The sequence below is a fragment of the Xenopus tropicalis genome, chromosome 1 (assembly GCF_000004195.4).
Source record: "Xenopus tropicalis strain Nigerian chromosome 1, UCB_Xtro_10.0, whole genome shotgun sequence".
Taxonomy (NCBI): Eukaryota; Metazoa; Chordata; class Amphibia; order Anura; family Pipidae; genus Xenopus; species Xenopus tropicalis.
Window position 1 is genome coordinate 84268349 of NC_030677.2, and position 243793 is coordinate 84512141.

At 37.3% G+C, this 243793-nt stretch overlaps 2 protein-coding genes across 5 annotated transcripts; one reads left to right on the forward strand and one right to left on the reverse strand.

Moving 5' to 3' along the window:
• The first annotated feature begins 8853 nt into the window (after positions 1-8853).
• On the forward strand, positions 8854-78126 carry LOC100487782 (neuronal acetylcholine receptor subunit alpha-7). 2 transcript variants are annotated; one of them, XM_031903408.1, is made up of 10 exons: positions 8854-9340; positions 23099-23238; positions 35465-35509; positions 36078-36187; positions 49422-49501; positions 51518-51685; positions 52281-52475; positions 53391-53477; positions 72230-72339; positions 77257-78126. In XM_031903408.1, exons 1-10 carry the CDS (start codon positions 9262-9264, stop codon positions 77779-77781), a joined length of 1539 nt encoding a protein of 512 aa, XP_031759268.1. In that variant the 5' UTR covers positions 8854-9261; the 3' UTR covers positions 77782-78126. The 2 variants fall into 2 exon arrangements, with proteins under 2 accessions (XP_031759268.1, XP_017952874.2); XM_018097385.2 differs by lacking the exons at positions 8854-9340; positions 23099-23238 and adding an exon at positions 25301-25321.
• Positions 78127-81854: 3728 nt separating this feature from the next.
• On the reverse strand, positions 81855-240146 carry dnah6 (dynein, axonemal, heavy chain 6). Of its 3 annotated transcripts, none has more exons than XM_031903411.1 (77): positions 240069-240146; positions 227284-227532; positions 226767-226958; positions 223195-223454; positions 219014-219281; positions 216849-216983; positions 214704-214827; positions 214216-214357; positions 213598-213766; positions 212304-212435; positions 210262-210462; positions 206628-206748; positions 203902-204053; positions 199046-199198; positions 197087-197338; positions 196237-196365; positions 195377-195490; positions 195140-195283; positions 187588-187800; positions 187000-187092; positions 185340-185459; positions 184452-184632; positions 184196-184292; positions 182867-183062; positions 182499-182663; positions 181451-181564; positions 180288-180413; positions 179224-179379; positions 178179-178340; positions 176403-176540; positions 174726-174893; positions 174089-174237; positions 172935-173042; positions 171586-172141; positions 171378-171500; positions 169497-169679; positions 168991-169134; positions 163137-163358; positions 162780-162927; positions 158301-158458; positions 152640-152771; positions 150671-150842; positions 147800-147946; positions 146769-146842; positions 145250-145404; positions 144287-144518; positions 142578-142730; positions 141538-141678; positions 139764-140006; positions 135061-135228; positions 134042-134277; positions 132896-133157; positions 132688-132811; positions 130928-131124; positions 126398-126601; positions 125249-125374; positions 124281-124445; positions 117705-117772; positions 115851-116031; positions 111155-111334; positions 109728-109961; positions 108398-108533; positions 107331-107446; positions 106170-106360; positions 105250-105410; positions 103900-103988; positions 103039-103185; positions 102107-102245; positions 99154-99273; positions 97145-97266; positions 94973-95102; positions 92592-92719; positions 90560-90745; positions 89811-89883; positions 88879-89030; positions 84760-84982; positions 81855-82081 (listed from the first exon to the last, which is right to left on the reverse strand). In XM_031903411.1, the coding sequence occupies exons 2-77, from the start codon at positions 227530-227532 to the stop codon at positions 81978-81980; spliced, it is 12468 nt and encodes a 4155-aa protein (XP_031759271.1). In that variant the 5' UTR covers positions 240069-240146; the 3' UTR covers positions 81855-81977. The 3 variants fall into 3 exon arrangements, with proteins under 3 accessions (XP_031759271.1, XP_031759270.1, XP_031759273.1); XM_031903410.1 differs by lacking the exon at positions 240069-240146 and adding an exon at positions 239482-239533; XM_031903413.1 differs by lacking the exons at positions 213598-213766; positions 214216-214357; positions 214704-214827; ... (4 more) ...; positions 227284-227532; positions 240069-240146 and having other exon boundaries at positions 212285-212397.
• Between the last annotated feature and the right edge of the window lie 3647 nt (positions 240147-243793).

Genomic DNA, 243793 nt, shown 5'->3' on the forward strand with positions numbered 1-243793 from the left:
ATTGTCTCAAAATATCAATGTCTACATTATACTATAAGGTACTTTAAAGGCATGGACAAAGGGGCATCCATCACTGCTCTGGCCCTTGTAATAAGTGGCCCTTGTATAATCTTAGCTACTTATCCTGCCTGTTTAAGATAAAATGGAAATAGTGTCATAATTTAAATAAATTCTAATACCTGTATTAATAAAACTTCAGGCTCCCACCAATTACTCCTGGAGCTGGAGGAAGCCAAGGGGGAGCTGGGGAGGACATTGCAGGGAGAGCTGAAGGATGTTGGGGAGGACGCTGGGAGGGAGCTGGAGGATACTAGGGGGGAGCTGAAGGATGTTGGGGAGGATGCTGGGAGGGAGCTGGAGGAAGCTAAGGGGAAGCTAGGGAGGATGTTGTGGGGGAGCTGAAGGATGTTGGGGAGGATGCAGGGAGGGAGCTGTAAGGATACTAGGGGGGAGCTGAAGGATATTGGGGAGGATGCTGGGAGGGAGCTGGAGGAAGCTAAGGGGGAGCTGGGGAGGACGTTGCGGGGGAGCTGAAGGATGTTGGGGAGGATGCTGGGAGGGAGCTGGAGGATACTAGGGGGGAGCTGGGGGATGTTGGGGAGGACGCTGGGAGGGAGCTGGAGGATGCTGGGGAGGATGGTGGGATGGAGCTGGAGGACGCTGGGAGGGAGCTGGAGGATGTTGGGTGAATGCTGGGGGGAGCTGGAGGATGTTGGGTGAATGCTGGGGGGAGCTGGAGGATGTTGGGTGAATGCTGGGAGGAGCTGGAGGATGTTGGGTGGATGCTGGGGGGAGCTGGAGGATGTTGGGTGGATGCTTGAGGGAGCTGGAGGATGCTGCAATGGGGAGCGGCCCATAGTATGGGGACACTGGGGGAGGACCAGCAATGTTTTAGGGGGCCCTGGGCTGGCTTGGCTACCAATGTTTTAGGGGGTCCTGGCTACCAATGTCTGTCATGATATACAGGTGCCACAGTGTGTAATGAAATCCTTAGGGCCACAATATGTCATAAAATGATTGGGGCCACCATGTCTGTCTTCTGGTGCACTTTGTGCGTGTTATGCTTTTCAGGTGTGGTTTTGTAAAAGGTTCCTGTTCACTATTCCCCTCATCTCACTCTTAATGGTCTGTGTCGGAGTCAGTTGTTTTGAAATACATTTAGCTCTGATACATTGTCTAGGCCAAGGGAGTGCATGACAATGCATGTGACCTAAGTGTCAATTGAAAATATGATTTCTGCATGTAGAAATACAACATGTGAAGTCATTGAATGAAATCTGATTGGGTGTTGGTGGCTCTGCCCACTTCTACTAACCTGCATTCCAGCAGTGACTAAATCTGCAACATTTAACAAGTATTAAACAATATGAATGCATGGTTGGAGATGGAAAAATATTAGCTTAAAAAGAAAGAACAGGGATATATGTTTGATAGTAATGAGTGATGGTGACGATCCTAAACTGATTGCTGCAACCCTTTTCAGGAATCACATTTCTGCTCCCTGCTCCTGTGCCAGTAACTTGCATGTAGTGCCTTGGCACACACAGATGTGAGGCTGGCCATTGGTTCCAATCTAACTATTCATGGAATACACAGTTCTGCACTGTTAGTTTTCCATAACATAATAACTAGTTAAATTCCCTTGCAATGAATGCAATTATCTGTTATGTTTTGTATTCCTTTATTAGTAAAGGTCTTTTGCAAAATACATTTTGCAGATTTCTCAAACAATTTATGTCCCTTTATATCTCTGATGTATGAAGGACAAATATTTATAATGAATGTATCCTGTTCTTTCTCTCCTGCCCTACAATCTTATATATAAATATATGTATTTGGTGAAATAAAGCTGCCTGATTCAAGACAAAAGCAGACTTTCCAGAGAGACCCTGCTATAGCCTTACTCTGACTCTGTTTAACAATTATGTTTAGTACTCCAAAGTAATCCACTAAAAATGGCTTAAATTGCATATGTTTGCACAGACACAGGGTGATGCAGCATAAATACTGTTCAAACAAATAAAAATATCACCATCTTGAGGTCAACTGCTATGACTACATGTCTTGTATGGCAATCTTTTGAAAGATTTGCTAAATTTTTGGCGAAGCGAAACGGTACAGATTCGCTCATCACTATTAATTTCTGAAAGGGTAAACTGGTTTTTATTGCTTTTAATTAGAGGGATTCATATGTTTATTCTCTTTATAAAACAGAGATTTTCCTTCTAATGAAAGGAGGGATGTAATCAGTAACTGAGAGCGCACTATTGCTTTTGGATGGCAAAAGTTTAGGAGACAGTGGGGCAGATGCACAATTTTAAAGGATTAGTAAAGCTTCTAAAGCAGTTTCTTCCCAACAGAATAGCCACAATAGGGCAAGCTAGACCGTTCTATTTATTTTGTAGATTGCTTTACCATACCTGAGTAAATAGCCCTAGAAGCTCTCTGTGTTTTTTTTTTCGGCAGAGAAGGGAGGGGGAGAAAGTAGCAAGCTGAGCAGGCTCAAGCCTCAGCCCTGGAGGTTTAAGCTGCGAGAAGGAAGTCTGATACAGAAGAACATGTGTACAGAATAGAAGAAAAATAAATGTGGTGTTTCTTTTTACAGAGGACAGCAGCATTACTGTGAGTGTTAATTGGTGTATTTACATAGACCTTTCTGAGAAACCTTACTTAGTTTTAACTTGACCACCTCTTTTAATATATATATGTGCAAACACCTATATGCATGAAGGTTTTCTGGGGTCACAAAAACCTCTGGTTAAGTTGCATACATTAAACATATGTCAAATTAACCCAAAGTTTTCAGAAGAAGTTAAGTGAGCAGTTTTAAGCAGGACAGAATCCTCAATTAAATTGGTCCTGCAGGAAATTTTCTGCTGGTAATAAGATTATGTGTTTTGGTTATTCCATCTTCTTGGTATTTTTTCCTATTGACCACAATTAATTTACTGAGAAACAGGACCCTACTTTCCCCCCCACCCATCTGTGGGTTAAGGGGCTAAAATGATGGTTGCTCTTACCCATGATACCCAGTACCTTAGGTTTGAGGTGGAAGAGTCCAAGCTGTGATCTCATATCAGGTTCCATTTTAGAATGTATCTCCATTTTGTAACTGCAAACAGCAATGCTTGAACATCCCATAACAGTTATATTTCCCAAATAGAAACCTTGCACGGCTAACACCTTACGAAATGTACGGTTTGAAAAACAACTTAATCTTATCTGTGTACTGATGCATACTTTTGTCCTCCCTAATTTTCTGCCCTGCACCTGCCATCCCTGAAGGCCATCCTTGAAGCTAATGAGATCCTATTCTATTTTTTTATAATAAACTCCTTTGTATCTGCACGTACACCAAAGGTATAAAAGCTATGAGCACGTAAGAATAAACTGAACAAGTTTGAACTTCCATTGTGGTCGTGTCCTTCTTGTTCCCGTATATACACCTTTGTCCTGGCAGGAGAGCTCCCTCAGGTCACTACATTTATGGTCTGCGGTCAGGAACCCTAACAACCAACAATTCAAATATTTGTGTGATAAATGAGTTGATATATTTTAATATTTTAACTTTAGATTTTAAAGAAATATATTGTTTCCTTTGTTGATTTACAGGGAGAATATGAACAAACCTTGAGCACCACCATAAGCCTCAGATTGCGGTAATGATTCTGGATCATCATACACAACCATAAAAAATTAGGAGCAATTGGGTTTCTGTTATTACCTAGAGCAGTTTTATGCCCCTTTTATTTTGTGTGATTGATGGGCCTGAACACCATCATGGTGGATGGTACACTTTCTAAATGACCCCCTGTAAGCTTGCGGGATCCACAACAGACACTTCCTTCCCTTTAAGGCAAAATAAGTCCTGCCCAGTGGGTGCTACCTTCACACATTTTAGTCCATCACTACACTGGGCCCCTTGTGGAATACCAATAACAAAACACATACATTATGTTTGAGATCACCCCTGTACTCACAATACTTTTTTGGCTTTCTTGCTGTACTTGGCACCCCAGCCTCTCTGGGAGTTCCAGACACAGACAGGTAGCCTTCCTGCTTTGTGCCCTGCTCTGAGAGACCTTCCTACTCTAACCCTTTCTTGGCACACTCACTTATTTGGGCTGTATACAGGAGAATTTGTTCTCTTTGAATTATAAAGATAGTGGGAACTGGGATTTTAGCGTAGTGCCTCCACCTAGTGGACACTGAGGAACACACCTCATGGGAATTCCACTAGGAAAAGAAATCACACACAGTTTGCAGCAATATAAACTTTATATAACTGTTGAAATAGAATGTAAAACAACTTTAGGGATAACTGATTTTCCTGCCCTGAGGAACCTGTGCGGTCTATCCACTCCTGGCACAGTCTCTGTAGGTGCCCAGTCCCAACTTGGATCCGGATAGACCACAACCCTTTTATTCAGTTCAGTCCCCAAGAGCTCTTAAGTCCCCCCAGGTAGCACTACCTGCCCCAGAGTACCTTCCCCTTTGGAAAGGTGGCTGCTCCAATGTAGCAGGCAAACAAGCAATACCTGTTCTCAACAGGGGAAACACACGGAGATTCCACAGAGGACTTTGTAGTCCTGGCAACCCAGCAGACTCTTCTCTTGTCAGTCTGAACTCACAACAAGTGGTACTGGCTGCTCACTCTGTATCTCTCTTCCAAAAGCCGGCAAAACAACAGGGGCTCCCTTTATCGACTGCTGGGCCCGCCCCTTGATTTTTGGCTCCAAACTTAAGCACACCTCCTCCCAGAAGTGCACTGGGGCATCCAGCCAATCGGGTCCCAGACTGAGAAATAGGGGACAGAGTTCTCTGTTCCCCTACACCACCGACAATTGAAATGGATTGTCCTGCTTGTCTATTCCTTCCAGAACACTACAGCATCCTGGGCCAGACAGCTAAATCCTTTAAAAAGAGAAAGCATTCTCTGTTTACTCACATCTCCCTTGAAGCTTTAATCTCCCAGTATGGGGAACTTAAAGGGAAAACTCACCTTTTGACCTATTTCTTTGGTCACTCTACCACCCTCCTGTGGAGCTCACAAAGCATTGGAAGTAGTAACACAGTACTACTTGGTATACTGCAAGAGAAAATCCACTCGCCTCTTGTTGAACTGATATACAGATGAAGTGCTGGGCATCCCATAAATTGTCTGGTTACAACCAGTTGTGATATCACAAGATAATTAATTTAGTTAACCCAAACTGCAATGAAAAGGTCACCACTAGATGCTCCTAGTGAGCTTAATCACTCAGTACACATTGTAAAACCCAAGATTGGAATGCTTTTGATCTTTGTTAGTGTCACATTTGGCTTCTATGCTAATGAAGTGTTAGCTTTGGAGACTAGAACAATGTACAGACAGTTACAGATTATTTAAATGGCTGACACACAGAGAATATTTAATCCATCAAGTTCAACCTTAATGCCTATATATAACCTGCCTAACTTCTAGTCGATCCAGAGGAAGGCATTGGGCATATATGCACCACATATCTAATATGCTTGTTTTCCCTTGCTTGAACCCTAACCCAACACTTCTCCACCCGCACGCGACCTGGCCCTTGGCTTCGCGTCTATTTATAGACCCAAACCCGACATCACTGAGGGGGGCAGGCAGGCACGCGCCTATAAATAGACGCTGCCAGACCCAGAAGTGGGGCTCAGTTAGGTTTCTGGGGCGGGAGTCAGAAGGGCTCGACCTGCACCCGCCCCTGACCCGCTTTTGATGTTGTGTTGCCGTGCCGGACACCCCCCTATCCCTGGGTCCCGGGGGTTGTGGGCAGGCCTGCACTTCACTAATAGCAGCAGCAGTAGCTGTACAAATAAAGTAAAAATGTGAAAGGCAGAATGGGCTCCTAGGTTATAGACTAGGGGTGCCTAGTGATAATCTGCCCCTGGTGTTAATAATACAAATAATAATGTTTACAAACATAAAGATATGAAAACCATAGCTGAAATGCCTTATTGTGACCAGCAGATGTCAGCCTGGCGCAATTTTAGCAACAATATTAGTGTTGTTACTTATACATTGTTTTGGCAAATGAAGTACAGGTATGGGCTATATCATTCCTATTTCCAACAATTTTGAGCTTTGTTATTTTGTTTGCTTAAAAAAGGTAAATAAAACCAAACAGGTGTGTTTTGTAATAGAATTATACAGTTTAGTTTTTATCATGTAAAAAATAGTAATCAGTTACTCCTATGTCCTACAAAAATGTAATGCAACAGATGTGTTAGATCTATACATAACATTCTTACTGCATTTACCCTGCATTATATTTTGAGGTATAACATGGGGAAATGGCCCTGGGATATTTTAAAGGAATGGAACATGGAAGGATAAAGACAATGACAACTTTATATGTAATACCCCACAACTTGTGACAGATACAGTACTGATTTCATTTATACATTCTTGAATACATGGTAGGATAAGTATATAGTTGGCTGCATGGATAATTCTCCCAGAACACATGGAAGATAAATACAATGTCTTAATAATAATAACCATGCATAATAGTAAACCCAGAACACATTGTGATAAATGGACTGGTCATTTAATGAACATGCACTGTGACTTCTAACAACACCTAAACTCAGTCTTAGCAACACAACATATACCAACACTGCAACCTTTAAAGATGTATTTTTATTTGAAATGAATTTAACCTTAAAGGAAAACAGAAATGAGAATAATTTTTTACCAGTGAGTTTGTCAAGCCAGAATGCACATGATTTTTTAATGTAGCCAACTAACCTATATTTTTCTAAAATGGAGTTTTTCATGTACTAGTTAAATATTTATAATGTTATTTTCTTAGGTAACAAGAAAAAAGCAGAGTGTGAAAAAGCATTTCAGCTTTAGGCTGCCATGGTCATTTACATTTTTTTTACACGTGTAAAAATGTCCCTATTCAGTATTCAGTCTTTTATCTGGTTTATCAGAGTGCCATATTTACATTAACTTGCCATTAGTGTCTGCAAGTCAGAGTGCACAGGAAACACATTGCTCTTTTTAAATGGTTTATTGCAGTTATTTTTGGCTTTTTAGTGTGGATTAAACCACCCATGAAGGCATATTTAATGGCAGATTGACAGATGTTACCAGAACTGTGGAATTACAATTCATGTAATACTGTATAAAGCGAAAAATAAATTCAGGTTCATTACACAACGAATACAATCATTTAAAAATTGGGGTATTTAAATATATAAATATTTATAAATATATAGTATCTAATACAGGTCCAATACCTGTGTATTAAATGAACAACCTATACTCTAAATGATAATGATAAACATATTTAATATTTACTAAAGCAGATATTTACTTTTGGCAGTGTTACATATGTATGAATGATAATGGGGGGGGAGTCTTTATTATTCAAATGTTTAGTGTGTTGAAATGGTATATAAGTTCACTGTGTACTAATACTGAAATAATGGGGCAGATTTATAAAACAAAAACTTCAAGCAGGGGTGCTCCAGCCATAAGGCAGAGAGTTAAGAAACCTCAGGCAGAAACACCCCTCAGTGCAAGAACACTAAAGGGTACCCCTTATTGCTCATTCTAAGAGCACTTGTGCCCAGGGGTGTGCTGCTGCCTGCACTAAGGAACGTCAGGAAGCCTCATCATGCCTTAGAGCAGTGATCCCCAACCAGTGGCTCACAAACAACATGTTGTTCACCAGTCCACATAGAGCCTACCAGTAGCCAATCAGAGCCCAAATTTGGCACCCCCAGGAACTTTTTGCATGCTTGTGTTGCTTTACAAGTTTTTTATTATTTGATTGTGGCTCAGGGGCAGAAAAGGTTGGGAGTCCCTGCCTTGGAGACACCTACAAGACTCTCCCCTCCACCCCTTTTGAAGTTTCAGGTCTCTAAATATGGATTGCAGCTATTCACAAAATGTCCCACACAGTTGGTAAAATGCAAAAAAAAATGGTGATTGCAGCAACAAGACAGTTTTGTCATTTTTGCCATTGGCAGTGTAATGCCAGCAAACAAAAGAACTAATCTGACATTAGCTTTAGAAACAACAACACTTTTTTTAAAGGCTCAAAACTTTTTTTTGTTGCAAATTTTTCTGTGGCAAATTTTGGCGCCCCTTCGGCAAAACAATCCACCAATGGCAAAACACGTAAATCTGCCGCGAATCCGTGGTTTTGAAAAAGAAGGGCAGAATGCTTGCTCGCAAGTACCCAGGGGTATCAGTTAAGTGATTACAATCACTGGGGGAGCCTAACATTTGGCACCTTCCTAGTAAATGAACCTTTCTACTCCTCTAGGTACAAGTGACAAAATGTCCTGTCTGACATTAGCCTTAAAGTAGAGAGGGCAGAGATTTACAGATTACCACATGTGGTGATTCAAAACAAATAGCACATATGGTGAAAGACACTTTGTGGACAGAAATTACAAGAGCTCAATTATGATGTGGAAGGCAAGGTGCAAAGTGCCAAGAACAAGCGCAACCCACCATTTCTTTAAAAAAAAATTGCACCTTGACTTCCAGCGTACATTAATTCCTGCAGTTTTCTGCCATCTGTTTCTAAAAACAGAGTCCCTGTGCCAACCCCCATGCTTGCAGTGCTAATTGAGGAGTGGGGAAAACATGTTCAAAATTAAAAGGCAGTTCTACACAGTAACAAAGGTTGCATGCATTCGCAAACAGTACACTATAAACATGCATGGACACTTTTGTTAAATAAAGGGTTAGGAATTGTGAGGGTTAGCTTGTGTATTCCTTGAACTGTGATGCCAGCAGTAAAACAGAGTGGCCCCACCTGAAGAGAGACAGCACAACAAATAAAAGTAGAATTCATTTGTGAGAGGTGTACAGGCAGTCTTCTGCATTCCTAGCTTCTCACATATTGCCATCCTCTCCCTTCCCCTCTGTCAGTCCTACACATGCATGCACACACAGAACACTGGATTCAACATCTCTCAGCACTGGCATCTTCTCTCCCTGTATGAGTTCTGCTTATTTCTTATCTGCTTAAGTCTAAGTGCACACAAGAGGACATGGACAGAATCTGGGACTGAATTCTTTCCAAATTTCCCACAACAAGAACTTCATGTCACCTGTAGGACATAATGCTTTGCTGCTTTTACTTCTATTTGAATGAAGATGTTATATTTGGACAACAGTTTAGAGTATCAGTTCTTTGGAGCTTCTGCCGTTTTCTTTGTGCTTTAAACTGACAAGTATTTGAGTCTGAACGTGGAAAAGAAAGGATTGTTTGTACAATGCTTTTAGAGAAGTGTCTTGGGTTTTTAACCTATGCCTTTTGCCCATGGATATTTGTGATACTGACCTTACCTGGAGGTAAGTTCTGAATATATATATATATATGTGTTTGTGTTATATATTGTATGTGTGTGTCTGTATGTGTGTATTGGAGGGTTATAGCTGGGATATCCATTCTGTGTTCCCCCAGCATCCCTCATACATATAAATCCCCAAATAACTCTAAATATTACACATCACTGCTGCTTTACTGGTGAGGCACACATTACTGAATATCTATCCAGGAACCATAAAATGTAGTTCCAACCCAGAGAGATCCCAGATACATTACCATATTTTACATTTTCTGTAAAAAAGCATGTTTTATTCCTACTGAACTGCTAGGATTGATTCCCTCTGGAATTAAAGAACTATATTCTGAACTGGAATTAATAGAAGGATTGATGGCTGGTTTTTAAAAACCTAGTAACTTCTAGATCCCATACTGTTATGCTGATCTGAACTCAAACTAGGCTGAATGTTTACGATTGCGGTTACATTGCTAATACCTAATTACTGGGTAGTTTGCGGATATACAAGAAAGTATAGAAGAGTGGCAGTTAGTACCGTGTTTTATTTTACTGTGGCTGAAGGGGGTCTCCACCAATTATTGGATTACATTGTGGGGACTGAACCTAAAAAGTGTGAAAATCTCTGATGTTAAAAAGATTTTTATATTAAGTGAGTGCCAGAGGTGTGACTACATTGTGCCAAATGAAAGGTAGGAGCCCATTGTGCAGATCTGTACACAGAAACTGACTGGTGTTTTTCAGCCAACTTAGCCCTGGCATAAACATTTGCTTGTATGTCTCCCTGTTGTACCTGCAACATGTTATGTACATAATGGTTTAATAAGTTAATAACAAACACCATATCTGTTTCCCATGCATGAAGGTATATAAACCACTGATGCAGACAGAGCACCTATCGGTCATGATAACTGCTGCAGATTTAATACCCATACACAGGAACATGTAGTCCTGCTTTGCTCTGCTGTCATTTATCTGAAAGAATCATCTTTATTTGATACACTTTTCTTGCAACAGCCTGCAACTTATTCAGTTTACAGAGTGGAAATGATAAGCTAACAAAACCACTGTGCTTTTAAGATATATACAGTAAATATATGAAATCTGAATATTTAGCAGGAAATTTAAATCTGTGTTTAAAATACATTGTACAAAACACTTATAGTAGTACAATAATTATGCATTGTGATCTTTTCCCTTACAGATTTGTCAAGAGATCATGTTTGTACCTATAGCATATGTGCATTTTAGGTATTTTGCTGTTTATCCATGCACAAAATGGGAAAAAATCTGAATTCCCAAAGCATCTTACAAAAAATGGCAGTTCTGTGCTATGGAAACAATTTGGGACTTTTTAATGCTTCATTTTTCTGCTTTGTTCTATGGCATAATGATGCTTAGCATAGCTATATGGAAATTCAAGGAGCAAGTTTGTTCACAACTACCTTTTAAATGGTGTACCTTTCATTCATTCAGTGCAAATGAACTGAACTCATTTATATATAGAAGGAATGTGCTTTAAAAAGTAGTGTTTTGGGGTGATAAATTTCTCCAAGATACCTACTAGTCCCACTCATCTGTTCCGCTTTTCCTCCCTCTTTTCTCAGGCTGTGCAGCGGGGCTGGTGGCGCTTTGCACACTGCACTGTAGGATAGGAACCAATCAGCAGCTACGCTAACTTGATAGGGAACTGAAGCCTGTGTTTGATTGTGTGACTGCAGGGCTGTAATTGACTATTCCCCTCCTACTGCACTTCTGGCAGGGACCATTAGGACATGCCCACCCCTCATTTAAAACACAGACAAGGACCTGAGAGGATCTATAGGGAGCTCCAATAAAGGGGCCATTTTTACAGATAGTATAAATTTTTACACCAAGGTGAAACCAGCACCATATATTATTCATAATTGCTACAGGATTAGAGGGTTTTTTTGTTTATTGTGTTGGGTTGAAAAACGCAACATACCAGCTTATTCTTCCGCTACTTCTTTTTCTTCTTATTCTTAGCGCCCCCCATTTTCTAAACGCTACTCCTCCTACAGTTTTAGGAAACTCTCCACACTTCTTCGCCCAATAGCGGAGCAGGTTGCTTGTGCTTTTCTAAGCAATCCCGCCCCCCGTCTTTTTATGGCGCCGCTCTGAACACCCCAATTTTCCCATTGACTTTGACAGGGAAGATTTTCACACTGCTGCCACTCTTACAGGTTTGAAGCTACACCCCCCAAACTTGAATAACACAATCATGGGGTCACCCCAAATTAAACAGCAACATGAGCTAAAGTAGGAGGGGCCAACAACAACCAATCAAATTCCACCCATTGACTTTAATGGGAAAATTGAAACTGCTGCCAATCTTACAGCTTTGAGGCTTCACTCCCCAAACTTGAATAACATAGTCATGGGCTCAGCCTGAATGAAAATATGATGATTGTTGGATGCCCAAAAATGGGCGGAGCTGTGAGCAGCCAATCAGATTTTACCTATTGACTTGGTGGAAATTTAACCTGCTGCCATTCTCACAGTAATAACACCGGGGTCCCCAAACTTTGCAGAGTTAGACACCAGGTAACTGCAGCTCAAGATTGATTTGATGCCAGGGTTCCCAAACTTTGCACAGTCAGTCACTGGGTGACTACGTATTCAAGTTTTGGTTTTTTAAGTGGGTGGAGCCACCAACAGCCAATCAGATTTGACCTATTGACTTTCAATGGGGAAATTCAACTTCTCACAGTATTAACACCAGGGTCCCCAAACTTTTCACAGTTGGTCACTAGGGGATTGCAGTTTTAGTTTTGAAAAGTGGGCAGAGCCCAATCAGATTTTACCCATTGAATTTTATTGGTTTGATGCCAGGCTTCTCAAACTTTGCACAGTCAGTCACTGGATGACTACGTATTCAAGGTTTTTTTAAGTGGGCGGAGCCACCAACAGCCAATCACATTTCTTTTATTGTTTTCACTGTGGCTGCATAAGTTTTTACACTTGTGGCTGCATTTGTAAATTACCCTTAATAAATTTCCTTGGAGTGCTGTCTTGAAGTTCAATAACTTTGTACAGAAAAGTAATATTGTGGCCCTCCTTTGCTAATAGTATTAACAGGAACATATTGATTTTCATAGAAATATGCCAGTATCACCTTAACACTTCCCTGACTGTCAGGAAAACTTTGTCATATAAGTTGCTTAAAATTAAATTAATAACAGTCCCCCTGCTTTTTAATGTATAAATGTTTTGCCTAAGATTATGAGGTCCAGGGCATTTTGAATAATAAATACCATCAATGTAATCATTCCTTTGGTAATTAATAAGTAAATTAATAAGTAAAAAAACAAATTAAATAACATCACTATGGTAGGACTGAATTAAATGAGGGGTCTGTAATTTCTTGAGGATTCTTCATTTAAATGTTATTGCACATGAAATGACTGATGCTGGGCCATCTGTCCTGGGCAAATGCCCTGTTGCCTATTTATTAAAGCAGCCCTGGCCTGGCTGGCTGGTAATGGCTATATATTGAGTGTTCAATAAATGAAATATACCAGCATTTGAAAGATAATTTGACTAGCTACTTTGATTTATTGGTCAAACAACTACCACTACATATTGGGGGAATGTTCTGTTTGAACTTGCCTTTGCAGGCCAGTATTCTTTATTTACTGACAATTGATAGGGAGAACTGCACTCAGATTTTGGCACTGGCCACTAATCACTGGTGAGGCCTGAGAATGCATGTTGGAAAATTTTGTTTACGATATATTTTGAGTGTTGCACTGCATGACATGCAGGTGTTACTGATGCTAATTTACCAGCATAGGTTATAAACTGCACCTGGAGTGAGGCAGGGATAAAAAGACAGTAGAGATTTGGGATCCTTGGGTGTCTTACTGGTCAGATTGAGGAAAGCTGGTTGAGAAGTGAGCAATGATTGGATTAAACTGAGTTTGTAACTAAACGGGTCACAGGCATAATAATGGGTTTGCCTAATTTTACCATCAGTTATATTTGTTAATACATAATGACCCCAGCTATAGTAGGTGTTTTAACAGCTAGACTATGATCTCTGACCAGGGTCTTGTAAATTAGGACAATGTCAGTTTTTAAGAATGCTTCTTAAATATCAAACTTGATATTAAAGACATACTTCCTTGCCAAGACTGGGCACTACCCCACTTCCAGTTGGGCTTGGCATGGTCTAGTTTCCCTTTACTGTCTCAGACACCATGGATAAATAGGAATGTTACTTTTAGGTTATGCACCTTTGTATCTGTCTTTTAGGCTAGAAGAAAATATGCAGTTGAAAGGGAAGATACTGCTGATGTTATTAGCAATTTAAAATCAGCAGGAAGATATGTGTTCTAAAGTGGAAAATTGCTTTGTTGATTTTACACCAACTTTAGTGATGTGCCCCTTGATAAATGACCTCCAGTGCTTCATTGTTGGTTACTGAAGCTGTAAATTTAGAGACTGATTGATGCTCTTTCAGGATTTGCTGAAGACACATGAAAATTGATATTTAACTAAAAGAAGCCACAAAAAATCGCATTACTGTTTTTGTTTGTACTGCTCAGTTACTACATTGTGAACATGTACATTGTGAAATGAAGGGAAACAAACCTAGGTCGCTGCTGCTGTGTTTATGAGGTGTAACTAATCACAGAGCTACGGCAAGAGACATAAACTTAGAACACTGACTGCTGGGCACTTTTGTCATGGGCAAGAGGGCAGAAACTGCAGGTTTGTGGGATTCTGATATGATGCTATTTATTAATGTCTTTCACTGCAAAACAAAACACAAATAGTTGGTTATTTTTTGAGAACAAAAACACCTAAAGGTATTAGTCAAAAATGTAATTGAAAAAATAGCATGGAAGCTCTTTTAAATCTGTAATTAAGTTCAAGGCATACAATACATGTAATTTACCTTGCTTCTATATTATAGAAAACAGCCACATGGCCAGTCCTAAAGTGTTTCAACAGCCCTGAATCAACATATCTTATTTCCATGCTGGCATCTTTTCTGAAAACCACTGAGAATATAATATAGCTTGATTCAACAAATATTATCTCCATTATAATACAATCACTATAAGAAACTCACAAACCTAAATCTAACATTAGTCATATATATATATATATATATATATATATATTAAATCATTACTGTTCTCAATTTATTCCATTAATAAGAAAAAGAAGAAGTGTTAAGAATCACCCTATGTGGCTTAACTCTGAGGTAAAGAAGTTAATAGGGAAAAAAGGAAAGCTTTTAAGAAATATAAGTCAGAGGGGACAGTAGCTGCGTTTAATGAATATAAACACTATAACAAGTGTTGTAAAACAGCAATCCGGAAGGCAAAGATAGAAAATGAGGAGCGCATCGCGGCCGAGGCCAAGACTAACCCCAAAAAGTTTTTTAAGTATATTAATAGTAAAAAGATGCAGGTTGAGGGTGTGGCCCCATTGAGTTATAGTAACAATATGGTTACAGCGGATACAGAAAAGGCAGATGTGCTTAACCAGTTCTTTTCTTCTGTGTATACAGTAGAGGAGCCAGAGTGCCAAGTCCCACCCAGTCCCATTGTTGCCTCCATTCCAACTATGCAGTGGTTGACACAGGATATGGTGCTTAAAGGGTTACACAAGATAAATGTAAACAAGGCACCTGGGCCAGATGGAATACACCCCCGGGTACTGAGAGAGCTAGGGGCAGAATTACAGTGGCCCTTGTTTCTGATATTCTCATACTCGCTTTCATCAGGTATGGTACCTAGGGATTGGAAGAAGGCGAATGTCATTCCTATATTTAAAAAGGGAGTAAGATCTCAGCCTGGCAATTATAGGCCTGTAAGTTTGACATCCGTGGTGGGCAAGTTATTTGAAGGCTTGTTAAGGGATCACATACAAAATTATGTAATGGAGAATGGCATTATGAGCAGTAATCAGCATGGCTTTATGAAGGACAGGTCATTTCAGACCAATTTAATTGCTTTTTATGATGAGGTAAGTAAGAAGCTGGACAGTGGGGATGCAGTAGATATAATCTATTTGGATTTTGCCAAAGCATCTGATACCGTTCCCCACAAACGACTGCTTTCTAAACTGAGGTCTATTGGTCTTAGTGAAGTCGTTTGCGCATGGATAGAAAACTGGCTACAGGATCGGGTACAGAGGGTGGTTGTTAATGGTACATTCTCTACTTGGAATAAGGTTCTCAGTGGGGTCCCTCAGGGTTCTGTACTGGGTCCACTTTTGTTTAACTTGTTCATAAATGAGCATTTATGGGTATTATGAGCAATGTATCAGTGTTTGCAGATGACACAAAACTCTGCAGACCAGTCAATTCTATCCAGGATGTGACATCCTTGCAGCAGGATCTTGACCAACTGGCAATATGGGGGGCTAAGTGGCAGATGAGATTTAATGTGGATAAATGTAAGGTCATGCACCTGGGATGTAAAAATTTGCAAGCCACTTATACCCTTAATGGGACTGCAATAGGCAAATCAATAATGGAGAAGGACCTTGGAGTCCTTGTAGATAATAAACTTGGCTGTAGCAAGCAATGCCAGGCAGCAGCTGCAAGGGCAAACAAGGTTTTGAGCTGTATTAAAAGGGGTATAGATTCACGGGAGGAGGGGGTTATTTTTCCCCTTTACAGAGCGCTGGTAAGGCCCCATCTAGAATATGCTGTTCAGTTCTGGTCTCCAGTGCTCAAACAGGACATTATTGAGTTAGAGAGGGTCCAGAGAATGGCAACTAAGCTGGTAAAGGGTATGGAAAGTTATGAAGAAAGACTGGAGAAGAGGCCATGATAACTATGTATAAATATATAAGGGGATCATATAATAACTATGTCTATGAAGATTCTCATTCATCCAGGTCATGATATACAGTATCTAGTAGAATTAAGTCTAAAACAACTGGACTTTTCTGAGTTTTTCTTGAAAACGTTTCACCACTCATCCGAGTGGCTTCTTCAGTTCAAATGACTGGTAGGGAATTCCCCGGTATTTAAACTCTTGATGGTAGTAGAGTCACAGACATCCAATCACAATGGTTCCATTGAACTTGTTCAGTTAGGTGTTAGCTGAAACTGACAGGTGTAAGAAGGTATGATCCAATCACAATGGTACCAAGATTCTCATTGATGAAGGTGTTAATCCTTCAAAGTACATGACTGGAAGTGTGAACTGTTGTGAAACTGCCGGGGTAAGGATGTCAACGCGCCATTGTATGTTGGTGACAAGCGGTGTCTCAGGCCCCCTCCTCTGTTCAGGGATGGTTTTTCCAGGTTGGCATAAATGGCCTCTTTCACACCTCTTTCAAACCATCTGTCCTCTCGGTCCAAAATATGCACGTTACTGTCCTCAAAAGAGTGACCTTTTTCTTTGAGGTGTAGATAGACCGCTGAGTCTTGTCCTGAGGAGTTTGCCCGCCTATGTTGGGCCATTCTCTTACAGAGAGGTTGTTTTGTCTCCCCAATGTATAAGTCTGAGCACTCTTCACTACACTGGACAGCATAGACCACATTACTTTTCATGTGCTTGGGTGTTGGGTCTTTCGGGTGCACCAGCTTCTGTCTCAGGGTGTTGCTGGGTTTGAAAAACACAGGAATGCGATGTTTGTTGAAAATTCTCCTAAGTTTTTCTGATGTTCCAGCAACATATGGAATGACTATGTTGTTTCGCCTGCTGTGTTCCTCCCTTCTGTTTGTAGGTCTGGTCTTTCTGTTGGTCTTTGATTTGGTTTTGATGAAGGCCCAGTCTGGGTACCCACAAGTTTTCAGAGCTCCTTTTAGATGTTTATATTCTTTCTCCTTGGCCTCTGCATTGGATGCCACAGTTTCAGCCCGATGATGTAGAGTCCTAATTACACCCAGTTTATGTTCCAAGAAAAACTCAGAAAAGTCCAGTTGTTTTAGACTTAATTCTACTAGATATCATATAATAACCTTTCTAATGTTTTATTTACCAGTAGGCCCTTCCAACGGACACGAGGACACCCACTCCGTTTAGAAGAAGGGAGGTTCCATTTAAATATTCGGAAAGGATTTTTTACTGTGAGAGCTGTGAAGTTGTGGAATTCCCTCCCCGAATCAGTCGTACTGGCTGATACAGTATATAGCTTTAAGAAGGGGCTGGATGGATTCTTAGCAAGTGAGGGAATACAGGGTTATGGGAGATAGCTTTTAGTACAAGTTGATCCAGGGACTGGTCCGATTGCCATCTTGGAGTCAGGAAGGAATTTTTTCCCCTCTGCGGCAAATTAGAGAGGCTTAAGATGGGGTTGTTTTGCCTTCCTCTGGATCAACTAGTAGTTAGGTAGGTTATATATAGGCATTATGGTTGAACGTGATGGACGTATGTCTTTTTTCAACCCAACTTACTATGTTACTATGTTACTATTATATTTATTAGACCATGATCTAATGCAAGTAAAGTCACTTCCATATACACTGTAATTTATAATTTCCATAGCATATATAGCATATATAGAGCATTATTTATCAGGGTGCCACCCTATGCAAAAGGTTTGTACTGGCATGGCATCTTTAATTCGAAAATCTGTTATCTGGAAAACTCAAAATTATTGGAAGTACTTCTCTGATAGACTCCATTTTAAGAAAATAATTTACATTATTTTTGCAATAATTATCTTTTTCTCTGCAAAAGTAAGACAGAGAATTATAAGTAGGTATAATTAATCCTTTTTGGAGGCAAAACAATTATATTGGATTTTATATATAATGATTTTGAGCAAACAATGCATGGTTATACAAATTATGGAAATACCCCTTGTGCAGAAAACTCCAGGTTCCGAGTAATCTGGATAACAAGTCCCATACCTGCACTTGGAAAGGTCTCCTTAATACGTAGGTAGCCCCTGGGCTCAAAAGCTCAACCACACACCTGATTTGTTTACTGCAAGGAATATAGAATTTAGATTTGGTATAAAAAAATTTAAAAAAAAACATGGAATTGAGTATATTGGTTGTTTGGTTAACTAAAATGTGAATATTTAGCTATCAGAATCATCTTGGACTGCTCCACACATACATGACCATTCATGTTGAACATGTACAAATCCACAGGGGTTTGGTTGCCAGTTATAGCAGATTACATGATAAAACTGCTCTGTGTAAACACAAGAAACTGTATATTCATGTTTGCCCCATCAAACCCAATAAATCAAAGCACATAAAAATGCATTATGGATTACTTATGTTTGGGCATGAACGCTGATGCTTCATACATTTTTCAAAATTCTACTTATGTAAAATAGTGAGCAAATCTGAAACACTTAGGGCCCTATTTACTATATCTAAAATGAATGATAATGATTCTTCCTGTCCTTTTTTCTTTTTCAATTAATGAAATATGGAGTTCAGTGGGAAACAGTTTTAGATTTTTTTTTCTTACTTGACTAGTTTTTTTTCCAAAAGTTAAAGCATTTAAATTTCTCTCAAGGTCCCTTACCTAAAATGGATTTCCCACTGTGGGGAAATTAGCAAGCAATATAATTTTAGCACTGTATAAAAATATTAATTTCTCCCTTAAAAGGTTTTCAATACAGTTTCGTATTTTGCCCCTCTATGAAAAATTCTAGCTTGGGGCAGAATCCTTTTGCAAAGGAAAACATTTTTGGAAATAATATGTGTTGATAATACACCACTACTGATTATTTTTATTGTCTAGATGTATGTGTTTGTTTCTATATTTTCATAATGCAAACTGCAATGCATAACTGCAAACAATATTCTGCACATTTAATGCACTGCAGTAATTACTGAGGTATATACTATATGTCACATCATTAAATAAATCCATATACAACATAGGGAAGTGTGTATATTTTTTTTTACATATTGTACACATTTTTTTTATAAAAACATAGGTAACGTTTTTGTAGGCTAACAAAATGTCATTTAAATTGACCCTTTTGCATTTTTTTCTGTTCCAGTTAAACGTTTGGAAAATAAGTTGGATCATCACGTAAAGGCTTGTCAGGTTCAGAGCCTAAATTAGGGATAGGCAGAAGTGGCATGTGACTGGAGCGCAATGGTGGGGGGGGGAGCTAGGCATGTACACCTTCCTCTTGCCTACCCTGTGTTCTGGTCCTTCTATAGCTCCTCACCAGCCCAGGAATTCAATCCTTTGTCCAGCTTCTTCCCAAACCTACTCATTACCACTCCCACCCACTCCTCCTCTACCCCACAATGCCACTCATTGTGCAAAGCTGTTAGCTGGGTAGTGGGGAATTTTATTTCAGGGGGAGAGGAGCGGGAGGGAGGGATGATGAGAGGGGCGTCCTCCCTTGAGCACAGTAAGTGCTTGGCCCGGCACTGCATTGGTTATTCATTGTGCTATTATGCAGCATATTTCCTTTGGGAGTTGTATCACACACATACTATACATGTTGACTAGGAGTGTACATGCAGGGGATGTAGAATATATATTTGATACTTGTTTGTTGACTGTGAAGATTTATGATCATATGATACTAAAACCCTATGTATGAGCATTGTTTACTGGTGAACTATGGAACCAGTCAACATTCCCTGATTTTTCTTCTGCATGTACTTGCAACAAATTTGGTACCATTATTAGTTTCATGGCGCTGATAAATGGCAAAATTTCACTGAAATGTTGTTAAATGCAATGGCGTCTGTGGGTGTTTTTTGCTTTAAATATATTGGCTTTAACTGACATTTTTTCCCACGTTGTTACAGGCAAAAATAAAAATGCCTGTAAAAATTTTTATAATGCCTGGCATGAAACAAAATGCATGGCAAAATTCTAATGCTGCCATTGCTGATTTTTGTTTCTATTTTTTTCTGGTGAAACAAAACACATGACAAAATTCTAGAGCATCACTAGCCATCAGTCATATTTACAGTGCAATTAGTCTAAAAGAAGGTAGAGCATAATGATTGTAGCAACCTCTAACCAACCTCTTTAATGGTCAAGAGGTTTAGTATAAATAAATCTAAAGCAACTAGTTCAACTGAAGAAGCTGCTCGGATGAGTAGTGAAATGTCTTAAATGATTACTTATCAAGTCCAGTTGCTTTAGATTTATTTATACTAGATACACCTTACTGGCAGTTAGCATTTCAGTTTATCCCACATAAGTTCAGACCAATGAAGTTCTTCCACTTCCATATCAGCAAAGCCATTCTTACAAACCTCGCTTTGTGCATGGAGCTATTATTGTGCTAAAGAGTAAGCTGTATTATTTGTGCACTGTGGCATTAAGGTGTGCTTTCAATGGATATGCCCTAGCCCAAACCATGGAAAACAGACCACTATTCATTCTCTTCCAAACTCAGCATTATGGATCGAGGCAGACAGTGTTCTTTTGGCACATGCCAAATCCACTCACACAGACCAACAGGTGGTGGGGAAATGCCATTTCCACTGCTTCAGAATCCAATGGCCTATGAACATTACACCACTTCAAATGACGCTTGGCATTGTATATTATGATGTAAGGTTTGTTCATCCAAAAAACCCTATGCTCACTATGAAAAATGATTTCTGTCATTGCTTTTGGATGCCGGTCCAGCACAGAATATGTCTTATTAGATGGACTGCCTTGATACTTTAGGATAAATATATGTCCGGATACTTTTGGTCATATTGTATACTACCTTGTCACTGGGAAAGAGAGGCTTAAAAATTGTAATGTCTACATTGGGACTGAAGCAATGATGTGCATTTCATTTTTAACAAAAGGCTTCAGTTTAGATGACATCTTGAATTTATATTCTCTTGTTGTCGCTAAGTTAAAAAAATAGCAGTTGTACCATAGATCTATTTTTTTCCCTTCAGGATATTTCATGATGCCGTCAAGATATCTTGTCGTAGGAGACAACAAAGCAGGGGATTAGTTGTATCCCCTTATGTGCTGAGTCAGTAAGCCTGTCCTATTGCTAGCTTTCTTACTGCATACTGAGATGCATTCAAGTGACCTTAAACACTATTCACAAGGACAAAATTCAAGAAAAATAAAGACCATGTCAAGTGCTTTTTTTTTTTTAAATGCTTTGAATCCTCATTAACTATAATCAGCCATTTCTCGCCATTTAATTCTATTCAGCATGCTGCACAAGCATGTAATGAAGTGTTATTAGCTTTCTCATATTTCCTTCTCCTTTACAAAGTTGAAAATTATAGATTTCATTAGTATTTCTAGCTTTCAGGGTGTAATGAGGCAAAAACTATGGAGAAGGGCTACTTTGTCTTAAATACAGGATGGTTTGACCTTGCTCTTGGTAAACAATAACCTTTCCGTTATAATTGCCCCTCTAATAATTGCTGCTGATTGTAGTGTGTTTATTCGGTAATTTCTTATCTATTCCTCTTTTTGAGATTGTTCCCATTATTGTTAAAGAACTAGCACAAATTAGCATCTAAGGTGAATTTTTTTCTGTGTGGTTTACATGAAATTTTAACACAGGTTTGGGTATACCTAAGTGCATGATCTGTTTTATTCTATCTAGTTCTACCCACAAGTTTTTGGTGAAAAAAAATACATTCAACTTTATCTGATCTGACATTACATTACTGCTTATGGATCCTACAAAATCTTATGCTGTAAAAATCAAGAAGAAAATCTGACCCACAAAATCTGATCAAAAGCACTTATAGTCTGGATTGTGGTCTACTTAAATGCTTATTGCTCATATGTAACTTTGTTATTTATAACAAGTACTGGTGGTTACAGCTAACACTACTGCACTATTCTCACTCAGTGCTCAGTGCTTTCAATATAGACCGCGATTGTGGTATGTAAGGGACATGTGATGAATTATAGCAACTTAGGTTGAAAAAACACACTTCCATCGAGATAAACCATTTATGTCTATATGAAACTTGCCTAACTGCTAGCTGATCCAGGGGAAGGCAAAAAAAAACAAACCCTATCTGAAGCTTTCAACTTGCCTTTATTGGGGGGAAAAATCCTTTCTGGCTCCTTGATTTTTCAATATAATAATTTCAATAATGGCATATACCAATAGTGACATCTTGTTCTTTTCCTCGTATGGAATCAGTTATCTGCAAACCCATTATCCATAAAAATGTTAAATATGGAAAGGCCATCTACACAGAGTAAATTTTAAGCACATTTATATAGTTACATAGTTACATAGGGTTGAAAAAAGACCATTGTCCATCAAGTTCAACCCATCCGAGTAAACCCAGCACACAACCTATACTAACCAATCTATACACTCACATACATAAACTATATATACAACCAGTAATACTAACTGTAGATATTAGTATCACAATAGCCTTGGATATTCTGCTTCTTAAAGGCATTAACAGAGTCTGCCATTACCACATCACTAGGAAGGGCATTCCACAGCCTCACTGCCCTCACCGTGAAAAACCACCTACGCTGCTTCAAATGGAAGCTCCATTCCTCTAATCTAAAGGGGTGACCTCTGGTGCGCTGATTGTTTTTATGGGAAAAAAGAACATCCCCCAACTGCCTATAATCCCCTCTAATGTACTTGTACAGAGTAATCATGTCCCCTCGCAAGCGCCTCTTTTCCAGAGAAAACAACCCCAACCTCGACAGTCTAACCTCATAGCTTAAATCTTCCATCCCCTTTACCAGTTTAGTTGCACGTCTCTGCACTCTCTCCAGCTATCAACTTTTAGGGCCTTGCTGTTCTTAATGTCTGGTAAACAAATACATTCATTGAGATTCTTTGATTTTTGTGTACTTAATGACAAATACACATCTGTTTTTTTCTAAAGGCTCCCATCAAGGGCAGTACCAAAGAAAACTTTACAGAGAACTCTTACGGAATTACAATCGTCTTGAACGACCTGTAGTGAACGATTCTCAGCCTTTGCTTGTAGAGCTGCAACTTACTCTGCTTCAGATAATTGATGTGGTAAGTTGAAAGGTATTTCATACTATGTTCTTTTTTTTGTTTGTTTTATTGGTAGTTTTTAGTGTTTCTTGGATTTCATTAGAGAAAAGGGAACACAAAGCATACAAGATCATCTGAATGGCAACATTTCAGTAAATTGAAGTAAAGAAATATTGCTAGTTAACTCATCTTTTTAAGTTTGACTTTCACTCCAGTAAAATATAATTAATAACTTAATAAAACATACACCAACTTTATATTGGTATAAGCTATCCTTTAGATTTGTCTGGGGAAATGTAGCACAGGTATAGGATCTGTTCTGCTCTTGTGGATGTAAATGAGCCCTATGTTTTTCTCATCAAATGTAATCTGGCCCAATATTTCTTACTTTTATTTCAGTTTACTTCAGTTTTGTGAATTTCCCCCAAGTTCTGGCATTTTGTGCATATAACAGCTGGTAAATATGAACACACATTTACCAACATTGGACATTTATGCACCTAACCCATAGTAACCCTTTAGAGATTAGCTTTTTTAACAGGTAGAACCGTGGAAGCAAAACTCTGATTGGTTGCCATACATACTGCCCAGGTGCAAGCTTGTCCAATGTTGATAAATGAGCATTTATTGTTCTGTGTACAAAATTGTTCACTAGTGTTGTTTCTAGCTGCCATGGATTAGAGGGTGCTATATAAAAAAAGATGATAATAAGTGAAGCCTACAGACCTGTAGAAAAGCCAGTAAACCCCTATATTTTTAATTAGATTATGCAATTTTGGGGACTTTTAATCATATGTGAATATATAAAAATTAAAGTTCACACTATGTATCAAATGTTTCTGTGGAAAATGTGGTATTTGTCTGCATCCAGAATTATGGATTTGCTGTATCCAAGTTTGATTTCAAGCCAGGGGCTACACCTTGGATGTTTGCTTTTCAGCTCAGGCAACATATTTACTAAGAAAGTGCAAGAGTGCAATTCTCTGATTTACATGAGTTTACTGATACTGCAGTTTGGGCTAATACCACATTTACATTCATTAGCTTCTTAACTAACAAAAACCTGAATCAATATCTTTAAGAAACCAGGGACATTTTTCACTTAGCTTATTTCCCTTTTGCGTTCTGTAAGACCTTATTGAAGAGGAGGTTATTGACTGGTTGCTTTGTGCTCTCTACATACAGAATGCATTAAAAAAAACATTTATTAAACTGTATAACTACTGTAACTTAAAGGAGAGTTTGAATATTGGAGGTAAATTGCAGTTAAAGAATGTCAGATTCACAAAAGTTTTAATAAGTTTTGTGAATCCAACAGTTTCTAAACTTTGGAATAAAATGTCATTCCAGAATATCACTTGAATGAATGAATTTGAGTGAATTTGGAGTAACACATTTCTCCATACTAGTATAGTGTACGTTTAAGAGCGAAGTTTCAGTGGGAGGTCTAAGGGGAAAAGGGTTAAAGAACCAGCAATAACAAACTGTAATAATAGGTTAAGCTAAAACTCCTCCTTGGATTTTTGAAAAGCTTCAAATAGAATTATACTTACAAAATGCTCTGTAGCAGAAGGGTGATAGGGCAACAGGCAGTTTGTATTCCTGTGCATGCTGTACCAGAACTTAGCTTCCCTCTGGAGGATCTACAGCACTAGAATCTTTTTTATCAACATCTGCAGTTTAAATTAATGTCTCTTTCACAACATTACTCCAAAGCTGTCCAAATGAACAAAAACATAAATTTTAGTTTAATAAGTTGAACTTATTATAGCAGATTTGGGGTGAATTAAGTATTAATATGTTTTGGTGTTACTGGTCCTTTAACTTTCTCTCTCAGTCAGGTAATTAAGTGTCACCTGAGGTTAGAGTTGCTATTGCCTGTGTAAAGGGTGTGTTCCCACACCTATAGACTGTCTTGAGTGACTGGAGAAGAGAAACTGGTCTGGCTGATACCACTGTGTGAGAGGCCACTGGAACCCAAGTGGGGTGAAAGAGGCAACCTTTGGGGAAGCAGGTGATGTGATAGTCTGTCTACTGACTGTTGAGAAATAAGGTGACTGTCTAGAGCAAATAGAAGCAAAATGGAAAAAGCAAATGGAAGCAGGTAAGGTATTGGGACCCTGAGAATTGAGGGAAAAGTCACTGTATGAAAGTTGAACTGCTGATGTAAAAGTGCAGTAAGAAACTACAATTTGGTGTCCCACTCTCCCATCTGTCCTAAGTCTGCCTCTACAAACTTGGGCAATACATTTTTTTGTGGCTTCCCTCCTTGGAATGGTGGTTACTTTTGTACTACAAATGCATGGCTCTTCCTCTTTGGTCTCCACTTAGTACTAAGGGTGGACGTGCTGGTGATTTGATGTGTAAGGCCCCAGTATCAAAGATATTATGGACCTAAGAGAAATCAAGAACAGTCACTGCGTGAACGAGGCAATAGATAACAATTTCTATCATAGCACACAGGTCAGCTTAGCAAGAGCTGCACGGGCTCCACGAAGGAGTAGTAGTGAGGAGTCAGACCTCCAAGGTTACACCCTCCTAAGTGTAAGGACCCCAGATTGGAAAGGGACCTAAAAGGGTTTCACTTATATCAAGGTGTTTCAAGTGGTGAGACTAATGCTTTACATTTACTATTGTATTGGTGTCTGAGCCATTTTATACTTTCTAAATTTTTGTGATACCACTAATTCTCATATTGCTTCAAAATTTGCTGTACTTGGGAAGTACCTTTTCTATGAAACATTTATTTGGTTATGAATCATTGGTACCCAGTCAATTTACTAAATTATTAAGATTTACAGTTCAGCTTCCTAAGTTGTTTCCTTCACTAACTTGTAAGGGTCCAGCTGAGAAAGATGGTTAGAATGTAATGGTGTTCTGCCAGGACAACAGTTGGACTAAGGTATGTCTGCCGGAAAGGGTAACATTTGTAATAGGCTCATATTTAAAAAAAAAAAACAGCATAGGACAGGAGTGTTGCTCGGGAAACATGTTGAAAGGTTAGAGAACAAGACAGAGCTTGAGTATTATTATCTAAATATTAGAAACCGGCTTTGATGTAACTAGTGGCTCATTGGGCAACAGCACACAAATTGGCCTGGGCATGCCTTCTAATTATCACCAAAACATCACCAACATCTATACAGAAATGGGCAAAGTGCAATAAAAATATCTGCAAAGTGCCATAGGCCATCTGGTGCACGTCCCATTCAACTCAGAAGGAAAAATGTAGGGCAAGCAGCTGCATTTAAATTGCTTCCTTGAACTGTGGTGCTTGAGCTGTTGCATCTGTCATAACCCTAAGGCAAGATTAAAACTGTAAGCTGAGCCAGTAATATGGTAATAGAGTCCTGGGAGGGAATGCACAAGGAAAATATATATGCATTCAGTTTACCCATATTATTCCATAAAGGATTTAAAGTTTATGTTATTTTTGGCACCTACAGCCCTTTGATATTCACTTACACAAACAAAAAATCTTAGCTTTCCAATAATAATTTGTAGTAGTTGTAATTACTCTTTCATATTTGTGTTTTTAGCAAAATTCTCAAGGAATTTTTACCACTATGCCACCACACAGGTAAAACATACCCCTTACATACACAAAAATACAAACTTGTAAGTTTTTTTTAAATAATGCATTCAGAAGTTAATAGTATGTATAGCAAAAAGAAACACTGTGTTTATTTCTAGGATCTAATTTTTGGTTGTTTGTTGTTTTTTTAAGCCACATGATTACTGGTCTAATCTAATCTAACATTGTAGGAAATCAATACGTATTTTAAATTAGTTTGATTGTATTACACAGTACAATGTTTTTAATGACCATTTATCCCATTAATTGCACAATAAGAAAATTATGGGCTAATGAAGTAACATTACAGTTAATCAGTAGTGATGAGCGAAATTTTTTGTCAGGCATGGATTCGCAGCAAATTTCCAAGATTGTTTTGCGAAACGGTTGCAAAAATTTGGCGTAGAAAAATTGGCTGTGCAACAAGATAGTTGCGTGCATCCAAAAAAATTTCTGTGCGTGTCAAAAACATGATGCATGCCTAAAGGTGACTATACACAGGGTCGGACTGGGGGTGCAGGGCCCACTGGGGCTACCACCCTGGGGCCCCGCACCCCCGAAGGTGCCCCCTCTGCACTCCGTCCCCCGACACGCCCCGCTAACCCCTGCAGGGGCCCCCTCCCAACATCCTCCCCTAAGCACGCATGACTGAAACACATCAGGGGGGGACACCGGCAGCCGGGGGATTGACAACAGGCATAGGGTCTGGGCCGCCAGGGCCAACCGGGTTTTTTTCCAGTGTCCTGGCACCCTAGTCCGACCCTGGCCATACATGTTATAATTACGATCTTTCCTGCAACCATTCATTGCAGGAAAGTTCGTTAGTCCACTAACGTTAAGAGCTGAATCGTCAGATATGCAGGTAGAAATTATAGAATTGGTATAAATGGTTGACCTGGTATAAATTTGAATTAAACTCGATCATTGTTGTATTTATAAAATGTCACGATAATGCTGTTATCAGTCGTATGAAAATTCTATGTACAAAAGTACTGTTAGAACTGGACATTCGTTACCATGAATCCTCTTTATTTTTCCCAAACAGGAATTGCTCCAGCAGCCATTAACCTATCGTACATCTTATCAAGAAAATATCTAGAATAAAAATAAAATCGATTTTCTTAAAATTTTTTAGTAAATGTGCCCTTTAGTCCTGCCCAAATAAGTTTCATGGAAAGGACAGACCTACTAGACTTCTAGTAATGGAAATAGTAAGCTTTACAGTAACTTACTGTTTGGCTACTCCCCAGGTCCTGTTAATCTTCAACTCCAAGCACCCCACAGATTATTCGGGTGTGTGGAAGTTGTAGTTCAATCTCAAGTGGAGGAGTGCAGGTTGTAGTAAGTTGAAAGATGACAGTTTTTTTTTAGTTCTTTCAGTGTCATAAAAAGGAAATATTTTTTTCCTGTCAAAATAAACTTGCTAATAATCCTTTGAAAGTGCATTAGTGCCTGAGAGAAAAACAGCCTGCCGCATCACGAGAAATGTGTTATTAATGTGCGCACAGCCATACAAATACCATCTGTTATTTAAGAGACTTTTATATAAAATTATCAACGCTTTGTTTGATTTAGTCCTTAGCTAGCAGCAATGTGAAATGTTTAGTGCAAATGAATCACAAGCAAGCAAGACCGCTCACCTCCTGCCAAGGACATTACTTCCCTCATTTCCCTATTTTTAATGTTTGCAGACAGTTGCAGCTTAACATTAAAATGATTTGTTTAGCTTTGCAGATAGAATTCTGTGGCTCATTTATGGCCCAATGACCCATGCATAATGCATTCAACAGCAATGTATAAAGGTGAGGAAATCTAAACCAGCACTTTGTCCTGACCACCCTGCCAAGGTGTGCTGTCATTGTATCTTGGCACAAATATACTGTGTCTGACCCATATAATGTGTAGTGACCCATCTGGTCTTCCCATACTGCCTGGAATCAGATAACAAATAATAACATAGTAAAGTTTAATCTTTCTACATGATGTGGGAGCCTGAGATTTTCTCTAAGGATGCTCTACAAAAAAAAAAAAAAACATAGTCCTTTTAATGTCCTTTATTGCTTTCATAGAAACAGAAATTCAAACTCTAATAAGAAGTAACAAATATGGCTATACTTATTAAAAGATGAACATGAAGTTCCACAGCACTCCATTTGCTTGTATAGGATTTTTCTGAAATTGAGGTGAAAATAAGATTTACATTTTATAAGGGAAAAGAGAGCTGTGGTGTTCATGTCTGGCAAACTGCAGTGAACACTTTGCCATTTGATAAAATATGCCTCTAAAATCCTGTACAAGTTAATTGAGAGCTATGGGGTTTGCCTTTAGTCAGCTGCAGTGTTTTGACAAATATGCCACTTACAAGACAAGGGCTCACACAGCATATTAACAGCACATTAGTTTCTGACAGTAAATTTGAGGGGGTAAGATGGGCACTGTGTAGTTAGGGGCACTGCTGCCATGAGTTGTGGAAATAATTGGTTAATATAGGGGATGCACTATGTTCTAAAAAAATATCCCTGATTTGCAAAATTTTCCTCTACTCACAAAATGTTAATTTTGCTGCATTTGCAATGCACAGTATTTGATCAGTGTAAGCTAAGAATTTTTGGCAATTCAATAAGTAATAATAAGTGAACTTTATATACGTGTGTATATATATATACTGTATATGTATATATATATATTTATGCACACACAATTAAAAATTACAAGGATAAATGACTAAAATGTTTCCATGTTCCCCTTTGATTGTCTCTGTTGGTCTACTAACTACTGTACCTCATTGGAATGGCTGGGGGATTTGATACCCAGGCCACTAAATTCCATGATCCCAAAGAAATGAATCTGGCGCCAGAGTTCATGCTTGTCACAGAAACATGCTGGGTTGAATTTGGATTTTACCCTTTGAGAGCGGGCCCCCATGCAGGCAAAGGCACATTGCTGTACAATGTACAGTACAATCAACTGCTGTTTTAAGCCTTTTCTTATTAACAAAAGAGTGAAATTAGCTGTACTCTTTGACAATGTATTGCTTATTTTTATTTAAGTATTTAGATAATAATAGGCTTATAGTGCTAGATATAATTTTAAAGTGAAAAGGATTTAATGTGAGTAGTCACTGACTGTAAGTAGTTTGATTCCATATTATCTTAAAATTACATGTGCTTTTACTAACCCAAAACGCAACCCTTGTATGTAATAAGAAGCACAAAATTTGCCTCAGTGCAGTGACCCCTAGCAACCTATAAGTTTGCTTGTAAACAGGTAACTGGGAAATGCTACCTGCTGATTGTTTGCTATAGAAAAACTGTATCAAATTTGCACCTGTGCTAATTATTGCCCAATGAAAGTTATAAGCCAAAGTGCTACATTTGTTCCTAGAAATTCTTTTACACATGTTTGCAAGGTAATAGTTTACCTCTGTAAAAGGTATTTTACCATTTTATTGTTTTTTGTTTAGCCTCTTTATACCATTCTACCCTAGTAGAATGGTCTAAAAACTCATTAACGGTGGTCCTTGCTATGTGTGTGCTATGCAAAACAATTTGTTATCCTTAGTGGGATGTTGACATTTTATTGACTACCTAACAAAGTGAGGGTGTGCTAGGTAATTAACTATAATTAGTTATATGGGGCTGCCAATTTGAAAGCTAAAAGCCTTTTAAATGTGATGTTTTCTTGTCATTAATAGCGGCAAGAGATGTATTTACATGTTCTAACCTTCTAACAATTACATGGCATAAAATATAACTGGGACACATTTCTGATTTTGAACACAGTGCCAAATAAACCAACATTTATTGTGTCATACCTAGTCACTCACTGAATCCATAACTGCAGATTTCTCTATGATGCCATGCAAACACCAAACTTATACATTTGCTGGAAATGCATGTTTCTGCCGAAAATAACCTTAACAGCACAGCAGCTTCAGTTTGCGTAAATATGCAAAAATACCCCTATCTGGTTAACACATTCTAAAACTGTATTTTACTGTTTTGATTTTGTTTTGATTACAGTAAGAATGTAAGTGTCCTATGTAAGAATGCAAGTGCATCAGGTCCATCATCATTACCATGACCTCTACATTCAGATACTCTTATTTTAGCTGCAGACATGTGATCAGAAGAGGTTTCTGGGCAGGGCAGATAATGCCTTTGTCTTTGGACTCCAGTATCACAGCGGCACTTAAGGGGGTTACAAAGGGCATATTTTATTGATAGATATTTCAGTTTACACATAAAGGCTGTTAAACCTGTAGGTCTCTTGTTGCTGAACTGCAACTACCATAATCCCACTAATAAAGCAGGATCTGTAATATAACAGCAGCAAGAAGGTCACATGTTGGGCATACATGATTTTCCTCCTTACATGGGGGAAACAGGCTATCTGCATTTTCTGGCACCACCTATTACCTAAATCTGTGCCTGCATGCAGTTACATGTCCATTCTGAAAAATTCCAGTGCAATAAGTATTCTGGCTCAACAATATTAGGGGCAGTAGGTGCAAAAAGATGATGTGGGTGAGACAATACAATACAAAACACGCCATGCTTGTGATCATTATTTACCAACACAATTGACCTTTCAACTGTTTCATTTCCAGAAGAAACAAGAAAGTTTCCAGCTGCTTTTCATCAGAGTTGTATAGCTAAGGTTGCCAGATCATTTGAAAAATCAGAGAACATGCCTACTGGTAGGGTCTCTGATTTTTGACATGCTCTAGTAAGCTTAGTGTACCCATAGTGAGAAACTGAACATGGTTCCACCAGCCTTAAGTCACAGCACAATGTTGCAGGTGATTTTTGTAGTAAAGTTGAGGGGCATAGATATCTGATAAATTATCAAATCAAATCAAATAATCTGGTATTTTTAGTGTTCATCTAATACACGGTAACATAGTAAGTTATTTTGAAAAAAGACACATGTCCATCAAGTTCAACCTTTTACATCTAAAGACTGCTAGTTGAACCAGAGGAAGGCAAAAAAAAAAACAACTGAAGCTTTTCTAATCTGCCAAAGAGTGGGAAAAAATTCCTTTCTGACCCAAAGCTGGCAATTGGACCAGTCCTTGGATCAACTTGTACTAAGAGCTATTTTCAATAACCCTGTATTCCCTCATTTGCTAAAAAGCCATCCAACCCCTTCTTAATAAGGTTGTCCAATGATTTAGGAGCACAGACTGTAACTAACCTACCAATGCAATAACCTATTGGCATACCTCCCAACATTTGAAAAAATGTTTGACCACACCCATTTTTTTGTGACCAGACCTTCTAAATTCCACTCCCATTTTACAAAATTTGACATGTTTTTTAAAGTTTTAACACATTTCTGGGGGTTTTGGGGTCTTGTTTTGTGTATTATTACAGTTTTGTTAAAAAAAGGGGAAATTGCCTGTTAAGCTGCAAGTCTCAGTTCCCCCAAGAGACGTGTTTAGACCTGATTAGTTACAGTTGTTGCAGGAGTTGCCTGTATTCTGGGCTCTCTGCCAAAAGCTACTTTTTAAATTAAGTTTGAGAAACATTGTATATTTTTTACCATTCAGTGCAGATTCAGGGCAGGAGATCAGACTTACAGACTTTTCAGAAAGAATCCGGGACTGTGGGCCGAGCTGTCAAAATCAGGACTGTCCCATGAAAATCTTTCTTCATGACCGAGATTTTCCATACCCTTTACCAGCTATTTTGCCCTTCTTTGGACCCTCTCTAATTCAATAATATCCCATTTGAACACTTTAGAACAATACTGCATGGCATATTCTAAATGGGGCCTTACCAGCCCTCTGTAAAGTGGAAGAATAACCCCCTCCTCCCGTGAATCTATTCCCCTTTTAATACCACTCAAAACCTTGTTGGCCCTTGCAGCTGACATTTGCATTGCTTGCTACAGCCAAGTTTATTATCTACAAGGACTCCAAGGTCCTTCTCCATTATGGATTTGCCTAGTGCAGTCCCATTAAGGGTATAAGAGGCTTGCATATTTTTACATCCCAGGTGCATGACCTTACATTATTATATCCACATTAAATCTCATCTGCCACTTAGCCGCCCAGATCCTGCTGCAAGGATGCCACATCCAGGATGGATTTATAGTTTTGTATCATCTTCAAACACTGATCCATTACTTCCAATACCTTCCAATACCTCAATAATGAACAAGTTAAATAAAAGCAGACAAAATGCAGAACCCTGCAGGACCCCACTGAGAACCTTATTCCAAGTAAGGAATGTACCATTAACAAGCACCCTCTGTACCCGATCCTGTAGCCAGTTTTCTATTCAAGTACATCCTTATTAAGACCAATAGACCTTAGCTTAGAAAGCTGTCATTTGTGGGGCACTGTATCAAGTTTGGCAAATCCAAATAGATCAAATCTACTGCAACCCCACTGCACCCCACTCAACTTCTTACTAACCTCATTATTAAAAGCAATCAAATTTGTCTCATAATGCTCCAGAATATAATTTTGAATGTGACCCCTTAACCAGCCTTTAAATAGCTTGATGTCAAACTTACAGGCCTATAATTGCCAGGCTGAGATCATAATCCCTTTTTAAATATAGGAATTACATCAGTTTTCCTCCAATCTATAAGTACCATACCAGATAAAAGTGAGCTTGAGAAAATCAGAAATAGAGGCCTGGCTAAAACTGAATGTAGCTCTCTCAGTACCCGTGTGTGTATTCCATCTGGCCCTGGTGCCTTGTTCACTTTTATATTGAGTTAACCTTTATGTACCAAGCCCTGCATTAACCACTAACTAGACTGAGCTGAGCCATCAGTGTTACTATCTGGAAACTCCTCTATTGTATATATAGGGGCTGATTTACTAACCCACGAATCCGACCCGAATTGGAAAAGTTCCGACTTGAAAACGAACATTTTGCGACTTTTTCGTATGTTTTGCGATTTTTTCGGATTCTGTACGAATTTTTCGTTACCAATACGATTTTTGCGTAAAAACGCGAGTTTTTCGTATCCATTCCGAAAGTTGCGTAAAAAGTTGCGCATTTTGCGTAGCGTTAAAACTTACGCGAAAAGTTGCGCATTTTTCGTAGCGTTAAAACTTAACGCTACGAAAAATGCGCAACTTTTCGCGTAAGTTTTAACGCTACGCAAAATGCGCAACTTTTTACGCAACTTTCGTAATGGATAGGAAAACTCGCGTTTTTACGCAAAAATCGTATTGGATCCGAAAAATTCGTAAAGAATCCGAAAAAATCGCAAAACATACGAAAAAATCGCAAAGTACCGATCATTACGAAAAAAACGCAATCGGACTCCATTCGACCCGTTCGTGGGTAAGTAAATCAGCCCCTTACTGTCCTGGCAGTACTATTGATCCAGTCAATATCAAGGTAATTAAAATCCCCCATTATTATCACTTGCCCCAAACTAGCAGCCTTTTATTTTTGCAACAGGAACTCTTCCTCTTCACTTACATTAGGGGGTCTGTAGTATACACCTAAAAATAATTTGCTGGACTCTTTACTATCTGTAAAAAGCTCCTCTCTTAAAGGAGAAGGAAAGGCTAATGAGTTAATCTCAAGATGCAGGCATACCTTCAGTTGTCTCAATAGTTAGTTACTGTAGTTACTCTGCTCTTGCATTTATGTTACAGTGTAGGGTATTGTTTGGGCTGTTTGACAGTTGCAGCCCTTCCAGTAGTAGAGTATTACAAATTATTTATTCATATGCCTTTGCCACTTGTATGCCCAGCTATGGAATGCTTTACCTTGATACATCCTACATGGCCCAAGAGCAAACTGGACCATGGGGTGAACCCACAAATCTGCAACCATTTTTGTATGAAGGCTTTTTTTTGGGCACACAAATTCAATGATATAGAAAACTGGTGCAATTTAGCACATATTTTAGTAAGTCTTCTCTATATTATTACATTATAAAGTACCACTCAGTAGCATCTGAGGGGAGAGAGTGAAGGTCAAAAGAGTGGAGGCAGGGGAGAGGCATGTTAAAAATGGGTCCTTGAATCTCACAAATGTCACTGCTTCTGTAAACCTGTTTTGCATTTACAGGATTTGCTGGCAGTGATGTTTTTGAAAACACTTATAAATGAGTTTCATTGATTTTTATTTGTGGCCAGTAACACAGTTAAATGAAAATATTGTATTTGCATGTAAAGAATATTCCAGTTTTTCTAGTGCCAGCAAATAAAATATTGTTTTGCACCAACAGAATTTTTTAAAATGGAGAGAAGTTTTCATTCTATAGATGATTAGAGATAAATGAATTAAATATGACTCTTGTTTGTTTACACACAAGTATTAAAGGCAACAACTATAATAAGCAAATCTGTTAAATGTCTTCTACATCCCTAGCTTATTAATGTAAAACTGAATTACACTTTCTAAAGCAAACACACATTTAATACCATTGTAGGGTAACATTACATTATATTTAAGTACATACAAAGCTATGATGTTTTGGTTTGACTGACCATGTAAGAGACTAAACGTTTTACAGACATATTTTAACTTTTAAAAAAAAAAGTCTAAAAAGCTAAACATATGGCATTTTAAAACTGTGTAAAATATCAGTCAATAAAGAATAGGAAGGTTATTGACAAATCTTTGACATTTAAATTGCTGTATCAACAGTTTCTTTAGTTTCCAGGTAATTTCTTTTCTATTTCTTCCTTAATAGGATGAGAAGAATCAAGTTTTGATTACAAATGCGTGGCTACAGATTGTAAGTATATTTATTATTGATTAACTATACAGTATAAGGAATAGTTTTTTTTTAACATTCTTGCCCTGCTTGGAATTCCAGACTGCACTATTGCTTTGGCTTGTGTATGCAAGCATCTACCAAACCTAGGGTTTCCCAAATTGCAGGAATGATCTAGTACCTCATAGCAACCACTTAGCATATTTTATTACATTTTGCTTTCTTTACTGAAAGTACTTTGACAAAGTTTTCATATACTTGGGATATACTCCCAGAATCCACCCACAGACCCTCACGAAAGTTAGCACATCATCCTGGGTATAATGAAAGGAATTATCTTTTTCCATGGTCTAATATGCACTTAACTAACACTTCTGCTCTTCTTTTTTGGTCATTGTGATGTACACTTGCTTAAAAATCATGCAGTTCTTATTACTTACCAAAATATAAATATCTTGAATTTGCTATGAATATGATATGAAGATTATCAGAATATTTGATCTGCACATTTTATTTAATTTAAGGAAATACCTAACAAAAATGCATCACCTAAAAATGCCAATATATACCTTTTTTTTTTTTTTTTAAGACCTGGAATGATTTTTACTTAACTTGGGATCAGGCAGAATATCCTGGAGTTCAAACTCTTCGCTTCCCAGCAGATCATATATGGGTCCCAGACATACTGCTGTATAACAGGTAACGGTCTGTGCCAATAACATGTAAGACTGCAAAATGGTTGTATGCACCATATTACTCTCTAATCATATCACATATTATCATATCTCTTATCATTCAGCTATCAGTGAAATACCAATCAATTATAGCATTTTCTTGACTGTATTTTCATATCATTTGAAAAACATAAAATACATGAAATCATATTTAAAAATACTATGTACAAGTATACTGTGCAATTAAACTGAGGAATAATGGCCTGTATCATAAAATTTCAATATGGATAAATTGAACATATTCTAATTGGGCCGGTGTTAGCGTAGTACTGCACAGGTCTGTCTTGTTCTTTAAATTGTATATTAATGACACCGAGGTGGGCATTTAAAGTACCATGTCAATTTTTATTGATGATAATACATTGTGCAAGTTCCATGTTTGATGTTGTCACTTTGCAAAGAGATTTGACTGGAGAACTGGGAAGCAAAGCAAATGAGTTTCAATGTGATAAATAAATATTTGCACTTCTGTGTGCACTGTGTGTTTGGGGCCTCCTTAATTGAGATGGCTTTTGGGATTTTTGTGGATAACAAAACATATAACTCTTGGCAGTGTAACTCGGAGACTATAAAGTGCATTAAAAAGGGCATTAACTCAAGGGATGAAGGCATCATTTTGAGTTTTGATAAACTCTTTACTAGTACATTTGTACAAATGTACTCTTTACTAGTACATTTGAGGACACTGTAGACAGATAGTGGGGGGGGGTCAGAGGCCACCCCTTTTAACTTGAGGTACTGAACTTTAAAAAAAATAGTTATTCTGCAGTGAGGTTATAGAATACCTTTCCAGTGATGTTTTAAGACCTAGCTGTCAATGTGTTTAAAGAAAAAGTATACCCCTAAACAATGTAGGTCTCTATAAAAAATACTGTATATTGCATAAACCAGCTCATATGTAAACCCTGTTTCAGTCATTATTTACTGATATATTTATCTGATATATATACCTGTTTAGCAAGATTATGTTATGGTAAGTGGTCTATTAAAAAAACTATCTGTTGGTTAAGTATTAATTTTGGGGGTATAGTTTTCCTTTAAATATGGCTTGGATGAATTAAAAAAGGTCTTAAAAAGCTTAAAGAAAATATATGAAGTATGGAATTTTTATATACTGTATGTGAGTGTATCGATAGGTCGCAAATGTATCTGTATATACTGTATATACACTGGAGGTAATTTAGGGAATTTGACTGACTTTGGTCTTTTTCAACCCAAATTAACTATGTAACTGTATATCTATGAGATCTGTAATGAATGACCTCATTTTTTACATATATATATACATATATAATTTTTTATTTGTAGTCTAAGCAAGGCCCTATCCAGAAAACTGTGCTTAGTGGAACTTTTGATAAAACATATTTGTGAATGGGCCACAAAAGCCTTAACTAAAAAAAACTGCAGGTACTTTCAAACAAAAATATGCTTTTCAAAAATGAGGCACACTATTAAGAATTGCAGATAATGTGAACATGATGGTTAAATGCATTTAGAGCTTTTTCATTTTCTTGTATTACTAGTCCTTCAAACAGGTTTGCTTTATCATTTGATACTTGGGTGAATAATATGACCTAAAGTATAAAACCATAGAAATGCACTGCAGCACAAACTTAACTGGTTTTTCAGACCATTTTCTGCTTGTTTTCATTAATTCTTTGGGAAACATTAGGTCTATCAAAAGCTTAATTAGTTTAATTTATTTGATGTTTCTACCACCATTAACAGCCATCCAAATCCCCGGTCCTTTTAGTAAAATAACTTTTAGAGCATGTTTTTGTCAACAATATATTTAATGAATGCTATTGTGGAAACTCATTTGGTACTTTATTTGTTTTGTAAATAGTCTTTAAATATATGATTTTGTAATTTTCTCTGATTTTATTGGCTATTGAAATATCTAATGCTTAGAAATTTGATAATGTTGTGATAATTGTTTTGTGTACGGCAGTTTACCAAAACTTTCGAAAGTTAAACATTATGTAGTTTTATGGAAAATATTCCACCATCGGTTGTTGCTCAGCTCCAAGCTTATGGATGCATAGTTTCTTTTGACCATCTGAAGCTAATAAAATATAGATTATTTTTAAAAAATGAATAATCTGCTAATGGATTGCCCTTGTCTTGTAAGAAATCCTAAATTTTAATCACAACAGACAAATGAATGTCATCCAGTCTCTGTCCCTTGAGTCTATGGGGCTGATTTACTAACCCACGAATCCGACCCGAATTGGAAAAGTTCCGACTTGAAAACGAACATTTTGCGACTTTTTCGTATGTTTTGCGATTTTTTCGGATTCTTTACGAATTTTTCGTTACCAATACGATTTTTGCGTAAAAACGCGAGTTTTTCGTATCCATTACGAAAGTTGCGTAAAAAGTTGCGCATTTTTCGTAGCGTTAAAACTTACGCGAAAAGTTGCGCATTTTTCGTAGCGTTAAAACTTAAAAGGTGCAAAGTTTCGCGTAAGTTTTAACGCTACGAAAAAAGCGCAACTTTTTGCGCAAGTTTTAACGCTACGAAAAATCGCCAGATTTTACGCAACTTTCGTAATGGCTACGAAAAACTCGCGTTTTTACGCAAAAATCGTATTGGTAACGAAAAATTCGTAAAGAATCCGAAAAAATCGCAAAACATACGAAAAAATCGCAAAAAACCGATCATTACGAAAAAAACGCAATCGGACTCATTTCGACCCGTTCGTGGGTAAGTAAATCAGCCCCTATGTGTATTCTAAGGGAAATGTAGAAAATTTTGAGAACAAATACAAATTGCTATTTTTTGCAAAAGCTGTTGGTTTGTTTTTCATCATATTTTAAGTTTCTTAATAAGTGGAATCTTTTTACTGAAGTCATAGATTTTAAATCCCTTTTTTTTAAAAGACAAACAAAGGATTATGCTAGATATCATGTATTTCATGCACTGGGCTTACTGTGACACTCCACTGGGTAGACAAATGCAATCCGATTAACCCTTAGCCCTATGTTTGTATTCTAGCCAAGAAATGCCTAGTCACTCTGCATGTTGTTTTTCATTTACATGTGTGAAAGCACAGTTGTACCAGAAGGCACAGACGGGTGTGGAACATTCCTGTTTTACTGGCCTTATGGCAGTCTGGCCAGTGACATTTTAGTTGCCTTATCAGTGGTTGGACAGTAAGGACAAATTTCGCCAAACTTCCCAACCCTAAAAGTGAATGTATAATCATATATTAGACAGCATTTGCCAAGATTGTGATCATTAGCCTTTGGTCAGTTTTGAAGATGAAACTATTAATGATAATATTAACTTGCATTGTTATGCTAAGGAAAACTCTGATTAACTTAAAGGCAAAGCCAAAGTAGTTATGTTACCTGATCAGTTTGTAAATTTTTCAGAAAGCAGATGTCTCATCTGGATAAGGATAATTATCTAATATGCATACTAAAGACATGTAAATCGAAAATTAATTTCTTACAATATATTTTCTATAAATCATGTTAGCAATTTAAACAGATTTATAAGCTAGTGAAGGCATATGGGCCCTGAGATCAACTAAAATCCTTACTGTAGCATCCCCCAGAACCCCTGCTGTGGGTAAGATTCAGTTGTTATTCACAGCAGCTGGAGCTACGCTTATCCTTACGTTTATCATCCCTGCTCTAGGGGACCATGACCACACTGCTGGTATCTTCTGACATTGAAATCCTCCAAAATGGCCCCCACAACACTCATCAGTTCTTTTCCAGAAGAAGGAATCCCAGCACATGTAGCAACACATACAGAAATGTATAAACAGGCACAAGAGAGGTGAAGCTGTACACTCTGGCAACTCTAAATTGTGAGGATCAAAAAGGTTAGATACTGTTTAGTAGATTTCGTAGATTATATAACATGTTTTGAATAAACAAATAAATTCAGATGTAATTACACTGTATAAGGCAGTGTAATAAGGAAGTGTAAATTTGAACAAAAACTAAACAATATATATACTGTAAGCACTTAAAGGAGAAGGAAAGCCTAAGTTACTTGAGGGTGGCAAAATGTTAGGCATCCCCAAGTGACTTTAATCCCCTACCTTGTACCCCGGGCTGGTGCCCCTGTTAAGAGAGAACCGCACCAGCCAGGGGTAGCAGCGAGCGCATCCTTCTTCCACGTTGGCGCGCTGCGCATGCGAATTAGAGTGAAAAGCCGAACTTTAACAACAAAGTCGGCTTTTCACTCTAATGCGCATGCGCCGGCCCAGGGATTTCGCCGCAGAAGAAAGTGGAAGGAGGAAGCGCTGCAGGTACCCCGGGCTGGTGCGGTTTTTGCCTAACAGGGGCACCAGCCCGGGGTACAAGGTAAGCGATTTAAGTCACTTGGGGGTGCCTAACATTTTAACATTTTGCCTAACTCCTCATTTAATGCTTTTATCATTAGACACAAGGGGCAATGTGAGTAACTGCATAATTCAGAGGAGCAGCTAAGGTTTTTAAAATACTGTAGATGCAAGGGGAATTGTGAGGGGATAATCATTTCTAGTAGCTGCACATACTGTCAGACTACAGTTACATTTTTAAAGACAGAGTTCCGGCTCTCCTGCTTGTCTCTGTTAGTGTTGCTGATGCCCCTCAGGAGAGTATGTATAGCTCCTTATGTCACTGCTGTTACTGGATCCATTGAAGATTCCTACCTGTCTTGGTTTCTGTCAAAAACAAATTAGACATAGAGGGTCAGATTCAATTTAGTGATAAAAAGGTTTACCATGGGAAAACTGATGGTAAGGATTCAGTTTGAGATGCAATTCAATTCAGAATTCCATAAGTTTTCACTTGATAAACCATGAGAACATTTTCTCACTTTAGGGTGCTGCACATAGACACCTGTGTTTTGAAGGCAATTGTATTTGTTTGGGTTTTTTTGTATTCGAATATTCATGGAAATATATTAACTTTTTGCGGCTTTATATCTAACCTATATATATCTGATACAAAAAGAGTGTATTGATGTATTGAGTAACAGAGATGCAGACATGGTTTTCCTTGTCTTCTACAGCAAATTTGTTCTAGTGCCATCTATTTAAAACTGGTGTGGTAGACCCAGAAAACCAAAATTACCCTTAACATAGCCTCTGCTGTTAAATATAAAATACAATGATGCATTTCAGTCCAGTCTGCATGCTTAGGATCAAAAGCAAACTAACTGAATAGTTATGTCCCATGTGACCCCTCTTTAAGTCACTGACTGCAAACAGGCTAGAGAGATGCAAAGGAGGAAGTTAAGTTGTGTTCTGGCAATTATGTTAAACATCCATTCACTCCAGCCTTTATAGATTGCATTTTTGGCTAACTAACTATACTGAAAACATTTTTTGCTTTGCACAGCCTATTTGTTCTCCTAGTTTTATGTTTATGCCGAACAGCTCCTTTTAAAGGAGAACACAAGGAATTCTGGGAATTAGTCCCAAAGAGCTCCAAGAAAATGTCATTTACATGGGTTTATCCTATAGGCTAAAGCTCACCTACTGGGTTTTTAAAAGTAGAAGCCAGGATAATAGCTGATCAGATTCCCAACTACATACCAGTTTCACCCTTCTTGGGGCTCATCGGTGTAGAGCAGGGTTTTCTAATTCGCTTAGGCAGAACCAGGCATGTGGATCCACAGATGAATCAAACAGTTTGAGAAGACCGCCTAAGGAGAACTAAAGCCTAACTAAAAAAGTAGGGCAGAAATGTTGTACATTATGATTTGGGTTTCTCTACCAGACCAAGGCACCCACAGCCCTTTAGCATGGAAGATCTGTGCCTCCAAAGATGCCCCAGTAACTCCCCATATTCTTTTCTGCTGCTCCCCTACACATGCTCTGTGCTGCTGTCAGTTACTGAGCATAGGGACTGACTCACAATATACTGTATATATAGAATATAAATGTCATAATATTAGGCTGATTAGTAATTAATACATGTATTTACTAGATGGCAGCTCAGGAGCCAGTGCAATTAGCATCAGAATTTAATAATCAGCCCTTTTGCAGCAGCTTATATGACAGGCCAGCCTAATTTTCTGCTTGATAATTTGCTACAACAAGTTTAGCTTTTCAGCAGCTGCCCAGACCACACTGAGCATGTTAGTGTTGCAGACACTTCCCAAGATGGGGAGCTCATGTGACAAGTTGAAAGTGCTGGATCATTACTGTTAATGAGATGCTGAAACTTTAGGGTTTTGCAGTAAATTCAGTATATAAAATATGGCATTTTTAGCCATTTTAATTTTTAGGATTTAGTTCTCCTTTAAGGAAAGGTTGGCCACTAACTGGGGGCAGTACAATGCAGACTTATATGTGACCATATCTGTGTTATTGTTTTTTATACTGTGCCCCATAAGAAAAAAGAAAAACGAGCCCTTGTGTTTTTCTCTATTCTATTCTCTCCTGCTTTTTCTGTTGTGCCCAATTATATGGTGGTGACCTTCATTTTAAAGCAAAAAATTGTAACAAATTTAATAAAGAATAATACTGATAAATCTCATCTGCATCCAAATTGCAGTTGCTAAAACCTTTTGATGTGAGTAATGTGCTGGGCAAATTATCTAATGTAATGTGAAAGGAATTTCTGTCATACTGCAAACAATCAGAAATCGCTTAGACTTTCTTAATGCCTTATATTGTATAGCGGAGAACAATTAAAAAATGACAAAATATTTTTAAGTACATTTTCAGACTGGAAAGCATCATTGTATTATATATTTTAACTAGATGGCACTAAAGCAGATTTGCTGCAGAAAACAAGGAAAACCATGTCTGCATCTCTGTTACTCAAAACATTGATACACTCCTTTTTTTATGCGACAAATATAAAATTATGGCAACCCCTCATGTATAAATAAATGGGAAGGAATATTCCCTCGCACATTTGTAGGACGCTAATATGTGTTCCTTTAAAATGCAGATGTGTGAAAATACTCTATTTCCAGTTGACAATTGCTCATTTCTTGACAAGATATATGACTGATGCTGTTATGCAAAACAACAACCTTATCAAGCAGAACCATAAGCATTCTATTGTCTCATAAAAATTAGTTTATGGTAATGTATTAACTTTATTGGAATTTCGGCAAAGGTGGCTTTTCTCTGTATTTTGGGGGACCCATAAACCATTGTTATCTCTTCTAAGCAGGATATGCACAAAGCAGTTAGAGAGTACAGAACATTCCCTGACATCAGCCTTCCATTGTTAAACTTGAAATCCAATCCAAACCTCAATGATGGATGAGCAAAACCTTAACAGAAATAGAGACTGTGTCTCCTTTGATGCCGCATTCCATAAATCTATTCATTTCAACCATACGACTTAAGTAATTCTAACTTCAGTGCATGCCTATTTACAAAATATGCCTAGTATACTGTATATAGTAGTAAAAATAGGGCTTAAAACCAGTCACCAGAAAGAAATTTCACAGCTCTCCATTTACTTGCATAAGATTTTTAGGGACATATTTATCAATGGATGAGAAAAATTACTCTATCCATTCTCTACAAGTAAACAGAGAGCTGGAGTGTTCCCCTCTGGTTAACTGTGATATAGTTGTTTTGAACATTTGATTAATATGAACCCTAGAATGGGCAGTCAGTGAATGGCTTTCCATGGGGGGTTAGGTAGTGCTATGGTTTCATCAGAAAAACCTAATTCCTCAGGGATTCCCAACCTAATTCCTCAGATTAAAAAAACCTCCATATATAGCTAATTTTTAGTATAACAATCAGTTTATCTTTTTGATTTTTTGCACATATATTGGCTGAAGCTTTGGCAAACTCATTTGTCCATTTGAGGTGTTACTGTGAAGAGAAGTGATGAACAAAATTTTTGGTGCATATTTCCGCATCAGCGAATATTTTTGCAAAAAATGCCACAACAAAACACCTATAGACATATAGGGGATAATAAAGAAGTTTCAGTTTGCTACTGGTTTGAAAACCTATAGCAGCCAACAAGCTGGTAACATTTATTGGTAAGCTGCTTCAGGGATTTAACTAGGGTTAGGCAGAAGAGACACGTGCCTAGGGCGCAAATGTGAGGGGTCACCTAAACACGTACCACTCCTGCCTAGTTTGTGGCTCCTCGAGAGGACTTTCGCATTGCTACCTCGCTTGCCCTTACGGCACTCCTCCCCTGCCCCTTTGTGTCACTGTGGGAGCAAGCACATACTAACACTGCACAAGAATGATTTGCCTTTGGTGCACCAATGACCTGCTTAAAAATCAAATGTATCTCATTGCTATAGGTTACTAGACCTTTTAATACAATATCCTGTAAAAGGTCTTGTCCCCAGAACAGTTTATAATTGCTTTTCCAAAATGTGCTTTTTAATGCACTCCACATGACAGCAACATGTTTTTCTACTTCTGCAGTGTGGGCTTATACTAAGCATGATCCTGAATTGCACATAGCTTATTGTTCTTCTTTGTCCTTCATTGCAGTTGTTGTTTTTAATTGTACACAGTGTTATGAAGGGCTGTCCTTATGTACCCCCACAACTGGTGGCAAACAACAAAGCAAAGTATACACGCTTTACCACATTTCCCTTTGGTTGATGTTTTCTGTCATAATGTTCTTTTCTTTGTCTTGCTCTCACCATGTTCTTAATTTTTTCCTCAATTCTTGTACTCTTTTGTTTATTCTGTATCATGCCGCCTCTACTCTGTGTTCTCTATTTTTCAAGTAGTTTCCACCTCTTTCGTCTCCTATTTTGTCACCGCTCCTCTCAGTTATACTATGCTATGCCTGTGTTTAGTATTTAGATTCTGTTTCTTAATGGTATATGTTTTGCCTTTATCCAAATGTTGAATTTTAAAGCTCGGAAAAAAAACCTTTATTCAGTTTTTACCAGGAGAAAATCTGATGGCTGATTGTTTAGTACATATACCACCACTATGTTAGTTTGCTATTTCTATAAATTCCTATAATTTAATAATAATCTAAGATTCTTAATTAATTCTAAATCTATCCACTTATTAGGACAGCAGTTAGCACATTATCGCACTACCCTAGAGCCAAATAATATTGCTGTACTGCATTTTTTCACATAAAATAGCTGCCAGTATTGATGAGTGAATCTGTCCCATTTCACTTTGCTGAAGAATTTGCAAAACTTTTAAAAGATTGGCAAAATGACAAAAAAAATCTGTGAAACGCAAAAAAATTACGCGTGTCAAAAAAATTTGTTGCACACATCAAAAAACATTGTTGGGCGAAGCTAAGAAAATTATGCATGTCAAAAAAAAATTGTTGTGCAATTGTTGCCACAAATCCATTCCTGACTAAAAATTTCACCAATAACTAGCTGCCAGTAGGACCTGGCTACTAAATTTGGGTAAGAAATTATTGCAAATGATAAAGTCAACCCTTACCTTAAAAAGCACTTGTGCCAGTTGGGATTACTTATGCCAGCTATAAGTGCACACCACAAAGGGATAATTCATGTGGCAAAATTAAGATGACCATCAAATGAATTGACAGTTCTTGATTAATTCCATCACTGACCAAGCAAAGGATAGATGGTGGACTATTCAGCAGGCACCAAGTTCCATCTTTGTAACTAGTCCCAGCGGTGAAAATGTACTGAAGTTTTTCAAAGGGATATATAACAACCAGGAAATATCTCATATGCCTTGTACTTTCTAGAAAAATATCAATGAACTTAAACATACCAGGAACTGAGGTTGTTTTCACAAAACATATATGAGTAGATACAAATAAACCTGTGGCCAGTTACTGAATGTACTCATTACAGGTCTATGCTTATCAAATTCCATGTCAGATTATTTTTGTCAGCTTTAACTAAAAATTCATTACAGGCATGTAAAAGAGACAGCAAATCGACATACTTACTGTACCTCAAGTCATGTAATCATTAACTGACTGTAAAAAATGAAGACCTAATAAAGTAGTGTTACAAGGTATTAAATCCCTAAAGCAAGCTTTAGAGACACCTGCATTGATTGGTTTTGTTACACACCAGACTTAAGGAAATACATTAATGAATTGAGTACATCAGTATGGTTATAATTACCAATGACATGTACAAGTTCATGTCCTGATCCAGCATTGTTCTGCTAACTGCTCTGAGGTTGCTGCAGTTGACTCTGTACCTGTAAGAAAAATAGGCACTGCAGGGTTGGAGGGAATACCACTATTTGAAAGGAGCCCACACTGCAAGCGGCGGAAAGAAAACTACTACAGGTATGGAACCAGGGTTTTTCAAGATAAGGGATCTTTCTGTAAGTTGGATCTCCAGAACTAAAAATCATTTAAATATCGAATAAACCCAATAGGATTGTTTTGACTCCAATAAGGATTAATTATATCTTAGTTGGGATCAAGCAAACGGTACTGTTTTATTACCACAGAGAAAAAGTAAATTATTTTTTAGAATTATTTGCTTATAATGGAGTCTATGGGAGATGGCCTTTCTGTAACTCTGAACTTTCTAGATAACGGGTTTCCGGATAAGGGATTCCATACCGGTACAGCTCTGAAGTGCTTGGGGTGCCATACTGCTACTTGCAGTAATGGGTTCAGGGTCCCATGTAGACTTTGTAAGTCTCTTAACCAGCTGTAGCATCTTGCATGTTGTCAATGGTAGCATCTTTGTCTTGGTTTCATCCACTCCAAGAATGGTGCATTGTGTCCTGTCTTTTCTGCAGAAGTGAGGTAGCTCCTTCCAAAGATCAACTAGACAAACTTCTGTGTGACAATGGGCTGGTTACAAGCAAGCATTCTGTCAGTAAGGAGCGGATCTCCTCCTCATCCACACAGGTCACAGAGTGTCTCTGTAACTGGCAACAAGAGAATCACTACTATACCCTTAACTTTCCCACTCTTCTTTGTCAATTTAAACATTTTGCCATTTAATATATTGTAAATCTGCTTCTGAGTATGTCATAAAACAAAATTTATTTTCACTTTTGTGTAGTGCCTGCAAGGCATAGGGAGATTGGTTTCATAATATTTTATCTGTCACAGGTAGTGCTTTTAGACTGCAACAGCTATTGAGGCATAGATCTGATTTTATTTGTTTTTGTCCTATAAAACAAGAAAAAAGATTAAGATCATAAAATAGTGATCTTGTTGGGCTCAGAAATATAATTTTCCATATGCATATATTCCAAGCAAATGCATACAAACCTCATAATATCATCAAATTCCTATTTCTACAAATGTATCCCACAAGGTGCTAACATAACTTGCTGCACAATTATTCAGTAGAGGGTCATTACCTCAAATAATGTAATAAAAATTATTCCCTTTTGGAATACGTGACGAAAATGTAAGTAATTTGCATTATACATTATACAATTCAGTTGTGTGGATATGAGCATCCCCTGGGTCCCTTTTCATTGCTTTCTGTGAGTTTGGACTTGGGTACTTGTTGCACTACTCAAAATAGTAACATTTAAAGGCCAATGGTACAATATTCTAAACGTGGTATATTAATTAAAATGAATGACTAGAAATCTGCTGACCTGGTCCTGCCAAATGCCAATCATAGTTCAGGAACCATTCTGTAGTGCCACAGTTAACTGTTTAATCAAGCCAGTGACACAAAATATATGTCTGGTATTGCTACAAGTCTTCTGAGACTGGCATGTGGCATCCATTGATAAAGGCAGTCTAAATGCATATTAACACATGTTTATTGTCCTTATCAACAGGAAAAGCACTTATCAATGTAAATCAGTTTTCCAACAGTAGTGTAATGATATTGCAGGTTTTAAAGCTCATATGGAAATTCTTTATTTAATCACCCTACAGCATTTTAAACTCTATACTGTCTAGTATTGTGTGACACAACAGAGCAGATACATATATCACCCATAGTATCCACTGAATTACAAAAGGCCCATTCACACATTCTCTGTTTCAATCTTAATCTGGTTTAACTTTGTGAGTGCCTTTCCCATTAGCTTTGCATATTAATAGTCCACTATTTTTTGTCTTTCTCCACCATTCAGACATGTGTTTGTTCTGGGTTCCTACTTTCAGATTCAGTTCAGTGCTTGAATCGCTAAGGATTTGCTTATGAGGATTCAGGACCTCTGGCATTTATTGGAGAGGCAACCTGTGTTTAGTAAATTCCCCTGCAAAGTTATTGTATTTTATTGGAGTACAAATAAGACAGTTAAAAATATTTTTAGTATTTGTTTTGGCTTTGTTTCCCTTGCTGCTGAATCTTATTTTATGCCAAATGCAGGCATCATTATATTCATCGAACGAAAGTAGCTCTCTTTACTTGTGCAGAGATCTGCAATAACCGTTTGTACTGCAAGGCGCAGAGTGCAAAAACCAGGTCGCCACAGTTTCTACACTTTTTTTTACCTCCACTTTGTAAATGACCCCCACAGTGTTTTGTGTTGTATAGTTGTGGAATTCTCTGAATTAGTCATACTGGCTGATACATTAAATAGCTTCAAGAAGGGTTTGGATGGTAGTATTATGTGTATTATTTGTTATTAATAATTATACCTATGTAGTGTAATGAGTAATACGAGTATATATGAGGATTGGGCCAATTATAGTATATCAAGCCCATGTCTAAATGCAATTTGTCTTTAAAGTGTAAAGACGTATCACATTCTTACAATAACCCGTGTCCTCATTTATGGACTGGCCCTGCTAGTTTTTCTCTTACCAGCTGATTCTGGAGAAAAGATTTCTTTAGGTAGGTATGAACTGGGTCTATTCAAATGATAAAAAAACACATGATGCCCAGATATTGTAGTGTAATGTATAGTACTATAATGTAAATTACGAAGACAAACTAACAATAACAGACAATGAAGTTCTTGACGTTCTGTATATAAATTATACTAATTCATCTGTGGAAAACGAGCCTGTCACACAACTTTTTTGATGCAACTGCAATCTTTTTGACACAATGATGACGTATTAACAAGACTGCGACTTTTTGGACACAACCGCAACTTTTTCCTCACTCTGTGAATTTTTTGTGCACATTTAATGAAAACATCCGTCAATGGCAAAATGTGGAATTTCATAGCGAAACCATGATGGTGAAAAATTTCACTTATTACTATTTGTAACCAAATAGCAGGAATGTCAGATTCTGATCTAAATGTGATCTAACCTGCCTGAAAGTGTATTTGAATGAGGACAGTTTGAATAAATGCATCCCTCCCTCCTAATGTCTTCTAACGTAACTGTTTGTATTTGTGTTTTAGTGCAGATGAAAGATTTGATGCAACCTTTCACACCAATGTTTTGGTGAACTCCACTGGTGCCTGTCAGTATATCCCACCAGGTAAAAGAATTTACTTTAAGTAATATACATAATATTTTTAAAATAAACTAACACAACAATACAGGCTAAAACAGTAGTTCTTTTAACAAAAGCTCAGAATGTACATATTGAACTTTTTAAAGCCTGCAAGCTGGCTTATACACTATTCTCATGATTGCTTTACATCTCCCCAGCTAGCCGCCTTCTTGCTACAACTGCATTTAATGATGCATATTGATTCCACATAAAGCAGTGGTTTAGATTGTGGCAATGGCACCACTTGAGGTGCTTGGAGCAGAAGCAGGGGGCTTTAGCCTGAAGACAATTAGGATGAAATGTGGAGTGATATTTTTTTAACAATGCTTGAATGATTGATACATCAATGTATTCCTACATCCGTGCCTTTGCTATGAATTGAGGAGGGCCCTGACAAAAGGATGGGCCTTAAAGCAGGGCTTGTAGCAAAAAAGACTAATAATCACTGCCAGGGAATGAGGCACATTGATTACTGATGAATTATATTAAAATAAATCAACTGACATTAGCTGTTACATGAGCTGTATAACCCGGGTGCACTACACAACAATATTTTAAAAGCATATGCCTTCCTAGACAGTGCTAGACTAGGATTGTGAGGCCCCCCAAGTCACCTTTTACATAAGGCCTGCTTCTACTACACTTTAAAGGCCAGATTTATCAAAGTATAAAATTAGGGCTTGCCGCAGAAAAGTTAAATTGCTATTTATTCATTCTTATGGGATTTTAAGAGGCAGTTATCAAATGGTCAACTCATTGGAACACATAGGAAGGAAAAGAGAAAGGGGGGATTTTACACTGATGAGCTCTAACTTCACACTTTGATAAATCTGTCCCATTATTCACCTCTTTTCCTCACTTAGGATAGTTTTCTCATACCCTTATTATCACATTCTGCTTTGGAGAATTTAGCAAATTACAGTATCAAAAAAAAGAATAATATAATGAAAGAATTCCAGACAAGAAAACTATATAAAAGACTGCAATTTACTTTTATGTTTATACAAGGTAATTAACGTTTTAAAGTTCTCAAATGGTTAATGTGAATTAATAATTACAATTTATTTGAAATAGATATACAGAGAAGTCCATTACAAGGAAATGAAAAGAGTAGAAATCACACTGTTAATGGCAACAAAATACTCTACTAAATAAGTTTCTTTAGTATCTACTCTATAATAGTCACAAATGCACAAAGTGATTGTTAGTTTGAATGTTTTCCACTAGAAACTGCAATAGCACAGTTGGTAGTATTACAATCATTGTAACATATCAGTAATACATTTAACAGTCTATTTCACAGCAAGAAGCAATTATACGTTCCAACTGGCCAGCATTGTTTACGCTGCAAAGTAATGATTTCTGCTGCAGTATGTCTGCAAAACAACTTAGCTTATATTTTATGTTTGAATAAATATAAATGCATTCGCTATACAATACTGTATATCATGAGCACACCACCATTCTGTGGTCATACAAAAGGCAATGAAAGAAAGTTTGAAAGTCTTTTTGTTTCCCAAACAACTGTTTTAAAATAGGTTGCCTAATTCTGGGTTGCCGTTTTAGGAAGATCTAAACATTTTATGTCCAAAAACAGCCTTTTTGGCATAACAAAACTTAATTGTTTTTCTCTGACCCAGCTGACAGCAAGTTTACTCAGTAAATTATACTTGTCCAGCATTCTGTGGCCTGCAGGATCACAAAGAATGGACCTTATTGAGTTGACTATACTATATATATCACTAAAACTGTGCATCTAAACCTGAAGCTGAAGGGATTGAGATATGGTGAAATTAGAGAGGTGGTCTTTAGGTCATCTCATTATAACTTAATCATTACTCCCTCCAAATGAAAATGTAATTAAAGTAAGATACTTTTTATACAGTTTATTTTATTTTAGTTTGTCCCCAGTGCTGATGAGATGCATGTTTGCATGTTTTACTATGTATTTTTTGTTTTACAAGTCAAAGGTCAAACTTTTTAAGTTACATTTTTTTCAAGGAATTCTGAAGAGTACTTGTTACATTGATGTGAGATGGTTTCCTTTTGATGTACAAAAATGCAAATTAAAATTTGGATCTTGGACCCACAACGGTTGGCTACTTGATCTACAAATGATGGAAGCTGACATTTCCAGCTACATTCCCAATGGAGAATGGGATCTAGTTGGTAAGATCTTTTTGGATTGAAACATTGTTATGTAATTTGCAATGTTCTAAATGGATTTGCAGCATGATGCACTCTGATTTAAACGAACTATTTACACAATTCAAAGACTGATCTTTTTCAGTTTAATATGATTTATAGTATTTGTTAATTTTATACAGCAGTGAATAGTGTAGGTTAAGTTAATTGCCCAAGTAAGCAGTGAATATTGCATTATATATGGTGATTATTTCCCCTTAATGAATGTTAGTATTTGGGAAAGGACAAAAATAAAACTTATTTGGACTGAAATGTGCACAGTGCATATATCTATCAGGGTAGTTAACTCTTTTAACCTTAGTTAATTTGTAAACTAAAACTTAAGTCATTTTATATAAACCCACATAGACTGGGGATTTCTCATCTTTCCCCAGTGTGACTGAGTTTTACCTTAAATAATCATAGGCAGAGATCTGCCCAGCAAGAGGATCATAGGGTAAAGACTTAGAAGCGAACAGAGGATATACATTATTTATTTGGTGCAAATCCCTGTTATCCGATTGGACCTAAACTTATGTATTTAGAAGTTTGTATATTTTAAAGGTATTTTGTTATGCAGGTGTGCCAGGCAAAAGGAATGAACTGTATTATGAATGCTGCAAGGAGCCATATCCTGATGTGACCTACACTGTCACAATGCGCAGGCGCACTCTCTACTATGGCTTGAATTTACTGATACCTTGTGTCCTCATTTCTGGACTGGCCCTGCTAGTTTTTCTCTTACCAGCTGATTCTGGAGAAAAGATTTCTTTAGGTAGGTATGAACTGGGTCTATTCAAATGATAAAAAAACAAGCTAGGGTAGGAAAGCACATGATGCCCAGATACTGTAGTGTAATGTATAGTACTATAGTACTATAATGTAAATTAGGAAGACAAACTAACAATAACAGACAATGAAGTTCTTGGAGTTCTGTGTTTAAATTATACTAATTCACTAAAGAGGGAGTTTGTGTCCAAATTCCTTTTAGTTTGATGTAGATATTGGTATTTCAAGACATTTTGTAACTGTATTTTTTTTTCATCTTCCCTCTCTCTGTTAGTGATGCCTGGGCATCAAAAAGCTGAATTTTCTATTGCTATTATAATTTTAATTTCCTGTTCGGTCTTTCTGCTGTTCATCTTCCAGTCTGTGTTTCATATCACTGCTTAGTTGCTATGATAAAGGGGGCCTAAGCAAAAAACAACCACACATAAAATAAAGATGAACTGCAAATTGTCTTGAAATATTACTGTCTACTGCAGTGCATTTCAACTTCTAACATGTAGGAGGCTAATTTTTTCTCATGGTTTTGGTCAGGATTATATTAAAAAGGTGACATTATACTGAGAGTTATATGAAACCCTTAGGCAAACTCAAGGCAAAAAAAAAATACTTTAGAGGATTACATCTGGTCAGCTTGACACCCCTGATCTGACGCAGTTTAAAGCAAAGTAAACAACAAACTATATAGACAGCAGTCATATTACCTGGGCCATCGGTGGAAGACACAAGATTAGAAACAATTGAAAGTCTTGTATGTAGACCCCAAGCCATCCATCAATGTCTCATCAATCTTAAACAAATGTGCAGGGAATTTGGAGAGCAACTTAATGTAAGGACCCATGTAAAAATATATACAGTATTATATTGTTATTTTAAGAAATATCTTCTTTTCTTTAAAATACAGGAATTACAGTGCTGTTGTCCCTGACAGTGTTCATGCTGCTAGTTGCTGAGATAATGCCTGCAACATCTGATTCTGTTCCTCTTATAGGTAAGTTTAATTCTTTGTTTCCTACCATAAATACACCTTTCTTTAAAAGTGTTGGTAGGGTTGCTACCTGGACAGTATTTAACCAGCCTAGCTCCCACCTCCCCCCTGCAGGCTAGTAAGAAACTATAGGAAAGGTGGCAACCCTAATTTAAGGTGAAACATTAACTGTGCTAAAAGAGAGGTCACCGAAACCAAATTATTGTTTAAAGAGACTATAAAAAAAAATGTCACATGACCCAGCATTATAATACAGTATATGTCAACTTATATGGACCCCTAGCCCAGTGGTTTTGAGATAAGCATCTTATCCTCTTTTATTCATATGCGCCAAGCTGTTAAGAAAGTAATAAAAAAATGTTGTTTTTGGTGTGGTGTCACTTTTCTAATTAAATACGTTAAAGCTAAACAGGAGACTTTAAGGCCACATTTGGGTACCACTTAAATGCCATTGTTCTATGCTGCATCTTCCTGTGTAATAGGACACATGTCATTTATACTAAGAGCTTCTGTACCAGGACTACTACCTATTCATGGAAGCACCATAGAGTGGTACCTTTCATACTCATACTTAGGCATTGTATTTAAATTCTAAATATAGAAGCTAGAATGGTAAACTAAAATCAAATTATTAACCATAGTGTTTTTTGAGGCGCTGATACTTACAAAATAAGAATAAGAACCGTTACTTTTTGCACCTTAAGTACTTCAGTCTCTAAATAATTAAAGCATATAAAATAGCATATTAGAAATACAGCTTTTTGGAAGTTGGCATTTAGGTCAGGACATACTTTGTTCATCTGTTATATATATATCTATTATACAGTATATTTTTTATTTTTTACCTTAGAGGATAAAGCTTTTCATGCCCTAGAATTTTAAAGCCCTTGAGGCTGAATGGAACTATCTGTAAATTGAATGCCTAAAACAATCCTAGTGATCTGTCACCTGATGCTTGGCTAAAAATATGCAAGGCCAGTAAGACATTTATAAACCTTAGCCTGGAGGAAACATCTAGTATGTGTCCAGATGTGAAATTAGGTGCATAAATGCCCAAGTGGCTAGAAACATCATTTCACTTCTAAACCTTTCAGCCTGATTCTACGATGGCCGCTTGTCTTGCCAGTGCAGGTACTAACTCAGTATGTATGTATGTATATCTGTATTTATAAAGCGCTACTTATGTACGCAGTGCTGTACAGTAGAATACATTAATACAAACAGGGGGTTAAAGATAATGGATAAATACAAAGTACAACAATAAATACAAATAAATACAAGGTACAGTTGCAATAAGAGTCATAAACACAAGATGAAGGAGGTCCCTGCCCCGTAGAGCTTACAATCTATATGGGAGGGGTAACTAACAGACACAAATGGGCAAATGTAAGTGCTGTAGGTCACAGTGGGTGACATTACAGTATAAGTGCCAGTTTTCAGATCAGGTGCTGGGTGAGTGCTCCAAAAGGTAGTCTTTAAGTTTAGTTTTAAAAAGACTGAGGGAGGATTCTCTCCGGAGGAAATCAGGGAGGGCATTCCAAATGTAAGGGGCAGCAAGGCAGAAAGGTTTAAGGTGGGAAACAGCAGTAGTAGTGGGGGGCGCAACCAAACGATTGCTCTGTGAGGAACGAAGGAGTCAAAGGAGTCGAAGGAGTCGAAGGAGAATGAAGGAGTCGGCCAACTCAGTAACTTTGCACTGAGAATTCTTTGACTTTATATGTATGTATGTATGTATATCTTTATTTATAAAGTGCTACTTATGTACGCAGTGCTGTACAGTAGAATAGATTAATACAAACAGGGGGTTATTAAAATAATAGATAAATACAAAGTATAACAATAAATACAAATAAATACAATTTACAGTTGCAATAAGTTAAGAATCAAAGAGACAAGAGGATAGAGGTCCCTACCTCGGAGAGCTTACAATCTATATATCTGCTAAATGAAGGTACAATATGCAAATTTGGCAAGACACATACATATTAAAAATTATGTATGTATTTTTTTTTTTCAAACAAAATTGACCATACATTGGATCTTGGTATACTCAGAACAATAAACATTCAAAAACATCCTTTTCCCTGATGGTTTCCCTGTCTGCATTTGGAGTTATGAATGTATGGCTTTATCGCCTGTTAAGTGGTTCTGAATACAATGTCTGTCATAGGGTTATTTTAAGGGCAATATGCAAATGCTTGCTACAAATTCATGTGTGAAGGTTAATCTCTAATTTTTGGTTTTGAGGCAATGCAGTGTGTATAACACAAGGCATTCTGTGAAAAAGGTTTTTAATGCAAATGGAAATGCATGCTTAATGCATGTATTTATGATGCATGTACAGAAGACAGTGTTTTTGCTCTTCATATTCACCCCTCCCCGCCACCTCACTGGATTCTTAGATTCTATGTGAGATGAATGGACAGTCTAAATGCAGAAATATCAAAGCATGAAAAATATGGTTTTTGTGTATATAAATATTTTTATTGTGTTTGCATCTCTTTGAAGGCAAAGGAGACATAGTAAGGTTTTGTAAAGGGCATCAGGATAAGAAAAGGGTGACTTTTTAATGTAATATTCAAAAAGATGTGTGATTGGGAAAGCTAGGTCTCTGCTAGGGCAACAGACACAGAAGCTTCATCCTTAAAAGAGAACAATGTTTACAAGGACATAGGAATGACAAGGATAAATAAGATTAGAACACCTAGGAAAGCAAGGAAGCAAAATGAAACAATGCCTCAGGGTAAGAAAAATATATACATCAGTAAACATCCGCCCTGCCAACTAGTTACATGTCTATTCTATTATAAAAGACCTATTTAAAACCACAAGACCTATTTAAAACCACAAGGCTCATTTATGCCTGCAACCACATTTGTGGCCATGCAAAAATGGATGTAGTTGTTGTCCAAGCCAATGCCATTCATGAAGGGTATTCGTGTCCAAAGCCATTTCTTTCACTTCTGCATAGTTGCAATCTGCACTAAAGGCGGGAGGCCTAACACTGGGGAGTCCTGAAGCTGCTGCCAGGTCATGGTTTATCTAAATCCTAGAATCCTAGTCAAGTCACATAAATATACTTTTATATATGCATTCAATATTTGACTTGTTATCCTCTTGAAGAAAGAATAAAATTCTGTGCATGCAAATCCCCTCTAGAGCCCTCCTAATTTGGATGGATTCTGTTCTCAAGGTAGCCATTGGGATGAAAAGGTGGCCATACACAGGCAGTTTTCAGCTGCCAATTCGGGTCCTTAACACCGAATCAGCTGCTTGTCTGCCTATGTATGGGGGCCTCCGACAGGCATCCCTGACCAATATCTGACCAGAATTTTGCGAAATGTCGATCAGAGCAATTCTCTTCCACCGCTAACTCCCTTTTATTCCCATACTCCTTGATAACATTCCCATGTAAAAGGCTATAAACTCTGTGATTTTTTTGTTCAGGGTTCTGAACAGAGCTTTGTCTTTTACCTAAAGTGGTCTCCAGTAACTGAATTTCACCAACATTCTGTTAAGTGTTCTGACATTTTTACCCAGGATGGCATATAGCAGTGCCTGAAACCACACCTGCCACGCTTTGGGGAGGACATAATACCTCTATTGTCATCTGTATTGTAATTTATACTGTTCCTCTTGTCTTTGTTTGTTTAAAGGCTATGCTTGTTTCTTTTAATATCTCCAGAATAAACAGCTATTTTTGCCTCCACTATAACAAAATAGTACATTTGAATTTTTTTTTTAACTACCTATTAACTTGTTTTCACTACTGAAACTAGGTACAGACCCCACAAGCCCAATAAATAGTGTCTGTCTATGGCATCTCTAGCCCCTCTAGCTTTTTTCTCAGAATATACAGGAAGCCAGTAAAACTAATCACCAAGTTTCAGTCCACTGAAAATGTTCCTGTAACCTTTTATTGACAATAAGCCACCCCTATTTAACTGAGCCTTCAATGAAGATTTTCTCTTCAGACAAGTGACCAAAAAAAGAAAGTTAGAAATGTAATTTTTTAAAATCAGACTTTTTTTTAAAGACCTTTACAAGTGCTCCTCCCCCATCACCAAGTGTTCAGATTACCCCCATCCATTGGCAATGCCTGCAGAGCCTGCTTAAAGGAAAACTATACCCCCCAAATGAATTCTTAACCAACAGATAGTTTATATTATGTTAAGTGACCTATTAAAGAATCTTGCCAAGCTGGAATATATATATATATCAGTAATATTGCTTGCATGCTTTCCCTTGAGCCACCATTTTGTGATGGGCTGTGTGCTCCCTCAGAGATCACCTGACAGGAAATAATGCTTGTTTGTGTAAACCGTGAATCCTATGATCCCAGGAGGCAGCCCTTAGTACTTAAAATTAGTGATGAACAATTTTTTTTTCCCCAGGCATGGATTTGCAAAGAATTTCCACATTTCACCATTGGCAAATTGTTTAGTGAAACTTCAGCGAAAATCCGCCACAGACAAATCTTTTGCGTGTAAAAAAAGGTCGCTGTTGCGTCAGAATGGAAGAGGTTGTGTCAAAAATAGGTGCGGTCCTGGCAAAAAAAAAAGACACATGCGGCAAAAAAAGACGCATGCGACAAAAAATTTCCTAGCGTTTTGCCAGCATTTCACAAATTTTCCTAGTGTTTTGCAAAATTTTCTGCGTAGTGAAACAGGACAGATTGGCTCACACTTCTTAAAATTTTCAATATGGGAGTACCCAATAGCACATACTACTAAAAAAAGTATATTTCTATGGAAATGGTTTATTTAGATAAAGCAGGATTTAACATATGAGCTTGTTTATACAATATATTTTTTATAGAGACCTACATTGTTTGGGGGTATAGTTTTCATTTAAGACATCAGCTGCATCATGTCTCTCCCCTAATGTTTTAATTTGTATTCCATGGATCTGAGTAGCCAATTGGCTCAGTTACATTTAAATGTGCAGGAGGATCAAACACAACATGTAATGAATGTGCAAGTCTGAAAACAGTGCAGTGGTGTTTATAAATATCACATAAATAGTATAACTTTTATGGAATTTGACATTATTGTTTAAACTTTTAGTCCAATTGCAATACACTGTAGAGATATTTCCAATTCCTGTATGTGAACATCACTTAAGTGCCCAATATACAAACACTGAAATTATGGCATACTTTCCAAAATTGCTTCTTGAAACAAGGCACATTAATTTAAAAAAACATGGTAGCAATGTATTGCTTTCTACATTGTGCTTTTGTGCATTGTCTACAGTCCCACAGCGGCATTACTTCCACTGTAGAGGTTAAAATATTGAAAATTACTAATGTGGGGCAGCAGAGGTTAGAGCGCACCAACGCACCATGCAAAGCTATTTTGAGTGTACATTTTTTCATTTATCTGTTAATTAAATATTGTGTTTTCTTAGAAAGTGTCCTTGCTTAGGGCATTTCCCGATTTTGTATGAAATAATGAAATTGATGCTGGCATAATTTCACTGAATTATTATTTTGTAGAGTACTTCACATCAACTGGGACAGTTTCTGCAACCTTATGGAATCCTATAATCCCAAAAATGTAGTTTAGCAATTACTGAACTGAAAGAATTTACTTTATAATCATAAAGTATATTCTTTCAGTTCAGCAATTCCTAAACTACATTTTTGCATAAATAAGTTTCGGAAACTTACATATTAGTATTCTGAAACCAAGAGATACTGGTTTCTGTAGTAAGTAGTGCTGAACGAATGTGTCCCGTCGAAAAATCCGCCAAACTTCCGTAAAATTAGCGAAATGGCAAAATATTCGCAAAACGCAACTTTTTTTGTCAAATGTAACTATTTTGACAAGACACATCTATTTAGACGCAACTGTGACTAGTAGTCAACTTGTAACTGGGTTTAGAACTGACCGTGCCTATTTTTACATGGCAGCGCCCAATTTGACACGACCGCAACCATTTTGATGTGACCGTGCCCAATTTGATGCAACTTTTTTTGCCACGTGCATCTTTATTTTGCCGTCTGGCTGATTTTTTCTGCATCATTTTTTTGCACCCATTTTGCGGAAAAAAAACAATAAAGGGGAAGCGTGGAAATTTGCTGCGAATCCATGCCTGCTGGAAAATTTCACTCATCTCTAGTAGTAAGTAATATTGAGAACAAACTTTTAAGCAAAGCTGCCTTACATGTCAATGGCACTAAGGTTGTTTGAAAAACAAAAAAGAAGTTGAGTACTTTGTTACAGCAGGGAGCTTTATTTTTATTTTAATATTTTTAATATATTATATTTTTAATATAAATGTAAATGTTGCTCTTCTAATGTAGAGAGTGGATTTATGTGCTCTTACTTGTTTGTATTCCCTGTAAAATGTCAGCCAGGTGGCAACCCTACCCGTAACATGACCAATAAAAAGTTGCACTTTGTTCATCTAATTTTGCAACAAAGCTACATTTAGATGAAGGGTGTATTGTGACTGCTTTGTAGTTGTAAAGAACAACATAAAGCAAACTACTACTGAACATAGGTTGGGTGGCACCTTGGTTTGAAATTAATACCTGGGAAACCCCTGCTTTTCCTCTTTTTCATTCACATGAATTCCAAGTTGTTCTTTTTTCTGTTTACATGTCTATACAGCAATTTATAAATAATGTATCTCCTCTGGTTCCTTCTCAGTGAGGCACTGTCCACTGCAAAAACAGAGAAAGTGTTCCCTCAAACTGTGTAGTGCTTAACATACCTGTACTTTGGCTTTTTTGTTGTGTCCCTCCTTTGGTTTTAATGGAAACACCTTTACAGTGGTTGCATGTGCCCATCTTTTCTGACATTACTAGCCCTTCTAATTGTCCAGTCATGGATAATGGGGTCATTGGGATACCTTTACCTTAATGTGGGATGGAAGCAACTTCCATTTCACCTAAAATGTTAAGTGGAAACCCCAATCTATGTATAGGGTGTCTTTGGTTGTTGTATAGTATAAAGAGAATGCACATTTGCTCATTTTCGGTCTGCACAACCAACTTCACCTGTGACTGCCTGTGGGCACAAATACTGTTGAAATAAATATCCATGACAGTTTAAAGTATATTACAGCCAATAAAGAAGTCGGTATCAGCTAGGAATGCATGAAGGGACTTGTAATCCTACTTTCAATGAAATTCTAAAATGAATACTTACACATCTACAGTAATAATACTGCAAGCAAAACCAGCAATGTGTAAAAGGAATAATGTTACTTCAGAGTACCTTGGAAAAAATAATGTTAAATGAGCAGAAAAATGTGATTGTTTAATGGATTTTCTATTTAAAGCTAATTACAACTGTGCCTGGGAAACTAAACTTTAAAAGTTGTTCTCATTTGAAGAATTTAGAGAAAATCTAAACATATGCATTAGGTGGTAGTATAATTGGTAGTATAACTGCATAGTAGGGCAGTTTAAGGACCAGTATCTGTGCAGAAAATCATTATTAACAACATAAATGATGAAACGGTGGAATGGTCTGGCCTACTGAAATTATTATGTTTACTGGAGGCTTGGTAGAAAGGCAAATACAGCACTGAATGTATAAACAGACGTGGAAATTAACAAACATAAAACTGCAGGATGGCTCATTAAGCCAGCAATTTACAAGATGTATTTGTTTCATTAGTAAAGTTTTAACCTTATTGTTTCTTTACAATAGTGTGATCAGATACTTCTTTAAAGGGATCTAAAAAGCGAGAAGTAACATTTTGATAAATATATGCTTCCTTTTATGTGACGACATATGTAAAGTTGCTACACTTAAGTTTGTTTAATTAAACTTTCAGTGCTATTCTATTTTGTATGTAGATCAGTTATAAGTCTATGCAAGGCCATAGTTATAAAACAGCTAACATGGTAATATATAGTACAAGTATGGGATCCATTATCTGGAAACCTGTTATCCAGAAATCTCCAAATTATGGGAAGGCCATTTCCCATAGACTCCAAGGACATTTAAAGCATCATCATATTTATTATTTCAGAAGATACTGAACATGATACAGCATTGCATGCTGCTTAAAGGAACAGTAACACCAAAAAATGTATATATTTCAAAGAAATTAAACAATAATGTACTGCTTCCCTGCACTGGTAAAAGTTTTGTGTTTGCTTCAGAAACATTATTAAGAGTTTATATAAACCCTGGTGTGTAGCCATGGGGGCAGCCATTCTAAAGAAGAAAAGGCACAGGTTATATAGCAGCTAACAGATAAACCCTGTAGAATACAATTGTGTCTTATCTGTTATCTGCTATGTAACCTGTGCCTTTTCTCCTTTTTTCCAGCTTGAATGGCTGCCCCCATGGCTACACAGCAGCTTATTTATATAAACTATAGTTGTGTTCCTGAAACAAACACCCCAGTTTTGCCAGTGCAGGGCCACAGTACATTATATTTCAATTACTTTTTAAACACTTTCATTTTTTTGGTGTTACTGTTCCTTTAATTTAGCTTCTGTGTTACAAGAATGTGGTCACATAAAAGGAAGCTGAACAATAAGCATTGGTTGCTCAGGGAATTATTTAATATGGCATAGAGCTGCAAGCTTAATTGTGCTTTAGGTGGCCTTTTAACTTTAACTCTACCACTGGTGTAAAATAGCTAGATACAAGGGTCTCAAGAGTGGTAGCAGTTCTTTGATCTGTGGAGTCTGCCGTGGGCAGAATACTGAAAGTAAATTTCTGTTTGGTTGCTGTAGGTTACTGCACTGAGGCAATTTCACACACGATGACTAGAGCATGATAACATTACTGTGAGAGATTAGAGATTCCATTCCAACAGTTTAGCAAGTGGTCAAGCTGCCATTAAATATTGCCTATGTTTCAACATCCCTCGAAGCATATGGTGACCTATCACTTCTTACAACTACTATGATAGAAGAGACATTTGGAAGCAGATATATTTATTCTGGCCTGTCACATCTGCCTCTGGAATACTCGAATGCTATCTTGCCACATTATTATACAAAATATTAGGATGCTTTAGAAATAGAAAAGAGCTTATAATGCAGATATCAGAGAAAAATCATTCAAGCATCAAGATAGTGTACATGATATAAACAAATAAATTGGGAACTTGGTATAGATGAGGGAATTTGTCCCGTTTTGCTTTGCCAGAAATTTTTGAAGCTGCTGAAAAATTTGTGAAATGCAGCTGCTACACAAATTTTTTGACATGCATGACTTTTTTCTGACGCAGTGCATTTTTGTTGCTGTTAATTTTTGCAGTTTCACAAAGAAATTGGCCAATGGCGGCATTTTGCAATAAATCCATGCGTGGCAAAAAATTTTGCTCCATCACTATAGATGAAATTGGTTGTATTGCCTAATTTAAAAAAAAATAGGATTTCATTTATAAAAATGTATATGTTGTTCAATAAATGATGGTGCCTGCCATTTATCGGAGTAAGCGTCATTAAAGAGAAAATATACTAGACATGAGAAGGCACATTTATCAAATTCGGATTTTAGTGGTTTTAGAGGTTTTTAAACCTCAAATAAACTAATTTCCATGAATGCCAGTCATTTATCAAAAGATCAGAATAAAAAAAGCACAAATTAAAATGACATGGGAAAAACACATGCGACGATACAAAAACTGCAACTCAAATGACAGCATCAAAAAAACCTCTAAAATCATGAAGCAAAACATATCTTCCAGTTGTAAAAGGGACATCTGCTATTGACTTCTACATGATCTCGACAGGTCTTAGATGGCGTATTTTTGCGTTTGGATTTGTTACATAGTAAATTTGAAAAAAATTGCATTTATTTCTGCAACAAAATCATATTTTGGCACTAAAAAATACAAAAAGTAAAAACTTAATCGAGCGTTAGTAAATGCCCCCCTTAGTAATAGGGGCTTGGCCAAAATAGTGTTAACCTCTCAGGGCTTAAAAATTCAGTCTATAGTTATTCATTAGCAGTAGCTTAGATTTTTCCCATAAGTACCTCTTTAAGGAAAACTCACCTGCAAGGTTCCATCAGTACATTAACTCTCCTCATCAGCATGCAGTGCATACAGTATGTAGTACGGGCACCCAAGGCAATACTAATTGGTCCCCCACCAACTGGTTGGTCAGCAGAGAAACCTTTTGGCTTGCACATCCTCCAGCCCCCATTGCCACTCTCTGTTATTTGAGTATTCACTAAAAACTCTATAAAGCCATGATGTAAAGTATATTTAGAATCAGCATGGCAGATATGATGTATGGAAAAAGGGCTCATTTACAATGCCCCAAGCAGTGCATTAAGTGCAAAAAAGGACACAATTAGCAATTTATTTGCACTTTGCCCACACGGGCACCACTTAGTGCTCTTCCATCCCTTGCTACTCTTGCACTTGTGTCCAGGGGTTAAGTAAATAATGCTAAATAGTGATGGGTGAAATATTTCACCACGAATGGATTTGCTGCGAATTTCCACGTTTTGCCATTGGCGGATAGTTTCGCAAAAAGGATGAAAAATTTGCTGTGCGTCCAAAAATATACAGAATATATAAGAATATAAAGAATAGTCGCGGGTGTCAAAAGAATAGTCGTTTGTCAAAAAATATAGTTTTGGGCGACAAAAGAATAGTCGAGCTTCAAAAGAATAGTCGTGGGCATCAAAAGAATAGTCGTGGGCATCAAAAGAATAGTCACGTGCATCAAAAAAAATAGTCGCGGGCAACAATTTTTTTTGACGCGCAACATTTTGCTGTTTAGCAAATTTTTTCGCCGTATACAGATTCGCTGATCACTAATGCTAAAGTGTCTGCCTTATCTTTACAATAATAGTTTGCCAGTATAGAACAGTTAATATTACTTTTGGCAACGTAATATTACCCTTTTGCAGTTTTTGGATTAAGTACTTCCTTATATCAATCAATGCCCGCAATAAGAAAAGAACAAATCCTTTGGAAGGCAAAGCTCAGACATGACTGCTTCAGATCATTTAATCCTCGTAATTAACTGGCATTAACTTCTGTTTCACCTCTTTGATTTTGTCAGATATTTTCTTTTTCAGCCCTAATTTCTGATAATTGAAAGCAATATAGATAGATTAACTGTGCAATTTTTTTTTTACGTCTTTCATGAAATGAAAGAAAGCTAAAAAAGAAAGAAAAAAAACAATCTTGTAATTGAAAATCAAATATTCTGGTGCTTTCTAGTTTTGCAGGCAGTTATGGCTATAGATGGACCCCATAGAAGCAAGATCTTCAGTTTGCTTGGTTGTGCCAACATGAGACATAGTTCTAATGAGACCCTGTAAATGTACTTTTGGCCTGCATTTAACATAGCATATGAGAAACAATATGGCTCAGTTGGGAGGAAATCAAGCCAAGGGTGTGTGACTGAGGTCTGGTTTTAAATTATATATTACATTTATATTACAAATTTTTTAGAAGAATATAAATTAATGCCTATATATTCACAGAACTCAAAGAAAAACTATACCCCCAGAGTGAATACTTGACCAACAAATAGATCATATTAAGTGGTCTACCTTTTTAAAGAATCTTATCAAACTAGAATATATATATAATATTGCCCTTTTACATCTTTTTCTTTGAGCCATTTTGTTTTGGACTGTGTGCTCCTGCAGTGATCACCTGACAAGGAAATAATGCAGGAAGAGAAGGTACTATTTAAAATGGCAATATTCTATTTAGGATTATCCAATGGCACATACTAACACATATATTTTTATAATAATGGTTTATTTAGATCAGTGATCCCCAACCAGTGGCTCGTGAGCAACATGTTGCTCCCCAACCCCTTGGATGTTGCTCCCAGTGGCCCCAAAGTAGGTGCCCATTTTTGAATTCCTGGCTTGGAGGCAAGTTTTGGTTGCATAGAAACCAAGTATAATGCCAAACAGAGCCTTCTGTAGGCTGCCAGTCCACATAGGGGCTATTAAGTAGCCAATTATAGCTCTTATTTGCACCTCCAGGAACCTTTTTCATGCTTGTGTTGCTCCCCAACACTTTTTCCATTTGAATGTTGCTCACGGGTATAAAAGGTTGGGGATCCCTGATTTAGATGAAGCAGTGTTTTTCATATGAGTTGTTTTATGCAATATAATTTTTATAGAGACCTAAATTGGTCAATGGTATAGTTTGTCTTTAATATTTCAAATATGAGCAAGGCTAGCAGGAGCTTTGTAGTAAACATTCCCTTCTAAATGTAAAGTCATTTTCATCAGTTGCAGTTTTGCCATTAAAATATTACATGTTTCATTTTGCTATTGTTGTTATGTAATGTGGACTGATCCCCTCTGTTAATATGCAATCAGTCTTGTTTTGATGTGAAAAGGGCTTTATAAAAAATCTGATGTTATATAATATAATCCAATAGTACAGTCTTTTCTCTTGGCTCTATATTAATACATATATATGTGCAATGCTTAAATAGTAAAGCCCATAGTCTTTTCTCTTATTTTTTTTTTCATTTGAGTCTCTGCCTCATGCAGTGTTATTGATTTGACATTGATTCTAAAGATTAAATGGGATCACACAAGTGATTTTCTCAGATGTTAGAGGCATGGGCTGAAAAACTGTAATGGATTGTTATTTATATTTCACTTGAGATATTCACTTCATTTGGCCGGATGATTATGAACGGGTCACTTATATTGGGTGTCAGCTGTTGCCTATTATACTGTGACTCTAGGCTTCCATGGTTCCAAAATATTCCTTTGTACATTTATGCATTACTTTCTAATTAAATTGTTGTGGTTTGTTCTTATTCACTAATTTGATATCATTTTTGTGTTATCAAACTGAGTTGGACAATTCTTGAAGAGACACATATTACAGTATATGTGAAGCAATGTTGAAAGACTACAGTGTCTACAGTCTCTAATTCTCTTGGGATAAATAATCACTGGCTATTGCCTGATTTATTTTCTATTAACATGAAATTTGACCTAGAACAAACTTGAATAGCCTTGTTTTCAAATGCTGATATTTAGCTCCAAGTATGTTGGTGCTAACAGATATATTGAGTGCTAAAATTGGAACCCAGGGGCTGTATCACAGTTTACCACTCACAGTTATTCTACCCTGGAAGAGAAAGAAACTAACACTAGGCTATACTATAGCCCAAGTGAATAAGGATAGAGGTTCTGAAATTAACATGGCAATATAGAGCAAAGGGTGCTATTAAAATTTGATTGAAGAACTCATAAACATTAAAGAATTGAAGCATTATCCCTAGTAATGAGCATAATGAGAAAAACAGGTCCAAAAAAAAAATCACAAAATTTTTTTGAAAAAACACTAAACTGCATTTGAGTTATTAGGAATTTGAAAAAGACATTTTTGCTCTGCAATAGCATATACACTTAACTTTTTAAAGAATTGTGAATTGTGCAAATTTTTTGCAAGGCATGGATTCACCACGAAAATTCGCAGTTGGGTCAAAAAAAGACACGGTCATGTCATAATAGCTGTGGTTGAGTAAAAATATGTGTGGTTGCACCAAAAAAATATGTGTGGTTGCACCCAAATTTTTCGCTGAAGTTTAATGGGACAGATTCGCTCATCACTATTAAAGAAACTCCATTCCACTATGCTACCCTTAATGGGACTGCACTAGGCAAATTAATAGTGGAAAAGGGCCATGGAGTCCTTGTAGATAAGCTGCTGTAGCAAGCAAGGCAGGCAGCAGCTGCAAGGGCAAACAAGGTTTTGAGCTGTATTAAACGGGGTATAGATCCAAGGGATCCAGTGTTTAATTGGGATATTATTGAATTAGACAGGGTCCAGACTAAGTTGGTAAAGGGTATGGAAAGTCATAAGTAAAAACTGACAAAGTTGGGTTGTTTATGCTGGAGAAGAAGTGCTTAAGGGGGATATGATAACTATGTATAAATATATAAGGGGATCATATAATAATCTCTCGAATGCTTTATTTACCAGTAGGTCCTTCCAGCAGACATGAGGGCATCCATTCCAATTAAAAAAAAGGAGGTTCTGTTTAATTATTCAAAAGGGTTGTTTTACAGTGAGAGCTGTGAAGTTGTGTAAAATGTATCCCTTTGTACTGGCTGATACATTATATAGCTTTAATAAGGGGTTGGATGACTTTTTAGGAAGTAAGAAAATACAGGGTTATTGAAAATAGCACTTAGTACAAGTTGATCCAGAGACTGGTCGGTCCCATTGCCATCTTGATATCAGGAAGGTGTTTTTTCCCCTCTGCGGCAAATAGGAGAGGCTTCAGATGGGTTTTTTGCCTTCCTCTGGATCAACTAGCATTTTGGCAGTTTATATAGAAAAAGGCTCTCATGCTAATTTCCTTGAAACGTTGTGTTGGGGCAGTTCCTTAGTTACATGGGGGAGGGTTGGGGAGGACTCAATCCCATCAATTGATGTAGTAGGCAAGTGGAGAATAATAATGGCATTTTTTCAGCATTATTTTCCAGTGCAAGATACAGCAGGTGTTTTTTCAGTAAAACAGAACACATGGAGAATTGCAAAAGTTTCTGCTGCTAAAATGTAATGAGCAAAAAACATCACTCATCCCTAATACCCTAAAAAATAAATAATACTGCCACTAAATGGCAATAAAACACAAATAAATAGCTTTTAGGTGTTTCTCATATGTAAGTGTATTTTTATTTTATCATTTCTGTATACCACATGATATTTTTAAATAGAATAGGGTTGTTTAAGAGGTTGGTTAAGAAACCATAGTCAGATGGAATACAATGTGATTGCATATGTTTAGGCCTTAGGCAATGTACAGTTAACAAGCAATATGTGAAATGGTTAGTCTACCTCACCCCAAGGTTTCTGTGCACATGCATGCCTGATTTTTATTTTTAATTTAAATCTCCCTAAAAATCCTCCTTGCTAATCTATTTTTTTCAGTATGTAGCACATCTATAATGATTGCTCTATCATATTAATTTATATTTTGCTTCAAAGGAGAACTAAACCCTACAGTCTACAGTAATAATGATATAGGTCTTTACAGTTGTTAAAGGAGCTTCCTATCTTGGATTCTGTTAGAATTGTCCGGTACAGTGCACATGTTCAGTCAGTACAACATTTCTAGCATTTTTCTTTAGTTCCGCTTTAGCCTCCTTTAAGAGGTTTTCTTGAAAACATCCAATTATATATTAGTTAATTCAGTCAGTATCCCAAAGCACCACAGCCATATAAACCTTCTATAAAACTCTGCTTTACCATAGCACAAGAGAATGCCATCTGTTGCCACTGCTCTGCACTTAAGTACCCCAAATTTGCCCCCTGAGTACCTCTGGCACTGTGCTCCAGTAGGTAATTGCTGACCACCCATCGCTGCTCTACAAGGCGCTCCAGCATATGCAGAGTCTAATTCCAATGCATCTGCAGGTCGCAGGTCAGCCAGTAGGGTGGCAGATTATGCTGGAGCTGCATCCATGCCAAAGACGCACTGGCGGTGGGGGACCTGTGTAAGTGACTGCATACCCTATGTGCCTTTTCCAGCACGACACCCAACCCTGGGTAGCTCTTCAGGAAGCGCTCCTTCACAAGGTTGAGGACATGTGCGAAGCAAGAAACATGGGTCAGTCAGCCTAGGTGGAGGGTGGCCAGCAGGTTGTGAACATTATCGCATATCACATGACATGCTTGGAGCTGGTGGGTAGTGAACCACCACTGCACCTGAGTCTGAAAGGTGGCATGGACATGGAGCTCAGGTGCAGTATAACTCAAGGCAGAGGAGTTTCAGCACAGCCTGACAGTGTTTGTGCTGCACTGAAGTGTAACTGCGATGACGATTCAGGGGTGGCTCATCTATAGTGGAGGGGGTGGAGGAAGTAGCCATGTGGGGTTTGCCCTTTAGCCCACAGGGACACACCTCTAGCCTGAGTGGAGCGCCCCTGTTTGCACCCTCCCCAGCACTCATCAGGGTGACCCAGTGCGTAGTATAGAATATATACTGCCCCTGCCCATGCCTGCTGGTCCATGTGTCTGTGGTGCAGTTCACCCCGCCGCTGACCGCATGATCCAAGAACAGAGACACATTCTTTACCACTGCCAGTTAGGTGCCCTGCCACTTTGGTGCTGCTCCCATGTCATCCTGTAATGACGTTTCATATGGAAACTTAAAGCTGATCCTGACCCTGGCACGTGAAAAATGCCCACACTGCTAAAATGCGGGCAACACCTTGTCTGCTGTGGAGGGCTGGAGATCCAAAGGCTGATGGTCTCTGCTCATATACCCAGAGCTTTTTGACCCAGGAGCAGTGGCATCCACACCCATATCCATATTGCTGGTGTCGGACTCATCACCAGCAGCTTGCTGCCCTGTCATTAGGGAACCCTGTCTAACATCCCCTACTGCTGATGTGGTGGGCTGTGCCACATACTCCTTCTCCTCATAAGACAGGAATGCCACCCCCCCCCCCCATACCTGTCTGCTAATCAAAAAACTCTTGGGTGTCTGGGCCCATCTTCTAAAATTCCTATTTTCGAAAAAAAATTGTGATTTATTAAGCGACAAAACCAACCTAGGGACTGTCCTTGGCAAATGGTAACAATCTTTATTTAATTTGTGTTCGTTCTGAAAATTCCTACAAAAATGAAAAATTAGAGGCTTTTGTTTTCTTTTTGTTTTCGTTCCACATTTAAATTTGTTTGTGCTTTTTATATTCAGATCTTTTAATAAATGACTAGATATGAATTAGTTTATTCATGGTTTCAAAAAACTCTAAAATCCACTAGCTCTAAAATCAGAATGTTGATAAATCTGGCCCATAATCTGTCATCTGAAGTAAACCAGTTAGTTATATAATAGAAATGGTTATTTATGCTCATGTGTTGTGACTGCTCATTGGTTATATACATATATGACTTTGTGTTCTTCTGTGTCACTTTATATAAACCAGGTTACACTGATTTTCTCTTGTCAGGGATTAGGTTTGGCATTTTAAAAGCAATAATCATTTTGAAATACTATCACATACTATGTTTCCATGTTCTGCAAATCAATATAGATCTTATTCAAAGCCAGAATGCATTTTCATTTTAATCATTTTCTCTGGCTGTTCCCTTGATTGCATGCTCTAAACATGATTAAAGTGCAGTTAGGTCATACTGAATCGTTTTGTGTATTCCTAATTCCAGCATTCCAAAAAAAAAAAAAAAAAAAAAAAATATATATATATATATATATACATACATTCTGTCTTCCAGTAAACATAGACTGGAGTATTTATATTTGATTAGCAACAATTCGATTACCCGTAGTCATTAATTTGGGCTTTGATAAAACTGTTGTGACACATGCCTATGATAAGGGTGCTGGTCAGGTGCATTTTTGAAATTGTCAATTTCCTAATTTCTCTTGCTCTACAAGAATTGCACCTCGCTTACCTTTAAAAGGCATGTCAACCCCCAAAATAAAATTTTGATATATAGAGAACATATTTCTAAGCATTTTTGCACTATACATTCATTACATTTACATTTGCAATGGGTTTTAAGTTATTTGTATATATTTATTTAATGTCTGTCCTTTTCTATTCTCTGTCTTAGACAAGAAAATATTATGATTTTTTGGTCTGACATGTCCTTTAAAAGTTATTGGGTTTCACAATAACCCACTACTAACAGTTCTGGCAAAATAAGCTTAATGGTGTCATTTTACTTGATTTGCAGAATTCTCTGCAGTAGCCAAGTGTTCCTGTAGTGCGGGAGTTAAAATCCCCCATATTCCTATGGGTGCATCATAGCCTCAGGCACCATAACCTTTGCATGCTACCGTTTACACAGTACAAAACATTTAGCAACAGTATTGCAAATTAAAATGCCTCTGAGACAATAATGTGAGAATAATGTGCTTTCCTCCTACACATAATCCCTTCTACGAAAACAACGGTATTTTTTTAATTTTAGTATTTTAGTGGAATTTCATTTTAATCAGTTTGTTAAAGTGAAACAAAAAATGTAATTGGTTGCTTTGGGTAACTTTAGTGCTTCAGTTTAGCACAAATGTAAACTAATTACACAAATAGGTATATGTAATAAAATACACCAGGGGTCATTTACATTACCCAAGGGTGCAAGTGCTAGAGCATTCCTGGACTGGCTTGGACCTGGGGTACTTGAACATAGAAAGAATATTGTGTGAGTCCCAGAATCCCACTACAGAAGTCAAATATTTCTCAACAAAATCAAACAAGGCATCTTCCATTATTTCTCTTGCAGCTCTTGTTTGATAGGGGTGCTGGGACCTGGCAAAACTCTATGTTTTTCTTTTTTTAAAAATGTAATAATAAATGATCCAAAATGGACAAACAGTTTGATAGATACTGTATGATAAGGTCTCCTACATGCTTTGTGCACACCTAAAAGCATCCACTAATTGAATTCTTTATATTCTGCCTGAGCGTTCAGAGTACATTTCATTGCATTTAGTTTAGATTTTTTTTTTTTTTTAAATAAAAAGTTTGTATTTGGAACTCATACCCAGCAATGTATGTGTAAGAGGACCTATCAGGCTGCAACATGCTGTGCTGGTATTTAAAAAAAAAAAAAGGTGGGAGAGGGGTGGGAAGGAGCTGTATAGCTAGTTTCACCATTGCTATCAACATACAGTCTGCTGGGAAGGATTGGTTATATTGAATTCCTTTATCTGTTTAGTTAAATGTCGCTTAAGGAAGGTTTATAAATGGTAAGTTAATTTAGACTCTCAATAAGAGATATACTAAGCACATGTTACAATAAATGTCATAACCAGCGACTATTATACCTCTCCTTTCTCTTTTTGTTTGCAGCTCAGTATTTTGCAAGCATTATGGTAATTGTTGGCCTTTCTGTGGTGGTTACAGTACTAGTTCTGCAGTTTCATCACCATGATCCTCAAGCAGGAAAAATGCCCAAGATGGTAAGTATAAAAATAAGTATTAGTATAGTGATAATATTGATCTCACGCTCTTATGTTGGATAACAACCAGTGCTCAAGTGGATAAGCCGCAATTCAAATCATTCTTGTATTGTTTTAAAGTATAACACAAATGAAACAATATCTTTAAAACACAGTAAACATAGCAAACCCAAAAATCCATTGTTTAAAAAAGTTTGTAAGTACTTTTCCTGCTATTGGAGCCTACAGTTGCATTATGGTACTGTATTATATTTGCAATGCTTTGTCAAGCAGGAAAGTGAAATACATAAGGTCTGGTAAAGGATGAATGGGACTTTCTCTGATGGAACATAAGGTAGGTAGGGAGCTTATGCCAGTTTCAAGCAGCCACGTCACATCTCATAAACTCCTTCATGAGCCTTTACAGAAAAATGCAAATATCGGCAGACAGTTAATGATCTCAGCATGATAAAAGAGAACATTTTGTGTGAAAAGCAAAATATATTGACTCGCTCTTCTATATTTTCATTATATCAATCACTTTAGAAATGACAACAAGCAGAAGAATGCTATGATTATTGGCTGATGTTTCAAACTGCACAACCACCCTTCTGTTTTGAGAAATAATTCCCAAAAATATTATTAATTTATTATTAACTTGTTCCTCAGATGTAAGTAAATCACCCTAAGGGGAGCAAACTTACCTGACACTCCCCACCCCTCAGGTCCTGACACATGGAAGCTGGGACCAATGTGTAGACAGGTAGAAAGGCATGCTGGTGCCCAGAGCTTCCATGTGTCAGGAGGCACACATGGTTTGATGGTATGATGGTGGGTACATAGGGTTGAAAAAAGACCATCAAGTTCAACCCTTCCAAGTTAACCCAGCAAACACAAACCTATACTGACCAATCTCACACACGTAAAACCTATATACCAACAAAAATACTAACTGTAGATTTTAGTATCACTATTGTGATATTATGGATATTATGCTTCTTCAAAAAAATCATCCAAACCACCGTTAACAGACATTAACAGATTCTGGCATTAACAGAATCTGCCATCACAACATCACTAGGAAGAGCATTCCCCAACCTCACTGCCCTCACTGAAGTTTTGTTCTTCTAACCTAAAGGGGTGGCCTCTATTGCGTTGATCGTTTTTATGGGAAAAAAGAGCATGCCCTATATTCTCTGAACCTTGTAATGATATTATGTACTGTGATAAAATCCCTAAATTAATTAAATTAAGAACGTTATTCTTAAATTATTACAATAGTTGCTTACACCGTGTTCCACAAAGTGAGGTAACCCCCCTTTATTATTTCGGAGAGGCCCAGCCTCTCTGGGATGTTCTATCTGCATCCAATCAGGTAACTGACCCTTTCCTATTGGTGAGATGTCCCACCGGCTTTTTCTTTGACTTCTCCAGTCTGTTGTTACCCCTGTCTTAACTTTTTTGAAACCTGTTGTTGGCATAAAATTCAAAACACAACAGAGACACTTTCTGCACACCCTGGCTCTCCAAAATAATAAACGCCCGGTGCACACTGCTGGAGGGATCGGCACCCTCCCAAAACCAACTTAACACCATCGTGTTAAATTGGAACAATCAAACAAATTCCAATACAATACATAAAATAAAGTGCATAATATGTCAGTTAACATCTCAAGTAAAGTGCATTAGATAAATAGTAACAGCCAAAAATACATTAAAACTTCATTGTGGAAGAGTGAACATTTCTACTCTCTGTTCCAAACCCATTCTCCTGACAAAATGGAAACAATTTATCCAAACATAGTCTCATAGCAGAGTGAAAACAATGTGTCATAGGAGAGAGTCCACTGGATACTAAAACATAAAAAATAAGTGATACATGTGAAGTTAAAATGTTGCAAACTGAACCCTAGTTAAAAACAATGCTTGCAAGCATCACAATCCAAAGTAATAAAATATCTTACCCTAACCTGAAGGGAAAAGGTATCTATCCCTGCTGCATATTCAGAAAATAACTTATCTGTAATAAAAACATAAATACAAACATATATTAACAAGAATATATCCACAAATACCTATAAAAAGCATGACATGTTAATTAATTAATTAATTTATTTCCCAAATAAAATTCAAAACAAACATTCCTTTTTCAGAAAACATTTCCCAGTTTCAACATTTGACGCTGTCCCTGTACTGTCTGCAATATTTAAAAATAAAAACCTTTCCTCAGTCCTTTTTCATTGCCCAGGCTGGCTGTTAGATATATTCATACTAAAGCTCTTGTTCTGGTCTTCATCTCCTGATTATTGACTCTGTGCCTGTTTTCTGACTGATTAATTGCTGCCTGCCCTGACTCCTTGCCTGCCTTGACTATGTTTCTGTTTAACCCTTGTCTGTACCATACATTGGACCAAACTCTTCTGTGTTCATGTTCTCTCTGTCGGTGCACAGCAGAAAGTGTGATGGTGGTCAGTCCTGGCAGAGTTGAATCATAAGAGTGCAGTCTTTCAAGAACTTCCTGCTAAAAATAAAATATATATATTCAAAAGTTGCATATAATTACACTTTCACTCCTTAGGCAAGATGATATTTTTTATTATTAGGGTGGAGTTCTCTTTTAATCAGTGAGCCCTTTATTCGGCAAATCACATTGTGAAAAAAGAGCCCCTGCTATCTGTCTATAATGTCCTCTAATGTACTTGTAAATACTTACTATATTCCCTCACAAGCGTTTTTTTTCCTAAAAGAACAACCCTGAATTTGACAATCTAACCTCATAGTTTAAATCCTCCATGCCCATTACCAGTGTACCACGTCTCTGCCCTCTCTCCAGCTCCAGCTCTCTCATTAGCTGATTTTAAAATGGGCACATTATTTACAAAATGAAGTGCAAACATACAAAATATTGTTTTTTAGTATGTCAGTACAGGACTCTGCACATACGCTCGGGTGCAGGCACATGTAGCCGGTATACGCATAAAAACGCGAGACTTTGCATTCTCTCGCGTTTTCGTGCGTATATCGGCCACATGTGCCTGCACCTGAGCGTATTCCATTCATTCGGGTGCAGGCACAAGTAGCAGGTGTAGGACTGAATTTTCGCCAAGTGTTTTTCCGCTTGCCGAAAATATCAGCCCTACGCCATGTGTGGCATCAGCCTTAGATGATCAGAAGCCTCTGTGTAAAGAAATGCCTCGCTCCTGCACTAAGACCCCTGTACATGCCCAGTTTGTAAGACAGGAAGCTTCCTGCTAATTGGCTCAGATCACACATTCCGAAGGGAGGGGGAGTGAGTTCTTAGCATTCTTGTGGGAGGGGGGAGCAGGAGAGGAGAGAGCTGGGCAAACTCTGGCACAGGAATTAAGGAGACAAGAAAGGAGACAAGAAATCCTGTGTTTCTTTTGATAGAGGACTCAGTGCAGCGTTTCTGTGAGTGCTTATGGCTGTATTTACATAGACCTTTCTGAGAAAGCTTACTTAGTTTTTACCTTTCCTCCTCCTTTAACATAATTTCCAAAATGACACATTTTAATTACCACAGATAGAGGTAAACCCACCTGTACTCTTCTTCCTGAGTAATCATATGTACTGTATCTGAGTTATAATACCTGCAAAGGCATTTGTGCATTGAAGTTGCTCTTTGTACAAACAAATTTGTCTGTTTGCAAACCCAGAAACCACTTCTGCCACTGCAAATTTTATAGTTTGCATCATTGAAAGCAAATAGCAGCAATAAAACTACAGACTGAAAAAGTTATTTTGCTCCAAGAGTACACTACCTTCAAGCATGTCTCAATAGTGCGCTACACACAATTAAAATTAATAATAAAAAATACTAAATGGCATGCCCTTGCATTTGCATAATGTAAGTGGTCCCAGGGTGGGAGTAGTTATATCTATGAGTCTCCAAAACTCAGTTTTTCTATTACATTGTCATTAACGCTTGATCCTTTAAGGAGAAGGAAAGGTGTTTTGGCATTTTACTGCCAATAGATTAGCCACATTAGTGCAAGCTAGAACGCTATATTTATTCTGCAGAAAGCTTTTCCATACCTGAGTAAAGAGCCCTAGAAGGAGGATCTGCCATTTTAGCTTAGCCTCAGTACCTTCTGTGCTGCAGCTCTAGCTGCTGGTAGCTGAGATTTCACAGCACAGGTGGGAGGGGGAGCAGATTCTGGGGGTAGGGGGAGCAGGAGAAGGGAGCAAACTGATCAGACTACTGCCAGTGCCCTGAAGGATTTTTCTGAGAGCAGGACGTCTGATACTGAAGAACATGTTTACACAACATGCAGCTTTTCTGTGAGTGCTTATGGCTGTATTTACATAGACCTTTCTGATAAAGCTTACTTAGTTTTTAGCTTTCTTTCTACTTTAAAGGATAAACATGAAATTCTAAGTATAATGCACTGAACCTACCATACCAGCCCTGAAACAATAATAAACCATGCCTTTAGAGGTGTACACAATAGCACTCCATCATGTGATCTTGTTAGGCCATCTTTTGAGGGTCACATTTTCAGTGTGTTTTGGGCTGTTGAGAAACTAAGCTGAGGGGTGGTAGGAAATAATCAATGTGAATTTGAATTTATGACCTTTGTGTTGTGAATAAAATACTGCATATACTGTGTATTGTGATTTGGTGCCAAAAATCAAGCAACTGTATTGATGCATTTCTAGTCTAGTTCTTTGTGTATGATTACTTTTACCTTAACTAGCACATAGATATATACAAGTACCCAACCTTAGTAATATATGCCCTTTCTATTAAATTGCAGTATTAGTATCAGGAGGAATCAGGTATCTGAATGAATCAATACAGAAAAAACCTTCCTAATACAGCAAGGAAACCAATGAGCAATATATGAGTGTTATTTTGGATTATACTGTACTTTGTATGAATATGAATATGTATTCATATTTTATTTCCTGCTGTTCCAGGTAAGGGTTATCCTACTAAACTGGTGTGCATGGTTTCTACGCATGAGAAAACCTGGTGAGAACAAAAGGCCCATACCTTGTAAATATATCTATCCAAATCACCATTCAAGTATCAGTAGCATTGAGATGAACATAGCACCGGGACACCAATCCACTAATGGAAACATAGTATATTGTGGATACCACACTCTGGAGAGTCCATGCTGTCCACCCAACAGCGATTCGGGGGTTATGTGTGCAAGAGTTAATTGCCCCTCCCTAGAGGACAGTGACCTGATCCAGAAGAAATCCTTAAAGGAGAGCATGCCAGAAATTGTGAAGATCTTGGAGGAGGTCCAGTACATTGCAAGGCGCTTCAGAGAACAGGACGCAGGAGAAGAAATCTGCAGTGAATGGAAGTTTGCAGCTGCTGTCATAGACCGTCTGTGTCTTGTGGCATTTTCACTGTTTGCCATTATTGCCACCTTTACAATTTTAATGTCAGCTCCGAACTTTACAGAGGCAGTTACTAAGGACTTTACATAAGCGCAATATGCTGACTAGAATGAACCAATCATTTTGAATATTGTTGCTCATTATGTCTACGGACCATTAAAATGTGATAACATATAAACTATATGTCTTTGTGCTGGAAATAAATCATATCTGTATAATATTGTATTAAACAGACCACATCCAAAGTTGCCTAAATATCATTTGATTATAGTATAAAGTTTGTTTTTCCAATATTATTTGCCCAGATGAACTGTATTTTTTTACATTTCCATATATGCTTTGGATACTTCATATATACTGTCATAGGCCTGTGTTGTAAGGAAACATTTATTCTGGCAAAACTGTAATAAACTGGCATCCCTGCTATTTCTCAGATTTTCTTGTATGTCCTCTGCACTCTTTAAAAGAGCAGTGTTCTTCTATGAGAAGTATGGGGTAACATGAATTATAGAATAATCATATACACTGATGAATGCTTCATGTTTGTCTTATTTCTTGCAATATGTCTATGAAGATTCTCATTCATCCAGGTCATGATATACAGTATCTAGTAGAATTAAGTCTAAAACAACTGGACTTTTCTGAGTTTTTCTTGAAAACTTTTCACCACTCATCCGAGTGGCTTCTTCAGTTCAAATGACTGGTAGGGAATTCCCCGGTATTTAAACTCTTGATGGTAGTAGAGTCACAGACATCCAATCAATTAGGTGTTAGCTGAAACTGACAGGTGTAAGAAGGTATGATCCAATCACAATGGTACCATGATTCTCATTGATGAAGATGTTAATCCTTCAAAGAACATGACTGGAAGTGTGAACTTTTGTGAAACTGCCGGGGTAAGGATGTCAACGCGCCATTGTATGTTGGTGACAAGCGGTGTCTCAGGCCCCCTCCTCTGTTCAGGGATGGTTTTTCCAGGCTGGCATAAATGGCCTCTTTTACACCTCTTTCAAACCATCTGTCCAAAATATGCACGTGACATCCTTACCCCGGCAGTTTCACAACAGTTCACACTTCCAGTCATGTACTTTGAAGGATTAACACCTTCATCAATGAGAATCATGGTACCATTGTGATTGGATCATACCTTCTTACACCTGTCAGTTTCAGCTAACACCTAACTGAACAAGTTCAATGGAACCATTGTGATTGGATGTCTGTGACTCTACTACCATCAAGAGTTTAAATAGCGGGGAATTCCCTACCAGTCATTTGAACTGAAGAAGCCACTCGGATGAGTGGTGAAACGTTTTCAAGAAAAACTCAGAAAAGTCCAGTTGTTTTAGACTTAATTCTACTAGATACTATTTCTTGCAATACTTACTAACTACTTATCTAACTTTAACTTCCATAATAAAATATTTGTGAGGAAATGGCTCAACACCAGAATTTTATAAAAGACCACACTATGCCTGGCAGGGTAACAAAGTGTGATCTGAAATCCAGCTGTTTTTTAGTGTCTTTGATACCAATCAATACATTTGCAATCTGTGCCCAGAAGCCCTACTGCAATATTAGATATAATTGCACAAATGTTTAAAGTTTTTAGGAAGGTCAGATTTACTACATGTGTAATGGTCCTGTGCTGTAATGTGTAGAGTTGTTTGGGTGAGGTCAGATATGCAACTTTGCCATGTTTAGACGACAAAAGTCAGGAGTGATTGTGCCAATTTTAACACCATAGAACATATGGGGTTATGTAATAAAAGGTATAGATCTAATCACCTATAGCAACCAGAAGGTAGCACTTACTGGGCAAATGTTTAAAAGCAAACATTTTACTGGCTGTTATAAGTTACTGCATCAGGGCAAAATTGCCCATTGTTAAATATGAAGGATATAATCTATGTTACCGACATAAAAAGAATATATTGCCATAACACAGATTTTATGTTTTTAGTTGGCACTTTATTTTGTGTTTGTTTTATATGGCAGAGGGACTTATTTACTAACAGTGGGTATAACTGTACTGATGCAGTAACCCATGCCAACAAATATTACAAATTTCTTCCTGCAGTTGGCTATGGAAAGCTAATCGGTGATTGGTTAATATGCATTATTAGCCAAGTATAAACTTGTCCAGAATTAAAAAAATGCACTATAGTACTTTCTATGTGTGAAATGTAGTGTGCCTTCTATTAGGCCATTCCTAAGGAGAGGGGCCCAAGCTTTGCTTTCTCTGCTGGCATAGACAGTCTACTGTCTTCTGCTACCGTGTCTGCATATGCACACAGGCACAGCATTGTCCTGTGCACCTACACATGGGAGTGCTTTGGCCAGAAAATCCATACTGCACATTTTAGCACCTAAAATCTAAAACCAAATTACATACAGATGGCTGACGGCAGTAAATCGTGTTTTCTCTTCTTCCTGTACCCAGGCCTTAGGAAGGGCCTTTGCCAGTCTACCTTTCATCTATTGGCTTTTGAGATGTCAGTTCTGTCCAGTCTGTACATATGATTCTTTGATTAACTGTTTTCTCTGCATCAGGTTACAGTTACTGTACAACTATGGGGGGTTAAAGCATTAATAATTATGATATAGCGATTAATACATGAAACTGAAATTGTTAGTTTATTTTACTGCCATTTCTGTGCCAGTGTGCTTTCATGCAATTTTTTTCTGTGAAGCACATTCTTACTATAAATTTCAAATATCAGTTAATATATAAAGCATTAAAAGCATCTTCATTGCATTGTCAATAACTGTATTTTGTGAAATTCAAACGTTTAATTCTGTGAATAGGAAAAGCACAGAAGAGATTAATTATTAACATGTCAAAGTGGTAAAGTATGAAGAACGAAACAGAATATAAAAATGCAATGTGTTTCATTCCAGCTAATTCAAGGGTATGAAAGAAAGTGTTCTTCATGTAGTTCTGTTTATAAAAACCTTTATGCAGAACCCAAGAAGAGCCAACTGGTGGATATTCAGTTCACTGTTGCAGTTTATTTATAACAACGTCCATCAAGTTCAACCAAAATGCCTATATATAACCTGCCTAACTTCTAGTTGATCCAGAGGAAGGCAAAAAACCCCATCTGAAGCCTCTCTAATTTGCCACGGGGGGATTCCTTCCTGACTCCAAGATGGCAATCGGACCAGTCCCTGGATCAACTTGTACTAAGAGCTATCTCCCATAACCCTGTATTCCCTCACTTGCTAAAAAGCCATCCAGCCCCTTCTTAAAGCTATATAATGTATTAGCCAGTACAATTGGTTCAGGGAGGGAATTCCACAATTTCACAGCTCTCACAGTAAAAAATCCTTTCCAAATATTTATATATATATATATATATATATATATATATAAAGTCCGGTTTAGCGGCACTCACCATACGCAGAGAACAGGAGCCGGGTGCATATCAAATCTTACATTCACTCCAACGCGTAGATATGGAATACCAATAAAAGTTTTTTATTGATCTACAATCCGTGAGTGCTATTTATGGAGTGTATATATATATATGTTTAGAACCTCCCTTCGTCAGCAATTAAAAAAATCAGCATCCCGAAAAAGTTGTCACCGTGAATAAAGTGTTTGTCAGCACTTTATTCATGACAGTGTCAGCACTTTATCCATGAGGGTGGGCAGGGGGAGGCATATAGGAGTCATTTAGGCATGCGAGCTAGGGAGCAGCAGAACATGATGAACATGTTTCATTTTAAACACATGTCGTGAACTGTGGCAGATTCCTGCTTTGAAGAGGTAACAAAAACAAAAGTAACAATGACAATAAAATTGAAGCCTCACAGAGCAATAGTCTTTTGGCTGCTGGGGTTAGTGACCCCCATTTGAAAGCTGGAAAGAGTCACAAAGAGAAGGCTAATAATTCAAAAACTATCAAAAATAAAAAATGAAGGCCAAGTAAAAAGTTGGTAAGAATATGCCATTCTATAACATACTAAAAGGTAACCTGAAGGTTAACTTTTAGTATGTTAACAGCAAGTATGTTAACAGCAAGATTCCCTGTATTTTTATAAATAGTGCCATGCTAAAGGAGAGACAGAACATATACAACAAATGTGCTGGGCTATGTCATCACCACGTCTCTACACATGATGCTCAGGTTTAGGTAAAAGAAATTCTGGTACCATTGCAATAAAGTTTATAATATAATTTAAAATTACATAAAACATCAGAAAAACACTTTCAACATTTTCAAAATATAAATTTGGCAAGGTTTAAAGAACTAAAAATTGTTTCAAGCTGTTCTTCACTGTACTCAGTCATTTAATTGGCAAAGCAAGGCTGAACCTTTGGATATCCAGTAATCATTTTGTCGGTTTGATGGTAAAAGCACAGTAACAACAAAGTTAGTTGAATGACCTGGGGAAAAAAACAAAGATGATTATGATCGGCAGTTTCCACATAACATTGTAGCATCTTATGTTGAGGCTTAAAGAGTCACCGTAAACCTGAAATGTCCATGTAGAATTGTGCAAATTATGGGGTTATGCCAGTTTGGCATTATATTAGTATTTTAAATACTAAGAAGACATTTAGGTTGCTGTTCTGGCTGCACCAAATTCCACTGTGCTGGTCTTGTCCCTAGTGATGGACTATAAAATAGCGCAAACAATGAAACATTTCTGTAATAACAAATGTGTTATTTAGGGCAGTGCTGTCCAACTGGCGGCCCCCCTCTGTGTGGCCCCCCACCTGTCTGGCTGCTTTGATGGCTTACCGTTGTGTAATAGGTGTGGTTTGAAGTGGGTATGGTTTCAAAAAGGGGAGTGGTCAAAACTGGCTTCAATTAGCGGCCCTCCACCATGTATGCTAGAGTATGCTAGAGAAATTCTGGCCCTCGGCACAGCAGAAGTTGGACAGAGCTGATTTAGGGCAATTAACACTTAAAACTATCTAGAATGCTGTAGGGCAGTGCTGTCCAACTTCTGCGGTGCCGAGGGCCGGAATTTCTCTAGCATACATGTTGGAGTGCCGCTAATGGAAGCCAGTTTAGACCACTCCCCTTTTTGAAACCACACCCACTTCAAACCACACCTATTTTATCACAATGGTGGTAGCACAGCAAAATCCCAATTGCTTGGTCCTTACTGTGGGGATATCAACCGCCATTCATATGTGAAAGAATTATATTATGTCATATTAAGATATACCCTTACATTCCATATGCCTCCTCCTCCCCTGTGGATAGCGCAGCAACCCTCAGTACATAATCACACACCTTAGGGACCATTTAATGGCTATTTCCAACTGCTAACAAACTCCCACAACAAACCCCAGCCAGGTTCACCTCCCACAAGCAGCATAGGGCAAGCAGAGTATGGCACACACAGGCAGCTCTCTGCCTGTCCTGTGCTGTCTGTGTGTGCCATACTCTACCTGCCCTACCCTGCCTGTGTGTGCCATACTCTGCCTGTCCTATGCTGCCTGAGTGTGCCATACTCTGCCTGTCCTATACTGCCTATGTGCCATACTCTGCCTGCCCTATGCTGCCTATGTGTGCCATACTCTGCCTGCCCTACCCTGCCTGTGTGTGCCATACTCTGCCTGCCCTACCCTGCCTGTGTGTGCCATACTCTGCCTGCCCTACCCTGCCTGTGTGTGTCATACTCTACCTGCCCCATGCTGCCTGTGTGTGCCATACTCTGCCTGCCCTTAGTTGCCTGTGTGTGACATGCTCTGCCTGCCCTACCCTTCCTGTGTGTGCCATACCCTCCCTGCCCTATGCTGGCTGTGTGTGCCATACTCTGCCTGCCCTTAGCTGCCTGTGTGTGCCATACTCTGCCTGCCCTATGCTGCCTGGGTGTGCCATGCTCTGCCTGCCCTACCCTTCCTGTGTGTGCCATGCTCTGCCTGCCCTACCCTTCCTGTGTGTGCCATACCCTCCCTGCCCTATGCTGCCTGTGTGTGCCATACTCTACCTGCCCTATGCTGCCTGTGTGTGCCATACTCTACCTGCCCTATGCTGCCTGTGTGTGCCATACTCTACCTGCCCTATGCTGCCTGTGTGTGCCATACTCTACCTGCCCTATGCTGGCTTTGTGTGCCATACCCTCCCTGCCCTATGCTGCCTATGTGTGCTATACTCTGCCTACCCTATGCTCCCTGTGTGTGCCACACACACAGGCAGCATAGTCCAGGCAGTCTGAGGTGTGAACAGGTGAACAATGGGGATGATTACAGCCTGAGGTGTGAACATTGCAGGGGTTGAACAATGCAGGTATTAAAAGGTGTAAACAACACAGGGGATTACATTTTTAAACAATACAGGGGGATTACAGCCTGAATCTGAGGTGAGAACCATGCAGGGGGCCAGTTAATCTTAGTATTGATACCATTTAAAGCTTACACAAAGGTAAGCCATCAAAGCAGTCAGACAGGTGGGGGGGCCACACAGAGGGGGGTCAGTTGGACAGCACTGCTGTAGGGTATGAGACAGAAATGTATTGAAAAAAGCTGGTGTCTATAAGGAAAATATTGCTGAAGGCCAGCACTAAAGAAAGGACTCCCCAGTCACTACAAAATGGTACTTATAGTACTGTATTTTAAAATCTATGAATTATATCATAGAAAAATATATAATTATATTTAATGTGATATGAAAATAAAATGTTGTATATCTATGTATTATATACATTTTATTCATTTCATTCTGGTATATAAATATAATTATATAACATTTTACATTTAATTGGCCCTTAATTAAGATATAATTGATCGTTTTAGAGGCAAAATATTCTTATTGGGTTTAATGAATGGTTATATTTTTTTTAGAAGATTTAAGGTACTGTACTGTATTATTATGTAGAATTGTTATTTTTGTTTTAAATCATGTGCCTTCATTATAAGCTATAGACAACCACTACTGCAAATTTTATAAATATAATTTGTCCCATATACATATATGTATAACATACAATAATTAAATTTTCATCCCAGAAATAAATCCATGCATTGAAGCCATTGTTTAGGGGTTATTAAAAATCCAGGCATAACAAAATATTGACATTGTCTCACAAGTCTCTTGTCTGATACTATACCTGTGGTTGACAGGGTCCCTGCCCTAGCGCTGGTTTTGTAGAGTGGAGCTTGGTATAAGTCTCCACTTGGGTTGTAGTTTTGGTGAGGCTCAAAGTGGATTACTGGTAACATAGGATTCATTTGCCTTGGCAAAGCATCCTCTATAACCATGGCTTCATCATCCCAGCGGCAAGCATCCATGTACATCCCATGCACCAGAACACCATCTTCAGGAGCTGGTAACTATACATTGAAATAATAATTATTGATTAGGTTAATGACACACATATAATATACAAACTAAGCCCGGTCACTACATATTACTGTTTTGAAAAGGTTGAATTTAGTCAAATAGAAGCTTGCCAAGGAAGGAAGTAAATCATGTATATAATAAGGTAAGACAATATTGAGCCTGTTAACTATTATAGGTGAAAACCTGGGCTCTGTAGCCTTACAACACATGTACTTTACCATTTAAAATGTTATTCTTGAAACATTATTCTGCTTTAAAAACTCAGTGGGTAAGCTTTACCATATAGGATAATGTATATATGTATATATGAAAAAAAATTGTATTCCTAGATGTTGAAGTCACCAAATGTGACAATAAGTTTCAGACACGTATATATACAAAACCTACTGATCGTAACCAGCTACTTAGGTTTGACAGTTTTCACCCAAGTCCGACGTGGATTTCTTACTATTGAAGGCTATTCTGATATCTACTGGGAGCTGCTGTCTTACTAAATTCCCATTGTTCTACTGATTGGCTGGTGGGAGCACAGGTTGCATGGCTGTAGCATGCTGCAAAATGAAGAATACGGCTAGCCCCATGTGAAATTTCAAAATTAAATATAAAAAAATCTGTTTTTTTGAAAAATGGATTTCAATTCAGGATTTTGCTGGAGAAGCTCTATTAACTTATGTGTTTTGAAAAAACATGTTTTCCCATAACAGTATTCCTTTAAGACAATAATTAAAGCATCACCCTTACACTGCCACAGATGAGCTGCAGTACGTCACAATATATAGCATTCTGCAAATGTGACTGTGTGCATAGGACATGGCATTGTTAGAAGCATTTCTGAATCAAGTCAGCTTGACCTGATTCTGGCCCTATCAACTTGGAATTATGTCAGTATTCATTTTAGAATATACTGTAGTTTGGTGAAACGCTTGGTGGAATGTTAAAGGGAATCTCCACCCAAAACTGCTTGTTTTTTGCATAATGAAAGAAAAAAATAATTCTAAGCAACCTCCTTATCTGCATTCATTAACATGTATAGGTATGGGACCTGTTATCCAGAAAGCTCAGGACCTGGTGTCTGCCAGATAAGTCTTCTTTCAGTAATTTACCTCCATAATTTAAGGGGCTCATCATTTTTTTATTTTAAACTCGATTCAGATTTTTTTTGAAAATGTTGCAGAGATGTTGTCTAAACGGCTAAAAATCTGAATTTGACAATTTGGCAGATTAAACTTTCTGAGTTCATGTAGAAGTGCTTTCTTTTGTCTTGAAACTTTAGAGATTTCACTGGGATTTGTCCGAAAATCTTGACTTTTTTGAATTGTCGAATCAACTATTCTTAAGAGTCGGGATTTTCGCAGCAACAATTCAAAAAAGTTGAGTTTTTTTGAATACTTTTCTCACAGTGACTCTTCCTTGCAACTTTTTTAGCAAATATCACACATTTGGGAAAACAAATTTAGTCAAATTTAGTAAATCTGCGCCATATCTACTAAAAAATCATTTAAACATAGATTAAAATGGAGTCTACGAAAGATAGCCATACCTGTATAGATATATTCCACAATGCTTTACAGAGTTTATTCATTATTCAATAACAAACAACTCTAAACTGCTGTAAATGTATAATTAATATATAATGGAACGTTGCTTAGAATTACATTTTCTTTCATTCTGCTAAACATTTTGGGTTTTATTGATGTCCCAAGGGAATTTGATTATATTTCTTGAAAATTTATCATGAAGAATTTTTCATATAATTTTCCTCCGTATTATAATTATTATTATTATTTTAGGCATGCCAATAATACAATGATATTAAAACTGAGGCAGTATGGAAAATAAGTAAAAGAGAACAGAGCAATGGTTAATAGAGTTAGTAAGGCATACAGTGGTGTGAAAAACTATTTGCCCCCTTCCTGATTTCTTATTCTTTTGCATGTTTGTCACACAAAATGTTTCTGATCATCAAACACATTTAACTATTAGTCAAAGATAACACAAGTAAACACAAAATGCAGTTTTTAAATTAGGGTTTTTATTATTTAGGGAGAAAAAAAATCAAAACCTACATGGCCCTGTGTGAAAAAGTAATTTCCCCCTGAACCTAATAACTGGTTGGGCCACCCTTAGCAGCAATAACTGCAATCAAGCGTTTGCGATAACTTGCAACGAGTCTTTTACAGCGCTCTGGAGGAATTTTGGCCCACTCATCTTTGCAGAATTGTTGTAATTCAGCTTTATTTGAGGGTTTTCTAGCATGAACCGCCTTTTTAAGGTCATGCCACAACATCTCAATAGGATTCAGGTCAGGACTTTGACTAGGCCACTCCAAAGTCTTCATTTTGTTTTTCTTCAGCCATTCAGAGGTGGATTTGCTGGTGTGTTTTGGGTCATTGTCCTGCTGCAGCACCCAAGATCGCTTCAGCTTGAGTTGACGAACAGATGGCCGGACATTCTCCTTCAGAATTTTTTGGTAGACAGTAGAATTCATGGTTCCATCTATCACAGCAAGCCTTCCAGGTCCTGAAGCAGCAAAACAACCCCAGACCATCACACTACCACCACCATATTTTACTGTTAGTATGATGTTCTTTTTCTGAAATGCTGTGTTACTTTTACGCCAGATGTAACGGGACACGCACCTTCCAAAAAGTTCAACTTTTGTCTCGTCGGTCTACAAGGTATTTTCCCAAAAGTCTTGGCAATCATTGAGATGTTTTTTAGCAAAATTGAGACGAGCCATAATGTTCTTTTTGCTTAAAAGTGGTTTGCGCCTTGGAAATCTGCCATGCAGGCCGTTTTTGCCCAGTCTCTTTCTTATGGTGGAGTCGTGAACACTGACCTTAATTGAGGCAAGTGAGGCCTGCAGTTCTTCAGATGTTGTCCTGGGGTCTTTTGTGGCCTCTCGGATGAGTTTCACTGCGCTCTTGGGGTAATTTTGGTCAGCCGGCCACTCCTGGGAAGGTTCACCACTGTTCCATGTTTTTGCCATTTGTGGATAATGGCTCTCACTGTGGTTCGCTGGAGTCCCAAAGCTTTAGAAATGGCTTTATAACCTTTACCAGACTGATAGATCTCAATTACTTTTGTTCTCATTTGTTCCTGAATTTCTTTGGATCTTGGCATGATGTCTAGCTTTTGAGGGGCTTTTGGTCTACTTCTCTGTGTCAGGTAGCTCCTATTTAAGTGATTTCTTGATTGAAACAGGCGTGGCAGTAATCAGGCCTGGGGGTGACTACAGAAATTGATCTCAGGTGTGATAAACCACAGTTAAGTTATTTTTTAACAAGGGGGGCAATCACTTTTTCACACAGGGCCATGTAGATTTGGAGTTTTTTTTCTCCCTTAATAACGTAAACCTTCATTTAAAAACTGAATTTTGTGTTCAATTATGTTATCTTTGACTAATAGTTAACGATTTTTGATGAGCAGAAACATTTAAATGTGACAAACATGCAAAAGAATAAGAAATCAGGAAGGGGGCAAATAGTTTTTCACACCACTGTATATCCTTGCATCCACTTAGATGGAGGCAGAAAGGGGGAAAGTAAAGAAATGAAGGCAAGGGAGCTTTATATAAAGATTATATTAAAAAAAAAAGTAATTAAGATAATTCTTTAAAGAATGTAAAGAAGCCATAGACAAGCCATTTTGTGTACAAAAATATATACAAGGACTGAGAGAACTAGATAGTGGAGCTTGTGCTATTAGCAGGGCTGGGGGATTCCCTCTCAGCTTTAGGATGCTACTTTCTGACACAAAGACCAGAAAAAAACTACAGTTTGAGGTAAATGAATAAAAGTTGAAAAGCAGTGACAGGGCCTGTTGTGTACAATACCCTACTGTGAATATTTGTGGTTTGATATAGTTGTAATAAAAAATATAGTACCACTGCATCCATGGGTAATTCTTCCCCAAACTTCAAGGTTTTCATGGCTTCTATTACTGTTGCTTGATCACGGTATTGCGGGAGAACGTTGTAATGAAAGTTAAGCTCATCAATTGCCAAGTTATACTTTCGAGCATGGTTCTGAAGGGTGCCTATTAAAACAAATGCTTGTTAGAGATTGATGTTAGTTTCATTTAGGCAATAACATTGGATTTAATAATATACTGCATAATATATTTTTAATTTTCCAGGCATCTGTATTAAATGTTCAGTCTATCAACTATGTTCTTGAGCTAGTATACTGACAGTGGTGTAATTAAGTCCCCCACAGACCCCCAAAGGGCTCCACTGCCGAGGTCTGCAGGAACCTTGTTACAGCTCCAGATCAACTGTAATAAAGTGGAACACAAAGCCATTTTTGTTTTTACTGTTTAAAGGACAAGGCAAGTCAAAATATAATTTTTTGCCTAATAAAAGAAACCAAAATTCTAAGCAGCTTTGCAATATACATTTATTACAAGTTTGTAATGGTTTTTGAATTATTTGTATTTATAATTGCTATTAGAAGCAGTGCTTGTCTGTCCTTTTCTGTTCTCTGCCCTGGTGGCTCAGACTGTTGAAACACTGTAACACAAGGCAGCAGACTGACAGACCTGCCTTGCTGGAGAAGCAAGACCTTTGCAACATTGTTTAAAATGTAACAACCAGGAGTTCAGCAAATGCTGCTTAATAGCAATTACATTTACAAATAACGTTTAAAGCACTACAAATTTTTAATTATTTCATATTGAAAAGTTGCTTAGAATTATGTTATGATATAACTATGTCAGACAAAGTGTACTTTATTAGTCCTCTGAGGGGGTGGCCCCCCAAATTTGTTTGCAAGGGGGGCGTCTGACCTCTAATTATGCTACTGGCCTGTAATCTGTTACCTGTTAAAAATCCTTGGGGGAAAAATAAACCTGATATCCAAAAAGATTTTGGCTGACCAATTCGAATCCAGGCCTGAAAAAAAAAGTAAAGTTAATATACAAAATAACTATACTGTATACTTCAAACGGTGTTGCAGTGATTATTTAACAGGACTTTACATAATTATCTGAGTTTGGTCACATAACTGCTCCTTCCTGTGTTTGTTTCAATAGTATGCTTATTTAATTTCAAATGTGCAGTTTTATCATGATATAAGTGGATCATCTGATTGGTTCAATAAAAGTCACCAGGATTAACCCACAGGCAGCACTTACTAGACACTTACATCTGATGGTTGCTGTGAATTGCAAGAACGCAAACATTTACAGTGCCCCCTTTACTGAATAAGTCTTACATTATTTACTAAACTTTTCATAAATGAACCAAGGGTTTGCTTTTTTCAATGGTTTATAAATTATAATCATGGGATATTCATGATTTGGCTATGAAATGATTTATATGCTATTTTACATAACATACAGTGCCACCATTTTTTCAAAGGATTGGTTATTGTTATCTACAAGACATCTGCCTTTTTGTGCAGAATGAAAAAGCACTCATGTAGTGAAAGTAAGTAACAAAAAATGACGATGAATTCCACCTTTTTGAATATTAGCTTTATTGAAATGGAAATATTATTGCCATACCTATAAGACAGAAAAGAAACCTAATGTGCAAGAGAAAACAAAAACCATACTGAAGTACTTACATCAATAAAAGATATTCTCATTACTAGATCTTTTACCCAGGATCCCAAGGGCTTCAGAGAGGGATATGCAGCATCAGACCACAAAGTTGGAACTTGACTGTTGAGGAAACTTTTGTATATTTTCTCCATTTCCTCAGACATCACCACAAGACCTGCAATGGCTTTGTTCAGTGTCTCTAAAGAATTCTACAATAATGAAAAACAAAATGCAATGCAGGAGAAATATTAATTTGCAAAATAGCTTTTGCATTTCTAAATAATTTAAAAGGAACAAAAAAAAGTCTTTACCTAGCATTCTGACTTTTGTTTGCTGTACAGCTTCACAGTCTACTGTTAAATACTGAATACTGAAAACTTTATTTCATACAGAATTAGATTTCATACAGTCTCTAATGGGCATGTACACTATAAATCCTGTGTTTATAACTTGATTTCATAGTGATTGCAATGCCATGCCTTACAGGATGTAAGGGAAAATATTAGTTTGTGAATTGGTTAGTAACATTCCTGCAGCCCTGTGCCATTCTACGTGCTGAATTAACATTTTTTGTTACATTTACAAAAGCACGAACGCTCGAGCGTTCATGCGAACGCTCCGAGTGTATTTTCGCCGATTCTTTCGGGCGTCTGTACGACTTTTTCGTACGGCACACGACTTTTTCGTACGCCGCACGACTTTTTCGGACGTTTGCACGAAAAAATTGAACAATTTACAATTGTTCGGTACAAAAATTTTGTGACTTTCGGATCACCAATATGATATTATCATGACTAATACGATTTTTTTGTAAGCATTTTCGTGATATTTGCGATCTTACGAAATTTTCATTTCTAATACGATTTTTTCCCATTCGTGATTCGGATTCGTGGATTAGTAAATGTGCCCCCAAGTGTTGCTGTGAATATTTCCTGTTGACACCTTATGCATGGCTGCACACCTCCTGCACAGGGCTGTGTTTAAAATTAAGGCAAAATATAGCATCCAGTTTCTGAGTATGGTATGATAGTGGACAACATATGGGGGCCAATTTATCAAAGTACGATTGCCTCCGAATACAAAAAAAATCATATTTTTTCTTAGTTTCCATACCTTGCGTATTTTCAACGATTTTTTCACTAATTTGCGTGAGTTTTTCGTACTGTGAGTCAAAAAGTACGCAACAAAATCGTATTGTTGCGTTGAGTACAAAAGTTTTAGATTTATTCAAGCATCGTATTGTGACTTTCCTTGGGCCAGGTTGGAGCTGCAGAGTGCCATTGAGTCCTATGGGAGGCTTCCAAAATCATGCACAGAAGGATCAAAGTCAGAAAGGTTTTCCCGCCGTTTATGATCATTTGGATACGAAAATGTTGTGACTTTCGGATCGCCAATACGATATTTCCTCCATAATTGTTAAATGGTTAGCAATATGTGTTTATTTTATTTAAATATTTAATTATTAAATGCTTTTTATGTCTGGAGGCCACAGAAGAGCTCCAGACCATATGGCTCAGCTCTGAAATCAGCTTCCCTTCAGCTTACAAAAATGGATTTACTCTGTAAATGCCAGACAGCCTGTAGGTAGACTGATATGGCTTACTGGTACTCAGTACTTACATAACTATTGAATAATAGGCTGATACCAGTGAGACTGACACTATCTGCCTGACTTTGCAGTTGCCCATTGATATGGTATCACAGAGACACGATATTTAATAAACATTCATTAGATAAACATTACATGGTAAGAAAAATACAGTACAGTTACTGAGACCACTTAAAATTTTTATTTTTGGCTAAATTGACCCTTAAAAGTATGCTGATATGAGTTATGATACTGCATGTCATTTAATTTTGAAATAGAACACTACATGGCAAGTGTTATTTGATGTATTGTGGCTTATTTCCAAAAATATCAATTAAAAATTCATTAAAGAAGATGAAGCTGTAATGGTCTGCAGCCATTCACCTTGATACATAGTTTATATAATATGAAAGCGTTTTTATATTACAAGCACACAATTAATCATTTTAATCAGCTTTGACACTTACTTTAAGCACTTTAAGAAGTTTATTAAACCGATCAACTTCCTGCCCAAGTACAGTGGTGAGTGAGTTAACTCGTCCTTTTGCATCTTTTACAAACAGCATCTCTGATGCAACTTCCATATCCAGTTTATCTAAAAATATAGTCAATGTTTAAATATACAGTTTATCCATACATATTTATTAACAGAAGATTTATATTTGAGATCTCACTGTTAGGTAATGTTTCCACAGGGAATAAAACTGCTTTAGGGTAGATGGGCAGGCACAGATGGTAACTAGTATCAATTCAATCTTACCAATTGCTAATGTGAATGGCTGCATATATTACCCTACTATTTATGACTTAAGGTTACCATCCTACTTAGACTTTGAACTCTGCAGGGCTGGGAGCTCCATCCTCTGGTGTCCCTATCTGTAATATTAATAAACTGTAATATCTATATCCCTATGCATGCAAGTTAAGCTACAGTGGAGGAAATAATTATTTGACCCCTCACTGATTTTGTAAGTTTGTCCAATGACAAAGAAATGAAAAGTCTCAGAACAGTATCATTTCAATGGTAGGTTTATTTTAACAGTGGCAGATAGCACATCAAAAGGAAAATCGAAAAAATAACTTTAAATAAAAGATAGCAACTGATTTGCATTTCATTGAGTGAAATAAGTTTTTGAACCCTCTAACAAAAAAAGACTTAATACTTAGTGGAAAAACCCTTGTTTGCAAGCACAGAGGTCAAACGTTTCTTGTAATTGATGACCAAGTTTGCGCACATTTTAGGAGGAGGAATGTTGGTCCACTCCTCTTTGCAGATCATCTCTAAATCCCTAAGGTTTCGAGGCTGTCTCTGTGCGACTCTGAGCTTGAGCTCCCTCCATAGGTTTTCTATTGGATTAAGGTCCGGAGACTGACTAGGCCACTCCATGACCTTAATGTGCTTCTTCTTGAGCCACTCCTTTGTTGCCTTTGCTGTATGTTTTGGGTCATTGTCGTGCTGGAACACCCATCCACGATCCATTTTCAGTTTCCTGGCAGAGGGAAGGAGGTTGTCATTCAGGATTTCACAATACATGGCTCCGTCCATTTTCCCGTTAATGCGAATAAGTTGTCCTGTGCCCTTAGCAGAAAAACACCCCCAAAGCAAAATGTTTCCACCCCCATGCTTGACGGTGGGGACGGTGTTTTGGGGGTTATAGGCAGCATTTTTCTTCCTCCAAACACAGCGAGTTGAGTGAATGCCAAAGAGCTCTATTTTGGTCTCATCAGACCACAGCACCTTCTCCCAGTCACTCACAGAATCATTCAGGTGTTCATTGGCAAACTTCAGACGGGCCTGCACATGTGCCTTCTTGAGCAGGGGGACCTTGCGAGCCCTGCAGGATTTTAATCCATTGCGGTGTAATGCGTTTCCAATGGTTTTTTTGGTGACTGTGGTCCCTGCTAATTTGAGGTCATTAACTAACTCCTCCCGTGTAGTTCTAGGATGCTTTTTCACCTTTCTCAGAATCATTGACACCCCACGAGGTGAGATCTTGCGTGGAGCCCCAGAGCGAGGTCGATTGATGGTCATTTTGTGCTCCTTCCATTTTCGAACAATCGCACCAACAGTTGTCACCTTCTCTCCCAGCTTCTTGCTAATGGTTTTGTAGCCCATTCCAGCCTTGTGCAGGTCTACAATTTTGTCTCTGACATCCTTGGACAGCTCTTTGGTCTTTCCCATGTTGGAGAGTTTGGAGTCTGCTTGATTGATTGATTCTGTGGACAGGTGTCTTTTATACAGGTGACTAGTTAAGACAGGTGTCCTTAATGAGGTTGACTAATTGAGTAGAAGTGTCTAACCACTCTGTGGGAGCCAGAACTCTTAATGGTTGGTAGGGGTTCAAAAACTTATTTCACTCAATGAAATGCAAATCAGTTGCTATCTTTTATTTAAAGTTATTTTTTCGATTTTCCTTTTGATGTGCTATCTGCCACTGTTAAAATAAACCTACCATTGAAATGATACTGTTCTGAGACTTTTCATTTCTTTGTCATTGGACAAATTTACAAAATCAGTGAGGGGTCAAATAATTATTTCCTCCACTGTATATGAAATTATATTTAAATACATATAGTAATGCACAGTAGCATTTGCAGTCTTTTATAGGCAAAAGTTCAGAGCATGCCCTCCGGTGTACACTTCTATTCCACTTTATTTTAGGAGAGCCCTAAATGTTCAAGTTCTGGAGTAAGAGGAAAGGCTTGTGGAACGCAGTGCACCTTTCAGCAATCAAGATAGATATTTTATGTGCACCAAATATGCTGGAACATCATGAGAATAAGTGGCAGGGTCAACAAGCAATTGACATTGGCATTTTAACATAAATGCTAAGAAAACAGACATTACCTGGTAGCTTTGAAAGGATTGACGTTGCCAACTCTCTCACAATTTCATCATTGCTCTTTCCCCCTCCTTGAGTTGTGGATCTAGGTTGGACATCTAATATGGTATTAATCAAAGTATTTGTTTCCTTACGCTGCAAACAAGAAAGAAAATCTAACTATTAATCTCTTAGATGATATCAGTTGTGGTCCTATCGTTAAAACATACAGGTCAAATATTTGGTTACTGCTATGCATAGTGCATTGCACATACAGGGGACATACTACATAAATACAATATTAGTAAATAAAGCACTATATATATATATATATATATATATACAGTATATATACAGTTTTCAGAAAACCATAACTTATGGCCTATTTATCACGCTTTGAGATTATAATTATCCAATTAACCACACATTGGGGCTGATTTACTAATCCACGAATGGTCCGAAGGCGTCCGAATGCGTTTTTCTTCGTAATGATCGGTATTTTGTGATTTTTTCGTAAACTGTCGCGACTTTTTCGTAGCCATTACGACTGGTTCGCAAAATGTCGCGACTTTTTCGTTGCATTACGACTTGCACGAATTGTCGCGACTTTTTCGTAGCCTTTGCGCCGAGTACGAAAGTTTCGGATTCATTCAAGCTTCAGTATTGTGACTTTTCTTGGGCCAGGTTGGAGCTGCAGAGTGCCATTGAGTCCTATGGGAGGCTTCCAAAATCATGCTAAGTCTGAAAGTTTTGCCCGCAGTTTACGAGCGCTCAATACGAAAAAGTCGTGACAAGATACGAGCAAATCGTAACGGCTACGAAAAAGTTGCGACAATTCGCGCAAGTCGTAATGGTTACGAAAAAGTGGCGACAATTTACGAAAAGTCGTAACGGCGACAGAAAAAACGCAAAAAATATGAAAAAGTCGCAAAATGTTCATTTCCGGAATTTTTCCCATTCGGATTCGTGGGTTAGTAAATCAGCCCCATTGTGTCTAGAGGCAGGCAAAATTCATTGTGCCCATACGTCATGTAAAACTTAGCCCTGGGAAAAATTCCAGCATCAAAAAGCAAGAAGCCACTTGAAAGGTGCAGTGTAAACACCAGGAATAGCCACCAAAATGTTTTCAATAGCCTCTTCAGCTATTGAATACCTAATAAGAATACAATCTAGGAATATAATATAAGAATACATAAATATAATATAATACATAAAATCAAGGAGGAATAAAATAATGGCACTAAGCCCAGCAAGTTCACTGAAGCCTACAATAATTTTGAACCCTTTATTCACACACTGTAATGGCTGTATAAATCAATAAACAAATTATATATTTTTCTTCTCTCTGAAGACCCTTTTTCACACCAGTGCACCCACTCCTTTGTGTTTATATGTGTGGGCTTGGATCTGGCATATATGATCCACATGTGCAACGACGAGTCCCTATTAAAGGAACAGTAACACCAAAAAATGAAAGTGTATAAAAATAATTAATATATAATGTACTATTGCCCTGCACTGGTAAAAGTTGTGTGTTTGCTTCATAAACCCTACTACAGTTTATATAAATACCCTGCTGTGTAGCCATGGGGGCAGCCATTTAAAATGAAAAAAGGAGAAAAGGCACAGGTTACTAAGCAGATAACAGATAAGTAGCATAGATTCCCATTGTATTCTACACAGTTATCTGTTATCTTCTTATGTAACCTGTGCCTTTTCTCCTTTTTTTCAATTTAAATGGCTGCCCCCATGGCAACACAACAGCTATTTCTGTTAACTACAGTAGACTTTCTGAAGCAAACACACAACTTTTACCAGTGCAGGGCAACAGTACATTATATTTTAATTATTTTAAAACATTTTTATTTTTTAGTGTTACTGTTCCTTTAAGCAATAATAATACTAAATTATCTTTTTTACACACAGTAATCTGTCTCTAAAACGGAAATGATAAGATTTACAAACATAAAAAATAATAATAAAACATGTTATATATATAATAAAAAGCAGCATTAGGGACTGCATATTGTCATTTTAGGGTAACAGAAATAATCATCACTAAACAGACCTACAAAAGCAGCTTCTGCTCATTATCTTTGTTTAACAGACTATTATGATTAAATCACGGTTTTTGCTTTGAGCAATGGTTGAATCGTTGATAATTTAATTAAAGCAAGTATATACACAAACCCACAAACCTGGAACGCTAAATTGGCATTCTCATGCATTCCAAAAATTTCAGGGTCATCAGTCAAGGGTAGATTTTCAATATAGTCTTTGAAAGATTGCAAACTGTCAGCATCTGGACTGAAATATATCCCTAAAACAAAGAAAACCAGTTGATTGCCTGCTATAGTTTGGTAAATATGTAAAAATAATCAAAATGATAAAGACCGGTTAAATCAAGTAGATATGCAACTTCAAATGCAATTAAGTATTTTTCTAAATGTTCAAATATAGCTGGACCTTAAGACTGAAAAGTTATTCACTTAATCTGAATAAGATAATGCATTTTAGCAACATCCATTGGGATGGAACTATCAAAGTAATTCTGAGACTATTTTACCCAACAGGCATCGTAGCATAATTAATTGTGCTATTTATTGCTACATATTTCCACTTGTGAGATGTATCTTAAGTATTTATTTAAATTAAAGCAGATGTCTATTTTCCAAAGTGACACTTCTCAGCATTTATGAAAACAACATACTGATGAAGCAATGCTTATTTATCCTGTGTTGTCAGCATAGCTCACAGTGATTTACAAGAAACTTACCAAAAATAAATCTATGTTGGGCATATGAAATCCATTCAAACGTAAGCTGTAAACTGTTTGATATATTTTTACCCATGAGTGCACAAAGTATTTGATGCATTTTTACCCATCACTGCACAGACAAAACATTTACAATACATACATTTTAGTATCAAACTATAACGTTAAGGCACATTGGCAGATCAAAGGTTTTATTTAATCAATGTGATTTACCTTTCTTCACTATTTGTCCATAATAAATAATTATTTAGTGCAAAAATCTGCTTTATTTCATAATATTGTATAATATACAAACAGACATGGACCCTCAACATTTTAGCTATGCCTGAGAAAATGAATGAGTAAAGCTGGAATTGGGACATTCCTTGACAGCAACAATACATATTCTATTTTTAACGTTTTTATTTAGAAAATTTAACTTTATCTCATTAGCTATAGGGTAAGGATATCACCACTGACCATTACCTGTTCTGTAAAAGTAAGGGTTGGGCTCAGGGGCACAATTGTTTTTTTTCACAGATCCACACAAATGGCATAGTAGTAGTTAATACTCCTCTGAATTCCTACTTTCAATATTTTGCAAAACGTTTGTAAATCTCTTCAAAGCCATGGTGACCAGTATACAAGTTGACATTTTGCATTTACGTTTGATTATTTAAGGTTCTCCATAACATCAATGTGCTTTGGGTTAAATTTTAGCATTTCATAATATATATTGCCCTGAAGGCAATGGGCAAGGGTATAAGAGCATGGTTCACATTCTTCTATTGTGAGCTAAAACAATGCTGTTTTTTTTTAATTACTGATAATTTAGAAAAACAAACACAGTAACATATCTATCAAGTTTAACCTTTTATCTCTATATGAAACCTGTGTAACTGCTAGTTGATCCAAAGGAAGGCAAGAAACCCCTTCTGAAACCTCTATAATTTGCTGTAAAATGACTCTAATATGGCAATTGGACCAGTCCCTGGCTCTACTTGTACTAAGAGCTAATTCCAATAACCCTGTATTTCCTCACTTGTGAAAAAGCCATCCAGCCCTTTCTTGAAGCTATCTAATGTATCTGCCACATCAGGGCTTATTACTACAATTACTACAACCATTTTCCCAAGCTTGTATTTAATCAAATATTGCCACAACAGAAGAACTTCTATGTTTATAATCCACAAGAGCAAAGAAGAAAATATCCTCATAAGAGCATTCTTGCATTTCATGGTCTCTACAAAACTCTTCTAATGACGTTGTGCTTTTATATGGTCAGAGAAATGTAAGGTGACTTCTAATATTGTTAAATTTGACCAGAGAACTCCTGCCTTCTAGTGCTCATGGAACTCATTATGTGTAAGCTCATAAATGTCTTCCTTGATCTTTTATGCTATAATGAATTAACCTGTCAGGCTAATTAGAAAGACAAATCGTTTTGTTTACCTGAAGTGGAATAGCAATAGTTATCTTCAAGTGTTTCTGGAGAAAAGAACCTTCTTAAGATTGTGCGTAGGCATCTCTGATCCCATGCGTCCGTTACTCTACCTCCATACGTAATTTCTCCTGAAACAAATATTAAAATGAAATTTAAAAGATTTATTTATATTCTTTTTCACCTTAGTCGAAGAGACACTTGTGCTAATGGGCATAGGTAAACTATGGTATGGAGCAACAACAGCACGAAATGTGTTGCATCCAAATATCAATGTGCCCCTGATTTTACCACTAAAACTAATAAATATCCGAATATAAATGAAAATATAATTTTTGTACATACATTGTAGATGAATATATATATACAAAAGAAAAGCAGTGTAATGTATTGACAGTATAACAGTGTCTGAAAAAAACAGGAACAAGAATAAAAACCACACTGTATCAAGAAATAGTGAAATCATACACAGGTATGGGATTGGTTATTCAAAAAACCCATCATCCAGAAAGTTCTGAATCATGGTAAGACCATCTTCCATAGACTCAATTATGAACAAATTATTCTAATTTTTAAAAATGATTTATTTTTTTCTTTGTAGTTCTACAACAATACTTCCTAACAAAGATATCATTATTCCTTATTGGAGGCAAAACAATTCTATTGGTTTTTATTATTATTTAAATGATTTTTCAGTAGAATTAATATATGGATATCCCAATTATCGGGAAAACTGAGCATTCTGGATAACAAGTCCTATACCTGTACATGTTTCAGCCTTAAAAGGTGGCTTATAGACAAATATTGGCCCCTGAATTAGCATTGACTAAACTGGTTCTCTATTCCCCCTTGGCATAAAACTGAAAAAAGCTTTTTTTAGCCAATGAGTCTTGTTCAGATATGAATCAACCTAGTTGAAACCTCTACTTAGGAAATGAACCATATTAACTGCTATATGTGTTTCATACCTGACCACACTGAACTTATTGATGTGTGATACTAAGTGATCATTTGTCCAATCACATGACACATGGCTTAGACAATAAAAACACTCCTAAGTTAAGGTATGTTTGCAACCTTGAAACACTCAGTGAAAGAAAAACAGACACTAGAATGGAAAAGAGTATGTTTATATGTAAATCATACTTTCAGTCCAACACATCAAGCTCAAAGTGACCAAGCTCCAAGTGACCTTATTAAAGGGCATTTATAGCCAAGAGACTTTTGGTATAACTACTGCTCCCCCTGGAAACCCAAGCAAACTGCAAAGTCCAAGAGTATTGTACAAAATCATATGTCTTAAATTGTGCTGCTGTAATCAGCTAACATTTTCCTCTTTTATTGAGTAAAACTGACCACAGGTTGCAATCCTAATTTAGTTTTCCTACCATAGGAGTATTGCTAGTGACTTTAAAGGAGCAGGACTGCTCTTTAAACTGCTATTAGAATCAGAAATAGCACTAAAGGCTGTTAGTCAAATACATACTTTCTGGACTAGAGAGCTGATATAGGAATTGGTCAGTTTGTCAATTGGATTTGAAAATGTAGTTGGCCTAAAAAAGTCTGACAATGCACGTTAACCAGTATATGGTGCATACGCAGATAAGGAAGTAAAGTCACGGCACCCATTTTACTTCTTCTGCACTCATGCTTATACCAAAATAAACAGAAAAATACAAAGATGGGCATATCATGGCCCCTTGCTTGTTCTCCATTTGTTTAGCTGTTGTAGGTGCTTCAGACCTTCAGGCCTTCACCAATCTACCTAGATGGCTCTGAAGTAAAACTCTTTCACACTTCAATATATTTGATCTATTCAATGTGTTGTAAGGCCATAGCAACTAATTATTACTGAAGATCCCGCCATGGAATATCAGCCACTTGGACTACATATTCTGACTCTTCAGCGTGATGTGTTAATGGTGAACTAGGAAATGTTTAAAAACACAGTATAAATGGAGACCATAACAAATCATTACATAAAAGTAACACAAAATAAGCATAGCAATATGATTCATCGAAATTAAACACATGCTCTGTCATTATACAATGTTACTGCAATGCAGATTTATATATTCAGTCATAAACAAAGAAGCAGTAGTTTTATTTTGAGTGAAGTTAAAGGAATAGTTCAGTGTAAAAATGAAACTGGGTAAAATAGATAGACTGCACAAAATATAAAAAATAGTTAGTCAGGCAAAAATGTAATCTACAACGGCTGGAGTGGGCAGATTTCTAACATATTGGCCAGAACTCTACTCTACCTTCTTTACAACTCTCTAAGCTGTTTGCAGTCAGTAACCAATCAGTGACTTGAGGGGGGGCCATAACCGTTCAGTTAGTTTGCATTTAAATCTGACCTGCCTGTGCCCCCCCCCTAAAGTCACTGACTAAAGGTGGCCATACACGCACCGATATTATCGTACGAAACCTCGTTTCGTACGATAATCGGTGCGTATATGGCATGTCGGCGAGTCGACCGATATCGCAGGAAGCTGCTGATATCGGACGACTCGCCGATCGGACCAGTTTGAAAATTTTGATCGGGCGCCATAGAAGGCGCCTGACTAAAATTCTCCCTTCAGAGCTGAATCGGCAGAAGGAGGTAGAAATCCTATTGTTTCTACCTCCTTACCTGCCGATTCAGCCCTGAATGGTGTGTGGCGGATCTTACGATGTTTCGTGCGACCGATGGTCGTACAAAACATCGTCAGATCGCCACGTGTATGGCCACCTTAACTAAGAGGTTAGAGAGCTGAAAGCAGGAAGTAAAGTTCTGGCCATTATGTTATCTGTCCACTCCAGCCTTTATAGATTACATTTTTGCCTAACTATATTGCAGATATTTTTTATTTTGTGCAGTCTATCCATTTTACCCAGTCTCATTTTTACACTGAACTGTTCCTTTAAAGGCAATAATATTGCATGTAATCTAGAGATGATGTAGATTAGTAGCATACACACCTGTAATATAAAGAAGTGCATCCCAAGGTATCTTTCCTTCTTGGCAGTACAAGTTCAGATTGAGCAGTGCACATTCTCTGTCACTATCATTAAACTCATAGCAGATATTCCATCCTAATGGTCCAAATTTCTTTCTTTCCTAGAAAATGTATTAAGCAAATAATTTTCATATTTGTGTGAGTGCAGACAATCCTTTAACGTTCTGTGCAATAAACTAATTTTATGTGATTTATGTGTACAGTAAACTATAATACTAAAATTATAGTCTAAAGCCCAAGTTTTTACAAACATTTTCTTAGGTTCAACTAAAACTGTCAATTAAACTGAATGGGTAGGTATCTGCTTACATAACAGGATGTAAATGTCTGTTACTAGGAAGCAGGAAATAGGATATGCAGCCACACTCACACTGCAATAAAAATATGGATCCAAACTTTTTCTTATAGGAACTGTAATGTAATCAAAATATGTTACATAGTTACAGTATACTCAAACATCATATGCATCTGCTTACAGTGATTCTGATTTTCACCCTAAAGCTTGTGGGCATGATCATAATAAAAATACAATCAAAATGTCATATATGATATCTGGGCTGCAGGGACACATAGGGAGCACAACACTTTGGAGGCCCTCCACAGATCTCAATCTGCACATCCATGGACCATACTATATAAACAACCTGTCTGAGATTTTAGGACTCGCCTTTTTATTTCAGTGATATTATTATTATTTGGGGTGTTTTATTCCATTTATTTATTCCATTAGGAAAGAATGTCAAAGTAGTGATGTTTGAAGCAACTAGCTCTCCTAACATAACTGACACCTATACCATTATATTCTAACTCTCCCTATTTAATATATTGGCATTCATAGGTCTGGCAGAGGTTTGCCATGCCAGACATCTGAAACAAATACATTAGATTATTTACCTGAACTATGGCATGGAAAAAGCAAATCCCAAAAATTACTTTTCTCCATTTTCTTCCAAGAAGATGTTCCTCGAAAAATGTTGTAGTTATTTCAGTAAATGCCCTCCTAACATTAGCACGGAGACCTTTTGGTGGTTCATTAGTAACCTGCAACATTAGGTATCAAACATTAGGTGTGTAAAATATGTTATTTCTAACAGAAGTTGTTTTTTTTTTCTCTCAGTGGCTCACAACACAATCAGCACAAAAAGCACCTAAATTAGGGAACTTCATTCCAGTTGGAATATAGGTGAAAAACTTTAGTAATAATTTTCATTCATACAGTTTTAGATATATAAGTGGTTCAAGGAACTAGAGAAACAAATGAAGAAATGACTCAGAAAATTAAGTGAATAGTTTAATGAAATGGATAATGGCAATAGAACTCTGGACATAGTAGAAGTAGTTTTCTGCAATTAGGCCTCTTAGCTCTGCCAGAAAAATGGAGAAATGCTATATAGAGAATGGGAGGAGACTTAAGGGCAAGGTATAAAAGCTGGTTAAGTAAAACAAAAGAAAGAGAATTCGCATACACAGTGAAAGTTTCACTGTATATCAATCATGCTTTGATTGTAATCAAAAGCACACAAAATAAAATTAATGTATAAACATCATCAGTCAACTAATGATTTTATTAAAAAAGTTCCCTAATACAAAGACTTCTACTGAATCCTCTTCTGGGTTAAAAACGTGACTAAAATATAAAAAAACACATTGCAGTCCTGCATTTGTGCCTTATATATGTACAGTACAGCTTTCCCAACACTTTGCTCCTTAAATATCATTTTGTCTTTCATTTACTATGCCTGCAGCATTTCTCACCTTCACAGAGTTCTGGAGAACGGTGACAGGAAAGGTCCTGCTTGGCATAGAACTTAAAAACAGCCTGAAGTTCTCATTGATGGAGACATCTGTGGCATAAAATAATAGCAATGTTGGATAATGTTGTTTGAAACAGTTTGAGAACAGTCACCTTGTTCCATATTAACTAACTAAAATGTAAATAAATTGATTTCACGCTGTGCTTTCTCTTCCCAAGCAGCTGAAATAAAATGATAATGACAACGGTTGTCTCTTTAGCTTGGGGGACCCTGATCAATTCCATTTTTTTTTCTGACAACAAGGATAAGAACAAGGCCAATGTTGCTTGGCCTTGTATAAAACAATGAGATTGATTTCTACAAGCAAAGCAAGAGGTGTTAGCTCAGAATTTATGTATGGTCACCTTTTTTTATCTTGCAAATAGGAAGTAACGTCAAGTTAACAATCTTGCTTAGTGCACAGTGTTAACTCTACAGCTGAAGTGACTACATCAGTAAACAATAATTAGAGGAAGTCAAATATGTCTTGCTTTCTAACAAGCTGTTACAACAGTAAAGCTAAGATACATAAATACACATTAAAATTCTGTGTATTATATTATTACAATGTTTAGGTTAACAAAATATAATGAAAACTAGTAGTGACATATATGACATATTATCCACAATAAAAGTCGGCACTCAAATAACAAGGGAACGCTGTGCCTGGGTGCAGTTCAGCAGCACAGTTCAGCACCAACAATAAAGGTTATAGGCCAAAGTATTTTTATACAAATATTAATTTTGAACCCCCAAAAATATACACTTTAGTATGCTACATTAGCTTGTGATAAATCCAGATAGGTATAAAATACGGCAGATATTTTGTGCAGTTATTGTATGTGTATAACTGTCACTTTGGCATCAGAAAGTGATAAAAGAATTTGTGTATAAAATAAACAGCTTTCCATTTTAAAGATATTAAATTATATGTATATGGTACATTGCTAAAATATTTGTTTTAGTTTTGTTTTGATTACTTAAATTTTTCAATTACTGATTTTTTTGTTTGGCATCTCTCCAGTTTAGAGCTTACAAAATTAACTAGTTCACGGATCTTAGCAACCAAGCATTTGTGCTTGTGTCAGAATGAAAAGGACAAGAGGCTGAACTTAAATATGCAATAAAAGAGTTTAAAAAAATAGATCACTTTGAAGAAAGCCAGAACAGATAAGCCAACTAATTACAAAAAGACATGTCAATGTTAACAGGACAATTGCAAGAGTACTTGAAGAAAGGAAAAAACTGGTTGCACATTTGCCCAATCACAATTTAGGGTATGCCTCTGCACCACTGCCAGCTGCCAACATACTTGGTTCTGTAAAACTCTTTATCAGTTCTTCCATTGGCAGCATCCAAGATACAGCTAAATGACAATTCTGTAGAAATATCCAATGTCCTGTCTTCATAGCATCCTTTATCATTTTCTCTGCAATAGGCCCCTGGCCTTGTCCAAGAGAAATGGATTGCACCCTGGAAGTAATTTAAAACATAATATAATAAAAGGAACACTGTGTGAAAAAGAATAAATGTCCAGAATTTTACATACATGTTATACTACTGTAATCTATTAAAGCAAATTGGGTTTATAGATTCATTGCTTACAAAAGAAAGTACATTTCTAGATCAGTAGGATAATATTTATGCTCACTGAAGAATATTTGGGAATATTTATTAAAGTACTACTGGTTATGGAAAGGCAATCTCTGTGGGCTATAATGACACACTTTTTTTCAAAAAATTTTGAATAGGTTTGTGACATTTGCCTCACAACATAGAAGCAATTTTTAGAACCCGTTTGAGGGGTTGAGGATTCAAAACATTCTGTATATTTTCATTTCTTCAGCCTAGTGGTTTGGTATTATCAACCAGGATGACAGGATCTATAGTGCTGGCTGTAAAGTTTCTGACTTCAACCACCCTACTATGGTGGAATTAAGATGTCTATATATCTAGATAGCTCTTTGATCTATGATTCTATGCCATGCTATGTGTTGCCTAGCAAAACAACTATATTAGCTCCAAAGTAAAATAGATCAAAATACCTTTGGAACTATCTATCCTATACAGATTTTACAGATTTTTATGGATGATATCATAATGTACATATTTTTCTATAGATTTTTGGTTAAAATTTTGTAGTTATCAGCTAAAGCAAATTTGTTGCAGATATACAATGTAATAAATACAAACATAACTATATTAAACACATAAAAACAAGACAGCTTTTACCGTTCAGAATATCCTCGCTCCTTTGCAAATCTCTGGAATGCTCCCATAGGGTCTGAGCCAGTACTTAATATGAAAATTAAAGGTGTTGATGGTGACATATCTTGATAAAGGGTTGCTAAATCAATAGGGGGGTTTTCAATAAATTTCTTCCCTAGGGTATTAATCACAAATTCTGTAACTGCAAAAACAACCTGCAATTGAAATATAATAATGGAAATGTAATAATTCATGTAATAATTGAAAAAGAGTCCAAACAAGAGCGGGAATACCACCCTGCAGCTTAAACAGTTATGTTATGTACTAATAAATTCTCAGGCTAATTTCTAAGTAATGATACACCATTTGTACAAGAATTACATGGCTGAGGGATCTGCCAAAGGGATGATCAAATGGATAAGTAAAATGATCATGACAATATAGCCATAAAAATGTGTGGTAACATTACACAGATATCCGGTGAGTTGTCCTACTGGATAATCAGTTGGGTATTCTTAATTAAGGCCTATGCATTTGTTCTTGTGGAAGAAGGTTTAAGGTAAAATTACGCATCTAAAACACCTGCATCTTAAATGCAGTGTCCATAGTTCTTTTAATCTAAACACTGGCTGGTAAAAGATTGAAAAGGTGGCTGGAATGTAGTAAATAGCACTGAAACTGCACAAATGCGGTAAAGACAAATATTACTACTTGCACCATAATTGAGTAAATGAAATTATAATAACACACAATTATTATATATATATAAATATTTCAGAAAACAAATCCCTACAAAAATCTACACTTGTTTTAACGTGTGCATTTTTGCTTATTGCACTAATAATGGTGTACCATGAATGTTGCTGTTTTGAGATAATATTTGTATTTTGGTTAGAGTTCTCCCTGTGTTGTTAGGCAACTTCATTCCTATAGCAGCTTCACATCATTGTGATGTTATTAGTATGCTGACTGATAATTATTTTGCACTTTCTTAAAGATTTATTTAAACCAGCAATATATGTAATAAATAATATAATGAGTTCACACATATATCATAGTTCACTCGTAGAACCACCCTAACTATATCTATTACAACTCCACATCAAAATTTTACTCTTTCTTTACTAGCTGTTCAGCAATGTTGCATTTGGCTTATTTCTTAATATATCTAGGATGTACACATACCTTCTCTTCCACTGTAGTTTTAATAAGAATTAACTTTTGAAATAAGTTGAGTTTTTCATTCCATAGACTGCCAGGACCTTCAACAAAATCTGTATTAATGTGAACTTCAAGACTCCCTAAAAAGCAAAAACATGATTTAAGGGCCACATTCATTAAATTAATACAGGTCTGATTACTAAAACTTCGTACTTTTTCTAAAGTTTAGAACTTTTGTGTACTTTCTATGATATTTTAATTAATTTGCACAACTTTGTGTCAATTTGTGCAACAAAATCGTATTTGTCGCAACGAGTAAGAAAGTTTCGGATTAATTCAAGCTTCGGTATCATGACTTTCTTTTGACCAGGTTGGAGTTGCAGAGTGCCATTGAGTCCTATGGGAGGCTTCCAAAAACATGCACTGAAGGTTCAAAGTCACAAAAGTGTTTCACGCCATTTACAATCGTTTGGATATGAAAATTTTGCAACTTTCGGATCGTACCACGATATTTTCGGATCATAACATTTGGAACATTTCCGCACATCAGAAATTATCGTTAACTATAAGAATTTTCATAAATCGTATTTTCAAACAATCTAAATTCGTACATTGACATAAATGAGCCTAGATAATAGACATGAAGAACTCTAAACAGTGCAACTTCACTGTGTAAGCATATTATACACATATTCTAGGCAAACAATATCAATATTCTGGTTTTATCCTGTATATTGTTTTCTAAATGTCTTGTTATTATGTTTTCCTTTTGATTTTCCAGTATTTTTGGTGGGTACTGAATATGGATTATAGATTTTTGTAATTCTAATCAGAATCCCTTCCTTATAACATTTTTCTAAGCATAAAAAACATTTTACTGGGTTCTGAAAGCTCCCATTTAACTCAATTCCACCTTTTTTACTTCTTGTTTCACTTTAACCACAGCATTATTCAGACACATTTTTAAGATATTTTTACTTTACATAAATATTATCAGACTTTGACTTACCTGTTCTAAAGCATTGCATTAATACTATGTCCTAATAACATGATTCTTGCATAGAATATGGAAAGGTAATACTTTTACTTACCTAAATGGATGACAACAGGAGTCGACAATATTTCATTTTTTATTCCCTTGAAGCATGGCAGAATTTCTTCTAAGTCACAACAACTATACCAAAGCACGTCTGAAAGGCCGGGCACATCTGGTTTAGTTGGACGCTCCTAATAAAAGAAAAGAAGGAAAATGTATTTGGACAGAATGACATGTCATGCTTAGAGTGATGTGGAAAGTTTCTCTGGCATAATAATTAAACTGTAAGCACAAGCAAAGTTACAAGGATACTTTAAAGGCAAACAGTGCATCTTGTTTGTATGACTTAAATGACCCAGCTGCATGCAGAAAGAACAACCTTAGGCTTAGCTGCCCAAAGTCCCTTCTATGTATAATACCAGGATGAAATTGAAAATGTAGTGTTATATGCACCTCAAGGTGAGAACAATAAATCATTCAAATTAAAAACTGCTGAGGCATTTATCTGTTTAGTGCTGAACAATCTCCCAACAATGGCCAGAGACCTTACTATAACCTCTTCTGATAATACCTTTAATAAACATCCACAGTGCACTGTATTGACAATCTTACAAGATCTGAATCAGAATGAAGAATTTAAAGTAGAATCTAGAAAGGTCACTTGCAATTCGATATACATAAAGGTATATTTAGGAAACAGAAAACAAGAAGGGCATGTGGTAAAGGCAAGAGATTCAGATGTGTTGCTAAGAAATAGCAACAATTGAAAATACAATCCAAAGACGTACTGGATGAAGGGACCTATAACAGGGTCTTGAATTTGTCCAGATTCCCTTTGATCATATTTACCTACTTAGTGAGATTCAAAGATTCTCTCCTACTTTTATGGGCGTATTTATTAAGTTTCGAGTTTGTGAAATCAAGTTTGTTTTTCCTAACCGATTAAATGTGCATATTATAATGTGGTAAACTTGTGTAATTAAAAAGACTTAAATACTCGAGTTTGCAAATATAGCTTGCAAATCTCCCCCCCCCCCTAGTGTTAAAAAGTTTACTCTTATTAAAAATTTACACCTGGTAGCAGAATGATCTTTGTGGGGTGGGCTTTTACCAGCATAACCAAAAGTGCATGGAATATGTTGTACATTAGAGATAATAGAGGATCTCTTAAATTATAAATCAAGATTTTATGGTGGAGATACATTATAATTTGGAACATTTAATAAACATGAGTAAATGGCGTAATTCTCTGGTATTTGTATTACAAATACAAGTATCTCTGGGTTCTGGGTTAGTAAAATGTAGACATTTACCATTCCTATATGGATGGTTTGCTAACTTAAAAGAATCAAGATTTATGTGCTATAAAATCATCAAAATCCCACCTTATCTAAGCCAGCAGCACCTCGGAGGAAAAAATTCCATTCTGTCTCACTGATCTCGCCTTTATGTCGCATGATCTCCACGCAGAGCATAAAACTGTAAATAAGCTTGTGTTGTTCAAAAAGGCCCCGTGAAACATTGGTATAAGCTGAAAACAGAGTCTGGCTAAGCAGCGTTGCCAGGCGTATATCAAGATCATTACTCTTTTCCGCAGCCTCAATTGTCATATTAAATAACTGTAGGAGAAGAAAAAATATATTGAAATGTCATGTAAAGAACCATAAAGCCATTATGTAAAGTTAATGTTGCAATCACTGCATATCATAGGCCTCATGAGTCAACAGCATTTAAATAATGAACATCCCTTTTCAGTATGTAATACAATTATGTCAATGTAATGAACCTTGTATACAGATTGGATATCATCATTTCTATAAATCTTCTTTCGAGATAACATTCAGTAGGGAAATAAAAGAAAATACAAGCTTTACCAATGTGGTACAATATAATTTAACAATGGCAAACCTGCTTGTATTATTTTCATATATTAACAAATGTTAGTGTAACTGTTTCTTAAATTTATATAAGCATACTTCCTTAATAATGTACTTACTCTGCAAGTTGCTTATGAGTCATTTGAACCTTAAGAATTTGGCCAGTATTGATAGGATATAGTGATGCCTGTGCATTAAGTGAAGTGACCTATAGCAACTTTAGTGGAAAGTCATCACCAACATTTAATGGCTTTTCTCAAAAAGAGCTGTGGTGGCAAAATGCACACTGTTGCAAGAAAAAAGCATATGGCACTCAGGACTACAAACAAGGGTAATACCCTTTTAAAAGTTTATTGCGGAGGTGCAATAAACTTTTAAAAGGGTATTACCCTTGTTTGTAGTCCTGAGTGCCATATGCTTTTTTCTTGCTATAGTGTATTTGGAGAGTGCCGATCCCTCTAGCAGTGTGCACCGGACAAAATAACTTTGGAGAGAGAGGGTGTGCGGATAAGGTCTCTGTGGTCTAAAATGCACACTGTTGCCATAGCCCGAGGCGTTATATAGGCCTTGAAATAAATAGGAGCATTGTGAGTTTAGCATTTGTAGACTGACGTAATGTCAAGGCATCTATAGTATTCAGTTGACCCACAATAACTGTACCTGGTCTCATGCATTATTCAAACTTTAATGTGCACAACAGGTTTATTACATACAGTGTATTTACAGCTAGCAGTTTCTTGTAGTTTGATCCAGTACAATGTCACACTGCAATATTTATAAACTTGTATGGTAATTTATCATATTAGAGTTCTGAAACATCAAATGCACTAATCCTAGCGAGTCAAATTGAATAAATAAAGCTGAGGAAGGCTTTCAGCAATGCATAATTTAAAAAAATGAAAAAAAATGAGAAAGTATTAAAAATAACAACTTACTTGCTTAAAATATTTCAGTGAATACTGATACATTGGATCTATTTCAGATAAACTTGCAATAACAAAGTAAATTACAGATCCCTGGGTAGCTACTGGTCTGTACTTTTCCCGGGCAGTATTGATATTTTCTTCTGTAGCTTCAGCTTCTAGCAATCTTGTTTTGATGGCACCTGATGTAATCTGGAGGTATAATTTTAACAAAAAAGCAGTGATATCACAACACACACTTCTGGTATAAACATAAGCAAAGCACATACAAAACATAGAATTCCTTATTGTAGCAACATTTCCACTGGTCTTCATTTATGTTTTATAGTAATACTGTTATTATATAAATAACAGGAAATATTTACCTTCCTCTTCTTCTTAACTTGTAATTTAAAATGCTTTCTCGTTGTTAGGGATCACTGACCCCATAATCCACAAAACTATTGCTCTATGTGCCTACAACTGGGATGCTATTGTTATTTTATACTAGTTATATTTAGTTAACTTAACTTTAGCATTAAGATAGATGCTGAAATTCCATATTATAGAGCTGTAAAAACAAAGAGCAGAATAAATACAAATTCACAAATAATAAAAAATTAAGACCAACCCAAACTACCTCAAAAGTCGCTGCCTACATCTTACTAAAAGTCACTTTAAAGGTGAATTTAATGAGATAATTTCATTCTAAAGTAGTGCACCAATAACAAAACAAATAAAATTATGTGGAATGAAATAAACCTTTTTAGAGGGCAATGTATTTACCCACAGCTACAGCTACAGTGTATGGCAGCTGCTTTCTTGATATTCAGCGATTCAAGACTGTACATTTTATGTCATTTAAGTATTCAACAGTATTGGATTTGAGAAAGGTGCAAAAAGGTATCTAAAGTATAATATGGATCTACTTTTCTCCAAAAAACAGGCAGCTTGTGACAGGAATAATCATATAGACACAAACTGAAAACATTTTCCCACTACATATACATAATAATGGAGGAGCTATTAGATAGATTAATTTGGTCGCTTAAAGTAATAGAGTTTGTACCCCAGTAGGCTATTTAAAGTAAAAAAAATAAATCTCTCTATATATATATACAGTATACACCTACATATAAATCTATCACATTATGTCATTTTAATATCTGCTCTTTTAGTTGAGAAACTAAGAAACTAATAAACAATTATAAACTGAGGACAGAGTGAATTTAATCTGACAACACCAGATATTCCGAAGGGGCAGATTTTTTGAATTCGTATTTGTGTGATTTTTGCATTAATTTCTACTATCACTAATATCACTTTGTAAAAAAGTGTGGATGCCTCTGCATTTATTAAAACATATGATTATAAAAAGAACAAATGAAAAAAATTGTTAAACCAATACGAAAACAAAATGAATAAATACCCCTTCCAGTGTGCCAAGGCGTCAATGTTGCATTATTCACTAAACCACTTGACTCCTTAGGGCAGTAATCCCCAACCAGTAGCTTGGGAGCAACATGTTTCTTGCTAGGAGGCAAGTTTTGGTTGCATTCTGTAGGCTGCCAGTCCACATAAGGGCTATCAAATGGCCAATTCTAGCTCTCCTTGGCACTCCCAGGATACTTTTTCATGCTTGTGTTGCTCCCCAACACTTTTTCCATTTAAATGTGGCTATTGGTTATAAAAGGTTGAGGATCCCTGCCTTAGGGGATATTGTAAATCACAGCACTCTATTAAAAGTGACATAACTAAGGTCTCAAGGGTGTGAATAAGTTGCTAATACAATATAAAACACATCAAAAGTATATGGGGCTTTGTTTTTAATGGGAGATATTCATTTTATCTATAAATGAATAAACATTACGTTTTATAGTCCAGTCCAAAGTTGAGGTGTCCTGACACAAGTATTTTCCATTGGTCTATAGTTGATGCTTAAATTGAATTAACACAACAAGCACATTTATAGTGTACAAAGTGCCTGGGCTTTCATTTTTTTTGATAAATACATATAGTGACTTAAACCCAAGAACCTGACAATGTAAATTAAAATGTCATTTTAAAGAAGTCTTCAAACTGGCAGTAATTCCAGGGATTCCTCTGGAATTATTAACACTGAGTGTTCGAAATGGTGCAATCTCCACTCCGGACACAATTGCGTTTGATTACTCAAACTGTGCACGTGCAACTGTGTTTATTTTGATGCAATGGCAGTGCAATGCAATGCTGCGCATGGATGCAAAGATTCTGCAAATGTGGAAAAATCACTTTATTATGGGCACCAACATGGTGAATAGTGTCAGGAATTAGTGATGAGAGAATCTGTCCCATTTCACTTCTCTGAAAGATTTGCGAAACTGCTGAAAAATTTGTGAAACAGCAAAAAATTTGCAAAACGTGGCTACCGCATGACTTTTTCTGATGCAACCGCCACTTTTTTGACGCAACTGCGACTTATTTGATGCACCACAATTTCTTTTGACAAAACCACAACTTTTTTCTACTCTACCAATTTTTGTCACACCAAATTTTTGCAGCCGTTTTGTGAAAAAATTTGCAGAATGCAGAATTTCACAGCGAATCCATGCCTGGTGAAAAAATTCTCTCATCACTATCAGAAATTGCTCTTTGCACACTGCACTAAAAGTAAAAAATATCCATTATAATATTTGTTATAGGGCACCAATGTACCCAAGACTCCAGCTTTTTTAGAATCACATATTTTGGTAACATATTGCTTGAAATTTTTTTTCAGCAAAATGCAAAAGGTAATTTTTATAGTTGTTTGAAAATGTATAAAATGCATTGTAATTACATTCAAAAGCAGTATTTTCTGTCCCTTTATGCACTATTGATTCTCTTTCTAAACACTGTAGCAGAAGTCAGCCTTGCATGCTCCGTCACACCCCTGTTAATAGGCTGGCTTCTGCTAAATTGTTTTAAAAGGCTAAACACCAGGGTAGAAAACAGAAAGTGACAGAAAGATATTAGAATTACAAACTCTTTTCCTTATATTTATATATATAAAACACCAATCTATATAAACACACAATCTATCTCATCTATCCTCAAGTATAGGTAGATCCTAATTGGATTCAAATTACATAAAAATCCCGTATTTAGAAGATCCCTGGTCCCAAGGCATAGATACTGTACTGTATAAATTCACACATACACTATATAGATATATGCATACATTCATACATACATGCATACATACATACATACATTATCCAAAACTGTGTAGATCTTGAGATCACTATAGCCCTAAATATGTTGCCTCTCCAAGAAGTTATTCAAGTTCCTTTTAATGGCAATAACCCAACAGAACATTACAGTATCTCACTGCTCTCACCGTGAAAAGCCATTTACACTGCTTCAAGTGAAATCTCAGTTGCTCAAGTCTAAAAGGGCGGCCTCTCCTGTATGAAAAAATTTCCCTACTATATTTAGTAACAGCAGATCATTCCTTTGTGACTTTGTTCCTCTTTGTTTTGACTAAATATTTTACAAACTGTGCAAACTTTAGTTCAAAACTCAAAACTAAGTCTTAGTCACCAGACCATATTATAAAATTAATATATGCTTCAGATATTCTTTTCATTTATCATAAATAGTGGTTGTTCTGCCAGAACTCTATGGAGGGAATGTAATAAGTCGTAATTATTACGTAAAAGTCCTAAACAAAAAAAACTGTGCACAAATAAGAATAGTTTCGCATGTGAATTTTAATTGAAAATGTTCAAGACTTGCTTGAAGATAGCAAAATTGTTAGAGAAAAAATAACTTTTTCATTAAGATATATTAGGGCCGAGTCACTAAAGGGCGATAACGATTATCGCATGCTTTTTTGCGAAAATTAACACCTATTTGGGGTAGGCGGTACTTAAAGAAAATTTTGGTCCGTGAGCTTTTGGCAACACAACATGGACTTTGCAGTGGGATTTTTTCAAGTATGTGTTGGCCCTAGAATGATGCATCCTCCAGTTTTCAGAAAAGTAGTTTTCTGAAATTAATGTTTACGTGCATAAAATCGTGCGCTATTATAGCACGCGGCGAAATATATTGCGCGCAGTGGGAAATAACACACACGGTGGAAATTAATGCAAGAAAAACGCTCAACGCGAGTTAAATAATGCAAAGAACATCGCGTCTTAATTATGACGCCTGTCTTTTTAGTGAATCGTGAGTTAAGTCGAAAAAATAAGAAGCGATAAAATTTTTAACGCATGCTATAAATAGAGCTTGTTTTAACGAACTTTAGTGAATTATTATTATTACATATGGGGGTTAAGTATTAAAAGGCCCTAAGTAACCCATAGCAATCAATCAGCAGGTAGAATTTACTGGTCACCTGTTTAAAAGAAAACATCTTATTGGTTGCTATGGGTTACTGCTACTTGACAAATTTAGGCCTTTTATTACACATGGGGGATACTATGCACTGGAACAAGCTAAACAACCTGCAGTCTCTATCCTACTGCCACATGAGTAGCAAAGGGTTCATAAAATGTATACTGCATTCGCGCAAAAGCAACATTGTTCACAATGTGAACAGTTGCTAATAATTATTAGTGACCTATATTACATTCCCCCATATGAGCTGCACTTCTCATCCAAGATATTTTACCCTTTAAAAAGATCTAGAAATAATCTCCAGGCTATGGCAGCAGCATTATAGTCCCTTCACTGGCCTTGATAAATAAAGGGTAGATCAGCAGCATACCTTTGATTCCTGCAATGTGTTGATAAGGTCTTCATTGTCCAGAATATTTCCTTCTGATGTAAACAGTAACTTTAGAATTCTGTCCTCTATAGCTTTCAGCTGATTCTTATCAGAGTTTATTCTTATAATAAGCTGGTTTCTTTGCTCCTCTAAATCTGGTCTTTCAATTCTTACAACATCACTTGAAAGTAAAAAGTATATTTGTTGGATTGTTAGTATTTTTACAAATAATAATACAAAAGAAATAATGATTTTAAAACGTCACTATTACTGCCTTTTTTAAAAAAGGACAGATAAACGGTAAAACAATTATTATTTGCGGCATGCTCTTTTCCTGCACTGATAACACAAATAAACTTTAATAAAGCCTTCTGATTGCCTGTTGTCAGACTGCAGTAATTACATTTACACAAAGTGACCCTTTTGTCCTATAAACCCAGCTAGGCTTTTCTTGCTTCATAAGGAGAAGCATACCAATCTGATCCAAATATAAAGATGTTGCAGAACATAATACAGTTAATACAGCATGTCACATATTTTTTCATAACACTAAATCAAGATAATGAATCAGATGCTGGCAATTATAGAAATATCTGTAAATCTGAAAACTGCTTATACATGCTACAGACATCATATGAAATGCTACACTACAAAATCGTGTGATAATTCCAAATAGCTTACTAAAGCTAAGGCCTGACCTCTTTATCTCAACCAATAATTCTGACAGACAGAAACCATTGGCCTTCTTTTGAATCATCTACTAAAAAATAATGATATTTGTGGTATGAGCTTGGGGACATGTATTTTTCCCAGCCTCAGTAGACTACAGGAGCCAGAACCAGAACCCAATATTGTATAAATAAAAAGAGGTGTATCTAAATTATAGCAATGTATACAATTGAATGTGGCTCACAAGTATAAAAGGCTGGGGATCCCTGACCTAGACCACAGTAAACTTTAATTTCCCTTAAGGCTAATGCCACACCATGCGTTGGCGTATATTTTCGGTAAGCCGAAAAACGTTCGCCGAAAATACATGCCATGCGCTCCTACCTGTGCTTGCACCCGAATGAATGGAATATGCTCGGGTGCAGGCACATGTAGCCGATATACGCCTAAAAACGCAAGAAAATGCAAAGTCTTGTGTCTTGTGCCTGCACCCGAATGTATTCCATTTATTCGGAAGGCCATCTCTCATAGAATCCATTTTAATGAAATAATTAACATCTTTAAAAATGATTTCCTTGTTTCTTTGTAATAATAAAACAGTACCTTGTACTTGATCCCAGCTAAGATATAATTAAGCCAATCAATCCTACTGGGTTTAATTCATGTTTAAACTATTTTTTTAGTAGACTTAAGGTACAATGATCCAAACTGCAGAAAGATTGGAAACCCCCAGGTCCCAGACATTCTGTATAACAGGTCCCATACCTGTACTTGTTTAGGCAAAGAACTTTTTCATACTCCACATGCTTCTTTGAGAATAGAATATCTTAGGGGTTAAATATGTGAGCATGTGTGTATCATATGTTACTCTTTATAACATAACAATAATATGACTGGGAAGAGGGAAAATTGAATAATTGAAAAATATGTTGTTTTTTTTCTTTATTTTTTTATTGTTTTGTATATTTGCACAGTGGACATTTTCACTGCACAAGTACAGTCCCAGCCAATTGTGTTTGATTGCAAATCTGTCAGTAGCTGCAGCTGCACAGAATGAAAAAAACAATAAAGGTGGATTACTTTACTAATGCTATTTGTGTGTATTTGATACTGTGGAAGCACAAGGATAAAAAGGAAAACACGTTTTTGACCTTTTATCTTTTAGAAGACAAAATATTATTTCACCTGAGTAGCTGATCCTCCAGGCCTGATCTGGTCACAGTAAAATTAATGATGGTAACTTTAATGCACACCTAGATGATAAAGGAAGAAAGGTTAAGAAAAGGTAAGTAACATTAAAATTGTAGTGTGAATTGTGATCTCTATATGAAAACAAAGCAGAAATACATCACATATTTTCAAACCTTAAAATACAGATGTTAAACTTTCAGTCCTTTGGAATAATAAGTTGAGACAGCAATGCCTTGTTAAATATTAAAATTACATTCCAAAATTACATTCCAATCGAATGGTACCATACCTAATGACAGGGAATTATATTATTATGTCACTTTAAGGGGCACGTTTACTAAGCAATTTTGAGATAAAGTCAGATTTTTTCTTACTTTTAGATAATTTCGAGATTTATGAATGGGTTTTTCACCAGAACTCAATTTTTTCGTTATTGTTCCCCGAAAACTTTGAGTTTTTTTTTAAATAACTCCCATAATTCGTGATTTATTAATGTTTAGTTTTCTTTTTTTTGTAAAGAAAAAACAGGTTTGATCTGTCAAGTACCATTGAGTCCTATGGAGGCTTAAAATAGAAGAGGAATAGTATAGTCAGTGACAGACAATGTTTTCAGTTTCACCCAGCTTCAAGGGGAACTAAATGCCCTCATTATTTTCATGTTCACCCAGTTTCAAGTGAAACTTAAACACATTATTGTTTTCCAAGAATGAGCACCAATGCTCCTAAAATGGCTGCTGGAGCAATTCCTGTTTATGAAAAATAAAGACGATCCATGAAAACGAAGGTTTATTTAAACTCAGATTTTTTCGAGTTCTAACAATACTTTTCAAATGTAAACTCAATGTTTTTGTACAAACAATTCGAGCATTATTGTGACATTTTATAAATACAGCAATGATCGAGTTTAATGCAAATTTATACCATGTTGAGTTTATACAACTTTCAAGGCCCGAAAAAAAATGAATTTTTAGTAAATGTGCCCCTAAGTATGCCATACTCTAAATGCCCCTGATTTCAGTTACCTCTTACAAGATTCACATCTTTTCATTTGCCATTAGGGAGAACATTATAAAAAGGCCACTTTAAGAATATAACCCTACTATTTTGCCAGTTCAGTGGGTCTCCTTAAACAATGCCAATCGGACCAGTCCCTGGATCAACTTGTACTAAGAGCTAACTCCCATAACCCTGTATTCCCTCACTTGCTAAGAATCCATCCAGCCCCTTCTTAAAGCTATATAATTTATCAGCCAGTACGACTGTTTCAGGGATGGAATTCTACAACTTCACAGTAAAAAAACCTTTCCGGATAATTAAATGGAACCTCCCTTCTTCTAAACGGAGTGGGTGCCCTCGTGTCCATTGGAAGGACCTACTGGTAAATAAAGCATTAGAGAGGTTATTATATGATCCCTCTTATATATTTATACATTGTTATCATGTCACCTCTTAAGCGCCTCTTCTCCAGTGTAAACAGACCCAACTTGGCGAGTCTTTCTTCATAACTGAGACTTTCCATACCCTTTACCAGCTTAGTTGCCCTTCTTTGGACCCTCTCTAACTGAATAATGTCCCGTTTGAGCACTGAAGACAAAAATTGAACAGCATATTCTAGATGGGGCCTTACCAGCGCTCTGTAAAGGGGAAGAATACCACCCTCCTCCCGTGAATCTATACCCCTTTTAATACAGCTCAAAACCTTGTTTGCCCTTGCAGCTGCTGCCTGGCATTGCTTGCTACAGCCAAGTTTATTATCTACAATGACTCCAAGGTCCTTCTCCTAGTGCAGTCCCATTAAGGGTATAAGTGGCTTGCATATTTTTACATCCCAGGTGCATGACCTTACATTTATCCACATTAAATCTCATCTGCCACTTAGCCATCCAGATTGCCAGTTGGTCAAGATCCTGCTGCAAGGATGCCACATCCTGGATATAATTGACTGGTCTGCAGAGTTTTGTGCCATCTGCAAACACTGATACATTGCTTATAATACCCACCCCTAAGTCATTTATGAGCTTTTAAATCCATTTTCTTTATTCTTAACAAAATTTTGATTTGCATGGTATCATATATTTATTAAGGCAAAGGCCAGTTTAATTTATTGTCCAGTCATGTAAAATAAGTTCAAGCATTTACTGATAAATCAACTGTGCAAAATTGGTTGCACAGTAGTTCAATGGTTATCACTGCTGCTGTCTTACTACATTGGGGTGCAGAGTATCCTGGACCCTTCGTGCAAGGAGTTTTTTTTTCCTCTGCAGGTTTCCTCTAGGTATTTCAGTTTACTCATTCACATCAAAAGCATATAGGCAGGTTAAATGGCTTCTCAAGAAACTGACCCTTATGTGTTTTGTAAATGTGAAAGGCCATTAGATTATCAATAAGCTATCACTAAGAAGGGCTGCTTTAACCCTTTAACCTCCAAGCATGTACGCCGTATGTGCTGGCAGAAAAAGGCTCCATCTGCCAAGCATGTAAACCATACATTCTTGGGCAGATAGAGGTTTATTTTACAATTACACACACAACTTTTAGATGTGTACACACATATATACACAAACAATCACAAACACTTTTTTTTTTTTTTTTTACTTTACTTATTCTTTTTACCCTTTTGTCTTTTGTTTTTCTCCTCAAGCGGCATGCCTAGTGGATGTGACCATTAATTATGCTGTCGTTTGACTTATTTTTGTGGTTTTATCCCTGCATTATTTTTCCTAATCTGGTTTTTAGCATAGCTTTGCTGTTTGGTACTTTGGTGTAGAAAGACATCTTTACCTATTTTGAATTCATCCAAATATGTACTTTTCAAAAATATATAGTTTCTGGAGGTCTGTGTAAAGTTAGGGGGTCTTATGGCACATAGTATGCTATCAGGGGGCTCTGTTTGCAAAAGCTGAATTGGCAGGCAAGAAAATCCATATGCACTATTTTCATTTTATTTGGCGGACATACTGCATACTTTGGTATATCTATGCATATTAGGCATAAAACTGTTCAGGAGACCTTTGGCATTCATATTTGGGGTGATTTGCCTTTGTATGTAATAAATTGTGTAAGATAAATGCATCAGCTTGCAACATTTTTAGGTGATTTTCAGAAATGTCATAAAAACCGATAACTTTAGGAAAGCTTTGCAGATTGGTACTTTGGTGTAAAAAGGAGTCTTTATTCATGTTGGATTCATCAGAATGTGTACTTTCCAAAAATATGTTTTTATGGGGTCGCTATACAGTGAGGGGGTCTTACAACACATACAATGCAACGGGGGTCGTATTTGCAGACTTAGCAAACGAGAAAATTCATATGCAATAATTATCCATACATTTCACATACGTTGGTATTTCATCTACTTAGACTTTGCTAAAGCATTTGATACAGTACCTCACAGAAGATTAATGATAAAATTGAGGAATATTGGCCTAGAACATAATATTTGTAATTGGATAGAGAACTGGCTGTAGGTTAGATTACAAAGAGTGGTGGTAAATGGAACATTTTCTAAATGGACCAGTGTTGTTAGTGGAGTACTGCAGGGGTCAGTCCTTGGTCCTTTGCTTTTTAACTTGTTTATTAATGACCTGGAGGAGGGCATAGAAAGTATGTTTTCTATTTTTGCTGACGACACTAAATTGTGCAAAACTATAAGTTCCATGTAGGATGCTGTCACTTTGCAGAGCAATTTGACAAAATTGGAAAACTGGGCAGCAAACTGGAAAATGAGGTTCAATGGGGACAAGTGCACAGTTATGCACTTTGGTAGAAATAATATAGATGTGAGCTATCTACTAAATGGTAGTTTGTTGGGGGTATCCTTAATGGAGAAGGATCTGGATTTTTTTGTAGATAACAAGTTGTCTAATTCCTGGCAATGTCATTCGGTGGCTACTAAAGCAAATAAAATGCTGTCTTGTATAAAAAAGGGCATTGACTCAAGGGATGAAAACATTATTTTGCCTCTTCCCCTCTGTCCCTGGCAAGGCCTGACCTTGAGTATGCAGTGCAGTTTTGTGATCCAGTCCTTAGGAAGGATATTAATGAGCTGGAGAAAGTGCAGAGACGTGCAACTAAACTGTTAAAGGGGATGGAAGCCATGAGGTTAGACTGTCGAGATTGGGGTTGTTTTCTCTGGAAAAGAGGTGCTTGCGGGGGGACATGATTACTCTGTAGAGTAGGCGGTGTTTTTTTTCCATAAAAATGATCAACGCACCAGAGGCCACCCCTTTAGATTAGGGAAACGGAGCTTCCATTTAAAGCAGCGTAGGTGGTTTTTCACGGTGAGGGCAGTGAGGTTGTGGAATGCCCTTCCTAGTGATGTGGTAATGGCAGATTCTGTTAATTCTTTTAAGAGGGGTCTGGCTGAGTTCTTGGATAAGCAATGTATCCACGGCTTTTGTGATACTAATATCTACAGTTAGTATTAATGTTTGTTTATATAGTTTATGTTTGTGAATATATAGATTGGTAAGTATAGGTTGTGTGTGCTGGGTTTACTTGGAAGGGTTTCAACCCTATGTAACTATGTAACTATGTTTGGTAAATCTATGTATTTGGGCACTGTTCAGTAGACCTCTGGTATTCATATTTAGGGTGCTGTGCATTTTATGTAAGAAATTCTTGAATATTCTGTGTCAAATTGTAACAATTTTAGGCTATTTTCAGAAAAGTCACAAAAACCACTAACTTTAGGAAATCTAAATTGTTACTCTTGTATAGAAAGGTGTCTTTACCCATGTTGGATTTGTTAGAATATTTACTTTCCAAAATTATATGGTTTCCTGGGGGTTTCGGTAAAGTTACCGAGGGGGTCTTACGACACATAATACACAGTCATGGGGCTCTTTTTGCAGAAACTGTTTTGGCAGGCAAGAAAAATCCATATGCACTATTTTCATTTGGGGTCCGTACATATCACATACTTTAATATATCTATGCATAAACTGTTCAGTAGACCTTTAGTGTTCCTATATGGGGAGATGTGCCTCTGTATGTAAAGAATTGCGCAAGATAAATAAATAAGACAAATTGCAAGCTGCACCAGTTACAGCACAAATACTGTCTATAAACAGCTTGACAGTCTGCACAGAACTTTTGCCAAGTCTATTGCTACAGCTATCCAAAGCTATCCAAAGCAAAGCTATCTACCTAGAGATGTGGTTGTAAGCTTTCATTATTTTGAAGCCAAGGAAGTTGTCTTGGCAAAAAGCTGCCAACTGTAATAGACATTCTATATCATAATGTAAAAGTGTCTGTGTTCATAGATCTTTCTCATACAACATTAATCAAAATGAAGAGAAGACCAGTCAATTCTAGGGGAAAATAATATTCCTGGAAGGTGGGGATTCCCTTTCAGTCTCATATTTAATAAAGCTGGCAAGCAATAAACTCTGTAGGATCTGGGAGAAAGCAAGAACTTTCTTCTAAATCTGGGATTGCATAAATGATCTAAAATGCAGATGAAAAAAGCCTTTCCACATAATCTGTTTAAGCAAAACTTTCATCAAATTGTATTCATCAAATCAAATTATCTCTACATAAGTGGTCAAATTTCTCCCTCTCATGGTTTGGGTGTATAATAATACTTAAAATGAATATTCTACAGAAACTACCTATTTGAAACCCTCCCCATTTTGGTTCCCTCTAAAACATTATTCGATATACAGAAGGCCTTTCATAAATGTATTTGGAGCAATAATACTAACAACTGATACACATTTGGGAACCCATGTCCCTATATTGTGCTCCCAAAAACAATACTTGAATCAACTAAATCTATTTCATCAGTTTGCGATGAATGAAAGAGAAGCTAAATTTGAGTCTACCGTATTCAAAATTGATCTCAATACTCAAAAACGCCTTATTCCAGCTGGGGTTACAAAACACCTTTCATAAGTCTTGGGGGCTAAAAGCCTCTTTAAGGAGGTTTATGATATTTCATGATTCCCTTTAACACATGGTGAACTACAAGCAAGAGACCTGGAGTTGCCACAAAGTGGAGGACTGCTACAATACCAGCCATAGCAGAGGTCCCCTGATTAATAATGGTGCTTTGTTTGTTTTGGCAAGTTTAACATTTTATGTACACGAAAAGCATCCCAATTTATGGACATACCCTGGGAAACTGCCTTCACCCTCAGGATAAAGCCTTTAAATATATTGCTTTTTACTTATACGTTATATAGAAATTGTGCCCTTCTTTTTTACTTTTGTAATACTATTTTGCATTATTGTACACTACATACTTTGTATGCAAGTGGTTATGGACAAATGTAATGCCCTTGTATACCTTTGCCCTAAGACAAAGGTGGCAAGAGCTACAGATTGATTTGTTGCCTTCAACCTAAAAATTCCCCAAAAAAATTGTATTCTTTCCAAACAAAATTTCTTTAGATGTTTTTCTTCTATTATGTACATTCAAATCTCAATACAAATGATGTTTTGAAGAGTTGCAAACTTCAGTTATGTATAAATCTTATTATCATACAAACTCCAAAAAAAAACATTAGAGAAGAACCAAAATACCATTGCTCTTTAATACGTCATATTAATGAACGTATTTTGGCTTACCTCAGGAAGATAATGTGGATTTGGCATTTTGGTTGTCATGTAGAACCTAAAATTCTTATCATAGTCAATGTCAGAGTCTCCAAGGCGAATCAGTGTCCTCCCACCTGATGTAAAAGTCTGCTTCGAAAGGATTGGCTCCAGAGCAGGATCTAATGTCTCCTTCAGCTATAATTAAAAAGTTTGGTTCATACATGGTCAGAGTGATTGACTGTAATGTGGTTATTGTCCATATACTGCAATTATTTTAATGTATGCTCACAAGAAGGCACAACCCCAGCATTTTCATGGGAAAATTCTGAACACAAATGAGTCCAAGATGTTGGTATGTAACCCATGTAAAGGCTGGGAGTTGTAGTCTAGCAATATATGGAGGCCCAGAATAATGGAAAACTACTATGATATGAGGCCACTAGGGTACAATCATTCATAACAGTTGTATAAGCATTAATTAACTGAACTTGTTGATAACCATCCTACCTAAGTTAGGATGAGTTTAATGTCATATTTTACATTCTAATACCACTTATGTCATAGAACATCTCTAACAAGTATGTCACCATAAAATTAATGCAATAAGTAGCATGCTCTCACCAGAGAAAGAGATACCACTTTAAATAAAATGAAATTGAAATTTTAAAAAAGGTAAATGTGAGGCACTGGACACCCAACTGTATATTAGAAACAAAAGTACATAACTTCAATTGACCCAGTATGCTACCTTGTAATGTATATGTTATGGGATTTACATCTCTTTTTTAAGCTTTATTTAACAGAAGTCTTCACAGTCTGATATTTTTATGCTGTAATACAGTACCAATTAAGTATTTTACAGAGCTTTAAATGTTTAATTTGAATTATATATTTATGCTATAATGTAAAGTGATAGTGCCATAATGACTATTTCATTTAAAGAAAGAAATACATTTCATATAATGCAAGACTGGAATAAGAAACTTAAATTTACAAACCTCTTCAAGCAAGACAGGCAAACCAAGCCTTATTGCATTTTCAAGAGTTCTAAGAAAACCAGCATCAGTAAGCTTGATGACTTTCAACCCGTTCTTATTTTCTTTATTTCTTATCCATCGATTTGCCTGGGGTATAAATATTGCAGGAATTAACTGCCATCTAAATCTTAGTCTTAAATAAATGCAAAATATTTTCTTTAATTAGTAAACTGTGGGTTTTTAGGGATTAAGTGCACAATTAGTACTTATAATACTTATATTTACTGACATCATATACAAAAACAATCCAAACAGTTTCACTAGAGAGAGATAAAGATTAAACTTGAGCATCAGGAACAACTTTTGGGTCTGCATAACTCTTTAGAAATTTAGTTACAGGGGAACTACAACTACTATATACAAAAAATTCTACTAAAAGTTTTACAAATAGTTATTTTTGTTGTACATTTTTGCAGCAATCATGCTAGGAGTCACTGACAGATTTTGCCTGCCTATTTGTAACACCCCTTCCTACAATTGCATAGCCAGGATAACCTGATAGGAGTGACATAATGACGTGTGGTAACTGTTCTTATAGTTTCTACTGGGTCCACAACTTAATGGTTCCCCTTTAGGGTTTTAATTGTTTTTAAGGTTATTGTCCTTGCAGCATGTGAATTTGCAGTGTTGGTGTACTGTTATAAGATTATAGGTGTTTGCATAGGTGTTAATAAAAGTGAAGTTTTAATTGCAAGCACCACGCTTTATAATCGATATTAGTACCAGAACCTAAACTTGTCCATTTTGAAGAGATAGGGCATCTAATATGGCATGTCCCTTAATCCTGTATTATATAATCAATTCTAAGTTATTTAATTTGGACATGTTGGTTGTGGGGGCCTCTTTAAACATATCTGTATCCAGTTTCTTGAGGATCAAAAAGCAGAATAATAAACCAACACCAACACTGGCTCCTTTTTGGGGTGTTTTTTATTCAACAGTAATAGAAATGGTGACAGAGGGGCTTTTGGTCCAGACATGTTGTCTACCGGAGGGCAGTAAAATACAAAAACACCTTAGATGTTAGATATTGCAAGAAAACTAATTGCATATCCCACCTGCCTGAATAAAATAATTATTTATCTGGAGACAATTTATTTTGTATTTTACCTGATCTTGTGGGTCAATCATTAAGGGCCAGCGTCTTCCTCGTGTAACTAGAATGCCATTCTCTGTTGAAATGTGATCTCGAGGCAAACCATCTGTATTCCACTGTCGAATTTCATAGGCATCGCCCAAAATATTTATGAGGCTGAAATTTGGGCTAATCGGAATCTCCAATTCTTGACACTTGTTTATCCAACAATCTACAAGCTTCATTAATTGAATAGCAATATATTTTGATCAATAAATCAGGAATTTACTAAAGCACAAACTAAAAAATTGCAATAATAACATATAAGAGGAAATGTTAATGTTATAAATGTGATCCTGACTGTAAACTTCTTTCAATTCAGTTTTTAAAATGTACACAAAATGGGCCCAAAGTGCCAACATACTTTACACATTTTTAAATTCCCAAAGATAATATTTAAATTCCCAAAGAGAATATTCATGTCAAATAACATCATAATCAAAATTTGGACTGGTGTAAAAATGGATATCTTTATAAATATAGCTGTAGGACAAAAGGTAACTGGACAGAAGGGACATGATAAATAACCCTTTGTGTTATATTTATTATGGCATTATAGAGACCACTGCAGAAGACTGGTGTCGTAAATGGTGTTCTACACACCTGGATGACTTGTCTCCATCAATGAGCAGATCCAAGATCCATAGTATCTAAGTCCGAGTCTGCAATGATTATGCCACATCTAAAAGACGTGCATGTGTAGGTTTTCTTATTCTATCAACCATTTATTGCTTTCCATATATTGGTTTGTATATATTTAAAAAGTATTTACACCTCTAGGCAGGCCTGGACTAGCAATCTGTCGATTCTGAAAAATGCCAGTGGGGCTATTGTAAGATGCCATAGAGAGTGGGCTGGTATATACATAGTGGACTGGTGGGCTGCAGTTTGGACCTCTGTCTCCTAGAAATGCCAGGGCATTTTTTGAATCCCAGTCCAAGCCTGCCTCTAGTTATGATGTTCAGAATGTTCTGCAAAGTTGAAAGAGGCTATATTTGAGTTAATTGACAATTAACTGAAGTCTTAGAACCAAGCCATTGACACATAAAGCGTTAAGGCAACAGTTGCATGCAGAAGTGTATTCCCACTGCTGGTATAATCAGGGATGCCTTCCTAATTCTATAATTAAAGAAGCAGTATTTGCTTAGAGGGTCTGTGACTTACATCTACTCAGTATTCTGTATGTGAATATTATTAATATTTCCTTGGCGATTTCACATAAATTAGCTTATGAGCATCAATACCCCAAATTAGAAAGATTCAGAGGCAGCCTAGCATAGAGGCAATTTCTTTTCATAATTACACTAAAGGGATGTTTGTTGCTTCATGGCTGGGGTACCACGAGCTGTAGCCACTGTTCTGAACAACCAATGTATCCTACTGAAACTCTGTCTAATTTATTTCGCTGGCTGCATGTCGAAATAAAGGTACTGTGAATATGTATATATTTAGACTGTCTTTTAATCGTAACAGTTGAGTGTAAGTTGGATCTATTCCAGCCCCAAAATATAAATATACTACAAGTGACATGGAATATATTATTAATAAAGAACATTATTGTACTTAAAGGGATTCTGGCATGATTTTTATGGTATAGTTTTTATTACTATATTATGCTATTCACATAGCAAATAATTCATTCTACCATTCAGTACTACCGCTCCCTATACGCAGAGTACGCACTCTGCATAGGGCACCAACTCCTAGGGGGGCACCCAGTACCGCCGCTCCCTAGGCAGAGTATTCAGTCTGCGCACCAACATACCAAGTCATCGTCAGCAGCTCCTTCTCTCTTATGCCGCGGCAACAGGCTCTTTATAAGGTTGCGCCCGTGCGTATGACGTCACACGTCAGCGACGAGGCGCAACCTTATAGAAGTGCCTGTTGCCGCGGCATAAGAGAGAAGGAGCCACCAACGATGACTTGGTCTGTTGGGGGTACTTTCTATGGGGGCAATTGGGGGCACTGTGTGTGGGGGCTACTGTCTATGGGGGTACGGTGTATGAGGCAATTGGGGGCACTGTTTATGGGGGCAATTGGGGCACTGTGTATGGGGGCACTTTCTATTGGGGGCACTTCTGTAATATTTGGGGGAGGGGGCACAAAAGTAAATTTCTGCTTAGGGCACCCATTTGGCCAGCAGCGGCCCTGCTACCATTGTAACTAAAAGTGTCATGTATTGGGCGAGCTAGACTTGGATAGATATCTAGCACTAACTGGGAAAATTTTTAGCAATGCAGGTGTCAGGGAACTGTTTTCTGTTTACCTACATCTTGCAGTTAAGCAGTAAAGTATGACTGAAGTTTATCAGAGCACAAGTCACATGACTGAGGGCACCTGGGAAACGAACATATCTAACCCCATATAAAATTTCAAAATTAAATATAAAAAAATCTGTTTACTCTTCTAAAAAATGGATTGCAATGCAAGCTTACATTGGAGCAGTACTATTAACTGATGTGTTTTGGGGAAAAAAAACAAAAAAAACATGTTTTCTGGTTACAAAATCCCTTTAATAAGGAGCTTGTACATTTTTGCAATGTTTTAAAAGCATTATACACTAAAGGAATAATTTATTGCTTGATATTTTAGACTATCAGGCATATTCCATAATCCTTTTTAATCCCTGTTCTAACATTTGACAAATATGCTATAGGGGGCCAAGAGGTTAATTCCCTTGTGGCTCATTACATGCAGCATGCCCTGTAGGACTGAGAAGGTTTCCCAAACTGGCACAGGAATCTTGTGAAAAAATCATGCCTAAAGTTTATATAATGGGAGTGATCACATGCCTCTTTTTCTTTACCAGGGGTGGATGTGCTGAGGAGCCTGGAGCACAAGGCCCCAGGATTAAGTCAGCAACCAAAAAAAAAACCACAGAGATCCTGCAAAAAAGGTAAAGATAGTGGATAGCATTTCCTGCCATAAAACATGTATAGGAAGTGTTAGGCAAGATAGCTTAGAAATAGCATTATTGGGCTCAACCAGGAGACTATTAAGTAGTTAGTTCTCCAAGATGACATCCACCTAAGTGTTAGGGCCACAGTTTGGAAAATGACTTGTTGCTTGTGCAATATTTTTGTTAATTTAGATTTTAACCCAGCCAGTAAATTATAATGACAAATGGACAAACAATGTTTAATTTGCTATATGTGGATTTATTGCCAAATCTGCTAAGTATGGCCAGCTTAAGGTCACAGTATGGCCTGAAGTTACTAGAATTTTAAAAATAAGTTTTGCATTTTGTGGCTGAAATATCACTCAGGATTAAATAATGTGAAATGTCTGGAAACCACCCAATTGGTGCCCATAATGACATGAATGTAAACTATACACCATTGATGCGAGTTTTGTGCTTGCGTGGATCTTGCACTTGTGCAAGTGACTACAGCAATACTACACAGGCATTCTGTGAAACAAAATTCTGTCAACATTTTTACCATCTTCCATATTAAACATAATATTGGAATGGAACTCATCTAAGAAAAAACGGCAGAATATGTAATAAATTACAGCAGTCAGAGAACTCCAGCTTTATGAACTGCTAAAGTGCACACCATTAAATTCATATTTAGTATGTTACAGAATGTCATATTTTAGACCTTTTTCAATTGGTCTTTACTTTTCATGGTTTTTGCATTGTTTGTTTTCCTCTTTCGCCTCTTTACAGCTTGGAAATACAAACTGCTATCTGGTTGTTGGGGTTCACTGATCCAAAAACTATTGCTCCGTGAGGCTACAGTTTTAGTATTAATGTTATTGTTACTTTTGTTTACTTATTTTCCTCTTTTCCACTGCCTGGTTGCTAGGATTAGCGTACCCTGTTACTTAGTACTAAACTATCTTTATTTTTACTACATCTATCTACGTAGGATTACATAAGTGCCTACATGGCTACTTTGTTATTAGAGCCCAGCAATCCCCAATGGATGGGGATGGGTTAGGATAATTACAAGTACAGGGATAATACAGTTAGTATAATTTACAAGTACAGGGAACTTTTCTGATATGTCAGCTCATGAAAGCATGCATGAATATGTTACTTATCTTGCAGACAACTATTGGCCCTCCAATGTAGTGCTGCTAACGTGCTGGTGAGTGTTTGAACTACTGGCTGTTTAACAATGGTTGCAGGCAAAATGGGGCATATTTATCAAAGTATAAAAATAAGAGCTCACCACAGTACAATGCTATTGCACTTATTTCTATTAGAAATCCATTTAATAAATATTACTCTTAAAATCTCAAAAAATTGAATGGAGAGTAGTAGAATTTTACTGTGGTGAGCTCTAATTTCACACTTTAATAAATCTGTCCCTAAACAGTACTTAAGCCTAAGGATGAATATAACACATACACCTCTATAAACAACAAAGCAGTCCAATAATGCTTTAACACTCTCATAAGACCATGTGTGCACTCAAATGATATCACATCAGTAACATCAAAACAGAAGTACATGAGACATCAGAAACATTTAAAAAAGGCATAAAGTGTGAACTTACCAACTGTCTATACACTGCAGTAAAAGCACCAAAGTAGGCAACACAAGCAGCGGCAATGAAAACGTTTCCTATTACATTGGAAATTTCTTCTTCAAAATTAGCAATGCTCTCCTTCCATCGGACCTGCTCATCCCCTAAGGCTGAGGTTAGTTTTCCAGCACGGTTAAGACGTGCCTGTGTAAGAGCCATTGTTTTTGCTACAGAAATATCAGGAAAACATTATTTCTGTGTACTTTAAAACACCTTTTACTTGTCAACATTATTTATTTCAAATTCCATTTCAATGTATTTTCAAATTCCATTTCATAAGTGATTTCTTAGTGAATCATCAATATAACACAATTTTGTTCACTTGCTGCTTCTCAGCTGAGTTTTAATAGATAATGTATTGATCTTGGTGTCCATGTGTAGAGGGGAGGGACTGTGTTGTGGTCCACACCAGGCTCTTAAGGCTCCTTAGGCTTTTAGCAGTTGCATTTACAAACAGAAGAAGGTTCTGTTCACATGAAGAAAAAGTTGTAGGTAGAATTTGGAGTTAACGCTTGTTGCTACGACACTTTAGTTACATGAATATTGTAAATGTTGAAGGTAATAGAGAAATCATCTTCAGAGCAAAAGGTAGCAGACCATTTACTTCTACTTCAACCTTTTTATCACCATAATTTGTATCAAAAGCAAAGATGATATTCTAAAGTATGGGGGTTTTGTACTAAATAAAATAGACTATACAAATTAACTGTATGTATGGTTAAGATGTTTAACTATTAAAAAAATGTTTTTTCTGAACAGTTTGTTTAACCTTTAGACTTAAAGGGGACCTGTCACCTTAAGAAATCATTTCAAATTGTTTTCTATTGTGTTTGTCAAGCAAAATAAACTTTACTTACACTATATAAATTATTTTGATTTTATTTTCTTCAGCCTTGGAATTGACAAATGCAGCAAGCAGGCCGGCACCATTTTGTGGACACTGTTATCAAAGCAGGCACTGCATCCTGTGTATAATCTTGTTTCTGTGCCAGTATGGGGGGACATGATGCCCATGTCCATACACTGGTTACAAAATTACATGGTGCAGAGGGAGGAGAAATGTGAGGAGTGCAGCAAAATCTAAAAAGTTCTGAATTGAAAGTGAAAGTAACTCTCTGCCCCTCTGCGAGGCAGGCAATATATGATTGACAGCTGGGATTTTTAAATGCTTTTATAATGGGTATGGATGTGGTAATAACAAAATGATATTGGGTTTCTTGTTTAATTTGAAAAGGGCTTTTATTATACAGCTTTTTATGTCTGGGTGACAGGTCCACTTTAAAGCAAAAAGAATGGAAAAGGAATAAATGTCTGTAATTGGGTCTCCCCTATTAGCTGTAGCTGGTGGGTACTACATGAGGCTGCCTATTGCCAAGGTGTGCTTTTGGAAGTAGACCAGCAATAAGGTATGGTAAAATATGAAAAGCATTTCGCCTATTGCTGAGGTGTGCTTTTGGAAGTAGACCAGCAATAAGGTATGGTAGAATATGCATAAGCTTAAAATAGGATCAGTCATTGTGAAAAGTAATTCTGTTGAAAAGTATTAGCAACAGAGCTGAAATGCTACATAGCTAGTGTCTCTGCCTGCCTCTAACTGCATGTTTCAATTGATAACGGCTGTCTCATCATACTGATGTTAGTCTTTTCCATAACACTATGGACTGTATTGAGCACTTACATTAGATCTGTGTAAACTTGTCAAAAAGCAAGAAGAGAGTGTCCATAAATACCTAAGCTTTCTTTTTCACTAAGGCTTTTGTCATATTGATCTTGCAGGGCTTTAATTTGCTCTTCCACTGATTTGAGCTTTTGTTGCTTATCTCTAAGGGTAGACATTGTAGCATCTAGCTCAGCCTGTAGAAAAGAAGATTAAATTAATATTAAATATTCCTCACCTGAAGGAAGCACTGTTTATATTGAGAAATTAAAGCAAATTACCTGTGCAGCTGCCAGTTTCTGTTTTTTTGGCTCCACATCTTTAAGTACTCGGGAATACAAATCCATGGCTCTTACCCACATACACATTGAGCGGCATGCCTTGGACACTTTTTCAACCTTTTCAGGTACAAAGTCCGGGTTATTAACGTACTTCTGCAGCTTTAGCAAAATCTGAGGCTTTATATTTTCTTTGTCATATTCTAAAAGCCTTTTAAGAAAATTTGAATCTCCGAGCAGTTGCTTTGCTGCTGACCAGTCTGGCCTGATAACATTAAAAAAAAATGAAAAAAAAACATTAAAATATTACAGATGAAACTGAGCATTTTTTTTCCAAAATTTAAGGGCTAATTCTTGATCCACATGCAGATGATTATGTAAAGGTTTAACTTGATAAAAAGAAACTTTGAAAATAAAACTAGTTTAACTTCATGTTAACATTTTAAACCTTTTTCAAGAATAATATACTTTTCTAATAGTATGTGCCATTGAGTAATTCAAAATTGAAAAACTGCCATTTTAAGCTCTATGCTCTACCATCTGGCTTGTATAAAGCCCTGTAAAGGTATGGGACCTGTTACCCAGAATGCTCAGGACCTGGGGTTTTCCGCATAAGGGATCTTTCCGTAATTTGGATCTCCATACCTTAAGTCTGCTAAAAAATCATATAAATAATAAATAAACCCAATAGGCTTGTTTTGCCTCCAATAAGAATTGATTCTATCTTAGTTGGGATCAAGTACAGGTTACTGTTTTATTATTACAGAGAAAAAGGAAATGACTTTTAAAATTTAGAATTATTTGCTTATAATGGAGTCTATGGGAGATGGCCATTCTGTAATTCGGAACTTTCTGGATAACGGGTTTCCGTATAACGGATCCCATACCTGTACTAACACCAAGGGTATGGATACCTGACATTCTGTTACAGTTAAAGCTGTGTTATTTCCAGTCAAGTGATCTCGTAGAAAGCAAACATAACATCACAAAATTGTGGTGGACAATATTTACTGATATGTAGTTTTTTTAAGATTCTTCAATAGGGAACTTATTTTAATATAAATAATCTGTAGGATATTAAACTAGAATTAATTTCAGCAAAATTATTTAATTCTGCCAAAATATGAAAAATCATCATGAATTTCTCACTTTGCATTAAGTAGAATGCATATGGCTTCCATCACAGTCATGACAAGGTCTGGTGGCTTAGTGAACACTCTGATTTCTGATATGTCTGCCTTATCTAAAGAGTCCAAAGCTTTATTTGCTGCTTCTAGAGCTGGCATAGCTTCATCTAGGTCCCTTTGGGCATCATCTGCGATTGCTTGTGTCTCTTCTGCCTTCACTTTTGCAACTGCTTCATCTTCTTTTACAATACGTCTTACCTGCAAAAAAGAATAAAGTAATGTGGTTCTTCTGTGGTAATAAAACATGTATTGAGCTACTTGACAAGCCTACCAATGTTTGATCACCTAACTCGAATAAAATCTTGTCTTTGTTATTAATAAGGATAATAGAGTAATGTGGGCAAAGTTTGCCATGGTGTAGTAAGCCATATCAACAGATCACCAATTTACTTCTGGTTTATAAGACCTTTTAGGGTGAGCCAAGTTTTGCCTGTGTTATTAATAACCATCTTTTTTTATTTTATTGAAGGCTTTAGCAAAAAAATGTATTTTTACATTACTGGAAATACCAGTTTACAGCATGCATCATAACTATAAAAATGGCAAAATTCTATTTTGAAGACAACAAATGTATGTCCTACCCTACATGAAGAAGTCCAAATTATTTGAGGCATTTCAAACTACTTCCGCTAATTTGTAGCATATATGATTTATTCCAAAAGGCAGAATCAACTAAATATACAATAAATGTAAAATAGAAAGTTAGCTTTTTTGAGGCATTTGCAATTTTTGATATTATTTGTCACAAAAACAAAGAAAACATTTTTCCACAAAACCACAACAACAAACTTATCTTAGGCATCAATTGCATGCACTGGATCCACTGATTTTTTCAAACTTTGTTTACAGGATATAATAGTTTTTACAATCTCAGACTTGGCAGTTTAGTTGTAAAACCAGTGGAGTAATTCAAAAATGCTTTAGTAAATAGAAGTGTTTTCTTGCTAATCATAGGCCTTTTCAAGGAGAGCCACTACTAACCTGATCTGCATTTTCTTGATCCACTGATAATTTCTCCATTAAGGCATCAACATCAACTGATTTCTGCTTCAGTACTGGTTCCAAAGCTGACAGCTCAACCTTCATTTTATCAACAAGTACATTTGTCTCCAGAAGTTTGCTTAGTCCATTCTTTACACGATCTCGGGCCTTGAAAAAGATAATATTTTAGTGTAAAGCACATCTTGAGAAAAAAATAATCTTAGTAAATGCAATTTCAACTACAGGTCCTTCTCAAAAAATTAGCATATTGTGATAAAGTTCATTATTTTCTGTAATGTAATGATAAACATTAGACTTTCATATATTTTAGATTCATTACACACAACTGAAGTAGTTCAAGCCTTTTATTGTTTTAATATTGATGATTGTGGCATACAGCTCATGAAAACCCAAAATTCCTATCTCAAAAAATTAGCATATCATGAAAAGGTTCTCTAAATGAGCTATTAACTTAATCATCTGAATCAACGAATTAACTCTAAACACCTGCAAAAGATTCCTGAGGCTTTTAAAAACTCCCAGCCTGGTTCATTACTCAAAACCGCAATCATGGGTAAGACTGCCGATCTGACTGCTGTCCAGAAGGCCATCATTGACACCCTCAAGCAAGAGGGTAAGACACAGAAAGAAATTTCTGAACGAATAGGCTGTTCCCAGAGTGCTGTATCAAGGCACCTCAGTGGGAAGTCTGTGGGAAGGAAAAAGTGTGGCAGAAAACGCCGCACAACGAGACAAGGTGACCGGGCCCTGAGGAAGATTGTCAAGAAGGACCGATTCCAGACCTTGGGGGACCTGCGGAAGCAGTGGACTGAGTCTGGAGTAGAAACATCCAGAGCCACCGTGTACAGGCGTGTGCAGGAAATGGGCTACAGGTGCCGCATTCCCCAGGTCAAGCCAGTTTTGAACCAGAAACAGTGGCAGAAGCGCCTGACCTGGGCTACAGAGAAGCAGCACTGGACTGTTGCTCAGTGGTCCAAATTACTTTTTTCGGATGAAAGCAAATTTTGCATGTCATTTGGAAATCAAGGTGCCAGAGTCTGGAGGGAGACTGGGGAGAGGGAAATGCCAAAATGCCTGAAGTCCAGTGTCAAGTACCCACAGTCAGTGATGGTCTGGGGTGCCATGTCAGCTGCTGGTGTTGGTCCACTGTGTTTTATCAAGGGCAGGGTCAATGCAGCTAGCTATCAGGAGATTTTGGAGCACTTCATGCTTCCATCTGCTGAAAAGCTTTATGGAGATGAAGATTTCATTTTTCAGCACGACCTGGCACCTGCTCACAGTGCCAAAACCACTGGTAAATGGTTTACTGACCATGGCATTACTGTGCTCAATTGGCCTGCCAACTCTCCTGACCTGAACCCCATAGAGAATCTGTGGGATATTGTGAAGAGAAAGTTGAGAGACACAAGACCCAGCACTCCGGATGAGCTTAAGGCCACTATTGAAGCATCCTGGGCCTCCATAACACCTCAGCAGTGCCACAGGCTGATTGCCTCCATGCCACGCCGCATTGAAGCAGTCATTTCTGCAAAAGGATTCCCGACCAAGTATTGAGTGCATAACTGAACATAATTATTTGAAGGTTGATTTTTTTTCTATTAAAAACACTTTTCTTTTATTGGTCGGATGAAATATGCTAATTTTTTGAGATAGGAATTTTGGGTTTTCATGAGCTGTATGCCACAATCATCAATATTAAAACAATAAAAGGCTTGAACTACTTCCGTTGTGTGTAATGAATCTAAAATATATGAAAGTCTAATGTTTATCATTACATTACAGAAAATAATGAACTTTATCACAATATGCTATTTTTTTGAGAAGGACCTGTATATTTGCTGTTGAGAATGCTAAATATATGAGTTATCTATCTGGTAGAAAAGAAAAAAGAAAATACCTCTTTTAGCTGTTGTAGCATGAAACTTTGCCATTTAAACCAAAATAAAGCTTGTTTTCCAAGGTTATTTATTTGGAGTGGATTGATTTGAAAGTATCATTTTAGTGTGCAAAGATATATTGACAGGGCTACTATGTCTGCCTAGTCTCATAACTGAAAGATGATTGTTGTTATAAGTTCACAATTCTATACAAAGAATGTATACATACAAAGAATGTTTTTCCCTTTTTTCTCCCAGTGGCTACTTTTCCTATAAGATTAAAAGGTGTCCAGTAATAACTGAGGTCATGAGCAAATAGCTTTTGCACATGATGGTCAAATAACTCAAAATCATTTAAGAAGAGTGTTTTTATTGTAATATTTTCAATCTATTATGTTTAAAAAATATAAAAATATTATGCATTGATTACACTAAGGGGCCCATACATTAAAGCACGATGACCACAATTAGAAAAAATTTGTATTTTTTCTAAAGTTTAGAACTTTTCATACTGTTAACAATAATATTGTTAAGAAGTACGACTTTTTCGTGATACGTTTGTTATTCCACGAAAACGTTGTACTCTTTGTACTTTGCGCAACGACAACAAAAGTTTTGTTATTCATTCAAGCTTTGGTATTGTGATTATCTTTTTGCCAGGTTGGAGCTGCCGAGTGCCATTGAGTCATATAGAAAGCTTCAAAGTAAGAAAGGTTTTCAAGCCGTTTACGATCATTCCAATACGAACATTTAGTAACTTTCGATCGCCACCACGATTTTTCGTACATCCAAGAAAAGAATTTTCATAACATTTTCGAACATCAGAAATTATTGTGGTTTCTACGATTTTTTTCCAATCATACTTATAATAATCCGAAATTCATACTTTAATGAATGGGTCCCTAATATTTTATCCAGAGAAGTAAATTAAAAATTTGTCTTGTAAATTTCATATGTGCCTTGCCAATGCAGATTAGCCCCCTATTAAAGTGAGGTGTAACACAGCCATGAGGTTATGCCTATATCACAATAGTCAATGTGCAGTCACTCCTCCACTAATATTAATTGAGATTGAAAAATAAAAATATAATATTATAATAATGTTTATTTAAATTTAAAACTTAAATGTATAAATGCCTACTCACACATTGTACAATGATTAAATTGTGTAGCGTTTAATCAAAGGTACAGAGTAATCAAATATTTTCCATGAGAATTTGGCAAGACCACGCTTTACTGACATGTTTCGCGGATCCATCAATTCTAAAGGGGTGTGTAATCATCTAACTGGTTCCTCTTATAAAGGTTGTGCATACTCTATCCACTCATTGAACAATGGTACCTCTTATGTTTTAGCTAAACAACTATAATTTCTTACAGTAATTTATAACTCCCCTTTTTTAATAGGATTCCTACACAAGATTTTAATTGCTTTATGTCTTACAAAGCATGACATCAAACTATGATAATTGTTAGGAAAACTACTGGCCCAAAAAATTAAAATGGATCATGGGACTAAAGTCGGTGAGTGCATAGTGTATGTGCAACCTTTATAAGCGAACCAGTTAGATAACCACACACCCCCTGAGAAAGCGGTTCAGAGGATCAGCCAAATTCTCACTGTGGAGACCTGTGTATAAAAGCAGCAAGGCAAATATCTGAGTAGTCTTGCCTTTAGATTATATGCTAGATTCTCTAATCACTGCACCATGTGTGAGTAGGCATCTATGCATTTAAGTTTTTAAATATAAACGGTACTATAATATTATATTTTTATTTTTCAATCTCAATTCATATCGGAATGACCAAACATTGAATACACACGACCTTATGGCTATTTGTAAGTAGCCACCCAAGAGAGGGAATGGACCTGTGTGTGCACTTTGGGTATTTTAAAATCATTACAACTTCCGGCACTATATTACCAGTACTTTTGGGTTCTTTTCTTTATGCACTTCTAAGGAGATATTGGCCTATGAGTGCTCCCTTTTTTCTTTTTTACTTAAGGTATTTAACCTGTTTGGCGTCCCTTAATCCATAATTTTATCCACCTGCTTTTTTATCTCCTTATTCTATGGTTTTATCCAACTGCACTTTCCTCTCTGCTCAAGTAGATGCAAGGGGTCATTTACAACAGCAACATGCAAAAATGGGCATAGACATTACCAGAAAACCACTAGATTATATCATACATATGCAACTTACAGTATATATGGGAACAAATTCCCTACATTCTGACATACTTTATGTCAAATAAAAAACACACATTTGCCTGTTAAGGGAAGAGGAACAGATGGGGGTAAAATTAATATTGAGTACAAACAGTTAGCGAACTGGAAAAATAAAAGGCATTTTCTCCATTAGCAATGAATAAGAGATGGAAGACTAATAAATAAGTGACATGCATAACTGAAACTCTGAAAACAGAATTTGACTTTTTCTTTTAATCAGATTTGCTAAGCTCCATATAATTATAATGGTTTCATTCACTGAATAACCTAAGAAGTATTCATTAAACAGATTACCATGATTGAGATACTTTGCAAGACATGGGCTGATATAATTAACTCCCTTTCACTTTATATGAATATATTAGAGAACATACCCAAATTCCCATTTTATCCTAGGGAAATGTTAACATCATGTTCCCTTTCTTTTAAATGAATAGATGTAAATGCCTTGTAAAATGCATGTTACCTAGGTAATTCAACTGATTACAAAGTCCTTATTCCTAATTAAAATGTATGGTATATGTAAGGTATATGAAAGTTGTTACATTTTAATTAACATTGCTAAAGGCCTCACCGAAACAAGCTGGTTACGTTTCTCCCCCAGCATGGACAGATAGAGATTAATTAACTCAAGATATGAGGTAGGTGTAGTATAGTAGCGTCTTCTGAGCTCTGAATAATATTTTTCTGCCATAGTATTGACACTCATATGGATCTCCACACACATTTCAGAAAACTTTGCCTTCATTCCCTCGCTGCCAAGGTCGATGTTAATGAAAAATTTTTGTGAAACAGACAGTAGTGCTTCTTTGGGCCACTGCAAATAAAACAGTGTGACAAGGATTGAAACGGGGAAATGGATTTTTGCAATAATAATTGATAAATCATAGCTTGGTACAAATATTTATGATTTTGTCAAATCAGACATGGATGTCTGGTTTTCAGTTTTCCAGCTGTTGTAAAATTACAACTCTCTATAGCCCTTTAGCTAACCGGCTATCCAGGACCACACATACATAGAATTTAAATGAATAAAACATTAAAAGATATGGAAAGTGGCCTCTGTTTGCAAGGAATAAAATACTCTAAGAAAAAGGGTACAAGGGCATGATTTAAGTAACTTTTTAGTGCTTTTATGGAAGCATTAAAAATGGATGAATATACTATATAGACAATATTATTCCAAACACAATCCACACTCAAATGTGCTGGGCTATATTACATGCCATACTGCACTCTAGGATGTGATTAACAAATTCTGAGTTAAAATGTTATTAAAGAGAACAACACACAGAACAAAATATGTAATTGCATGTAAATAAACATTTAAAATGTTTACCCTGTTTGAGTGTATTTTGCTCCAAAAGAAAACACTTTTGTGCAACTCCTAACTCTATCCTAAAGCTACTTGAAAGGGAAATAGAGTCTACAACATTTTCCATTTTCAGGGAACCTCTTATAAGCTCAAATTTTAATTTAACTACTGTTCCTGCCTCTATGCATGGTATAGCAATCACTTTCACTTTCCATTTTTCATTGCTGCACTCCTCACATTCCACCTTTCTACTTACAGTCTATAATTGTGTAGCCAGGGCATGGGCATGGGCATAAGATCTCCCATTCTGGTACATATGCGAGATTGTGGGATGATGCAAATATTCAAATTGTAAACAATGTGCATACCAAATTTCATAATGACCTTACTTATAAGCTAACTGACCTTATGGCTTTGTCAGAACTAAACTTAAAGTAAAAATAATGGCTAGAAAATAAATGTCACGTTTTATATATTAAACATTTTATATAGTAAAATGCACCAGCCTACAGTTTCAGCCTCTCTATAGTAGTAATGATCCAGGCCTTTACAGTTGTCACAGGAGCTCCCTGTCATGGATTTTGTTAGTACACATGCTCAGTCTGAGCAGCTGCTGAGAAGCTAAGCTTAGGGGTTGTCGCAAATTATCAAGCAGAAAATGAGGTTGGCCTGTCTTATAAGCTGATGCTACAGGGATGGCTATTAAGTTTTGATGTTAATTGCACTGGTGTCAGAGTCAGTCCCTACACTTAGATAACTGACAGCAGCACAGAGCATGTGCAGCAAATCAGCAAAAAAGAAGATGGGGAGCTACTGGGGCATGTTTAGAGGCACATATCTTCCATGCTAAAGGGCCGTGGGTGCCTTGGATTGTTAAAGAAGCCCAAAATATAATGTTCAATAATTCTAGTCTATTTCTTTAGTTATGCTTTAGTTTTTCTTTAAGTTGTTCAAGGGGCAAACTGATGGTGTGATAAATCAAAAATTAAGTGAAATTGTACACAACATCACTGAATGTTGTGTATACACTTACCTGCACAAACCAGTCAATGGTGCAGCAATTTACAAGAGATGGAAACATACGACATCTTGCTCTAAATGCCTCTCCAACTGGACTCATGCACAGAACTATATGCAGCTTCTGACGTACACGACTAATAAAATACTGAAATACCTAATGAGCATTAAAAAAAATTGCTGAAATTCCAAGTACTATATCACCTGTGCAAGTCATACAAAAGTTTTTCCAGTGATACAGTGCATCAAGACTCCACCTTCACACACATACACCTAGGAGTATGCTACTGGAACAGACTATGTAAAACGATACAAGGAGGCATTTCATGGGAATAATAAAGCAACTAATGAAGGTGGGAATGAGACCTTCTTAAACACTGTGCTGATATGGCTGATTTGCTACATATTTTATGTTAATAAAAACCCTTCGCTCTCAGGCTTTCCTTCACTCTATTGATGTTAATATAATATCAATAAATCTCTAAATATCAAAGAAATTACATTTAGTATACTTAATGCCAGAATCTTTGACTACTGAACTGTATTTACATGTTTCTATCACTGCACAGTAAGACCTATATATATATATATATATATATATAATCAAAAGAAAAATCGGCACTCACCGTTTCAAGAGCACTAGCCGGGTGCTAACCAAAAAGTAAACAATGGATGTGTAGAAAGCACTCACAGCATATAAAAGTAAAACAAAAATTTATTTGTTTATTAGCTCATCGCATCTACGCGTTTCGATCCTAATAGGATCGTCATCAGGATCTGATGACGATCCTATTAGGATTGAAACGCGTAGATGCGATGAGCTAATAAACAAATAAATTTTTGTTTTACTTTTATATGCTGTGAGTGCTTTCTACACATCCATTATATATATATATATATATATATATATATATATATATATATATATATATACATATATCATTGATTACATTTAGTAGTGAACTGAGAAAATAGTTTACTATTCACTACTTACTAAATAATTTATAATTACTGGTCCTTATAAGAATAAATATTAGATTTACCAGAGACACATACCTCATCCCTATTTCCTTCTGGTATACCAGCTTCCTTTGCTTTGGGCCTTGTTGCAGCCAATACATACTCCAGTTCATCTTTCTCAAACAGGTTAGGCACCTCTCCTGAGTTCAGCATGTTGTTTATGTCTTCCAAGAATTCTTCCACAACAATCTATTACCAAGAGAAATTACTGTAGAAATCCTTGAATCCATGTACCGAATTATCTTGAGCAGATTTATTTTGTTGTATTATTTTGTAAACAGACTTTCTAACAGAAAAACTAAACTTAATAAAAGTTCTTATACAGAACCACATTTCACAAATATATATATAAATATCTTTCAAAAGTAAAACTGAATGGCTTCTATTGTTAGCTTATAAAACTCTCTGTCCAGAGAGTGACGTCTTTTGGTGGAGGGATGATGCCAGGGGACTATCCTATTAATAGAGATGCAATAAAGAATGGGAGAATGGAACAGCGTATTGGAATTGGCCCAATACTAGAACATATTGGCAAAGTTTTGATCTCTAAAAATTGGACATGCAGTCTTAAACCAGACAGCCCTGTAAAACATCAAAACTATAGCATTTGAAGCTTCTATAACTTCTAATGTTTTAGAATATCAGTTTGGGAGACTGTAGCACAGGGGTCTCAAACTCGCGGCCCGCGGGCCATTTGCGGCCCTCGGTACAATATTTTGTGGCCCGCACCAACGCCTTCTCAAAAGCAATGAATGGATCGCGATTTTTATTACGATTCATGGGATAATGCAAGGCATGACGGGCGGGAGCTGCTGATTGCGGAAATTACGTTATGCCATCATAACAGTTATTATGGGAAGACGTTCTGTGTGCACAATTAGCTGCTAAGGAGCTAATTGTGCACACAGAACGTCTTCCCATAATAACTGTTATGATGGCATAACATCATTTCCGCAATCAGCAGCTCCCGCCCACCGTGCCTTGCATTATCCCTTGAAAGCCAATTTTTTGTGAAATCCCTTATGCGGCCCAGCCTCATCCTGACTTTGCCTCCTGCGGCCCCCAGGTAAATTGAGTTTGAGCCCCCTGCTGTAGCATAACCAGTGTAAAAGTACAAATTGCTCCCACAATAAAAGGGCACCTATCTCTAAAAAACAATTGCCCCCCAAAAGAGTTGTGGCCTAACACAGGCTTACATAGCAAGAAAATACACATTGGTATGCACCTTGCCAAATAAATAGTGTAGTTTCTCCTTTAGAAGTGGAGGCAATTATTTTTAAGCTATATGTTCACTTTAAAACAGTACATGAGCCTGTGTCTTGAAGCTAAAAGTTGTCAGACTTCTGTTATGACCCTTGTGTATTATACTACAGTTATAACTATTGAAACCACTATTCAGAAAGGTATCAATCCTGACATATTAAAGTAGTGTAAGGCATGAGCAAGGCCTCATTAATTAAATCATTAATACATGTATACTAATCAAGCTTTTAAAACCTGTGACTGGATTTTTTTAACTTATATATCTGGAAATAAAAATGTTTTAGAGGAAATAACAGTGGTGTTAATACTGAAGGTAAGGACAATGATGGGCATTCTATATGACATTTTCAGCTTTAATTGTTAAGATTATACATAGATAGATCGAATACATAGTAGCTATTAGAGCTACAAGGTAGTAAAGAAAAGCTGCTTACTAAAAGCTTCCCTTGCTCACATGTAGATGTTTGTAGAATTAGGCTTACCTGTGTATCAGTAAAGAGAAAAACCATATTTTTATCTTCAACTCCAGCCATTTTGTAAAGTTTCCTTAGATCTTCATGAAAGCTGTCATAATTGTAACCACGACTAAGCTCTATCTGGAAGCATTTATATCCACATATATGAGCTGCTAGTCGGGTTAGAGATTGTTTGCCTGTTCCACCAACACCAACTAATAGGGCATTTCCTCTTTCCTGTCGGATCATCCGTGCAATCCTGCATATTGACATTTAATGATCATAGAAAAAGTTATATAAAAAATGGTAAAAATGGGACACACCTTTAATTAACTTCTAAATTACTTGTTTAAATATGTGTTGTAATATATTAAAACCCTAAAACGTATACTTTAGAAATATGCTGTAGAATACTACCATCACAATATGCATGAAAACATATTAGTATGAAGGAAGGTGCAGCCACACAGGAAACACACTAAAACAGAATACAGTTCATAAGTTAGGATCTATGTTTAGTGATAAGGAAACCTGCCCATTTAGCTTCACCAAAAAATGTATGACACTGCAGAACAGTCATTTGCCCTAAAAATCAATTTACGCGCTTGTGATATATTTAACAAAAGTTGTAGTTGCGATAAATTGTAGTACCTGGATATAATATAGTTACTACCAGTTAACTAAAAACTGGTTTTGTGAGGCAAAAAAAACTGAATTGCAGTGACCCTGTGGAATCCCATATTATTGAATAAAAAAGCAAATCCATTAATATGGATATATGCTAGTTCAGTTACTATCAAGTACAAGGAACTGTTTTAATTGAGAGAAAATTGAAATCATTTTCAAACATTTGAATGATTTGCTTAACATGAATTCTATAGGAGATTGCCTCCGAGCTTTCTAGATAACAGGTTTCTCAATATGAATTCCATACCTGTACCACCAAATAATAATTATAAACAGATTTGGCTGAAAGCTCTGTTTGAGTACCTGGAAACATGCTCGACTGCATCCTGGAAAAACACCAGCTTTACATCTTTAGCATTAGTCAAATTGTAGTCATCTAGGTAATCCTGTAAAACTGATTTAATTTTCTCCATATCAGTTAGATCTTCATAAACTTTATCAGCTTTATCAACTCCAACCTACATATAAAATTAAGAAGGAATTAAAAAATTATACAATGTGCAAATGTGATGGCAATTTAGAAGATTGTTTCAAGCAAGCTAACACTTATGGGCACAAAATACTTTATTATATGTGGCTCTTCTGCAAGTACTGTTAAATACTTCTTGGCAGCAACAGACAGATTTTGTATTAATAAGATTTTATCCTATAGATGTTTAGAGAAATAAATGATATTTGAGATATTAGGGTTGATTCACTAAAGTGCGATAACGCTTATTGCATGCTTTTTTGCGTTAAAATTGATGCAAAAACAACGCACGATTCGCGAAATTATTGTCGTATGCGTTAAGTCGTTTATCGTGTGTTAAATAGCGCGCTACTGCAATGCGTTAATTTTAACGCATGTGTTAATTCTCGCGTAGAAATTATACTAGCGCATGATTCACAAACACATATGAAGCGTTAGATGCGCTAAATATCGCATTAGTCTGTGCGAAAATTAACACCTACCTAGGGCAGGCGGTACTTAAAGAAAATTGTGGTTTGTGAGCTTTTGGCAACAGAACATGGACTTTTGTCAAGTATGTGTTGGCCCTAGAGTGATGCATCCTCCAGTTTTCAGGGAAATGGTCATTTGCAGAAAAGTAGTTTTACGAACATAATGGTTACATGCGTAAAATTGTGTGTTAAACCGTGCACTAACATAGCAAGCGGCGAAATATATCGCGCACAGTGGGAATTAACACACGCGCGGAAAATAACGCAAGAAAAACGCTCATTGTGACTTAAATAACGCAAGCAACATCGCGTCTAAATTAACACAAGTATCCTTTTAGTGAATTGTGCGTTAAGTCGCGAAAAATAAGAAGCAATAAAATTTTTAACGCATGCTATAAATAGCGCTCGTTTTATCGCACTTTAGTGAATCAACCCTATTGTATGATAAAAAAATGATTGAAATATAGTGTATGCACACAAGCCCACTCGATGCAAAAAAACTGCACTGTTTGGACAGTCTAATGTCCAAACAAATTTGTAAGATCCAAGAACTGGATCAGAACTCTTAGCTTATTACATGACTATGGTTTACAGTGGTATCCAAAGCTTTAAATAAGAATTCAATTAATCAAATTCCCCCCTCATTGGCCTCCAGTTTGAGCCTTCCCTTGTGCTGTACACCAGAAAGTGCTGTAATCTGTGACTATGTATGTACAACTGTTAGTGCTATAAGTGGAATATAAATGTAGTGCTATAAGAAAATAAATTCCCATCTATTGATGGTACTTCACTTAACAAAAATCTAAAAATCTATGCATCCATGCATTATATATATATATATATATATATATATATATATATATAGACACGCATATAAATTTACCTTCGTAAAATCTCCGAAAATGATTGGTTTGGTAACAAAGTATTCTGGATCAATCTGAACAGCAAAATGCTTACCTGCAGTCAAAAAAATATCAGTTACACTCATAATACTTGTAGATTTAATAAATATATTATACATGTTTTACACATAATCATATATGTTCTGCAGCTTTTTTTGTAATTATTATAATTCTTAAAGAGGATGCAAAGCTTACAAAAAATAATTTTGTTGTGTCCCCTAGGTTTATTATGTAGGCATTCCAACCTTAAGTACAGATGCAAGAGAATTGTCCAATGAGACATCTTAATGTTATCCAGCATACTGAGAGCAATCTCAGAATGCTGTGCGTGCATGTAGTATTTGCTTGCCAATACTACATTGTATCAAACTTCGGAATGTTGTTTGGGTATTCATAACTATTTAAAATTGCTTTAAGCTTTGCACAAGGATCATATCAAAGCAAGAACAGACAGTTACACATTAACAAAGTATGCAGAACTCTCGCTGTAGGATCATTTTTCACCAAGTGCATCACTGTAACTGGAGGACTTGAAAAACATTTTAGCGTGCAATATTGCTCTAATTATCATTATCTATGGTTGCTTTACTAGTCATAATTATTTTATAATATCTTGAAGAAGTTGTACTCCAAAACCATTTGGGTAGAACAACACTGCTGATGGTTTATTATACCTTTAAAAAAACTGCACAAAGAGATTGCACTAATTGGAGCTTGAATGATCTGAACACTACAAATATAGTTAGTACAAATATTACCAGGTATAACTGGAGTTAATGTACACCCTAGTAAATGAATAACAAATAAAGTGATCTTCTAATGGAGGGTGCATTAAGGTTAGATTAGTCAATATAGCAATACATAGTAGTACTTTAAAATTGGGTTGCAAAACAAGTATATAATGCCTGATCTGGACATGCAAATGATGAGGTAAATTTTCATTGATTTCATTGTCTGGCATGTATAATCTCTGTAATGAAATTATATTATATTTAGGTTGTCATTAACTTACTGGCCATTTCTGATAACATTTCATGGAAATACTGCTTGTCTTCATTGTTAATTAGACGATCATGAAAAATTCTTTGGCACTCATGGCAAAATAATCTGAAAATCTGTGTCTTATCTCGCACTGATCCTGGATCACATTGAAGTATACCTACAAAAATAATTAACTAATTAACTATATTAATATATTTACCACAAAATAAGTCACATCACTAAACCTTCAGGAGATGGCATTACATTCCCTATATTTTTATATGAATCTTCAGTAAGACTTATAATTTATCTACTTATTTATGATGATTTACAGTGTATGATTGAAAGGAAACATGACTGATCAACGATTAACAAAACTGGTTTTAAAAACATTTAAATAAAGAATTTGGAAAATACATTTTACTCAGCAAGAAACACCCTGCAACACATGAGTTGTATTCTAAATTCATAATAGCTTAGTATATTTTAAGCCATACTGTACTAACTATGAGTATGGTACCTCTTTTAAAACCATTAATGTATCTACAGAGCACATTTTTGGTTGGCCAGTTGTTTTTTTTATCAGAGGGGGCGTAATTTAGGGTTAGAAGGTCGTTTGAAACTTTAGGGGCATGTTGAGACAATCCAGCTAGAAGGGCTGCACTGACTGCAATTTTAAAGTAAATGCAATCATGTGCAAAATGCATTCATTAGAAGTGTCCTTGAATTTTTAAGTGATCTAGAACTTAAATACAAAAAGCAGTTGAGAGATTTGCATGTAAAGCAAGTCTAGCATGTGTATAGTGAATACTCCCCCATTCTTACTTCCATGTAGGATTTTCTTTCAATGAGACATAAAAGTAACAATATAATAGTTTGATATGTTATAGTTTGATATGAAGTAACCATCAAAAGATTCCCAGAAACAACAAGGCATTCTCTTGTGAGTCCTAAAGAATAGTCTTTCATGCAAGGCCACACATAACACTTGCCCCAATTTGGATATTTGAGTATGGCCCCAGGAACTTAATAATATTAAAAGTATAGGTAGCAGTCATGAATATATGCACTATAGGTAAGCAGCTGCTTAATCCAGCAGAGGTGACAACTAATCATCCATCACAGCATCTAAAGGTCCCCATACACAGGCCGAGAGTAGCTGCCGATATTGGTCCCTTGGACTGATTCGGCAGCTAATCGGCCCGGGTATGGGCACTCCCGATGGGCCTGCCCAACCGATATCTGGCCTCAAATCGGCCAGATCTCGATCGAGCAGGTTAGAAAATCTAGTGGGATCGGGGACCGCATCGTCTTGTTGATGCGGTCCCCGGAGCGACTTTTCCTATACCTGCCGTTATAATTAGATCGTTTGGCCCCAGGGCCAAATGATCGAATTACCCTGGATTCTTCTGATATCGCCCACCCGTAGGTGGTAAAAATAAAATAAAATATGGCTTCTTAAAAAAAAAAGCACTTGTTTTAGCTGCTAAACGCATTATTCTATTGGCAGCTTGATAAACAGTGCAGGTGGTTTTTAAAGGGGTTGTTCACCTTTGGATTCACTTTTAGTATGATGTAGAGGGTATTATTTTGAGACAATTTGCAATTTTTTATTTTTATTTTTTTATTTACATTTTTGTTCAGTAGCTCTCCAGTTTGTAGAATCAGCAGCTATCTGGTTGCTAGGGGGCATTCATACTTACACTTGGGGTATATTAGACCCTTTAGAGAATTAGAGGCCCAGAAAAAAGTGTGAAAAAATACTTAAAGGTTTGCTCCTCAGCACGTGTCAAAACAGAAAAAAATTATTTTCAAGAATGTTATATCTTACTGCAGAAATAATGAGTCATTTACAACTACAATCGCAGTTGAGGCCATGCAAAAATGGACACAGTTGTTGCGCGACTTCATGCCATTCATTAATGAGTGTCAAACTCATTCCTTGCACTTCCACGCAGTTTCGCATGGCACTAGCGTGTTGATCCCCCTCCTGTTGTAAAGTGTACCTATTAAAGGGCAACTGAACCCTTAAACATAGCTAGAAGTGCCATTGAAATGCCACTGAACTTATTGAACTAGCCTAATGGTTCAGCATCTCTATAGTAGTAATGACCCAGGCCTTCAAAGTTGTCAACATACTGGAATCACTGGAGGTCACCATACTGGAACAGAAGCGTCTGTGACACTCACATGCTCAGTGCGCTCTGAGCAGCTGTTTAGAAGCTAAGCTTAGGGCCTTAAGCCTGTATTATTAATGAATGATGCTAATTGCACAGGCTCCAGGGCTGCTGTGCATTAATAATTTGTATTATTTACTAATCAGCCTATTATTGTGACATTTATGCTCTTTATATACAATATATTTTGCATCAGTCCCTAAGCTCAACAACTAAGAGCAGCACAGAGCATGAAAATCAGCAGAAAAGAAAATGGAGAACTACTGTGGCGGGGTATCCTTGGAGTCACAGATCTTCACTACTAAAGGGCTGTGATTGCCTTGGGATGGTACAGAAACCTAAAACATAGTGTATAGCATAAAATGCTTCAGAAAACCTAAACATAATGTATAACATTTCTAGCTTCAGTTCTCTTTAATGCTGGAAAACCCTGGAGCTACCACCACCACTTGTGCCAAAAGAATCAAGACATAATTTATATACTGAGAGACAGAAATTAAATCAAAATACATGTCAAAAATACATGTCAGTCACAGCACCCACACCATGGTGAACTGCACTTCTCACACTGCCCTTGCAGTCAAAAATGACCCTAAAAGTATTTTTTTAAAGGGTCTGACAAAAATTATACAAGACGTGTTGTGTACCATTTTTTAGATTTGAGACTATATACTAAACTTTCTCGGTTCTTGTACTTACTATATCTTTAAAGGAAAACATTTTACCTTGAACACATTTTGACAAGTCACGTAAATTAAATACATAGTGGGATTTGGCAGGAGTCGGGAGAAGATCAATGCTCATTCTGTGGTAAATTTCCACCGCTGCATCTACTATATTTGTTGCAGCCTGCTTGACAGCTTCAGGAAAATCTGCCAGAAACCCATTAAGGATTGACTAGAGAAAGCAAAAAAAAAAGTAATAATAATAATAATAATAATAAATATATGAAGAGATAAATAGAAAAATATTTTAAAGATTTTTATAGTGTGAAAATCAGAATCAATGTTTTATGTATACTGTATATGAAGAAGATATCTGTATGTATATGACCTTTTATCCAGAATGGATCCCTTAAGACTCCTAAAAATCATTATAATGATGTATTAATTATTATACTATAATAATTGTATTATAATAATAATATAATATGATTAAATAAACCCAATAGGATTGTTTCGCCTCCAGTAAGGATTCATTATTATTTAGTTGGGCTCAAGTGCAAGGTACTGTTTTAATATTACAGAGAAAAAGGAAATCATTTTTAAAAAATAAAATTATTTGCTTAAAATGGAGTTTATGGGAGATGGCCTTCCAGTAATTTGAATCTTTCTGGATAATTGGTTTCCGAATAACAGATCCCATACCTGTATGTTCACAAATGCTTGAGCAGAGGCACACTCCTTGTCATACATGCAAATACTGTACAATTAGCGCAAGAAAACTTTTTTACAAGGCCCTTACTTTACATGTATTTGAAATACTGACCATAAATATATACTACAGCTACAAATATATATATATATACAGACCTGTCACCCTAAGAAATCATTCTAAATCCTTTGTTGAACAAAATAAACTTTATTTACAGGCAGGTGCAATTTTGTGGGAACTGTTATTAAGGCAAGTAGAATATCATCCTAAAAAACTTGCATATGTGCCAGAATTGAGTATTAATGCCCATGCCCATGGGCCCACAAAGTAGCTCACAGGCTATTTTATACACAATTGAATGTGAGGAGTGCAATGACATCTAGAAAGTGCTGAATGGAAAGTGAAAGTAATTGCCTGCCCCATCTGTATGCTTGTGTCATAGAGGCAGGGCAATATATAGCAATATATAATTTTTATGATTTTTAAATACATTTAGGAAATGTAACTGCAACTGAATGCAGTACTTTTCTGTTACTTTCTGCCCTACTGATTTTGTAGCCAGCCTTGAACTTTTCTTTATGAGTCTGTTATTCACCTGACTTCGGCTGCACTGTTTCTACCAGGGAAGAAAATTAAAAGGGACAGACAGTAGTTATATTGACAAATAACTTTAAAACCATTGAAAATGCATGTAGCACAGGATATTGCTTTGTGTTTCACCTACAAATAATAATGTATGTTGGAATCAAAGATTCTTGGGGGAAAGGCCTTTGCCCTATCTTGGCCAATGTAAATAACAGTGTGATGGTTAAAGCATCTGCTATCATCTAATAGCTCCAGTAACAGAATGTGTATTTTCCATCTGTCAGCTTTTAAAGAATAAAATAGATATCAACAATGAACAATTCAAAAGTGACCATCTGGTTCCAGGTAGACAGAGATGGGAAGAGACAATTGAGGCATTATAGCTTACTTCTCAGTGAGCTGGAAACAGTGAAACTGACAAGGCTGGATAGCTGCATAAAAGTAGATGTTCATATTAGTGAGCAATCTTTAATTCTATTTCACTATCTTTACTCTAACTGACAATTTTCTTTGTTAAATAATTTTATTCTGTGCTAATTCAAGAAAAAGCAGATGTCAGTTCAGAGTGCAACTTTTTAAACTGATATTTTTTCCACTGCTGCTGTTAAAATATGTACGGCTGCTAAATACTGAACTTATACTGCAATATTTTGTCTTTTGGGAAATAAATAAATAAGTAAAAACTGCCAGATCTTAGAGTGCATACATCAGTTTTATTTCTTCCAAAGCACTGACCTGAAAAATCTGTTTAAGGCTGTGCTCTGAGGGTGTTGGCAGGCATAGCATGCTGAAGTGCCTTATAAATCGTGGAGTTACCGGATTGCGACCCCCGCCTGGAGGAGCACAAGCAGCTGCAATTGTTACATCCTGGGGGAGGCAAAAACATCAAGCACAACTTGGTTAAACAGAACAATGGCATATTAAGGGACTAAGGCCAAAACTAGCTAGTAATGCAGCTGTTTCAAATTAAACAAATTCCCACCCCAACTTTAAGCTAAATGGATACTGTATATTATCTGGCTTTTGGGACACAAAGATGCATATTTATAAGGTACATTTTTATGGGTGTTTATTGTTTAGATGCACTTCTGTCAGTACTGTCACCATAGAGCAGATCCACCACAATGGAGAGAAGGTACAAATGCAAATGTGTATGAGCTCTATATATATACTGTATATATATATATATATATATATATATACAGTGGCTTGCAAAAGTATTCGGCCCCCTTGAACTTTTCCACATTTTGTCACATTACAGCCACAAACATGAATCAATTTTATTGGAATTCCACGTGAAAGACCAATACAAAGTGGTGTACACGTGAGAAGTGGAACGAAAATCATACATGACTCCAAACATTTTTTACAAATAAATAACTGCAAAGTGGGGTGTGCATAATTATTCAGCCCCCTGAGTCAATACTTTGTAGAAGCACCTATTGCTGCAATTATGGCTGCCAGGCTTTTAGGGTATGTCTCTACCAGCTTTGCACATCTAGAGACTGAAATCCTTGCCCATTCTTCTTTGCAAAACAGCTCCAGCTCAGTCAGATTAGATGGACAGCGTTTGTGAACAGCAGTTTTCAGATCTTGCCACAGATTCTCGATTGGATTTAGATCTGGACTTTGACTGGGCCAATTTTAACACATGGATATGTTTTGTTTAAAACCATTCCATTGTTGCCCTGGCTTTATGTTTAGGGTCGTTGTCCTGCTGGAAGGTGAACCTCCGCCCCAGTCTCAAGTCTTTTGCAGACTCCAAGAGGTTTTCTTCCAAGATTGCCCTGTATTTGGCTCCATCCATCTTCCCATCAACTCTGACCAGCTTCCCTGTCCCTGCTGAAGAGAAGCACCCCCAGAGCATGATGCTACCACCACCATATTTGACAGTGGGGATGGTGTGTTCAGAGTGATGTGCAGTGTTAGTTTTCCGCCACACATAGCGTTTTTCATTTTGGCCAAAAAGTTCCATTTTGGTCTCATCTGACCAGAGCACCTTCTTCCACATGTTTGCTGTGTCCACCACATGGCTTGTGGCAAACTGCAAACGGGACTTCTTATGGTTTTCTGTTAACAATGGCTTTCTTCTTGCCACTCTTCCATAAAGGCCAACTTTGTGCAGTGCACGACTAATAGTTTTCCTATGGACAGATTCCCCCACCTGAGCTGTAGATCTCTGCAGCTCGTCCAGAGTCACCATGGGCCTCTTGGTTGCATTTCTGATCAGCGCTCTCCTTGTTCGGCCTGTGAGTTTAGGTGGACGGCCTTGTCTTGGTAGGTTTACAGTTGTGCCATACTCCTTCCATTTCTGAATGATCGCTTGAACAGTGCTCCGTGGGATGTTCAAGGCTTTGGAAATCTTTTTGTAGCCTAAGCCTGCTTTAAATTTCTCAATAACTTTATCCCTGACCTGTCTGGTGTGTTCTTTGGACTTCATGGTTCATGGTGTTGTTGCTCCCAATATTCTCTTAGACAACCTCTGAGGCCTCACAGAGCAGCTGTATTTGTACTGACATTAGATTACACACAGGTGCACTCTATTTAGTCATTAGCACTCATCAGGCATGTTTATGGGCAACTGACTGCACTCAGACCAAAGGGGGCTGAATAATTTCGCACACCCCACTTTGCAGTTATTTATTTGTAAAAAATGTTTGCAATCATGTATGATTTTCGTTCCACTTCTCACGTGTACACCACTTTGTATTGGTCTTTCACGTGGAATTCCAATAAAATTGATTCATGTTTGCGGCTGTAATGTGACAAAATGTGGAAAAGTTCAAGGGGGCCAAATACTTTTGCAAGCCACTGTATATATATATATATATATATATATATATATATATAATGCAGTATTAATTAAATATTTCATATTTTAAAGCCTACTAATGGTTTTTAAAGGACATGTAAGCCCTACATTTTTCTACCATGTATTTAAGTTGGGCACATCTCCCACACCCACACATTTGTATTGCATATATCCCATCTGTTTGGCAGCACCACATCACATTTTCCTAAAACAAGTGATGAATGAGTCCATAGCGTTTTGCTTTGCCAGAAACTTTCAAAACTTGTAAAAATTAATTTTGAAACTTACATAGCCAAAATTTACTTTAATAAAAAGTTCTTCTTGGATTAAGCAATGTAATGGTTAAGCTGAGCTCAGGAGAGGGTTGGAGAAGAAGCATATTTCCCCAGAAGAGTGCACAGCTAGAGTTTCTATGGAAACCAGCATTGTCATGCTCTTTATTGGCTACTAGACTAGAGGATGTATTTTATAACCTGAGTTGAGAAGAACTTAGCATGCTCAGTTAGCCAAGAGCCAAAGGGGGGCGAGTGGGTTAAATGAGGAGAAGGAATCCTGAATCCTGATGCTGCAGCCTTACTATTATCCTTTGAACAACAGGAGCGGTATTTAAAGATTTCAACAAGGCTGCTCACTAATTAGAATTTTTGTGGGGGGGTTACATATCCTTTAAAGTCCACATAAACAATGGAAACAAAAAGCACTGACAGAAACTGGCATTGTTAGTAAAATTATGAAAGGTAAGCAAATTTATTACACACGATTATGTCACCACTTCAAAGCTTTATAATTTCACTGGTTTTTTGTAAACTGTGGTGTAAAAATTGAAGCTCTTAAGAAATGTCTCTTATAGCCAGTTCACTTATTAGTATCCATAATAAATAGAAAGAACACTACATAAAATGTTCAGAAAATATATGGATAATAATAAGTAAAATGCATTTATACACATATGTTTGCTCCATCCTTCCAAATTTTATACAATAAACCCTCCCAATGGCCCCAGAATATCGGGGAGACATCAGTAAGAGAAAGAAGGTGGAATTGTCCAAATCAGAGTGACTTTTAGAATAAAACTAAGGGGCCTATTTACTAACATTCATATTTTGTTCCTTTACACAAATCGTGCAAAAAATTGTAAAATATACTAATTACTCTAAACCCATGGAAAATTCATAATTTATTCATCTTAAAAACCATGAAAAACTAAATGCGGACAAAGTCATGTAGACATCAATATGAGTTGCCCTAGACAAATTGTAACAATCTGTATTCAATTTGTGGGTTTAGAGGTTTTCGTGATTTTTTTTTTGTTTGTAAGCGCACGAAAATTATTGTGAAAGCAAGGATCTTGAGGTTATATATTCTTTTTACATTAGCTGCTTTAATAAATTACTTTGCATTCATGGTTTTAGTGAAAATAAATTTGTTCATGGTTTTTAAAGCCACTAAAACCACTAAAGAATGTTGATAAATGGGCCTTTTAAATAGTCCTGCGTGCAAGACTATCTACTTGGGTTACATTTCAGTTGCAATTACACCCTTCTATAAAATGTTCTTACTGCATGTATACCTAGCTCACTTTGAATTCTTCACTCAGCTGTAGACTGCTGCTGCTGCTGCTGAATAGCCAAAGGATAAACATCTCTGGCTCAGCTTCACAGTCATTAGGAAAGCGAGATTAATGCTAAGAAATTAGCTCTCCACATATAAAAACTGATTTTGGCAAATGTCATCTGTGTTTGGATGACATACAATCCATTTTCTTTTTCAAATGTCAACTACTTTCTAATAATTATTTGCAATTATTCAGCTATATGATAGTGGCTGAATTGATTACCTGAAACATTTTAAAAAATTATACAGCTTCAAGGATTAAAATGACTTTTAAATCTGTCCCTGGTACTGGGCTGAGTTGGTCATGTTTATCGGCCATCTTTAATTTGCTATTTTATAAAGAGATAAAACTGACATAGCAGAGAGGGGAGGGGGAGAGAGCAGAAGGGAGGGGGAGAGAGGAGCAAACTGAGCAGCTGGTGTCATTCCCTGAAGTCCGACACAGAAGATGTACTCTTACATCTGACTTTACTGGCTACACAAAAATATTTTGCCTTTACATTTAAGGCTTATAATCCTACTGTTTTGCTATGAGCTAATTAACATGGGATGGTAGGCACAAAGGATCTAACCCAGTGCTGTCAAACCGCATCTGGCCTGTGCCCCTCCCCCTTGTGTGGCCCCCCACTTTGTCTGGCTGCTGTGACTGCTTACCTTTGTGTAAGATTTAAACAGTATTGAGTAATGAGATTAACTGGCCCCACTGCATTGTTTACACCTCAGATTCAGGCTGTAATTCTCCTGTATGATTCGCACCTGTAATCCCCTGTAGTGTTCACACCTTTAAATCCCTGTATTGTTCAAACCTTTTAGTCCCTGCATTGTTCACAACTCAGAACCGTAAGTACCCACATTGTTTACCTGGTCACACCTCTAGGAGCAGTGCCAGTATTGTGTCAATGTATGTACTGCCTGCCCTATGCTGTGTGTGTGTGCGTGCCATAATCTGCCTGCCCTATGCTGCCTGTGTGCCATACTATGCCTGCCCTACCCTGCCTGTGTGTGCCGGACTCTGCCTGCCCTATGCTGCCTGTGTGTGCCATACTTTGCCTGCCCTATGCTGCCTGTGTGTGCCATAATCTTTCTGCCCTATGCTACCTGTGTGTGCCATACTGTACCTGCTCTATGCTGCCTGTGGGAGGTGAACCTGGCAGGGGTTTGTTCTGGGAGTTTGTTAGCATTTGAAAATAGTCATTATATAATCCCTAAGATGTGTAATTATGTGCTGGTGGTTGCTATGCTATCCACTGGGGAGGAGGAGTTATATGGATTTAAGGGTATGTCTTAATATGACATAATAAACTTCTTTCACATATGAATGAAGGGTGATATCCTAGCACTGAGCACCAACCATTTCAGTTTTTGCTGCGCTACCACTATTAATGTGAGTATGGTCTTAAAAGCTCTTGTGATAACATGGGTGTGGTTTGAAGTGGCTGCACTTTTAAAAAGGGGAGTGGTCTTCCATTATTAGCCCGCCCCCATGTAGGCCAGAAAAATTCCAGCCCTCAGTACCACAAAAGTTGGACAGCACTAACCTATTGCTAATGATCTACTTGTTACAATTTTTTTGAGTCTATGGTAAGGAATAGACTGACTGAGATCCTGTGCAAGGGATACCTTAAAATTACAAAAGGATTGTGGGACAAATGACATAGCTCAACCCCAGTAATCATACAAACCTATTTTAACTAGCCATACACATGAGAAAAAATTGCATAAAACAAAGATGAAGATTGGTTGGATTGTCAACTGATTTTGACCTAGTCATGTGTGAAAGCCCCTTATCAGCTAGTGCATAGTGCACTGGGAGATAAGCAAGGGAGAGGAGTTCCTCTTTCTGCTGTTCTGATCATTTAGGCTGTCAAGGAATTGTAGGAAAATCATGTAAATCACAAATGTACTTTCAGCTTATTATACGCCACAATTACTAGTTTCATTTCAACAAGATAGAAGCTGTAAAACAGTACCTGTATTTCTTTCCAAAACATTTTTTCTCTATCATAAAATCCTCCAAAATCTTGGTACTGACGAAGCAGCTCTATGGGGGGTTGCGAACCATATCGGTCTAATTTTGGCATGTTTAAATCATCAACAAATATGATAACTCGTTTGTTACCTGGAGCACCTGCATAAGATAGCACAAAGAATTCTATAAGTATGTTCTCTTACTATGAAATAGAGGGTAAGAGAAATAGTTTATACATATTTCAAACAGCACAGTAAAAATGTACTTTTATGGAAGGTGCTTTCAATAGCAATTACATTTACATATAAAGTTTAAAGTTTATTTTTTTTTATTATTAACAAATTTTTATTTTCATAATAAAATATTATCAAAACAACATATAACATACATATTGGCCTTAATACAAGTTATTAGTTTCATAACTTTCAGCTTAGGCCTTGAGTTTTACATTAGTTATTCCTTTTGTCACATAAGGGACATATAAGGGACACTTAGCAGAATCTTAAAAAGATAAGTGAAAGAAAAAAAAGGAAAGGAAAAAGAAAAAAGTAAGGCTAAGAGGGGGAAAAGAAAAAAGGAGAAGGGGAAAAAAAAAAAGGGGGGGGGAAAGAGCAGGGAAGCAGACATTATTAAATTATAGTTAGACTGTACATTACGTTAAGCATGATATAATTGTTTCTTTGTCTACCCTTCGTTGAAGTGTTTCCAAGGGGACCACTTTTTATGGTGGTTGCCCAAAGAGTTTCTATTTCTGGCGTCAAAAAATTCAAACCTTTCAGTGAGGTCTAGAAAATTTACTAACTCTGAAATAGCTGGGGGTAAGTCCGTTTTCCATCGCTGGGCAATTAGTAGTCTCGCCACTTCTAAAAAGTGTACTACCAGACGTTTTTGAGAATATTTTAATAAGTCAAGGTCCAAATTTAAGAGGGCTGTTGAGGGCGTTTTGTGAACTGGGCATTCCAGAACTTTATTAATTAGATCGAACACTTGGGTCCAAAATGAGGCAAGTTTGGGGCATTCCCACCATATGTGGACATGTGATCCATCTTGGCCGCATCCTCTCCAACATTCCTTAGATGCTGTTTGTGGAAAAATTTTGTGCAGTCTCGATGGAACTAGGTACCAGCGATACATCAACTTGATGCTGGGTTCCAAAAGTCTAGCAGATTTAGTTGAGGCCATAATCAGTGTAAAAGCAGTATTCCAGTCTATTGGATCGATTGATAAATTGAGGTCTTTTTCCCATGCAGATATATGTGTCCCTGGTGGTTTAGAGGACTGGTCATTAATTGCCGCATAGAAATGGGATATTCGTGCTCCAGCCATTGTTAGGGAAGTAATTTTTTGCTGAGTAGCAGATAGTTGTTTGGGTTTGCAGTAAGGATTTGCTTTATAAAAACTTGATAGTTGAAGATAGATATAAAATGACTTGGAAGGTAGAGGCCATTTAGTGCGAAGTATTTGAAATGTAGGTAGTTGGTTATTGATCAGGATGTTCGCCCACAAATCTATTCCAGCCTGGAGCCAAGGAGCTGGGTTGAAATTTGGGATAATCCCTTTGAAAGCTGAGAGAGGAAATTTAGGATGAAGACCGAGGCTTAGATGGTCAGAATGTATGGCTGAGTCCCAGACCGTAATTGAAGCATGAAATGTAGGGAAGGACTTGATAGATTTTAGTCTTAGTTTTGGGGGGATCCAGATAAGTTCGTCGAGGTGAAGAAGGGATAATGTGGTTATATCCTTTTCTTGTCTCACCCACTGTGGTTGAGTTGTTGTTGTAAAGATACGTTGTATGAAGTTTAGGTGAGAGGCTTGGTAATATTTTTTAAAGTTAGGAAAACCTAGTCCTCCTTGAAGTTTGCCTTTTGAGAGTGATGCCAACAGGATTCTAGGCTTCTTGGCTTTCCATATATATTTTGAGATTGATTTTTGTAGTGTAATGAAGTATTTGTTGGGAATCCTAATCGGGATTGTCCGGAATAGGTACAGAATTTTCGGTAAAATCATGGTCTTAATAGCGGAAAGTCTAAGTTTAAAGTTTATTTTGTCAAGTGTACCTAAACAAGCAGAGGCTGAAAAATGATTCTGTATGTGTAAATCTCATACTACTTCTACTTAAAAATGTACCTACTAAGTTACATATGTCTGACTGCCAGACAGGCTGAACATGCATGTAGTAAGATGATTAGTCAAGGAAAGGTCCTAGGGTCCTAGGCTGATCAATCTGATTATACAGCACTCAAATTCTTGTCAGTAAATGACCCCCATCAGAGTATTACAGCAGGAAACAGCAGTAGCTGTACATGTCTCAGAATGCCCATGTTAATCTCTAAATATATAATCAGACGGCATGTTGCTTTTATAACTTGAATTAATGTATTCACCTGCATGACTATATGATACCCGTCAACTCTTCTCTGCAATAACAATTAGTAAAATAGATGAACGGTCCCTTATTGTTTTCAGTTTTCAAGATGTGTAATGTTATTTACAGGATTTAAAATTATTGTATTATTTTAATATTTCTCTGCTGTGTTCAGTCTTCACTTTGTATTCTTTTTGTTTTTAAATGAATAAAATTCAATCTATAAGGGTTGATTCACTAAAGTGCGATTAAACAAGCGCTATTTATAGCACGTGTTGAAAATTTTATCGCTTCTTAACGCACGATTCACTAAAAGGATATTTGCATTAATGTAGACGTGATGCTGTTTGCGTTATTTAAGTTGCAAAGACTATTTTCGTGCAGTATTTGACACAATGCGCGTTAATTAACGCAGCGCGCTACTTGTCGCACGCGCTAAATAACGTACGTGCGCTACTTATCACGTGCAGGCCATATTATCCATACACACCATTACGTACATAAAACTACTTTGTTTTGAAAATGAACATTTCCCTGCAAACTGGAGGCTACATTACTCTAGGGCCAACACATACTTGAATAAATCACACTGCAAAGTCCTTATTGTGTTGCCAAAAGCTCATGAACTGTACTTTTCTATAATTACCGCCTGCCCCAAGTAGGTGTTAATTTTCGCATAGACTAATGCGATATTTAGTGCGTCTAAGTGTTTGTGAATCATGCGTTAGTATTATTTCTGCGCGAGAATTAACGAAATGCGGTAAAATTAACGCATGCGGTTGCGCGCTATTTAACGCACACGATATGCGACTTAACGCATGCAATAATACTTTAGTGAATTGCATGTTTTTTTCTGCGTCAATTTTAACGCAAAAAGCATGCGATAAGCGTTATCGCACCTTAGTGAATTAACCGTATAATGTCCAAGAATAAAGTTTTAGTTAAAAATTATTTACACTTTGCAACAAAGGATTGCAAAACACACACATAGATATATGTAATTGAAAATATATGTTTTAGTGCCATCTTGTGGAAAAATATATCATCTCCGTCTTGAAACAAAAATTGGAAATCTGTGTCTATCTAAACAATTGTCCTACCAAGTTACTTATTGCCAGGGCTCCGACTCCGACTCCGACTCCTCTGTTTTTAATATGCTAATGTATTTTATACATGAAAAGCATGCTTCATGGTCACTCAACGTGTTCGTTTATGCACTGTGTGCATTGGGCTTTATTTTTATAGCAGAAAAGTAATTAATTATGACTGTTTGTGAATTGGGACATTTAAACTTGCTTTATTTTTTTTTTTTATTCCCATTTAAATTTAGTAGGAGTCGGAGTCGGTTCAATTTTTGCCTCCGACTCCTCGACTCTGGCTCCACAGCCCTGCTTATTGCAGTCAATTTAGTCATTCACTTTCAATATGGCATATTTATTAAAGGGTGAAAATAGAGCACCTTTTGATAAATATGCCTCCCAAAATTCTATACAAGTAAACAGCTGTAGAGTTCCTTCTCATGAATAGTATCATGATATCTCATGATAAAAATTTTCTTATACCTCTTAAATGCTTGCACTTACATACACAGACATTCTTTACCACAGGTAAAAAAAAACTGTTGTAGTATTGACAAAAAAATAAATATTTCTTATGCAGTTTGTGATTTTTAGATAGCTAAGTCAATGGGAGCAACAACGAATAGCCCAGTAACAACAAAAAATGTATCAAAGCAATTAAAATATTATGTAATGTTGATCTGCTCTGTTTCAGAAAGACTGCTATAGCATAAATAGCTGTGTAGACATGGGGTACAGGTTATATTGCAGATAACATAAGTTCTGTAAAACACCATTGTATTCTACAGAGTTTATCTGTTATACGCTATGTAAGCTATGCCTTTCCTTCTTTTTCCAGCTTGAATGGCTGCCCCCTGTGCTTAAAAAGCAGCTTATTTATATAAACTATAGTAGTATAACAAAAACATACTTTTTCTTGTTTTGTTTTAAACACAAAAAATGTATGTTAAGCACAAGCACTTTTTATTGCAGTCAATGTTGAACAAGGGTATATACTGCCCCTTTAAAACAAACATGTATTACTTAAATTCATTACCTAAAATAGTTTTCCTTTTCTTCTCCAGTTTAGACTCAATTATTTCTTGAGTGCGAGAAGAAGAAGTCTGAGCTGAAAAGTTGATGTAGACAGGAACATAGCCAGCTTCTTCTTGAATTCTGTTCAGCAATCCTCGAGCTACCACAGACTTGAATAAAACAAAAATATTTTATGGAAACTATGAATACATTTTGAAATGTGCAAAGTTTTTGTAAAAGCAGAATTTCATTTAGAAAGAAATCAAAAATCATATGAGGATATTATTTGACTTCCAGATAAAGCCAGTTGTTGCAGTTGTTACAGCCATAATAGATAATAAATAATAGAGTACTAATACTAATGCAAAAGAAAATCTACCTTTCCTACTCCAGTGGTTCCAGTAAATAGCACTGAGTGCCTTACAGCCAGTAGCTTTTCCATCAGGTACCCATAACGTACTGTATCAGTGGTGGGAACCAGCATTTTAAAAAATGGAACATTGTTGCTGTATTTAAAAGAAGGGATTATTCGCTCCCAGGGATCCAAGCGTTTGGTGTCGTAATCCATGTAAACACTCCACAAGTCACCAGAGTTCGGAAGCTGTAAAATATTTAAGTCTGGCAATGTGCTTTTCAATTTATTACAACTTTTAAAAAAATGAAAATTGTGAGGGGAATCAAAAGCAAAATTAAAATTCTAACACAAAGGAGCAAACAAAGATCGAAACTAACCCGAAAAGTCAAAATATGTTTACAGGTTTAATTACTGTGAGGAAATTCTAGTGTAGTCTCATATAATAATAGTTTTTCTTTTATTTTCCAAAGGCTGGATACATTTTTACAACAAAAAGGCACATACAATATGGGGCCAAAGTCAGTGTTGTATTTATAATGGGGCACCCGAGGGCTGGTACCTAAGGCGGCAGCCTTAGGGGGTTGGTCCTCAGGTGCATGTATTTTATTTATTTATTTTTATTTTAAAAAAGCCTCCAGCCTCAACTGCTGATTTCCAAAGGAAATCCGGCAACTGAGCTGGAGGGCGAAGAGGATAGGGGGGTCGGGACGCTCTTTGGGAGTAACGTCACAGTGCGCGTGACGTCACTTCTGCTACGTCGGTGTGAGTGATATCATGCATAACAACGTAAGGGCATATTTAGATGCCTAGGTCGGCACCGGATCTAAATACACCCCTGGCAAAAGTACAAATCCACCACTTGTTCCAATTAACATTGACATTGGTCTTCCTCTATCATACATGGCAATTCCACACAATTTTTGAAAGGCCCTTTCTTGTTTCAGCACGATAACCCCATGTACAATGAAAAAAGTTCCATACAGAAATGGTCTGCAGAGACTCTATTGGAAGAGTTTTACTGGCCTGCACAGAGTGCTTTTTTCGTATGGCGCAATATAGCTATGACAGCAGCAAATATTGGTGTGTGCTGGGTCCCCTTCTTCTATATACACTGCATTACTGCATTCATTGATGTGGCTGTACATCAGGTAGTAGCAGCAGCAGAGGGAAAAGCTAATTTACATAGAGACAGGGCGTGCTCCCATTTTCAGATTCAGGTCTGACCTCAAACCAACTTAACACCTGTGAGATGATTTGGAATACCAATGTGAGCAAGGCCTGATTACCCAACATTAGTCAGGACCGGAACTAGGGGTAGGCAGAGTAGGCGCCTGCCTAAGGCGCAATCACTGGGGGGCGCACTTTAAAACAATTTTTTTTTTCATTTATTAAAACTAGTTTCCTTGGTGGACTTTGCCTTCCAAAACCGCCCTCCACAACCCTCTCTGGCATGTGTGTTGTTCACCCAGGAGCGCACCCCCGCCCCTCTCTTTGCCGGCACGCGCTCTCCTCTTATCACGCTGGCGCTGTGACGCATACGCAGTAGGGGATAGCGTGCGTACAGCGTCATTCAAACAGAGAGAGCTGGCGCGTTGCAAAGCCTGGAAAGTTCTGAAGCTTGTTGCTGGCTGCTGGCACAGGTACAGATTGTGGGCAATATGATGGCTGCTGGCACAGGTACAGACTGTGGGCTTGGGTGCAATATGATGGCTGCTGGCACAGGTACAGACTGTGGGCTTGGGGGCAATATGATGGCTGCTGGCACAGGTTCAGACTGTGGGCTTGGGGGCAATATGATGGCTGCTGGCACAGGTACAGACTGTGGGCTTGGGAGCAATATGATGGCTGCTGGCACAGGTACAGACTGTGGGCTTGGGGGCAATATGATGGCTGCTGGCACAGGTACAGACTGTGGGCTTGGGGGCAATATGATGGCTGCTGGCACAGGTACAGACTGTGGGCTTGGGGGCAATATCATGGCTGCTGGCACAGGTACAGACTGTGGGCTTGGGGGCAATATGATGGCTGCTGGCATAGGTACAGACTGTGGGCTTGGGGGCAATATGATGGCTGCTGGCACAGGTACAGACTGTGGGCTTGGGGGCAATATGATGGCTGCTGGCACAGGTACAGACTGTGGGCTTGGGGGCAATATGATTGCTGCTGGCACAGGTACAGATTGGGGCTTGGGGGCAATATGATTGCTGCTGGCACAGGTACAGATTGGGGCTTGGGGGCAATATGATGGCTGCTGGCACAGGTACAGATTGGGGCTTGGGGGCAATATGATGGCTGCTGGCACAGGTACAGATTGGGGCTTGGGGGCAATATGATGCCTGCTGGCACAGGTACAGACTGTGGGCTTGGGGGCAATATGATGGCTGCTGGCACAGGTACAGACTGTGGGCAATATGATGGCTGCTGGCACAGGTACAGACTGTGGGCTTGGGGGCAATATGATGGCTGCTGGCACAGGTACAGATTGTGGGCAATATGATGGCTGCTGGCACAGGTACAGATTGTGGGCAATATGATGGCTGCTGGCACAGGTACAGATTGTGGGCAATATGATGGCTGCTGGCACAGGTACAGATTGTGGGCAATATGATGGCTGCTGGCACAGGTACAGATTGTGGGCAATATGATGGCTGCTGGCACAGGTACAGATTGTGGGCAATATGATGGCTGCTGGCACAGGTACAGATTGTGGGCAATATGATGGCTGCTGGCACAGGTACAGACTGTGGGCTTGGGTGCAATATGATGGCTGCTGGCACAGGTACAGACTGTGGGCTTGGGGGCAATATGATGGCTGCTGGCACAGGTTCAGACTGTGGGCTTGGGGGCAATATGATGGCTGCTGGCACAGGTACAGACTGTGGGCTTGGGAGCAATATGATGGCTGCTGGCACAGGTACAGACTGTGGGCTTGGGGGCAATATGATGGCTGCTGGCACAGGTACAGACTGTGGGCTTGGGGGCAATATGATGGCTGCTGGCACAGGTACAGACTGTGGGCTTGGGGGCAATATCATGGCTGCTGGCACAGGTACAGATTGGGGCTTGGGGGCAATATGATGGCTGCTGGCACAGGTACAGATTGGGGCTTGGGGGCAATATGATGGCTGCTGGCACAGGTACAGATTGGGGCTTGGGGGCAATATGATGCCTGCTGGCACAGGTACAGACTGTGGGCTTGGGGGCAATATGATGGCTGCTGGCACAGGTACAGACTGTGGGCAATATGATGGCTGCTGGCACAGGTACAGACTGTGGGCTTGGGGGCAATATGATGGCTGCTGGCACAGGTACAGATTGTGGGCAATATGATGGCTGCTGGCACAGGTACAGATTGTGGGCAATATGATGGCTGCTGGCACAGGTACAGATTGTGGGCAATATGATGGCTGCTGGCACAGGTACAGATTGTGGGCAATATGATGGCTGCTGGCACAGGTACAGATTGTGGGCAATATGATGGCTGCTGGCACAGGTACAGACTGTGGGCTTGGGTGCAATATGATGGCTGCTGGCACAGGTACAGACTGTGGGCTTGGGGGCAATATGATGGCTGCTGGCACAGGTTCAGACTGTGGGCTTGGGGGCAATATGATGGCTGCTGGCACAGGTACAGACTGTGGGCTTGGGAGCAATATGATGGCTGCTGGCACAGGTACAGACTGTGGGCTTGGGGGCAATATGATGGCTGCTGGCACAGGTACAGACTGTGGGCTTGGGGGCAATATGATGGCTGCTGGCACAGGTACAGACTGTGGGCTTGGGGGCAATATCATGGCTGCTGGCACAGGTACAGACTGTGGGCTTGGGGGCAATATGATGGCTGCTGGCATAGGTACAGACTGTGGGCTTGGGGGCAATATGATGGCTGCTGGCACAGGTACAGACTGTGGGCTTGGGGGCAATATGATGGCTGCTGGCACAGGTACAGACTGTGGGCTTGGGGGCAATATGATTGCTGCTGGCACAGGTACAGATTGGGGCTTGGGGGCAATATGATTGCTGCTGGCACAGGTACAGATTGGGGCTTGGGGGCAATATGATGGCTGCTGGCACAGGTACAGATTGGGGCTTGGGGGCAATATGATGGCTGCTGGCACAGGTACAGATTGGGGCTTGGGGGCAATATGATGGCTGCTGGCACAGGTACAGACTGTGGGCTTGGGGGCAATATGATGGCTGCTGGCACAGGTACAGACTGTGGGCAATATGATGGCTGCTGGCACAGGTACAGACTGTGGGCTTGGGGGCAATATGATGGCTGCTGGCACAGGTACAGACTGTGGGCTTGGGGGCAATATGATGGCTGCTGGCACAGGTACAGACTGTGGGCTTGGGGACAATATGATGGCTGCTGGCACAATTACAGACTGTGGGCTTGGGGGCAATATGATGGCTTCTGGCACAGGTACAGACTGTGGGCTTGGGGGCAATATGATGGCTGCTGGCACAGGTACAGACTGCGGGCTTGGGAGCAATATGATGGCTGCTGGCACAGGTACAGACTGTGGGCTTAGGGGCAATATGATTGCTGCTGGCACAGGTACAGATTGGGGCTTGGGGGCAATATGATTGCTGCTGGCACAGGTACAGACTGTGGGCTTGGGGGCAATATGATGGCTGCTGGCACAGGTACAGACTGTGGGCTTGGGGGCAATATGATTGCTGCTGGCACTGATACAGATTGGGGCTTGGGGGCAATATGATTGCTGCTGGCACAGGTACAGATTGGGGCTTGGGAGCAATATGATTGCTGCTGGCACAGGTACAGACTGTGGGCTTGGGGGCAATATGATGGCTGCTGGCACAGGTACAGACTGTGGGCTTTGGGCAATATGATGGCTGCTGCTGGCACAGGTACAGACTGTGGGCTTGGGGGCAATATGATTGCTGCTGGCACAGGTACAGACTGTGGGCTTGGGGGCAATATGATGGCTGCTGGCACAGGTACAGACTGTGGGCAATATGATGGCTGCTGGCACAGGTACAGACTGTGGGCTTGGGGGCAATATGATGGCTGCTGGCACAGGTACAGATTGTGGGCCTGGGGGCAATATGATGGCTGCTGGCACAGGTACAGATTGGGGGCTTGGGGCAATATGATGGCTGCTGGCACACGTACAGATTGGGGGCAATATGATTGCTGCTGGCACAGGTACAGATTGGGGGCTTGGGGCAATATGATGGCTGCTGGCACAGGTACAGATTGGGGGCAATATGATGGCTTCTGGCACAGGTACAGATTGGGGGCTTGGGGGCAATATGATGGCTTCTGGCACAGGTACAGCTTGGGGGCAATATGATGGCTTCTGGCACAGGTACAGCTTGGGGGCAATATGAGGGATTGGCTGCTGCTGGCACAAGTACAGATGGGGGTGCAATATGGTGGCCACTGACACAGGAACATGGTGGCAATGGCTGTTGGCACAAATACATGGGGCAATGTAATGGCTGCTGGCTCAGGTACATAGTGGCTTTATGATGGCCGCTGGAACCGGTACATGGGGGCAATATAATGGCTGCTGGCACAGGTACATGGGGCAATAAAATGGCTGCTGGCAGCCTGGCACAGGTACATGGGGGGAATCAGGAAGGGGGGGTGCTGATTGAAGCCCTTGCCTAGGGTGCCAAAATACCTTGGCCCGGCCCTGACATTAGTACCCAACTTCTTAAATATGAATGTAAGTTCACCAAAGCCTTCCCAAAAGAGTAGCCATTAAAAACAGCAAAGAGAGCAACAACTTTGCATTAATACATTTGATTTCGGAATACAAAGTAATTGAGTGTTATTCTGTATTTCAAATAAATATATATTTTAAATCTCTTAAAGTAACAAGGACAAACATTGCCATTTTCCTACCTTGGCTTCTGGGTTATCTTCAAATTGCTGTCTTACAAATGTGTCAAATGCATCCCAATAATTTTCTGTTAGGTTTCCACCCACAGACCAAAGATAACAAAAAACAAAAGTTTGGCAGACAATCGAATTCAGTCTGGAGGGATCCTGAACATAAAGAGAATGGGTTAATTAAATAGAGGTACTTCCTTTTGCTTTACAAATAAGCAAATGCCTCTCTCCCTGTGCATTTTTGTACAGTTTAAACTGCACCAAAAAGTTAAAACCCAGTGGTAAACTTTATTCCAGTAAACATATTTTCGTTGTACTTTAGTTTATAATCTCATACATTTGATTTAAAATTTAAGGAACTAAACAAAATGTATATTTATTATAAATACAATGGGGAAGTATATTAAAAATTCAGTCTGATAGATTGCCAGAAATTTTATTTATTATTTTTATCACTAGCTACTGATACTGTAAATACAACTGTAGCTATTAATATGGTATTATTGACTGGAAATTACCATTTGTAAATCAGGCCCTCCTTTTCCAAGCAACAAGGATTCCAATAAACAGCAAAGAGTAGTTACTTTACTGATATCCACTTGAGAAATAGCTTGAACACATTTTTTATTTACAAATTTGAGCCCATCTTCTACATAGCGATCAAACAAAGCCAGTACATATTCCTTGAGGATATCATTAACCTGTTAAAATAAAATAAAAATTGTTATGAGTATTTACATTTATGCTTCATATGCTTTATGTGACTCAATATAGAGTATCATTCTTGATATTCTTGTCTTTTATATTTTTACATAATAACAGTGGCATTGGTGACTATTATACATTCATATGATCATACATTTGCTTGATTAGTTATGAGGGACCATACACTACTCCTAATTTTGTATCTTGAAACAACAGGGATTTTAATGCAAAGTAAAACTTTCTGTGATAATTTGGCCACTGTCATTTACATTTTCATCTGTAAAGGTAGAAATGTTTAAACTCCCATAAATTAAAAAAGAAAAAATAAAACTATCCAAAATAATAATGCTATCCATGCATTATTCCCATGTACTCCCTGTAACTGCGTGGGTTTCCACCGAGTACTCCCACAAGCCAAAAAAAAGCATTCAGGTAGGTTAATTGGCTTCTGACTAAATTAACCATGGCGTGTAAATGAATGTAATAGGGACCTTAGATTGTAAGCTCCTCTTGGGCAGGGACTGATGTGTATGATGTATAATCTCCATAAAGAGCTATATAAATAACAGGAACTAAATAAACTACATTATAGAGCTCATTTATCAATGTACGATTGAGTCCGAATACAAAAAAATTTGTATTTTTTCTAAGTTTTAGAACTGTGCATATTTTCTACGATATTTTTATCAATTTGTGCAACTTTTTCGTACTTTGCGCAACAATTTGTGTGATAAAATCGTATTTGTCACAACGAGTATGAAAGTTTCGGATTTCATTAAAGCTTCAGTATCGTGACTTTCTTTTGGCCAGGTTGGAGCTGCCTGCAGAGTGCCATTGAGTCCTTTGGAAAGCTTCCCACATCATGCATTGAAGTGTCAAAGTCAGAAACCGTTTTGCGCCGTTACAATCATTGGGATACGAAAATTTTGTGACTATCGGATCGCCATTCGCAAATGATCGTTTCAATACAAGATATCGGAACTTACAGATCGCAAGTACAAGTTTTTGCTACTAGTTTACTTTTAATTAATATGTCATGTGTATCATTTTCCCTTTGTCTTGAGTTTTGAGGAGGAAAGTAAAGAAGCATGACATTTTTAAAACATTTGCATTTTACATGTATTTATTAATAGTACTTTTGCCAGCATTCAGAATGTATGCAATTAGAGGGGCAGGATTCAACCAATGAAAATGTGGAGGTAGGTCTCAACCCAGAGAAAATGAGTATGTTTAATACCTTTTCGTTAACAGTTTTCAGAAAGCCTGCTCAAACATAATATTACTGTTTGCTCAGCTGGAGTGCATCTGTTTTCACATTCTTCTAAGCACTATGGAAGTTTTCATTATCCTCACAACTAAATCAGTTCTACCTAGAACTACAAATGCTGTTCCACTACTCAATGAAACTGTAACATTAAGTTACATTTTGACTGTGTCTATATTTAATTCAGAATTTAAATCTTTGCAAGGTATATGTAGCCGTACAGGGCATTGGTTAATCATACAGTGTCAGAACCTTTTTTGACAAATAAAGACTGCAGGATTTTACCGTAAAGCTGGCATGTATAGGGGGAAATGAGAACACAGAACCATGTCTATAATCAATTGTACAATTCATCTAATTCTGTTGTCAGTTGAGTTACATAAACTCAGTAATACAACATATCATTCTGTACTGCAATGCATACACTTACTTTTGCAGACAGACCAGATATCCAGGTTTGAACATATGGCATCCATTTTAGTTCTTCAGAATCAATGTAAACCATTCCACATCGGCTTACTGTAGCAGGTGATGCTACTTTGAGATCTTGGACCTAATATGTAAAATTATAAATTCAATTTATATTTTAATATATAATGACTGGTTTTTATACAAGGCATATTTTTTAAGAACTTTACCTCAAACACCATGTGTATTTGGGGTGTAAATTTTATCCTCTCACTGTTAGCCAAACAAAGCATTTTGTTATCATCCAAAACAGTGTTCATATTTTCAATCCATAGTGCATCAACCGGCCCATCGCATATGATCCATTTATGGTCTTTTGAAGTATCATTTACAGCTGCTCGGACACTCAATGCCATTAATCCATCTTTCCACTCCAAAGTTAAGTTGTTTACTTCTCCATATAATTCCCCCATTGTTATTGACTTGGGGTTTAGTATATATGTTTTAACGAGCTGGTAGAAAGGGTGAGTTTCCCCCGCTTTAAATAAAGTTCCAAGGGCATCTGCCAAGATTTGGTAAACTGTAGTTTTTCCACCACCAGTAGGTCCAACCAGCATGACACCATGTCTCACAATCATTGTTTCAAACAACTGTATGACTTTATCTACCATGCTGGGCACTGGCTGAAGACCACGATTTATCATTGCATTTATGATAGTGGACTGCAAAGTTCCATAGTCATGTTCAGGAATGTGTACTCCAGGGAAGAGGTCAGATATAATACCGCTAGTAAAAGAGAAAGAAATCAGTAACAGGCCAAAACAGAAACAAACACTCATGTTAGACAAATATTTTTCTTTGTAATGGGTAATATGTCTATTGACATAATATTGACTATATGCTTATATTGTATGACATATATTTGTTGTCTATCAGCTTAACACCAGTAAACACTAGGAGGCAATGTAACAACAGTCTTGAACTTTGCCTCAACTAGCAGATAGGCAAGTCTTGTTATGCCTAGACTTGGACTTTTTCCTTGCATTCTGCCTGTCTTTCCTTCAGTTTACCACTCTCCAGTGCTGGGCCTATAATGGTGCTGTGTTGTGGCACTATAATGGTTATTTACAGTGCAGGTTGACCACTTGTTGCAACATATACTTTACATATAACTTTTCCACTATTTTCATAGTAAAGGTAAAGGTGAAAAATAGCAGAGAAAGTCTCAATATATATCACATAATATATATGGAAAAAATGGAATTATAAAACTTTAAGGACCAATAAGGACAAAAAAAGACAAAAGAAGATCATGGTACCACAGTCAGTAAGTGGATAAAGCATGTCCAATATGCAGCTCTCCTGATGTAGCTAAAACAAAATCCTAATCCTTCAATAACTAAACACTGTTGGAGGATTCTAGGAACTAGGAGCTGGGAGATGAAGACTATAAAGTTTATTGCTGGATTTTGCCTTGAGTAATATATTATAAAACAGATCTTTGCATCTATGAAGAAAAAAAGCAATCAGGGGGACAGAGGAAGTGGGATTTTTATCTTAAAGATTAATATTTCCATACCTGAATAACTCTGCATCATCTGTTAAGAACTTTGGCAAATTTGAGTCACGTAAGGCACGAATTAAAACCACATCCTCATTTAAATTAGGATTCTCTCGTTTCAGTGATCTTTAGAAGTAAAACACAAAAATTAAATTCACCAAAATATAAAATTAAATATATCAGTATGTATTCTAGTAGTTTTTGCAATGTCCAATATTTACAGTATGCTTTAGAGTGGGGGGGCTACATATTATTTAAGCTATTTATACAGCAACTCAATATATATTGCCTTCCAAGTGTTTGTTGCAATGATGCTTTATATTAATGCATTATTTGCTCAGCAAATAATGGAGAAACTTTTTAGATGTTCCCCTCACAAATACACCAGCAACACTGTATGAGATTATTAATATATCCTACCTATCATATACACTATTTTCAGTTCTCGTCAAGGTTAGCCATTTTCTCCTAAGATCTTATTCAAAACTTTTTTTTAATATAATTTTAGATGAATAATGGATTTTGTAAAAAAACACTGAGATAAAGTAAGAGCAAACACTCCTTCTAAAATTCTAAATTTTCTAAAATGTCTAAAAAAATTTTTAGAGGAAATATATATACCCCTACATTCTTGAAGTACTGTAAATTATATTTACAATGTATTAAATTATTTGTAACTTCTTCAATTGCCTTTTGTCGGAGGGATTTAAAAAAAACAAAACAATTTTTTTAATAAATGTAGGTTCTTTGGGTTAATAAATAATATTTTTACTATTTTACATTAAATCAGTCCCTTATTTCACTGGCAAGTTATATAGCACACAAAGAGGGTTATTTATATGTACATAATACACAAGAGCTATGAATATCCTGTAAACTACATACTTATAATCTGTGTTGTTATGTAATTTCTGTCACATGACTCACTGAAAATTGTGTATTGTAAGAAATAATTTACCCCCTGTTGGGAAATATTAGAATATTAGAGGTCAGCTCAGCATTCCATGACCTGTACTAAAAGCACTCAGTGGATATGGTAATTGAATTCTACACTGAATTATAATATCCTTATATTTTACAGTAGGGGGTACAGTATTTACTATATATACATACATTTTGTTTTCACAATGTCCATCAATGGGTAAAATAAATTACAATACATAATTTCTTACCCAGCCATGACTAAAACTGATTTTACAGCTCTCATGCCAAAATCATAATGATCCTGTTGTGAAAGTTGCTCACTGCAGAGTTTATACATTTGTGTCATCTTCCTGGCAAGAACTTTGCTAGATTCAAAGCCTTCAGAATACAAGATCACCTAAAACAAAATAAGTGAATATTAAATTGCAGTGCAAACCAAACCCAAACTGAAACAAATTAACTATTACCACAGAACTAGTACAGGTATAGGACCCATTATCCAGAATTCTCGGGACCAAGGGTATTCCGGATAAGGGGTCTTTCCGTAATTTGGATCTCAATACCTTAAGTCTAATAAAAAATCAATAAAACATTAATTAAACCCAATAGGATTGTTTTGCATCCAATAAGGATTAATTATATCTTAGTTGGAATCAATTACAAGGTTCTGTTTTATTTCTACATAGAAATAGGAAATCAGTTTTAAAATTCTGAATTATTTGATTAAAATGGAGTCAATGGGAGACGGGCATTCCGTAATTCGGAGCTTTCTGGATAATGGGTTTCCGGATAAGGGGTCCGATACCTGTACCACAGAAATACTAGTTTGGAATAATAATCATACATTTGAACCATACATTCTTCTGATGGTCGCTTTAAACTTACTTCTGCAATTAAAGCATAATTTGGCACCATCATTGAAAATGGCCTGAAGAGTGCTTTAAGATTGTCTGGTAATTCTGTTCTTCCAGCATAGCCAGGATTCATTGTGATAAACGCTGCACAGGTCATAACCAACTTAATTTCACGCCCTTCAAACATAAACCTGGAAAGCTAAAGGATTATATTATAATTATATAAAATTAATGAATGAGAGAGAAAGCAGCCTGCATTTATACTTTCTGCATACTTTTAAATGTAATTTAAACTAATAATAAATTATATTGGTGACTGCCTCACTGCTAGCATACTACATTGCCAGTTAAAGGAGACATATCCTATAAAAATTAAGAATGTACCAGTGAATTATACTCCTCTAGATATAGAAGGATTGTGCTTAAAAAAGTTGTGTTTCTGACTGATTTATTGAGAAATTCCACAAAACCCCCACTAGCCCCGCCCATCTGTTCCACTTCCTGCTGGCTGAATTCTCTGGATGAGCTGGGGAGCCGGCGGCCCTCCGTACCCTGCACTGTAGGATAGGAACCAATCAGCAGCTAGGCTGACCTGATAGGGAACTGAAGCCTGTCTGTGCTTGTCTGAGTGCAGGGCTGTGATTGGCTCTCCCCTTCTTACTGTGCTTCTGGCAGGGACCGTTAGGACACGCCCACCCCTCATTTCAAACTCGGACGGAGAAGTGATAGGATCTATAGGGAGCTCCAATAAAGGGGCCATTGTTACAGATAGGGTTAATGTTTAGCCCAAAGGGAAACCAGCACCGTATATTATTCATAATTGCCTACAAAATTAGCGTTTTTCCCATTCATCCAATATGTCTCCTTTAATATAATATATATATCACTTTGATATAGATATCTCTATTGGACCATAGATATATAAGAAGTAAAAGCATATCACTCAACAGGTATTGGTAATAACAACAAAAACGTGGAGACTTATGATTCAAGATTTTTGAAAGCAGAACTTGAATTGCAAAAAAAATGTGAACAACATACATTATTTGAATTGTCACTTTTTCTATAATAAATCTTGAATTGCATATACTTGCAACTTTCTTCTGTATGTGTGTATGGAATTAAAAAAAATTTAAATAACTGAAGGTTGGTGTCAGCAGTCAGTGAAATTAGAAAACCAGCTGGCAGAAGAAAATGAAGAAGAATATGACCTTTCAAAACTAACTTATCCGTACTCACTGACTTGTAACTCTGCTCCACTTGTTGTGGGGTGCTACAGGCCACTGAAAGTCCACTGTGCAAAAAGCCCACATGCAATAGAACAGAGGCAAGCACACTGACATTTCAATGGGGAATTACATTCCTTCTATTAAAATAGTGTATTATTATGTATTCTGTGCATACAGTGTATGGCATGCACAATATTTTGGTGCAGCATTGAGGAAGGAAGACAGGAGCCTTACATGTTAAAACGTTATAAGACATTGTCTTACTAGAAGGGATGTAATTCTCCATTGCAATGTCAGTGTATTTGCCTATATTCTGTTGGAAGAAAAATATGACCACGTCTGTGTAAATCTAATTCTAGATGTCCAATTTACATTTCTACAGCCTTTTAAAAATAGAAATAGATTTAAAGCTGAGCAACAATATAATAACAATAATTTCAGAATCAAATTCTTTTTATATGTAGAAATTTAACAGTTACCTTTGAAGCTTTGGCATTTCTTATGGTAATGAGTTGTTGGGCAATTACTGATAGAACTTCAATGTCAATTCTGTTAAATTCATCAAAGCAACACCATGCTCCAGACTGAGCCAAGCCACTGAAGAAACGACCCATCATCTGTAGAGAAAAAATATTAAAACATTTTGCAGATTATTATTATTGTTTGCATTATTTAGTTTACCTTTCAGCAAAGAGGTAATTTGAGTTGGTTAGATTTTTCTGTATGTTTCATATGTCTGTCCATTTACATAAAATGTTAAGGTTTAGTAGTGCTTTTTGTTTGCAGTGCACTTACTCGTGCCATCACATTAGCAGTGCTTTTTCTTACAGTACAGCATTTTACATGTGTATTAAAAGATTGGTACACTCTGTTCATGATGGATTGGTAGCCAAACCATTCACAAATTATGTTCTTTTCACAAAATATCCTATGTTCTGTTAAAAAGTAAAAATCAACCAGGTACATTTTTTCTTTTTTAAAGGACAATGAAAGGTTAATATAAATTAAATGTAAAGGCATTCTTTTTAAGTGCATATCTAAATTCCCAGATCCCTGCTTGCTTCTCTGAGATATGGTGCTGGCAGCCTACAGCAGTGTAAAGACTACAGTGACATCACTGAAATCTCTCTGTCCTTCCTGTAGGCTGCCAGCAGCAGCCTTCCTATTCTCTGAGCATGTGTGTAACTTGATCCTGTCTCCTGTTCTGAGCTACACATGCCCACCAGCCAATCAGAAGCGGATCTGGCAAAGGGGAGGGGGAGGGAGGGAATGAAACACATGCACAGTATGAAGCAAGGAGGGAAAGGAAGGGAGAATACCTTTTTAGAGATGGCTGCCTGTTCTAGAAAATGTGAAGTAAGTGTAACTGAGTAAATATTTGATTAGGTGAGCCAAAAGTGTGGCGTTTTTACTAAACAATAGGAGGACTATTGGGCAGTATGCTTTTTAAATTTTGACTTGCACAGGACTCTCTATTACAACATAAAGAGCAGAAAAACTTTAACAGTAAATATTTAGGGGCTGATTTACTAAGACACGATTTCGAATCCGAATTGGAAAAATTCCGATTAGAAACGAACATTTTGCGTCTTTTTCGTATTTTTTGCGATTTTTTCGGCATCTTTACGATTTTTGCGTAAAAACGCGAGTTTTTCGTAGCCATTACGAAAGTTGCGCAAAGTCGCGATTTTTTCGTAGCGTTAACACTTGCGCGCAAAGTCGCGCCTTTTTCGTAGCGTTAAAACTTAAAAGGCGCGACGTTTCGCAAAATTACTGATCATTACGAAAAAAACGCAATCGGACGCATTCGGCCCGTTCGTGGGTTTGTAAATGTGCCCCTAAGTCTTGCCCTGTCTACTGCTGTCCCATAAATGTCATAAACTATAAAAAGAAAGCAGCTTTTAAACAGCAGCATATCACAAGATTTTTACTGCAATCATTTACTGTATCATGGCTGTGTTTTAAAATTGAAATATTATCAGATTTGCCATATTAACCTGTTCACTTATCAGTGCAATACTAATAAGGCTGACATAAGGCTCACAGAACTTACTATGCAGTCATTTGTGTTTCGGTGGTCTTGCACCTATTGTGCAAGTGCTATTGCCAGCCTGTGCATAAGTGGATGCCTGTGTATATTTTTGCAATGGACACTGAAATATCTAACCTGCATTCCCTTTAACACAATTGAGTGTTTTAATATAGATTAATAGTACTTCGTCAGCCTAACAGTCAAAAGATGGTATCCTTCATACCTTGTAATCCAACCCATCAGAACAGTTGAACACCACACACTGGATTGCAAGTGCTTTAGCAAGGTCTTTAGTAGTCTCTGTTTTCCCAGTGCCTGCTGGTCCTGCAGGGGCTCCACCAAGATCTAACTGCAAAGCTCCCATTAGGCATAAATAGCATCGATCCTGAAAGAAGGTATAGTGTGACTTTAAACTTTGTTTTTAGAAAAAATGTAGGATTAACCTATCTCTAAAATTAAAATATTTCTTCGCATATGAAGGGTTCAGCAGAGCATAATTATAAAAGGTAACTATGTCCTATTTACAAGCAGTGCTTACATAGCAGTTAGAGCTTTCATATTAGTTACCATATATGTTCTATACACTATCTATACACCACTATCTAGTTTTCAAAAGGAATGGTGTTTTGTTGCTGTTTTCTAGGAAGATTGCTTGAATGTGTGTTGCAACCTAACAACACACATTCAAAAAAATTACAAAAACAAAAATGTAAAGAAGCTCTCTTTTGTGTGTTCATTGAGCTATAAATCGAAACTACACATATTTTAAATTTAGATTAAATAGCCCTTAACCAAAACATGTAAATATCTCTCTGCCTTCCAATACAAACTCAGGAAGAAACTATATGAGCAAAGTACGATCCCAGCCTATTGGTCTTATTGACGTAGTTTGTACATGAATAGGAAACTGCCTAAAGGATCGGTTACAGAGGGTGTTTGTTAATGATACACTTTCTACTTGGAGTAAGGTTCTCAGTGGGGTCCCTCGGGGTTCTGTACTGGGTCCACTTTTGTGTAACTTGTTCATTAATGACTTAGGGGAGGGTTTTATAAGTACTGTGTCAGTGTTAGCAGATGACACAAATCAATTCCATCCAGGATGTGGCATCCTTGCAGCAGGATCTAGACCAATCTGGGTAAGTGGAAGATGAAATTTAATGTGGAAATATAAATATTTTTATTTTAATTTTTATTTAGATTTAAGGGATGTAAAAAAAGGCTATATATTCATTAAATATTTTAAATAAACACAATTTTAAGTCTCTTACAGTCAGTGGGGTTATAACCAGTCGAGGACATGCACCAAGGTACTCATAAGCATAAGTGTACTGAGATAATGCCATACGAGCCACACAGTTGTCAAGATCAAGATCCCAATAATATCGTAGTTGCCGTTGCCATTCAAAACTCTCAATGCTGTCAACCTAAATGAGAGACAGTATTGTAAAAGTAATATTAACAGTATATTTGTGTGTATATATATATATGACATATTGAAAACCAACATTCTCCTGTACTGAAATTAAAGTATTACAATCAGACAGATATTAATGTGTTATGTCCATATATGTGGATAGTAAAATAGCATTAATTTTTGGGATCAGCCCTTGGGTCTAAGAGTCAGGGCACTTATCAGGGAAGCACAGGAAGTGGGGGCCTTTCTGTACACATATGGCCCCATAAAATCACCAATTTGGCCAATCAACCTTGAATTTTCCCACCAAAATTGAGTACCAGTAGTTTGTTGGAAAGCTATGCAGTTATTAAAAACATATGGGATTGACAAGCTGTAAATGGAAAGTGAGCGCAAAAAAAACCTATTTTAGTTCCTTACAGACAGAGCAAACTTTATCTAGATATTTAGCTCAGGTGGCTCATGACATCCCACCATTCTTCTTCATCAATAGTTTATTATTACCCCTTTTCTATTTAAATGAATACTGGAGCCTCATTTGAGCCCCATGATATCAAAACAAAATTTGACATATCTGTAGTCAGAACAAAACTAAGTGATGTAAATAATGTTAATATAAAATGTATTAATTGTATTCAGTGCATTAATACTGCAAACCTAATGCTGGCCATATATTGACAAATCTGCTTGTTTAGTAAAATTGACAACCAACCAGATCTTCGTCTGATTTTACCACCACAAGGGTGATTGGATGAATCATAACTAAATAGGATTTTCCAGTGTTTAAAAACTGATATCTCACCAAGCACCAGTCAGATGCATATATGAGCCAATAAGCTACCAACTTGTATAGCCTGCGTAACAAGAATCCAGAACTATGTTTTTCAGTAAACACATTTATCTATACTGGGACATTACCTTGTCTTTTACAAGATCACTAACAATATCTCTTGCATGTACATCAATTGTAATGAGAGCCGTGATGATATTTCTGTGTAGTGTTGGAAGATGGCCTCGGACCAGTCCAGCTAAAGCATTTAGTCTCTGTTGATGAAAGTAAAATACACAATTACAATATAATTTTGCAGTTTATAATTTAATTTTGGGACTTGAGTCACAGGAGACAAAGTTATTTGCTTAAGGTCACCAGTAACTCACATAGCTGAATGAAATACAGGTCCAATAAAAAACCTCATGTTGTTAACCCTTTCCCCGACAAAGACACAAAATCTACTTGGCTAGCAAAGAAGTTACAGTGTGGCAGTGACGTACATGTCTTCACAAGGGAAATTACAGCATTGTTCTTGATATTTTTGTGTTGGAAGAAGAATAATGTGTCAGGATAGGAGGTTTCAACAAGGTATGGCCCAAAGTAAAGTCAAACCATGCACAAATTTTTTGACAGCATAGGCAAGAAACAGCAGCTCATAGTTTGTATTCTTTTAAACACTCACTTATTTACCAATACTGTTGAAAAGTTGCTCTTTTGCAGAAACAATCAGTCAGGAATTAGCTTTTGGTTTTCTAACTGATTATATCTAATTGGTGACTGGTTGATATGGGTACACTGATGCAAAATTATAACCTGTATTTTTAATGTGATGATAATTTCATGTAATTAGCCTAATGTGAATTTACTTGTATAATACAATATCCTGTAAATTATATCCTTATAATCTATGCTTAGTTATGTAATTTCTGTGCATTACAGGTATGGGATTTATTATCCAGAAATCTCCAAATTACGGCAAGGCCATCTTTCATAGAATCAATATTAATCAAATAATTCACATTTTTAAGAATGACTTATAATATCCTTATATTTTACCATTTGATAAATATGCTTTTAAAAATCTTATAGGAATAGAACATGGGGGAGTTTGTATGTATTAAGCTCTAAACTCACATTTTAATATATCTGCCCTTTCTCATATAATACTACAATAAAGTTAATCACAATATTAAATACATAAGTATGCAAAAGATTTCCTCAGACTTAAACAACATACATTATTTCCACCAAAAATTAGTTTTAATTTAAAATGTTCCTTATCAATACAGAATATGAGAATAAAATGTACCTCAAAATTCACTTTTTCAAATTCTGCCAAAGAATGCAAGTTGTCTTCACACTCCCCCTCAAGGCAATGACTGAGATCTCTGCACCACATAAGCTGGGATATTGTCAGTACAACCTAAAAAAACAAACCATTTTAAAAGCAAGCTCTGAATGGTAATTTTTATGTCCATAAATGTTTGATATAGCATTTCATGCACATGTCTAATTTTTTTTATGCATGTGCGTGTGAGTGTCATTTATTTTTAAGGGGGTTACTACATTTGCTTTCTAACTTGTAGATGACTCTTCAAATCTAAATTCTGATTGGTTGCTATCGGCAACATCACCGGTGATGTTTGTCTCCAGTGTTTATAAATATGCCCCTTAATCTTTCTGCTTCTGGGGGCATGTGATGAAGGTTTCCAGTAACCATATGACAATAAAAATGCAAGTGCTGGAAAAACTTTGGTAATGAATCATGGTATTTTTTGTGGCCTGCATCTTATCTCCTCTAGTACAGCCGACAAAGCGTTTTTTCATTGGTGTCAATGTGAATCTCTGGCAGTAAAACTTTTGAATCGTGTAAATGCCGAAAAATGCCTTCTCCTGCTCCGTTCCTCTATTAGCAAAACATACCAAATGCCATTGCTCTTATATGGCCATATTTTGTCAAATGTCTCTACTCCAGAACAAAGAATGCATATTGCATATTATATATCATAGTGACACTGATTAATTTTGAGGAATAATGCTACACTGTTCCCTTGATGTTTTTTAAGCTAAATATATGTATTGTCAACTGTATGGTTTCACAAGTTGTCTAGCTGGCATATCATAATAAACTTCTGGTTATGAAAATAGTATATGAACAATGGACATAGTTCCCTTTTACAATTTGTGTAACAGCTGGTTAAATGCTCTAGTGGGTGGAAGATAATTAAAAGCAATTAAAAAGAATAAATACAAGTACTGTGTATGTTTCATGTGTAATAAATTATTTCATAAATATATTTTCTTATTTTGTAAGAATTTACTTCATATAAATAGCTGATGTAGATCAAATGGTTTACCTGAGATGGATGCCCAGCAACTACCCATTCTACTCTGGTTTTATTCTGGTAATCAGCAATAGCAGCCTTGCTTAGCCTTCTTAGTGACGCGAACATTGCTTCTTCTACTTTGCCAAGCCAGTCTTCTACATTACCTCTTGCTTTAAGCCCTTTGCCCAGATTCACCTAGTAAAAACAAGTTTAAGAAATACACATTACATATAAGCATGTCGCAATGGCGCTATTTAATTTTTTACAAGAAATTTGTTTGGTAGCTCAACAAAGGACATAAAGTAAATTTTAAACTCAGTTAAATTTTTTAACATGCAAATTTCATGACTCTTAAGTTTGCTATAATAAGGGGTCAAATGAATACAGAGTTGGAATACCTTTTCACCTTCAGGAGACAGCATCGCAAGGATGTCATTTGTAAAGACTACTTCCTGTTCTCCTTCCCCTGGTGAAACTGCAAACTCCAGTTTTGCAATTGAGTCAAAGCATTTTCTTAGATGAGGCTGAACAGCCTGTGGATTTCGTGTCTGAGCCAAAATTTCTAGAAGCTCATCATTTGATAGAAAGTAAAATCTGTGTAAAAAGACATAGAGAACTATTCTGTGGCACAGTGACTAACATTAATATCCTGAAGTGCTGTAGTCTTGAGTTTGATTTAGTTGATAAATATTTATGTTTTTCCTGTGGTTGTGTGGTTTTCCTCCCACATTTCAAAAATCATAGCTTCCCATTTTAGGTTACACTGACTGGCAGGAACTCTGTAAGGTCTGGAATGTCCGTAAGGCCACCAGAGTGAAAGGTGACCCATTGACTAGACAATGTCCTCAGTAAAAGTTCTTGATATACTGTGTTACTTTCTGTTCTATTTATGGCAAGGATGCCTTAAATTGTTGTTGATAGTCAGACATTCATGCTAATTCCATATAAAACACATCACAGGGCCACTCTAAAACTAAACCATGTTTTTATGCACTCTGAACCCCCTGCACATGGCAGATGTTAAGTACAGTGCTGGCACGACTGCACTCTGCAGCAATGCCCAGGATGCAAGTGCTGTGTAAAAGAGGGCATGCTTTTGCACTTGTTTCCGGTGCATAAGTATACAGGTATAGGACCCATTATCCAGAATGCTCGGGACCAAGGGTATTCCGGATAAGGGGTCTTTCCGTAATTTGGATCTCAATACCTTAAGTCTACTAAAAAATCAATAAAACATTAATTAAACCCAATAGGATTGTTTTGCATCCAATAAGGATTAATTATATCTTAGTTGGAATCAATTACAAGGTTCTATTTTATTTCTACATAGAAAAAGGAAATCAGTTTTAAAATTCTGAATTATTTGATTAAAATGGAGTCTATGGGAGACGGGCATTCCGTAATTCGGAGCTTTCTGGATAACGGGTTTCCGGATAAGGGGTCCGATACCTGTATTATCCCTTTTTCTGCACCTTGTGTCATATACAGTATATATACAGCTTTGCAAGCACAAACCCTTGCTTATTCAATTGTGCCATTTAAATTTTTTTTTTTTTTTTGCCCAATTAACATAAGGACACATAGCTTGGACAGAAATCTGTGGAATGCTTTCTAGTAAGATCTTTATCCATTGTATCAGTATGCCCTTGTTTTGTGAAAAGTTGAAAACATAGCACTGTAGCTGAAAGTACATAAATATATAAAATAAAAAGAAAATATATTCACACCTTGGAAAGACAGCTCTCTTGGATTCCAAATAAGCTTCAAGACATTTCTGAATCTGATCAAGCAGTGCATTGTTATTCTGAAAGGATTCCAAAAGACCTGTCCATAACAGAACATTATTTTGTTAATATTTTTATCACAAGATACAAGATACAAGGACTAACAGTTGGTTTGTACCAACAAGTTTAGTACTAATGACCCTGTTTACCTTGAATATGGCACATATAAACATTTTAAGGCAAAAGGGCAAAAACATACCAGGCTGAGTAGCTGCTCGAAGTGCATTGGGTAAACGGTTTACTTTCCTCATAATCTCCTTCCAGGATTTGTCAACTTGTAAAAACATCTTGGCTTCTGCTGGCAGCTGCCTTTGAATATCTGGAGCACTGAAGATGCTTTCTAAATACAGCCAGTTTCTTTGGCAAGTCAGCCACTCATCCTGTAAATAGTACAAATTTGATCTGGTAAAGTGTGACTGCGAAAAAATTTTAAGACTGAAATCACCCATTTGTAATCATAACAACAAAGTAAACAAGCAAAGTTAGGGGACAGAGGGACTGGGGTGCATCATTACAGTGCTTCAAACATACAGGCATACAGATTTGTTGTAAGACATGCATTACATCACTGTTGAATCTGTTGGCACTTTATAAATATGTAATACAGGTATGAAATCTGTTATTAGAAAACCCGATATCCAGAAAGCTCATTATTACAGGAAGGCTGTTTCCAATGGACTCCTTTTTTAATCAAATAATTCAGATTTTCAAAACTGGTTTCCTTTTCCTCTGTAATAAAAAAACAGTAACTTGTACTTGATCCGAACTAAGATATAATGAACCCTTATTAGAGGCAAAACATGCTTAATGAGTTTTAATGTTTAAATTTTTTTTAATAAACTTAAGGTATGGAGATTCAAATTACGTAAAGACCCATCATCCGGAAAACCCCAGGTCCCCAGCATTTTGGATAATGGGTTTTATACCTGTAATAATAGTAACTGTGAATAAATGCAGTAGATTTTGACACTTGTAATGTTTACCAGACGTCAACTTATATTACATACAAGGTGTAAGGACTTAGTGATTTTAAGGGTGTCTGTGTGTTTTTAGCACTAGAGTTACTTTAAGTAATTAGAATACATACTAAAGTTTCATTAAACAAGGACAATTGTCTCTGCCACTCATCAACACGAGATTTGATTGGTCCAACATAGCGAGATGATGCAATTGTCGATATATTGATTATGCTGTCATCTAGAAGAACCTGAAAACAAGAGATAAAAGGTTAGATTTCATAGTTTTTTTTAGAGATTATCAGATGATCAAAATGGCAAACTGTAAAATACTAAATAGGTTGATTAAGTTCTACCACACAGAAAGTACAGTATTGTTATTACTCAGTACTGTTACCCCCCCCCCCCCCTTGCCCCTGGTGATTAGTTGCATGCAGTGCTAAATGGGGTAGTTAATCTTTGAATTAACTTTTAGGGAGATTTTATATTCAGTTCAAAAGACAATTTTCATAGTGTCTTCATTTTTTTATTTTTAGTGGTTCTTTTTTCAATTATTTAGCTTTTTGTTCAGCAGCTCTCAAGTTTAAAGGGGTGGTTCACGTTTAAGTTAACTAGTAGTATGTTTTAGAATGCCCTATTTCTAGCAACTAGCAACTTTGCAATCATTTTTTAATTATTTGCCTTTCTCTACTGCCACTTTCCAGCTTTCGAATAGGGGTCACTGACCCCGGCAGCCAAAAGCTATTGCTCTCTGAGGCTACACTTTTATTATAATTGTTACTTTGTATTACTTATCTTTCTAAGCACGCCTTCTACTATTCATATTTCCATCTCTCGTTTAAACAACTGCCTGGTTGCTAGGGTAAATAAGGCCAGAACAAAAAGCTAAATAACTGAAAAAAACATAAGAAATAAAAATTTAAGGGGCCAATTGCAAATTGCCTCAGAATATCAATGTCTACATGATAATTGCCTCAGAATATCAATGTCTACATGATATTAAAAGTTAATTGAAAGATGAACTACCTCTTTAAGATTTGAGTACCAATGAGTACAATTAACACCAGCATCCAGAATAGTAACAAAAACAATAACATTGTAGCCACACAGAGAAATAGGTTTTTGGCTTCCAGGGTCATTCACCCTAATTAACCAAAAAGAATTATAAATTGGAGGCTAAAAAGACAGGAAAAAGGACAGCAAATGATTAAAACAATCTGACTGAAGACACCAGAAATCTAACTTATACAAATAGGTGCCATACTGCACCAATGTGATTACCAGTAGCAATTAATCCTCAATAACACTCCTCTAAAAGAAATAAAAAACTTGTGTTCGTTTTTTGTAATGATATTTTTGCACTTGCCTATTTTTGCACTGTTCTACAACTGTTTGCCTGTTTTTGCACTGTTCCACAACTGTTTGCCAATTGTTGCACTCTTCCACAACTGTTTGCCTATTTTCTGCCCACCAGGCACCCTTACAGCTAATTGATGCAAGACGTATCAGCAATGTTATGCAATATCTTCAAGTAATAAGTAACTTCATCATCCCTGTGTTCCCTAATTGAATTTTATAAAATATACAGGTTCCACATCCACATATGAGTGTAACTCTGCTGTTCTTCTAACAGAAACCATAAAAAGGTTAGAGAAGTGACAGTATACAGTGATAAACCCTGTATTGCTAATTTATACCTTTTTGTAGGAACTCCAGCATTTTCACCCAAAGTGGACAGAAGAAAAAAACAAATACATATAGTTCTTCCTCTAAATCCCAAGTAATTCTCACCTGAATATCATCTGTTCCACCAAGTATGAACACATCTTTAGAATCCCTGTGAGGTATAGCAGTGAACTCAGTGGCTTTCCATGAATCCTCAACCTATAAAGGAAACATATGTATTGTGTACTATTATTAACACTACTGAAACACAAAGAAAGGAAAGTAACAAGACAAAATTAAATTAATATTTAGTGCATCCTAGTTAGAGCAAAACAATTTATTTGATGATAAAGTTGATTCCTACATTAGAAAACATTAATTTAAATCAGTTGCATAACTGTTTCTACATCAAATGGGGTCTCCTGAGAAAAAGCATAATAAACATTAGGAGACATGACAAGTGACAAAATACAATATTCAGTATTCAATATTTCTGAGGCAGTTTGATCATTTCCTTTAGTGGACACAAGTACAAATGCAGAATTAAAAAATCCATATCCAATTCTGCATACACAATTAGTAATTGGGGTCCATGACATATGCATTTGTTGTATGCCCACTAAATGAAATTGTGAAATACAGATGTGCATCAGTCACAAAAAATCAAAAAATATAGATCAACCAGAATTTGTTCAAGCACAAACTGAGCATTACCTTTTTAATTATTGTCTCTAGGGATGCCTCTCCAGAAGCTTGCCCAGATATATCTTGAATAGCTTGGGCATAATCAAACGCATGGATCTCTATTAACTTTTGCAAAGAGAGTGGATGCTCTGTGTCTATCAAAGCTGCATTTATTGTCTGTTCTAAAGCAGCCCAATGCCTTGGTTTCAGAAATGGATTTCTCAAATCTGTAATAACGGGTACCTGTAAAAGATAATTTTATGTAACTGTTGAGTCAAAAAAGAACTGTTTGTTTAAAGTGAAAAAAATTTAAATTACACTATCACTACTTTTAATATGAGTCTGGATATCTACTGAAAAATTTCAGAGCAATGGGCTGCTGAGCTGAGAAACACAACCAATGGTTTTATAAGGAGACAAAATATAATTGTTAGCATTAATGGTTAAAGCATAATTAGCTTGGCCACTAGGTGGCAGTGAAGTAATAAAGTTGTTTAAAATAGAAATGTGATACAGTGGTCATTTTGGCAGAGTGAGAGTTAGGGACAGAAGTCTGTATGAGGGACAGAATATTCTGGAGTGATTATTGCAAACTGTGGTTATAAAAAGTCTGCAAAGCTAAAAACTGCCACCTGGTTAAGCAATCGGATCTTCCATTATTTCAGAACTTTACATTTGGAGTAGTTGGCAGGATGGATGTCGCAAGTCCTTGCTCCAGTGGAGACACCTTGGATGAGAATGTGGCCCACCAGGATGGATAATATGGTGAAGTTACCATAGTCACAGGTCTCCGCACCAGGTTCATTGCACCAGTGCAGAGGGAAGGTGTTTGTGGATGGCCGAGGGGTGCCTGTGGTTAAAGAGCCAGAGCCTTCTGCGCAACCAAACTGTGCCAGGTCTGCGGGAGATGACAGTATGGACAATGCTAAGAGATGAAGTGAAAGTCGACAATAGCATCCTCTTCCATGTTATCCTTAGGGAGGCTATAGAGCGTAGCCAAGAGGGAGAAGTGAACATCCTGGAACCCATCTCAGTTGCGACAATAGCAGCCCCCTGGCTTGAGACCATGGTTGATGGAGCATCCTGCAAGCTTGCCGATAGGTGAAGGAGCTACGAGAGATCATTGAACAATACAGGAGGAAGTGACCAGCCTCTGCCCAGTAACCCCAACCCAGCTCCCACTGGCGAGAGGACAATGGCGGCAGATTGGGAGCAGACCCCACTGCTAAGGACTTGCCATTAAACTAGAGGAACCTGTGGTCACAGGGGCAACAATGGGGGAAGCCATTATGAGCAAGGAGGGTTTCAGGACCTAGAGCAGCAGGTATCAGGCTTTGCCTTGAGAGCTGTCAACAACACACCTGCTGAGGTAAGGGCCATCACCTGGATGGACATTATAATGTTTGGGCAGTGTCTGCCATGCAAGGGGGTTGTGGTAGTAAAGCAGGCCCAGATCTGGGGGGCCCTGGTTATTCTTAGCATGAACATCCTGCAAGTACTTGATGGGGGTATACATCTGTGATGATGAGGACTATGGCTTTACCTCAGTAATCATTGCTTCATTGATCACCCTATCCCTATCATAACTTCACTGATTACCCTACCAAGAGTGAAATGACTCCCCCAATCAGAGATTGGTACAGAAAAATCCCTCCAGCATTTTACAAGGAGGTGAGGGGCTTGTTGTGCAAGATGCATGATGGGGGTATTATCTGAGAAAGTCAGAGCCCGTGGGCAGTCCCCATTGTCCTGGTCCAAAAGAAAGATGGGTCCCTTTTCTTCTGTGTGGACTATCAGCCGCTATATGCTTGCACCCACTGGGATGTTAGCCCACTGGCACAGATCAAGGAGCTGTTGGCCACTTCGAAACGAGATGCTTATTTCTCCTTATTGGAACTGGTCAGTTGCTATTGGCAAGCAGCTGTGCGGCCAGAGGACTGGGCCAGGACTGCATTTACCACCCCATGGGCCTGTACAACTTTAACAAGATGCTGATTGGGCTGAAAAACCCCCTTAGCACTTTCCAAAGACTAATACATGGTGCCTGGGACATATAAACTGTCACAAGGTGCTGATATACCTAAATTACATTGTTATCTTCTCCCATACATTCAAATAATATGTCCTACACTTAGATATTGTACTAAGTTGACTGAAGGCATTTGGGTTGAAATTAAAGAAATAAAATGAAACTCGGTAAAATAGACTTCGCAACAATATGTAACTAAAAAAATATATGTAAAAAAATAAAGGTACTATCCAGTTATGGATATCTGAAACCCATGGTTTTAATGTAGTACAGAACTGGGACTTGCATAATTTAAGTAAGAACATTTTCTGCTCCTGGAGTGATACTTGCTTGCAGTCACTGAAAAGGAAACGAAGTGGTCGATTCACTAAAGGTCGTTAACGCTTAACGCATAGTTTTATGCGTTAAAAAGTGTTCGATAATTAAGTACAGATTCATCAAAGTTATTTCGCATGCGTTACTACTCGCATATCGCATGTTCAAAAAACCTGATTATCGCAAAGCGTTATTTTCATCACATTGAGGTAATTATTGAATAGAAATAATACTAACGCATAATTTACAGACATATTTGAAGCGTTAAAAGCACAAAATGTGGCGATAATTACTGTGAAACTTAACGCCTCCCAGGAGTAGGCGTTACAAAACAAAACTGCAGCTGGTGATTGTCTGTGCTGACAAGATGGAGTTTGCAGTCAGATTTTTTCAAGTATGTGATCGTCCTAGAGTGATGCATCCTCCAGTTTTCAGGAAAATAGTAATTTTCAGAACAGTAATTTTCAGAAAGTAACTGCTACGTGCATAATAGCGTGTGCTAATATCACGTGCTACGAAATAACGCATAAATATATTGCATGGTTTAAATATCGCTTAAAAATTTGTCATTGCAACATAAATTATGACAATGACATCACTTCTTAATTCAGACAAGTGTCCTTTTAGTGAATCGATCATTTACTTGAAAAATATAAGAAGTGACGATATTTTTAACGCATGCTATAAATAACACTAGTTTTTTCGCCCTTTAGTGAATCGGCCCCTAAGCCTCTTTGTTGAGTATTTGTTCATATCAGGTGTAGAAACATCACCGGCATGCACTCAACGGACTCCAGGACAGCGGTTGTAAAACTTCAAAAAGCTTTATTCAAGGATCCAGACCTGACGCGTTTCGTGTGTTGCCACACATAATCATAGGCTATTTTCCCTTGCTTCAGGTCTGGGGCATTGCACCTGGGCCACTGAGAGGAAGCGGTGAGTGTATATCTAACCGTTTACAACTGTACGTAGTATATTAATTGCATTAACATGAAGACTGAATATCTACAGAGCGAGAGGTTCGGGGCATAAGCACCTGGACCTGTAGTCTAATTTGGTGAGTGTTTGGCTTGTTATAAGAAACCATTAAATTTAATATGTCTATGAAGATTTTCATTCATCCAGGTCATGGTATATCTAGTATAAATAAATTTGAAGCAACTGGACTTGTTTAGTAATCATTGAAGACGTTTCACTACTCATCCGAGCAGCTTCTTCAGTTCAACTGACTGGTATGGGAAGTCCTCAGCATATATACTCTTCCACTAATCCAATCACAATGGCACTATGTAACTCTTCAGAAAGGTGACATCTGAAACTCACAGAGGTGTGAATGCTGTGGAGTTACTTTGAAAGGATTACCCAAGTATCATGCAACTCTTCAAACAGGTGTTACTTGTTAGAGTTGCATGAATGGATGTGTGAAGAGTTCTGAAACTGCCGGGGTACAGATGTTAGAACAGCATTGTATGTAGCAGACAGATGGTGTCGAAGTCCCCCGCCTCTGTTAAGGGATGGTTTCTCCACTTTGACATGAATGGCCTCTTTTACACCTCTTTCAAACCAGCGGTCTTCTTTGTCCAAAATTTGGACATTGCTGTTGTTCGATTCCCACCATCCGCTGGAACACAAACTGGGTGTCATTAGAACTCTACACCACAGGGCGGAAAGTGTAACAACTGATACAGAGTCCAAGGACAAGGAATGTAAACATCTCAGAGGAGCACTGAAAGCTTGTGGCTACCCAGACTGGGCCTTTGTCAAAACAAGAGCAACTAAGCCCAACAGGAACACCAAAAGGAATAACCGTCCTGAGGCAGAGAGAAGGCGCAATATAGTCATCCCCTATGTAGCAGGAGTGTCGGAGAAACTCAGGAGAATTTTCAACAAACACCACATCCCTGTGTTTTTCAAACCTAGCAACACACTGAGACAAAAACTTGTACACCCAAAGGATCCAACACCAAAGGAAAAACAAAGCAATGTTGTATACGCAGTCCAGTGTAGCGAGGAGTGCACAGGCCTTTACATTGGTGAGACAAAGCAACTGCTCTCTAAGCGAATGGCTCAGCATAGGAGGGCGAACACTACAGGCCAGGACTCTGCTGTCTTTCTACACCTAAAAGACAAGGGACACTCCTTTGAAAATAGCAATGTCCAAATTTTGGACAAAGAAGACCGCTGGTTTGAAAGAGGTGTAAAAGAGGCCATTCATGTCAAAGTGGAGAAACCATCCCTTAACAGAGGCGGGGGACTTCGACACCATCTGTCTGCTACATACAATGCTGTTCTAACATCTGTACCCCGGCAGTTTCAGAACTCTTCACACATCCATTCATGCAACTCTAACAAGTAACACCTGTTTGAAGAGTTGCATGATACTTGGGTAATCCTTTCAAAGTAACTCCACAGCATTCACACCTCTGTGAGTTTCAGATGTCACCTTTCTGAAGAGTTACATAGTGCCATTGTGATTGGATTAGTGGAAGAGTATATATGCTGAGGACTTCCCATACCAGTCAGTTGAACTGAAGAAGCTGCTCGGATGAGTAGTGAAACGTCTTCAATGATTACTAAACAAGTCCAGTTGCTTCAAATTCATTAAATTTAAGTTTAAGCTTAAGGTTATAGTTCACCACTACACAAGCATATAAGTGAATAGGAACGACTGGGAGCCTCCAGACTAACAGAGTGAAGTGTATTTGTTCATATGCCTAAATCCGCGCCACCACTCACCACCCCATGTGAGAAAAAAGAAGAAAAAAAAATTGTTTATATTATAAGCTTTCCTCCACCTTATTCCAAAATTATAACAAATCAAATTTAGTTTTTTGGTATCGGTATGGTATTGAATTGAATGCAATAAAGTTTCAATGTGAAAGTGGATGGTAGGCAACCCGTTAGGCCACCTTGCCCCTGCACCTGCACATCGCTTCGTATCGCATCACCCCCTGCCCACCCTTTACCCCTTGTGTGTGTTTGGGCACATGCAGAGTTCGGCGGGGTGGGGGATGCGTTACTAAGCGCAATGGATCACAGACTACAGAGGTAGGCAGGAGAGGCTCCTGTCTGGCGCCCCCCAATTGTTGCGACCTAGGCAGCTGCTTCTTCTGCCTACCCCTAGGGATGCAATCTAGTATGGTCTACCCATAATCAGCTGCCTGCCAGGTTCACAGATTATGAACTGTAGGATTTATGAGAAATGTAGGTTAATGGTGTTGTTTCTTCCACAGCAAACTATTGTACCCGAATGGGCCAGTTGGCCACTCAGAAGAGGATGTTTAAATTGAAAATATGATTGGTTGATATGCAAATTGTTATAGTAGTTAAGTGTATGATGGAGGTGGCTGGAGTGAATACAGGAGAAAATGAAAAGTGATATAAAACCAATGTAAAGAAATGTAAAGAGTTTTGGTTAAAGGTAGGGTAAGGTTAGTGTGCAATGGCAGGTCTCAGGAGAGACTGCCAAAGATTTTGTGAATTGAGTTCATGTGTTAAATCAGTGATCCCCAACCAGTGGCTCATGAGCAACATGTTGCTCGCCAACCCCTTGAATGTGCTCCCAGTGGCCCCAAAGCAGGTGCTTATTTTTGAATTACTGGCTTGAAATCAAGTTTTGGTGGCATATAAAACAGGTGTGCTGGCAAACAAAGCATCCTGTAGGCTGCCAGTCCACGTAGGGGCTACCAAATGCTTGTGTTGCTCCCCCAAATCTTTTTACATTTGATAGTGGCTCATGGGTAAAAAAAAAGGTTTGGGGACCCCTGTGTTAAATAGAAGTAATATGCAAAATGTGATAGAGATAGTGTAGTGGTGAATGTAGTGCTGCATAGTGAGAGTGTGCTTTCAAGCGATGGTAATTGGCAGACATGAGGACATGTCTGGTTTTTAACAGGGAGAAGTGTGAGAAGGCAAAATGTAAATTGTTTGTGTTAATGGTTGAAACATAATTAATTTGCCCACTAGGTGGCAGTGAAGTAAAAATGCTGTTTAAAAAATAACCGTAAATAAAGGAAACAGGAAATCTAGTGGCCATTTTGGCAGTGTGAGAGTTACGAACAGAAGTCTGTATGAGGGACAGAATAGTTGCAAAACAGTGTTTATGAAAAGGCTGCAAGAATAAAAACTGCCACCTGGATCTGTCATTACTTTGGTCAGAACTTGACTGGTTGCTAATCTAACATCTACCTTGCAAGTTCAAAGACAAAAACTAAAAATCACTCTAGTGTGGACTCTCAATAAGAAGCTACAACAAATTTTATTAATGTCTCATCAGACATCCAGCTTTGTTGCTTAGATGACTGTTGACACATATGGGGAAAACATCTAGTAGCATTTTTCCACAGTGGAATGTGCATATGTGAAACAACAAAATAAATCATGAATATTTCATAAATTACACAAAAGTCAGAGTTGCAGTTGCAAAACTTGCAGCTTTAAGATTGCAGCTACTACAGCTATCTTTTATTAAAACAGTTCAGCAAATTTTTAACATAAAATACATTGCAATACTGCAAGAATGTGCATTTTTAAAATGCCATATTGGTCATTTATGACTGCAAATGCAGAAAGCAAAGTGCTATTTTAATCGAAAATGCCATGATTTTTTTCCCCATAACACAGTGTTTTTTCCCCAGAATCCCAGCATTGTTGCAGATGCAAGGGAGTTTTGTGTCAGATGCAAATTTGCTACTGTCTGGTAAAAAAAGTCTCAGTAGCTCCAGGCTTCCCCTGCATCCGTAGGTGCAAATATATAAAAGTGCAAGGAGTGTATTTTGACACAAGTACCTTTACTAAATGGTGTTTTACATGCAACTCACTGTAGGGAAAATTTGCTGGTCCACAACTGCATTTGTTGTCATAAAGGATCTCTAGTTTCAGTAAGAACACATTGAGAATTATCATGAGAAAAACAGTTGTTGTTATTATGTATGTCATAAGATTGTAGCTAGTGTCACAATTTGTAGTGAAACCAGGAATGCAATTTACGAGCTCCACTGCAACTTTTCTTTATGATATAAAGGTTCAACCAAACTAAGAGCTACATTACTGAGAAGTTTACCCATATTGTATGCTCCGTGTGCGTACTTACACTATAGAAAATGTAAAAATGCCAGGGTTAATTTTGTTTGCTTGCTCAAATGCAATCCTAGGTATTTCTCTGGATATTATGTAAAATAACCAATAATGATTTATTAGTACATCAAAGCTATGTATACATCTTAAAAGGAAACTTACCTTTTCTTTCATGTTTTCCACTTTCTCCTTCAGTAGTGGCACTACATTATTAGGAGGTAGTCCTTTTTCTAGTTGAGTTGCAAATTTGGCATACTTTAGGACTAAAGAATTCACCTGCTCTGGGTCCAGAGCTTCAAAATTGGACTGTAAGGTAAAGCAAAAATGCATGTTAAATAAAGGAGCTGGCACATTACAGATATTACAGATAGTAGTTTGATATTTATCTTAGTGTTGTACCTGCATCCACTCATCTTGAAGAACATCCCACTCAGCTAATGAGTCCCATAGAAGTTGCTTGAGTTTGACCTCGGCACACACCTCTTCCAGAGCCTCATACTTTGTTACTTCCACCTTAAAATGCAAAAGAAAAGAATAAATGTATGCAAAAGAAGACAATTTCCTATTTAATAAACTTTAAACCAACCATCAAAAGTGATTACATTTAGCCTGTCTAGAATGAGTCACTTACCAAACTTGCGATGGAAATCAACATTACAGAAAGTGGTTGTTGCCATGTATTAGACAAAACAGAACAATTTAACTCTTGCTTTCACAATTACAGTTTTAAAAAAATAGGTACTGCAATAATAGCCATTTTCTAGCCAAATGTCATGAAATTATACCTTGAACTATGTAAAACACAGTGGCGCTCATTTACAAACACTACTCCAGTAATCCATAGCAATCTGTTTTGATTGGATCAAACAGAATTGTACAGTCTACTGCATGTTAGAAACATAATGAACACTTCTCATTTGTTGCTATCGATCACTGCACAGGTGGAAAATACCTTGTGTTCATAAATGAGGCCACACACTTATACAATTATGGGAGGAGCCTCACACATCCTCCCATAATTGTAAGAGGAGAACAGGCACTGCATAACGGACATTTTTTAAGGAAATTTTTGAAAGCAGTCAGTCATTGGTTTTCAGTAGTACAATGGAATGGATTTCGGATACTTATGGAATTAGGTTTTGTATCTCATATATGAAAATATATATTTAATAAAATATAAATTCAGAATAAATGTGGCACAAACCATGTCTTTGTTTACGTTGTCCAAGAATAAAAATATAGCTTGAAATAAAATTTACCTTGAAGTTCTTCTGGTAAGTTTTGTACTGAAATGCACATGTCTGTAACTCATTTAGAACTGTATGAAGGTCTGCTAATATTTGTTTGACTTTAACTTGATCTGCGGCAAGATCCAGTATTTGTGGGTCCTGTAATGATAAACATACTAAAGAAAAACAGCACATAAAACTGAAATAAACTATTAGCTAAACTATTATGCTTTTGGGTATGGCTGGCCACATACAAGCTGGCATACAGGCTGTCTTAATAAGACATTTATATACTTTAGCTTCAATAAACAGCAGAAATGTTTATTGTTTGCTCACTTCTGTTCATTTGTACCTGCCCATTAAATTGTATCAGAGTAAATATAGATATTAAGGAAGAATAAATAAGGAACTGAGAAAATACTGTAACATTAGAAAACATGCATTGGAGTAAAAACTATACACTCCAGGTGAAACTCAGCAGTTCGCACCTCCTTTAGAATTCAATGGAGTTGAAATCATATGTGTAGCACTGTTTCATTGTAAAGGGGTCAAATCAGAATTTGCAGCCCTATGGGAAAAATGTTCATAAACCAGAACTTACATTGTTCTGTAACTAACAGGTCATAAATCTCATTTTCATTGTCTTTTGTCTTCAATAAGATTTTATAGGGCTTAAAGAAACGGCATACCACATTTTTAATAAGCTTTACAGGATATCCAATTTCGCAATCAAAATGTATATAAGAGGCTATAAAATCCCTTAAACATTGACATTGAGTAATGCAACATTCTTCTTTATACATACTGTAGTAAATAAGTAGTAATAAGCACCCAAATAGAACTGCAGGCCTCTGGCTTTCTGTAAACTTATCAATAGTACCTGTGCTTTTTGTCTCACTTCCTTTACTTCTTTATTTAATTCTGCAATGTCCTTGTCTAAAGAATGGCAAAACTTTTCTATGCTTCCATCTCTCTCGCCTACAGACTTGTCAATTGCATTTCGAACAGCAGTAATTGATGGCTGCAGAGTAGCATAAACTGCAAAATCTTCTGGTGGTGTTGGCACTTTATAATTGTCAATCAACTGGTACATATGTGATACAATATTGCATTCTTCTTCCAGGACTTCAATCTAAAAATAGACAGCATTAAACATTGTAATCCATATAGTAGCAAAATTTTACAGAAAAAGCATTTCCTTCTAACTCCACAATGGCAGACCAGTCCCAAAAGGTCATTATATGTGAACAAAACAGAGGTCTATGGGGTAGATCACATTTACTTTCCCTTTTAGCAGAGTAACGTGCTACATTAAGAAAGCATACGATTACTAAAGACATTGCTGCATGCATAGCCATAGATGTAAATTGAAACTCAAAGTAAAACTTAGACTAGATAATTTATAATTTTTGTGGTTCAAGTGATGTAATTTGCAAAGTTCTGGCTAAAGCTGAATGTACCTAGAATATTGTTCACTGACCTTAGTACCACTGTAAAATGTTGAGAGACAAAATTATTATAATTACTAACTATACTTTTTGCACATATGAGAATAGTCTGCTGTAATAGGCTCCACCACTGAAGGTCACTGCATTAATATTCTGCAACAATAAAATGATCCCAGGAAACCGTGGCTAATGATTATTAAAGGGGGCATTTATTAAACCGCAACTTTTTCGGGTCTGGTTTTTTGTCGTCTAAAACCCCAAAAAAGTTGCAGAAAAATAAGTTGTGACTTTTTCAAGATTTACTATGCATCAAAACAGCTACAAATCCGAATATGTCAATTCGCCAGCTAAAACTTGTCAACATCATGTAGAAGTCAATGTCAGACATCCCTGCCCTTTGCTGGAGGATCCTTCTTTGCTTCAAAACTTTCGAGGATTTACAGAAGCTCTAATTTATCTCATTTTTATTTTTATGAAACCACAAATAAACTTGTTTCCACGAATGTGAGACTTTTATAAAAAATCCAAACTGAAAAATAACATGCAGGAAAAAGTTGCAGGAAGTTGCAAAAACCATTACTTTTTCAACTTATCGGACAATAACCGCAACTTTTTCGACTTGTCACACAAAATACAGTGCCAAAAATCGAATTCCTTGAAAGTTTTGAAGCAAAGAAGTATCCTTCAGGGAAAAAAAGTAACATCTGAAATTGACTTTTACGTGATCTCAACAAGTTTTAGCCTGAAAAAGTTGCAGTTTAGTAAATGCCCTCTAATGTTAATTAGAATCTAGTGCGCTAAGACTTCAGTGTCAGCACAGTTGATTATTTGATCTATGGAACCTAAAGGGTTAAAACACCAATGGCATTTCTGTTTCTTAAAGGAGAATGCAAGTCAAAATTTAAAAAGCATACTGCCCAATAGTCCTCCTATTGTTTAGTAAAAACGCCACACTTTTGGCTCACCTAATCAAATATTTACTCAGTCACACTTAATTCACATTTTCTAGAACAGGCAGCCATCTCTAAAAAGGTATTCTCCCTTCCTTTCCCTCCTTACTTCATACTGCACATGTGTTTCATTCCCTCCCCCCCTCCCCTCTGCCATATCCGCTTCTGATTGGCTGGTGGGCAAGTGTAGCTCAGAACAGGAGACAGGATCAAGTTACACACATGCTCAGAGAATAGGAAGGCTGCCGCTGGCAGCCTACAGGAAGGGAAGAGAGATTTCAGTGATGTCACTGTAGTCTTCACACTGCTGTAGGCTGCCAGCACCATATCTCAGAGAAGCAAGCAGGGATCTGGGAATTTAGATATGCAGTAAGTACTTAAAAAGAATGCCTTTAGACTTACTTTTAATTTATATTAACCTTTCATTGTCCTTTAACTTACCCTTTCTTGAATCTCATCCAAGAATATTAAAGAGTTTACATAATCTATAGTAGTAGTAGGCAAAGACTGTAGTTTGAACTGGGCATCAAGAGCCTCGGCGATAACAGCATCTGTTTTTTTCTTAGCAAGAATAGGAAGCATGTCGTTTATTGCCTAAAACAAATCAAACCAGAGTATTTAAAACAGAGATTTAAAAAAAAATTAAAAAAGATGGCCGCAATTTTTTTCCTTGCATGTATATTCCTCTTACAACATTTTGCTGGTTACCCCTATGTCACAAAATGGTAATTCTTCTACTTGTGTCAAGTCACCTCTCTCTTTCATAAAAAAAATATAACCTTTTGTCTTTTTGAAAATTAATTCTTAAACCATATATAACATCTGTGCTTACTTCATTAACTTAGCTATTTCATCTTTTATTATTTTGACAAAATTATTTTAATTTAATTAAATAACATATTTTGATGAATTGCCGTTTTAAAATGTTGTCCTATAGCAGCATTTGTATAAACAGTTTTGTAAAATGTGTTCCCCTCTCAAAACCTGGAAAATATATCCAGTGTTGGTCTGAGATGCCAGGGGCCCACCAGAAAACCTTGGACCATAGGCCCACTTGTAAACTATTATTCCTCCTCTCCTTCCTCTCTTTTCTCTATCCTTCCATCTTTTTCCCATACAGAAATAGGGAATGGTCATGCAATTGGTCAAATAGTTGGAAGCAAGAGGGCCCACTGACACCTGGGCCCACCGGGAGTTTTCCTGGTATCCGGGGGGGCCAGTACAACACTGAATATATCAATTGATATGGGAGGCAATAGAATTTGTTTTTGACAAAATGAATGAAAACATTTTCCAGTTTAAAAATGTTCTTAGTCATACTGGTTGGGAGCTAGGGGTTTCCAGATAAGGCATTTTTCTATTGTTTGGATAACCTTACCTTAAGGTCATGGGCACTCTGAGGGTTTACTCGGAAGTGTTTCCACTCCCTTCCGCATCCCTGTGTATCTGCACTGGGAGGTTGGCCCAAAAATTGCAAAAGCAGGATGACCTCTGCTCCAAGTACCTGCACCCAAGTGGAAGCTTTGTTTTCACTGCAGATAGGGATGCAGAAGGGAGCGGTTCTGCTTTTCTCAGCCTGCAGACAAAATGCAGTCAAGGAGAGAAGAGGAACAAATGCTCTATGTGTCCATGGCCTAAGTTTATTAAAAACGTATTTAAACTTATTGAATAAAGGCAAATTGAATTATTTGATACAAGTATAAACTTAGTAGCGTAGTTGCCATAAAATAAGAGGTACTGTTTTATTATTACAGGGAGAAAGACCGAGAGGACAGATGGTTTGAAAGAGGTGTGAAAGAGGCCATTTATGCCAGCCTGGAAAAACCATCCCTGAACAGAGGAGGGGGCCTGCAACACCGCTAGTCATCAACATACAATGCCGCTTTGACATCCTTACCCCAGTTCACACTTCCAGTCATGTACTTTGAAGGATTAACACCTGCATCAATGAGAATCATGGTACCATTGTGACGGGGTCATACCTTGTTACACCTGTCAGTTTCAGCCAACACCTAACTGAATAAATTCAATGGAATCATTGTGATTGGATGTCTGTGACTGTACTACCATCAAGGGTTTAAATACCGGGGAATTCCCTACCAATTATTTGAACTGAAGAAGCCACTCGCATGAGTGGTGAAATGTTTTCAAGAAAAACTCATAAAAGTCCAGTTGTTTTAGACTTAATTTCTACTAGATAGGGAGAAAGAAAGTTTGAATTATTTGCTTAAAGGAGAACTAAAGGTATAATCACCAAAATGTTAGGCACACCCCTAGTGATTATTATCACTTACCTGATACCCCTAGCTGGTATGCCTGTTTGCTTAAAAATTCACTGGCCTGGGGTATTTCTAATTCTTTTACTTCTGTCTTTCTTTCTCCAAGCCTAGACAAGTGCATGTGCACAGAAGCGATTCTATGCCCTGAGCTGCCCTAAGCTGGCTCCTGTGATGCCACCTACCCAGCACCAAAAGGGTTTCTGGTTTTTAAAGTTTTTGCCACCCCTGGTAACTTGTGTGGAACTGAAAGGTCAGCTCTTATTCTAAAACACATGCACCTGTCCATACCGGAAGAAAGAGAAGATGGAAGAAGCTGAAGAAAATGGTGATGAAGAGCTACTACAGAAATATGCCAGGCTGGTGCTGTTTTTCTCAATTTGCGCATTTTTCTCAATATTTTAATTTAAAACAATTCTTACTTTGCTGATTTTTTGGGGAAATATATAGAGGTGTGGGATCCATTATCCATGATCCATTATCCAGGACTATGTTATCCAGGAAGCTCTGAATTACAGAAAGGCCAGCTCCCATTTACTCTATTTCAATCAAAAGCCGATTCGAATATAAGCCGAGGTACCTAATTTTACCTAAGAAAACTGGAAAAACGTATTGACTCGAGTATAAGCCTAGGGTGGGAAATGCATCAGCTACTGATAAGTTTCATTAATCAAAATAAATACCAATAAAATTACATTAAATTAGTGGGGTATGTGTTTTTAAATATTTATTTAAACAGTAAACTAGCTCTAGTGGAGAAGAGGGTCAACAAAAACAATATGGTATCAATGATGATACCTTAAGAGTACTACCCCCTTATCTCAATCAGCAACCAAGCTAAAACACAAAGATTTAAAATCCTTCAAAACTATATATAGTTTATATCGAATATAAAGTGCAATGTCTAGTGTAGAATGGGACAGGTGAGGATGGTAGATGAAGATGAATTTGGGAGCAGGCCAGGGCACTGGAGGGTCTGGTTGCGGGTGGCCTAATTTGCACACAAAGGACAGAGGGTGCTAGTCTGGAGGGACCCATGGCACCCGACTTGAGTATAAGCCGAGGGTGACTTTTTCAGCACATATTGGGTGCTGAAAAACTAGGCTTATACTCGAGTATATACAGTAATTCAGATTTTTTAAATTGATTTCCTGTTCATTTGTAATAATTGACCAGTGTCTTGTACTTGATCCTAGCTACAATATAGTTAATACTTTGGAGGCAAAACAATCCTATTGAGTTTATCCTATTGAGGCTTAGCATACGGTTATCCAAATTACATAAAGATCCCTTATCTGGAAAGCCCAAGGTCCCATGCATTCTGGATAACTGGTCTTATACCTGTATATCTAACATTCTCAGGTTGTGCAGACAACTGCATTTGCATTTAAATAAAAAATAATCTCTAACTCTAACAAAGCAATGCACTGGTTACTGGGTACTGTACTTTAGTAACAGCTGAGGAGTCAGTAACACAAGGTAACCTCTAAGTCTTAAAGCTGTAGCAATATTATGTTACCAAAATAAAGTGTCAAATCTTTAGAACTATATTACACACAATGGGCCCGATTCACTAAAGTCCGAAATAAGGAGTGCTATTTATAGCATGCGTTAAAAATCTTATCACTTCTTATTTTTCACTCCATTCACTAAAAGGACACTTGCAGAGCGCAATATATTACGCACGTAACCATTACTTTCTGAAAACCACCATTTCCCTGAAAACTGGAGGATGCATCACTCTAGGGCCAACATATACTTGAAAAAATACGACTGCAAACTCCATGTTGTGTTGCCAATAGCTCACGAACCGCAATTTTCTTTAAGTACCACCTGCCCCAAGTAGGGTTAATATTCACACAGATTAACACGATATTTTGCACGTTTAACGCTTCATATGTGTTTGTGAATCATGCGTTAGTACTATTTCTATTCGCTAATTAACGCAATGCTTTTTTTTGTGCATGCGATATGCGGATTAACACATGCGAAATGACTGATGAATCGGTACTTATTTATCGCATGCTTTTTAATGAAAAAAACTATGCAATAAGCGTTATTGACCTTTAGTGAATCGGCCCCTATAACGCTTATCGCATAGTTTTTTTCATTAAAATATGTCATTGTAAGATAAATAACGCCAAGAACATCCCTTCTTAATTATGACAAGTGTCCTTTTAGTGAATCGAGCGAAAAATAAGAAGTGATAAGATTTTTAACGCATGCTATAAATAGCACTCCTTATTTCGGACTTTAGTGAATCGGGCCCAATATAACTTGTGAATAGCATAAGCCTGTTAAAGGACAAGGCAACACAAAATATAATTTTTTTTACCTAATAAAAGAAACCAAAATTCTAAGCAGCTTTGCAATATACATTTATTACAAGTTTGTAATGGTTTTTGAGTTATTTGTATACATAATTGCAACTAGAAGCAGTGTTTGCCTGTCCTTTTCTATTTTCTGCCCTAGTGGCTCAGACTGTAGAAACAATGTAACACGAGGCAGCAGCCTGACAGACCTGACTCGCTGGAGTTCAGCAAATGCTGCTTTCAATAGCAATTACATTTACAAATAATGTTCAAAGCGCTACAAATTTTTAATTATTTCATATTGGAAGTTGCTTAGAATTATGTTTTCTTTCATTATGCAAAACATTTTTTGGGAGGTTGACATGCCCTTTAAACTAAACCCTTGCATAAATAACATATCTAGTAAATTGTATAAAGACATGAGAACCACTTTAAACTCAGATGCATTATTTATAAATATATATACCTTTTTACTTTGTCTTGCCATCACTCTTGTTACAAGTAATAATGAAAATTATGACAAGAATGTAAAGCCACCTTACTGTTTAGGGTCAACTTGTAATATCCTTACTTTGTAAATATAACAGTGTGTATATAATTACTATTAAGAAGAAACACATCTCATTTAATTTGCATGATTCACTAAAATATCTACTGTTTTCAGCCGCTGACTTGTTTGATTAACATTCAGTGTGAAAAGATGTCTTACCTCTAAGCACCTCTTTGGTGATGGAATTAATTTTTCCTTTAGTTTTTTAGCATCTATAAGCAATAATCCTATGTTTCTATTCTGCGTTATCGCAAGAGCATCATTATGTTCTTTATTGTATTTTTCCAACTTTTCAGCAAAGAAATCCACTCCTGCATAAAAAAAACAAATTAAAGAGGCAGAATTAACACAAGCCATGATTACTATAGTTTAGAAAGGTGTTTTGTTTCTGTGATGCTAGAACCTATCATACAGCATAAAAGGAACACAAGATATTTGAAGGTGTTGGAAATTGCCCACTTATCAATAACTGACACATTCAACGATCCCTGAGGACAGTAAGTATAGTTCAAAAACGAAGCTAAATAATTGTATTAACAAAAAAAGTCTGTCAAGTTTCTGTCAAGAATGTCTGTAGTAAGAGTTGGATGGAACAAAAATTATACATTTGTAAGGATTCACTAGGGTATATAATTGTTTCATCCAATTACATAGGTAGCTGCAATGATTGTGTGTCAGGTGGCTTTAACATAATAAAGAAAGGCCATCTCCAGAGAAGCTGACCGAGTTAAAGGTGGTCAGATAAATAATCAAGGAGAAGAAAATTACTAATGGGGTACATTTATGGTACTTTTGTTGTTATCACTATATAACATATCTGGTGTACAGGGGTGTATAATATAGTTCTCATGAACTTCCTTTATATGTATTCTATCTTCTATCTTAAGACCGAAAGACAAAAATGCAAGCAAATTCTTCCTTTCTGCTTTAATAAATGGGGTAGCATTTATTAATTGCAGTAAGCTGACTTTGTTTTTGTTTTCATGTTCTATTTATTATAAAACCCTTATTATAGAGTACTTCAATGTTTCAACAATAATGGGATTACAGATAAAAAAATTTGAGTGATGTGCCAATTAATAACTGTTTTTAGTATGTGCTGCTGTTTCACTTGGAGTTGTAACATACTGTAGATCTATGACAGTAAAAGACAGCAAATAAACCTAAAAATGTTGATATTACAGAAACAAAATATGTTTAAAGGAGAAGGAAAGGCTAATAAAGAGTTAATCTCAAGCTGCAGGCATACCTTCAGTTGTCTCAATAGTGCCCTAAAGTCCCATATTTCACCTGTTCAGATGATCAGAAGCCAAACAGGAAGAAAAAAACTGAGCTGTGTAAAGAAAGTTTCCATAATGCCTCACTCCTGCACCAAGACCCAGACCAAGGGGCTGATTTACTAACCCACGAATCCGACCCGAATTGGAAAAGTTCCGACTTGAAAACGAACATTTTGCGACTTTTTCGTATGTTTTGCGATTTTTTCGGATTCTTTACGAATTTTTCGTTACCAATACGATTTTTGCGTAAAAACGCGAGTTTTTCGTATCCATTACGAAAGTTGCGTAAAAAGTTGCGCATTTTTCGTAGCGTTAAAACTTACGCGAAAAGTTGCGCATTTTTCGTAGCGTTAAAACTTAAAAGGTGCAAAGTTTCGCGTAAGTTTTAACGCTACGAAAAAAGCGCAACTTTTTGCGCAAGTTTTAACGCTACGAAAAATCGCCAGATTTTACGCAACTTTCGTAATGGCTACGAAAAACTCGCGTTTTTACGCAAAAATCGTATTGGTAACGAAAAATTCGTAAAGAATCCGAAAAAATCGCAAAACATACGAAAAAAACGCAAAATACCGATCATTACGAAAAAAACGCAATCGGACTCATTTCGACCCGTTCGTGGGTAAGTAAATCAGCCCCCAAGTGTACATGCTCAGTTAGTTAGACTAGGGGGCCGATTCATTAAAACACGAGTTAGAATCCCGAATGGGAAAAATTCGGATTGGATACAATAATTTCTGAAGATCGCAAATATCACGAAAATTGTTACGAAAAAATCGTATTAGTCATGATAATATCGTATTGGCAATCCGAAAGTCACGAAATTTTCATACCGAACAATTGTAAACAGCGGCAGAACCTTTCCGAATTTTGCGCGCAAGCGTTCGAAAAAGTCGTGCAAGCATCCAAAAAAGTCAGGCGGGCGTACGAAAAAGTCGCGCAATTGCGGAAAAAAAATGCCGAAAATACGCTCTGAGCGTTCGTGTCTTAATAAATCTCCCCTATGAGTCAGCTACCTGATGATTGGCTCAGATCCACATTCCTAAGGGGGGGGAGTGAGCTCTCAGCAGTGAGGGGGGAGCAGGAGAGGGGAGAGAGCTGCGTGTCTCTGGCAGAGGAAAACAGACACAAGAAATCTTTTGACAGAGAACTCAGTGCTGCGTTTCTGTGAATGCTTATGGCTGTATTTACATAGACCTTTCTGATAAAGCTTACTTAGTTTTTACTTTTCTTTCTCCTTTAAAAAATACAGTAATATAAAAAAGTTAGTTTTAGGCATGCTCGTCTAAAAAAAACGTTTCGCTTCAACTTGCAAATAAATGAAAAGATTTTTTAAAGATTATAATTTATAGGCTTAAATGAAATTACCTGTAAATTTAACATATAAAATTTGCCACTTCCAGTCATTTGTTTCAAATGTCTGACTTTGGGCTAATTTTGTTCTATTGTTGTTATTAAAATTGCTTCATGCATTTGCTAGTGTGTAGCTTTCATTTGTATATAACAAAATATAGAACCAGGATCTACCAAACGATTTATATCAGCCTAAATTGAAATCTTAGAGCACAAATTTGTTCATTGCAACAGAAAATCACAAAATAAACTCACCAGGCTCCTCTTTCTTCATAGCTTCCAAATCCAAATTTTCATTTTCTTTAAAAAAGATAAGAAATCTTTCAAATGTGCCTGCATATACTTGGGCTGCATCAAATGCATACTGTATTGTTTCCTATAAAACAAAAACAATTATAAGGTTCATTTTCTTAAGTGACATCAGATAATAAGCCGTATTCTCATTTATGAATGCTTGTGCAATGTTTTAAATTGTACATATAATTGCACATGCATTGACACATTAACAAAATTACTTGCGTTTGCACATCAACAGTCTTGCACCAAGTGCCAATGTTGTCCGTTCAGTCATGAATTGTGCGCAAGTGTGTACATAGTTACAAGGGAAGCTAAGGTTACTAAACACACCCTCCAGTCTAGCAGCTGGTAAAGAGAAAGTACTACTGGTTTTCACAAAAGCTCTACTCTAGCTGTGCACTCTGCTGGGCTCAATCCAACCAGGACTTTTTATCAAAGTAAGTTCTGTCTGTGTAAGCCTGAATTCTTCATTGCAAGAAGGCTGCAATTCTTAAAATGGAAGTCCATGAGGCCTATAGTTCTAGGTAACTAAATCTTACGACTGCCAAGGGGTAGGGGCACTGAATGCTCCAGACAGGTGTGAAAGGGGAGGGCTATCAGGGGCTTAACATGCGAGGATGGAAGGGAAGGGGGCCATATAACTTTTTTTTCTTTTGTGTTTTTTCCCACCCTCCCAACCCCATTCTTTTTAAGTTATACAGATTCAGTATTCTTCAACAGGCCAGAGGTCACTAGCAAGAGTTACCAAACGTACATCAAAATGCAGAGCATTAGAATGCAGCAGGACAGAGAAAGCGCCAGAGGGTGGGGCTATGCGCAGGCTAGAATGCTTTGATCTTATGGTCAGACTTGCATGAAAACCAGGATTGCAATCTGTTACTATATTTAAGCACAAGCCAACAAAAGTCTAGACATGTAAATCCTTTCGGAGTAATACTGAAAGGCACCAAATTCAATTAAAGTAGATAATTTAATAATTTAATTCTATGACTAAGCCGATATCCTGATAGGCAAGCTGCTAAATATGTTAAGATAGGCAGTTAATAAAAATAGATAATTTATAGTCAGCATATGACAATTCTGGGGTAATTAAACAAAAAATCTGGAAATAAATTTTGTCTGGGTAGAATGGTGGACTATTTATAGAGGCCCTAATAGCAGGCTTGGTAATATCAACAGTAAGGGTCGTACCTATAAAAAGGCAGGTAAGTAATACAGCTTTTATCATACCTTTAAGGCAGCCCTGGTAATAGCAGTATTTACATGTGCAATATTAGCCACTTAATCAAGCTCTTGTGTTGGCAAAAACAAATAACAGGGGTGAAAAAAAAGCCAAATTTGATATAGACGCTGCTTGCCTTAATACCCATATATCTTCAAATTCACAGTTTGTATCTTCAGGGTAGCGATTTTGATGGCAGATGCTTACCCATGGGTTGTATAACATCTTGTGCATTTTGTAAACGCTTTATAACTTTCATTCACTGGTGTTAAGCACTGGAAGCTAAGTCAAGCTACAGCACTGCTTAGATGACTTTCTAGTAGTGGGTCAGAAAGAAATGGGTAAGAAGTTATTTTCTCACCTGGAAACTTTATTAAGGAATCCCTATTGCAGCTGAGAAAAAGTAGAACCATCATCAAAGTTGTCTTTTCTAGGATTAGAAAATGGCACAGAAGCTGGGGTATGTAGGCTACCAACTGAAAAGATTGAAAAGGCTAATAAGGGGCATTTTTGCTAATTATTTAGCAGTGGACAATAAAGAGGGTTAGAATTGAGCACGGTAAAGGAGAGTTGATTAGTAGTTGTCCAAGAGAAAGTAACATTGAGTTAATGGAACTCCTCAGAACTAAGTTACACGTATACAGAAAACTGGAAGGGTCATTAGCAAAAAGCCACAGCACAAAATAAATTCAGCTAAGGAAGATTTGCTCATTTGAGACATTTGGTTGATTTTTTAAGGTGTTATAATATGATCCCAGACAGCTCAGAGCAATCAAGAGTTAAAACTGCTCACTGGCAGTGCAGGAAGCACTGGATTTTGTGCATAATGTTAGGGGAAATTGTGTGCTCAGAAAAGCCTGGATAAGTCGTAGGATTTAGGTTAAATGAAAAAAAAACCTTAATTGCATGGCAAGGTTATTAAAGCGCTTGGGCCCAAATTATTTAATGAAAGGGGTACAAATGGATGCAAAAGCAAGGTTAAAAAGGAGGAATGTCTCTACAGAAATACATTTAGGTAAGCGCTTAACTGGTGTTTCAATTTTCACAAAATTATATGGTTCCACAAACCCAAGCAACAGTTTAGCAATGCAAATCATGAAAGGCTGGAGTAGGTTGGTGGGTCCAGTAAAGGATAAGAGAGACAATAACAGATAAGTGTTTGGATCTCATATGTTCCAACCAAAGGAATATTATAAATAATGAACATGAGGAAAAAGGCAGTTTTTTTTTACATATAAAGGGGTCTTTAGAATAGGTGAATTGATAGTTCTATCAAGGCAATGTTGTGGAGCCTGCAGATTTCAGAATTTTAGAAAATACTATTGTATTTAATTAGAAAGTAAAAAACTGACCAAGTAGTGTATTAGGATAATGTTAGAAAAGCACCTGCTACTGACAGCCCTTGAGATGTGGTATGAAAATTACTGGTAGGGTAAAAACTTACATTTGTGTGTTAACTGGGTTGCATTTGGTGAAGGGGACTTACTTTACTTACTGTTGCTTAATAAAGCAGTGACCTCTGGTCCATTATATTTGCCACATTTGATTACTAGGATGCCTTGGTTGAGGTTGGTTATGTTTGGTGTAGGAACAATAACAGATGTTATTGAAAATATGTGATATGTGGCTGCCAGGTGAAAGCTGCTATTTGTTTTAGGAAAATGGGAGATGTGCCCAACATATACACATGGTAGACCAGTGATCCACAACCAGTGGCTCGTGAGCAATATGTTGCTCACCAACCCCCTAGATGTTGCTCTCAGTGCCCCCAAACCAGGTAGTTATTTTTCCTGACTTGGTGGCAAGTTTTGGTTGAATAAAAACAAGATTTACTACCAAATAAAGCCTCCTGTAAGCTGATAGTGTGCATAGAGGCTACCTAATAGCCCTTATTTGGCACCTCCATGAACTTTTATGATGCTTGTGTTGCTATCCAAGTCTTTTTATCCTTTGACTGTGGCTCATGAGTAAGAAAGGTTGGGGACCCCTGTGGTAGACAAATGTAGGGTACACGTGTTTTTTTAACTTTACATAACGGTTATACAACTTTGCACTATAATCATAACTCTGCATTTGACAATAAGCCCTCTAGTGTTCAAAAATGTAAGCGAACAATTAAACCTTGCGCAATGTAAATATTGCCAGCTATTTCTGAGAATCAGAATCATGTGTCATGAATTTAAACAGTCTGTTCGAGTTTTATGGCAGACCCTTTTTCAGAGAGTCTCTATTTCTTCTTGGACCAACAGATATTTGAAAGGATGACATACATTCTACTGGCTTATTAATAATAAACCTTTCATTTTGAAAAGATTAATTACCAAGAAAACATATCAGATTCAGTAACTTAAAACATTCCTTTAAAAGTACCTTTATTTGAGAAATAATGGTTTGCAAATGTTTATCATCGTCAAACATTGTACTTAAAGTTGGACCATCTCCACAGGTCTTTTCTTCAAGTTTGTTGTTTATTGTAGGTTTTGTGAATGCATCAAAGTAGGAGTCTGGCACAAGATTTGGCAGTGACAGAACAGTTTCTTGAAACTGATTAACCACTTCTGCAATATTTTCCTTAAAAAAAAATGTACATTGTTTAAAGAAGGAACTGTAAAGGCTTACAATAATCAAGGATAGACATTCTATCCTTAACAAAAGATGCATCATTTTCTTAGAACTAATTATTTTACTTATTTTACCTTCGATATCACCATCCTAAGGAATAAGGAAATGGGATATTTTGACTGCTGCTGTATTCAGGCCAAAAAACAGCTACAATGAAAATGGACAGATCCAATGGATCCAAATGGAAGTACTGGCAGGCTAAAGTATTTGGTATATTAAAAGTTTTTCCTATAATGAAATACCCCTCTAACAAGTTGGTAACACCAAATATTAGAGCACCCTGTATGTTTTTATATGTAATGTACACTTGAAAAGTATATACTTGAAAGTGCTTAGTATATAGGAAATACATTTTACATAAATATTATTTAGTTATAAATTACATCTATTTTCAACACAAACAATCCATTTGGCACATATAAAGATAAATGTAAACATAATAAATTAATCAAAATTACAGTAATCTTAGTTGCTGAGGGAAAAAAATGACCCTTTATTCTGAACACCTTACTTTATGTTTCCTTGATTTTCTTTTGCCTAATAAGATATCTAATGTTATTTGTTCTAATAAATGTAGAAGAAAACTTCCAGGGCCAACTCTCTTGGGAACCTTATGAAGTTGGGTATCTGATAGCATTACGCTTTACAAGTAAGCAGCAACTTACAAAGCATGACAAGAAAGTGAGTTGTGCCCAAGAAGGAAAGGTAAAAACTAAGTAAGCTATCAGAGAGGTCTATGTAAATACAGCCATAAGCACTCACAGAAAAGCTGCACTGAGTCCTCTATCAAAAGAAACACAGGATTTCTTGTCTCCTTTTTTTGTTAACATGTTGTTCAGGTGTCCAACTTCCTCTTTCAAAAAATCATTAATTCTCTGGGCCAGAGTCTGCCTAGCTCTTTTCTCTCTCCTGCTCCCCCCTCCGACAAAAATGCTAAGAACCCCCTCCCTTAGGAATGTGTGATCTGAGCTATAACAGCTAGAGCTGCAGCAGGAAGCTACTTAAAATGGCAGCTGCTGTCTTAAGTAAATGGAGAAAGCTTGTAGCGCTATTTACTCAGGTATGGTAATGCTTTCTGCAGAATAAATATAGTGTTCTAGGTGGCACTAATATGGCAAATCTATTGTCAGTAAAATGCCAAAATTACTTTCCTTCTGCTTTAAAGTGTCATGTCACTTCCCCCTTTTTTAAGCAGTGGTCAACCTGTTACCATCAGGTTGACCATTTCCCATACACCTCTATGGGAAGTTATAAAAGTTGCGTGCTATAGTCCTTGGTATTTATAGGAACGAATAAGACAAAACTGCTAAATCTTAACCTTATTGGGACCCACTACAGGATGGCACACCCCACGTTTTAGTAACTGAACATTTAGATGAAGAAGGAGCATTGATAACTTTTGATATTGTACAACAAAATAATGGTAACACTTTTCAATAAAGTTCCCTAAATTCCCTAAAAGGGTATTACTTTTGAGCTCTTAACAGCCTTTAAATAAAAAATAAAGAGACTATAAACATGTGAACTAACATGGGTTAATAACTTGGGCTGAAAAAAGAAATATGCCCAAAGTTAAAACTTTCTGTTTAAATAAAATCTGCCACACTGCTAGTTGAAGGCAAAATCCTTCAGAAGCCTATACAATCTGACTTAGAGGGCAAATAATTCCTTCCTGGCCCCAATAATAATATTGCCAGCAGTATGTTCAGTAACTAGAGTTAATCTTAGCTTTCAAAATAACTGGGTATATACAAGGGTTTATGACACACACCTTTCCTGACAAAACAAACCTGAAAATCATCCAGAGATGGTTCAAACCAAAGTGCCTGGGTGTCAAGTACTATCTCTGTGAGAAACATTGGCACCACTTCCTCTTCTATTTGTCCTCCTGGCCCAATAGGCAGCTGCTGAGTCGCTGTTGTCTGTAAAAGCAAAATTTAGAAACACAAAAGCATTTTTGATAACTAATAAAACCAATAAAATGCTAGCTAAATTTTCTTTGGTACAGTGCATGGTTTCTGCAAAATGTAAAAACATAAAACTTGCGAATCTGTCTCATTTCAGTTCGGTGAAATTTTTTTTCAAAGAAAAAAATGACGCGCATCAAAAAAATAGCATGGGTGTAGTTTTCTTACGTGGGTGGCGCCTTTTTGTCATGCAGGGAATTTTTTGACGGCAAATTTTTACACCCGTTTCGAGAATAAATCTGCCAATGGCACAATGCGGAAATTAGTCGTGAATCGATGTCTGCTGAATAATTACGCTGATCACTAGTTATTACTATTATTTATTTATATGCTGCACTGACTGATTTTGTGTTATTTCTTATCCAACTTACTGCTTATAATTGGTAATGCAGATGGAGAACTCTGACAAAAAAATACTGCAAAAATATCACCCAACCAGCTCTACCATTAGGATACAAAAAACAACAACAATACACATGCTCAAACTGGTTGTTCACCTTTGAATTAACTTTTAATATTCTGAAACAATTAGTTTTCATTTTTTATTATATGTGTTTTTGAATTGTTTAGCTTTTTGTTCAGCAGCTATCCAGTTTGGAATTTCAGCAGCTATCTGGTTATTGGGTCCAATTTACCTTAGCAACTAGGCAGTGGTTTAAATGAGAGAATAGAATATGAGTAGAAGAGGGCCTGAACAGAAGGATAAATAATTAATAAATAATACAAATGTCAATAACAATGAAATTGAAGCGCTAATAATTTGAAAAAAATAAAAAATCAAGACCAATTGAAAAGTTTCTATATGCCAATTGAAAACGTTTCTATATGCCACTCTATAACACACTAAAAGTTAACGTGAAGGTGAACTACCCCTTTAAATGACAAATCAAAAACACCATGGAGTGCCAATTTGTTAAACAACTGGCAGTGTCCACTACTTTTGAACTGGGCCACTTTACCATTCTTATATAATCTGGGTTGTGGTATTTTAACTGCTGTCATAGGAATCCTTTGCAGGAGTTTGGCCTGGGAATATGCATAGTACAGTTTTCATTTCACATGCTACGAAATAGATCACAAACAGAAAACTGCCACCTGCATTTGGAATAACATTTACCTTTTTCTCTGTACTTGCTTCTTGTTTCTGAGAGTTCCAGGTCTTTATGATGGTATCAGAAGGAGTGCACTTCAGTTTCTCCACCAGATACATCAATAAAGTATTAACAGAATTAACTGCTAGGATGTGCATTGTGTTCACTATAAGATAGTCGGCTAAACGAATAAAGCTTTTTAAATAAACAAAAAGAGAGAGAGAGAAAACATTAAATAATTCTTTACATTCTTTAAACACATAGGTTAAATGAAAAGTAAACCAAATCAAACAATTAATATATAAATGGATTTCTCTATGTTTTAACTTACAGGACCAGTCAAAAAAAAGCAACAAAAATGATAGTAATTATCCATGTCTCTGAAACTGCCCATAGATCATCCATCATTGTACCTCAGGTTGAGCGATGCTAATTGTGCTTTGGTGTAGCCAAGCAAACTATATTGATTATTTCAAGACAAGGTTACATCTGTTGTTCAGTGGTCTTAACAAAATATGATGCTCAAACTGAACAGGATCAACCGTACTACATTCTTAGTACAGTACAAGACATTGTGAGTTTTAAAAGCAAAAGGTAAAAAAGTTTTTTTTACTAACTGAGGTTTACAGAATAATTATACCAACCATGTCAGTCTTCGGCAGTGTGCCCTTTTGTTAGCCTGTTCAGTGTAAGTCATTTTATCAGATGATTCTCCAAAAAGTTCTCCATCCAAGTGAGGTAGTAGCATATCAGAAACAGCTGGCCCTGCTGTCATACTTAGAAACCCTTAAAAAATACAAAGAAATCATTAATCATATATATATATTGCAATCTGAGCGCCAGGCATCACAGTGTAAAAAAAGTTGTATTTCTAAAGTTGTGTATTTATTTTAGGCAGTTGTGTACCTCTGCATAAAAATTTGGCACTTACGCAAGTTCTGAAGCGGTGCTAAATAATGGCATAAAATATGGTGATGGTGCCATAACTGAAAAAAAAAAAATACACACCTTCATAAATACCCTGATTTTACACCACCAAATAACTTTGATAATCAGGCTTAAATGTGGTTCCCCTGAGACAAGCACTTGATAAAAAATAGCACAGTTGAGCTTCAGCTATATTTAACTTTACCTGTAGTAATTTGATCATGCATGTATTCATCGGGTGTAAATCCAGCTTCTAGTAAAGCTGTTCGACAAGCACTTCTAACAACCTCCTTAGCCAGATCCCGAAATTCAGATAAACGATTTGCCACCTGAAATATATAATAAATACAACTTTGCAATGCTAATGAAAGAGTTTAGTGATTTATAATGCTGTAGTTTATCACGCAAGTAATATGAGCTTGTACTGTAGGACATTATTAACAAATGCATCAACAAGAGCAGTTACAAACTTGAAATTGTTTCAGGGGACAATGTCTGCTTAAAATATAATTTCAGATATGTTTTATGAAAATCCTTTAAGCTACAGTTACACCGGACAGTGTGACCATACTCCTGATGCTCAGCTTAAACACAGCAGTACTTCATGTGACAGCTACTGCACAGAGCTGAAAACATGCCACAATTCACAAATAAAAAAAAAATTTCTTACAGTACTTCAAAGGTAAACAAAGGTCCAGGGCCGGATGGGATTCATCCCAGGGTATTAAATGAGCTGAGCGCTGTGATTGCCAAACCTCTTCACTTAATTTTTCAGGATTCATTGAGGTCTGGCATGGTGCAGAGAGACTGGCGGATTGCTAATGTGGTGCCGTTATTTAAAAAGGGATCTCGTTCTCAGCCTGAAAACTATAGGCCTGTTAGTCTGACATCAGTAGTAGGAAAACTTTTGGAAGGGGTAATAAGGGATAGGGTACTTGAATACATTGCAGTTCACAATACTATTAGTTTGTACCAGCATGGTTTTATGCGTAACAGATCTTGCTAGACTAATTTAGTCGCCTTTTATGAGGAGGTGAGCAGGAACCTTGATGCTGGAATGGCAGTTGATGTCATCTACTTGGACTTTGCTAAAGCGTTTGATACAGTACCTCACAGAAGGTTAATGATCAAATTAAGGAATATTGGCCTAGAACATAATATTTGTAATTGGATAGAGAACTGGCTGAAGGATAGATTACAAAGAGTGGTTGTAAATGGAACATTTTCTAATTGGACCAGTGTGGTTAGTGGAGTACCGCAGGGGTCAGTCCTTGGGCCTTTGCTTTTTAACTTGTTTATTAATGACCTGGAGGTGGGCATAGACAGTACTGTTTCTATTTTTGAGGATGACACAAAATTGTGCAAAACTATAAGTTCCATGCAGGATGCTGCCGCTTTGCAGAGGGAGTTATGCACTTTGGTAGAAATAATATAAACGCAAACTATCTACTGAATGGTAGTGTGTTGGGGGTATCCTTAATGGAGAAGGATCTGGGGGTTTTTGTTGATAACAAGTTGTCTAATTCCAGGCAGTGTTATTCTGTGGCTACTAAAGCAAATAAAGTGCTGTCTTGTATAAAAAAGGGCATTGACTCAAGGGATGAGAACATAATTTTGCCCCTTTATAGGTCCCTGGTAAGGCCTCACCTTGAGTATGCAGTGCAGTTTTGGGCTCCAGTCCTTAAGAAGGATATTAATGAGCTGGAGAAAGTGCAGAGACGTGCAACTAAACTGGTTAAGGGGATGGAAGATTTAAACTATGAGGTGAGACTGTCGAGGTTGAGGTTGTTTTCTCTGGAAAAGAGGCGCTTGCGAGGGGACATGATTACTCTGTACAAGTACATTAGAGGGGATTATAGGCAGTTGGGGGATGTTCTTTTTTCCCATAAAAACAATCAACGCACCAGAGGTCACCCCTTTAGATTAGAGGAATGGAGTTTCCATTTGAAGCAGCGTAGGTGGTTTTTCACAGTGAGGGCAGTGAGGTTGTGGAATGCCCTTCCTAGTGATGTGGTAATGGCAGACTCTGTTAATGCCTTTAAGAGGGGCCTGGATGAGTTCTTGATCAATCAGAATATCTAAGGCTATTGTGATACTAATATCTACAGTTAGTACTAGTGGTTGTATTTATAGTTTATGTATGTGAGTGTATAGATTGGTAGGTGTGGGTTAGGTGTGCTGGGTTTACTTGGATCGGTTGAACTTGATGGACACTGGTCTTTTTTCAACCCTATGTAACTATGTAACTATGTAAAGTAAAACATTTTTAATATGAAATGCTGACAGAACACATAAAACAAGTAACAGCTTTTATAACACACAGTGTAATTAATACACTTTTATAATTTACCTCTTCCAGTTGCTTTAACTGATTGCCTGTGAATTCATGCAAACTGTACGTATATTCTTTCTCAATGCGGCAAAGGCCCATGTCACTGATTCGATAACACATTTCTTGAATATTAAGGATAGCGGGACGCAAATACTACAAAAGAAACACAATAAAAAATAAGCTTTTGAAATTGTCATTGATCTGTTTATTTAATTATCATCACTACATAGGAGTGGAATTACCATTTTTGCCATTACCTTTAACCAGTTAAATGTCAAGTCATCTAAACCAAGGCACAGATAATCCCATATATCCCATGATTCCAGCTTTAATAAAAATACTTCAAAAATATTTGCACCTTCCATTAGAAAAAATGTAATCTTTCATAACAATGATCGAACTGACATATTTATAAAGCTGCAAAACGTATTTTATGCCAGATTAATGCTGCAATTTACAACCATTTTTTTATACCAGAAGTGAGAAATTCAGACATGTTGTCCTCATTATTTCTGGCATTGGAAATCTGGTGTAAAATGTGATGAAAAAAACAGCAAATTCAGGGCTTGTACTCGAGCGATTGCTTCTGCGCTTCCCTGCATTGCGTTCCTCTGCTTTCCACCGCAGGGAAGGGCAGAAACAAACACATGCTATTCTTCCTAATGCGCTCCATACTCACACAGGCACATGTAAGCACCGACCACAGATGGGATACAACATGCTGTGTTCCACCTGCGTTTGATGCTTGCATGCACCAGTGTCAGTAGAGGTGCATTAGGAAGAATAAGGTGTGTATGTTTCTGCCCTTCCCTGCGGTGGAATGCAGAGAAAAGCATCAGAGGAAAGAGCAGAAATGAACGTTAAAGGAGCAGGAAAGGTAAAAAGTAAGCTTTATCAGAAAAGTCTATGTAAATACAGCCATAAGCACTCACAGAAGGCCTGTAAGAGTCCTCTATCAAAATAAACACGGGATTTCTTGTCTAATTTTTTGGGAACATGTTCTTCGGTATCAGACTTCCTCTCTTTTAGGGCTCCTTCAGGTTTGGGGCTTGAGTCTGCTCAGTTCTCTCCTCTCTCCTCCTCCCTTTTCCTGCTCCCCCCTCCCATAAGAATTCAGAAGAACTCACTTCCCCCACCCTTAGGAATGTGTGCAGAAAATGTGTGATCTTACACAGTGCACAATGGTTTAAAAGTTGTGATGTGAATCCTAAGGAGTATATTTATCATGCTGTGTAAAAAGTGGAGTGAAGCATTACCGGTGATATCGCCCAGGGCAACAAATCAGCAATTAGATGGTTAGAAAACTAAGGTAAAGCATCTGATTGCCTGCTATGAGCAACATCGCCAGTAATGTTTCACTCCACTTTTAAAGGAACAGTAACACCAAAAAATGAAAGTGTATAAAAGTAACTAAAATATAATGTGCTGCTGCCCTGCACTGGTACAGCTGGGGTGTTTACTTCAGAAAGTCTACTATAATGTATATAAATAAGCTGCTATGTAGCCATGGAGGCAGCCATTCAAAAGGAGAAAAGGCACAGGCACATAGCAGATAACAGATAAAACACCATTGTATTCTACAGAACTTATCTGTTATCTGCTATGTAACCTGTGCCTTTTCTCCTTTTTTCCAGCTTGAATGGCTGCCTCCATGGCTACACAGCAGCTTATTATATAAATTATAGAAGTGTTACTGTAGCAAACACCCCAGTTTTACCAGTGCAGGGCAACAGTGCATTATATTTTTATTACTTTAAAGCTCTTTCATTTTTTGGTGTTACTGTTCCTTTAACACAGCTTGATAAATATACCCCTAAATGTTTTGTTTTAAAATATAGAAATAGCTTAAACATTAGTAGTAAGCTATGCCAATACTTCAAAATTTGCATGAAAATAAACAAAATGACAAATGTTTAGTTGGCAGCATTATTGCCAAAAAAAAAAAAACTTACACAGTTCTAAAAATTTGTGTGATTTTACAGTGCACAATGGCATACAAAAGTTGTGATGTGAATCCTAAATGTTATGTTTTAATATATGAAACAATGTAAACATTTCTTAATAAGCTATGCCAAAACTTTACAACTCACAGGAAGATAACTTTTAAATAAAATTATGTATTTCCTTTTTTAATGTATTATGCCTGGAACAAATAAGAGAAAATGCAATTTTATGACCCATACCTCATTGACAATGAACAAATTCTCTTGTAATGCCTTGCGACACTCATTAATTCTTTTAGCACGTACATTTTTCCTCCATACTGTAAATGCTTTCCACTTACGGAACAGTGCAAAAGTTGGAATTTGTTTTAATGCCTTGTGATACAAGTATTCTTGTTTCCATCGCTCAATTTCTAGGTATAAAACCTCTCCATCAGAAATGTGGGTGACTCCATTTTCACTCATTGTGTAATATTCATTTTTGTTTATATTTTGGTGGGTTGCAATTCTAGATGCAAGATAGAAATGTTAGAATGAATTGTATTTTGCTAAAAACAGTATGCATGTTATAGTATGTGTAGTAAAATGTAAATTCAAACTGCTTTTTCAAAACTAAGTGCAAATTGTGATTTTTCTTACAGTTGACATATGCCTTTTCTAGAATATGTAAACATTTGAAATTTGCCATACAGCAACTTTCAAATTCCACATTTTGCCTTTGGCAAAACCACAATAAAATTTTGCCACAAAAAAATGCACAAACAAACACCCATGAAAAACCACCCATTGCCTTCAATGCATTTGCAAATTTTCCTGCGGTTTCAAGATTTTGGAGAAATAGGACACATTCACTCATCACTAATTACATCACTAAGCACAAATTATAACTGATGACATGATGAAGCACTGTTTAAAAGGATATCATTTGTAGGATATTAATGGCTCTTGTGTTCTATATATGTAAAAATATATAACAGGAACATACAATAAATTACCTTGAGCCTAATTCAACAGCATATCTTTCCAAAAGATACAAGGGCATCCTCTTAGAATCAAGGACTATGATGTTAGTGAAAGCTGTGGCATTCTCTTCCTAAACTGGCTGTACTAGAAGATACATTTTCAAGAAAGAGTTGGATGCTTTTTAAATAAATATATGATCCATTTATGGAGGTGCTGGCATAATGATTCATCTATGCCATAGGAAACACCTAAATGGAATGATGTCTAAAAGATAGATAGCTATTCATTTACATACAGCCAGAAATTACTGCAGTAATTGGTTTATGCCACTGTCAAATAAGTCAAAATGTCAAAAAGTAGACAAAAAGTAATAATGGTAGTCATTGCAACAGCCTATAAATTTAGATTTGTAGGCTTGTTTCACTTACTGACAGATGATATTCCAACAGATTATTATGCAATTCCAAAACTCAAAGTAGCAGTAGTGCCAACAGTAGCAGGAAGTCTTAAAAGAGAAGTAAGGGATTTCCCAGCTTTGTAACACTGTCTTCTTTACTTTACTTCCACTTTTTTATTACTGACACATAAAAATGTCGGCATATGTACAGTTGTATTGATGCAGAAATACACCAGGATACTTACTTAAAGGGGCAAGTTACCTTAAATTTAATTTACAATTTTATTGTTTCTTTTTGATAATTATTCATCTATTCAGGACCTTAACTATCCATCTTCATTCCATCATTTAAACAGCTTCCTGTTTGCTAGGGTGTTTGCTAGCTACTAAACAAAACCTAAATAATTCAAAAATATCAAAAAATGAAAACCAGCTGCAAATTGTCTCAGAATATTGTCTCAACAACCGTCCAATATACCTGAATTAAAACTCAATCAGATCTTCTCCTGGTTTGTTAATCAGTTGGCTTGCAACACAGAAGTCACAAACAGGAGATCCAGTGCAGGAGAACAAATACCAACCATTCATGTGTAAAAGCATTTTAAGGGGGTAATGCTTCAGAGCCCTATCACAACAGATGACTACAGTGATTCATGTATCTAAAAAGGTACAAATAATAACTTGTTGAGCTGTACATCTTTTACATTTTAGTGTAGGGATCCATAGAGTTAACTAGTCCCTATGGCTTTAAACCCTGCAGCTTCCTTGTTTCGTGCTGTTACTGGGCAAAGACCCATGTATCAGTTTACAGTTATGTCACAAGGGTTTCTTTAAGTGGAGTGCCTGAGTGAGACATGGTGACACTCATGGGGTTGTAAGTGGTTGAGAAATGGTAATATTATTTTTCCACAGGAACCATTGTACTTGGTATGCCTCAGGAGAGAATACTTAAAGAGGTTGTTTGGTACTGTGTGTTGCACTAATTCTTGCACTGTATATTATGCTTGACATGTGTATATTGGAACCATTTCCGGGTCGGAATGGGTTTTTCCCCCAGGTGAATGTAGGGATCCATAGGGTTAACTAGTCCCTATGGCTTTAAACCCTGCAGCTTCCTTGTTTTGTGCTGTTACTGGGCAAAGACCCATGTTTCAGTTAACAGTTATGTCACTTATACTTATACTCTGATATAGTGCTTAGCAGGGGGGTGGGTCTGTCTCTTTGGCTGCCTTTGTTATCAGGGGAAGGACCACTGAGCCTGGGAGCAGAACTAGGCCCCAGTAAGCCATGTGCCCCAGAGTGTTGTCATCCACTTTGGTGAAGTCGGGGACAGGGACCCTGTGAATGAGGACCAGTTAGATAGCAAGTTTTGTTGAGCACTTTTTAGGAAAGTGAGATAGTGAGGGAAGGAAGCAAGAGCAGTTTGGCTCAAAGGAAAGTAGAGTACCCCTCCAGACAGGTACTGTTGCCTTAATGTAGGGGTGTTCAACCTGAGGAGTGTGGTATCCAAGCTGACTGTTCCAGAGAGTGGGCAACTGAACCAGTGGCACTGATCCTGCCCAGGCTCAAGAGGAGTTGGGAGGAGCAGGTGTGCCCCCTCTCTGTGCTGTCCTCAGAGAAATGCTATGCTAAACTGATGTATGTGAGTATATTGCACCAACCCTGCATATTGATTATCTCTGACAATAAACCAGTTCTACTGTTCAACTGCAAGAACATTCTGGCACCCATTTGTTATTCTGCACTGCACACAGCTACAGTGGGTTGTAGTTTCACTACACCATAGCTCCGTTTGGTCACTTCCACATAGCGAAGGCCCACCCTGAAGGATTAAGTCGCGTGTACCCCATGCTCTAGACCTATCTAGCTGTGCTGTTGGCTTTGTTACAGCCAAGAAAGGGTTTCATTAGTTTTACAGTAATAACAATTGCAGCAGATAAGTGATAAAATGAAATCTGAAAGTTTGAATACCTGAATGCATAATCATTAGTAAAACCCAGTGTTTTTCTATGTATTACTGTTTTACAGTAATAACAATTGCAGCAGATAAGTGATAAAATGAAATCTGAAAGTTTGAATACCTGAATGCATAATCATCAGTAAAACCCAGTGTTTTTCTATGTATTTGTTTGTGGGGTAGGAGCTTCATTTATTTCATGCACATTTACTTAATTGTACTGTTTTGCACTGTGAGGACAGGTTTAACCATAGGTATATAGGCTTTAGGCCTACTTAAGGCCTAGAACTAGCAAGAAATTGTAGCAAATGTTTAGACATTTAACATAAATTGTGTTAAGTTGTTTACAGATAAGGAATGATTAACTGCTATATGCTGAATCATACATCGTCACCCCACGCTATCAGAGGACCCCAGATGTCACATGTTGTTTTGGAAAAGTCCAGAAACTTCTGCTATCACGGATGGTCAAACGTCAGGAGAAGCTTCACGAATGATGGACAGATAACAGAGGAATATTGGACAAGATATGAGGGCAGTGGGGGCTTTTGGAAATCCCCCACTGAAGGGTATAAAAAGACATGATAGAATGTAAACAACTTGGAAGTTTCATGTACAATATTGCATTTGTACATTGTTTCCCTATTGATGAAAATTAAACCTTATGTGATTTCTGAAGAACAGAATCTAGGTGGTGTTCTTGCGTTATTTACCCAATTTTTGGGCCTGACAGCACATTGTGCAAGGAGCCCTCTGATCAGTGCAATACCAGTTTTAGAAATAGTTACTCAAAGCATTTAATCATACCTTCCATTTATATCTGGTACAGTTTTAACAATGTATTAATGCAAACAGAATTTTATTGTTTATAACACTTTGGGGATTATGTAACAAAAGGCTCTAAGTTTGGCCAGGAGCAGTAACCCATAGCAACCAATCAGCAAGTAGCATTTACTTAAAACAACCATCTTATTGGTTGCTATGAGTTACTGCAGCTGGGCAAACTTAGTGCCTTTTATTACATATGGGGGTATAAAGCTTGTAAATAAACAAATTCTCCAGGTATTCTTATGGAATATATGTATGAATGAGTTGTAGACATACCTTAGGTTATAGGTATCATAGTCAATGGACGACTTAGGAACAGCAGGAGTCAAATAAAGGAATCCTAGGTGCTTATTTTCCTGAACTATTTTGATCATCTGCAGAGGATCGCTTATTTTTGCTTTTATAACATCTTCTGCTGTTTCAAAAGTAGATGATGGTGGAGAAGAAAGCCGTTTGTATGAGTTTGCACTTGACAGTGCAGTCCGAGGCTGCTTAGGAGGTGTAGGAGATATTATCCTGCAGAAGTCCAGCTGTAGCTAAAATAAAATACAATATAAAAACATAACAAAAATGTCCATCTCTTTGTAGATATACTTGTCAAGTCAATAGGGCTTTTTTTTTAAGGCAGCACAGCATGCAAAGTGCAATATTCAGAAACAAATCTTGTTGTTTTTATCCACAATATAGCATTTTGTAATTGCATCCACTTCAATTTACATGTAATGTACAAATATGGATACAAAGTAGTGCCCATTTTGGAAAATCAAATGCTCACCGCTGACCCTGCTTGCACATGTGCAGTTGGTGGTAGCAGGAAATCAACTTCAACTGCGTATGCGCAAACAGGGTCTGTGTCCCGAAGACTGCTTAGTTGCGGGGAAGATGTCGGCCAGGTACGCAGCTGCGCTACTGTGCTCTTTTAGCTTGGGGTTAGTGATAGGGGCACTTTAAAAAGTTAGAAACTATGCGATAAAGGAGAGGTGAGGGGGGTCAAGGCAGTTCTAGTTAAGGGGGCTTTTATAGACCGGGGGTATAGTTCTCCTTTAAGCTGCAGAATGTGTTGCTGGGATATGTTGTGTTGGCTTAAAGACAGGCTTGGATGACTTCTTGGGGAAACAGTCTCAATTGGTTTTGTATATCTATTTATATGTATTTGTGTGTATATCATTTGTAACTATGCGGTAAGTCTGCAATATAGTACATGTGTGGGATCCCTTACAGAAACCATTATTTAGAAAGCTCCAAAATACAAGAAGACCATGTCCCACAGTCCATTGATCATAAATATGGTGCATGAATCCATATTTAATGTTTAAATGTTTATCTGGAATCCCTTATATAGAAAACCCCGGAACCCAAGTATTCCAGATAATAGATCCTCTACCTGTACCACTGGAATATACTTTCATTACTGTTGTGTTACCTGTTTATGTAGCACATTTAGAGCAAGAAACTCAGGGAATGTTTTGAAGAAAATCCAAGTAAAGGAAATTATCCTGTTATGTCATGAATTTGTGTCCAGACTGTAGCTCTTTTGCTCTTGCTGTTAATGTACTGCAGTTAACTTAAAGTAAATATTTCTGTGCAGGGCTTTATACATAAACTCATTCAGTTCTGCAAATGGCTATGGCCAGTAGTGTGACTGCAATACAGCAGATCTCGCAGGGGGGTCAGATTGTGAGGTCTGCTATATAGTGTTCCCCGCTCCTTAGCCCTCTCCTAAAGATAGGTATTGTAGTTATGCCACTAGCTATAGCCAGTGAAATCTTTCCTTTCAGCTCATTTGCTACCTTGGACTACCACTAGTTTGTATTTTGGTAAACATCCTTCTTCACTTTATAAACAGCTCAGTTTGTGAGTTCCTTATCTAGGTTTGAACAAACAGGGGGCTTCTCAGTGGGCAAGTAATCAGTTATATCCGCTCTTCCTCTGCTCTGCAGGACCAGGAAGTGACAAAAAAAAGTTTAATTTTCTTGTTTAGTGCCAGAAATAGCAATAAACAGATATTTTGTAATTAAAATAATAGGCACAAAGTATGTACAGCAGATATCCATTATTCAGCTCATGTTGAAAAGAGGTTATACTGTCTTGTTAAATTAAACTGCAAAGGCTTAACAGCATGAGCTATACACTTACCAGTGTAAAGTTATACTACAGAAAAGGATTATCTGAACAAACTCAATGTGACATCCAGGAGGTCATGTCTGTTCACTTTTTCTGCAAGGAACTAATGATTTGAAACTCTTTGAGGTCACATGTCACTTTTACTGGAAAAGTCTACTTCAATACTAACAGTAATTAGACTTCACACACACCCATCCCCCACCAGCCTTCCAACCACACAAACACACACTTTTTAAAACATAATAGATATTGCAATTGGAAACATATGTGTGTAGTTACTATGGTACTCTTAAATTGTTAAACGTAGCAATGTAAGCATGCATATTTTCAAGACAGAAAATGTCATATAATTTATTTTTTAAAGGATAAGGAAAGGCTAATAAAGAGTTAATCTCAAGCTGCAGGCATACCTTCAGTTGTCTCAATAGTGCCCTTAAGTTTCCCCATACTTCACCCGTTCAGAAGATCAGAAGCCAAATAGGAAAAAAAACGCTGAGCAGTGTAGAGCAGATTCCCATAATGCATAGCTCCTTCAAGACTTGGCGACTTGTTACTGCAGGCAGCGCATGCGCACACAGCAGGAGGGTCCAGTTGCCATGGCGACGCAGCCGGCGGAGAACTCTGTGACAAGCAGGTGGGGGGCGCGGGGGGGCAGGTGCGGCGGGCGGCGGAGGATTTGTGGCAGGCGCGGGGAGAGGAGGGGGGCTGGCTTGTGCTTTTCAGCCCATATAGACACGCTGGACAAGATGGCGGCGCCGTTCACCGAAACAAGTATGTAGGTTCTAGTAAGTGTATCTCTCTAAATCTCTCATTAGGCAAGCCAGGAATATAGCGTTTTTACACAGCAATAGTAGTACTATTTAATAGTGTGCTTAATAGATTTTGACTTTCCTTCTCCTTTAAGGGATAAATCATTCTAAATTATTCCAGGTGAAAAGCAGCAGCATGCAAATGGGAATTGCTTCTCATTGTGGAACACTAATGCCTGAAGTATGCAACACCTGCACAGCTGTCACCTAAAGACACTGCCCACATATTTTAGGAGGCAGTTATGCAGGTGTGCTATAGTTCTGGAAATTCACAGTCCACAATAGGTACAGTTTCAACTGGTTTGCCATAAAAGAATGGGTAAGAAAGCACAGATACATTTCTTGCAATATAAACTTTTTTATCTTAATCATTCTGCTAATTAATCTTGTTAAGGTTTGTAGTTTCTGTCAGCAACAGAACAACACAACCGTTATAAATAGCCACCCACTGTGTGCTGCATCACTTTCAGTAAAAATGCATAATCTAACATAGCCTTGGTGATTTCAAGCATCAGTGGGGTATGTTTGGGGCATTCTCGTAGCCCACAATTTCACACTGGAGACAAAACACTCAATGTGTTAGTAGCTGTAAAATGGTTTTAAATAAAATCTGTGACCATTGCCAAAATATTTTGCTGAACAGCACTGCTGCATTTTGAAAGTCTTATAGCAAATATCAGATCGGGCAGGCATTTTATTATTAGGAGCAAAACATCAGTGGTCAAAAATTGTGTCACCATTTTTATATTAATCTTAAGCATAGCACCTGCAGCACACATAGTGCTGTCTGACAGACCTCCACTCAAAAACACTTGCTTATCTGAGCAGAACCCAGCCTTTCCATCAGCTCATTTTTTCCATAGCAAGACACTGCGTAATGATAATTTGCATATGAAAATAACAGCTTCTTTTTACCTGTTTTTCTTTTAAGTCATCTGGAAGATCAGGCAATCTTACAGGGGATGAAATTGGTTCAACAGATGAAGCCCTTTGACCCTTTTCTGCTGAAGTGGAACGATGAAGCACACCTCTACTTATCAGTTCCTCTCGGTTCTTCTGAAATATATATTCAGGCTGATGGTGGTCCTGGTAGACCTTTAATACAGGCTTTACAAAAAAGCACAAAATATATGGAATTTAAAGTGCAGATAAAAAATTAACATACAGTATAGACCAGGTAATTGAATGGTATGCTACTGCTGTAACCTTGAAGCACTGGTGCTGAGGCTTTACTGTTAAATGTAATGTTGGTGTCTATTTTTAGCCCACTCAAGATGTTACTAAATTCTCACAATTACACAATTATAGTGTTCCAATGCACATACACATGCACAACTGCTATAAAATTACTATTCTGTGCTTCTGTTTAAATTCAAAAAAACCCTTGAGCATTTCATAACTAGATTACCTTGTTTTCATTTGATATACGTACCAAAGGATCCAGCTTAATAGCCTGTTGACGTTTTCTTGTTTTGGCTCGAGCCTTTGTATCATGTGTAAAACCTAATGCTTGAGGGTTTAGCACCATTTGCTTTGGGGCCAGTGATATAATCCTGTCTTTGAGATTGCTTAGGTCTGACCCTGTAGTGACATCCATGGGAACACTGCTGAATCCCTCATTTAAATGGGAAGGCTGAGATGTATGCAGGGATGAATGAGAAATACTGGTGTTCATTGCCATCTGAAAATTAGGAAGAAAAAGAATTTTAATTTTTGACATTTGATATATCAGTATATTTTAGTAGACTAAATAAGGCACCTTAGGGTCTGTTCCTAGGGTGGCAAGTTTTGGGCGGCAGGCCTTGGGTGCCTATATTTTCCATAGGAAATCCAGTGATGGAGATGGGGGGTTGCGTCACTCTGTTGAAGTGACATCACACAGCTTCGGTGTGTGTGATGTCACATGTAAAATGTAGATGCGTTGCACAACGTAGGGGGAGCCTAGGGCAGCACCGGACCAAAGTACATCCCTGACAGTTGGGCTACCAGATCACTTGAAAATTCAGGTGAAAGGGCTGCACCAAAATAATGTTTTGCCTAATAAAAGAAAACTTAATTTTAAGCAACTTTGCAATATACATTCATTACATATTTGTAATGGTTTTTGAGTTATTTGTATATATAACTGCTATCAATAGCTGTCTTGCGGGAGGAGCCTGGCACTTGCAACATTGTTTAAAAAGTAACAACCAGGAGTTAACAAATGCAATTACAATTTACAAATAACTTTTAAAGCACTAATAATTTTTAATAAATTGATATTGAAAAGTTGCTTAGAATTATGTTTTCTTTTATTAAGGAAAAAATTATTTTTGGGGCTGACACTAATGAACTCTTGCAGTCATAAAATGTCCTCTGTAGTAATATACAAAGTATAATTCAGAATTATTAAAGGAGAAGGAAAGGCTAATTCACTTGGGGGTGCTAAAATGTTAAGCACCTCCAAGTGACTTTAATCACTTACCTTGTACCCCGGGCTGGTGCCCCTGTTAGGAGAAAACAGCACCAGCCTGGGGTACCTGGAGCGATGCGCTTCCTCCTTCCGGCTTTGTTTCCCTAAGACTATCACAATAGGCACATGCGCGGTAGAGTGAAAAGCCGACTTCTCTGTTAAAGTTCAGCTTTTCACTCTACTGCGCATGCGTGCGCTCGCAAAGCAGGAAGCGCTGCAGGTACCCCGGCTGGTGCTGTTCTCTCCGTACAGGAGCACCAGCCCGGGGTAAAAGGTATGCGATTAAAGTCACTTGGGGGTGCCTAACATTTTGGCACCCCCAAGTGACTTTGTCTTTCCTTCTCCTTTAAAGACACAGAAATTCAAGTGTTAATAATTACAATAATGTTTACTGCAAAATATGGAACTACTATTTGAACTACAATAGAAACCCCATTTTATGTTTTTTTCAGGAGACTAGAAACAATGGTGTAAAATCTAGGAAAAAATCAGGGAAATGCATTGCGCATTATATATTAGATGGACCTCAAAAAAAGTAAGTGTAATACACTTTGATCTCATGTTTATTCAGTGATTATTTCACTAAGGGGCACATTTACTAATCCACGAATGTCCGAAAAGCGTCCGAATGCGTTTTTTTCGTAATAGTTAGTAGCTGATCTCATCTTTATTCAGTGATTATTTCACTAAGGGGCACATTTACTAATCCACGAACGTCCGAAAAGCGTCTGAATGTGTTTTTTTTGTAATAGTTAGTAGCTGATCTCATGTTTATTCAGTGATTATTTCACTAAGGGGCACATTTACTAATCCACGAACGTCCGAAAAGCGTCCGAATGCGTTTTTTTCGTAATGATCGGTATTTTGCGATTTTTTCGTAAATTGTTGCGACTTTTTCGTAGCGTTACAACTTTTTCGTAAATTGTTGCAACTTTTTCGTAGCGTTACGACTTGCGCGAATTGTTGCGACTTTTTCGTAGCCGTCGCACCGAGTTCGAAAGTTTCGGATTCATTCAAGCTTCAGTATCGTGACTTTCCTTGGGCCAGGTTGGAGCTCCAGAGCGCCATTGAGTCCTATGGGAGGCTTCCAAAATCATGCAAAGTCTGAAAGGTTTGCCCGCCGTTTATGAGCGCTCAATACGAAAAAGTCGCGACAATATACAAGAAAATCGTAACGGCTACAAAAAAGTCGCGACAATTTGCGCAAGTCGTAACGGCTACGAAAAAGTCGTAACGGCGATGAAAAAATCTCAAAAAATACAAAAAAGTCGCGAAATGTTCGTTTCCAATCCGAATTTTTCCTATTCGGATTTGTGGATTAGTAAATGTGCCCCTAACTCTTTATTTTTGCTAAACTAAGGGGCACATTTACTAATCCATGAACGTGTGAAAAGCGTTTGAATTCGTTTTTTTCGTAATGATCGATATTTTGCGATTTTTTCGTAAATTGTTGCGACTTTTTCGTAGACGTTACAACTTTTTCATAAATTGTTGCAACTTTTTCGTAGCGTTATGATTTGCGCAAATTGTTGCGACTTTTCCGTAGCCGTCGCGCCGAGTACGACAGTTTCAGATTCCTTCAAGCTTCAAGTATCGTGACTTTCCTTGGGCCAGGTTGGAGCTGCAGAGTGCCATTGAGTCCTATGAGAGGCTTCCAAAATCATGCAAAGTCTGAAAGGTTTGCCTGCCGTTTACGAGCGCTCAATACAAAAAAGTTGCGACAATATACAAGCAAATCGTAACGGCTACGAAAAAGTCGCGACAATTCGCACAAGTCGTAACGGCTACGAAAAAGTTGCGACAATTTATGAAAAAGTCGTAACGGCGATGAAAAAAACGCAAAAAATACAAAAAAGTCGCAAAATGTTCGTTTCCAATCCGAATTATTCCCATTCGGATTCGTGGATTCGTGGATAGTAAATGTGCCCCTTAGTCTCACATACTAGGTGTCTTTGAAGATAAATAAACTTATGTTGCCAAATGAGGACGTCCCATAAAAAGTATAAACAAATAAGCCTAAAAAATCCTAAAATGACCTCAACAGCAATAATAAACAATCATGAAAATGGGATAAAATAAAAATGTTTTCTTTGTTGTCCAGTTCTGCCAGCACAGTTAAAACCCTAACCCATAAAACCAATGATAAACTACTGTCCAGGGAGGGGGCCCTCATATGCACAAAAATGTTGTCATAACCAAATAGAATTTTCAAGGTCCCATATACATTTATGTCATATATTTACATCATTCAGATTTCAATTCTACATGTTTAAATGGACTACCATAATCAAGTATATTGGGATATCAATCTATATTCCTATTTAGATATAGGACGATTCTGGAGAAGTTCAACAGACCACTCCTGTTTGTATTATAGTAAACACGATCCTGGATATATCCAGATGAAGCTGAAAATATATAGATCTCCAGTTTCTGTATTGGATTATATAGGCATATAATAGCACATGATACTTCCCACATCTCCCACATCTACTATTTGATGTAAGAGATAAGTATTATGTGCTAATATATGCCTGTATAATCCCGTAAAGGAACTGGAGATCTATATATTTTCAGCTTCATCTAAAATTATGTAAATATATATGGGATCTTAATAATTCTATTTGGTTATAACAACATTTTTGTGCATATGATGGGCCCCTGCCTGAATGGTTGTTGACCATTGGTTTTCATGATTGTGTTTCATTGCTGTTGAGGTAATTAAGTCCCTCATTTTTTAGGCATGTTTGTTTATACATTCTTAGTTTAGCATCACTGGGGTCATTTTTAAACAATGGCTAATTTGCACCTGACCAGTAACCCATGACAACCAATTAGATGTGTGCTTCCATGGTTCAACCTGCAGCAGACTAAAAAAGATAATCCCTGATTAGTTGCTTTCGGTTATTGCCCGGGTGTTAAATATGAGCCCTTGTGTGTTTATTTTCCATACACCACCTTTAAAATAAATTAATGTGGTTCCATGTACCTACAGCATAACAATAGAGACATACATTCCTTGTATATAAGGAGCAGACACAGTCACACTGGAGTACTCTGGCCCCACTGTAGATGTGGCCCTCTAGGACCATCCCCACCCCACTACTTAATATGACTCCCACAGGCTCCCACTCCGATCATGTAACAAGGCTGATAGAGGACAGGCTGCAAGATTAGGGCCCAGCAGGTCTGGAACCCACCAGACTTTTTCCAGGCATCGTAATGGGCCAGTGTGACCCTGGGAGCGGACAGTGCATAATATAAAACAATACAATAATTATATAGTACATCAGAACCAGGTACTATAGGGGAACATGTCCAGCCTGAAGTGATGTCATGGTTGGTTCATGGTACCAATGATTTAATGCCACAACCATTAGGTATTGCACATATTACTTTCTGTAAGTTACTGCCAAAGGGCAAGGGCCTCCTTACTCATGTGTCTCTTAACATAAGTAGTACTTGGTACATGCATACATGTACCTCCATAACAGATGTTCTGTAATACGAACAGACTTTCTGCACAGGAATTTGCATACAACATGTTTAAGTGCCTGAAGGCATGTGAACAGTTTAAAAAACTACACTGTATGTGTCAAGTTATATTCATTGGGACTTGGCTTTCATTAACCCTCTAATTCAGTGATCCCCAACCAGTAGCTTGAAAGCAACATATTACTCACAACCCCTTGCATGTGCTCCCAGTGGCCCAAAGTAGGTGCTTATTTTTAAATTCCTTGCTGGGGGCATGTTTTGGTTGCACAAAAACCATGTGTACTGCCAAACAGAGATTCCTGTAGGCTGCCAGTCCACATAGGGGCTACCAAATAGCCAATAAAAGCCATTATTTGACACCCCAGGAACATATTTCATGCTCCCCAACACTTTTTACATTTGAATGTGGCTCTCATGTGAAAAAGGTTGGGGACCCCTGCTCTAATTGCTAATAATCAGATAGACAAGCAGGCTATTCAGAAACAACAAGGTTAAGTTAGTTGTTCTGCTGAAGGGAAATTGTTACCAGTTAGTGGTGACATTCTTTACTAAACACACAGTACACAAATGTTCCTGAGCAAACAAAGTACATATAATTTAGTAGCTGTTTTGAGATAGATACCCACCTTTATGTGCACAAAAATTAAAAAAAAGCAAAAAAGGACATCTCCAACAATTACATAGTTACATAGGGTTGTAAAAAGAGCAGAGTCCATCAAGTTCAACCCATCCAAGTAAACCCAGCACACACAACCCACACTTACCAATCTATACACTCACATACATAAACTATATATACAACCACTAATACTAACTGTAGATATTAGTATCACAATAGCCTTGGATATTCTGATTGTTCAAAAACTCATCCAGGCCCCTCTTAAAGGCATTAACAGAATCTGCCATTACCACATCACTAGGAAGGGCATTCCACAACCTCACTGCCCTCACGTGAAAAACCACCTACCCTGCTTCAAATGGAAGCTCCGTTCCTCTAATCTAAAGGGGTGGCCTCTGGTGTTTTTATGGGAAAAAAGAACATCCCCCATCTGCCTATAATCCCCTCTAATGTACTTGTACAGAGTAGATCCTTCTCCATTAAGGATACCCCCAACAAACTACCATTCAGTAGATAGTTCGCGTTTATATTATTTCTACCAAAATGCATAACTTTGCACTTATCAACATTGAACCTCATTTTTCAGTTTGCTGCCCAGTTTTCCAATTTTGTCTTATACTTATAGTTTTGCACAATTTAGTGTCATCAGCAAAAATAGAAACAGTACTGTCTATGCCCACCTTCAGGTCATTAATAAACAAGTTAAAAAGCAAAGGACCAAGGACTGACCACTGCGGTACTCCACTAACCACACTGGTCCAATTAGAAAATGTTCCATTTACCACCACTCTTTGTAATCTATTCTTCGTTCAATTCTCTATCCAATTACAAATATTATGTTCTAGGCCAATATTCCTCAATTTGATCATTAACCTTCTGTGAGGTACTGTATCAAACGCTTTAGCAAAGTCCAAGTAGATGACATCAACTGCCATTCCAGCATTGAGGTTCCTGCTCACCTCCTCATAAAAGGCGACTAAATTAGTCTGGCAAGATCTGTTACGCATAAAACCATGCTGGCACAAACCTATAGTATTGTGAACTGCAATGTATTCAAGTACCCTATCCCTTATTACCCCTTCCAAAAGTTTTCCTACTACTGATGTTAGACTAACAGGCCTATAGTTTTCAGACTGAAAACGGGATCCCTTTTTAAATAACGGCACCACATTAGCAATTCGCCAGTCTCTCGGCACCATGCCAGACCTCAACGAATCCTGAAAAATTAAGTGAAGAGGCTTGGCAATCACAGCGCTCAGCTCATTTAATACCCTGGGATGAATCCCATCCGGTCCTGGACCTGTTTACCTTTACATGTTCAAGTCTCTTTTGAATTTCCTCCCGAGTGACCCATGCGTCAGTAGCTAAATTACTAGAACTGGGCATATTAAAAGGGAAGCCTTCATTAGCTGGCTCCTCAGATGTATAGACAGATGAAAAATAAGAGTTCAAAATTTCTGCTTTTTTCCTGTTCTCATCAACCAACTTACCCCCCCATGATAATAAGGTTCCCACCCCTTCTTGCTTCATTTTATTATTATTCACATAATTAAAAAATAATTTTGGATTCTTTTTACTCCTAGCTGCAATATCCCTTTCCATCTCTATTTTAGCTTGCCTGATAGCTTTTTTGCATGCTTTATTTGCTTCTTTGTACATGATGAAAGTTTCCACTGTCCCAGCTAACTTGAATGCTTTAAAAGCAAGTTTTTTCTTACCAACCTCGACACTAACACTTTTATTCAGCTATAAAGGTTTTGCTTTGCGATGCCTCTCCTTGCTTACAAGGGGAATATACTGTTGTGTATACCTACAAAACAATGTTTTAAAGATGTTCCATTTTCTTTCTGTGTCTAACCCCATGAAAAGCCTTTCCCAGTTGACACATTGCAGAGATGCACTTATACTGGCAAAGTCTGCACGTCTAAAATTGAGCGTTTTAGTTACTCCCTTATAGAGCTGTCTCCGCAGCATTATCTCAAAGGAGACCATGTTGTGATCACTGTTCCCCAAATGCTCACCCACACAAATGTTAGAGATGAGTTCAGTATTATTAGATATTACCAGGTCCAAAATAGAGTCATTCCTAGTAGGTTCTTGAACCGCCTGAAATAAAAAGTTTTCATTTAGCATATTTACAAACCTACTAGCTTTTTCTGACTTAGCCACCCCATTACTCCAGTCAATGTCCAGATAATTAAAGTCCCCCATAATAACAACTTGACCCAGTTGTGAAGCCTCCTCCATTTGCAAAAGTAGCTGGGTCTCATCCCCCTCATCTATACGGGGTGGTTTATAGCATACTCATTGATCATTTTCTTTGTGACCTTCAGCCCTACTGACATTTCTACCCAAAGAGATTCGACATTTTCATTGGTAATGTCTTTATTAAATGGCTTTAAATTGCTCTGCCCACACTAGTATAACCTGGTGTTTTATGCAGAAAAGAAAGAAAAGCATACAACCCGTCATGTTATAGAAATCCCAAATAACAAAAAAATTCGGAAGTACTGAAAAAACACGTATAAAACAAAGGTATGGGATCTATTATCCAGTTAGCCTGAGACTTGAGTGTTTCTGGACATGACACCTTTTAGTAATACAGGTTTACAATCTATTATGCAAAATGCTTGGGTTCTAAGGTTTTCCAGGTAAGGGATCTTTCTTTCATTTCAATTTCCATAATGTAAGTCTGCTAAAAATCATTTAAACATTAAATAAACCCTATAGGATTGTTTTGGCACCAATATGGATTCATGCAGCTTAGTTAGGATTAAGTAAAATGTTCTGTCTTACTGTTACAGAGAATAAGCAAAAAAATGAACAACTATTTCTTTAAATAGGACATTATGGGAAATTGCAATTGCAAGGTTTCTGTACAATAGATCTCACACATATGTTGTCATATTTTAAAAAATGAATAATGCCATCTTTGGAAGCAAAGGATAAATGAGGGCAGATGTTCCAATCTAACACTGCAGTAGTGAACAGGATGTTGGAGTTTGATCAGCAACTGTCCTGACTGTACAGGATGTTTAGCCTATTTCATGAAAATGGAAATGTTAAGAGCAAATCTGGGTTTCCTTCCCAGCATTCCCCCACTTGGCATATAGCTTAGGAAAGGGGCTACCTAATAAAATGCTCTTCAAAATGTATTCAGTTATGACAGAAATCACTTTTGCATTTTATTACTCAAATAACAGTTATAATAACCAATGGTTACATATAGGTAAAGGACAATTCTGAATCTAAGCATTCAATGGACAAATTTCCAGCAATACAGTAACCCATAGCAACCAGTCAGAAATGTTATTTTATCAGCAGTAGACTGAAAAAAGGGGGTAATGGCTGATTGTTGCTAAGGCTGAGGGCACATGGCGCATTGGTGCTGCTGCTCTCACCTTAAATTTTTTTCCAGGCTGAGAGAAGCAGATCCACTCTCTACCCTAGCTCCGTTGTCCTGCACTTAAAAGTACAGCTTCCATTGGAGCGGAGGTTGGTCCAAAAATACCTGCTGTATATTTACTGTAAGTGCAGATCAACAGAGCTTGGGTAGGGGTGGATAAGGATGGAAAAAAATGCAGGCTGACAGCAGCAGAGTGGAGCATGCTTTGTGTGCCCTGGCACTAAGGGTTACATAACTGGTTTAAAAATTGCTAGTAAATGAGGCACCCTAGACAGGTTAATATTGATATAACTAATGGCTTTTTTTTTATTAAACTTGCATTTGAGCCTCAACAAACTTAAAAGGGCCCCCTTTGCTAAATAAATTGCAAAATGTGGCCCCAACTGCACATATCGTGGTGTCTTGCACCAGGCTCCAACACCCAGTCATGCTACAGTACATGCATATGCACAATGAACAAGTGTTCCAGAGCCCTTGACAAAATGCATGTCACCCAAATTCTATGTCATGTGTACACTTTCTGAGTGACTGTCCCAGGCTCCAGGTCATGTTCAGTGTGAGCATGCATCTTCCCCAGAGTGGTGCAGGTGGCCGCAGTTCTTGTGGGAGTACAGTTTTCAATTCATACATTTTACCCTCCATATATGTCACAAATTAACTGCATTCAACAATCATCTGTATAGCTAGTCATATGGATGGCAAGTTACATTTTGCAGTTTAGCCACATAATTTACAAATGCAGTGCTGATTTTATGCTTTCCATATAAATGACAACTTACATTTTGCATATTCAAGTACTGTATTTTTTCCTCATTTTATCAGGAACAAAAGGTTTTCCAATTCAGCAAAGTCAAATTATACATATAGCTTTTCATATAGACAACAAGTTAAATGTTGTTGTTCAGCAACATCATATGTAGTTTTGGAACTAGTTCAGTGTATGGCTTTCCCCAAAATGACAAGGTACATTTTGCAACAGCATATACTGTATAATTGTAGCACTGATTTTTGTATGTAACATTTATAGATACACATCACTCCAATAAATAGCAATGTATTATTTTCTAAAAGCTAGCCAGAAGTGATAGAAGGTTTGTTTATTATGTTGGGTTGAAAACCCCAACATACTGTTCTTCGACTTTGGCTTATTTTTCCGCTTCTTCCGCTTCTTCTTCTTCTTAGCGCCCCCCATTTTCTAAACGCTACTCCTCCTACAGTTTTAAGGGTACAATACCCAAACTCCCCACACATCTTCGCCCTATAGCGGAGCAGGTTGCTTGTGCTTTTCTAAGCGATCCGGCCCCCCGTCTTTTTGTGGCGCCGCTCCGAACCCCCCAATTTTCCCATTGACTTTGACAGGGAAGATTTTCAAACTGCTGCCACACTTACAGCTTTGAAGCTACACCCCCCAAACTTGAATAACATAATCATGGGGTCACCCCGAATGAAGCAGCAACATTTGTTGGATGACCCCCAAAGTGGGAGGGGCCAACAACAGCCAATCAAATTTTAATGAATGGCATTAATGAATGGCATTCATCAATTTTATTGGATGCCCAAAAGTGGGCGGAGCTGTGAACCGCCAATCAGATTTTACCTATTGATTTGGTGGAAATTCAACCTGCTGCCATTCTCACAGTAATAACGTCGGGGTCCCCAAACTTTTTACACTTGGTCACTAGGGGACTGCAGTTAAAGTTTTTAAAAGTGGGCGGAGCCACCAACAGCCAATCAAATTTCACCTATTGATTTTTATTGGTTTGATGCCAGATTTTCCAAACTTTGCACAGTCAGTCACTGGGTGACTACGCATTAAGGTTTTTTTAAAAAAAAAAAAAACTCACAAAGTGGGAGGGGCCAACAGCAGCCAATCATATTGTACCCATTGACTTTTATGGGGAAATTGAAACTGCTGCCAAACTTACAGCTTTGAGGCTACACTCCCCAAACTTGAATCACACTGTCATGGGCTCAGCCTGAATAAAAATATGATGATTGTTGGATGCCCAAAAGTGGGCGGAGATGTGAACAGCCAATCAGATTTTACCTATTGACTTGGCAGAAATCCAACCTGCTGCCATTCTCACAGTAATAACGCCAGGGTCCCCAAACTTTGCAGGGTTAGGCACCAGGTAACTGTGGTTCAAGGTAAGAAAAAGTGGGCGGAGCCACCAACAGCCAATCAGAGTTTACCTTTTGACTTTCAATGAGGAAATTCAGCCTGCTGCCATTCTCACAGAATTAACACCAGGGTCCCCAAACTTTTCACAGTTGGTCACTAGGGGACTGCAATTTAAGTTTTGAAAAGTGGGTGGAGCCACCAACAGCCAATCAGAGTTTATCTATTGACTTTCAATGGGGAAATCCAACCTGCTGCCATTCTCACAGTACTAACACCAGGGTCCCCAAACTTTTCACAGTTGGTCACTAGGGGACTGCAATTTTAGTTTTGAAAAGTGGGCGGAGCCACCAACAACCAATCAGATTTCACCTATTGATTTTTATTGGTTTGTTGCCAGGCTTCCCAAACTTTGCATAGTCAGACACTGGGTGACTACGCATTTAAGATTTATTTAAGATGTATTATAATTGGTTCAACAACCAATTAGATTTCACCTATTGATTTTTATTGGTTTGATGCCAGATTTTCCAAACTTTGCACAGTCAGTCACTGGGTGACTACGCATTCAAGGTAAGAAAAAGTGGGCGGAGCCACCAACAGCCAATCAGAGTTTACCTATTGACTTTCAATGGGGAAATTCAACCTGCTGCTATTCTCACAGAATTAACACCAGGGTCCCCAAACTTTTCACAGTTGGTCCCTAGGGGACTGCAATTTTAGGTTTGAAAAGTGGGCGGAGCCACCAACAGCCAATCAAATTTCACCTATTAATTTTTATTGGTTTGATGCCAGATTTTCCAAACTTTGCACAGTCAGTCACTGGGTGACTATGCATTCAAGGTAAGAAAAAGTGGGCGGAGCCACCAACAGCCAATCAGAGTTTACCTATTGACTTTTAATGGGGAAATCCAACCTGCTGCCATTCTCACACTACTAACACCAGGGTCCCCAAACTTTTCACAGTTGGTCACTAGGGGACTGGTCATCCATATGCCTGTCTACACATATAGATGATGTTAGAATGCAATATTTAATTTGCTACTAAATTCCAAGTATATAATTAAATAAATCTACAGAGAACAATAACTTTTAGTGATGATATTAAGTAAATTGACCCTATTACCACAATAATATTAGTTATAGCTGAATTACAGTAATACCATATTCAGATGTATATTGTTCAGTGTTGTTCATGGCAATTGACATGGAACAAAGTCCTTCAACAAGGGAATGATTTAATAATTGTAAGGTGCTGCACTTTATGTGCACTTAAATAAATACTTGGGTTCCGTATTGGACTTATTTTTATTACTTTTGGAAGCAATAATTCTAAGCATACATAACACAATTTGTAAATAGAGCAGGTCAAGAGGTAAAATACACAACAGCTACAGTTGTCAGCGCCATCAGAATAAATACACTACACTTACACTACAGAACATATTGGCAGTAATGAATTTAGAATAAAAACAGTGCTAACCATTTTAAATCCAAATTTGTTAGTTGTGTAAATCAGGGCAATTCATAGAAACTCACCGTCAGTAAAAGTTGCATGAACTCTGGCTGTGTGTACTGTTACCTAGCAACAGTTGGTCACCTGATCTGTCACTCCAAGAAGGCGATACATGCAAACATAGCTATAGGAAAGGAGCAGGGATTGCCTGAGTAACCAGAGCACTGGCTGATTACCATGAAATGAAATTGCTTTCTCCCTATTAAGGATGTGATATATAATGAAACTCTGTATTTATTTTATACTTACTGAGTTCCTGGGTTTATAGCTTAATACATTAATTTTAAGAAGCATATTTATTAATATGCTTCTAAAAGTCCCACAGGAATAAATAGAATGTGGGTGAGATTTTATGTATTAAGAGCTATACTCACATTTTAATAAATGTGCCCCGTACTTGTTAGGGCTATGGGGCACTAGACATTTTTGTTGCTAGAACTTAATCACCATCTAGCAAGTGAAAAAAAACATCCGAAGTTACCTTCCCACAGCTAACTCACAATTCATTATGATAAAAAATATTTGACCAACCGTCAATGTAGATTAAAAGTAGCCCAAATATTTTAATATATGTTAGTGTTAAAAATCAGTGTAATTCATAGACACTCACCAGCAGTAAAAGTTGCACACAAACTTCACAGGCTGCTTGTTTACTGTTACCTAGCAAAGCAGGTAGCAATGTTTTGTATGGAGACCCTATTGTTTGTGTGAATAGGTTCCCAGCCCTTGGTCAGGGAAAGCGTGAGGTGGGGAGGGGCTAGCATAAAATGTATACATAAATATCCTAAAAAATCCCATACCACTATCCTGATACAGTTGGCTAATGTATGTAACTGTATTTACAGTTTATCTATATAGATAGCGCTTGTCTTTATGCAGTGCTGATTTACTCATACAGGTGCTAAATGCTACCATAATAATTTGTAGTAGATAAATCAAAACAATTTATTAATTGTATGCTATAGGTAATTGCACTCGTAAATGAATCCTTCCCTGTGCAATATCCTCATGTGCATTTTAAATGTAAACAATAAGTAAGCAGTATGGGGAAAATGAAATGGGGGAAAACCGGGGACTGCTCATGTTGGACATAAGACTTTATCTGTGTACAAATATAAGGTATTGAAAACCCCCATCAAACACAATTGAGCTCCAAACATCTCCGGACACGTTATGCTGCTAAAACCAGGTCTTTATTATTCCATCTAAAAGCTAGACGCCTGGCGCGTTTCGTGCGCGCACGCACTTACTCATAGGCATGAGTAGCTATAGCTTAGACAGAGTAAGAATGTCACCCTATTCACCAGGGGTGCCAATGTGTTAGGCACCCATCCCTAAATATAATGGTAAACTTAGACACTGGCCCAGCAGGCCCAGGGTACCATTCCATAAGTGCTAAACTGCCATTATATTCTGATGCCCCCATGATCCCCCAATATTCTGAAGATGCTACTGGCATGTGCACTATCCAGAACAGCAGAGAGGATCACTGTGACTAGAAAATAATAGTGGTGCAGCACTTATGGAATAATACCAGGTACCAGGCACTTTTCTAGCAGACAGGATCAGACCTGAGAAATAAGATTAGGTATTATATTCACTTTGGGTGCCTTACACTTTGGTACCCTCCAGTGACCCTCAATAGACACCACTATTACTTGCAGGAACCCCCCAGTAGGAAACTGTGTACACAATTAAATGGACGGTGCCAAGTGGCCCTATGATCCTACCAGGGCTGCTAAAAAATTGTCAAAAAGGCCCTATCAGAACAAGGGATTCCACCATCATAATGTCATAAAAAGACCAACTTTGTAACAATGTGAATGTGAAAACCCACCGATTTGTAGCTGTCTCTAATATGCTTTAAAAGCATTGTACTAAGACTGTACATACTAGTAGTGTTTCGTTTTTCTTAAAACCATCTAATGTATCTAGCTTTACGTCAAGTTCAGAAATAGAATTATAGAACCCTACGGCTATCACTATAAGAAACCCCCTTTTAACAACAGTGACAGTCCCTTTCTGGTTTGAAAAGTTTAATTTTAAAATGACTCAAATGTAAGTCTTCATTTTTTATTTTATATAGCCTCTGAATTATTTGTCTACCTCGTATGCCTCTTTCAAGCTTTAAATGTGGGATCACTAACCCCAGCAGCCAAATTATGTGTTGCTAAGTAAAGCTATATTGTTGTTGTTATTGTTACTTTTCATGAATTATTACTTCAGGATCTCTTCTATTCATTGCCAATTCTCATTGCAACCACTGCCTGGTTGCTAGGGTAAATTATACCATAGCAACCAAATAGGTGCTGAAATTCTAAATTACAGAGCTTGTAAACAAAAAGCTGACTGATTACAAAAATCCAAACTTAGGGACCTATTTATAAAATTCAAGTTTTTTTCCTGATTCAAGATCACTTATTACTTCAGACTCTTTTCTATTCATTGTCCATTCTCATTGAAACCATTGCCTGGTATACTAAAGAGTATACCTATTATTCCTGCTGCAAACCCTTGACCTTGTCCTGTCTTACCACCCATTTTTTTTTTTTGGCATCCTGTCACTCCTCCACTCACTCTAGTACTATTCCGATCTCATATGCCTAGTAGGAAGTGTAGGGGAAGCGGATTACTTTACACAATTGGTTGGTGGCAGCCACACGCCTATCAGGAAATCTGCTGCCTGCAACAGACTACTTAACAGACCATATCAGTGGGGTAACTACCTCCCCATGGGCCTGGATGCAAACTCTGAAATCAGGAACCCCACACCAAAGGGGCCTTTGTCCCCTCCCCGGACGTGCACCCATGTGCACCCGTCATCACCGCAGTGGTGATCTCAGCAGGCCCAGGTGCAGTCACAATCAAACTCCCCCCCATCTTTGTTCCTGCTTGTAAAATAGCTAAGTTGAGTGTACATTATTTCAATGTACCATACACAGAAGGGTTGTTATATTGTATTATGTTGTTGTAACATTGTATTTTCACTTGCCTGTATGATGAAATAACAAAAATTGACTGGATTTCATTTACATATATGCATTTGCATATATGCGTTAATATCTATACACATTAAAAGGCTTTAAGCAAAAATGCTAATTAAAGGACAATGAAAGGTTAATATAAATTAAAAGTAAGTCTAAAGACATTCTTTTTAAGTACTTACTGCATTTCTAAATTCCCAGATCCCTGCTTGCTTCTCTGAGATATGGTGCTGGCAGCCTACAGCAGTGTGAAGACTACAGTGACATCACTGAAATCTCTCTCCCCTTCCTGTAGGTGCCAGCGGCAGCCTTCCTATTCTCTGAGCATGTGTGTAACTTGATCCTGTCTCCTGTTCTGAGCTACACATGCCCACCAGCCAATCAGAAGCAGATCTGGCAGAGGGGAGGGGGGGAGGGACATGTGCAGTATGAAGCAAGGAGGGAAAGGAAGGGAGAATACCTTTTTAGAGATGGCTGCCTGTTCTAGAAAATGTGAATTAAGTGTGACTGAGTAAATATTTGATTAGGTGAGCCAAAAGTGTGGTGTTTTTACTAAACAATAGGAGGACTATTGAGCAGTATGCTTTTTAAATTTTGACTTGCATTCTCCTTTAAGAGTTCAGTGGCAATTTTACTCTGTTAGACCTTATTGTACCAATAAGGATTTCTAAAAAACAAAAGACGTGAATAATTGTAGAAAACTTGACAAAACAACTAAGCAGAGTATGGGAAAAATTTATATTTCAGCCCAGCTGTTCAATATGCACATAACTGCCCATTTGGCAACAAGGGTGGCTGGTTGCTCACCTGTGCAAATGTGATCATCTGTCACAATTAACACCATAGGGTATTACATAGCAATTTGTTTGCAAACTAGGATTCCCATTAGCAAGTGGTTTATGTAAAAGAAAACAAATTAGCATTCCCAACATCTTTTAATATAACCTCTTCTCCTTTTAGAGTGTAAGCTCTTTTGGAAAGGGCTTCTTTACCTCCTGTATGGGTTATTAGTTGTTTTTGTATGTAATCTTGTATGTTCAATATATACACCCATTTATTATACACTTCTGTGGAATATGTTAGCGCTGAGATTTATTTAAAAAACACAGAGCAAAAACAATTAAGAAATAATGATGAATATACAAAATATATAAAATAATAAGTTATTATAAAAGTCGGTTAGCATTAATGAGTTTATTATCCTTGGCTTGTGGTCAAGTTTCCAAATCATCCAACAGGGTTCATTTGGGATGAGGTCAAGAACCTGTCCAGGTCAGTCAAGTTCTTCCAATCTTTGCAAATCAATTTTATATACACACACCAAAAGGATTATTAGGAACACCATACTAAT

Excerpts from the sequence above, each read along its gene's own strand:
- LOC100487782 (XM_031903408.1), top strand. The coding sequence starts at position 9,262 with ATGCTTTTAGAGAAGTGTCTTGGGTTTTTAACCTATGCCTTTTGCCCA. Across the intron at positions 23,239-35,464 it reads TGCTTCAGATAATTGATGTG|GATGAGAAGAATCAAGTTTT; the intron begins GTAAGTTGAAAG and ends CTTCCTTAATAG. Across the intron at positions 49,502-51,517 it reads CTGTCAGTATATCCCACCAG|GAATTCTGAAGAGTACTTGT; the intron begins GTAAAAGAATTT and ends ATTTTTTTCAAG.
- dnah6 (XM_031903410.1), bottom strand. Across the intron at positions 172,142-172,934 it reads GATGATGCAGAGTTATTCAG|CGGTATTATATCTGACCTCT; the intron begins GTATGGAAATAT and ends CTCTTTTACTAG. Across the intron at positions 117,773-124,280 it reads ATCCACATTATCTTCCTGAG|GTGTGCATTAAAGTTACCAT; the intron begins GTAAGCCAAAAT and ends TTTATCATCTAG.